This window comes from Trichosurus vulpecula, chromosome 6 (assembly GCF_011100635.1).
Source record: "Trichosurus vulpecula isolate mTriVul1 chromosome 6, mTriVul1.pri, whole genome shotgun sequence".
Lineage (NCBI taxonomy): Eukaryota > Metazoa > Chordata > Mammalia > Diprotodontia > Phalangeridae > Trichosurus > Trichosurus vulpecula.
The window spans coordinates 65131342-65375760 of NC_050578.1; the positions used below are offsets into that span (position 1 = coordinate 65131342).

The 244419-nt window shown below is 38.1% G+C and overlaps 1 protein-coding gene across 1 annotated transcript; it reads right to left on the bottom strand.

Annotated features, from left to right (window-relative positions):
• Nucleotides 1–105285: 105285 nt before the first annotated feature.
• EMCN (endomucin) lies at nt 105286–242762 on the bottom strand. The gene is made up of 13 exons (XM_036764785.1): nt 242742–242762; nt 208833–208898; nt 199029–199157; nt 182644–182718; nt 177627–177743; nt 162910–162942; nt 147567–147623; nt 146898–146942; nt 141216–141311; nt 133737–133761; nt 131380–131441; nt 113342–113416; nt 105286–105550 (listed from the first exon to the last, which is right to left on the bottom strand). The coding sequence occupies exons 2-12, from the start codon at nt 208876–208878 to the stop codon at nt 113382–113384; spliced, it is 720 nt and encodes a 239-aa protein (XP_036620680.1). The 5' UTR covers nt 208879–208898; nt 242742–242762; the 3' UTR covers nt 105286–105550; nt 113342–113381.
• Between the last annotated feature and the right edge of the window lie 1657 nt (nt 242763–244419).

Genomic DNA, 244419 nt, shown 5'->3' on the forward strand with positions numbered 1-244419 from the left:
TTTTTCTTTCTTTCTTTTTCTTTCTTTTTCTTTCTTTCTTTTTCTTTCTTTTACCAACACTTGGAAGAGTGCCTGGCACATAGTAGGTGATTAATCAATGCTAGTTGACTGGTATAGATCAAGCCTAAATAGATCTCTCTTGAATTTCAAATAATTTGCATTCCCAGCACTTGGCACAGTGTCTGGTTGTCCACATCTGGATGGTCTATAGCTTATCAATATCTTTTCTAAAATACAGTGCCCGGAACTGAACACACACTATACTGAGCAACAAACCTAATTCCTTTCCTAAGATGTCTTCCAGCTTTAACTCCTATAAAACTAGACAAGATTTAAGGTCCCTTACAATGCTAAAATTCTACAATTCTATGAATTCATAAAGTAGAGAACACATTTGGTATTTATTACCTGAAGGAATTGAGTTTTCTGATTTCTTGGCCATGTAATTCAGGAAATGGGTTTCTTTATTAGATAATGTTCTGTTGTGTTTTGTTCCCTTCTAGAATTTCTCCCCCTCTCTCCCCTCTCTCCCCCTCTCTCCCCCTCTCTCCCCCTCTCTCCCCCTCCCCCCCCCTCTCTCTATCTCTGTATCTCTCTCTCTTTCTGTCTCTGTCTCTCTGTTTCTCTCTGTATCTCTCTCTCTTTCTGTCTCTGTCTCTCTGTTTCTCTCTGTCTCTCTGTATCTATTCTTTTGCCTTGGACCCCAGTTGTTGTTTCTCTTGTGAGAACGAATTTGAATTTTACAATTAATCATTGGATCATAGATCTATGAACTTCAGAGTCTAACCCTCACCTTTTATAGTTGAGGAAACTGAGGTCTAGAGAGCCTCAGTGACTTGCCCAAGGGCTCCCAGTGGTGGGATTTGAGCCCAGGTCTTCTTTTTCTAAGGCCAGTGCTCTTTCCATTATAGCATACTATTCTCCTTCAATTGCTATTTCCAAAAAGTGCACACATTCACAAACACACAAATTCCATTTCATTATGCACCTTAACAGCCAGCAAACCAAAAACAGCTCACAGGACCCTCAGATCAATAGTGTCCAAGGATGTTGACTAAAAAATAAAGAGTTTGTTGCACTGGAAATTAGGATGCAACTTCAGAAATTTCATTTTAGGAATTTTTTTTGCCAGAACTTATAGTGGTGTGTGAATTTCTTGGCACAAGCATGAATTTTTATATGGTTTCATTTTTTTGATAGCACTGGCCATGTATGTGTACTTCTACTAAGCCAAGTAAGACTGTGTCACCTTGACAAGATGAAACTGGATTGAACTGATTTCCCCACCTTTAGTTTTCTTTCAGTTGTAAATGATTTCTTTTTTCCATTTATGCCATTTCATTGCTCTTTTTGTTGTGTTTTTAATTTTGTTCTTTTTCAGAATCATTACTCCAAGGAAATGAGCAAAAGTTGCCTCTTTCTGTAAGAGCACACTTCAATGACTGTTAGAGATATTGCAGCAGTTATTTATATGGGTAAGTCAATCATCTGAAGGATTATTTAAACCTAAAATGAGAAGTCAGTTGTTGTGGTAAAGTGTGTGGTAAAAAATGTCATAAAGTAGCCTAATTAATTCTCAGAAAACAAGAAAAGATTTTTCAGAGGGACCTGCTGGCTAGAGGGGTAACAATCCTTTCACTTGATTTCTCTACAGGAAAGGAATATAGCTAGCAGCCCACAACACTCCTGAGTATAGCCTGAACCAAGTTAAAATGTCACTGGGAAATTCTTAGCAAAATAAATAAAACATACAATAAAACAAAGATAACATTACATTTTAAACTAAGGCAATATGTAGCCCACAGGGATCCTGATGTTTAGATTATTGGCCCCCATTTCTATCTGAGTTTGATACCCTTATTTTCAGTATGACACAATGATTTCTTGAAGTTGGAAGAATACCAGGAGGAAAGGGGGAAAAACCAGCTGTTAAATATTGCTATGAAGAAAAAAAAAATTATGAGCAAGACAATACAAAGACCAGAGTACTGAATGTTGGAGACCCCTTGGTTACCCTCAACCTGGTTTAGTCCATTTGCTGAAATGGTTTACCAGGGTGTGACCATTGTGCATGCTACAGCTTCTTGGAGCCACAGGTGAGAGTTGGGTGGAACAGGTGGACAGCACCATGCTAGAAAACCGAATTGCTTCCATTTGAATTGTCTTAGGAAGACTCTGAAGATCACCTGGTAGGATAAAGTACCAGACGCTGAGGTTCTTTCTTGAACTAAACTGCCAAGCATTCAAAATCTGTTTCAGAGAGCACAACTCTGATGGGCTGCCCACATTGTTTGAATGCAAAATGTACGCTTGCCAAAAGACTGTTTTATAGAGAACTCACACAGGGCAGGCGTTCACATGGTGGTCAGAAGAAGCAATACAAGGACACTCTCAAGGTCTCTCTTAAGAACTTTGGAATTGATTGTGTGATATGGGAGACACTGGCACAGGACCACTCAGCATGGCTTGTTCACATCAGAGAAGGTACTGTGCTCTATGAGCAAAGCAGAATTGAAACAACTCAAAGGAAACACAGGATGCACAAATTTAGAGCATCTACCCCAAATGTTCACACAGACTATTTGTGCCCGACCTGTGGTAGAGCATTCTGAGATCATATTGGTCTGATCGGCCACAGTCAGACACATTGAAACTTGACTCTAGCATAGTGATGTTTTTTGGTTCTTTTCAACAATGAAGGACAACAACCAACCGAATGTTTGAAAAATGTAATTTTTCCTGATGAAACTCACTGTTACATTCAAGGCTATACCTTGCAGTTCAGGTGAGTCTACAAGATCTGGGCATTTTCTCCAGACTATAAAACATCCACCCCTAAAAATGTTTGGGGAATTTTTTACTTCTAATATGCTTGGAAGTCTTATCCCAATTGAGGGAATGATGGTAGATATGTTAAAATACTGAAAAGCTGAATTGTTTTGGAACAATTTAGAAATCACTAAATGCAAGGTATTTGCAAGGCATCATTACACCATGCCACATCCATAAAGGTTAAGAAATGTATAGTGATCCCTTCCACATCATGACTTCCCTGATCATAGTTTTGATATATCATGCAGGGATTGGCACAAGAAATTAAATGGGAATTTTCTTGGGAGTGTTGCAGAAGCTGTAGATAACATGGGAAGGCCAGCAGATGACACAGAAAAAGTTTAGAAACTCAGAAATGCACTAAATATATGCATATTATTGTGTAATATCAACATATCTTATTTTGTAATACCATAAATATACACAATTTCTTTTTCTCTTATAAAAAGAGAGGGCCAACATATTTTACACAGATTTTCCAGATCACTGGAGGGCTGTGTCCCTGTGATGTGGAAGGGATAACTGTGTATTCAAGTGATGGAGATAAAGTTGCTTCTATCACCTGGAAAATTGCTTGATTTAAATGTCCTTGAAAATTATATGATCAAGGTTAGACTTGGAAAACCTGACTTTGTCAAGGGTCTACTTAATATCCAATGTGATGAGTAATTTCTTGATGAAGAATCAAAGAATACATGTCAAAATCTTGTGAACTCACTGACAAATCATATAAGACAAGTGATTTCAACAAAAGGAAGCTACATTGCATATCAAAAGATTTTTTAAATATAAAAAGCTGTAAGGTCAACATAAATCCATAATCTTAATTATTTTACTTTGACTCAAAAAATTTGTCCATCATTATATAGGGTGTCTCAGAGGTTTTTACATAGTTTTGAGCAATTAGAGCTTATTTAAAAGTTATCAAAGCTTAAAACTGCACAAAGACTTTTGGGACACACTCTGTAATATAGGTTTTTTATAAAGTCCTTAATTTGTAAACTTTGAAATTTAATAATTTTAGTGTGATCAAAATAATTGGTAATCATTTTGTTAATGAGTGATGATTTTATTTTCATAGCTGATAATTGACTTGGTTCTCTTAGAGGGCACAATTTACCTTCTTGTCTATACTTACTATTTTTCATTTGCTGTAGTTTTTTAAAAATCTGAATCATTGAATGTCAGAGTTGTAAGGGACCCCTGATATCATCTAGTCCCATGTCTTTATTTTATAAAGGAGTAAAATGAGGGCCATAGACAGGAGGTGATTTGCCCTGCATTACACAGATACCTGCCATTGCTCAGATTTGAACCCAGAGGCCTTTGGATCCAAATTCAAAGCCAGGACTTTTAAAAAATCTATTCTACACTTTTATATCCCACTGTTATAATGTGGGAACTTTCCAAACTTCTTACAACTATAGATTGAGATACCACTAGGGCAGATTGATTTATTTGATGTTTATGTCTACACTCAAACTATCTGGAAAGAAAAGAGGGAACTTGGAATTGTAGACTCAGAGGATGTAGAGATGGAAGGGAGATTTAAAGACCATCTAGTCTAACCCTCTTATTTTACAGTTGGGAAAACTGAGGCCCAGAGAGTTGAAGTGACTTGCCTAAAGTTACATGAGTAGTAAGTGGTAAAGCCAAGTTTTATTTCTGTCACATCTACAATCAAAGTGTAGAAGTGTACAAGGATTTTATAAAGACTCTATTTCTCAAGTGATACCTACATACAGAAAAAATACTAGAAAAATGAAATACATGGGAATTCAAAACACTTATAGAATATACAGGACACATATGCTCACAATAACATAGATATTCTGCTATGATCCTTCTTCTTCTTTGGATATTGTTAGCAGGCATAGTTTTCCAAGATTTCTGGGCTCCTCTAAGGCAATGGGATAATGCTTCCCATGAAGCACAGTGAAGCACAGTGGATAGAGTCCTGGCCCTGGAGACAGGAAGACCTGAGTTCAAGTCTTGCTTCAGACATTTACTAACTGTATGACCTTGGGAAAATCACTTAACCTCTGTCAGCCTCAGTTTTCTCACTTGTTAAATGCTAATAATAGTACTTACCTCATAATTTGACCTTAACTGATATTTCCAGCTTTAACTACTATTACCCTTCTTATTTTGTAGTTTAGTGAAAAGAATTCTGGCCCTGGGGTTGGAAAAACTGAGTTCAAATCCAACCCCTGACATTTCTTACCTTGGTATAAGGATCAATTGAAACACACTTACAAATATGAAGCACTTATTACAGTATTTGGCATACAGTTGGCACTTCATCAATGCTTATTTCCTTCCTTCAACAAAACATGAAAAGATATCATTGGTATCATTGTAAGTTCTTTTTGGGAAAGGAAGACAGGTACCAGTATGGGAAGAGACTTGCTTGTGCATATGACCCGCTCCATCTTCTGGACATACAGGATTGCAACCTGAGAGTCATCTTAGGTTCATCTTTCTCCTCCTGTTTCTCCACCCCTCCCCATCCAATTAATTTCTATTGCTATTGAGCCTACCTTTGCAATATTTCTAGACTCTGTCTGTTATTTTCATTTCCACCATGAGGCCCTCATTTTCTATTACCTTGCCCATCATTGTCACCTTTTAAATGGTTTCCTGGCTTTGGGATCCTTTTTTGCTAATCCCTTTTATGTAATGCTGCCATATTAATCTCCCTAATCTACAGCTCTTACCAGGTTACTCCACAATCATTCTATGGCTTCCAATTGCCTACCAAACAAAGTTCGAATTTCTTAGACTATGATTTTGAGTGCTCCATAATTCGGCTTTAACCGATATTTCCAGCTTTAACTACCATTACCTTTCTTATTTTGTAGTTTAGTGAAAAGAATTCTGGCCCTGGGGTTGGGAGACCTGAGTTCAAATCCAACCCCTGACATTTCTTACCTATTGACCTTGGGTAAGCCACTTAAAGTCCTTGGACTTCAATTTATTCATCTGTAAAAGAAAGCAGTTGGGCTATATAATATCTGAGGTCCCTTTCACATCTATATCTGTGATACTCTATAAAAGAACAATTGGATAGATGAATGAATGAAAAAGCACTTACTGTGTATAAAACATTCTCCTAACCACTGGGGATACAAGTAGTTGAGTAAGACAGTCTCTGTTCCCATGGAGCTTTCATTCTAGTGGGGGAGACTCTGCATGTAGGAGATTACATCAGCAAGTCCAGTGAAAAGAATCAATGGATGCCAGATAAAGGCAGATTTTAATATTTCTTCTTTAGTGTCATTTTCATTTAAAATAATTTCTATTTCTGGTGTTGAGCCATTTGATTATGCCAAGGACTTTGGTGATGAGTGCTTTGTTTTCTGGGTTTTCAGTAGCTGTGACTATTGAGCAGGTGAGAGCTGAAGCACCTGCAAAGGGAGTTTCCAGGTCTCATCTCAAGGGTTGCTTCCCTGAATAATGGTTGTAGGGGCAATGCTAGAAGCAAGTTGGCTTGCTTGATTACAGAGGGGGATGATGGAGACAGTGATTGCTGTTCTCAGGGTTATAGGGCTTAATTGCCCATTAGAGGCAGTTGGTGAGCAATTGATGAGCAGCTGGCAGTTATGATGGCAGGGAGATTTATTTTACGTTCTAGCCCAATTGACTGATTTGCTGTTCCCCATCTGCAACATTCCATGTCTTCCTTCTGTGTCTTTGTAGAGATTCTCCCTTATGCCTGGAATGCCCTCCCTCCTCACCTTGGTCTTTTCAAGGCACCGTTGGCTTCATGGCTTACTTAGTTCCCTTAAAGTCTCAGCTGAAATGTTGCTTCTTTTTTTGCAGGATTGACTATAAGTTTTTATTAATGTCTTATTTTTTACATTTTAGTTTTCCCCAATATCTTCCCCCACCTCCAAGAGACATCTCAAAAAAACAAATAGCATTTTTAAAAGATAAAAAAGGAAAAAAAATCAACAACCAATCAATACAGAGAAAAAGTCTGAAAATGTAGGACATTGTAACACCTATGGACCTCTCACCATTCTCTCATCCCTTTTTAGCCAGGCTTTTTCTTTATAATTTCATAAAATTCACTTTTGAAGTGTGTGTATGTGCCACAGGTACAATTTTTTGTTTACATAGCTGTAATCATTGTGCATCTTATTTTCTTCAGTCTGCTTACTTCTCTGTGCATCATTTCATTACATTCATGCACATTCCATTCCAATTCATTTATGTAACACACTTTGTTTGGCCATTCCCCAGTCTGAATGTCTACTCTGTTTCCAATTCTTTGCTTTCACAAAGAGTGCTGATATATAAACATTTCAATATATGCAGGGACTTAACAATAGCTTCCTTGGGGTATAAACTCTAGTGTTAGGATATCTGGGTGAAAGGGTATGGACACATTATCTCTTTTTTTTCTTTTTTTTAATTTACTTAATTTATTTAATATTTTTAGTTTTCAGCATTGATTTTCACAAGAGTTTGAATTACAAATTTTCTCCCCATTTCTACCCTCCCCCCCCACTCCAAGATGGCCTATATTCTGGTTGCCCTGTTCCCCAGTCAGCCCTCCCTTCTGTCACCCCACTCCCCACCCCCATTTCCTTTTCCCTTACTTTCTTGTAGGGCAAGATGAATGTCTATGCCCCATTGCCTGTGTGTCCTATTGTCTAGTTGCATGCAAATTTTTTTTTTGTTTTTGAACATCTGCTTTTAAAACTTTGAGTTCCAAATTCTCTCTCCTCTTCCCTCCACACCCACCCTCCCTAAGAAGGCAAGCAATTCAACATAGCCCACATGTGTATCATTATGCAAAACCCTTGCACAATATTCATGTTGTGAAAGACTAACTATATTTTGATCCTTCCTATCCTATCCCCCTTTGTTCAATTTTCTCCCCTGACCCTGTCCCTTTTTGAAAGTGTTTGTTTTTGATTACCTCCTCCCCCCATCTGCCCTCCCTTCTATCATCCCCTCTTTTTATCTCCTTCCTCCTTCTTTCCTGTGGGGTAAGATACCCAATTGAATGTGTATATTATTCCCTCCTCAGGTCAAATCCAATGAGAGCAAGATTCACTCATTCCCCCCACCTGCCCCCTCTTCCCTCCCAACAGAACCGCTTTTTCTTGCCACTTTTATGTAAGACAATTTACCCTATTCTATCTCTCCCTTTCTCCCTCTCTCAATATATTCCTCTCTCATCCCTTAATTTGATTTTATTTTTTTAGGTATCACCCCTTCATATTCAACTCACCCTGTGCCCTCTGTCTATATATATATATATATATATATATATATATATATACACACACACATAATATATGTATATATACATATATATACACATATATAATATATGTGTATATATACATACATACACATATATAATATATGTACACACACACACACACACACACACACACACACATATATATATATATATATATATATATATATATATATATATATACATACACATATATGTATATTCCCTTCAGCTACTCTAATACTGAGGTCTCATGAGTTATACACATCATCTTTCCATGTAGGAATGTAAACAAAACAGTTCAACTTTAGTAAGTCCCTTATGATTTCTCTTTCTTGTTTGCCTTTCCATGCTTCTCTTGATTCTTGTGTTTGAAAGTCAAATTTCTATTCAGCTCTGGTCTTTTCACTGAGAAAGCTTGAAAGTCTTCTATTTTATTGAAAATCCATATTTTGCCTTGGAGCATTATAATAAGTTTTGCTGGGTAGGTGATTCTTGGTTTTAATCCTAGCTCCATTGACCTCTGGAATATCATATTCCAAGCCCTTCAATCCCTTAGTGTAGAAGCTGCTAGATCTTGTGTTATCCTGATTGTATTTCCACAATATTCAAAATATTTCTTTCTGGCTGGTTGTACTATTTTCTCCTTGACCTGGGAACTCTGGAATTTGGTGACAATAATCCTAGAAGTTTTCTTTTTAGGATCTTTTTCAAAAGGCAACTGGTGGATTCTTTCAATTTCTATTTTATCCTCTGGCTCTCGAATATCAGGGCAGTTCTCCTTGGTGATTTCTTGGAAGATGATATCTAGGCTCTTTTTTTGATCATGGCTTTCAGGTAGTCCAATAATATTTAAATCATCTCTCCTGGATCTATTTTCCAGGTCAATGGTTTTTCCAATGAGATATTTCACATTGTCTTTCATTTTTTCATTCCCTTGGTTCTGTTTTATAATATCTTGATTTCTCATCAAGTCACTAGCTTCCACTTGCTCCAATCTAATTTTTAAGGTAGTATTTTCTTCAGTGGTCTTTTGGACCTCCTTTTCCATTTAGCTAATTCTGCCTTTCAAGGCATTCTTCTCCTCATTGGCTTTTTGGAGCTCTTTTGACATTTGAATTAGTCTATTTGTTAAGGTGTTATTTTCTTCAGTATTTTTTTGGGGTCTCCTTTAGCAAGTCATTGACTTGTTTTTCATGGCTTTCTTGCATCACTTTCATTTCTCTTCCCAATTTTTCCTCTACTTCTCTAACTTGCTTTTCCAAATCCTTTTTGAGCTCTTCCATAGTCTGAGACCAGTTCATGTTTTTCTTGGAGGCTTCTCATATAGGCTCTTTGACTTTGTTGATTTCTTCTGGCTGTATGTTTTGGTCTTCTTTGTCACCAAAGAAAGAATCCAAAGTCTGAGTCTGAATCTGAGTCTGTTTTTGCTGCCTGGCCCTGTTCCCAGCCAACTTACTTGACCCTTGAGTTTTTCGTTGGGGTATGACTGCTTGTACAGTATAGAGTACTTTGTTCCAAGCTTGAGGGGAGGTGCTGTTGTTTTCAGAGCTATTTCTACACAGCAAGCTCTGCCACACCAGTGTTACTCCTCTCCCAACCTGGACCAGACTCAGATCTAAGCTGGCTCTGCACTCCTGCTCAGATCTGCTACTTAATTCCTCCCACCAGGTGGGCCTGGGGCTGGAAGCAACTGCAGCTGTAGCTCTGTAAGCAGCCTCAGAGCTGCATCACCTCCACTGCCCCCACAGTGGCCAAACCTCGAACTCCTTTCAGTCTGTCCCAGCAGCTTTTCCCACTAACCTTTTCTGTTATTTTTGGTGTTTGTGGGTTGTGAAGTCTGGTAACTACCACAGCTCACTGATTCAGGGCACTAGGGCCTGTTCCACCTGGCTTCCAGTCTCGTTGGTCTGGGCACAGCTCATGCTGGGCTCTGGTCCACTCCACTCTCAGTTCCCTGTGATAGACCTTACCTGCGACTATCCAGGCTGTCCTAGGCTGGAGCCCTGCTTCCCTCTGCTATTTCTTGGTTCTGCAGTTCTAGAATTTGTTCAGAGCCATTTTTCATAGGTGTTTGGAGGGACCTGGGTGGGAGCTCATGTAAGTCCCTGCTTTCCAGCCACCATCTTCTCAAATGTTGCTTCTTTTACATGAAGTCTTTCTTGATGCCCCCAGTTAATGCTACCTCCTTGTGACACCTAAATGGACCTGCTCACCATTTGTTGAATTAGTATTGCCCTATTCTGCCTCTGCATGTATGTCCTAACTATCCCCTACTAATCATCTTTACCCATCCTTCTCATCCTTCAAGCCATAGCTCAAACACTACCTATTCCTGAAACCTCCCCAGCTAGAATTAATTTTTAATTTCTTAGATTCCCCCATGGCACTTAGTTTATATTTCTCCTATTAATCAGCTGACAAGCACTTATTAAGTACTGCCCCCCCATGTACCAGAAATGATTCTGGGTCCTGGGATACAAAGACAATAATAAAACAGATCCTGCCCTCAAGATGCTTGGGAGTAGATATGTACAATAATAGGTATATAGTACAAAATAGGAAAAATAGGAATTATATTTTGTGGGGTGGGGTGGCACTACCAGTTTTGGGGAGCAGGAAAGGCTTCAGTTAGTCAATCTATAATCATTTATCAAACACCTATTTTGTGTCAGATGTGTTAAGCAATGAGTACACAAAAAAAGGCAAAAGACAACCTTTTGCTTCTCTTCTGAGTTTTTTTAAAAAACTTTTTTCATTAGCTACCTTTTCTTTGTTTCTACTTAGACTCTCATTCTCTGGTTCTTGACCCACATAATTATCTTGTCTCTCTCTAGTCTCTATATTCCTCATATAATCATAACTTATTATAAGTTCTCCATTCTAGACTCCTCTTTTCTTGCAATTTCTACCACTTTCTTGTAGAGCTTGCTTTTAGGATTCCCTCTTTTCATTGTGTCTCACTCCCAAAACAAAGTCAATTCCCATACATTGCAGAGAAAACTGCCCCTTGGTTGGACCTCCCAGGGCTAATCTGAGATTTGCAGAGTAGGTCACCTTGGGCTACATTCTGAGGTCCATTGCTCTTCAGAACACATTTCCTCCCATTTTCCAGAGTTTTCTAATTAGAATAGCCTTGTGTTATTTAGATTTCTGTTATATTTGAAAATCTTTCTGTTGATGGCTCATAGAACTTGTTATTTCTGAATTGATTGTTAAATTTAATCACTATGTGTCTTGGAGTTCCCAGGCCCGGGTTTTTTTTTTCCTAGGGATGATCTGTAAATTCTTTCAACTGGAATTTCATTTTCCATGTTCAGAAGTTCTGGGCAGTTCTCTTTTTCTTATTTCTTTCATTATGGTTTTAAAGCTTTTTATTATTCAAGAGTCAAGATATCACCCCATAATGTCATTGGTCCTTTTTGAAGATGAAGGACAAACAATAACAAAGCTTCTTATTCTGTTGTGTTTTCTGAGAGATCTATGATCCTTAGGTTATCTCTACACATTTTGTCTTTAAGACACTTCTGTATAGTTGCATTGTGGATTTATTATTCTCTTTTTTTGTTTCTTTTTTGAATCTTGTTATCACAGATTCCAGTTTTTCTCTCCTGCCCACTATTGGGCATAGTTAGCATTTCCAATGGTTTTTCATTTTCTACAGAATGGTATAGGGACTAGACTATTGTGACAAATGTTCAACACCATCCTCTGATAGTCTTGAACCATCCTCTGTTATGTCAATAATGCAGGGAACTCCTAGTGAACAGACTTCCTATACCAATGCTTATCACCATGTTCTCTGCAACCTATAGTCTTAAAGAGTTGCTTTGACCATTGAGAGGTTAAGTAATAATAATGATAATAAGTCTCAGTCCCGTCTGGCTCTTTGTGATGCCACTGGGTTGTTTTTCTTGGCAGAGATACTGAAATGATTTGCTGCTTTTTTCCTCCAGGTCATTTTACAGATGAAGAACTGGGCAACCATGGTTAAATGATTTGCCCAGGGTCACACAGCTAGTAAGTTATCTCAGGTTGTATTTGAATTCAGGTCTTCCTGGCTTTGAGGCTATCTCTCCACTATGCCACTCTGCCTACTGGTTGCATTTGAAGATCCTAATCATGTAAGGATCCTGTCTTGCTTCTTTAGTCAATCACTTGTCCTCGATACCTGTCAGCTTTGGAGATTAAATAGTGGTATAGCCTTGAGGCTAGGGGCAAGAGGAAGGGACCCTATAAGGAAGACAGCTCCTTGGATTGTGCACTATGTATACACATTTGGGGGCCATCTTCAGTTGTCCTGAGGAGAAAGTGAAGCTGCTGACCTTGCACAGCTCTCTCTCGCTTAATTCCAATTTACTTGCGAGTCCTCTTAGAGAATGAAGGACAAACGACAACAACAAAGATGTATACACATTTAGCTAGCTTGTGAGAACTTTGAATTTTGTTCCATTGTATTTTGATGTCTTTGCTTTTGGTGATTCTAGTTTTCCATTAATGCTTTCTGATTCCTCTTTATTTAGAACCCTTCCTTTCTGTGAATGACCCAACCTTAATGCAAATTTTCATTGCTGTCTCAGTCTCCTCTCCATAGTGTGTCCTAGTGTAATACAAGGAAAATTAGGAACCCCTGAGAAACCCCTAGCTACTGACAAGCACCCCTAGAAAGAATGGACTCAGATATCTTTGGTATTTAGCAAACCCCCTGGGACTCCATGGCTCCTCCCTGGAATGTCAATAGATAGGACCATCCCACTGAGAGATAACTTGACAGACCCTTCCTGGGAGATATCCCTGGGACTCCATGACTCCACCAAGGAATGTAAATTAGATTATCCCACTAGTATGATAACCTGACTGAATCTTTTGATCAGCCAGGACCTTTGTTCCTCTCCCCCCCATTCTGTACCCCACACATATCCTATATAAGCCAAGCCATCACCCCAACACATTTGCCATTGATTTGTGGTGCCATACCCTGATGGCCGCTGGCTAATAAATTCTCCACTTAAAACTTATACTCTGTGGTGTGTCTCGCTCGCTTCTGGTACAACACTAGTCCAACATAGAATATTAAACAAATCAGTGCAATAAAAACCTTGATAAATACTATGTTAGAATGAAATAGACAATCAGTTACCTAAGACTAACAATTGACCAACAAGGAAGGAAACTATGAATATTGCAGAAACATTGCAAGAAAGGCCTTGCAGATATTGTTCTACCTAGAAAATCTTGGAACAGAATTTAAAAACCTAAAAGATCTTAAAAATCCTGGAAGAGGAAGAGCATACAAGGTTAGTCATAGACCTAATAGTCAGACAGCCATAGACCTAATCCACAAAACACCATTCTCTTCCACAAATAATAGATCTTGAATGTCTGCTTTTATACACCTTCAAGTCTATACTAAGAAGGAAAAATGCATTAACAATATGAGAAACTTCAATGAGAACAATTAGAGAATCCAGAGAGGAAGAAATGCTTAAGGAGCATTGTACATAAAAGAAAAAGGTAGCATGCCATATAATTAAATGAAAAATTAATTAAAAAATCTTGATTAAGGACCTTATGAGTGATGAAGAATGAGAATGGTTTGCATAGTAGAATCAGAATAGGTAAGAGTTGAAACAGAAATGATCATTTGGACAGCCCAGCAATGGGAAAGCAGGAGTGCTGACTTAGGATATGATATATGATTTTATGACAATGGTTGTAACAATTTAAAAAATGGTTTACAAACTACTTTAAACCATTGATATTTCCATATTCAGGTTGATATGTGCACACAAAGCTAATGAATAGAAGGATTAAGTAATAAAATAACTATATTGCTCTGTGAAAAAAAATCTTAAACATGCCATTCCAGAAAGAGCCTATGCAACTGAGACCCAACCAACCTTTCCCACTTTGCCTACCACTCCTACTCTATGCAGAATTTCTTTACCTGTTGACTTGGTCTACTTTGGTCTTGCTAGCTTGCCATGCTCATTCAAAATAAGAGTTCTTACTCCTTTACACAGTCGCACTCTCTGGAATGCCTTCCCTACTTCTTGTTTAATTAAATCCTACCTTTTTTTCAAAGTGCAGCTCAACTCTCCTGTCTTCTTTGAAGTCAGCCTTGAGCAAAACTTCTCAGCAGAGTTTTTTCAAGTTCATAGTCAAGTTGAAGGAAGTAGGGAAGGGAGGGGGGCTGTACTACATTTTCTCTTCAGCTGCTGACTTACTTTGGGGAAGTTAGTTGGTTTCTGTTACTTAACATGAGTCAGCTGTTCTTTCCTCTGGGCTAACCTGGGAGCATCCAGAAGATTAATAGATAACAGTGGTACTGTCAAGTCCCAAATAAATCAGAGCCTTGAGTAGAGTGGTAAAGCATCTTTAATTAAGATAACAGGGTAACAAACCTGCTACCTTGGGGGATGTTCCACGAGTGCAGAGCACAATGGATTTCTCAACTCTAAGACATTACTAGGATCATTAAGGGAGTGGCAGGTAACACTTGGTGTTAACAATTTTCTGTCATTGTATTAACAATTATATTGATAATTTTCTGCCAGTACTCAGCTTATAGTCCTTTGGAGGCAAAGCTTTCTCTGTATAAATTCCAAATATAGCTTCAAAGTTTTGCATCAGAAACCATTCAAAGAGTGAGAATGAGAAGGAATCAAGGCTGCAAACTGCAGCTACATTTGGGCAGAAGCCTGTTGTCTGGCTAATATGCAGGTGTCCAATATAACAGAAATTGGAGAGAATTGTGTTCTACCACCCTTGAGCGCTCTCTTTGAGGGGCTACCCTCCAAGACAGTCAGGAACATGAGTATTTGAATGGATCTCACAAACTGATGATGATACTAATAAATTATCCTTAGGTTTATTAGTTGTGTTTGTTATATTTATTTCCTTCAGCACTATTTCTACTTCTCCAATCAAACAGTGAGAAGTGGCTGTTCAGTGCTTGTTCATAGTCACAGATTTGAATCCAGTCCCAAACCAGGTTGCTCTAAAGTAATAAAGTCATAGGATTTGAGATTTGGAAGTGACCCCAGTAGTCACATGGTCCAACTTATGCATAAAAAGGATCCCACTATAACATACCTGACAAGTGGTCAACCAAACTCTGATTGAAGATCTCCAACACCTAGGACATTTTTGGATATTTCTAATGGCTGGGAAGCTTTTTCTAAAGAAGAGCCTAAACCTATCTCTTTGCAACATCCACTTACTGAATGAATGAATGAAGCATTTCTCAAGAACTTCCAATGTGCATTGCACTGTGTTAAGTGCTAGGTATCCAAATAGAAATATAAGACCTTCCTGGCTCTCAAAGAGCACACATTTCTAATGGAGGAGAAAATACATAGGGGAGGTCAGATGGATAGATCCCATGGTCCTTAAGTGCAGTGGCAAAGAAGATGTTAATATCTCTCCTTTAATAGCATTCCCACTGATAAAACATATTCCCCATTGCTCCATAGCTCTGAAGTCAAATAGAACAAATCCAATCCCTCCCCTACTTGACACCTTTAAAGTCCTAAACAATTATAATGATAATGATAACAGCAACAATAATAATGCTTAACATTTATATAGCACTTTGGGGTTTGCAAAACACTTTATTTGAAGACAACTATCATGCCCCTCAGTCTTCTTCGGGAGAAAAGGGCCCAGCTCCTTTTGAGGTCTCTTTAGATTCTTTTTGAATTCAACATAGTTTTGTGCCATACACACCCACACACACAACCACACTACAATCTGAACTCTGCAGTCACTAATGAAACTTGGAGCATACCTTGGAGATAATGCAGTCTCAGTTCCAAACCACCACAATAAAGTGCATATTGTGATAAAGCAAAGTCACACAAAGTTTTTGGTTTCCCAGTGCATCTAAAAGTTGTTTACATTGTAATGTAATCTAAGAAGCATGCAAAAGTATTATGTCTAAAAATAACTGTACATACTTTAATTAAAAAAGACTTTATTGGGGGGCGGAGCCAAGATGGCGGCTGGTAAGCAGGAACTAGAGTGAGCTCCGTACCCGAGTCCCTCCCAAAACCTATAAAAAATGACTTTGAACCAATTCTAGAATGGCAGAACCCACAGAACAGCAGAGGGAAGCAGGGCTCCAGCCCAGGACAGCCTGGATGGTCTCTGGGTGAGGTCTCTTCCACACGGAGCTGGGAGCTGGGAACGGAGTGGAGCAGAGCCCAGCCTGAGTGGTGTGGAACATCCAGACCAGAAGCCGGATGGAGGGGGCCCTAGCGCCCTGAATATGTGAGCTGCGGCAGTTACCAGACCCCTCGACCCACAAACACCAAAGACTGCGGAGAAGATTAGTGGGAAAAGCTGCGGGAGTGGAAGGACTTCGCGGTTCAGCTTCCAGCCCCGGGGGCAGCGGAGGTGAGGCAGCTACAGCTGTTGTTACTTCTGGCTCCAGGCCCACCTGATGGGAGGAATTAAGTGGCGGATCAGAGCAGGAGTGCAACAGCCTGCTGAAGATCTAAGCCTAGTCTGGACTGGGGGTTCTTGGGAAAGGAGTAGTGCGGGTCTGACAGAGCTGGCACCTCCCCCCCAAACGTGGAACATAGAACTCGTTAGTCTACAAGCAGTCATACCCCACTGAAAAACTCAAGGGTCAAGTTAGTTGGTTGGGAATATGGCCAGGCAGCGAAAACACGCCCAGATTCAGTCTCAGACTTTGGATTCTTTCTTTGGTGACAAAGAAGACCAAAACATACAGCCTAAAGAAGACAACAAAGTCATAGAGCCTACAACAAAAGCCTCCAAGAAAAACATGAACTGGCCCCAGGCCATAGAAGAACTCAAAAAGGATTTGGAAAAGCAAGTTAGAGAAGTAGAGGAAAAATTGGGAAGAGAAATGAGAAGGATGCGAGAAAACCATGAAAAACAACTCAATGACTTGCTAAAGGAGACCCAAAAAAATACTGAAAAAGACACTGAAGAAAACAACACCTTAAAAAACAGACTAACTCAAATGGCAAAAGAGCTCCAAAAAGCCAATGAGGAGAAGAATGCCTTGAAAGGCAGAATTAGCCAAATGGAAAAGGAGGTCCAAAAGACCACTGAAGAAAATACTACCTTAAAAATTAGATTGGAGCAAGTGGAAGCTAGTGACTTTATAAGAAATCAGGATATTATAAAACAGAACCAAAGGAATGAAAAAATGGAAGACAATGTGAAATATCTCCTTGGAAAAACCACTGACCTGGAAAGTAGATCCAGGAGAGACAATTTAAAAATTATTGGACTACCTGAAAGCCATGATCAAAAAAAGAGCCTAGATACCATCTTTCAAGAAATTATCAAGGAGAATTGCCCTGATATTCTAGAGCCACAGGGCAAAATAGAAATTGAAAGAATCCATCGATCACCTCCTCAAATAGATCCCAAAAAGAAATCTCCTAGGAATATTGTCGCCAAGTTCCAGAGCTCCCAGATCAAGGAGAAAATACTGCAAGCAGCCAGAAAGAAACAATTTGAGTATTGTGGAAACCCAATCAGAATAACCCAAGATCTGGCAGCTTCTACATTAAGAGATCGAAGGGCTTGGAATGCGATATTCTGGAGGTCAATGGAGCTAGGATTAAAACCTAGAATCACCTACCCAGCAAAACTGAGTATCATGTTCCAAGGCAAAATATGGATTTTCAATAAAATAGAGGACTTTCAAGCTTTCTCAGTGAAAAGACCAGAACTGAATAGAAAATTTGACTTTCAAACACAAGAATCAAGAGAAGCATGAAAAGGTAATCAAGAAACGGAAATTGCAAGGGACTTACTAAAGTTGAACTGTTTTGTTTACATTCCTACATGGAAAGATGACATGTATGATTCATGAGACCTCAGTATTAGGGTAGTTGAAGGGAATATGCATATATATATATATGTTTATGTATATATAAGTGAATGTGTATGTATGTATATATCTATGTGTATATGTATGTATGTGTATGTATGTGTGTATATATAGATGTGTTTTTATATATATATACATATATGTGTTTTTATATATATATGTAAAAGAGAGAGAACAGACACAGGGTGAGTTGAAGATGAAGGGAAGATATCTAAAAGAAATAAAATGAAATTAAGGGATGAGAGAGCAACATACTGAGAGAGGGAGATAGGAAGAGATAGAATGGGGTGAATTATCTTGCATAAAGGTGGCAAGAGGAAGCAGTTCTGTGGGAGGAGGGGAGAGGGCAGGTGAGGGGGGAATGAGGGAACCTTGCTCTCATCAGATTTGGCCTGAGGGGGAATACCATACATACTCAGTTGGGTATCTTACCCCACAGGAAAGAAGAGGGAGGAAGATAAAAAAAAATAAAAGGGGGGGATGATGGAGGGGAGGGCAGATGGGGGTGGAGGTAATCAAAACGAACACTTTGGAAAGGGGACAGGGTCAAGGGAGAAAATTCAATAAAGCGGGATGGGTTGGGAAGGAGCAAAATGTAGTTAGCCTATCACAACATGAGTATTGTGGAAGGGTTATACATAATGATACATGTGTGGCCTAGGTTGAATTGCTCGACTTCTTAGGGAGGGTGGGTGGGAAGGGAAGAGGGGAGAGAATTTGGAACTCAAAGTTTTAAAATCAGATGTTCAAAAACAAAAAAAGTTTTTGTGTGCAACTAAAAAATAAGATACACAGGCAATGGGGTGTAGAAATTTATCTTGCCCTACAAGATAGGAAGGGAAAAGGGGATGAGAGGGGAGGGGGGTGACAGAGGGGAGGGCTGACTGGGGAACAGGGCAACCAGAATATAAGCCATCTTGGAGTGGCGGGGAGGGTAGAAATGGGGTGAAAATTTGTAATTCAAACTGTTGTGAAAATCAATGCTGAAAACCAAATATGTTAAATAAATAAATAAATTTAAATTAAAAAAAAGACTTTATTGGTAAAAAAATCTAATGATAATCTGAGCTTTCAGTGAATTGTAATATTTTTGCTGGTGGAGGGTCTTGCCTATGTGTTGATGAATGCTGATTGATCAGGACGGTGGTTGTTGAAAGTTGGGATGGCTGTGGCACTTTCTTAAAAATAAAACAACAATGAAGTTTGCCCCATTGATTGACCTTTCCTTTCACTTGAACGCTTAAAGGCCATTATAGGATTATTAACTATCCTAATTTTGGTGTTGTGTCTCAAGGAATAGGGAGGCCCAAGGAAATGGAGAGAGATGGGGTAACTGCTGGTTGTTAGAGCCATCAGAACACATACAACATTTATCAATTAATTTCATTGTCTTATATAGGCAGTGCCTCAGATTTGTGGCACCCCAAACCAATTACAGTAATTATATCTAAGATCACAGATCATTATAACAGATGTAATAATAATGAAAAAGTTTAAAATATGAGAATTACCAAAATGTGACAGAGACATGATGTGAGCACACACTGTTAGAAAAATGGCACCAATATACTTGCTTGCCACAAGCCTTCAATTTGTAAAAAACACAATTATCTGTGAAGTGCAATAAAGCAAAGCACAATAAAATGAGGTATGTTTGTATTTGAAATTATCTCTGTTTTGAACACTTCTTCCTAGAGGTCCTTAACATTTAAAGATTTTAAACACTGTTTTTCTACTTTCTAAAACTAATGGGTAGAGATGATTCAAAGAATAAATAACCAAAAAGAAAAAATGGAAAAACAAATGAAGTTAGGCATCTTTTATCAACTTTTCACTACATGATTAGTTTTTTTAAGCCTATAAACCCATCTACACATGTTCCTCAGAGTTCCTCCTCTATATATCAGGCTCTGTTCTAGGTGCTAGGGATATACATACAATTCTAATGGAAGAGATACCACAGCACAGATATAAAATGAATAAATATAACTATGTACAGAGTAGCTAAATCCAAGATCATTTTGGAGGGAGGGAGGGCCATAGAAGATAGGGGATTGAAAAAATGTTTCATGAATAAAATCCTGCTTCTCAAAGGAAGAGAGAGGCTCGATGACATAGAGGTGAGAAGAGAGAACCACAACAACTCAGGAAGCATATCCCACCAAGGTATGAAGGAAGGACTTTGTGATTGACACCAGAGAGAGGATTCAACAATTAAATCATAGATCCTACCATGACTTTTTGTATAAAGCAACAGGCGGGTGTGTGCTAACTAGTGGAGGTGTTGCCAGGAGACATTTTTGTTGTTGTTTTCTATGACTCCTTGTAGGACACTGTGTCCCAGAAGGACATTTTAATTTACTTCTATATTTGTCACATTGGAAACAATGAGGTATGATAGTTAACACAATCCATGTTGGCTAACTGATGCTATGAACAGAAAAGAGCAACTCTTGACTCAGAGCAGAACAACTGTCCTCCTGTCCTCCGTAGCTCTCTCTCTTGAAGGGTAAGATATGAAAACAACAAAGAATGCTATTAATAGGGGGAGTGGGGGCAAACCAGGAGACAGCCCCTGTTTTGACTAGAAGACTGCTGTCTGTGGAGCATGATGGCACTTGTACCATATACAGTGGTGGAGCCAATCCATCTGGAATGGCCTCCCTGTCTCAAGTCTGATTGCCAAGTTCAATAATGTGATTGAGGAGAAATCTCCTGGGGCTGGCAGGGAAGCAAACATGTTCAAAGGACTTTAAAAAAAGGCAGTGAGTCCTCTGCCAGACTAGCACTGGCAAAGAATCTTCTAAGTGTGCCCTGGACTGAATTTGTTGAATTATTTAGGGTTTAGAGATGTGTAAAGAAACCAACTTGGGCGGGGTGGGGGGGAGGGAGTTTGTGGAGCAGAAATCAAGAGCAGGCAGGCAGGTAGGGTGGGGTTAGCTGTTGAAGGTAAGAGATCCAAATTTGTATGTGATCAGGAGGACAATGGGAAACATCTGGACTGAGAAATAATGGATAATGGAATACAAGTGCAAAGTGGCAGGCCTGAAAAATGGATTTATGTGTAGTGCGCATAATATTTAGGGAACAGAACTGGGAAGGGAGGAATATAGAACACAGAATACAGTATTTAGAATGTGTAGTCCAACTTTTTCCTTTGGTAGCTGAGAAAATTGGAGCCAAGAGAGAGATTATAGGAGCCTAGGAATGATATAGCCAAGACCTGGGACAAAGAAATTGACTATTAATGTAGGAGGAAATGAGAGACAGGGAAAGGACTTGCCTTATATTAAGCAGGGAGTCAGCGGGTTAGGCATAAACAGTGGGTTAGGCATAAAATCCACCCATTTCTTAAGCCCTGTCTACATATTTAAAACAACATGTTATATATATTGTAGGCACACAGTCTGTTACTATGACAGAATCTGTGCTGTCCGTGTGTGTGTGTGTGTGTGTGTGTGTGTGTGTTGGCTTGGAATAGATGTCATGAGACAGACATTTTCATTCATAGTATCTAGCTAGCCATAGATCATCCTTCAGCTACTATTGACTCACCATCAGCAAACTAGGGCCTAATGTCTTGCCCTTTAATCTGCTGACCCCCAAAACCTCTCTAGAGTCTCTCCTTTCCCCTGTACCCAATCTCCCATCCTATTGCTCTGGAAACAGTAATGAAATTGGTGCTACCATTGATGCACTTGGAAGTATGTGGCGATCCACTTGCATATGGCTCCAATTTGCCATCCCTATGACTCCCCAGACTAGAGCTCCCTTTCTTGCCCCAAACTATCCTATATTTGTTGAATCATCCTATTAGAAAGTAGGGTCCTTGAAGACAAGGACTGTCTCGTTTTATATTTATATCCTCAGAGCCTTACACGTATTATATGCTTGGCACATAGTAGAAACTTAATAATTTCTTTTAAAATTAATTCATGCATGAATTCCTTCATATATTCTTCAATATTAGAAATATTTGTTGAGTGCCCATTGTAGGTAAACAGTATGCCAGGGGCTATGAGGGATAAAATAATAAATAAAACAAAATCCCATAATCATTTCCTTTCTTTCTTTTGTTTTTTAATTTCTCTCCTTATCCATTGGTCCCTTCCTCATTGCTTATAAATAAGCTTTTGTCCTCTCTATCCTCATAAAATCTTCACTGCTTCCTGCCAATCCTTCAAGCTATTGCTGCTTCTCCTATTCATGGCTGAACTCTTAGAAAGGGTTCTTTATACTAATTATCTCTATTTACTTACTTTTCTCTCCTCTGCTGCCTTCACTTCTGAATCCCTTATGTTCTGATTTCCAACTTGAAGCTGAAACCCTGAGATTACCAATTCAATGACATCTTTATTGGTAAATCTAACAGCCTTTCGTCATTCCTTATCTTTTCTTCTGGACGCTCTCTCCTCCCTTGGCCCCCAGAATACTGCGCTTTCTTTTCCCAGTCTGACTGCTCTTTCTCTGTCTTTCATACTGGATCATACTCACTCACCCACCTACTAGATGTTGGGTACCCCCCAAAGCACATTTAGGCTTTTTTTTCTTTCACCATTTCCCCTTGGCAATATCGTCTTCTCCAGGTGTGCTCCATTATCATCTCTGTAGAGATGACTTTCAGGCCTACACATCCATCCCTTGTTTCTCATCTGAATCTCAGTCCTGTACTACTAACTGCCTGCAGGACATTTCTGCCTGTATCGACATAATTAGTCAGTCAACCAGGCAAGTCAATAAACACTTATTAAGTGCTTACTTTTGGCCAGCTACTAGTTAAGTGCTGGGGATACGATGAAAAATACAATTTGGGACACTGATTTGTTGTTGGTGGAACTGTGAACTGATCCAACCATTTTGGAGAGCAATCTGGAAATATGCCCAAAGAGTTATCAAACTGCCTCTACCCTTTTGACCTAGCAGCACCACTTCTAAATCTACTTCTAAACATGACTAGGGAAAAATGGAAAAGAACCTCTATGTTGTAAAATATTTACAGCAGCTCTCTTTGTGGTGGCAAAGAACTGGAAGTTGTAGGGATGTCTGTCAGTTGAGGAATGATTGAACAAGTTGTGGTATATGATTGTAATGGAATACTACTGTGTTATAAAGAAAGGATTAGCTCAATGATCTTAGAAAAACACGAATAGACTTGCATGAAATAATGAAGAGCAAAATGAGCAGAACTAAGAGAATGTTGTATACAGTAACAATAATATTGTTTTAAGAACAACTTTGAGCAAATAAGCCATTTTAACTGTTATAAATATCCAAATTCAGTGCAAAGGACGTATGAAGACCCTATCTGCATCAGAAAGAGAACTGATAAATAGAATTATGTGTAGAATGATTTTACATATGTGTGCGTTTATGTATATACATAGGTATTTGTGTCTAACGGTAGCTTTTGTAGGGTAGGTGGGAAGGAAGAAAAGAATAAAAAGAAATTTGCATGATAACTTCATTATTTATTTAAAAGGAATAGCAATTTGTACAAAATCGATTTATGGTTTGATGTGTAATCATCTTTTCTTTTATTATATTATGTTATAGAAATGCTTGCTTTATTCCATAAACTAAAAATAAAATTCAAAAAGATGGGGTGGGGAAGGAAAGTAAAGGTACATTTCTTGCTCTCAAAGAGCTCACATTCTGATGGCAAAGGCTACCTGCAAAGAACAATGAACATACGAAGAAGGCCTCTTGCACTTAGTGGGATTTAAGTTGAGTCTTGGAAGAATCCAGGGAAGGCAAGAGGTAGAGGTGAGAAGGAAGAGCATTCCAGGAATTGGGGGTAGCCAATGAAAAGATAAGGAGTCAGGTGACACAATGTCACATTCAAGGGACAGAAAATCAGTTTTTGGATTGTAAATTAAGTGGAATGGAGTAAAATGTAAAGACAGAAGACTCGAAAGGCAAGATTTAAACCCCCCAAAGAGAATTTTTATGTCTGACCCTAGAGGTAATAGGGAGTCACTAGAGTTTATTGACTCAGGGCAGGGGGAGTATAACACATTCAGGTCCGTGTTTTAGGAAGATTTAGTTGACAGCTTAGTGAAGGGTGGACTGGAATATGAAAGACTTGAGGCTGGGAGACCAACCAGCAGATTACTGTAATAGTACAAGAATGAGCTGATGATAGGCATCTGGAACTCATTATGTCCAAAATTCTCTATCTTCCTCCAAATACATCTACGCTTTTTTCTAAATGTTCCTATTTTTGTTGATGTCTCTACAATCTTGCCAAGGTTGCAGCCTTGGAATCGTTTTCCATTCTTCCCTCTCTTCATTTCCCATTTTCAATCAGTCAACAAGTCTTGTTGATTCTGCCTCCAACATTTCTCATATCCATCCCATTCTCTGCATTCGCACAACCTCTGTCTAAATTCAGATGATTTTCATCTCTTGCCTGGAGAATAGGCTCCTAAATAGTCTTCTTTCCTCCTTTTCCTCTCTAACCCATTTTTAGCACAGACACCAAATCAGTATCCTTAAAATGCAGATCTGACCATTTCATCTCCCACTCAAAAATTATCAATCTGTCCCCCTTACCTCTAGGAAAATATACAGCATCGTCAGTGTGGTGCTTAAAGCTCTTCATGATGTGATTCTCACTTAACTTTCAAGTCTTCTTCCGGAGTACTACTGTTTACACACTGTCAGTATGGTATAAATGGCTTTCCACCTCCCACCACTACTAGACCTTTGCACAAGCTCCCTCTATCTGAAGCTCACTCCCTGTTGACCTCTGCCTCCTAAAATCTCTACCTTCTTTCGAAGCACAGTTCAACTGCCACCTCTTAAATGAGGCCTTTTCTGATTGTCCTCGACTTTCCCTCTTAAAATGACTTTGTATGATTTTACTTCTATTTTGTATTTGTATCACAAATTATTGCTTTATTTTGTTTTATATTATCATATATTATATATTTTATTATACATAATATGTTTATTTTATAGTATTAATTATTAACATTATGATATGATATAATATAATATATAATATATTATATATTTAGGTATATTATATGTTAATACATCGCTTTATACTATTGTATTATATATTATATATAAATAATGTATTGCAAATACTTTGTATTTGCTTCTTTGTTGAACTATTAAATTTCTCAGTGGAATGTAAGTGCTTTGAGGGCAAGAAACATTTACTTCTTGTCTTCAGATCCCATCACCTAACAGTGTTTTGGTTATAACAGCTACGGCAACAATAGTAACAACCAACAACACCAAGGAGCTAGCATTGATATATAGCTTTAAAGTATGCAAAACACTTTACTTACATGTTCTCATTTGGTCCTCATACTGACCCTGGGAGGTAGGTGCTACTGTTATTCTCATTCTACACATAAAAAAAAACAGACTGAAAATGGTTAAGTGACTTGCCCAGGATCAAACAGCTACTAAGTGAATTGACAAGATTTGAACTCAGATCTTCCTGACTCCAACTCCAACACTCTATCCGTGAGGCAGTTACATGGCACAGTGAATAACTCTGGATCTCGTATCAAAGAGACCTGAGTTCAAATCCTAATTCATATACTTTCTAGCTAAGTGACCATGGGCATCCCAACCTCTCAGTTTCCCCATTTGTAAAAATAAGGATTATGATAACATGTGCCATACAGAGTGTTGTGAGGGTCAAATGAGATCATATGTTAAAAATGCATTGCAAACCTTGAAATTATACATATGTGTACATACACATATACGTGCATATATACATACATACACATATACACCCACACTCACATATATATAAATGTCTGCTATTCTAATTATTCCCTCCTCCTACCCAACAAAGTGAGGAAGTAGTTTTGTACTCCCTCAGGCAGCATCATTGCTCTGTGTTGGGAGCCAGATTGCTAAAGTTGCCAGGATACATTTCTTCTGGTTTTGAGCAGGAATGTAAGAAAAGCTTCCAAAGTAGCAATGGGGCCATGTCTGTTGAGACTATGAAGCCTGTGAGCAGGCTGAAATGAGCTGTCTCCCCTGTGGGCTGATTCACACATCTTTTGGTCTCCTTGCTGAAAGGTTAAGGCAGACACTACCTTGGGTCTCTTCTCCCACAATACTGTGGTGAGAACTGTTACTCAGTAGCCAAAGCAGATTTTGGGGACTACCCTTTAAATGACATGTTTGTCCTTCAGTTTTGAAGGGGGCAAGTCAAGAGGAACATGGTATTGCAAGGTTATCAAGTGCTTGTCCTAAGACAAGTTTGCAAAGGGCAAAGCACCAATGAAGAGAAGGTGCTTTTTTTGGATAGAAATATTGATCCAGTGTAATCCCTGCTTGACCATGCTCTTCTTCAACAAAGGAAGTTGCTTATTTTGCAGGAAACATGCTGGAAGTGCCTGAGCCTCAGTTGGATTGATTGCCCAGTCCTATGAACTAGGAACCCAGGGACTAGGTGATTTTAGAGATTCCAGAAGGATCCTTTTGGAGATTATCCTGCTGAATCATCCACAGTAGAAAACTTTCCCCTGGTGCCTTTAGGGATATTAGATTTCCTCAGATACACATCACCATGCTTCTACCTTAAGCAGACTATAATGGGGTAGGGATAACCCCTAGAAGAAGGGGTTCAAGTCAAGTCAATAAGCATTTGTTAAGTTCCTTCCACGTGCCAGACACAGTGCTAAGAGCTGAGGATACAGAAAAAGGTAAATAACTGTTCCTGCCTTCAAAGAGCTTACAGCCTACCAATCAGTAGCTCCATTATTTTAAATTTTTTTCTCATTCAGTTAAAGATACTTTGACCTATAATGTGAATGTGCACTCGAAGTTGGAAGGAGGTTAGAATTTCAAATGGCATGGGACTGAAACAAACCAAAGAAGTTAAGGTTTCCTGTCCACACCCTAGACCAGGAATTCTTATCCTGGGGATTGTGAACTTGTTTTAAAAAATATTTTTATGGCTGCTTTTGAATATAATTGTCTTCTTTCTATGTATTTAATTTATGTGTTTAAAAAAGTCATTTTGATTAGGAGTCCATGGATCTCACCAGACTTCCAAAGGCATCCATGGCAAAGAAATGGTTAAGAGCTTCTACTCTAGACTGTTGGATGAATCAATCGATAATTATTAACTGCCTTGTTTTTCAGTAGGGTCCAACTCTCTGTGACCCTACTTAGGGTTTTCTTGGCAAAGATGGTGGAGTGGTTTGCTATTTCCTTCTCCAGCTCATTTTAAGATGAGGAAATTGAGGCAAACAGGTTAAATGACTTGCCCAGGATCACACAGGTAGTAAATGTATGAGGCAGGATTTGAACTCAGGTCTTCCTGATTTCCTGGTCAGTGCTCTATCTGCTGATCCCCACCTATGTGCCAAACACTGCTAAAGTAGGGAGAACCTATACTAAAGCAGTCAGAGGAGAAGAACTGGTCCTCCCCATATTTGCAGAAGAACCAAAAAGACCTTGGAATTTGCTGCTGCTTAAAGTAGCACCTATAATACTTTCCATCTGAGCAGATATTTTAGCCCTATCCCAGAGAATTGAGACCTGAGGGAGTCAACTTGGAGGCTCCTGAGAGTTAACAGTTAAATTTTCAATGTGAGCATTTGCTTCTTAGAGTCAGCAAGTGCTACAATCAGGGCTTGATCTATTGTTTTGTTGATTGTCTAGACTTAAGAAAGTGATGAAGAAAAATATTAATGATGTGGATTAAACCTAAAAGTATCTTAAGAGTAACTTTTTTTTGAGAGCTGGTTGTTAAACATTTCCCAGCCACCCATGCGTGGGAAGCGTGGGATCTTTGCCTGCTCTCTGTCTGTCTTTCTGACTTTAGTGCCAGAATAAAACAAATACTCCCAAGGATAGAGGACCTCTTACTTTTCACTAGTAAATAAAGGGACCAGAATGAATAAGGACCTCGAGCTGATTCTGTTGTTCACTCTGTTGCTGGAGCACTTTGGTGTTTTTCTACAATTCATAATTACACTTATTGAAATAACATTTTGAAAGGTAGGAAAGCAGGAGCTGCTTAAGGAAATGCTTTGCTTGACAAGTTTGAAACAAGTTAAAACAAACAATGGGTGCTACGGGAAGCTTCATCCGAGCAGCAATCTGATTGCTCCCTGCTGGTGTTTGTTCAGAACACAATGGTCTTTTCCATTTTCTTCTTTTCTTCCATGGGAGCTGTGACCTCCCTTCACCTGCTTTCAGAGGTGAAGAGAAAAAGCTACAGACATCCATCAAAACAAAGAGATGACTGAGCAGGGATCAGGGCAAAGCAGAATGGCATTACTTTTCCTATTTTATTTTTTTAAATTGCAGAGCTGTTTGCATGAAACTCAAGTCTGCCTTCATTTATCTCTTTACCAATTCATTCATTTGTTCATCCATCCATCCATCCATCTATCCATCCATCCATCTATCCATCCATCCGTCTATCTATCTATCTATCTATCTATCTATCTATCTATCTATCTATCTATCTGTCTGTCTATCTATCTGTCTATCTATCTATCTACCTATCCATCTATTTATTTGTGATTGTTTAGCCTAGAGAAAGGAAGAATCAAGGAATACATGATAAGCTGTCTTCAGGTATTTGAAGGGTTGTCATATGCGGGCAGATTGGACTACTCTTTGGCCCCCAGAAGGCAGAACCAGGAGGAATGAATGGAAGCTGCAAAAAGACTGATTTAGATAATAAAGTTCTTAATAACTAGAGCAAACCATAAAGTGGAATAGGTTCTACCTCAGAAAGTGCTGAGCTCCCCCTCACTGGCAGCCTTCAGATAAAGAGATAGGATGACCACTTGTGTGAGCCTTGGAATTTGCTTGGGTGAATAGATTGGCCTTGATTTAGTTATTAAAGTTTAACACTTTAAGGACATAGGATTTCTTTGGTATTGGTACTCCATTTACTTCTACTTTGCCCACCTCTCTACCTTATTGTGAGTTACTGTGGCCAGAAAAAAATGAATCAATTAGTGGCAAATTTGGGGGGATGAGCTTCTTTTAGTTTAGTTAAGATGGTCCTTACACAATAGACAAACATTCCATTGCTGGGTTTATGGTCAAAATGCCTTCAGTTTAGTACGACCTTCCAGAGTTTGCCCTTTACTAGCATAGACTTTTAAAACCCTAGTATTTCCACATTGAGGACAGCTAGATGGCACAGTGGATAGAGTGCTGGGCCTGAGTCAGGAAGATCTGAGTTCAAATCCAGCCTCAGACACTTATTAGCTGTGTGACCCTGGGCAAATCACTTCAGCCTGTTTGTCTTATTTTCCTCTCTGTAAAATGAGTTTGAGAAGGAAATGGCAAAGCACTCCAGTATCTTTGCCAAGAACACCTTAAATGGGTCCCAGAGTTTGATATGACTGAAATGAATGAACAATAACTTCTACGTGAGAATGAAGAACTACAGATAGACATTAGACTTTACCATCTGGAACAAAGAGATCCTGGAATAATTCCAGTGACTTCGTGAGTGTATATAAATCACAAGATACAAGAAATGCTAATATGCATAATGGATTTAACTGGAAGATTCAGGGTTCGGCCTATGTGTTCAAGTCTCCAAAGGACCTGGTAAATGACAATGACTGAATTCTTTAGGGAGAGCTGAAGTATTGAGAGAAGTGATTTTTTTCTATTATATTAATAACTAATTATTAAATTAGGAGGAAGATTTTTCTTCTCTATTTCTTCATCCAGGGACCAGTTTTTGTATGTCATTCAGCCAGTCTCAGAAGGACAAGGCTGACAGATGAGATTGGCCTAATCCTGGGTACATGCTCTGTGATCTTGGGCAGAATCCACCCAACTAGGGGAGCTTACTTCTGTTTATAGTGTAAATAGGATCTTATTTAGGTGTATTCTAGCCCTAAAGCATTGGACCCATGTCAATGTACCCCTTTATTAGAGTCCAGAAGAAACCAGCTTATGAAGGAGAAAACCAACCAGAGTGGTCTGGATACAGATGGATTCCTTTGTTCAGAGTGCTAGAGGTGGCTGAGTCTCATGATCAAACCATGTTCTCAGCAAGAGGAGCTGAAGTTACCTTCTCATTTGAAAGTCTATCCCCTCTTTAAGTATTCACCAATCAGTGTTGATTTTTACCTCTCAGAGGTACCCTCTTTTCTAAAGGTCTTTAAGCATTCAGGGATCTCTATGGTTGTGTCTTTAGTTATCAAGAGAAACCTATGATCATCAATTCATTGATTATTAGCTAGCTTAATTAACAAATTTATTATAAATTACCCAGAAACTGTCTCTTGAGATTTTCATTTGTCACAGCATACCACCAAACTAAAACACTCAGAAACTTTATTTATTGAAAGTCTATTAAACTTATTTATTAAATTTTTGTTTAGCTGAGAGTTAGAAACTAAGGGAGTGTCCATCTCTTGGTAAATGACTAACCAGATTATGATATATGAATATAATGGAATATTGTAATGCTATAAGAAATGACAAATGGATAGTCAGAGGAAACTGGGAAGAGTCTTTGTACTGATATAGAGTGAAGTGAACAGAACTAGGGGGAGAATTTCTATGATGACAACCTAAGTATAAAGGAAAAAAAGACTTTGAAGGACTTCAGAATTCTGATCAATGCAATGATAAGCCTTAAGTCTAGAGAAGTGAAGATAAAATACATCACTTACCTCCTGCCAGGGAGAAGATGGATTGAAAATGCAGAATGAGACAGACATTTTTGGACATGGCCAATGATAAAATTTGCTTTGTTGAATTATACACATTTGTTATGAAGATTTTTTTTAATAATGGGAGGCCAGTGAGAGAACTAATAAAAGCTTGGAAAATAAAGTATTTTTTAAAAAATGAATATATTTATCAGACTCCATGTAATTCTATCTTCTGAAAATGAATAGACCCTCTGTTCCCTGAGAGACTCCTATGGCATCTATGATGGGAAAAGACAAGAGTAAAAAGCACTGGCTAGGGTCACTCTCAAACTTTTTTTGTTTTGTTTTTCTGAATAGAATTTCAGAATATATAGAAACTCTGTTTTTGTAGCAATCAGCTCTTTATTCTGATCAGTTTTCCTTTTGACATTGGTTTGGCTAAAGTGTATTTTAACAGGCAGAAGATTGGCATTCTTAGCATCAACAATTAACTTTTGCTTATTTCATTCTATGAATTATGCTATGCTTGTATTTATTTTGGAATAATCTAGTGCTCTAAAATATGGTGGGGAAATATCCAATTTTATATATTAAGCTGGGCTAGGGAAAAAGGGCCACATTTACATAATGGCTACCATTCAGCTAAACCTAAAGCATTTCCTTCGCATAACAATGAAATTCCAATTATTGAGCTGCTGCAAATGTAGCAGTTAACTAAGTCAGTCAGGTGTCCCAGTTTAATGGACTGTAGAGTGGTATTTCTCCCTGAACACATCTAATGAGGCTTTTGTTTATCCAGTTTTTTTTCTTCATATCACAGACCAAAGAAGATATCTCAAATAGCCTTCGTTTGTGAGTATGAGCCTACAGCTCTCATTTAAGACAAAGAAATCCATTCTCCTGCTCTGGCTTCATGGAGCTGTCCTGGAAGTTATTCTCTTGCTCTCCAATCTTTTTAATGTAACTCAGATTTTCTCAAAGAATGGAAAGCAAGTAAATTTGAAAATTCCCATTTGGGAGGAGGCACAGTCTAGCAAAAAGAGGACAGTGCTGGAAAGAACACTGAATACAGAGTCTGATCCACTTGGGCCCAAATCCCACCCCTGACACTCAAAACTTGGATGACCTTGGCTACAATCATTTAGCCTCCTTGAGCCTCAGTTTCCTTATCTGTAAAATTAGGAGGTTGGACTAGATGGTCTCTCAGGTCCTTCCTGGCTCTAGATCTAATGCATGGCTCTTTGAAGATCTTAGTGTGAATAAGTTTATCAGGCAATTTTGTCAGAGTAAGTGATTTTTGATTATAGAGTGGGGAGAAAAGGAGGGTACTGGGACCCTATATGTAAGTTATAGAGGATATCAACAAAGTGAGAAGATGGCTTAAAAAGGTATGACATGTAAAATTTAAGAGATGGTTTCTGGGTAATTAGTCAACTTATTAATCATTGCTAGTGTATAACTTATAAAAGGGGTCAGTGACACTCTTGCATGCTGTAGACCCCTTATGGAACCCATTTAACACATATACTTTTGGAAGACTGGGTGTTTCTGAGGGTGGCAATAAACTCTGATTGGTTAGCAATCAATGAGAAGAATGAATATTATAATGACAGATGGACCTAACAGATGGCTTGGGTGACATGACTCTGATCATTCTTACTCCTAGACCTCCCCCAAACTCAGGCAATCTAGACAAAGGATCTACTCCTTTTACCAAATCTGCTTGAGAGGAACATAATGAGCCTGAATTGACCTTAAATTTTTTTGTAATGTCCTCTAGTTTGGTGGGGTCTTCTACCCAGGATTGAAAGGCATGTACCCAGGTGATTTGGGCAACCTCATCCATAATCAATGTCCTTCAGATACTGCTTTTGCCTAGTAGAGAAGAGGATCTAGGAAGGGGAAAAAAATCTTAGATCTCCCCAATAATAGGTTATTTAAAATCATTTCTCTCAAGGGAGAGGCAATTTTAAAAATGATGTTTAGAAATCATCATCTAGATACCCCTTTGTATAGCTCAATCCTATTTTTGCTTTTTTTTTGTTAACTCATTTGAAAAAGTATCTTTCTTGTACAATAGAGTGTAACAACTTTTGAAAAATGTGGTTGTCAAAGGTTGTGACCCCTCTCCTTCTGTCATGCTGGGGTAAAGGGAAGAGCTCACTGAGTGGAAACCACTTTCTAATACTGTTTGTATTAGCCAATTATTTAAATTGGAAAGGTTCTGGAGATAAAGTAGGCTTGCTGCTAACTCTTGGCCCAGAGGAGTTTTTTAATATAGAAGAGAGAAGATAGTGGTGGTAATTAGTGAAAAATCATACCCTATGCCATCTTTGTAGGGTTCTAATCCCTTTTCTGTATTTTAATTTTTAATCTGCTTGAAGATTATACCTATAGTACAAATTACTTTTTGTGGGGGAATTGTCAAAATAGCAAGGACACTATAGGAGATTGAAGTGAGAAAGAAGAATATCTAGCAGTCTGAATCAACTGTAATATAGAGTATATGAATTGCAGTGATGTAAGATAAAGCTGGGAAGGTAGGTTGGAGCCAGATCCTTGGGAGCCTTGAGTGAAGCTTGTATCCCTCAGCTAATTGGGAGTTGTTGCATATTTCTGAACATTAGGGCAATGTGAACAGAACAATGCATTAGAAAGACCACCTATCTGGCAGTGGGATATAGGATGAGACAATAAGGATGCAAACAGGGAATTTTGTGTTAGGAGGTTATTATAGGGCTTACAGTTTATATATATGTCCTTGGAGGAGGGGTATTTCTGAGGGCAGCAATCAACTCTGGTTAACAATTAATGGGAGGTGGACTTTACAAAGAGAAGTGGGCTCACTCCAATGAGTGGCTGAGAGAACGACATCATGTTATTCTTGGGCAAAGAAACTACCTCTGTTCCCAAAACACCCTCAGCCTTGGTCTAGACAAAGGATCTACCTCCACGCAAACTTGCTTGAGTGGAACACAATGGGCAGGAATTCACCTTAGATTAGATTCCTAGTAAGATTGAGTGGGGTCTGACCATGCTCCAAGAGAAAGTAAAAACTCAGAGACTGAGTTTAGAAATGAGGACTTTAGAAAAGGGGAGAGAAGTCTAGAGTTCCCCCAGATCACTGGTTATTAATAATAATTTCTTTCAACTGGTAGCTTTGAGAGAAATTGTCAGGGTAGACTCAGGACAACTTGACAATAGATTAAATATTGGAGTAAAGGAGAGAGAGGAGTCATAAAAAGATAGGATCATTGGATCTAGTTTGAAAAAGACTTTAGAGGTCACAAACTGAAAGGGTATGTCCTTTACAAATCCCCGATAAGCAGTCTTCAAACCTTTACTTGGAGACTTCTAGTGAAGGGGAGACCACTATGCCCCAAAGCAGGCCATTTTATTTTTGTGTAGCTTTAAATAGTTAGGAACTTTCCCCTTACATCAAAATGCCTCTCTGTACCTTCCATCCATTACTCTTTATTTTGAGCTCTGAAACCAAATAGAATAAATCCATATTATTTTCCATAATTCTTCAATTGCTTGAAGATATCGATCATGGCCCTCTAAGGCTTATGGTCTTTGGATTAAATAGTTACCTTAACTGTATGAAAAATAGATCTAAGTTTTCAAGACTGAGTGATGGGAAGGTTCATGATGCCAGTAACAAAAACAAAGCTCATTTATAAATCATGATGTTTTAAGAGGCACTCTTTCCTTTGGTGATCTTGTTTACTCTGATGACTTCAATTACCAACTCCATGAATAATTTTCAAACCTTTATCTCTACCTCAGAACTCCACTTTCATATTTTCAGCTGCTCATTAGATATCACCGCTAGAATTCAATAAATTTAGCAGATATTTATTAAGCCTCATTATGTGAAAATCACTGTGTTAGACAGAGTAAATAAAAGCAGAAATGAAATAATCCCAGTATATTATTTGTGTTTTTAAGTCTACAGAGAAAATTTGTAAAGGAAAGATAAACAATTTTATAGATCCATCTAATTCCCTTTCTAAAAATGATTGAATTAATTTTAATTTCTCTACCCTTAGAATGGATGTATGGATCTGTCTGTAGCTACCACTTCTGTATCACTGTACATATTATTTACTTGATAGAGAAGCAAATACCTCTCTAAATGACTAATGTAGCAATTTGGCATTCTCTCTAGGAAAGGAAAAAAGAGAACCCATGCACGAAACTTACACATCCAAGTGAGTGTTACTAAATGATATTCTTTACAGAAGATAGAATTCTTGGGAAGGATGGAGATGAAGGATGTGTCAGTGTTTCAGTGGGACAACAGTAAAGATGGCTTCTCAGTTATCCTTTTAATTTTCTAGCATAGGTCCCATTTCTGTTGTGTGCCAGTTATTTTTTTTAAACCAGGTTTCCTTGATGCTGAGGGGTTGATGGGGAAGCAAAGGGACCATATAGTATCTCTACTCCTAGATCTATGTTTTGGGATCTTTCGGTAGCATAGCAACAGACTGATGCAGGCACAGGTCTGGACCAATGAAGTGAGAGATGGCAAGGTGGCTCTCTTGGACTTCCATGAGGATGGTGTAATCCCTTATATGATTTTAAGTATGGTTTAGAAATAGAGACATGTTGACAAATTGAGTTGGTTACTTTGAATCACCTGTCATCATAACTGGATGCTTCTTTTTGTCATCTATGCAACACCAGGACTTGGACAAAGTTGGACTGATGTCGTCTTGAGCTTCATTCATTTACTTTTGACCTTGATTTATTTGGAATAGAGGCATTACCAGTGAAGAAACATGCTACCTCTGATGGACAGAGAGAGACAGAAACAGAGAGAGAGAGCATCATAGAGATAAATATGAGAGAGAGAGAGAGAGAGAGAGAGAGAGAGAGAGAGAGAGAGAGAGAGAGAAATGTGGCCAAATTGCCACATTAGTGATTTAGAGAGGAAGTTTAAATGATTTGCCTGAATTTACAGTTAGTTGAATCTCTGTCTCTATCTCTGTCTCTCTCTCACTCTCTCCTATTTCTCTCTTTCTCCCCCTCTTATTCTTTCTCTCCTTCCCTCCCTCCTCCTCCTCCTCCTCCTCCTCCTCCTCCTTCTTCTTCTTCTTCTTCTTCTTCTTCTTTTTCTTCTTCTTCTTCTCCTTCTCCTCCTCCTCCTCTTCCTCCTCCTCCTACTTCTTCTTCTTCTTCTTCTTCTTCTTTTTCTCCTCCTCCTCCTTCTCCTCCTCCTCCTCCTCCTCCTCCTCCTCCTCCTCCTCCTCCTCCTTCTTCTTCTTCTTCTTCTTCTTCTTCTTCTTCTTCTTCTTCTTCTTCTTCTTCTTCTTCTTCTTCTTCTTCTTTCTCCTATTCTATCTAATGCTCTTTAATTCTCATTCTCTCTGTATTGCACTCTCTCTCTCTCTCTCTCTCTTTCTCTCCCCACCCCATATTTGTCTCTATGATACTCTGTCTCTTCTGTCTCTTTCTCTCTGTTTCTGCCTCTCTCTGTCCATTAGGGGCAGTGGGCAGCATGTGAACTAAGGGCCTCTCATTCTTGAGGCATGCTGCCTTCCTCCTGCCTGGAAGCCTTTCACAATTATCTTTTTGCAGAGGGTGGTGGGGAAGGGGCCAGGAAGAGAATAGGCATGTATTATGTTAGGCAAGGTGCTAAATGTTTTTACTTCATTTGATCCTTGCAGCAATTTTGCAAGACAGGTACTATTGTTATCCCCTCTTTTTTACAGTTGAAAAACTAAGACAAACAGGTTAAGTGACTTTTCTAGGGTCATACAGGTAGAAAGTATCTGAGGCTGGATTTAAACTCAGGTCTTACTGACTCCAGGACGAGCATTTTACCCAATATGCCATCAGCTTCCTCTGGCTTCAGTTCCCAAGGTAACAATTCTGACCTCAAATTTCTCATAGCACTTTGGTGGAGCCTTTCCTTTGCAATTGCCTGAGTTCCTTATATCACGGTTATTTTTATAATTGTCTTTCTCCCATTAAATTGCAAGTTTGCAAGAGCAGAGACTTTGTTCAAGCCATCTTTGAATTGCCAGTGTCTATCAGAGTTCACTGAATCAAACACATGACTAAAATGTTGGTTGTATTGAACCAGGAAGTGAGCTGGAACAGACCTGGGAGCAAATATTGAAATTTATTTTTTTTACCAAGTTGACTTTGAAATGATAATTAGCCATACTGTGGAGTGGCCAAACAGGTATCTGGAATATGGGGAAAGTGATTGGAAGTGGAGACACAGAGTTGATAAGATCTCTAAGAGAGATTATAGAGAAAAGAGAACAAGAGTGAAGAATGCCTTCATTTAGAGAACTGGAGGAGAGGAAGATTCACCTATGGAGACAGAGGAATAATCAGAGGTTTTGGGAAATGGAGAGATCATAGTCAAGGGAGGAGATTCACCTAGGAGAGGTCAAATACTGCAGAAAGATAAGAGAAAGGGCTTTGAAATTTTAGATTAGGAGATGTTGTCAAGGAGTTAATGAGCAGGGATGAAGTGAAAGCAGTGAAAACTGATTATTCTTTGAAAAGTTTTGTGGCAAAATAAAGGAGAGAGATAAGATAGAGTCTTTTTTACGATTAGGGAAGACCTGAATGTGTTACTAAACAGAGAAGGGATCAGTAAGGCAGGAAAGATCAAAGGTCTAACAGAGAAGGGAAAATTGATGGAGCAGGGTCATGGGGAATATAATTAAGGGCGCATGTGGAGGTGTTAGGAAGGAAGAGGGATATGAGGAGATACTTGAGTGGTATGGGGAGATATTGTATATAAGGTCGGATATTTTCAATGTGTTCATTGGTTTTGTCATATGTATGAGTATGCATACGTATATACACACACATATATTTACATACATACTTCAATAATCTAATAATCATACTTTAATACAACATCATCACCAGGATAAGTTCATTGCCAGGAAACGCATTATGGAGATTACTTCAGTTTTGGTATGTTTGCCTCATCAGTATGCTTCTGCCTCTCTGATTGGAGAGCTGGAGGACAGAACAAAAAATTCCTCCCATACCCCAAATCCCAGCCATCTCTTCATTTGACAACAGTTGCTCTGCTTAATTTTGACTCCATCCTCCTCATCATCATCACGCTTCCTTGCTGGGCACCCTCTGGCATCCTCTCTCCTTTTCAGCTTCCTTTTGTTTATTACCTTCTTCCATTATAGTGTAAACTCCTTGAGGGCAGGAAAGGACTTTCTTTTTCTTATTTCCATCCTTAGGACTTAGTACAGTGCCTGGTGCATAGTAAGCAATTAATAAATGTTTATTCTATCATATCATCACGATGTCATGAATGTGGAGGGGACTGTGGGCTTCGTAGGCCGTACTATGGAGTGAAAGTTCTGGTCATTGCTACCACCAAGCTGGAAAGGCTTCAGGAATAGGCCCTGAAAATATTAGAATCCCATAGGGCTTTGCCTGTCAGGAGAAATAAAGTAGAAAAAGGAAAGAAAGTGATGGAGGAACTACTTGGAAAATGTATTCAAGAGATAAGGACTTTGACTCATGGAAATGAGTGTCTGATACTTTGATGATTTCAGGAGAAAGAGAAAAAGATCTCCAGCACATTGAATGAAACTTCTGTGATGAGTTTATAGGAAGACATAGACAAGAGTCCCATAGGATGCTCATACATGATTAGAAGGAACTTCCAATTAGATTAGATCACAAATCTGTTTGAGAATACTTGAGAATGGTGTGACTATATATATATATATATATATATATATATATATATATATATACACACACACATAAGTATTCTAAATACAATGGACTTAGAAACTCTAATCTTTTCAGAGAATTCAAGAACCCAAAGGTTCAGGAAAAAATTATAAATATAGTTTATATACTGGGTATCCACATCTAAAATGAAGAGAATTTTGGAAAGACTGTGTTTTAAGTCCAACTATAGAGAAGTGAACACAGAGTCAGGAGGTTCTGTGTTCAATTTTAAACTGTGACCTACAGTGACTGAACAAGTCACTTGACTTTGATTTGAGGGAGAGAAGGCTGTGCAAAGTCACAGTCTCATTTTCTCTTCCAGAGCCACCTGGGTCCAGTGGCCAGATATTCATCAGGATGACCGGAGATGGCAGTGGGATGCAATTGGAGACTTTGGCCCTTTTTAGCTAATGTCTTTTCAGGTTCTCACTTTGAGTTGCAGAGTAGATACCAGTCTTCACTGGTAGAGAGAGTTTCCTTATCTGGAGTTCCATAGATCAATGAAATCATAGATCTCTCTCCATGGAAAAGTAAACAAATAAACAAAAAGCAGAAACAACCATAAGTCTTTAGACACCAAAGAATTGACTTCAAATGATGTAGCCAAGCAGATTTTTGCTTATCCTTTCTGCAAGGACATCTGAGATCTTTTTCTAATCCTGCCCTGCCTTGCCTCATGCCAATGCAGGAATAGAGGGGAGAGCTGAATCGATTCCATTCTGGGTGCTCCCCAGAGTTTCAGGTTGCTTTTGTTTCTCACTAGTTCTGCAAACAATAATTGTTCAAACGAAAGTGCGAATTTGTAGCCTGTTTTTAACACTTGCAGAATGTTTCTGGTTTGTTAAAGCATTGTATGTTCCCAGCCTTCTAAACTATAAAATCCTCCATCTGGAGGCTTTATAGCCATTTCATCTTTCCCCAACTAAATCGTTTCTCCCTTTATTCCCCCTCATAATGGATGAGCAGCAGTTGCTTAACAGCTCCGCCAAGGGGGTGGCAAGCCCCAGTTGTAGCTTGAGTGATTTTAAATCCTCCATTTTGGAAGCTGGCAGTGTTTGCTGGGTCTCTTTCTTTGGCACATGGACATTTCTACTGTAGAATATTATTTCTTCCAGCATAACAGAGGTCCTTTGTTGTTCCAAATGAATATTGAAACTGATGCTTCTAATTGTTTCAAGTACATTCTGTGGGGAGGAAGCTTCATAGAAACAGCTGGAATGAGTCAGGCCACAATGGAACTACCCCATTGTAATTGTTTTTTTCTCTACCTTAAAAGCTAAAGCTTTAGACAACTGGGCATTTTGAAATCCACCCCTAAACCCTGTCTTTAATTTTTTTAACATGCTGAGTTGTTGAACTAAAACAGGCTCTTTCATATCATAATTTGTTTGCTCTTGGCTTGGAATTTGACAAAAGGACACGTGAGATAGAGCCACAGAATGTTAGCATTGGAAGAGACCACATAGACATCAACTAGTCTAACCTCCTAATTTCACAGAAGAAGAAAGTGAGGCCCAGAAACATAATGTGACTTGGCTGAAGTCATGTAACTAGTTAGTGGTTAAAAAAGGGGGGGTGGCTAGCATTTAGGTCTCTTGGCTCCCACCCCAGGGCTATTTATCCTACAATATGCTGCCTCTAGATTCTCTTAGATGAAGGATTCTTAACCTTTTTGTGTATCTTGGACCCCTTTGGCTAGCATCTGCTGAAGCCTATGGACCCTTTTTGAGAATAGTATTTTTAAATACATAAAATAAAATCAATTACATTGAAATATAGTTATCTATCTGTCTATCTATCTATCCATCTTTAAAGGTCATAGATCTTGGATCTATAGAACCACCCACCTCACAAGCATTTTAGGGAAGAAGGATCATGGGATCATAGGATCCATGTCTTCACTTTCACTGAAGCCTAACTTTCCCTTAATAACACTATTGCTTTCATAACCCCCTCCAGTGGAGATGACTTCCCGCCATTCTCCCAGTAGGAGAGGTTAAGACACTCTTTACTCTTCCTTGACACTTCTAGGCCGTGGTTCCATTACTCTTCTTCTATAACCTCATCCTAATTGGCATTGTCTATCTACTACCAGCATGCCGTTTAGCCTACCTTGGTGGCTACAGTATTTGGTACAGAATCATCTATGCCATCTTTTGGATCACTTTGACGTCTACAGTATTTCTAACACTCTTTTCTCATGGTTTATTGCTGTTCTCAACTCCAGTACTACATTCCTTGCACACCAGCCATTCACAGGTACAAGCCACATCTTGGGCCTCATCATCACTCAGAGCTACTTTCCCTTTACAATGTTGAATTCTGTAATTTCTGACCAGAACTTCCTGTCCAACCATCTTTTCCATTCCTTTCCTCCCCTTGAATCTGGTCTTTGAGTCATTGCTTCTTATATCTTTCCTCCTATGCTATCTCCTCCACACATCAGACCCCTTATCTTCCTATCCAGTCTTAACCCTGTGGTCAATCATTTCAGTATTGTTGTACCTAGGACTCTAGAATCCCTCACACATATGATTTTTTGCCATAGCAATTTTTTTTGGCCAGTCTCCAGGACTGGGTAAACCCTGCCATATTACTTTCTCCGATTCCACTATTAGACTATTGAGTATTGCTGGAGAAAGCTATCAAAGTGATTGACCACAGATTCTTGCTATCTAATCTCAGATAAATCTTCTAGGCAATCCCCCTAACTCCCAGTTTCTGAATGACTATCTCATTTGCCATAGCAATGGTTACAAATGTTTTCCCTCTATCTCCTCAAAGCCTCAGCTTCATCACCCAAATTTTCTCCTCTGTCTGAGCAGCTGATCTTCCTTGGTACATCATGGACAAAGACATATTCTTCTGTCCTGTCTTTCTATGTTCGCACTTTGCCCTTCTCTCTCCCTTCCACCCCTTGGTAAGTTTATTCTTTCCCCTGGATTCAAATACCTTTTCTATGCAGATGACTCCCAAGCCTGCACATGTAGTCCTTAGCTTCCTCATGAGCTTCAGTCCCATTTAACTAGCTTTGTACTGGATACCTTTGTTTTATGTACCACCAACATTTCAAACTCAATATGTCCAAAATGGAATTGACTATCCTTTCTCTTAAATCAAACCCTCCTCTAAACTTCCTTATTGTATTTTGTTCTTGTTGTTGTTTAGTTGTTTCAGTCACGTCCAACTCTTTGCAACTCCATTTGGGGTTTTCTTGGCCAAGATACCAGAGTGGTTTGCCATTTCCTTCTCCAATTCATTTTACAGATGAGGAAACTGAGGCAAACAGGGTTAAGTGACTTGCCCAGGGTCACACAGCTACTAAGTGTCGGAGGCCAGATTTGAACTCAGGCCTAGTGCTCTATCCACTGCCGTGCCTTCTAGCTGTCTTTATTGTAATTTGGGCACCACAGTTATCTCACCAGCCCGTGTGTATACCCTTACAATCTTCCTTGACTCTTCTTCCTCCTAAGTGACACCTGCCAATGCATATCCCACATGAGTTGCCAGGTTTATACATTTTACCTCCATGACATCTCTCACATACTCTCCCTTTGTTCCACTCACACAACCACCTTAGATCATCACTTCTCATCTGGAGTACTATAACATAATAGCTTCCCAATTATCTTATGTCCAATACTTTTCTTCCCCAATCAATTCATCCTCTATATAAATGCCAAAATAATCTTCCAAATCTGGTCTTGTCACTCCACTACTAAAAGCCTACAAAGGCTCTCTTTCGCTTTTAAGATAAAATTGTGTGGCACAATTTTATCTTAGAAAATAATAAGTTTTTCTGGTCTCCTAAACAATCTGAAAAATCTGGCTCTGGAGTTCCTAACTAATTGTCTCAGATTCAGCATGGGCTGTTTGAGTAATCAGTTTCACAAATTAGAAATATGGACCCACGCTCCACCAAGAGAGCATTCTATTCACATGCAGGTCATAAACTCAATAATAAAAAATGAAGATGTAGAGAGTAATGTAAACAATAAGAAATAGTCAAGTGAGGGAATCAAACATTTCTCTGTTCCAAAACACAAATGGTCAGTTGGTGAACAAGTATCTATTAAGAGCTGTGCCTCTGTTAAGGGCACAAGTAGAAAGATAATCCCTGTCCTCAGGGTGCTTTCATTCTAATAAGGGAAGACAGCACAAAAAAAAAGAAAATGAAAGGGAGTGGGGGTGGGGTGGGACAAAGGTACCAAATAGCCTTAGCTCAGTAGAGAAAAAATAGGGAGAAGAATGAAATAGACGCAATTTCTACAGCTCTGTGGTGGATAGAAACCTTCAAAAGAAAGCTGAAGAAGAGACAGAAAACTATCAGCTTGCAGATAGATGAAAAGAGGAAAGTGTCCATTTGTCCCAGTTTCTCTCAGCATATTCTCATTGTCCAGCAAAGAGATTTACTGTAGCCCCTTTGGGGCTTACTTCACTTCGTTTCTGAGGCTGGGATGTCAGGTCCTTCCATATGGAATTAGAGTCCTTGGTCTGTGTCCTCTGGATGTTACTGTAGTGGGTCTCCTACTCAGTAGAATTCATTCCTCATACCAGACTGCTCTGGTTTGACTCTCAATTCATAACTTTTCAGATATACCCTAGGACTCCCCTTTCTATGTTCAATACCATATGGCCCTTTAACTCCAGCTCATTAAAGCTTCATAGGTACATGCATGAGTATAGGAACTGGACCTCTGATTTCTCTATTATAGGGAACCCATGGAAGAGGAAACTTTCCCTAAGAGCTTAAAAATTGCCCAGAGTCACACGTAGCTAATATGTGTCATTACTAGAACTCGAACAATTGACCAATGGCCCACTCTAACTATTAGGCATGATGCCTTTCATACCAATTTAAAAAATCACTATCAGTATTTATTTTAATAATCAGATTAACTAGTATATCCCCCTATATTCGATTTTAAGGCTTCTATTAGGGGACTTGAAAAGATTAACTTGTTGTTGGGTTTGTCCTTCATTATCAAGGAGGACCATTACAGGGAAATGATGATATGACTTGCACTTGACTTTGATTTGAATGAAGGAGGGCTGTGCACGGTCATCAGCCTCACTTTCTCCTCCAGAGCCATCTGGGTCCAGTGGCCTGATAGTCACCTGGATGACTGGAGATGGCCCAGGATGCATTGGGAGACTGGAAAGATTAACTAAAGAAGCATGAAGGACCCTGTGTGCTGACAGTATGAAAAGATACACAACAGGGGAGATGGAAGAAGGGGAGGTGGGAAAATTACACACTCAGATCAGCTGAAACCATGGGTTCATTTTGTTAACAGAGGCCTTAGGATTTGCTTACAGATCTTCTTCCCTTCCATTTTATCAGTAAAACACACACACACACACACACATATATATATATATTTAATTTTAATTAAGTCATTAGCTGTCATGGTAAATGTTTCATAATGGCAACATCTTAGTCATTGTTTGAATTTGTCTAAATTCTTCTTTCTTCAATAAATGTTCCATGATCCTTTTTTCCCTTTCCCATAATATTAATATACTTCTAGGTTATGCCACATTATCTGGTACTCAACTGCATATAACTGTATATTGTTCTAGAATTGTTTCATGTGTATGAATCTCATTTCTCCCACTAAATTATAAACTTGATTTATGACCTATCCCCAAATTCTTAGTACAGTTTTCATAGTTTAAACAATTTTTATAATGTAATAACTTCAATAGCTTAAAACTGCATTAAGACTTTGGGGTTCATATTACATAAAATGGGGCCATGATTTGTCCTTCTCTTATATGTATGGTGATTAGCATAATTCTAGGCACTTAGTAGGCACTCAAAATTGTGTGATTCTATGGTGTTCCCCAGTAACTGATCATCCGCCATTTTTATTGACAGAAAATGAACTCCTCCATGCTCATGTTCTACAGGGTATTCCTAAAGTCTGGACACATAGGCAAAAATGCATATTTTCAAGAAATGAAATGAATGAAATTTTCAACAACATTTTATTTAGTTGGAATATTAACAAATAACATCTTCAATATGATTTCCATCATTTGTGATACAAAGGTTGATGCTCTTTGCAAGATTAACATGAACTCAGTGCAATAGCTCCACATCTCCTATGTGTCCAGACTTTGGGAACAACCTGTATTCTATACTCTTCTCCCTGGGAAGGTTCCCAAGGTTCGACCTTGTGATTCCAATATATCTATAGGTAATATGTCTACTTAAACATAAGGCATTCGATGATGTTAAAATGACAAACATAACTTCTGAACGTTTACAAAAGATTTTCAGTAAATTTCCTCACTTCTGGAGGGCTTCCTTGGAACGTCCTTAAAGTCAGTATCCTTAGGTGACCTTGAGCCACAGCAGCTCTGACGAACTGATACATGGGTAGCAAGAAAAAAATCATTTTTCACAACAAGTCATTCATGGCATTTTAATTTGCTGATCAAAAAAAAACCCTAATGGATATAGCATACCCCAAATAACTGGCGCTAGAATTTAACCTCACTGCTATTAAAACTTCCTGGTATGGTGTTTGTTCTTGGTTTGAAATACTCCAATAGAATCACACTTAAGTATAATTGAAAATTCTTGGTTTAGAAAACTGTTTCAAGGGAGAAGATGTTTCAGGGAATGAATATTCTACCACATACAGACAGGCAGTCTAAGCTACAGGAATAATCTATATTTCTCTTCCCCCAGATTAATGTATTTAGGGAAGTGATTTTTATTCACACAATATTCATCTTTAAAGAAATAATCTTCCTATGGTTATAGTAGTATACACTCGGATGGGCCCCTAAAACTTTAAAGCAAAGTTAACATTGTATTTGCATGTTATGCATTTTGACAACGAAAGGAACAGAGCAAAGGCTAATGGAATTTTTCAAGAAATGTAAGGCACTATCGCTTTAAGGTGCTGCCGTCTTCATATGGAGTAGTTTAGTGCTAAAAGGGGCAGAAAAAGTAGTTCTGCATAAAATGAGAGTTAAATCAGCTAGTAAAGGATTTAAGGCATCATCATAGATGAACATTTTGATGCCTTAAAGAATCAGAGAAAAAATAGTTTTGGGTTAATACAAACTCCTAAAATGTGCTTATGAATAAAGATATTTCAAATGGGATTTGAGCATTTCCAGATCAAAAATGAACTGTGGCATAAATATAAAAACTTAAATCATCCTATAACATACTATTTGTTAAAAACTGAGAAAAATGACCTCATGAAAAAAGAATTTCAAGGACTCTTGAAATTATGTGGTAGACCATATTGAGAACTAGCTCTCAGGACACCATGGTAGCTCAGTTCATTTGCATAAAACTTTAAAAAAAAAGATTGAAAAGAGTAAAACTAAAAAGAAAAATCTCATATACAGAGACTGAGGAATGATATTAAAAGATTGATGAATTCATAGGAGAAATTTGATGAGTTATTACCTTTTAAGTGAAAGGTGGGTCACTAAATTCCAGGAGACTCTCACTTAAGCCATAGAAAAGTATAGGCAATTTTCTGTATGTACACATACATAATTATATAGAGACTATAGAAAAAGCATAGGATATTATCTGTAATGTAATATGTATGTATATGTATAATATGGGAAAGTATAGGATGCTATCTATAAATATATGTGTGTATGTGTATACATACATATATGCACACATAAACCCATAGTATAGATAATGTCCTACACTTTTCCTATATTATATATATGTACACACTTATGTATGTATATATACATATGCACATATACATGTATACACACACACACAAAGAATCAAAAGTAACTCTAGGAGATCTGTGTGTTAGGAAGTCACAAGTTCTGTTGTATGATTCCTGATGTTTGGACAGATGATCAACCTCATCCAACTAGACCTTCAGTTCCAAATATGACTCTTTAGTGTCCTCTAGAGCTTGAGAGGCAAAACCACTTAGAAGGTGAAGGGGGAGAGAACAAGCATTTATTAAACACTTACTATGTGCCGGGCACTGTGTTAAGCACTTAATAAACATTTGATCCTCACAACAACTCTGAAAGGTAGATGCTATTATTATCCCCATTCTACAAAAGAGGAAACTGAGCAAGGGGAGGAATAATAATAATACTACCTCCTAACATTTATATAGCACCTACTATGTGCCAGGCACTGTGCTAAGTGCTTTACAATTATTATCTCATTTAAACCTCACAACAACCCCTGGAGATGGGTGCCATTATTATCCTTATTTTACAATTGAGGAAGCTGAGGCAAAAGGGGATAAGTGACATACTTAGGGTCACACAGCTAGCAAGTGTCTGAAGGTGGATTTGAACTCAGGTCATCCTGACTACAGCCAATCTTTCTGTCTGTGCAATGCACTACCCAGCTGCCTCTCAGAAGTGCCTGTTGCCTTTGCTGCCCCTCTCTGGTATGAGAGGAGAAAATAGAAAAAGGCAGAGGTTTTTAAGCTACTTTGCTGATTCTGAGATTTAATTTGATGATGCAGAATTCTTGTGCGTGAAGAGCTGACTAGATTTGTTTGCTTTGCTTGGAGTCAACCTGAGATGTTTGCTGTGAGTCTGTCTTTATTGGACAGTGTAGCCCCTTGGGTAAATGAATAACTGGTTGGATTAGTCTGTGTAGCCCAGAGATAACCAGCCTTATGAGCTTTGCAGTTCTCTAGTTTAAAGGGAACTAATTAATTAAATTAATAGGTGGCATTTTCTCAACATTCTTTTAAAGGTGATTATAAATTGAAAGAGGCTGTAAATATTTCATCGATTCAAATATAGTAAAGAACCAGCAAATGCACAGAGAAGTGGGTTTATGTGGTGTAAATGTTCTTGAATGGATTAATCAGTGACTTCAGATCTTTGTAATCCAGAGTTGTGAGTTACCACACATACATAATTTTCATCCCTCATGTACTTCTCTACCAAGTTCCTGTGGGTGCCCAATCTTTTTACCGACACTTAGTACATTTGTGCACGAGTATGAACCAGATTGATGTGTAGATTGCAATATATTTTATTATTCACGCATTTGCTTTACTCTATATGTACTTGTGATATTATTATTCTTTTGCCTTATTACTAAGTGATTATATTTAAGATCTAAAAGTATCATCAAGATGAATAACTGGTTTGTGCAAATGGAAGAACATCAATGAGACAGGAGCTAATGTAATATGTGTGTGGGGTTTATTACAGTTTATCCCCAGGATGCTGAGAAAATTGTAGTGTAACCTAAGAAGAACCTGGTGGTTCTTCTATGGGAATTAAAATCTGCCAGTGTGAAAACCATTTGGAAAGACAGAATAAATTCAGAGAGCGAGTGTCCATTGGTCCTGGTGAAAGACACACAAGACATCGTAGAGATGCATCCTAGGCACACCTGCATTACTACTACATCAGGTAATAGAATCATTATTCACTAGAGCTAGCTGGGCTTCTTGGGCTTTGTTTGTTCTTCCGTGAAACCTTAAATGACAATTCTCAGTGCATCTGTGATCTCATCAATCATAGGATCATAGACCCAGGGCTGAAAGGGACCTCAGATATTATCAAGTCTTTTATTTTATAAATGAAGAAAGGCCCTGGGAAGTTAAGTGACTTGACTAAAGTCACAAAGTTAGTAAGGATCAGGGGCAGAATTTGAACCATAGATCTCTGATTCTAGATCCAGTGCTCTGTATACTATGTGGGCACAACCTTTAATGTTCCAAATCTTCTCAACTTACACAGTTCTCAAACCCTGTTCACTCATAAATCCCCCATTGGGGGTCCCCCTCCCCAATATATTGGACACTTTCTTAATGTCTTTTAACTTGGGTAACAGTGCAGTTCTCAACCTATTTTTAACCTTTGTTCTCAGTGCATAACCAATTCGCCTCCTTTTACAATTTACCACATGAAAGATTTTATTCTACTTCATGTGCATATGACATCATAGGTGCCTTGCCTCAGCCCATCCCTAACCCTTGGCATTTCCCTTTGGGTCACTTGCAATTCTGAGTCTTCAGAGATTAGGATAGTCTATGATTCACTGCCATATTACATCCCTGGAAGTGGGATTTTTATTGGGGTGATAGAAATATCTCAAGGAGCCAAGGAGAAAATTCACCATTATTAGGAAGGGTGGAGTAGAATAATAGAGGAGGGGAAGGAAGACCAAGGGAAAGATAACTGTTAAGATGGAGTTTAAAACAAAATGATGGTCTTTCTGAAGAGGAGGCAGCAGTATGGACTTCTGTGGAATGTTAAAGAGATGACACCATGCATAGAACCCTGGACCTGGAGTCAGGAAAAGCTGAGTTCAAATCTGCCCTCTGACACTAACCAGCTATGTGACCCTGAGCAAGAGTTTCCTCCTCAGTTAAATGGGACTAATAGTAATCCTTACCCCTAGAATCTGATGACCCTGAGGATCAGTGACATAATATATATGAAGAGTTTTTTTGCCAACCTTAAAGCACAGTGTAAATGGTAGATATTGTTATTACTACTGAAGGCATCAGATGAGAGATGATACAATCTGACTCAAATTGAAAAAAAAAAGAATAGTGTTGATTGGTAACTCTCTACTTAGGGATACTGAGGCAACTATTTGTAGATTCTATAACAATGGATAGATCTGTCATCTTTCTAGGGCATGTATTCAAGATATAATACAGTATATAACACAATATAATTCATAGTATATAATACAATATAATATTCAAGATATAATTTAGTACATAATATAATAAGACTTAACCTTAAGAGTCAAGATGGATGATGACTACCCCTTCTGGTGATTCCATAGGCCCAAGTGCTTCTGTTGCCTTAAGAAGCCTAGAACATGTTGCCAAAGATCAAGGAGTTTTTGGCAAGAAACTGAAGACCTTTGGAGCACAGCTTACGTTTCCCTCACTGCTAACCACCGAAGGCAGGAGGAGGGGAAATTGATTTGGGAAATGAGGAACTAGCTAAGAAGTTGCTGTCCAAGAATGGGATTTAGATTCTGGACCACGTCTTAAAACACAGTAACAACAGATTTCTGACCAGAGGGAAGGGAATAGAATAAGCATTTATATAGTGCTACGTGCCAAGCACTATGCTGAGCATGTTTTACAAATATTATTTCATTTGATCCATACAAAATATCTTGGCGGTAGGTAGTATTATCACCCCATTTCAGAGTTGAGAAAATGAGGCAAATAGTAGTTAAGAGACTTGGCCAGGGTCACATAGTAAGTATCTGAGTCTGGATTTGAACGTAGGTCTTCCTGACACAAGGACTAGTACTCTATGTACAGCTGCCTGAAACAAGAGAAGAATGATTAACAAAGGCTTAAAGGAAGACTATATTTACCTAGTGCCTTGGAAATCTAAGCAAAATTTAAACTCAAAAGAGATGAAGGAAGGAGAAAACTGCCTATGTAAATGAAGCTACAATGAAGAAAGAACAGCAGTTGAGATACACCGAAGTTCACAGGAGACAAAATCCAGAGAAAGGGCCAGTTGTAAAAGACATGCCTTCAAATGCCTATACACAATTATTTAAAGTTTAAACAACTAAGAGGTGCTAGAGATTCTAACCAGAAGAAAAAAATGACCTCAAAAGTATCCCTGAAATTTGGTGGCAAGTTAAACTGTTATTGGAACATGGTTCTGGGTAGATATAGTTTATTGAAAACAAACAGGATGGATAAAAGGGATGTGTGTGTGTGTTTGTGTGTGTGTGTGTGTGAGAGAGAGAGAGAGAGAGAGAGAGAGAGAGAGAGAGAGAGAGAGAGAGAGAGAGACAGAGACAGACAGAAACAGACAGACAGAGACAGACAGAGAGAGAGACAGAGACAGGTACAGAGAGACAGACATACAGAGAGACACACCCAGAGAGACATACACCACACACAGAGACAGAGAGAGAGACAGACAGGCACATACACACATACACACACACACGGAGAGGCAGGAACACAGCGACAGAGAGACAGAGAGAGAACATGCATTGTATAGCATATTAAGGAACCCATACTCAGAAGAAATCCTCACCACAATATGTTAGGCAAGTAGTAATCCTGTCTCTGATTAAAGCCTTCCAAAGATGGGGAACCCATCACCAATTGAGGCATTCAATTCCGCTTCGGAATAGCTCTAATTGTCAAGAAGTGTTCCCTGTCATTAAGCCTAAATTTGCCCTATCGCTCCTGGTTCCACGCCCCCCCCCCCACCCCCAGAGTCAAACAAAACACATCCAATCCTTCTCCATATTATAGGTCAGACTATCAAATACTTGTTTGAGGGAGACTTTCCCTTTCCATTTCAGATGCTGTGTGTGGTCACAGAACTCAGAACATAATCATAGGTTATTAAGGAGGTGTTAAGGAGTTTTCCTACAGTCTCACCAAAAAATGTGAATAAGTTCTTAATCACTCTGAGATTATAGGCAATTTGACCACCGGATTAGTAAATTGGCACTAAAAAGGAAACATCTTGCATTTTGACTGAAAGACTCAACTACATTTCATGTGTCTATATATAAAGAAGAAATTCATTCAGCAGTGGAAAATTCTTTAGGACCAAAGGATGGCAAGAGTAGAAGGGGGATTTCTCTCCTCTGCTCTGTTCCTGCAATTGCCCTTATAATTGCAGCAACTGGGGCAATAAGAGTCAGCTGGGGGCAGAAGGACACATCCTGGAAAATGGACATGGATACAGAGAGACAGTCCCTTGTGTAAGAAACAGCTTCAGGAGTTGTGACTGCTAGGGGCAGTTAAGTGTGCAGTGGTTAGAGCACTGACCCTGGAGTCAGCAGGACCTGAGTTCAAATTTGACCTCAGACACTTTCTAGCTACATGACCCTGGGCAAGTCACTCAACCCCAATTGCCTCTGAAAAAGAAAAGAATCATGATTCTTTGCAGTAGAGAAGAATTTTGATTGTGGACTCAGGAAAGGCATAGACTCTGGGAGTCCTGTTGAGAAGCCTACCTCACAGAGGGATACTGCATGAAGACTCTTTGAAGAGATAAAAGACCTTATTCCTCTCCAGGCTGTGCTCCAGACCTCCTCTACCAAGTCCTAGCTCTTCCTCCTGAAGTCTCACTCCAGTCCTAGAATTCATACATTGGAAATATCTTTTGTCCCTCTGATTAGATGGCGCATCTCAGAACTTTCATTTAATGAAGGCACCCAAGGTAGTTATGTCTCTTTCTTTCCCAAGCTGTACTCTGGACTTTATCATGCCCCTGTGTTGGACACTTTTGTCTCTTCTCCATGCTTTCATTTTCATTTAATGTATGGCCTTCCTTTATTAGAAAATAATCTCCTTGAGGGCAAGGCCATCACCAGTCATCCTGATCTCTATCTAGCCACTGGACCTAGATGACTCCGGAGGAGAAAGTGAGGCTGGTGACTTTGCACCACTCTCCCTCACTGAAATCTAATTCACTTTAAAGTCATGGCATCATCTTCCTGATGTTATAGTCCTCTTTGAGAATGAAGGACAAGCAACAACAACAATCTCTTTGAGGGTGGGGACTTTCTTCTTGTTCTTTTTGCATTCCCAGTTCTGAGCACAGTGCTTGGCACATAGTAGGTGCTTAATAAATGCTTGTTGAGTGACCCTAAAATACCAAGGGTTTTAAGTTAACTTTTGATACATTTATATACTACACATGGGATTCATACCGTTCTCTAAATTTAAACCCATTCTGTTCACATGCACTATGTGTATACAGTAGACCCCACGTATTTGGGGGACAACATTTTATACCTACTTACTATACTTGAAGGAAGTCTACTGGCTGATTGTTAATTGGATACACACTGGTGGGGACTCATGAGCTTCAAGAGTAGGAATAGCCATCCACATGGTGACACTAGAATCCAAGGAAGCAGCCATCATCTGGGGACACAATTGTTATGTATAAGTGTAACATGGCAGAACGAGCCCAGAGAGTGTTACACTTGAACACAACTAGAATGTCCTCTCTGAATCTTCTCTTTTCTGAGCTAAATGTTCCCTGGTCTTTTAGCTTATTTTCATATAATGTGGACTCAAGACCTTTCACCATGCTTGTTGCCCTGTTCTGGATATTTTCTACATTATCTGTGTCCTTTTCAAACTATGGTACCTCAAAATGAAGACAACACTCTGGATGAGATCTAACAAAGACAGTCAATCAAGAAACATTTAAAAAGTATTTAATATGTGCCAGATCGTGTGCTAAAAACGGGAATACAAAGGCAGGAAAAATACAATCCCTGCCCTCAAGAAGCTCACATCCTAGAGGACAGAACATTTTCCTTATAACTGGAAGTTATGGCCTTCTTATTGCAGCCCAAGATCACACTAGCTTTTCGGTTGCTACATCACACTGCTGACTTGTATTCAGCTCGTAGTTTGTCGGCGGCCGGACGGGTGTGCCCCACAATAGCACCCCGTTCTCCCCGACTACCGCCTCACACTCACCCTGCCCACGGGTCTTCGGACGTCTCCGGTTCCTCCCCCCGGGGGACGCGAGAGGAGAATCACCAGGCAGCTACCGGAAGCGACAAGCAGCTTTATTGCAATGGCGTACCAGAAATCTTACAAAAGTCCCACTGACCCTCTCTGGGGTGCGCCTTATATTGGGTGTTTCGGGTTAGCTCCTCCCCAGTTCCTCCCCGAAGGTGGAGCCCTTCCAGTTGGAGCCGCCCCGGTACTGACGTGACAGAAGCCACACAGGCACTGCTGCGTCAGCAGGTCCAGACTCCCTGGCGTCTCACTACCCTTTCAGGAGGCCCAGGTCCAGAGCGCCCCTAACAACTCCCCCTTTTTGTTTAATGACATCGGCTTTCACAGCCTCTAAGGAGCGGCGCAAAACCCCAATCATACAGGAAATCAAGCAGGGCAGGCACAAACAGATGAGAAAGGCAAGTACGAGAACAAGTCCTCCAATGGAGACCCATTGGAGCAACTGGTGGACACTGAGAGTGTCCCACCAGGCCTTAGCGTTGTTATAGTTCTCTTCCCAGTCGCCATTGAATTGTATAGTGGCATTTTGCATGGCCGCAATGACCTCATCTAGCATATGCAGTTCAGTAGTGAAAGTAGTGGCAGTGCTAGAAGTCTTTCTAATTGTGCATACTGAGAAACATGGTAGGGAATAGGGGTTACACAGACAGGATGGGCTGCAGGTCACCAACTGGAACATCGGGAGATTGGGGTAAGGGCCCAATGCGTGGGAGTCACTGCCAGGGGTGGCAAGACGGCAGGAGCAGCTGTAGACGGGGTCACCAACGGGATCATGGCGAGCAGGCAGCTAAGGGCGTTGTTCAAGGCAGCCCTCTTTCTCCGGACGGTCCTGTTCTTCCCTGGGCGTCGACGGGGGCGCAACCTCACGGACCCGGCGGATGGGCACCCAGATTTGTTCTCCCGTGGCATCTGTGGAGACACAAAGATACCCTCTCCCTCTGCTTACGACCCTTTCCGGCCCGTGCCACATCCCTTTCTCATCTTTCCACCAGACTGTGCTGCCCTGAAGGCACGCAGTCGGTGGTGTCTCCTTTTGGCCTGGTTCCTGTTTTTCACACCGGTCCCCAGCATAGTATTTTAGCGCGGGTGTGAGGCCATCATCACGAAATTGTAAAAATTGTAAAATATGGGCAGTAAAGGTAGCTTGAAAAATTGGCAGTAAAGGTAGCTGTAGCGAGCTGCGCTGCATGGGTCAGTCTACCCACTACTCCCCCTTTTTGTTTTATGACAATAGGACTCACATACATAAGGGATTTAATTAAACATCTTTCATTCTCTACGTGAAACTTGTCCCGGTGTAAAGGCTAAATATTAGAATCCTTTCTATCTATTGTACATTCAGTTCCTCAGCAAGTCAAGTTCATTGTTTAGGACCTACATAACTCAAACAAGTTCTTTTTCTGGGCTGATGACCTTGCCCGTGCAGAGAGTGCAGAGAGTTTCCAAGGGCCTTGGGAATGTTACAAAATAAGGAGAAGCAACATGGTCTCTAGGAAGGGGTTACATAGAGAACTCTGTGTGCTATCTGTTGCTGTGCCCCTGAGCAAACTTATTCAAGGTCGTCAAAAATCATGCAGAGGAGTTCACAAACCTTTCCTACATAAAAAAAATCTCTCTTACTCAGAAACAGCGTATAATTTATCCTGATATTATTAATTCCTAGTGCTAGCAATTCTTAAATTTTGATTACCAAACCTTTTCCACATAAGTAAACAAAGAAAACTAAACTTACTAGTGCAAATACTATCTCTAAGCAACAACATCAATAGCTTAATTAATGATCTCACAAATTTCCCAAATGATAGCAAAACAATTAAAGATAAAATTTGGTTATTTAAGATTTTTCAAATTACAATTCGGAACCTAATAACAGTTAGATTATAAAAGAAATTGCATTTCTAACAACACAGATGATATAGCTGCTTACCAATTTACGCAATAAGAAAAATTTGAGACGTATAACAAAATATCAAAAAACCATAATTATCATCCATTTAAACTTGAAAACCAAGACCAATTAATTTCCATTTTGGTGGCTTTACCGCAGTCAGATATGACCCCAAATTGCTTAATACAGAGAATCATTCATTTCATTACCAAAACTTCACATTGAAGAAAATCCACATAAAGTTAATATAAAGCAATTATTTTTAACTTAAAACAGGTTACATGTAAATAGCATGTATCTTATATCAAGTAGTGTGCCAAGCACGTTTACAATCATGCGATCTTTGTAATATCCCTGGGAATGGATTCCACCACCATTCCCTTATTGAACAGCAAACTACAGTAAATAGAATTTTCTTGGGGCTATATAGTTAATAAATTTCTCAATTATTCGAATATGAATTTCTAAGTTCCATTCACATTTTTCTTGGGAAAGTTTTACAAATAGTTTGCAATCACATATTATAATTAGATCGGTTTAAAATGTGCTGGGCCAGTATTCTGGGTAAAAAGGAGACCTAAGAAATTTGAATCATTGCGAAGAAGGTATAGACGGTTTCCCTTCCAGGCAGAGGGGGTTGATAATTAATGGAACAGCAATCATAATAACTCATAATAAGCAACATCTTTACTCTAATCAATATTCGTATAAAATTTAATAGAACCCACCCACAAATGGTTTTTAACACTAAAACAGTAATCCCAAATAACCTAGTTAACAATCTTACAAGTTTCCTAAGTGCTGGCAGAAGTGTTTTAGCTGTGATCTTAACAAGGTAGGATTAGCAAGGCTGAGAAAGTAACTTAACCAGTTTTACACAATTGTTTTCATTTTGTAGTTTCACCAAAATTCAAATTAAAGATCACTTTGTCTAATCTCATATCTGGTCACTTAAATTTTACAATGTAGGAGAATTTTACTACAATTCAGAAGTACAATAAAAGTACAAACAGAAAAATTTCAGATGACATTAACTGCATTCCCAAATCATTACATACATTAGGCTTACCAAGCATAGAGGCTTTTCTTCTCCTCATAGTTGCAGAGCCTGGCTGTGGACTGAAAGGGGGAAAGGTGCTGGGAAGCTGCAGAGTCCAGCACCTGAATTAAAGGTCTAAGGAATCATTGAGGGGTCCCTGAGAGATCTTTACCTTCTTATAGGGGTTGTCAGGTTTGGAAGACTAGGAGCAAAAATCGTAAGTTCTGGTGGTGTGGGAGCAAGGACTTGGGGGACAGGGAGGAGAGGTTCCTCTGTTTACCTATTGCCTAGAAGTGTGGGCTTCAGGGGTCCAGGGGTCCAGGGCTGTTGTCAGCGGGGTATGAGAGGGCAACAAAGTAGCAAAGTCAAGAACAGGGAATAGAGCCTTTGTTGCGACATGTATTTTAATTTCTACAGTTTCTATGTATTATGATTAATTTATTTGAGGACTTTTAGGGGAAAGGCACATCAGAATAAAAGGGCCTAAATAAGAAAAAGCAGCTTGTACACAGGGCAATTATTTTGAAAAGAAGCCAACTCTCTATTGTATATTTGCAAATCACTTTCTAAACTTTCCAAGTAGCAAACGTAGGAAAATCACAGCGAGCTAGAAATGTTTTCACCCAGGCGGACTGGGTTATATCTATGGAGATAATTCCTATCCGAAGAAGTATTTTTGTTTTTCAGGACTACAGTAACAGTCTTTTGGGTACACTATGTTCAGATCGGCTTTCACGTTTAGCTTTCATTTCTCTGTTTTGGAAGCTTTAAACCACTTGTTTCAAATTCAAACAGGAATGAGGGTCACTAAATTGCACATAAGGATCTCTGTAGTTATATATTGAAACTACTTATTAACTCTATAGATTTAATACCGTTATGTCATTAAATATTTTCCAACTTTTTATCTATACTAGTCTCATGGTGATTCTCATTCACCACACAGGAATTAAAACATCTTTGTATATACTTCTGACATAGAGCTGGAATTCTTAACCCCCCAAGGAGTCTACGGATCGGAGGGGGATACAGAATATCTTTTGTCATATAAACTGATTTTTCTTCACATTCATACGTGTATTATTATGTTGAAAAGGGTTTCATATACTTCACCAGATTATCTGTGGTTAACAGAATCTGCTAAATCAAAATCTTAATGGTTCTAATTTTTTCTCGAGTAAATTTTACTTCTGTGTTCACTCCTTAGAAACTTTTTGGAAGTGAGAACTTTGAATTTGCCAGTCTAAGGTGAGTGGGACTCTGGAAAAAATCCAGTGGTACCATGTCCCTTTCTCCTCATACTGGGGAGCTCAAAGTGTCTCTTTTTTAGAGATTCATGTATTTTCCGAATTTGCCTTAGTGCCAAATGGTATGAGAAATTCTGATTTTATCTTAAGCATCAAATCAGGAGTAACACATTTGAATTTCAGGGAAAAGGTCCCCGCCTCCTTTCTTATCTCTCCTCACATCCCAAATTGGCCAGATTTGGGATGAAGGGAGAAAGAAAGAGCATTATTTCCAACAACTATAAACCGTTAAACAAGAAGACATTTTCCTCTCTCCTTCCCCCCCCCCCCCCCCCCCCCCCCCCCCCCGCCTCCCGCTCCTCTGAAGAGACTGGAGTCAGGGAGGGAGAGAAAGAGATAGTGGACATTACAGGGTGTCAGATTACACACACAGAAACACCACACACAGAAACACAGATACAGCACACAGACACAGAGACAAAAAACACAGAGAGGATTTTTTGAATCCTATGCACAAATTGCTTGGCCCTCTGATGTAAGGGAGGCCAGGTGCCGTGCTTTATTGGGGTCTTGGAGACCCTGCTTTTAAGATGATCAGAGGCAGATCGCTGGCTGGTCTCTTCCAGTTGTTTAGGAGACAGCTTTCTCTTACTAACTTCTTCAAAACTTTCATATAATGTGAGGAGTTGGGGGAGGGGCTAAAGGAGACTTCATTCTTTCCTCCGGATCATATTCTAAGTTGCCTTTTTCTGTATCTTGTCCTTGGAGTCTACCGAGTGTGCAAATTCCTCCTCTTGCTCTGTTCCGGGAGCCACATCTGTAATTCGGGGAGTGATTGTACACCCCTGATCTTGGCCATCTCGTATATTTCTTATGAATGTGGCCTGATCTGTGGCAGTTCCTAAGCACTCCGCCTGCCGCGGAGATGGGCAGATCCACCCCGGTGTGCTCCAGCCACGGGCTGACCACCCGGATCTTCTCCACCCACTCTCTACATGTCCTTATATAAATTCTAACACCTTGCTCCTTACAGACCTTGTAGATCTGGCAGGCGAGTACGCCTTTGTCCTCCGGCTCAACACGGGCTTTACAGACCTTCGGTCCCATCCCAAGGGCTCAACCTGTCTCCTTGGGTTCTGCCTGGTCTTCCGCTCCCCTTATCTAATGGGAGCAGGAGCGGCCTCACTGGTCAAGCCCCACGTTTGGGCGCCAGCTGTCGGCGGCCGGACGGGTGTGCCCCACAATAGCACCCCGTTCTCCCCGACTACCGCCTCACACTCACCCTGCCCACGGGTCTTCGGACGTCTCCGGTTCCTCCCCCCGGGGGACGCGAGAGGAGAATCACCAGGCAGCTACCGGAAGCGACAAGCAGCTTTATTGCAATGGCGTACCAGAAATCTTACAAAAGTCCCACTGACCCTCTCTGGGGTGCGCCTTATATTGGGTGTTTCGGGTTAGCTCCTCCCCAGTTCCTCCCCGAAGGTGGAGCCCTTCCAGTTGGAGCCGCCCCGGTACTGACGTGACAGAAGCCACACAGGCACTGCTGCGTCAGCAGGTCCAGACTCCCTGGCGTCTCACTACCCTTTCAGGAGGCCCAGGTCCAGAGCGCCCCTAACAGTAGTTCCTGAAAAGCCAGAAATCTTTTTCAGACAACCTACTATCTAACCCCATCTTATAATTGTGAAGTTGATTTTTTGCACCCATTTATAACACTTCACATTTATCCCTAATGAATTTCAGCCTATTAGATTTCAGCCCAGTGCTCTAACCTATCAAGATTGCTTTTGGTTTTGACTTCATCATCCCATGTGTTAGCTATCTCTTCTAGCTTAGTGCCATTTGAAAATTTGATAAGAATGCTCTATATACCTTTACTAAAATCACTGATAAAGGGTCAAGCACAGATTCCTGGCATGTTCCACCAGAGGCTTCTGCCACTTTGGCGTTGAACTATTAATTCTTTAAGTCCAATAAGTTTGAGTTGTGTTATTGTCTATCTATTTTCTCCACAAGAGTGAGATTCTTTTTTCTTTTCTTTTCTTTTCTTTTTTTTTTTTTTTTGGAAAGGGGAAGGCAGGGCAATTGGGGTTAAGTGACTTGCTCACAGTCACACAGCTAGTAAGTGTGTCAAGTGTCTGAGGCTGGATTTGAGCTCAGGTCCTCCTGACTCTGGGGCTGGTTCTCTACTCACTGCACCACCTAGCTGCCCCTAGGATTAAGATTCTTTATAAAAAATGTTAACTAGATAAACTGTACTTCATTCTCCTTATTCATGGAATAATTATATTCCCCTTGGTTTGCTAAGCCTTTCCAAAAAATATTTCAGTCTAGCATGACCTGTTCTTGATGAAGTTGTGCTTTTAAAAAATATGTCTTCCCTCTCCACATGTTCATTAATCATCCCTTTAATGATTTGTTCTATTGTTTTCCAGATAATCAGAGTCAAGCCTATTGTCTTTTTGTTGCAGAATGTTCTTTTCCCTTTTTTGAAGACCGGAATGACATTTACCCTTCCTCCTGAGATCTCTTTCCCATTTTCCACTATCTTTAAAATATCACTGACAGTGACTCAGAAATCACATCTGTCACTTCTTTTAGTATCTGAGGACACAGTTCATCTGGGCCAGGTGACTTGAATTTATCAATGACAGCTATTATGGAGGCCTTCTTTCTACTGCTTTATTTATCTTAGGTATCATCTCATGGTTAGCTATTTTTTATTGTATCACTTCCAGCACAAAGGTTATTCCCCTTGGTAGAGAAAATAAACAAATTGTGAATTGAGCAACTCTGTCTTCTCTCTGTTATCAGTTTTTCTTCCAATATAGTTCCACTCTGTCCTTTGTTGTTTTCCTTAGCTTCCCTCACCAGATTCAGCTCATACTCCTGTAACGAAAACTGAGGCACACAGTGGGGAAACATGATGGAGAACATCTTGTGAAGATCCATGGAAGAAGACAAAAATGAGATTTTTCATGCTGCCTACAGTAATCTATCTGGACAGGAAGAGGAAATAGGTGAGGTGTTCATAAAAAAAATGATCTCGATCTGGCAGAGAAGGATGATACACATACATTACATGTACATCTGCTGAAGTTCTCTCCACACCAAAAATAGAACAGCTAAAAACTGCTTGACTTGCCTTAATGATAATTTTATCTTTCAAAAGGGAGAGAAGTTAACAAAAGGAAATTCTGGTTTGAATGTGATACTCACTAACAGGGAAGTGCTGTATGTGGGGTAGAAATTACAGGAACATTAAGGGAAGTGAAAATTTCCTTCTAGAATTTGTGACAAAGGAGAGAAAAATTTGAATAGTCTGACATGTACTCTTTGTAAGAACAGATAGCAATGGATTCAGAGGAATGATAGAAAGGACACCATGGACTAAAATTTGACAGAGCAAATCAGACCAGGAGAAATGGGAAGTAATAAGAACAAAATTCTGAAGACAGAAAGGGGAAAAAAAATTCCAGTGAAGAGGAAGAAAAGGAATTGTTTGAAGACTTTGATATGAATGCACAAGGAACCCATCAACCAACTTAAATATTTGAAAAACAGTAGGCACAGCAGATAGAAACAAAGGCAAGTAATAAGGGATGACTATGAGGATGGCATGGTCCTGAAAAATAGTGTCAAGAGAACTAAAGTTCAAAAGATGGATATGGCAACTACCAAATAACTTCATAAAAATTAAATTTACTGTGCTTTAAGAGATAGAAATAGCTTGTAATGATCAGACCATACATTTACTTGAGTGAAGATAATATTAAGACAAAATTAAAATGAAAAAGTAAAAATTGAAGGAAATAGTACTTTAACAATTCCAACTTTACCTACCTAAAAGTTGTTGAAATTCAAAAATAGTATATGGGCAAAAGAAATAATAGTCATCACTACAGTTTCATCTAGAAGTCTAAAAGAACCTAAAATACCTTAATACTTATACTTAATACCAAATACTCGATATTTGCTAAGCTAAGCAGAATAGCAGCCAACAGTAGTGCATGCTTAACAGGATAAACTCATTTGTAAAATTTTTTTTGTGGAAGCCAAGATGGTGGAGTGAGATGAACCACAGGAGTCAAGGTCTCCTCTTACACCTCTTTGACAAAGATCTAGAGAATACACTGAACTTAATTCTTATTGGAAAAGCCAAGAAGAAGTCACAGTGAATATTTTTTCCAGGGAAGCTTAGAGAGATGGATAGAGGGACTGGGGAAGGTGTCTGGAGTACCTGCAGATTCAGAGAGATTGAACTACTGGGGTCTAGGGTGCTGTGTTCTGCTTCCAGTTACAGCAAGGCCCAAGCTCATGATCATTCCTCTTTTCCCTGAAACTATGACCAGGTACTGGGGGATGGACAGCAGAACTACCAGATGGCACCTGTTCTGCCAAAGAATAGTGGCCTAAAATCATTTGGGAGACTCCGTGACTTCTTTATGGGAAGACATACATAGAAAGTTGCTTTTCGGGGGGCGGAGCCAAGATGGCGGCTGGTAAGCACGGACTAGAGTGAGCTCCGTACCCGAGTCCCTCCAAAAACCTATAAAAATGGCTCTGAACCAATTCTAGAACGACAGAACCCACAGAACAGCAGAGGGAAGCAGGGCTCCAGCCCAGGACAGCCTGGATGGTCTCTGGGTGAGGTCTATTCCACACGGAGCTGGGAGCTGGGAACGGAGTGGAGCAGAGCCCAGCCTGAGCGGCGTGAACCATCCAGAACAGAAGCTGGGCGGAGGGGGCCCTAGCGCCCTAAATATGTGAGCTGCAGCAGTTACCAGACCCCTCGACCCACAAACACCAAAGACTGCGGAGAAGGTTAGTGGGAAAAGCTGCGGGAGTGGAAGGAGTTCGTGGTTCGGCTTCCAGCCCCGGGGGCAGCGGAGGTGGGGCAGCTACAGCAGTTGTTACTTCCGGCTCCAGGCCCACCTGGTGGGAGGAATTAAGTGGCGGATCAGAGCAGGAGTGCAACAGCCTGCTGAAGATCTAAGCCCAGTCTGGACTGGGGGTCCTTGGGGAAGGAGGAGTGTGGCTCTGACAGAGCTGGCACCTCCCCCCCAAACATAGAACATAGAACTCGTTAGTCTACAAGCAGTCATACCCCACGGAAAAACTCAAGGGTCAAGTTAGTTGGTTGGGAATATGGCCAGGCAGCGAAAACGTGCCCACATTCAGTCTCAGACTTTGGATTCTTTCTTTGGTGACAAAGAAGACCAAAACATACAGCCTAAAGAAGACAACAAAGTCATAGAGCCTACAACAAAAGCCTCCAAGAAAAACATGAACTGGCCCCAGGCCATAGAAGAACTCAAAAAGGATTTGGAAAAGCAAGTTAGAGAAGTAGAGGAAAAATTGGGAAGAGAAATGAGAAGGATGCGAGAAAACCATGAAAAACAACTCAATGACTTGCTAAAGGAGACCCAAAAAAAAACTGAAAAATACACTGAAGAAAACAACACCTTAAAAAACAGACTAACTCAAATGGCAAAAGAGCTCCAAAAAGCCAATGAGGAGAAGAATGCCTTGAAAGGCAGAATTAGCCAAATGGAAAAGGAGATCCAAAAGACCACTGAAGAAAATACTACTTTAAAAATTAGACTGGAGCAAGTGGAAGCTAGTGACTTTATGAGAAATCAGGATATTATAAAACAGAACCAAAGGAATGAAAAAATGGAAGACATTGTGAAATATCTCATTGGAAAAACCACTGACCTGGAAAATAGATCCAGGAGAGAGAATTTAAAAATTATTGGACTACCTGAAAGCCATGATCAAAAAAAGAGCCTAAAAACCATCTTTCAAGAAATTATCAAGGAGAACTGCCCTGATATTCTAGAGCCACAGGGCAAAATAGAAATTGAAAGAATCCATCGATCACCTCCTCAAATAGATCCCAAAAAGAAATCTAGGAATATTGTTGCCAAATTCCAGAGCTCCCAGATCAAGGAGAAAATACTGCAAGCAGCCAGAAAGAAACAATTTGAGTATTGTGGAAACCCAATCAGAATAACCCAAGATCTGGCAGCTTCTACATTAAGAGATCGAAGGGCTTGGAATGCGATATTCTGGAGGTCAATGGAGCTAGGATTAAAACCTAGAATCACCTACCCAGCAAAACTGAGTATCATGTTCCAAGGCAAAATATGGATTTTCAATAAAATAGAGGACTGTCAAGCTTTCTCAGTGAAAAGACCAGAACTGAATAGAAAATTTGACTTTCAAACACAAGAATCAAGAGAAGCATGAAAAGGTAATCAAGAAACGGAAATTGCAAGGGACTTACTAAAGTTGAACTGTTTTGTTTACATTCCTACATGGAAAGATGATGTGTATGATTCATGAGACCTCAGTATGTATATATCTATGTGTATATGTATGTATGTGTATGTATGTGTGTATATATATATATATGTGTTTATATATATATATATGTAAAAGAGAGAGAGCAGACACAGGGTGAGTTGAAGATGAAGGAAAGATATCTAAAAAAAAATAAAATGAAATTAAGGGATGAGAGAGCAACATACTGAGAGAGGGAGATAGGGAGAGATAGAATGGGGTAGATTATCTCGCATAAAGGTGGCAAGAGGAAGCAGTTCTATGGGAGGAGGGGAGAGGGCAGGTGAGGGGGGAATGAGTGAACCTTGCTCTCATCAGATTTGGCCTGAGGGGGAATATCATACATACTCAGTTGGGTATCTTACCCCACAGGAAAGAAGAGGGAGGAAGATAAATAAAAAAAATAAAAGGCAGGGGGCGGGGATGATGGAGGGGAGGGCAGATGGGGGTGGAGGTAATCAAAACAAATACTTTGGAAAGGGGATAGGGTCAAGGGAGAAAATTCAATAAATTGAAGGATGGGTTGGGAAGGAGCAAAATGTAGTTAGCCTTTCACAACATGAGTATTGTGGAAGGGTTATACATAATGATACATGTGTGGCCTAGGTTGAATTGCTCGGCTTCTTAGGGAGGGTGGGTGGGAAGGGAAGAGGGGAGAGAATTTGGAACTCAAAGTTTTAAAATCAGATGTTCAAAAACAAAAAAACTTTTTGTATGCAACTAAAAAATAAGATACACAGGCAATGGGGCGTAGAAATTTATCTTGCCCTACAAGAAAGGAAGGGAAAAAGGGATGAGACGGGAGGGGGGTGATAGAGGGGAGGGCTGACTGGGGAACAGGGCAATCAGAATATAAGCCATCTTGGAGTCGGGGGGAGGGTAGAAATGGAGAGAAAATTTGTAATTCAAACTGTTGTGAAAATCAATGCTGAAAACCAAGTATGTTAAATAAATAAATTTAAATTAAAAAAAAAAGAAAGTTGCTTTTCTTGTCATTATAGGTATGATGGGAAGTCTTTTATTTGTTCCTTTTTCTTTTCTTTTTCCTTTCTGATAGGAGTCAAACAGTCCATGTATTCTTGTATTCAGGAAGGCTCCTTTGGACTGAAGAAAGTTACTGATCTACATACATTATTTACGATTATTATTACAAATTATATATTTATATATTAGTTATCTTTTTGCAATCTTGGATTGCCTTGGGAAAGAGCAAATATTCCTTAATGACCCCAAAATTCTCTAAGAAAAAAAGGATAATAATTTTAAATATCATTATCTCTTTGGGGAAAGGGAAAGAGGGAGGGAGATAAATTTGAACTCAAAATTTAAAAAAAATGCTTAAAATTGCTTTTACTTGTAATTGGAAAAAATAAAATATTTAAAATAAAAGATTTAAAAAAGAAAAAAAAATCAATCTTTCTGGAAAGACATGGAATATCACATTCTCTGAAAAAAAATGCAAATTAATGCCATGAAGAGGGCAATAGAAGGGCACAGAAGAACAAACAGGTTGCAATATTTGTCTAGTGAGAAATTTAGAAGAACAAAAATTTTTAAAATATCGTTAAGGAAGTGTATGCTAGAAGAGAGGGCAGCTAGGTGGTGCGATGAATAGAATACTGGGTCCGGAGTCAGAGATTCATCTTCCTGAGTTTGAATCTAGCCTCAAGATACTTACAAGGTATCCAATCCTGGGCAAGTCACTTCACTCTGCCTCAGTTTCCTTATCTGTAAAATAAACTAGAGAAGGAAATATCAAACCACTCCAGTATCTTTTCAAGAAAATCCTGAATGGAGTCATAGAGAGTCAGACCTGACTGAAAATGACTCAAAAACAAGTGTTAGAAGAGAAGATGAGCTGATCACATGGCAAGACATTTTAGGTGACAAAGTATTCCACTGGGATCCTCTGGATGCCAAGGTGAAACAAAGCAGGTCTCTACTAAATTAGAGAGAACAACTGCCAGAAATTATTAGAGGACACGATCGAACAAGAACTGTGAACAGGATGGGTAGGCATGAATGGAATGCAATCTGCATGGTTGGAGGGAATATACGAATTGAGGCGCTAAAGAATTCAAAGAAACCATTTGAGTATTTGAAAAAAGTCATATTTCATTGGTTTCTGGGTTCATAATTGAACTAAGTATTCCCCTATAATCTGTATGCCAATGGTCACCATTAATTTCCTTTTTCCCTTCTGGAGCAATATTATATATTTATTTTATGGAGTACATAATAGAGGTGGCTAGATGGCCCAATGGATGGAGCACTAGGCCTGGAGTCAGGAAGCACAACAAAAAGCAAAGATATCACCTTGTTGACAAATATATGATTGACAAAATTATTTATTAGAAGGGAAAAGATTATGTTTGTAATCCCCCTGTGATTATTATTCTTCAACGAAATCTTTTGATTTAAGATACAAAATATCATCATAGAGTCTATTCCTGTGAAAAGTCTTCCATGCATACATCACCATTATGTAAAATTTCTTTGGACATTAGCAGCAGACAAAACCTCTTTCAATGATCCTTTGGTCACTAATATCAGGCAAGGCATAAAGCAAGGCTCTTGAGGTTCGCCAAAGGTGTTCATCATCGTGATGGAATAATCTCAGTGCCTTATCCAAGTAGATAGTGATGTTCCAGGTGCCTCTCTTTGTGGGTGACCAGTATGCTGTTTTTTTTTTTCAAAATTAGGAACATTATAGAGCTTCCTTGATGAAATTCATAATCCAGACAAGGAAAATTTCTTGGAAAACACTAGGCTTGGTAGTTTCTTCAGAATTTCCAGAGTTCAGAAATTAAGGGAAGAAAATAAACATTTATATAGTGTTTACCATGTAGGCATTGGGCTAAGTGCATTTTATGAGTTTTATCTTATTTTATCCTCATAACAACCTGAGTGGTAGATGCTATCATAATCTCAGTTTTACAGTTGAAGAAACTGAGGCAGACAGAAGTTATGTAACTTATCCAGGATCTCATAATTATTTGTTTCCAATTAGACCTACTGAGGGAAGAGACTTTCCTAGGAAGCATACCTTTTAGAGAAAGAAGAGAATTATGTTTGCTGGTATTGGAAGGGGCGCCAGCCAAGGACTAAAATCACAACATCGTAGAGCAAGGGATTGGGAAATTGTTGCCACCACCCCTTTTCCTCTATTACTGTTATTATAATAATTCAGGTCTGATAGGAAGGAGGACTGATTGGCTAGGGGCTCAAAGTGCATTTCTTGTCTGGTGAGGTGGTCAAACCATATAAGGCACTATGAATATATGGCAAGGGGAACTGGGAGAATGGTATTAATCAGAATGTGAAGATGATATTTTCAGGAGAAGCCCCAATTTCATTTTCCTTCTTAGGGGTGAATAAGCCTTGGAATTGTCCTTTGAGACCCTGGAGGAAAAGTGGAAATCAACAGAGAGGGATAAAAATGGTATTACTTGTTTATTGGCTAATATGTGTGCTAATATGTATTTTGTACATTTGTTTATGGGCTCTGTGAGTCTTTTGCCTCTTTTTCATCTTCTGTGAGGATGAAATAAAGGGTATGTTGTTCCTCAGAAATACACTTTGTGTTTGTATAGGAACTAGGAAATCTGTTACCCATATTTTCGGAAATGTAGATATGAGCTATAGACAAAGGATATTTAGAGATGTCCCAGAATAAACTATAAGCGGTGGTATAAGAAGCCGAAGAGAAACTAGCCTTTTAGGTTGTTCTCAAGATTGAGCTAGACTAGAGCTTGGAAGCTCAGGCACATTGGTTACAAGGCAAATGATGAATATAGAAATACACCCTAGACTTCAGAGATTTAAAGATTCCGAGAAAATAGAGGTATGATTCCATGAATGGAAAGTCTAAAAGGAATTTTAGTTCAAAAAGGATTGGAGGCTCTAAAAATGAAATGCCTACAATGAAGAATGATCTTAGTTTTTGAAGATGAGAGGAAAATGTCTTTAAAAACCAATCTAATTTTACAGAAAACTCAAATTGTAACAAGAACTTATACAACAGATGGAAGGTAGGGAAGCTGGATAATTGAGAAATCTGTAAAAATAGTGGAGACAAGTTTAGTCCCAAATGAACTGAACCTTGTGGAAAATGCTAACAATTAATAAAAAAAAGATTTTAAAAAGCTGTGTTTGGAGTAATAAGATGAACACAAAAGGGAAAGTCCAACTGCTTATGGGAAATAGGATGATTTTCTATAAGACAGAAAGAAGAGGGAACTACCCAAATTCTATTTTGCTTCCATATTCTCCAACAAAGAAAAGTGGAAAGAGTAGGGAAAAAAAACAAACAAACTTGGAAATCAATAATAGGAAATATTTGGAAATCAATGGTTGGAAATCAATGGTAGGAAATCAATGTTTGGAGAACAGAGTGGACAGCAAGAGAATATCTCCCTTCTCCAAAGGAGTTCAAGCCATGATACTTGGAAGCATGATATCCCCTTGTACAAAAAGGGCTGGTCAATGTGATTGCAGAACCACCATTGATTTCTAAGAAACCATGGGAAATGGAGGGGATGTTAGAAGACTGAGGATGAACAAACATTGTCTTAACTGGCAAAATGGGGTGAAAAGATGGATTAAAAAAACTGTTGATAAGATAAATTTCAATTATCAGTGACATTTTGGAATAGATTATTAGACAAATTAAAAAAACAAAGGAACAAGTAATTACTTATTGTCAACATGGGAATGTTGGAGAGATGTGGAGTGAAGGGGAGCATCATTGAGTGGATTCAGAGTTTCTTGAATGATTGGATACAGAGTACAAATTAATACAAATGGCTAATTCTTGTGGAGAGAAGGGAAGGGAAAAGAACAGAAGGAAATAAACATTTATGTAGTGCTTACTATGTGCCAGGCACAGTGTTATGTGCTTTACAAATATTATCTCATTTTATTCTTACAACAACTCTGTGAGGTATTATTTACATATTATATATGTTATGTTACACATTCATATACATTATATTATATATTATTATCCCATTTTGCAGTTGAGCAAAGAGAGACAAATAGAAGCTTAGTGACTTGCCCAGAATCACACAGCTAGCAAGCATCTTCTTGACTCTCTACCCAACTCTCTATTCACTCCACTACCAGTTGCCATAGACACATTCTGTGCTTGGTCCTGCTTTGTTTCAGGGTTTTATTTCTGCCATGGATGAGGACATAAATGATGTGAATGTGAAATTTGCTGATGCTATGAAGCTTCAAGCAACAATTAATAATTGGGTGACAATCACAATTCACAAAGATCTCAGGAGGCTGTAATGGGTGGGCTGCATTTGAAATTTAATAAGGATAAAAATGTAAAATCCTATATTGTAAATATTTTGTATAGTATATGTATATGTTATTTTTCCACATTCTTTTTTTTAAGTTTTTAGTTCCAAATCTCCCTCCCTTCTGCCACTTCTCTACCCATTGAAAAGGAAAGCAATACGATATTCATTATACATGTGAAATCATGCAAAATATATTTCCATATTAGCCATCATGCAAAAAAGCAAGAAAAATAAAGTGAAAAAAATGCTTCAATCTGTACTCAAGAATTCATCAATTCTCTCTCTGGAGGTGGATAGCATTTCTCATCATAAGACCTATGGGATTGTCTTGGCTCAATGACCAGAATAACTAAGTTTGTCACAGTTGATCATTGTTATAATATTGCTGTTATTGTGTACAACGTTCTAGTTTTGCTCACTTCACTTTTCATTAATTCATATAAATCTTCCCAGATTTTTCTAAAACCATTCCCCTCATCATTTCTCATAACACAATAATATTCTATTACAGTCATATGCCACAACTTGTTCAGCCATTCCCCATTTGATGGACATTCTCTGAATATCCAATTCTTTTCCACCCCAAAAAGAACTGCTGTAATTTACCATATTTTATTTTTCCCCCAGTTAAATGTAAAAGCAATTTTTCGCATTCATTCTTAAAACTTTGAGTTCCAAATTCAAAATTATTTAAGTCATAAAAGGAATTTGATAGAATTCCTTCATATCACCTTTCAAAGAATTTATATCATATTGGAATTAATTATCCTTTAAATATTTGATAGAATTCATTTATAAATACATCTAGTATTAGGGATTTTTTACTTAGGGAGCTCATTTATATCTTATGCAATTTCATTTTCTAAGATGAAGTGTCCTATTAATAATTCAAGTGTCCTATTTCCTCATCTGTTAAGATTTATATATTAAAAATATTTATATTTTGTAAATATTTATTTTTTTGTAAATATTCATTCTTTTGACTTAGACTGTTAAGTTTTATTGGCATATAACGTGGCAAAATCACTCCAAATAATTACCTTATTTTCATTTTTGTTGGCGGTGAATTCATACTTTTCATTTTTGAACTTTTTAAAAAATTAAATGGACCAATGGACTATTAATTGTATTATTTTAAAAATAAAATCAGGGGGCGGAGCCAAGATGGCAGCTGGAAAGCAGGGACTTGTGTGAACTCCCAACCGAGTCCCTCCAAACACCTATAAAAATAGCTCTGAACAAATTCTAGAACTGCAGAACCCACAAAATAGCAGAGGGAAGCAGGGCTCCAGCCCAGGACAGCCTGGATGGTCATGGGCTAAGGTCTATTGCACAGGGCTGGGGAGTGGAGCAGAGCAGAGCCAAGTGTGGGTGGTGCCTGTATCATCCAGACAGGGAACCAGGTGGAACAGGTTCTAGTGCCCAGAATCAGTGAGCTGTGGCAGTTACCAGACATCTCAACTCACAAACACCAAAGACAACAGAGAAGGTTAGTAGGAAAAGCTGCTGGGACAGAGTGAAAGGATTTTGTGGTTCAGCCACCATCTCAGGGGCAGCGGAGGTGGTTCGGCTACAGAACTACAGCTGCAGTTGCTTCCAGCCCCAGGACCATCTGGTGGGAGGAATTAAGTGGCAGATCAGAGTGGGTGTGCAGAGTCAGCTTAGATCTGAGTCTGGTCTGGTTGGCGGTTCTTGGGGGAGGCATAGTAATGGTGCGGCAGAGCTTGCTGTGTAGCTCTGAAAAAAACAGTGCGGACCCTCGAGCTCGGGACAAAGTACTCTATACTGTACAAGCAGTCATACCCCTGCGAAAAACTCAAGGGTCAAGTAAGTTGGCTGGGAACATGGCCAGGCAGTGAAAATGGACTCAGATTCAAACTCAGACTTTGGAGTCTTTCTTTGGTGACAAAGAAGACCGAAACATACAGCCAGAACAAGTCAACAATGTCAAAGAAGCTACATCAAAAGCCTCCAAGAAAAAAAACATGAACTGGTCTCAGGCCAGGGAAAAGCTCAAAAAGGATTTGGAAAAGCAAGTAAGAGAAGTAGAGGAAAAATTGGGAAGAGAAATGAGAATGATGCAAGAAAACCATGAAAAACAAGTCAATGACTTGCTAAAGGAGACCCCAAAAATACTGAAGAAAATAACACCTTCAAAATAGACTAACTCAAACGGCAAAAGACCTCCAAAAAGCCAATGAGGAGAAGAATGCCTTGAAAGGCAGAATTAGCCAAATGGAAAAGGAGGTCCAAAAGACCACTGAAGAAAATACTACCTTAAAAATTAGATTGGAGCAAGTGGAAGCTAGTGACTTTATGAGAAATCAAGATATTATAAAACAGAACCAAAGGAATGAAAAAATGGAAGACAATGTGAAATATCTCTTTGGAATAACCACTGACTTGGAAAATAGATCCAGGAGAGAGAATTTAAAAATTATTGGACTACCTGAAAGCCATGATCAAACAAGAGCCTAGAAATTATCTTTCAAGAAATTATCTTTCAAGAAATTATCAAGGAGAACTGCCCTGATATTCTAGAGCCAGAGGGTAAAATAGAAATTGAAAGAATGCACCGATTGCCTCCCAAAAAAGATCCCAAAAAGAAAACTCCTTGAAATATTGTCATCAAATTCCAGAGCTCCCAGATCAAGGAGAAAATACTGCAAGCAGCCAGAAAGAAACAATTTGAGTATTGTGGAAACACAATCAGGATAACACAAGATCTAGCAGCTTCTACATTAAGGGACTGAAGGGCTTGGAATATGATATTCTGGAGGTCAATGGAGCTAGAATTAAAACCAAGAATCACCTAGCCAGCAAAACTGAGTATCATACTCCAAGGCAAAATATGGATTTTCAATAAAACAGAGGACTTTCAAGCTTTCTCAGTGAAAAGACCAGAGCTGAATAGAAAATATCACTTTCAAACACAAGAATCAAGAGCAGCATGAAAAGGTAAACAAGAAAGAGGAATCATAGGGGACTTACTAAAATTGAACTGTTTTTTTTACATTCCTACATGAAAAGATAATGTGTATAATTCATGAGACCTTTCTCAGTATTAGGGTAGCTGAAGGGAATATATATACATACATACATATACATACATACATACATATACATATATATATACATATACATATGTATATATATATATAGAGAGAGAGAGAGAGAGAGAGAGAGAGTGCACAGGGTGAGTTGAATATGAAGGGATAATATCTAAAAAATAAAATCAAATTAAGGGATGAGAGAGGAATATATTGAGACAGGGAGAAAGGGAGAGATAGAGTGGGGTAAATTATCTTGCATAAAAGTGGCAAGCAAAAGCAGTTCATTGGAAGAGAAGAGGGGGCAAGTGAAGGGGAATGAGTGAATCTTGCTCTCATTGGATTTGACCTGAGGAGGGAATAACATACACACTCAATTGGGTATCTTACCCCACTGGAAAGAAAGAGGGAGGAGATAAAAAAGGGGGGATGATAGAAGGGAGTGCAGATAGTGGGAGGAGATAATCAAAAACAAACACATTTGAAAAGGGACAGGGTCAAGGGAGAAAATTGAATAAAGGGGGATATGATAGGAAGCAGCAAAATATAGTTAGTCTTTCACAACACGAGTGTTGTGGAAGGGTTTTACACAATGATATTCATGTGGCCTATGTGGAATTGCTTGCCTTCTTAAGGAGGGTGAGTGGGGAGGGGAAAGGGGAGAGAATTTGGGACTCAAAGTTTTAAAAACAGATGTTCAAAAAAATTTTTGAATGCAACTAGGAAATAAGATATACAGACAATGGGGCATGGAAAGCTATCTTGCCCTACAAGAAAATAAGGGAAAAGGGGATGGGGGGGAGTGGGGTGACAGAAGGGAGGGCTGACTGGGGAACAGGGTAACCAGGATCTATGCCATCTTGGAGTGGGGGGGGAGGGTAGAAATGGGGAGAAAATTTGTAATTCAAACTCTGGTGAAAATTAATGCTGAAAACTAAAAATAATAAAAAAAATGCTTAAAAAAATAAAAAAGAGGCCCAAAAGAGATTTTACAGTGAAGGAGAAGCTGGGGGAAAGGGGAAAGGAAGCAGATGAACCTTACTCTCATTAGAATTGTTTGAAAGACTGAATAACATATATGCTTAGTTGGGTGCTGAAATCTATCTTACTATACAGGAAAGTAGGTGGAGAAGGAGATAAGAAAAGGGCTAAGGGATGGCTGATAAAAGAGAAGGCAGATTGGAGGAGGAAAAAGTCAGAAGCAAAATACTTATGAGAATGAACAGGGTGAAAGGAGAGAGAGAGAGAGTAGAATAAACAGGGAGAAAATAGGATGGAGGGAAATACTTAGTTGGTAATCATTATTGTGAAAAATATTTTTACAGCAAGTTTCTGTGATGAAGACCTCATTTTTCAAATATATAGAAAACAGAGCCAAATTTATAGAAATAAAAGTCTTTCCTCAATTGATAAATGCTCAAAGGATATGAATGGGAAGTTTTCAGAAGAAGAAATCAAAGCTATCTATAGTCATCTGAAAAAATGCTCTAAATCACTATTGATTAGAGAAATGCAAACTAAAACAACTCTGAGCCTCCACCACACACTCATCAGATTGGCTAATATGACAGAAAAGGAGAATGACTAATATTGGAGGGAATGTGGGAAAATTAAAGCATAAAAAATTAAAACTTCACTGTTGGTGAAGTTGTATACTGATTCAACCATTATGGAGAGCAATTTGGAACTATGCCCAAAGAGCTGTAAAACCATGCATACCCTGTGACCAAGCAATACCACTATCAGATCTGTATCCAAAAAAGAGGAAAAGGACCTATAGCTCTTTTAGTGGTGGCAAAGAATTGGAAATTGGGGGGATAATCATCAATTAGGGAATGGGTGAACAAGTTGTGGTATATGATTGTGATGGAATACTATTGTGCTATGAGAAATGATGAGCATGATGCTCTCAGAAAAACTTACATGAACTGATGCCAAGTGAAATGAGCAGAACCAGGACAACGTTGTACACAAATAACAGCAATATTGTATGATGATCTACTGTGAATCACTTAGCTACTCTCTATAATACAAAGATCCAAGACAATTCTGAGGAACTTATGGTGAAAGGTGCTATCCATCTCTAGAGAAAAACTAGTAGAGCCTGAATGCAGATCAAAGATAGTTTTTCTTTATTTTTATTGGGTTTTTTAAATCTGTGTTTTTTCTCAGCATAACTTACATGGAAATGTGTTTTCCATAATTTCACATGTATAACTTATGTTAAATTGCTTACCTTCTCAATGGGGGAAGAAGGGAGAGTAGCAGAGAATTTGGAACTAAAAATTTGAAAAAAGAATATTAAAATTGTTTTTACCTGTAATTTAACAGAGGATAAAATATTAAATAAAAAAATAAAATCAACTTTGAAAAAATAAGAAATAAAAAAATAAAAATAAAAGCAGCTTCTTGTTTTATCTATTAGTTAAATTTTGTGTTTTTAACTTTAAATTTTAATTATCTCTTCTTTGATTTTCTGGAATTTATTTTTATTTTTAATTTGGGAATTTTTGATTATCCTTCTAGTTTTTTTAGTTGCATGCCCAATTCATTGATCTGCCTTTTCTCTCTTTTATTGTTGAAAGTGTTTAGAGATATAGACCTTCCCTTAATGCTGCTTTGGCTGCATCCCACAAATATTAGTATGTTGTCTCCTTGTCATTTTCTTTAATGATATTATTGATTGTTTCTATGATTTTTTTTCTTTGGCCTACTCATTCTTCAGGATTAGATTATGTGGTTTCCCACTAATTTTTTAATCTGTGTTTCCAAGGACCTTTAATTGAATGTAATTTTTATTGCATTGTGACCTGAAAGAGACATATTTAATATTTCTATTTTTCTGTATTTGTGAAATTTTTATTCCCTAATATATGGTCAATTTTCGTGAAGGTGTCATGCACAAGCTAAGAAAAAGTATATTTATTTCTATTCCCCTTCAATTTTCTCCAGAGGTCTAACATTGCTAACTTTTCTACTATTCTATTCATCTCCTTAACCTCTTTCTTTCTTATATTTGGTTAGATTTATCTAGTTTTGAGAGGGATAAATTGAAGTCTATTGTATGTTTCCTACGGTGGCTTATTTAACTTTTCCTTTATGGAATGGGATGGATGGATGTGATGCCATTTGATGCCTATATATTTAGTATGTGTTGGTTTTTTTTTAAAGAGTAGTATAAATACCAGATGAGAGAGATGCAGCTAGAAAGCAGTTCATGTGCCAGAGAACTACAAGTTTTAGTATACTGAAATCTCTAGTTGAATAAATAGTGCGATATGAAAGTTTAAAAAAGGGCAAGTACAATTTTAGGATGAGTTAACAAAAGTATAGTATATATTGCAAAGGTAATCAACTCACATAGAAATGGGGCCACTAAAATGACTATAAGGATCCTGCATATTGACTTACTGAACTACAAATTAACATGTTTTATGCTCTGGTGTATTTTTATTCATTTTGCCAAATATTTCCCATTGACATTCTCAACTGGATAGGAATGCCCTAGGAAGTGTTATGGGCCTCTGCTGTGCAGTATTAGGCAGTTGATAATCTCGGTGTCATGTGACCAGACCAAGTCACATCGGGATTGTTGTGGTAAATTCTGGATGCCACATTTTAGGAAGAACATTGACAATCAGAGAACAGGTCCTAATGGGATTGACCAATATGGTGAGGAAACTAGGCGAGGGAACTGTAGTTTGGCCCAGAGAAGAGGATACTTAGGATGAACATCAGAGCTATTTTATAATCTATTCTCTAAACTTCATCTTTAGCATTCCATGATTTTATGTGCAAGAATGTTTACACTTGTGCTGATTCCCTTGGATGACTGGGACCGATGGATGGAAAATACAAGAAGAGAGAATATTGACTCCATGTAAGGGCAGAACAAAGCTTCCTAACAACTACAGTTGTTTCCAAGTAAATTAAGTTTCCTTGGGGTAGTGAATTCCCAGCTGCTGGAGGATTTTAGCTGAAGGCTGGATGAAGACTTGTTGAAGATACTGTCAGAGATTGGACTAGATAAACTCATAGGTCTCTTTTGGCTTTTACTATCCTGTGATTACTTAGAACTACTGACTTACTTCCCAATCTTGATTCCAGCAGAACAAAAAAACAGCAAGAGACTCTCCTAAAATGAATCCAGTGAAAAGCAACAAATCCTGTTGGGTAACACAATGATTCAACAACATCAGTGCCACTCGTGGTTACTAGGCTGACTTGGCCATTTTAATGTATCCAGGAAAAGACAATGTTTGTGAACAAAGTTCATGTAAAGTAATACCATGGGAGGAGACCCTTTGTATGTAAAAACAAACAAAATTCAGGAACACAACAAATAACCCTTTGATTTGTCATCCTGTAGCTTTCCACCAAGCCTTCCCTATGTTTGTTCTGTCACCTGCATATAAGCATGGCAAATATTACTGTGTGTCATCTCAGATACGGAAGAGAACATTTGGCTCTGATTAAGGCCAGTCCTGGGCAGCTAGATGACCCAATGGATAGAGCACTGCTCTTTCCCATGATTGTCTCATTCATTCTTATTGGCTCAAACTACCATCTCTTTGTGGATGGGCAGCTAGGTATCACAATGGGTAGAACACCAGACCTGGAAGTCAGAAAAACCTGAGTTCAAATCTGGCCTCATACGCTAGCTGTGTGACCCTAGGTAAGTCAAGTAACCTCAGTTTGCCTGGGAGGCAACTAAGTAGCTCTGTGGATAGAGTGCTGGGTCTGGAGTTGGGAAGATTTGAGTTCAAATCTGTCCTCAGATACTGACTAACTGTGTGACCCTGGGCAAGTCACTCTGTTTACCTTAATCCACTGAAGAAGGAAATGGTGAAACATTCTAGTATCTTTGCCAAGAAAACCCCGTATGAGGTCATGAAGAGTCAGACATGACTGAACAACCAACCAACAATAAGGTCAGTCCTAGATTAAATGGTGACTCCAGTTAAGAAGTAATATTCCACAATGATTTGGCCAATATTAATTTATCTTTTGAATGCTTTTGTTGGATGGATTATTTACCCAGGTAATTTTCTTTGCCTTGGAATTGTACACATTTAGGCTTTAGAATCTGTGAACGCACATTCGTGTCACATCTCAGAAGACTAAAATACTTTTCTTTCCTCTGAGATTTTAATTTAGCAATACCCAAAGTGTGCTTACATAAAGACATTGAAAATTTCTAGGCAAGTATCGTGATAATTAACACAGTCTTAGAATGTTTAGGAACAGAGATGGAACTTGAAGGTACCTTAGAGAGCATCTAATCCAGGGGTGGGGAGCCTGTAGTCTTGAGGCCACATGTGGCCCTCTAGGTTCTCAAGTGATTTCAGTCAAAGGGTTGCACTTGAGGACCTAGAGGGCCACATGTGGCCTTGAGCCTACAGGTTCCCACCCCTGATCTAGCCCAGGTTCCCCATTTTATTGGGGACGAAGTTGAGGCCCAGAGAAACTATGTGATTTTTCTAAGGTCACACAGATAGTATGTGGCAGAATCAGAATTTGATTAAGAGCTCCCTTTAACTCCCAATCCAGCGTTCTTTCTGCTGCATCATTCTGTGTCATTTTGACTCCAGTCTTTGATTTGAAAAGACACTCTTTCTTGACTTGACTTTTCCCACACCAAAGAACAATTCAGACTGTAACCAGTATCGTTTTGGGTCAATTAAATGGTAAATGATATCTGCTCATTATTGATGAAAGGTAAATTTTAATACACTTTTGCTTTAGGAAACTTATTACTTGTGATTGACAAAAAGATAGGACAGTAAGACAATGTATGTATAGCCTGTGGATTGTTCATTCTTTGTTTTTGAAAAAGACCAATGAGGTCAGGAGGGTGATGTCTTGACTTGCAAGTGAATAGGATTTAAGTGAGACAGCAGTGCAAAGTTATCAGCCTCAATCTATCCTTCAGAGTTATTGGAATCCAGTGGCAAGGCATGGATCAAGATGACTGGCAATGGCTCCAGATGCTAGTGGGAGACCTTGGCCTTTCCATTGCCTCTGAACCATCATAAATTCAGGTTCAAATACTAGGAGCTTTTGATAGTAATTTATTAATCTTGGACTGCTTGCCCCAACTCAGTTGAAAAATGGGAAATTTTTGGAGAACTTCTGAAGATAATTCAGGGCTATGTCTTCTGTTGTTCCCACACAATCAGGTGCATGTATGGATCATCACTGAAGCAGTAGACATGGAATCAGAATGTAAATAAATAATAAGGCAGTGTAAAGAACATTCAACATTTATATGAAACTTTAAATATTTCCAGGGATGTACACATTGGAAATGAGGTTGATGTAGGCATTGCCAGACCTAGTTCAGTTTTTGGGAGGCTCTGAAGGAAAGTATGGGAGAGAAGAGGTATTAGACTGACTACTAAATAAGGTCTACAGAGCTGTTGTGATGACTGCATTGTTGTATGCCTGTGACAACTGGACAGTCTACCAGTGCCATGCCAGGAAACTGAATTGCTCCCATTTGAATTGTCTTAGGAAGATTCTGAAGATCACCTGGCAAGGTAAGGTACAAGATACTGAGGTCCTTTCTCAAACTAAACTACCAAGCATTCAAAAAAATGTACACGTGCCAAAAAGACTATTTTATGGAGATCTCACACAAGGCAAGCATTCAATATGGTGGTCAGAAGAAGCAATACAAGGACACTCTCAAGGTCTCTCTTAAGAACTTTGGAATTGATTGTGTGACATGGGAGACACTGGTGCATATATATATGTATATATGTACATATGTGGCCCTTATGAATTCTTGGGGTCCTTATCCCATCTCCCATTCTCACTGGTGTGTAGGGTTCTCAGAGCATTTTCCTCTCAGGGTTCCAGGGGTGCCTCTGAGAAATCAGGGATATATTCCTAATGCTACTGAGTCTAGTTTTTCCTAGCACAGCTTTGGCATCCCACGGGTCTATAGTACTCTGATGCTGGGAAAAATTAAAGACGAAAGGAAAAAGGGGTGGCAGAGGGTGAGATGGATAGATAGTGTCATGAAAACAATGAACATGAACTTGGACAGACTGAGAGACTGTGAAGGATAGAAGGGTCTGGTGTGCTCTACTTCATGGGGTCATGAAGGGTCAGAGACAACTGAATGACTAAACAACAACAAATGTCAATAGTTCAGATGAAGAGCAACTGGGACAGAAAGATGATTTTTAAATAGACTTTACTGCTACTCATAAGGAGAAGAGGAGGACAACTGATTGTAGGGATAATCTTGTTTTCGAATCTCCGTACCCATAATGATCAGCACACAGTCAGGAGAGGAATAGACACATTCTCCTTAAAGACCTCCAGTCCCTTGGGGCTCTGATGTATATAGTTTTAGACAAAGGCCAGCACAATGCCAATGGGAGACTGCCCTATTGTCTATAGGACCAGTGATGTGAGAGTATTTTCTAAATTATCTAATAAGGAATGAGGGGCAAGAAAGTAGGGAACCTAGTCCTAATCGAGCCAACCCAGCAAGAGATTACCTGCACAATGAATGCCTCAGAAGAGTATTTAGTGAATAGTACCCATTTCTTATGTTGGAATAAGCTTGGGGCTTTATTAATTAATATCTCAGTTCTTTAAGAATTAGATTAGGAAAATCTAAAATTGAGCAATCCCATTTCTCATTGTTTTTTTTTTCCTGCTAGAAGTCTTTTTTCCTTACCTCTACCAATCAATCAATCAACAAGCATTTATTAAGTGCCTATTATGTGCCAGACACTTTTAGGCAAAGCATAATATTCCGCATCCTCAAGGAGCTAACATTTTAATCTCACTAGCTAGATTACAAAAGCCTACCTCAATGATTTCCATGGAAGTAAAATGTTATTGGAAGCAAGATGATATTGTCTTATTTGACAGAATCTCCCAGGGGAGATAATGCATTAAAAATAAGTAGGCTTGGTTTGGGGCCTGCTTCCAATTTTGTATCCTTGGCAGGATTGTACTTCCCCTCTGAAAACAGCATTAACCGAAGTTTGAGCTCAATCTTTTGAAAGACAAAGCTGCAGGGATTACACTAATGTATTCAAGGTGTCTCTGTACTTTGAGTAGAGCTAATAATAAGCTCCCTGGAAAATGTGATGAAGACCCAGGCAGATGATTGGACTCCAACATACTCAGTGACTTGTTCAGCCAGGACCAGGGTTTCCAAAGCAGGTTGGTGGATTTCTGCCTTATTGTTTCATTCTCCAGATTGACTTCACTTATGTGGGAGTGATTTTTCACATCCACAGCAAAGGGGACCATCAGCTTTGCCTCCTACATTCAGTATGTGTACACAGGCTGTTTTTTTTCTCAGCAATTGGCTTCCTCTTAAGCAAGAGGCCACCCATGAGAGAATTGAAACAATAGTAGGATGTCAAAGAAAATTGGTGGGGAGGTTCAGATGCAGTTTCCTAAATTCCCTTTCTCTATGTTTTTTTTTTTTTTTTTGCATTTTTAGATTGTGCTCATAACAAGCTAGATGTGATAGACACCAAATCTTGCCTTCTTGGAACTTCAATTCTAAGGCAGATTGCGTTGATAAAGATAAATAGAGTTATTAAAAAAAAGGTAACATGATCAAACTGATGCTTCAGAATACATTTTAGGGGCACGAAAAAATATATATCAAATGAAAACAATCAATCAATAAGCAATTATGAAACACCTCCTGTATACCAGGTACTGTTTTAGTTGCCTGGGATGTGAAGAAAAAAAATCAAAGTCCATGCCCTTAGAGCTTAAATTGTATGTGAGGAAACAACCCACCTGCACATGAGTATATACAAACTAAACAAAATGTAATTGTGGAATGGGACTGGAGAAGAGATGAGTTTTGAGCTGTACTGTGAAGGAAGCAAGAGTTTCTAAAAAGTAGAGTTCAGCTGGAAGATGCATTGGATAGAGCTCTGGGCCTGGAGTCAGGAAGACGAGTTAAAATCTGGCCTCAGACACTTATTGGTGTCTGGGAAGGTCACTTAACTTCTACCTGTCTCAATTTCCTCATCTATAAGATGAGTATGATAATAACACCTACATTACAGGGTTGTTGTGAGGGTTAAATGAGATAATAATTGTAAAGCATTTAGCACTGGGCCTGACACATAGAAGGTGGTATATAAATATTAGCTATTATAAGAAAGTTACCTGAATGGTTAAATAAGTGCTATGAGAAATGATGAGCAGGTTTATCTTAGGAAAACATGGAAAGACTTGCATGAAATAAGGAAGAGTGAAATGAGCAGAACCAAGAGCACATTGGCTATGGTAACAACAATATTGTTCAAAGAATAACTGTGAACAACTAAGTGATTCTGAGTATTATAAATATTCATAACAACTACAATGGGCCAATGAGGGAAGATATCATCCACCTCCAGAGAAAGAATGGATAAATAGAAGTATGTGTAGTATGGTTATACACACACATATATACATGCATGCATGCATGCATACATACATACATACATATATATGTGTGTGTTTGTGTGTGTGTATGAAATGGTAGCTTTCTTTAGTGCAGAGTGAGGAGGGAGGAAAGGAGATGGTTTGGTATTTAAAATGTAACAAAAAATTTTATTAAATTTAAAAAAGCTACCTGAAACCAGGGTTTATAAATAAGGACCAATTTAAAATAATTGAATAAATTAATTCCCATTCTGAGTCCTCAGAACTGACCCAGGGAGGAATCTATGGTTGTTTTTATTCAGTTCCTTCTGACTAATGGTGACAGATTTCAAGATTGCATTAGGTGTGTGTTTTAAACTGTACACAGGATTTTAAGTATCTATAAGGTTAATGGGATATAAGATCTTCCTTGCCCGTTAATAGGCCTCACATGGAGCCCATTAAGGGAAGCTTGCTTAGGGGAGGCTTGCTCATAAGACGGCTTTCACATCTTTGGTATTATTTTACATCTTTTTAATTAAGCACTGAGTCATGAGGGTTGTGGTACCTTCTGGCTTTGAGAAGTATATATATATATATATACACACTCTGAGTTGATATTTTGCTTTGGAGGCTCACTTATGAGAAGAATCTTGTGATTCCCTGGTCGAGACTCTGAGTAGCACTATTTTCAGAGCTCCCTGACTGCTCAGAGGTAAAGGCTTTCTTGATCCAGTGGTGTATATAAGGTGTATAGCAATATTGCTTTGGTTCAAGCAGTTAAGAGCCCTATCTGTTGGTCTTTATGCTAATTTCTCTTCTCTGTATTTCTCTGATATTCATGGTGCTGACCCTTCCCCTGAACTAGTGAATGTAGTTAAAAGAAGATTATTGACACCTTTTTGAGCAGTCTTTCCTAGTAGAGCAGATAAAAAGAACCTGTGCTAGCAGCCATCCTGGATACGTGAGGGTGCTTGCTGTTACAGTATCCTTCTACTAAAGTCCTCCTGAGATGCCCTCTACTTTTGCAAGTTTCCAAAGGTAATGCCAACTGAACATGGGCTCTGGAGGGTTCTGCCAAGCTGCAAAGGCTTCAATGATAGGCCTGGCTTTTCATCCAAGGACCAGTTGGTAGAGACTCATCATCAGAGGAGGTTAGGGTTTCTTTGGCTATAGCAATGCTCAAAGATAGTCTACTAAGGTTGCAGCAATGGAAAGAGTGTCTGCATTAATGAAATCACAGATCCTTGAATACTCAGGTAGGTGTGATAGCTAAAGGCGTTTTGGCTAATATCTATGAATGACTTACAAATTCATTAATAAGAATTGTACTTAAATTTTTATGGACAGGTATAGTTACTTGCCTATTTTAACTGAATTGTCTTTAGTTTGATGTACATGTTATTTGCCTGTCAGTAAGAATGAAGTGCTTAAGCTTTAAAATATATGTGAATTGTCTCTTTTCGTGTTTATTAGTACAGATTCAACTTCAGACATTTTCACATAATGTCCACTCAGACACAAAGTTTAAATTAAGCCAACAAATATTTATCTTTCAGATTGATGCTACTTGATGAATTTTCAGAGTTCCCCATTTGAACTTTTGCCATCACATATATCTCCATCCACCACAGGTATTTTTATTGTTGTTAAATCATTTAGTTTTGTCTGACTCATCCTGACCCCATGGACCATAGCATGCCAGACCCTTCTATCCTCCACCATCTGCCAAAGTCTGTCCAAGCTCATGTTTATTGTGTCCATGATACTATCTATCTATCTCATCCTCTGCTGTCCTCTTTTCCTTTTGCCTTCAATCTTTCCCAGCATCAGGGTCTTTTCCAACAAGTCCCATTTTCTCATTATGTGGCCAAAGTGTTTAAGCTCATCATAGGTATAATATGTACCAACTTTTTTGGGGAAGCCAATTCTGTAATGCCAGGGGAGGAAAAATGAGGGCAAAGGTAAGAGAGTTCTAGTGGCTGAGAGAACCCAGAAGTGACCTAAGTGTCAATGTTCAATCTTGAGGGATACCATGAAAGATTTTTGCCTCATTATGTCCCAACTCAGATTTTACTTAGGTAGAATTTCTAAAACTGTGTCCAGGTTTCTATAAATGCAGATATAAGGATCCCCAGAGCCTGCACAAACACTCAAGATAACACACGCATGTCAAGTAGAGGACAGTCTTTCTTTCACCTCACAGAAAATGCAGAAAGACAAAAGAAGCCTATAAACCCATAAGCAGAGAGTGAAAAAAATATCAATGAATTATTTCCTAAAAACATTCAACACATTTCTTCCTTTCTGATGGGTCTCACATTTCCACCAGTATCCTGGAGTCTATCTGACTAAGCATAACTTCCTGATTTTGGTATTTTTCTTAGAAAGAAATTGAACTTTGGGTTTACTAGCATATCAGCATTCTAACATTCCAGATGAATTCCTCTGTCTTATGCAGTACCCACCAGACTTATGGTGCAACCCCCTGGTTTGGATTTCCCTTGGGAAATAAGGGGATACTGCTGGATAGTCAATCCCCTTCTTAGTAGATCTGCTCTATCTGAATAACTTTTGGGAGCAGCAAGGAGCTAAGTACAGGAATAGCCCCGTAGCATGACTTTACCTGCTTGCTTCACTTGTGATTTAGGAGGCTACTTGAATGAATGATATTTTTTTCTCTCTCTAAGAGGCATGTTTTTAAAGATCTTTGCCTCTCTCTCTAGGATGGGGATTGCCCCCTCTCTAGAACTGAACTCTCAAATTCTGGGCTAAATATGAGGCAACCCCAAGGCTGGTACTTCCCAAGAAATCTTCCTTCTCTGTCTAGTTGGTTAGATTCTGGAATCATGCTTCTCAAGAAACCTGAATCTTTCATTATCTATACAAGAAGTTGGGGTTCAGGAACATTGTCTATTCTCTCCCCTCTGGGGTTGTGTGGCTGAGCACATGACTTCTATATACTTCTTGAGACTTCCACAATAGTGCTAGATACAGCCTTTTCCGAAATTGTATGGATAGGCTCAAGAAGCTCTGAGGTGTTTCTGTCACCCAAGGCAGCCATTAAGGGCTGGGTGATGGGAAGACTGTAATATCCATAGGCTTTCTCTCCACAGCCCCAGGAAACTGGTCTTCCCTGCTACACACTGGTTTGTCCACACCGGTCTGTTTTCTTGACTGGGAAAATAAGAAAAAGGATGAGCAGTTATGTCTGATGGTTCTTTTTTATAGGATGGCACTCAGGGTACCTCTAGAATCCCAGGCATGGAGACTTAATTGGGAACTATTATTTAACAAAGTCTCAGTCACAATGTAGGATGGGAGGTATAAATTATCAGGATTTCCAGGCAAAGGCTTACCTCTCAGAAAGTCCATCAGATTGATAGTATAGGGGAATGGCTGCCATTGATTGGCCTCCCTTACACTAAGACCAGAAATGCAGAGATACTTTTCTGCTGTCAACCATCATGGCAGCACTTCAGAACAAAATTCAGATTGCTACTTCATTTTGCCTATGGTGTAAAACACAGCAACTGGTGATTTTCTTCAGTCATTAATTTTTAGCTCCTGGCAGCCTAAAACATCCAGGCTCAGAAGATCAGTGGGCCCTGTAGTCATTATTGGCATTGACTATGGCACAGGGATTTCTGGGCCCAAAGACAATCCTTGGAATCCTCTCCCCTTGGGAAGCTTATGTGTGTCCCAGCAGCTCCTGCTTCATGGTGATCTTTCATTCGCTTCCAAATGATTAAAAGCATACTTCCTATTTTATTAAAAACATATTCATTTCTTGTTGCTGGGTTTTTTTTAATGAAATACAAGAAGAGGATAGCTGAATCTTGCAAATCTGTCTAGCAAGTACAATGAATCACCATGGAAACGCACATTTTGGGGGGTTAAAGTGTTTTAGAGTGGGCGTTAACTAGAGAGGGGGAAAAAAGCCAGTTGCACAAAGACAGCAGAGATTTTTATTTTCTTTATAAAGGACTGAAGCTCTCCTTGAAACTAATGGAGGTACTGGGAACAAGAAAGCAGAGACTAGGGAAGGCCCTTATTCCCCACTGTATCTAGGCAGGGGTCAGGAAAACCAAATTATAAGGTATGGCTATATCTGATAATATCCCAATATAACCTGTGCCTCTGAATCCAGTCCATGCTCAAGATTTGTAGGGTCTGAGCTCAATCATGGGACCTCTGTAGGAATCATTCCATTTGCCTTGTTTTGCTAAGAATTTGGGTCTCTGTGGAAGAAGTGCCTATAGAGGGAGTCCCTCATCCTCCTATCATCCCCAACTCTTCCTCAGGGGTCTTCCAATCTTCCAGAAGGAAATCACAAAGCAGCTAGGGAGATGATTGCCTGCCCCCATCCTCTGGTGAGTTCCACTTTCCCCTAGAGACCTACATAGTCCTCCAAATTGAGAGTGTGACCCTATGGTTTGAGATTTCCTGAGAGAGAAATACACATGGGATTACTAGAAAAGGAATCTCCGTCCCATTGATCCGGGATTGCTGAATAATTTAGGGTAGTAGCAGAGGCCAAATTCCAAGTTTTTCTTCTTCACACCAAAGTATAATCCACAGCTCTAGAGCAGCATACTCAGTCATTGGTCTATGACATCTTGACACTTCTCCAGAAGTATGGGGGTCAGGAACTTTCACCACTTGGCCAGCATCATTCTTTTCTATTCAGCTATCCTCTCTGGGGCTGAATTGTGTGTGTGTATGTGTGTGTGTGTGTGTGTGTGTGTGTGTGTGTGTGTGTGTAGGGTTCCCTTAGAAGGTAATGCCATAGGCTAGGCTTTGCCCTCACAGGGACCCAGATGTGATCTGTGTTCTATGGACTATGGTCAAGTCTGTCTGGATCTCTTCCAACTCTGTTATGTCTGGTCTCTAATAGGCTTAGAACTAAGGTCTGGACTGCTTCACAATAGCCTGAGCCACTCAAAGTATCCCCATTGCTGTGCCTTCACCACTCATTAAATATTGAGATATGAAGGAGTTGGTGAGTACAAAGGCCCAGGGCACACACCAACAAGGAAATTTTCTCTGGTCAGTTATCAATCAAAAGACATTTATTAAACATTTACTGAAGGCAATGGCATTGATGAGGGCACAGTCTCTGGGAACCCCTTGAACCCTTGAACTCTCCTTGAATCTTCCCACTCGACCTGGCCTTGGCCTGAGGCTATAACCATTAGTCCCGAATGCCTACCTTGCCCAGTCCTCTATTGTCCAGCTGTTTCCCACCCTTAATCCTGTTTCCCATCCTTAATCTTAATCCTATCTATACCCTAGCTCTGTTACCCTAGGGCTTTATTGTCTGTCATTTCCATGTAGCCTTCAGCTGTTTCCCACCCTGGAGTCTGACCTCATCCCAGTCCCTTCAAGCTCCTCCTTAGACTCCTCCTCAAGTCCCTCCCTAGACCCCTCCTCTGGTCACCCCAGACCACCCCTCAATCCCTCCCACAATCTTTGTGTATATAATCTCCATCTTGCCTCCATGAAGGTGGTCAGATCCAATCTAGCTCAGATTGATCTGGCCCACTTTCCTTACAGGCGTTGCAAGGGGTGGGATCTCTTGGGGCAGGCCTATTTGGCTAACTCTTAATAAACTTTGTCTTTTCCCTTGGCTGAGAAAGCTTGAGTCGAATTCTTTCGGCAGGACCCGGTGTGTCGGTACTTTGGGGTGTCGAGCATCTTCAGCATCACTCAATTAATAGAATGTTGGATTTGGAATCAGGAACGCAAATCTTCAGTAAGACGCTTCTGGCCACCCTACTTCACTTCTCTTAGTTTCAGTTTCCTCATCTGTAAACAAATGCATGTCATCATCATCATTACTACATTCCTGATGCTAACATAAATAAACCCTGAGGATAAAAATTATAGAGCAAAAGCAGAGCATGCCCGAAGAAGCTTACCTTCTAATGGTCATCTCAAGGACCAGTCAATGAATACATACATGTATGACTTTCTGAATTTCAAAAGGTGGGAACAAGCCATCCAAAAGTCCAGAAGACTCATTGTCCAGGAGTTGTGGAGTCAGGTCCATGCAATGATGAGCTGCTTTAAAAACCAGCTTTCTCAAAACAAAAACAAAAACAAAACAAAAATGTAAGTACTACACTTTTAAGTTTAGTCTGTATTATTTTCTCTATTTCTTTAAGTCCAGACTACCAGCAAGCCAATAAGTCAATTCTTCATTTGTAGCATTTATGTATTTCCAAGGCATGAACACTCACATTACTATGACTGATTCCTAGCTTTTGTATAGTGCCCACTCTGCTAAGCAATGCAGGAGATGACCTAAGCACTTTATAGATTTTATCGCATTTGATCTTCACAACAACTCTATGAGATAGGTGTTGTTATTAAATTCTATTTACAATTGAGGAGTCTTGGGCAAAAAGAGATCAAGTGACTTGTCCAGGGTCACGTAGTAAGTGTATGAGGCAAGATTTGATCTCAGGTTTTCCTGACTCCAGGTCCAGGGCTCTATCCCCTGCATTCCTTCACTACTTCTTACTGAAAATTAGATAATTGGCTGAGTACAAGCAGGCACCAGTACACCCCTGGATCAATGCCAGGTTTCACAGTCAACTCGGCATCAATGAAGTGTGACCTTTGGGACTCAAGCTGTGGTTGCTTAGATGAGAACTCATCCAGCAGCAATGCCAACTTTGACAGGAACTTGGTGGGGCCAATGCTTGTAGGAACTTTGTAGTCTGAGCCCCCTCTTTCCAGGAATCAAGGTGGTATAGAGGGGACTGTGCCCCTGAGATATTAGGGGGATGTTAGGAGGAAATGTTTGTACTCTTATCATTGGTAGATCTTCAATGTAAACATTCCTTTGTAAAAGTTAATTGATGTTAAGTAGCTAAATGGTTCTGGAATGCTAGTCACCAGCAGTAAAAGTAGAGGAAACATACCCAGAAGGGAGCTTGAACTGATAGCATCAGAGAAGAGACATCTGGACCCCTCAGGGCTTACCCCTAGAATCCTGAGGGAGAAATGTAGTAGATTTCACTCTGTAAGGACAGAGCATCCTTGTTACACTAATTTCTGAAATTGCGTCCCAGTTTTACCAATAGTATTTGTTCAAAGCAGTCTTTTCCTAAGTAACATATGATCTTAAGTTTAATAATCCTTAGGTTGCTCTTTTGTACTTTCTTTTGTTTCTTGCTTAATCTTTTCCACCAATCTGCTATTTATTGAACTAATACCATATATCTATTTGCTACTTTATAACATAGTTTGAAGTATTTTGTGACCATCAGTCATATCTTTACTCATTTTTTCAAGAATCTAAAAATTTTTATTTTTCCTCTAAAGAAATTTTATTTTTTTCTCATTTTATAAAAGCATCCCCTTGGTAATTTGATTGGCCTTATGTAAGGTTAATGGGGTTTAAGATCTTCCCCACCCATTAATGGGCCTCACATGGAGACCTGGCGCAGAGCCAATTAAGTTCTGGGCCACAGGGATTTCCACACCTTTCCAATTAAATTCTGATCTCCAAGCTTCTCAGCACCAAGCCAATCAAGAGTCTTTGATTGGAAACAGTATATATTGTATTGCTTGGAGGGAGAGGTGCAGGCAGAGAAATGAGTGGAGAGAGGAACTCACCTAGCGGAACTTAAAGAATGCTTAAGATGTGGGTGCTCCCTGGATTGGTGATGTGTATAAACATTGTTGTTACCATGCTAAGTTTTGCTTTCCAGTATCTGAATAAATATTTTGGTTTGGTCTTGGAAGAAGAGAGTTTATTATATTTTGTGAATCAACCATTGAAATACGCATGCATATTCATAGCAGCTGCTATGCATATCGCATTGGTGTTACACCTTACTATAAATCTATTAATCTAGGTTATATCATCATTATTATATGAATATAGTCTGACTATGAGTAGTGATTCTTCTATTTAAGTGTTTGTTCAGTTCTGAAAAGTGTTTTATGCTTACATTTATAGAGATTTTGCGTGTGTTTTAGTTTTTAACTCCCAGACATTTTATGTATTTTATAGCAATTTTGAACAGAATCTTTCTCATTATCCTTTCTTCTTGGCTTTTGTTACTAATGTAGGGAAATGCCCAGGATTTTAATGGATTTGTGACAATTTCCCTGAAATTATTAGTCATCTCAAATAGTTTCTTTGCTTCTCCTCTGGAGTTATCTAAGTATGCCATTACAGCATCTGCAAGTATGGATGATATTTTTCTTTTCTTTGTCAGTGTTTATTGCTTTAAAATGTTTTCTTGTCTAATGGCTCCAGCTAGCATTTCTGGGAGAAATTAAATTATGCAAGGAAAAGTAACACCCTTGTTTGTGGAGGAAAATTTTCTAGACTTTTCCCATTGCAAGCAATGGTAGCCTTGGCTTTATATATAAGCTTATGATGTTGTAAAAGAAGGTTCTTTCAATGTTTGTATGTGAGTTTTTTTTTTAACATTTTAAAAATAAATTAGTACTGTATTCTGTCAAAGTGTTTTTCTACTTTTCTTGAAATAATAGTGGTTTTTGTTATTGGGTTGTTTATCTCCCTAATGTTGAACTAGCTGTGCATATGTGGCATGAGTCCAACTTGGTCACAGTGAATGATATTCTGGATATTTTGATGTAATCTCCTAGTGAGAATTTTATTTAAAATTTTTGCATTGATATTCATTAGTGGGATCAATCTGTAGATATTTCTCTATTTGATTTTTCCCTGTTTTTGATATCCAGACCATATTTGTTTCATAAAAGGAGTTTGGCAGAGTGCCTCATGTCTATTTTTGAGAATAATTTTCATAACATAGATATTAATTGCTCTTTAAATGTTTAATAGAACTCACTTATAAATCCATCTGGCCTAGAAAATTTTCCTTGGCAATTAATTTTCTTACTCATTTTTTTTTCTGAGATAAAGTTGTATAAGATCTCTGCCTTGTTTTGTTAGTTTGAGTACATTTATTTATTTTTTTTTACAGAAACTTGTAAATTCCTTTGAATTCTCACATTGAATTTACTGGCATATAACTGCACATGGTAATTTCTGCTAATTCTTATTACTTGTTTTGTGAGTTTAGTTTGGCATTTTAAAAATTTCAGTTATTTGATTTTTCTTCTTTTGGTTAAGGCTAGCTAATTTCTTAATTTCATTTGTCTTTTCAAAAACTTGCCTGTAATTTTAAAAATTGCTTATCCTCTAATTTTTTAAAATTTCCTCTTTTGTTCCTTTTTTAGGGTTGCTAATTTGTTTACTTTTCTAGACTTTAATTGCATGCTCAGTTCATTAATTCTCGTTTTCTGTGTTTTCAGAGATAGATCTTTCCCTTTGAGGACTGCTTTGACTGTGCCTCATAGGTTTTATTATGTTGTCTCCCTAATTATTTAATATTACCATGATGATTTTCATACAGATTTTTCAGCAAGCATTGCTTAGTCTCTCTTTTGTGTCATGTCTTTTGCATATTTCATTTATTTTTTTACTATTTTCGTTGTACTATCACCTGTAAAATTCTTGTTTAAGTTCTGCCTCTTTACATTTGTTTCTCAAGTTACCATAGGTCAGTAAAATCTAACTTTTCTAATAATTTGTTCCCATCAATATTTTCTTTCTTCATTATTCTGTTGGATACATCCAGCTCTGAGAAGAATATTAAAATTTCTTACTATAATTGTATTACTATCAATGTGTTGTTCCAGATATAATTTCTTTTAAGAACCTAGCTACTACTTTAAAAAAAATATCTATCTAAAGCAAACTATATGTCATATGTGATGAGAATACACTGGAACCTTTCCCACTAAATATGAGGGTAAAGCATGGGTGCCTACTATCCTCATTATTATTTGATGTAGTTATGAAAATGTGTGTGTGTGTGTGTGTGTGTGTGTGTGTGTGTGTGTGTGAGTGAGAGAGAGAGAGAGAGAGAGAGAGAGAGAGAGAGAGAGAGAGAAGAAGAAGGAGAAGGAGAAGAAGGAGAAGGAGAAGAAGGAGAAGGAGAAGAAGAAGGAGAAGGAGAAGAAGGAGAAGAAGGAGAAGAAGGAGAAGAAGGAGAAGAAGGAGAAGAAGGAGAAGAAGGAGAAGAAGGAGAGGAAGGAGAAGAAGGAGAAGAAGGAGAAGGAGAAGGAGAAGGAGAAGGAGAAGGAGAAGGAGAAGGAGAAGGAGAAGGAGAAGGAGAAAATTATTCCTATTTGCTGATGATATGATGGCTCACTTGGAAAATCCCAGGAAATCAGCAGACATTAATTGAGACAATAGAGACAGTACTTTTGCAAACTACAAAATAAACTCCCCCAAATCAGCAGCATTTCTACATAAAAATAACGAAATCCAAGTGACAATAACTAAAAAAGGAAATCGTATTCCAAATGACTACAAAATGCACAAGGCTTCTGTGAGTCAGTCTCCCAAAGCACGCAAAATCTTGTCTATATTCCATGCTTCTTAAGGAAATTTAAAAAAGAAATTAGACAGAGTTAAGTACTTCTTAAAGAAATTAAAAAAAATGACAATGAAAACTTAAATAGCTAGACAGTGTTCATGCTTGGGCCATGCCAATATAATAAAAATGATAATGCTACTGAAGGTAATTTATACTTTTAGTGTTATACTATACTGGGAATTAGACTATTACAACTGGACCTATTTTTCCTTGTGACTTAATGGACATTGAATTTTTCTGTGTCACTGTCCAAAACTCCCTGTTGTCAAGACTTCTTCAGAATGGATATCGAGTTTATTTTCTGTTAAAAACTTCTTTTGTCACTTCTGTCTTCCTGTATTTCAAGATGGTGTGACACCTTATAGAGATTCTTAAATTAATGTTCCTATACAGGAAATGCAAGTTTGTCTGTTTTTGACAGTAAAGATTCATATATTTTAAATTTTATTGCTGCTTCTCTTTCCTGGGATTGTCAATTACTCTTTAAGTAGGGAATGACAATAATAGTAAAATGTCTCCTGAATATTAGATGGTGACATCGCTTTGCCATATTGCCACATTGCCAAATTATTTTCCCCCTCATTTTATTGGCATTGTAAATAGTATCAGTTTGAAATCTGAACCTAAGTTTTCCAATAATTTGTGAGTTGATGGATTAACAAAGTTTGTCTTAAATCTATAATCTCTTTTGGATATATAATAACAGCTTTTATAGGGAGATAACATTAAAATGAGCTCCACTCAAAGATGAGTCCCCAAACTCAGTCCAATTAGTTCCTGATTTTCCTGATGTCTCAACATAAATGTAACAGTGAACCTGTCATCTTCATTGTTATTATTATTGTCATTCATTCCTTTCAGTCATGTCTGACTGGTCATGACCCCATTTGGAGTTTTCTTGGCAAAGATACTGGAGTGGTTTGCCATTTCCTTCTGCAGCTAACTTGAGGAATGAGGAAATGGAGGCAGATAGAGTTTAGTGACTTACCCAGGGTCACACAGCTAGTGTGTGTATGACACTCAGACAGCTAGTCTGAGGCTAGATTTGAACTCATTTTCCTGACTCTAGGCCTGGCACTATCCACTGTGCCACCTCACTGCCAACAACATGCCAAAAATATGACAGTAAGGTCACACATATATTTATTTGCATTTTTATTATGCTTCATGTCCATTCTATTTATATGCCATTTTGGTGACAATCAAGTAATTTGGGCCATTATCAAATTTACTTCACAACTATATTATTTTGGCTTGTAGAGACTCAATGAGTATTTTACAAATTTCTATCCCTTGCCATTTTTCTCCCTTTACTTACTATCATTATCTCTGATCCTCTACAAAAGAAATGAAAGGCTGAGTGTGGTAATAGTGTCTACAAAACAAATAAAGATGCTTTGGATAAGAAAGAATTTGACTAGAAACCTTTTTATCTCAAAACAAACTCACATTATCTTATCATGACTACTTGTGGTGGGGGGGAAATTATTATTAAGTATTCACTTAGGAAAGCCAATAATCCTTAGAAATTGCCTATAACTCACATTTGCCTAGCTTTAATATTTACATAGCACTTCCCTCATCACAACCCCCAGGTAGGAAGGGGCTAAGACAAGTTAAATGACTTATTTTAGGTCACACAGCTAGTAAGTGTTGGTGCTATAATTTAAAATCAGCTCTCCTACTTCCAAATTGAATGATTTTTTTTTATACTTTGTCTCTCCAGTTCCTGTAAAAGAGCATTGTTTGAAGAAATGAAGGGCCTCCACTTTATCCCTAATCTTTTCACTAATATTTTATATAGCCTTGACTTAGGTATCCAAATTTATGCCTTCAGAGTCTTCTTTTTAAAACCAAATTGAACTTCCTTTCATAAGTATTGATAATGTGATTAGCATTTCTGGAGTATAATGAAAGAATGGTATTGTTTAGGATGGCGTTATTTTTACTAAAAAAACCAAAACAACCCTGGAATCATTCCAGCAGGGAATTCCAGCAGTTGTATATAGTCCAACAATCAATGAGAACCAGAGTGATTTGGGTTTCAAGCATGGTGCTTAAGAAAGAAATTTTAAACATGTTATCAGAAGATGGACCTAGAGAAGACATAGGGATGCTCAAATTTATTGCTACTACAGTCTGAAACAGGTCAGTAAAATCATCTTTTTTTCAAAAAATTAATCTTACTCAGTATCTAGATGGCACAGTGGATAGAGTGCCAGGTCTAGAGTCAGGAAGACTTGAACTCTTGGTTCTGGACCCAGATGGCACCAGAGGAGAAAGTGGGGCTGATGATTTTGCACAGCCTTCCCTCACTTAAATCCAATTCACTTGAATGTCATGCCATCACCTTCCTGATGTCATGTTCCTCTTCAAGAAAGAAGGACAAACAATGATGACAATGACATCAGGCCTAGACTCCTAAAAGGAAAAAGACCATGTCTTGAAAGCAATCCAGTCCCTGAATTTTCCCATATACCTTTTCAACCCAGATAGCTGGAGTCTTACCCAAGGCATCTGGTCTATCCCAGGCCACCTAGATACTTCACAGTCCTTTCACCATTGCTCTTGGCCCACCCCTGGCTATTTACCACTCCTTAATCCCATCCAGATCTTTTCACTCTCCCTTTTTATATATAAATATCAGTTTTACCCCCATTAAATTGCAGATTCACTAAGAAACTCCCTCCTTCTATTTCTGTTATGACAAACCTTGCCACTTTGACTGGAAGAAGGTTTGAGTACAAGAACTTATTCTAGGTGGACACTACCCTGTACTGTATCATTGGGGTTCCCAGGAACCCTAAATCACACTAATAATATTCCAATAACATGATCTGCCTCCATAGGGAGTCAGCCTCAAGTTGCACAGATGCCATTGTTAGCCTTTTCCATTCCCAAGTTTTACTATATCTTATAAGCCTCTTCCTGATGAAAATAGATGGCCCCTCTCTAAGAATTCTAAAATGCACTAGTCAAAGACAAGTAGCCTGTCTTCAACCTTTTTTTTTTCCTTACAAGAGTTGGACTAGGGTTTCAAATGTTTGGATATAAGAGTTGCGTGAAAAGTAAAAGTAAACATAAAGAGACACTATGCCTACAAAAGCAAATAGGCGAGTTGACTTATAGGTACTAACAGTAAACTTGGAATGTTCTGACTGTTCAATATTAAACTCAATTCACAATTAATGAACATTTGTTAATCACCTTTCATTAAGGACCTACTATGTTCCAGGCACTGTGCAAAGTATATAGGAATGCAAAAAATAGCTCCTGCCTTCAATGAACACACAATCTAATGGAAACAATTATGCAAACCAATTTGTAGCTATATCCAAGATAAATAGGAGATAATTAAACTATATACAGGCTAAATAGGAAATGAGAATTAAGAGGGCTTAGGAAAGGCTTCCTCTAGAAGGTAGGATTTTATCTGGGACTTGAAGGAAGCCAGGGAATCCAGGAGTCAGAGATTAGAAGGAAGATCATTCCAGGCAAAGGGACAGAGTGAAAATGCCAAGAGTCTACAAATGCTGTGTCTTGGTGGAAGGTGGGAGGAGGCACTAGGCTGGGGAGGGCTTTGAACAGCAGAGGAGTTTGTATTTGATCCTGGAAATGATAGGTAGCCACTGGAGTTTGCTGAGTGTCAGGGTGACATAGAATATCGCTTTGGTAGCTGAATAGAGGAGTAGGGAGATATTTGCAGTAGGAAGACCAACCAGTAGGGTATTAAAATAATACAGGCATGAGTGTATTAGGATTAGTACCAGGGTAGTGGCGATACAAGAGGAGAGAAGGGAGTATATTAGAGAGATGTTTCAAAAGAGAAATCAACAGACTTTGTCAAGAGATTGGATATGAGGGGTGAGAGACAGGGAAGAGTTTCGTATGTTGCCTAGATTATGAGCCTAGAGGTCTGGAAGGGTGATGGTACCCTCAACAGTAACAGGGAAGTTTGGAAGTGGGATGGGCTTTTAGGAAAACCAATTGGGGAATGCCTGAACAAATTGTGGTATACTGAGGACTGAAAAAATTGGCCCTCCCCAAAAAAGATTGGGAACAACTGCTGTGTAGGATTTACTAGAGCAGAGGTTCTTAACCGTTTTTGTCTTTGGTGAAGCCTTGTATTTGGTGGACCCCTTCCCAGAATAATGTTTTTAAATGCAACTAATACAAAGTTATAGGCTTACAAAGAAAACCAATTATATTGAAATGCAATATCAAAATATATAAAAAAGTTCATGAACCCCATGTCAAGGACTCTCAGCCTAGAAGCATCAACAATTGATGGAGAAAAGGATTACCTAGTAGCAATGAGGATATAATTGAAATTCACTTGGATCTTAAATATGTCTGATCACCACAATTTCATGAGTTTTGTCTCTCAGCACATTAGCTATTAAATCCTAGGAGTGTCTTTCCTAGGTTTTTATGTTCCTTATCTTAAATTTCCTTTAATTAATGATAGGTCCATAGCTGTATCTGTAATTATTCTTTAATGCTATCCATTTTGCAATATGCCATCATTCTGGCATCTGATCAGGGTCACTAAAATTCCTTTGATGATTCTGCTCTAGACACTTTAGCAAATGCCAATTTTATTCCACTCTCTGGAGCACAATATATAGGTTAATTTCCTCTCTTTTTTGGACTAAGTTTTCACCAACTGTGGCCTTCATTGGTATCAGGGGTCCCAAACAATTGATCAGAAGGACCTGCAGAAGTAGAATACTTTTGTACAGTATCCTATATATGCACAAACACAAATAAATCATATTATCATCTCTCTTCTTTCTCCCATATGATGCTGGCAGCAGGGGCTTGGAGAATTCATTTGAAGAATGTATTAGTTTTAATATCACTGAGGGTCTAATTTGTTAAATTGGTCCTTTATCTTCTGCTCTTTCTTACAGATACATGCTGAGAATGAAAACAAAATTGTATGTTGTAGAGTTTTGGTTTCATTTAGCTAATTCTGCAAAGTGGGAAGATAGTTTTGATGGTTTCTTTTATGTGACTAGGACGTCCACTAAGCCATTTTCCTTCTGTGCTTTAAAATTCAACTTAGGGGCAGCTGGGTGGCACAGTGGATAGAGTACCAGCCCTGTAGTCAGGAGGACCTGAGTTCAAATTTGGCCTTGGACACTTGCTACTTACTAGCTGTGTGATCTTGGGGAAGTCACTTACTTCTGATTGCCTCACCAAAAAAAAAATAAACTTAAAACCCATTTCTCCCAAGAAGAATTCCACAGTCAGGTTAAATTTCCATTTATCTCTTACCACTTTGAAACAACCACATTCTCTTTAAACACCACAAATATATATATATATATATATATATATATATATATATATATATATATATATATGTATGTATATATATGTATAGGTGTGTGTGTATTATATACATATACACTATATATATATGTGTGTATATATGTATGCATATGTGTGTGTGTGTGTGTGTGTGTATATATATATATATATATATATATATCTTATGTTGGTAGCACACCCTCCTACAATATATATAAATTTGAACCATTATTATTATTTAGTCTGGTCAAGATGTTATTGGTTTAGGGAACTTCTAGTCAGAAAACTCCCTCTACCAGTATAGTCTGATCATCTAAGAGTTTTCTAGAGTACTAAGAACTCAGTGCTAATACTAAATACTAAGTACTAATTTGTGTGCCTAAATTTGCAAAGCCCAGTTAGGCCAGAGGTGAGACTTGAAACCAGGTCTTCCCAACTTTCAGGCCTTTCTGTAACCAATGTACTATACCACCTCTTAATTTTATTATATATGTTACCAACAAGTTGGGAAGAGAATGCCTATGGGCTAGAGAACGGATGAAAACAATTAGGGAATGTGAATGCAATGCAGTGTTATTGTGACAAAGGAATTGATAACTATGAAAAATGCAGAGAAACATAGGAAGATTTATATAGACTGACTCAAGGCCAAGAAAGAAAAAAGAGGAAGAACACTATGGAATTATTACAACAATGTAAATGAAAACAACTCTAAAAGGCTGTTCAGATCAAAGGTGTGAGGTATAATGTCTTCATAAGGAGCAATTCATGATGAAAAAAGAAAAGTATTTTTTGTGTAAAGGAAGAGATTTATATTGACTATTAAAAGATGTGGGATATCTCCCCTCTTGTAGATAGACATCTTGATCCTAACATGAGTAGAAAAAGAATTTTGTTTTAAACTTTAACCACACTGCTAAAATATGTGTATGAAGAAACAGCTTTCAGTTGGGATTTTGGAAAGTTTTAGAAAGAAAATGATATGTAGTACAGAAGGGAGGGCATGGAACTCATCAGCAATGTGGAGTGGTGCCTGGCTTGTGTGGAGACAACTTGATGTTATAGACAGAGAAAGATGTTTTATTCATTTAAAAATGACAAAAATGTGATTGTAAAGAAACATAGTTTCAAGGGCACCAAAGAGACATACTATCTTGTTGGAGACTTTGGAACTAAGGCATGATGGGTACATAAGCTAATTTGCATATGTATGATTTATGCCTAAAGAGGGTAAAAGTAAGAAAACGAAAAATCACATTAACATTTGGAGACCGAGGCATAATTTAAAATTTAAAAAAGACTATCAATTTGATAGGGGAAATCTGGGACTTTGTGACTTTTTGAGTTAAGGGTGAATTTCTGAGAGTTAGGAGGCTGTTATTTAAACCTCTGAACAAGCATTCACACAAAGTAGGAGCATTAGGGAAAGGTGAAGACACAGCAGGGAAGCTGAAAAGCTGCTCAGCTCAGGCTGTGACAGAAGCTTAGTCAGTCAGATAGACAATCACTCAGTTGACAAGCATTGGTTAAATACCTACTATGTGTCAAGCACTGTGCTAAATGCTCTGGATCCAAAGAAAGGAAGAGGATTGTCCCTTCTCTTGAAGAGCCCACAGTTTGATGGGGGAGACAACACGCAAACAATTATTACAAATGGTCAATAGATAGGCAGGTAGATAGATAGATGATAGTAGATAGATGGATAGTATCTTTTTTCTTTTTCCCCATACCCTATTGTATCTATATGCTATCTAACATCTATCTATAACATATATAGTATCTACATACTACCTATCTATCATCTATATACTATATAGCTATATCTATAATATGTATTATATAGTTTTGTCTATACAGCATATACATACATAGTGTATATATATCCTATATATCTATTTTCTATCTATCTATTCTATCATCTGTCTATCATCTACCTATCATCCATCTATCTATCTATCTATCTATCTATCTATCTATCTATCTATCATCTGTCATCTATCATCTATCTCTATCTGTTGTCTATCTCTCTATCATATCTCTCTGTCTCTGTCTCTGTCATCTATCTGTCTTTCTATAATCTATTGTCTAGTATAAACTGATGATAATCGACAGAGGAAAGGCACTAGCAATAAGGGGCATTGGGAGCAATAGTTCAGGTGTGAGGTGATGGGGACCTGCACCAGGGTGGTGGCAGTGTCAGAGGAGAGAAGAGAACATGTATATAGAATAAATCTTATGAAGTTAGAATCCACAGAACTTGGTATCATATAGAAATAAGAAGGGGAAAATGTGACAGATAACGATGTGTCAATTTTCTTGACACCTAGGTATGAACCTAGGTGACTGGGAGGATGGTGGTCCCTTTGACAGTAATAGGAATGTTAGGAAGAGTGGAGGGCTTGAGGGAAAAAGATAACGAGTTCAGTTTTGGACATGGTGAATTTAAGATATCTAATATCTTAAGATGTCTAATAGTTGGAGATGCAAGTCTGGAGGTTAGGAGAGAGTTTAGGGTTGAATAAATAGATTTGAGAATCATTACCACAGAGATTATGATTGAGTCCATGGGAGCTGATGAGAAGGCTTCAGCTGAATGATTCCTAATTGGTTAGAGGGAGAACTGACTTCCCAAGCCAAGAATTCCAATGACAGCCATTGTCATTCAGCATCACCTAGAGTTGGAGACAGGCACTTGTTGCTCTCTGCTCCCACCTCTGGCTTGGAGAAGGGAAAACAGAGGGGGCTTTGCAATGATGGTTTGCTGGTGAGGGGCCTTAACCTAGCATTACTACTGTGAACTCTGTTCTGATTAGACAGCATAGCATTTATGTATGTATGTATGCATGTATGTATGTATAGCAATCAGGGTTAAGCGACTTGCCTAGGGTCTCACAGCTAGTAAGTGTCAACTGTCTGAGGTCAAGTTTGAACTCAGATCCTCCTGACTCCCAGGTGGGACGGCATTTGAGATTGTGGTTAGCTGGAAGAAGCTGTTAAGGTTATGTTCCAACAGAGAAGAGGATTCCACCATCTGGAGAGTGGGGAGGATTAACAGCCAAGCAGTGAGCAGAGTAGATTCATATGACACAGGTGTTCCTGAATGGACTGCTGACCTTAAGCTCTTGAGTTTTCCAGCTGTAACTTGGGGAGAATGTACTTTGTGAGTGGTTTCTCTGTGAATTTGGTTATATTGGCTAATCAAAATAAAATTTATCAATTAAAAAGACAACAACAAAAGAGCTTTGCATTTGCTCTAGCTTGGGTAAGAAGATGGTCAAGACCCCAGAGTTTTGAGCCATGTTGAATGGGAGTGATGATTTTGGTTTAAAGATGTTCAGGGCAGGGGTTTCCAATTGTCTGCCTTAATGACATAAAGCATTAGAGTAGCCACCTTTGGAATGCTTGGTTTTGAATGGGACTGTATCCTGATGTGCCTCCCATTCCCCTACGGACAAACTACTCCAGGTAGTTAAAATAGTTCAGGTAGACAGATGAATTGGCATGTGTGAACAAGCTTGTTTGGGATTGTCCATATCCATGCTGTAGCATGTCTGCCAAGCATAATAATTTTAGTTGCACTATAGTTTATCTAAGCTGTTCTTTTGGACCATAGTGATCCAACAGACTCAGCTGCACATTCAATCTGGCCACATAAGAATCCCATTATTTTTCTTTCCCCACACCCAGTTAGTCACCACATCCTGTGGACTCTTCCTTATCCCATATATTTCATGGTTCCATTGCTTTCTTTCCCATCTCCCTGCTACTCCTATCAGTCTAGATTTACCACACTACTCCAATAGTTCCATAGCTATTTATTTTTCTCATCAAGTTCTCCTCACTTCAAACTATCCCTATACATCACTGTCAGAGAATGTGCCTAAAATATTGCTTCATAAGCATCAACTTCACTTTTAAGAAACATTCAATGACTCCTCATTGCTTACAGGAAATGTCTAAACCTCTTTACATGTTCTTCAACATCCTTCACAGTATGAATTCATATGCTTTTTTACTGCTAATACTTTAAGCAAATTACTGCACTGTTCAATTTAATTTCTATGTACCCTGTGTATTCCCATTCCACTTCAAACTATTATCCCTGCCAGGAATCAAGGATAGTATCTTAAATCTTTTGACATCTTTATGTCATAGCAAAGGACTTTCTGTATAGGTGGTGCTCAATAAATGATGAATATTTGTTGATGTTGGTAATACATATTTAGAACAAGCCATTTCTGGAATAGGACATTTTTAGTCTCATCCCTTGCTTAATCTCCTTCCTCCAATCTTTAACATTTGAAAATTTCCGAATTTTATCTGAGAGGATAGCCTGACTCCATCTCTAATTTTCACACTCTGAACTTCCAACTCCATGACAAATATGGCTACACATAGAAACTTCAGATCCAATGTCATTTTAGAAATTCAAAAGCTACAAGAATCTTAGAAAACAAGCAGACCAAGATGGAGGCAGGCATGAGCTCCCTCCATTTAATTGTGCCATTCTTTAAAAACTGCCTTTTGCAGAATATGCATTATAAACAGTGCCCCTGTATACTGCAGATGAGTAGATTTGCCACCAAGTCAGATAAGACTGTGCCAGCTTACACTGATCAAAACATCTAATCTATCTGAGATAGTTAAATAGTATTTGAGTGGGAATAACGACACTTCACACAGCTTTACTATTAAGTATTCTCCCCGATGATTTGGTTTTATTGCTAAGCAAAATATTGCAAATCCTACACAATGCATACATTTATAATTTAAACACAAAGTACATTATTAGGCTGCACCAAGGCATCAGCAGGAGAAATCATACTCCTAACATATTGCCAAAACAAACAAAGCGGTCCTGTTGTCTATTCAAAAAAGTTTTAGGTAAATGAACATTTGGTTTTAAAGTATTTGTGAACAACTGAAGTATGTCTATACTGGGGAGAGGAAGTCTTATAAATGCACAGACTGAAAAAGGAATGGGACCAGATGGTTCCTGAAACTTGGACATGTAGTAAGGGTTGAGCCCTTGGAGAATAGTAATCATGAGTTAGCAGCCACTAGAGGTTTGTCCTAGAGCCCTGTTGTGCTATGTAAAGTCTGGCTGATGTTACAGAGCAAGAAAGGCTAAGGGTATGTATGGGTCATGTGATGGAGAGTTGTCTGCACAACTAAGTTTGGAAAGTCTGATCATCAGGTGTTGACATTGTCCATTGGAGGATTTTCCAGCTAGGTAGCATCTAGCCAGAACATGTCTTTTGCAGTCATTGCCTTAATATTACTAATAAATGACATTCATGTTGAACTTTAAATCATTCAAAGTGCTTTAATGTGAACCCAGGCCCTCCTGACTCCAAGTCCAGTACTCAGTCACTATGCCATGATGAAGCATTAGTCTATGGATTTTGTGGAGAGTGCTGCTTGGGAGTCAAGGAAACAAATGAGTATGAACTCTTCATGTCAACATTCCTTGGCGTCCGTAGATAATGTTCCTGAGATGAATGGTAGTGAGGGGAATGTTAGTGAGGGATGTTCAGATTTACGTTGAGATTTTCCTTTGGAATGATCTCCAACAAAAAGGAGGGGTATTTATGGTATGATCTGCTCCCTTTCAAGGAAAGAACCACTTATGGTCTCCTTTTATCTGGGAAGAGGAGCCTGAGAGGAGATTCCAAAAGCCTGACATATTCCTGGTACTGGATGCTTATTGTTAATTATTAATTGTTAATTGTTAATCATGATGATTACTAAATGTAATTACAAGTAATGATGAACAAGTTTATGGTAGAGAGAATATGATCAACCAAAACACAAGTGGCCAGAATATGCCCAAGTTTTAAACCCTAGATGACGGGAGTCTAGGCCTGGTTTATCTCAATAGAAGGACAAATACAAGAATCATGCAGAAAGGGATAGGTTGCCATCTGCAGTTTTGGAGAGAGCATTGGAATTGGTGAGATCACAAATCCATTTGAGTATTTGAGTCTAATGGGAAGAAACAGACCAAAGTTAGAGTGTTCAATGTCACTATTTCTCACTATGGCCTTTGTTGACCCCATGGAACTTGAGAACAGCATCGGGACTAGAAAGAGCCCAGACAGTTGTTGGCCATATGTGGCATAGCATTTCAGCCGAGCGACAGGGCTTTGGAAATCTCTCTCCGCTAGCTAATTATATCCTGTTTGTCAGCCAACAACATCCACTTATTCTCAGATGACAACAGTGCCAGCTAATTAGCTTTTGTTTATGTTTTGACTATTGAGAAATTTAAATTCTATTCGTTTGGCCATGTAGAATAAACGCAGTAGAACCCTTGCCTTTGATCCAGTTCTTCGAAGAATACAGCTTTCTTCTGCTGGATGACACTTGAACTTGTTTAAAAATGGAAACCGTGCTGTAGGTCAGATAGAAAAAAAGAGATACTGCAAACTAGTTAATTGGGAAACCTGATTATCATTTATCTAACTACAGATTTGGCAGACTTCTTATGGAGCAGATTAAACAGTATGATTGAAATTGGACTCACAGGACCCATGTTAGAATCTATTGTGACCTCAGATAAATCACTTAACTTCCCTAAGCCTCAGTTTCCTGATCTGTAAAAGGAGGGAGGTGGCATACAAAGCTTCTTCTGTAAGGTCTCCTCCAGCCTAGTCAACAAGCATTGATTAAGGGCCTACCATATGCCATGCACTGTGTTGAGCACTGGGGATACAAAGAAAAGCAAAGACAGTCCTGCTCTCAAGGATCTTACAGACTAATGAATTCTAGGGCTTCCAGCTCTAGACCTATGATCCCATGATCTTAGATAAAGTCATCCAGAACAAGATGATTTTTGAGTATTTGTGCACAATTCTACCCACGCTGATCATCAGCTGTCATTGTAACCATTTGCCTTTTCAAAGATTCTAATCACACAGCTGGTACTTTTGAAAAGCTTTTGCCTAATGATGAAATCCCTCATTCCACATTGAACTTGATTTGGAGAGCTCAGGAGGACCTCTAAAAGGAACACGTCTGTCATAAACTCTCCTTTAGCTACCATTGTGCCTTCTTGAGTAGGGGAGGTAATTGACTGGAGGATATGCTAGACCCTTGAAGTACCACTCAGGCAACAGAGAAGCTTCCTTCCTTTTTTCAAATTTCTAGCCAAGAAGAATAGAGGTGTTCAGTATGACATTCCCTGCCATGCATGGTGGTGCTGGCTTTTTTTGCTAGACTGCATCAGCCTTTCAAGGCTATTAGCATTAGGTTCAAGCGCATCAGCTTGAAGATTGTGTTTTCAGGGCAGAATTCCTCCTTCCCGCCTTCATTTACCTATATCCCACACCCCCTTTGCCAGCCTCAGAGAGGCAGTGTGATATAATGGGCTTGAAGTCAGGAGGACTTAGGTTTAAATCCTGCCATAAACAGTATCTGTGTGACCTTCACCAGTTTCCTCATCTATATAATGAAAGAGTTGGACTAGGTGAACTCTAAGGTCCCTTAGAATTATGAATATATGCTCCTATGATCATCCCTTGTCTTCCTCTTCTCTCTCAGTAAACAAGTAGAGAACCATCAATGGTGGGATTGTGGTAACTGCTTGAACTTATATTGGAAATTTTTCAGTTATTGGGAAGTTGAAAAAAATATGATCCTTTATTGAAACCCTCAGAGGTAAATCTCTTCAAACTTGTTTCATCAAGACAAAAGAAAACTAAACATTAAAAAAATTCATTTACATCATGGGTTCCTCAGATAAATAAGCATAAAAATCAGTTTAGGCAATCACAAAATTTAAAGTACTAACTGTGGTATGCTCGTTAGTGCCTGAATGTCTCATAAAGTCTCTTCTGATTTTCTTTTTGGGATGTCTGTGCACCAAAGGAAAACAGCACATAGGAATCAGAGTTGAGAAGGCAGCTCTCAAGAGATGATCTTATTCCCAATGGGCTGCTACCTAGCAGAGTATTGCATTTCTAAGGTGGCTGGTGACAACTCAGTTTTGCACTTATAAAATGCCCATTTTCTATAATCAGGAAAATTCAGCAATGGTTACTGGAAATATTTCCTAAATTTCTAAAAGGGTTAAATATATGTGTCGAATGAGTAGATTAATGGTGAATCTATGCTCTTATCCCTTTGATGAATGTGGTCCAGGAGGTGTCAAATCCTTGTCACACAGTGGGAATTAAAAGTGAATGCCTATCATGCTGATATGTCTTTTGTTCTTTCTGTTTTTTCATATAGTTTTCACTACTAAACTCCACTATGGAAGGTCCTAAGGCTAATACAGTATTAAGGTATCAATAGGGAAATACATTTATTTGTGGAGAAAACACATATTTGCCATCTCTACATTCACATTGCCATTAAGTATTTTGAGAAAGTCATTATTTATTAAAAAGCACAATAATGGGACATATTCATACTTCTGGTATGTGAAAAATATGTTTCTGGTATATGAAAAAACTGAAAAAATGTACAAAGGGGCAATGGCATATTTTAAACAGATTTGCAAAGGTTCTGCTTTAACATATAAAGAAAATAATAAATAGGAACACCAGGTAATAAAAAGCCACTGAGACAGCAAATGTCTCCAAGGCTGAAAATTGTAAATATTTTAAAGATGGAAGGAGATAGAAAGGGAATTTTGCCAGTTGGTTCATCAGCCTGTGATATGGCAATCCTTAGCTGAAATTTTTCTTCAAGACAAACTCCTGTCACATACGGCAGTGTGCTTTTTCACACCTGAAAAAAGAGAAAAAGTTTCAAGATTCTGTGTGAACCAATTTAAAAGATTCAGTGTCATCTGATAGTACTTTGTTCATAGTTCAAGGGTGATTCCTTGATTGGTTTACTAGCCCTGTTTACAGGGAGGCAGTGATGGCGTTTGAGGATACCACCTTGGCTATCCCCAAGTATCAAGAAGCTAAATGTCTAACTTTGTGGACCAAAAAGCCATTAAAATTTTTTAAAAAGATAATTAGATTCTATTTGCTCTCTAAGAAAAGATTGAGTTAAAGTATGGGCAAGAGAATTAGGAATTAGCTGAATTGTTTATACTTAATTGTTTAGATGAGTTTGAAGTCATGTTCCAGAATTTGTATGGTTTTCAGGGGTGGGGAACCTGCAGCTTTGAAGCCACATGTGGCCCTCTAGGTCCTCAAGTCTGGGCCTTTAACTGAATCCAAACTTCATAGAACAAATCTCCTTAATAAAAGGATTTATTCTGTAAAACTTGGACTCAGTCGAAAGGCCACACCCGAGGACCTAGAAGGCCACATGTGGCCTTGAAGATGCAGGTTCCCCAGTCCTGGTTAGGTCATCTAACTAAACTCTTGATCTGTTTGAATAAGAACTGACACATTATTCCACAATTGTTAATTTTCCAAAGTGTTTAAAAAAGGAGAGAGTGCTGGGATACATATAAGGAAAGTAGACATTTTTCGTGACTTGACAGCATGTAGGATAAATTAATTACATCTCTCAAACTAATTATTTTCTGTGCTATCAATGAAATCTTCATTTGCTTTTGTTGATGACTATTAAATTCACTGAAAAAGAAAACTAAAAAAAAAACTTCATCTGTTGTCAACCTGAACATCTGTTTTGTTTTAGAACTTTAATTTTTACTTATCTATTTTATGCATGGCAACAATTTTACTAATCTATTAGGTGACATCTTGTCATTCCTTTCTTAAAAATTTTTCAATATACCAGATTAAAATGAAGTTTATAAATATTTTACAAAGTATACATTATAGTGTATATAATACTTATATAGGATATTATAAATAAAAACATTATAGTATGACATTATATTTTAAAACTAAGTCAATTTGTGCCAATCCTGAGGGATCCTTAGGTATGGTTCAGCGACCCCCCTTCTAGTTTGGCACCAATGCATCAGATTACGTGAGCACCTAGAAGTTCCTATTTCATAGAGGAGGTACAGGAAAAGCTGAGAACAGGACATTGCTGGGGGAAGGAGGTGGGGGGGGGGATGGATCCTGTATAGTATGGGGTGGATGCTTCAGTAAAAGGAGGAAGAGGAACATTTTACATTTTTTTCCCTAGGGCTAGCCTTTTCTGAAGCTCTATGAATCAGAAATCAATTTCTTCAACAGTCATCTCTGTCACTTATTAAGAGAAGAAGATTCATCACCCAAGGGGATAAAAAAAGAGCTAATCTGATTTGATGTATTCTAAATGAGCACATATGTAAGCAGACATGTACACAAGCATCTCAGGCTTTTATTCTCATAGACTTCATTTTGTCCAGGTGATCTACACACGGTGGTTCTGGAAGGCGGGGAATCTTTATGATATTTAAAGAAATGGAGTTTTATACTATGTAGATTTCACAAATCTGCAGTCTCAGTAGCTAAGCCAGTTGCTGAAATGGATTCACTGTATGGATTAAATAACAAGATAGTTGATCTGACTGGGCAGTTACAGGATAGCTTGACTTGGGTGTCTCAGATCATAAGTTTATGGTCATCATCAGCAGATCCAAGCCATGATTTCTGCAGGCAATACCATGCCACCTCTTCTAGAACAGCAGAATGACCAGTCAAGAGTGCTTTTAGGGTCCATAAATCTACAATGCAATCATTAGATGTGTACCTTTTAACCTAAGATCAGGGTGACATTCCCCTTCACCCCATTTGGGTCTGGGCGTTTTGTATAATGAAACACCGATGCGTTCAACAATGGTGGTTTTGTGGCATTAATGCTCAGGGTCAGTATGCTGCACCGAAAGTAGCTGGGGAAAAATAGTGTAAAAATCCCCAGCTCTCTCGAAAGGATTTTGTTGTTGTTGTTTATCATTTCAGTCTTCTCTGACCCTTCATGACTCCAGTTGGGGTTTTCTTGGCAAAGATACTGGAGTGGTTTGCCAGTCCTTCTCCAGCTCATTTTATAGATGTGGAAACTGAGGCAAATGGGGTTAAGTGACTGGCCCAGGGATGGCTCCAACTATAATAGTAAATCTACAGGGAAATGAACTCTGCTGATTTTCCTTTATCTATGTATCTATGTATCTATTTATCTATGTATCTATCTATTTATCCATCCATCCATCCATCCATCCATCCATCCATCCATTCTCACTCATTTATATATATGAGCTTTATTTATTTATTATTATCAGATATATTTATCTGTCTGTCCATCCATCCATCCATCCATCTATTCATCTTTCTATCTTTCTATATATTTCTATCTTTCTTACTTTCTATCTATCTATCTATCTATCTGTCTGTCTGTCTGTCTGTCTGTCTGTCTGTCTGTCTATCTATCTATCTATCTATCTATCTGTCTGTCTGTCTGTCTGTCTGTCTGTCTGTCTGTCTATCTATCTTCCTATATACTCATGCAGACTTGTTTGGACTTATCGGATGGGATGCAGAAATCTCAATTCCAGTGGCTGGGATGACTGTCAGCTGCAGCTTCAATAGACCATTGAGTAACCTCATACAATTTCAGTGAATTCATTGTTGTATTCCATTTCTCCTTTGTTTTCAATCTATTGATATGTTGCTTTGAAACTTAAAAAAATTGTTGACCTTGTTCCACCCCCAACCAGTAGAGAGGCAGCTAGGTGGTATGGTGGATAGAATGCTGGACCTGGGGTCTGGAAGAACTGAGTCAAAATCCAGCCTCAGAGACTCAGTCACTATGTAAACCTGGGCAAGTCATTTCACCTCTGTTTGCCTGATTGCCTTAGTTTCTTCATTTATAAATTAGGGGTAACAATAGCACCCATCTCCCAGGGTTGTGGTGAGGATAAAGTGAAATATTATTTGTAAAGCACTACATAAATGCTGGGCAGCCAGGTGGCACAATGTATAGAGGAATCAGGAACTCATCTTTGTGAGTTCAAATCTGGCCTTAAATATTTACTAGTTGTGTGACCCTAGGCAAGTCACTTAACCTGTTTGCCTCAGTTTCCTTATATGTAAAATGAGGTGGAGAAAGAAATGGCAAACCACCACCGTATCTTTGCCAATGGGGTCACCAAGAGTCAGACATGACTGAAAAACAACCGTGCAACAATAATATAAATGTTAGCTGGTATTATTAATGAGGGATCCAGAGACTAGATCATATCTTGTATGGCTTTTGAATCACTAATGGCATGATCAAAAGAGTTTATCTCACTGAATTCACATTAACTGCCAATCTATACATTTTTTGGCAATTCCCTTTTTAAAATAAAATTTAGTTGATATCTTTTGTTTTTCCCAGTGTCTAACTTTCCTCCTGTATCCTTTCCACAATCTCTTTTTGAAATGTGAATCATTAATATAAAGGCCTATACCAGAAACTGATATCCTCTATAGCACAGATCCTTAACCTAGGATCCATTGACTTGCATGTGTCTAAAATTTAAGAGATCTATGAATTTTTTTTTAAAAAAATTAATAACTGTATTTCAATATTATTGGTTTCCTTTTCAATCTTATGTGTTTTATTTTATGCATTTAAAATTATTCTGAGATGAGGTTCATAGGTTTCATCAGATTGCCAAGAAAACCCACAGAAAAGGTTAAGGCCCCTTCTCTATAGGGTGGAGGTTAGAGGCACACTCCATTTCATTTCTACAATTCTGCTAGTTCATGTCTATAAATTTCCAATCTGTCCCAGTCTCTAGATGACATTTCATTTCCAGTTGACACATTTGACAGAAATTACTCACTATTTACCTATTCCTGGTGAAAAGCAATTTCAGTGAAAATATGTTAAAGAAAACACAAAATAACTCATAAAATGAGTTAGAAAGCACAAATATGGCCATGTCATGTCCATCCTATAACAGCTTCAGTGTCTTCCTATTGCCCCAATGATAGCAGTATTTTCCTGTTACCCTTCTTTTGGTCATTTAAAGCTGCTCATCATCTGGCTTCCATTTACTTTCCCTTGCTGATTACATTTGACCCCCTTTCACTCTGTCCTAGCTAAATGAGCTTACGTGCTGATTGCTCTATAGAACGGATCCATCTCCCATCTCCGTTCCTTTTCACAGTCTGACTCCATGATTCCTCCCTTCCAACTTTTAGAGCTCCCTCTCTGAAAGGCTCAACTCAACTGTTGTCTCCTTTGAAGCCCTCTAGTCAAGGGAGTGCTAGCAAATGTTTAACAACTAACTTGGCAAAAAATAGCACCCCACAACATAATTTTAAGTTTAACATGCATCACTAAAATTTTCTTCACCAATTTCTCAAGTCTAGACACCCCTTAAAACAATAACTTGAGTCCTGATTTGTAGCATTTGTCAATTTCTGACATTTGAATGCTCACTATGAAAATTTAACTATCAGCTCTTGGGAGTTTGTTGGAGTTGGCTCTCGCAATCCCTACCTAGTTGTTTCTGCCCCATTGACCCCAAATTTTGGTCAGTGAGATAAAATTCTGAGATTTCAGTCAGGAAGACTTATCTTCCTAAGTTCAAATCTGTCCTTAGACACCTACCAGCTATGTGACCCTGGGTGAGTCACTTAACCCTGTTTGCCTCAGTTTCCTCATTGGTAAAACAAGCTGGAGAAGGAAATGGCAAACCACTCCAGTATCTTTGCCAAGAAAACCCCAAATGGGGTCACAAAGAGTAGGACACAACTAAAACAATTCAACAACAAAGATACTCATAAATGTTTTTTGATTAAATCTCTTGAATCACTTTCTATATTCTCTATCACTAGGGCCAGCACCTTAATAGAGGTCTTTTAGACCTGTGCACTACAGTAATATCCGCCTATCTCCCTCACCTCCAATCCTCCGATTTGTTCCTCTCATGGCTACCAGAATGATCTTCCTTTGGCATAATTCTAATCATGGCACTTTCTGCTCAAAAGTCTTCAGGTGACAATGCTGAATAAAATTCAAGTTCTTTTTCTTGGAATTTAAAGTCTTCCATAAACTGGTACCAACTTACCTTGCCTCCTATTTCTCTTATCCACATATTCTATTCTCTAGCCAAGATGGGGTACTCTATGTGCCTTGGACACAACCTCTATTTTCCTATGTACTTTTGCTCACACTGTTCTCTATGCCTGGAATGTTGTACCTTTTTGTCTTCACCCACCGGATTCCCACCCATCTTTTAAAGGCCACCTCAAATGCTACTTCCAACACAAATCCTTTCTTGATCTCTCTTGCCATTAATCATTCTCACACTCAGTATTAGGTGTGGATCCTCAAAGCATGTCCTTAGGTTGACAGGACAGTGATCCAATCAGGATCAAGTTGGAAATGCAGCCAAAACTATTTTTTGTAAGTCCTTCTTGTCACGAATTCAGCCCTTATGGGAACACACTGATCCTTAGAAATGAGGGCAAGGATAGGGGGACAAGGAAGAGCAGAGAGAAGGAATGATAGTACCAGATACCAGATAACCTGGTTCAGAGTCACACAAATGCACATTTTGTTCTACTTGTTTCCTCCTGGTTAAAATGCCAGGGAGACCTGCCCAAATCATGGGAAATAGAAACAGATTTAACTACAGCAGAAAGATACTCCTCAATGGTAGGCATTAAAGACATCCCTATTTGATTCACCTGGGTTAACTTGCCCTGCCTCAGTTACCTAGAATGATCCCCCAGCCAAGCATCACAGCTTGACTAGAGCTCCTCATGGCCACTTTGTACTCAGGCAATAAGGAAGTGAAATCAACAATATAAGCCTTTAGTGCCTTAAGTGAATCAAGTCATGACGAAGATCTCTTTTTTAAGACAAAACTAGCCTAATTTGCATGGGGGAGGGGTTAGGATATTGCTTTTACTATGACTGGGATACAGGGTGTCCCACAAATCTGAGTGCATTTTAAATCCTAAAACCAGATAGTGTTTGCTGTGGCCAAGGACTGCATAATTTTTCATCTTCTTAGTACTTAGCCTGGTGCTTTGAATATTGTAAGTTCTTAACAATGTACAATCTCTGACATAGATATTTATTAGTATCTAGGAAATTAGCTAGGAAAGTCAGTGAAGCATAGGGGGAAGATTGCTGGTATTGAAATCAGAAGACCTGAGTTTCAAGTCCCAGGTCTGACAATTGATAGCTATATCTTCACTTTCCTAATCTGTAAAATGGGGATAGATACTCTAACTTCATCCCTATTAGGGTTGTTGTTATAGTTAGGAAAAGTACTTTATTCATACTAAAGTACCATGTAAATGTGTGGATTTCTATGATTATTAATTATATTCTTTATACTACTTCTTTCTAAATGTGGGGAAAAACAATAAAGCAATAGGTAATTGTTACAGGTATCATCGCATTTATTACAATCATCCTGGAAACTTGGGTGTTAGTGTCTAACTGTATAGATGAGTGCCTAACTATTTAAACCTGTTGGTTGGATTCAGATGATCAACAGTCCTGTAAGGTAGGTACCTCTATAAGGAAAACGAAGCCGAGAAAAGATAAGTGACCTTCTCAGGGTCATACAGCTGGTTATTAGTATCTGAATCAGGGTTTGAACTGAGTTCATTCTGACTCCAAGTCTAGTGCCTTTTCTACTATATCTCCTGGTCATCCTGTTTTTTTGCCTTGTTTCTGAGTAGTATGATGGGCCATGGAATAGGACAGTTAGTGAAGAAGAGTAAGAACATGTGGTTTCTCCTCTTGTATGCCACATTGGATAGACTCTTCTCGTTCTAGCCCTGTTTGTATATGAAACGTTGTTGTTGTTGTTGAGTCATTCAGTTGCATTTGACTCTTCTTGACCCCATCTGGGGTTTTCTTGGCAAAGATACTAGAGTAGTTCACCAATTCCTTCTTCAGTTCATTTTACAGATGAGGAAACTGAGGCAAATAGGGTTAAATGGCTTGTCCAGGGTCATACAGCTAGCAAGTTTCTAAGGCTGGATTTGAACTTCAGTCCTCCTGATTCTAGGGCTGGCACTCTATCCACTGCCCACTACATATAAAACCTCTTTGAGCCCTATTTGCTCATCTGTAAAATGAAAGTCTTGAAGGAGATGACCTAGTTGTAAATCCTTTCCAGATGTAAATCCTTAGATCTTATGATCCCAACGTAGGGTTTTAGGGGGAAAGTACATGATAAACCCCAACATGTCAGCTTTTATTATGCTGCATATATTATCTATGTCACATGGTTATTGTTGTCCTTACATGAGATAATATATATGAATAGCTGATATGAATGTATTATTATTTCTATTAAGACCACCTGAGTCACCTGTAGAAACAGCAACTCTAGAAACATTACTCAAAAGGTACTGTCAGACTCTGCACTGTACTGCCCTTGATGGGTGACCTTCTGGTATTCCACAGGTTATATAGATTGACCAGAAGGATTTCCAAAGAACCTCAAAAAATCCATTCAGTGGCATTCTTTTTTGCCTCTGAAACTTTTCTAAAGAATAATACAACTTGAGCATTTCACTGACACTATCCATTATTTTTTCAGTTTATAATGGTCTTGAAAAAAAACAAAACAAAACCTAAGCTGAGGCAGGCTAATGATAATGGATATTAATGAAAACCACAGCAAAGGAATGAAAACAGGAAACTTACATTTTTATTGGCCCAGGTGTGGAGAGGACTCTTCAGATTGTCAGTTTTTATTTTTCCCTTGAGCAGACTGCTCACCTAAGGAACAGAAGATATGTTTTGATCTATGAGCTCAGATAGAGAATAAAAACAAGAATAGAGTTTTACAGGCTACTTTTTCAAAGGGAACCCAGTTCCCTCGCTGGAATGTCAGCACAGACATGGCTGGCCTCCCATTTCAGCTCAGTGGGTATCCACCCAGTTTTTTAGGTTTCTCTGTTTGCCATTTGTATGTTCTATTTCTACTAAAAAAAAGAACATTGGGTCAGTGTGGAGTAGTGGAAATGAGACAGGATTTGGAGTCAGGGGGACTGGGAGGGTATCTTGGCTTTTCTATTTTTCACCTATGTGAGTCCTGGCAAGTAATTCAACTTCTCTGGGCCTCAGTGTAATTCTTTGTAGCATCCCCTGTGGGCTCACTCCTTCCTCTCACATTAGCATTGAAGGTTGGGTTTCTACTACTACTCTTGGGATTCTAGGAGTACTCTTATGGTTGGCTATCTTCCTCATACTTGTACCTTATGAACCCCCACCAATTTGCTTCCTCCTAACCATCAGCCAGTAGACAGTTCTTAGCAAATGTATTTATTCAAATAGCACAAGAGCAATAGTCACCAAACACTTTCCACATAGCCTGGAGCCCACTTTCCCACATATATATATATATATGTGTGTATACACACACACACACACACACACACACACACATATATATATATATACTCTATACATATATATACACACACACATATATATATAGTATATATATATCCCACTACTATATATATGTAGATATATATAGTATACAGGGGAAAGAGTGGTCTTGAACTTCTAATGATAGTGATACACCCATATGGGGAATATAGCTTGCCAAAACAACTCACAACTCTAGCATTGAAAGACCTTGGTGTTGTTCCTTTCTCCAGAGGGTCCTCTAGAAATTCAATGGGGAATATGATGGGTGAGTTGTTCTGCTGTTCAGTTAGGCTTATTACACAACACAGTGTTTAAGCTGATTTGGTCCAACTTGTTGGTAGGCTGGGTTAAGCAAGTCACTTAGAGGCTACTGGAATAGGCCAGGTGGATTGTTTGGCCAGATTAAGCCAGGCAGAAAACTTAGCCACTGGTCTCTATAGAGTGTGATGTTTTCTACTGGTTGGGTAAATTAACGGGACTCCCTGGGTTGGTTCTTTTCTGGGAGGGGTAGATGGGTATAGTCTTCACTACCTCTAGCTTCTGGCTTGGCTGGTTGCTATAAAATGTTTTCCAGTTGGAATGTTACACTGATCTTTTCAGCAAGGGAAAATGACCCTTAATCAAGGATTGGCAGAAGGCTTTCTTCTTTGACTCCTAAAATCAAAACTTCAATTCTGAGATCTAGTTTCTCTAGGTTGGAAGTAATCTTTCCATTTAACAATTCTTCATGGGTCAGCTAGATGGCACAGTGGATAGAGCCCTGGGCTTGGAATCAGGAAGACTCATTTTTGTGAGTTCAAATCTGGCCTCAGATACTTATTAGCTGTGTGACCCTAGGTGAGTCACTTAGCCCTGTTTGCCTTAGTTCCTCATCTGTAAAATGAGCTGGAGAAGGAATGGCAAACTACTCCAATATCTTTGCCAAGAAAACCCCAAACTCCAAATAGGTTCATGAAGAGCCAGACATGATTGAGACATAACTCAACACACACACACACACACACACACACACACACACACACACACACACACCCAATTCAGAGGTGGCTTCTCTTACTGAGGGACTTCATCTTTAATTATGGTGCTCAGTCCAGTTATACTTCCCAGACTCTTGTTGGGTCTCATGGAAATGAATGGTTTGGGAGAAAGTATGGAGTAGTTCTGTACTCTGGGACAAGTTCATTGTTTTGTTGCCCTCTTCACATGCAATTGAACTATTCAAACCTCAGGAATATCTGGTCATTGGATCCATATGGCTCTGCAGGAGAATGTGAGGCTGGTGACCTTGGACAGCCCTCCCTCACTCAGATCAAAGTTTACTGCAAGTCATGCAATCATTTCCCTGCTTTCACCATACCTTTAACCCAGTTCACTCTGAAGCTCATAGCTTCCAGCACAATAGGTCCCTGCCCTAGCTCCACTTCATGGCTGTATTTTGGGCTCTCCTGGCCCTGGTAACTTTTCTCTTTGGAATAGCAATCCTGAGGGTCTTCCCCTCCTAGCTTGATTTCGATGGCTAGAAGCTGTCCAGTCATCTTGATGAATATTTGGTCACTGGATCCAGATAGCTCTGGAGGTGAAAGTGAGGCTGGTGACCTTGCACAGCCCTCCCTCACTCAAATAAAAGTCAACTGCAAGTCATATCATTTCCCTGATGCCATAGTCTTCTTCGAAAACAAAGGAGAAATACAACAATTCAAGCTTCAGACTTCTTTAAGCTGTACAATAATGTTTTGGCATCTAAAAGGTTTTCTGTTTACATTTCAGGGTCTGTTCTGTCCCCCCCCATCTTATTTTGCTAAATCTCAAAGGGTGAGATTATTATGCTTCTTTAAAATGAGGGGATGTATCCGGATTGGCTTTAAGGATATTTTCTTCCCTATAGTTGATGAAAATAGAATCAATTAGACTTCTCTGGCTGTGAAGTGATTTTTTTTTAGACTAGAAATATGATTTCATTAGTAGGGGGAAGAGGTGGTGAAGAAGCAATCATCACTAGTACAAATTAGCACCTCCTTTTCCATTTATTGTAATAGAAAGGTTCCTGGGGTTCCTGAGAGGTTAAAGGATTTTTCAGAGAAAGAATTTGAACTCAGGTCTTCCTCATTCCAAAACCAGCTCTTCATCCATTAGGCCATACTTCCTACCAGCAAGAAGACAATAGCTTCTCCACATGAGAGCTCTTTGTAAAGCAGGTTTGCTCATTAGTAGAGCTTTTGCTCTGTTTAACTAAATCTCCTGGGTTTTGAGCAATTGTGGGAAAACTGTTGAGGGCTTCTCAGTTCATTTGGAGGCATCCTGGAGTAGGAATTAGGTGGTTTGCATTTCAGTAATGTCTTTCATACTATTTGTATGACCTTGGGCAAGTCATACAGTGCCTCAGTTTCCTAATTTGTAAAACAAGAGGGGTGAGCAGAACAAGGCACATCTAAGATCCCTTCTAGCTCTAACAAGTTATGATGCCAAGCCTCAGTAAGCCCTCTGCTATTAAAACTACAATATTAGCATTCATAGAGGTTAGAGATTTGACCTTGAAGCCCGGAAGAACTAGGTTCATAGGAACTCTTCATAGGAACATAGGTTCCATCTATGACACATACTGATTATGTAACCCTGGACAAGTTACTACTCATTGTTCAAGGTAACTTTTTTGGGGAGACAATTGGGGTTAAATGACTTGCCCAGGGTCATATAGCTAGTGAGGCCAGATTTGAACTCTGGTCCTACTGACTGCAGGGCTATTGGCCTATCCACTGTGTCACCTAGCTTCCCCTTCCAGGCAGTTCTTTAAGAAAATGAGTTGTACACAGCAAGCTGGCTGGGATTAGTAGATGGAATTTAATCATCTAGGAATTCCTTTTATCAAACAAACCATCCCCTAATTCCATTCTTAACTCTAGGATTAACATGATCATGAACTCATAGGCCAAACTGAACAACCAGGAGTTGCCTGAATCCAGAGGTACTGCAGCTTTGATGAAGCAGAGAAGGGACATGAAGAGGCACCATTAAAAGTGACAGTGTCCAATAGCCAGGAACAATACAATCCCTAATATAGGTAGTGGCACCTGACATTCCTATTGGTAACTTAATTAATTCCATGGCACCCATATCATTCAGAGACACTGAAAAACCCACATTAATCACCTGGGAGAAAAGCAAAAATGCCTACATGGCAGCCTGGCAAATGTCTGCCACTTAAACTAATTGAGCCTTTAGTGGACCATGTCAGAAACCAATCTTTTGCTCTCTCCCACTGGAATCATCTGTTACCTGACGGTCAGCAACTATGACAAAGAGGAAAAGACAAGAAATGCCCCTCCTTCAGGAAATTGTTGGCAATGGACCCAGCCATTCAGGCAAGGCAATAAGGGCCCCGTTGGGAAAGGACAAATGAATGGGAATGGAGGCTTGTCTACTGGGTGACAGCCCTTTGGAAGAATCAGTTAGGATTTTGCTTTTTTCCTTCTTAAGAGAATCCAAATGCAGAGTTTCTATGAAAACAATTAGATAGTTATGATGACGATGATGATAATGACAATTATTATTTCTCTTCTATCAAACAGCACATTTTAGCTATTTTAAATTGTTTTCTCAGTTATCTTTTTCCCTCATGATAAAACAAGAGATTGCATTAACTTTTTGAAATATCTAGAGAGAACGATATGCCAAAAATACATTATGGCAGGCATGTTTTGGGGAGCATTATAAGTAGGAATACCAGCCCTGGAGTCTACGATTCTGTGGTCAAATCATGCCTTTGATGATCACTACTTGTATGATTCTTGCCAAGTCATTTAGCTTCCAGGCACTCAGTTTCTCCATCTATAAAATAAAGGGCTTGGACTAGATCAGGGGTGGTCAACCTGCAGCCTTGAGGCCACATGTGGCCCTTTAGCTGAATCCAAACTTCACAGAACAAATCACCTTAATAAAAAGATTTGTTCTGTAAAGCTTGGACTCAGTCAAAAGGCTGCACCCAAACACCTAGAAGGCCACATGTGGCCTTCAGGCTGTAGGTTCCCCACCCCTAGACTAGATGGACTTTGATGCCCCATGGTGTGCTGGAACTAGCTAAAATGACTAGAGAACAGATTGTTAAATTTTATGCATGAGAATTTGTGCCCTGGAAATTAGTAAATGTTATAATTCATAAATGCTACAATTAGGCCTTGATTTATTATTTGTGGATTATCTAGAACACAGGTGTAAAACATGTAGCCAGTGGGCCACAGCTCCTGAGTGGGCTTGAACCAGATTGTGACTGGGAGGGAGAAGAGCCAAGATGGTAGAGTACAGGCCAGGATTCTCACATAAAAGAGGCATGCAAAAAAGAGCTTTTATAGTGGAGAGGAAAACGGGTGTGTGGCAGGCAATGCTTGAACCTCACTCTCATTGGAATTCATTCAAAGAGGGAAGAATATACTCACACATACACACACATACACACAATTGGGTATAGACATCTATTTTATCCAACAGGAATATAGGAGGGGAAGGGAATAAAAAATATTTATGGGGGTGAGCGGTAATAAGCAAGAAGGAGGATTAGGGAAGATAGTGGTCAGAAGCAAGACACATTTTTAAGGAGGGATAGTATAAAAACAGAAAGAGAAGGATAAACAAGAAAATAGGACAGAGAGAAATATATATTAATAATTATCACTGTGGCTATGAATAGGATGAGCTAACCTATAGAATGGAAATGGATAGCAGAATAGATTAGAAACCAGAATCCGACAATATGTTGTGTACAAGAGAAACACTTGCAAAAGAAGGACACACAAAAAGTTGAAATGATGGGCTAGAACAGAGTCTATTAAGCTTCAGCTGAAATGAAGAGGGCTGGGGTAGCAATCAAGATCTAAGACAAAGCAAGAAGAAAAAATAGACCTAATTGAAAAAAATAATCAGTGAAACTATATTTGCTACAAGATACCATGGACAATGAAATAATGTCAAAACATTTTGCAGCAAGTTTCTCTGATAAAGGCCTCATTTCTCAAATATGTACTAAATAGAACTGAATCAAATTTATAAAAATAAGAGCCACTACCCAATTGATAACTGGTAAAAGAATATGAACAGGCAGTTTTCAGAAGAAGAAACCAAAGCTGTCTATAATCAAATAAAAAAATGCTTTAAATCCCTATTGGTTAGAGAAAGGCAAATTAAAACAACTATGAACTACCACCTCACATCTATCAGAAATAACAAATGCTGAAGGGGGTGAGGAAAAATAGGTATATTAATGAACTATTGGTGGAGTTCTGAACTAGTCCAACCATTCTGGAGGGCAATCTGGGACTATTCCCAAAGGATTACAAAACTGTGCATACCCTTTGATCCAGCAACACCACTACTAGGTTTTGTACCCCAAAGAGATTAAAGAAAAAGGGAAAAGACTTACATGTACAAAGATATAGTAGCTCTTTTTGTGATGACAAAGAATTGGAAACCAAGAGGATGCTCATCAAATTGGGGAATGGCTGAACAAATTCTGGCATATGATTATGATGGAGTACTATTGTGTTGTAAGAAATGACAAGGAGGGGTTTCAGAAAAAACAAACAAAAACAACACTTGGCAAGACATCTACATGAAAGTGAAGTGAGAAGAACTGGGACATCACTGTGTACATTGTGCAATGTTGTAATGATGATCAACATGAATGACTTGGCAACTCTATCAATGCAATGATTCAAGACAATTCCAAAGTTCTCATGATGGAAAAAAAATGTTATCCACCTCCAGAGAGAATTCTGAGTGCAAATATATATATATATATATATATATATATATATATATACACACACACACACACACACACATATATATATATATATATATACATATTTGCAAAGTATAATTTGCTCACTTTATTTTAGTTTAGTTTTTGCTTTTTTCTCCCAATATGGCTAATATGCCAATATGTTTTGCATAATTTCGCACACATAATTCATATCGTATTGTTTACCTTCTCAGTGGGCAGGGCTGGAAGGAGAGAGAAAATGTGGAACTCAAAATTTAAATAGAAGAATGTTAAAAAATAGGCAACTAAGGGTAGCTAGATAGCATAGTGAATAGAGAACCAGCTCTGGAGTCCAGAGGTCCTGAGTTCAAATCCAGCCTCAGGCACTTGACACCTACTAGCTGTGTGACCTTGGGCAAGTCACTTAACCCCGTTTGCCTTGCCTTCTCCCTCCAAAAAAAAGTAAACAACTAAAAATAATATAAAAATAAGTTTAAAATGTAATTGGTAAATAATAGCACTACTTTTTTTGAGGGGTGAAGGTAAGGCAATTGGGGTTAAGTGACTTGTCCAAGGTCACACAGCTAGTAAATGTGTCAAATGTCTCAGTGCAGATTTGAACTCAGATCCTCCTGACTCCAGGGCCAATGCTTTACTCACCGCGTCACCTAGTTGCCCCCTGATAATACTATTAATAGCTAACATTTACGTAGCAACTACTATGTTCCAGGTACCAGGCATCATACTAAGTACTTTCCAATCATTATTTCATTTGATCCTCAGAGCAATGCTGGGTGGTAGTTATACCCATTTTTACAGATGTGTAAACTGAGGCAAGAGGTTAAACAACTCACCCAGGTCCTATATTGGAGGACGATACATGTATCGTCATAGCTAGCAAGTGTCTGAGGCTGGATTTGAACTGGTTTTCCTGAATCTAAGCTCAGTTCTCTACTTGCTGAGTTGCCTACATGCCTTTATTTAACAAAATAATTAAAAATGCAATAAAGGATAGATGTTAATGTGTGATTTTCTAAATCAATTTGCAGCCCACAGGGATCTCTATGTGATATTTAGTGATCCTGTTTCTTTGAGTTTGACACTACTAGTCTAGACTTAAGAAAGTGATATGAAAAATATTAATAATTCAGGGGTAGCTAGGTGGTGCAATGGATAGAACACTGGACCTGTATTCAGGAAGACTCGCTAGCTGTGTGACCTTGGGCAAGTCACTTAACCTTGATGGACTAAAAAAAAGATGTTAATCATTCAGATTAAGCTTAAAAGTGTATTTTTTCCCTTCTGGAGTCAGCTGTTAAAAATTTATGTTTGTAAACTACACTACTGCTTCTAGTTCAAGATCAGTGATCCTATGATTCTGAAATATGGTGAAACACGTTAATTGGAGAAGAAAAATAAATATTTACATAGTTCCCATGACAAGCACAGTATGTGGGATACCTTGTTATGGAAATGGGCATTCTCGTGACTTGGTTTGAAAAGCATATACTGACTGTATTTGTCTAAAACCAAGTGACACTCCACTCTTTTCTCTTCCCTCTTCCCTCTCTATGCCCCCCCCCCCAAAAAAACTGGCTTCTACAAAAACGGAGTGGTCCTGTTCTTAGAGAATTACAGCCAAAGTCACAAAGATAAAGAGAGTAGTGATGATATAGGATTCTTTTTTTCTATGGTGCCTAAGTGTTTACAAATTGCTGTCTTCCCAATAACCCTGTGAGGTGGTCAGTTCAAATATTATTAGCCTCAGTTTACACAGGAGGGAAATTGAAGCCCAAGGAGGTTAACTGAATTGCCTGGGACTACAAAGCCGGTAAATGTCAGAGCCAAGATTTGAGCCTATATTTTTTACATTGGAGCCAAGAGAACATTTCACTATGCCATGAATAAAATATCTTTATTTGAATAGAAAGAAGTATATGCAAGACTGGGGTTTAAACTACCTCTACTCATCATGACACCTTAACTAGGTAATAACACATCTTAGTGGTCAATCAAAAACCTTTGACTATATATGAAAAGATACTAAAAGCCACTTGATAAAAACAACTGATGCCAGATAAGGAATGTTCCGGTTGGCCATGGGATTTCATTATGCTCTCTGGGTTCCACATAAAAGCATACATTTATCTAGAATAGGAGGTTTTCCAGGCATTTGAGCATGTATGGCTTTCTAGTGTACTACTGAAGAGAAACCACTTGGCAGGAGGGTGCTGGTGAAGGAGAGGACTCAACTTTGACCTTAGTCATGTTCCCTTTGGCCTGAGAAGGACCGTGGGGGGCTCAGAAGTCATCGAACTTCCTATCACTGTCCTAACTGGTGTCCCCAAGTCAACTGGAGACTGGACACTGGGATCCAAGGGCACATGGGAGAAAAGGACTTCTATCAACTAGGAGTGGTGAGCTCCTCTTATGATACGTGTGCTTTCTTTCTACTGGACTCTTCCCATGCTCATGGTCTAGTTGTCAGAGACTTTGGGGGAAGGGAGGAGGTATTTTGTCAAATTGTTTTTAATGTATCACCTCAGTTTATACCTCTTGCTAAAAACTATTTAGATTGGCTAACTGAATGATCTTCAAATGACAAATTTGGAAGAAAAGCATGCAAGTGGGTTTTCAAGCCTTTTTTTAGAGAATAACCTCTGACCCCTTAGTGTAACCCTAGAACCCTGAGAAGAAGCTATAGTCAAAATCTAGGAAACTGACTTATCGGTAGGAATGTGAATTGAGATAAGGATACCTTAGAACTTCTATGGGCTACATATGTTAAAAATATCTTTCCCACTAAATAAATACATTAATATGTGTATGTGTACATATAGTGTCCACTAAATGTATATACAGGCATGTACATACATATATATGTTTATTTATATGTATGTGCATGTAAATAGATAGATAGATAGATCGATAGATAGATAGATAGTGTCCCAAAGGTCTTAGTGCAGTTTTAAGGTACTGAAGCCTAAAAGTGCACTAAGACTTTTGCGACATCATACACGCACATACACACGTAATATGAATATATATATATATTATGGATATATAACATACAATATGAATATATAACATGCATCATTAATAGTGTAATAATACATTATGAATGCCTGTAACATTATATATGCATATATATGTACATGCATTATATATATATATATATATATATGTATATACCTACATTAAAAAAACTTTTCTTTTAGAGGTATGTTCCATATTCAGGGACAGCCTATATTCAGATTAATGTGGTCCTTGTCACATAATTTAACCTTCTTCTCAATTAACTTAACATCTATTCGGATGTCCATTCAGTTGTAGGGCAGTGTTCCTTGCCTCATATCAAAAATGGTCTCAAATTCCCAGAATCAACATTGAAAAGTTCAAGTAATGTTTGATTTGAAGAATGCTAACCCAGTAAGGAACTCATAAAAGGAAGTGGGGATCGATAGATTTTATGTCAGAAGTTTTTGGTGTTTGTCATAATCTTGACTCAAAAGGAAATGGTTACGGGATATGGATTTTGATGAGGTTGGGCTACTATGGAAGGCTATTGGAAACCTTGCTGGCAGCTTCAGAGACTACTTGCCCTTGGTTTTATCTTTTTTTGTTTTTCAGAAAAAGAGGAGCTCTGTGCTTCTGGAGATTCTGTTTAGTTGTTTGAGAATTTTCCTAGCACATAATTGCAAACATCTTCATCTTCCTGGAATTCTATGTAGCATCTGATATTGTTGACCATGACCTTTCTCTCAAATCCACCTTATCCTTGCCACTCTTGGCAAGCAGGGTGGCACAGTGGATAGAGTGTTGGGTGTAGAGTCAAGAAGACCTGAGTTCAACTACTCCCTCCATTTCCTAGCTCTGTGACCCTGGACAAGTCCCTTAATTGCTGTCTGCCTCAGGTTCCTCAGCTGTAAAATGAGAATAATAATAATACCTACCTCATAGGCTTGTTGTAAAGATCAAATGAGATAATATTTGTAAAGTGCTTAGACCAGTTCTTGGCACATAGTAGGTGCATAATAAACATTTGTTTCCCTTTGTAATTCAGTACTTTATTATGAATGAATGTAAAATCATTTATTAAGCCCTTACTATATGCCAAGCACTGTGCTAAGCATGGAGGATCCTCCTTCTTTCTGTATCTTTGTAATCCCTTTATATAAAAATCTTTCCACCCTTCCAAGCTCAGCTCAAATGCTAATTTATTTGAGGGCAGTGGGTGGGGATATGATTAAGGAAGACTGCATAAAGAGTATGATTTTTCTTTCCCCTGAATATCCACACTTCCCTCTATTTCTCTCATGGCATGTTTCACATTCTGCCTTCTATTACAGTTATTTTTGTACGTATCTTATCCTCCCTCCACCTGCTACTGAGATGTCCTCGCTTCTTGAAGGCAGGGAACATGCCTTCTTTATCTTTGTATTGCCCAAGATACTTTGCACATTACTTTGTGGATAGAGCTCAATAAATATTTTTGAATGAATACACTTCTGAATATACACATTAGTATATTCTATGTCATCACTATATATGTACTTTATTAGCTCATTTTAATGCTAGAAATTGTGAAAATACTCTATTGAGAGAAGCCTATGAATATCTGTTCAAAAATATAGTTAATTCTTCTGATTATATTTCCAGACAACATAAATTTGGTTGCTTTGGGGCAGAAGACTATTAAGGAAAAGTGTTTTTTTAATTGGAAAATATACCCAGAGCCCAAAACAGGATAGATTCTTAAAGGAGTTCCCACTAGTGACATTTTAGCGGGTGTGCAGAAAAAAGAGATGGAGAAAAGCCCTTCGACAGACTGACTTGAAATGGAGCGTGTAGGGACTTCTTTCATGCAATTAAAAAACTTGATCAAAATAAAAAGGTCTGATCACAGTAGATTAAGCTCAGTGGGAACATCCCCAGTAGTAATAATAGCCAACATTTATATGGAGCATACAGCCCTCAGAGAGAGGTGTCATTACTGTCCCCGTTTTACAGATGACAACATTAAGGTGAACAGAAGTTAGGTGTCTTGATCAGGTTCACATCACTAGTAAGTATCTGAGGCCAGATTTGAACTCAGCTCCTCCTGCCTTCAAGCCTTGTGTTCTATCCACTGGGCTACTTAGCCAACCCATGAAAGGGAGGAATGGCTTCATTTCTCAACAAGGTACCTATGAAATCCAAACATACCTGTTAAATTGGATGCATTTCAATTTGCTCCCGGATATTAATGGCTTTAATTTAATTTCATATAAAACCTCATGGTAAGTCATGAAGACTTTTATTGCAGGTACGTTTAATTGGTTCATGCCAAGAAAAAGAGCATGGAGGAAAACATTAGTTAGCTGGAAACATACACATTTTTAATGAGGTTAGAGAGCAAAATCTCTGTCCACATATTAGTCAATTTTCTAATTTGCTGTTATTATTTTATTATTATTTATATTTGTTTTATTTATAACTTTTCATCTAAAATAAACTACATAAAATAGCAGGGAAAGAGGCCATGTGGACCCAAAAGCAAGAATATTTCCACTAGGCTAAAAAAATTGATTGTTTCAATGTGTATAGCTTATTAAACTTCCAGCCTCAGATGTATGAGAGAAGTAAGGCAAGGGGGAAGATAGGGCAGTGAACAAAGAGAAGACTGCACTCTGAATTAGTCCTGTAATGGCTATCAGGGATGCACAGGGAAAGGAAAGATATGTGGAGCACAGAAATTATCAGCCCCAATTAAAAAAATCTCTCTCTCTCTCTCTCTCTCTCTCTCTCTCTCTCTATTTCTCTCATTTCTAGAGAAGAAAAGACAATCTGTATGAGTAAACTTGTAGAAAGAAAACTCAAAAGGAAGGGATTTGCATAAGCAATTAGTTTCCTTTCCTGTGTCTCTCTCCATCCATAAATACCTGCTAAAGAATCCCTCCATCCTGGAGAGGAGCCAAGATGGCATCTGGAAAGCAGGGACTTGCTTAACCTCCCCCTCAGGTCCCTCCAAACACCTATAAAAATGGCTCTGAACAAATTATAGAGCTGCAGAACCCATGAAATAGCAAAGGGAAGCAGGGCTCCAGTATGGGACAGCCTAGATAGTCGCTGGAAAGGGTCTATCACTTGGAGCTGGGAGCGGAGCAGAGCAGAACCCAGCGTGGGCCGCGCCTAGACCAACCAGACCGGGAGCCAGGCGGAACAGGCAAAGCACCCTGAATCAGTGAGCTGTGGCAGTTACCAGACTTCTCAACCCACAAACACCAAAGACAACAGAGAAGGTTAGTGAGAAAAGCTGCTGGGACAGAGCAAAAGGAATTTGTGGTCTGCCACTGCCCCAGGGGCTGCAGAGGTGGGGCAGCTCTGAGGCTGCTTCCAGGGCTACAGCTGCAGTTGCCTCTGGCCCCAGGTCTACCTGGTGGGAGGAATTAAGCTGCGGATTAGAGCTGGAGTGCAAAGCCTGCTTTGCTCTGCCTGGATCTGGGCCACAATGCTGGTTGGCAGTTCTTGGGGGAGAAGGAGCATTGGTGTGGCAGAGCTTGCTTTGTAGAAGTAGCTCTGAAAATAGCAGCACAGCCCCTCAAGCTTGGGACAAAGTATTCTCTCCTGTACAAGAAGTTTTACCCTGACAAAAAGCTCAAGGGTTAAGTAGTTGGCTGGGAATGTGAACAGGCAGTGAAAATGGTCTCACATTCAGACTCAGACTTTGGAATCTTTTTTTGGTGACAAAGAAGACCAAAACATACAGCCAGAAGAAGTCAACAAAGTCAAAGAGCCTACATCAAAAGCCTCCAAGAAAAATATGAATTGGTCTCAGGTCATGGAAGAGCTCAAAAAGGATTTGGAAAAGCAAGTAAGAGAAGTAGAGGAAAAATTGGGAAGAGAAATGAGAGTGATGCAAGAAAATCATGAAAAACAAGTCAATGACTAGCTAAAGGAGACCCAAAAAAATACTGAAGAAAGGAACATTTTAAAAAATAGACTAACTCAAATGGCAAAAGAGCTCCAAAAAGCCAATGAGGAGAAGAATGCCTTGAAAGGCAAAATTAGCCAAATGGAAAAGGAGGTCCAAAAGACCACTGAAGAAAACACTACCTTAAAAATTAGATTGGAGCAAGTGGGAGCTAGTGACTTTATGAGAAATCAAGATATTATAAAACAGAACCAAAGGAATGAAAAAATGGAAGACAATGTGAAATATCTCATTGGAAAAACCACTGATGTGGAAAATAGATCCAGGAGAGATACTTCAAAAATTATTGGACTACCTGAAAGTCATGATCAAAAAAGGGCCTAGATATCATCTTTCAAGAAATTATCAAGGAGAACTACCCTGATATTCTAGAGCCAGAGGGTAAAATAGAAATTGAAAGAATCCAATGATAGCCTCCTGAAAAAGATCCCAAAAAGAAAACTAGGAATATTGTCGCCAAATTCCAGAGCTCCCAGATCAAGGAGAAAATATTGCAAGCAGCCAGAAAGAAACAATTTGAGTATTGTGAAAACACAATCAGGATAATACAAGATCTAGCAGCTTCTACATTAAGGGATCAAAGGGCTTGGAATATGATATTCTGGAGGTCAGTGGAGATAGGATTAAAACCAAGAATCACCTGCCCAGCAAAACTGAGTAACATGCTCCAAAGGTAAAATATGGATTTTCAATAAAATAGAGAACTTTCAAGCTTTCTCAGTGAAAAGACCAGAGCTGAATAGAAAATTTGACTTTCAAACACAAGAATCAAGAGAAGCATGAAAAGGTAAACAAGAAAGAGAAATCATAAGGGCCTTACTAAAGTTGAACTGTTTTGTTTACATTCCTACATGGAAAGATGATGTGTGTAATTCATGAGACCTCAGTATTAGGGTAGCTGAAGGGAATATACATACATACCTACATACATATGTACATGTTTATATATATAGACAGAGGCCACAGGGTGAGTTGAATATGAGGGGATAATATCTAAAAAAATAAAATTAAAGGATAAGAGGGGAACAGATTGAGAGAGGGAGAAAGGGAGAGATGGAATGGGGTAAATTATCTCACATAAAAGTGGCAAGAAAAAACAGTTCATTGGAAGGGAAGAGGGGGCAGGTGAGGGGGAATGAGTGAATCTTGCTCTCAATTGGCCATCTTAGTCCACAGGAAAGCAAGGGGAAGGGGATAAAAAAGGGGGGATGATAGAAGGGAGGGCAGATAGGGGGCAGAGGTAATCTAAAGCAAACACTTTTGAAAAGGGACAGGGTCAAGGGAGAAAATTGAATAAAAGGGGACAGGATAGGAGGGAGCAAAATATAGTTAGTCTTTCACAACATGAGTATTGTGGAAATGTTTTACATAATGATACATGTGTGGCCTATGTTGAATTGCTTGCCTTCTTAGGGAGGGTGGGTGGGGATGGAAGAGGGGAGAGAATTTGGAACTCAATGTTTTAAAAGCAGATGTTCAAAAGAAAAGTTGTTTTTGCATGCAAATGGTAAATAAGATGGGCAATGGGGCATAGAAATCTATCTTGCCCTACAAGAAAGTAAGGAAAAAGGGGAAGGGGGGAGTGGGGTGACAGAAGGGAGGGCTGACTGGGGAAGAGGGCAATCAGAATATGTGCTGTCTTGGAGTGGGGAGAGGGTTGAAATGGGGAGAAAATTTGTAATTCAAAATCTTGTGGAAATCAATGCGGAAAACTAAAGATATTAAATAAAAAAAGAAGAAAAAAATTAGAATTGAAAAAAAAGAATCCTTCCATCCCACACTCAATGCACAAAAACTCTAGGCTTCTGAATATGCATTTGAGGACAAATTTTCCTAATTATAATAATAGTTGAAATTTAAGGTTGGAAAAGTGCCTCATATGTGAAGCTTTAATCCTAATAGCAGCCTTGTACCTTGGGAATGAGAGATATTGTCATCTTTACTTATAGAGAAAGTGGGGCTCAGAATGCTTGAATGACTTATACATGGCTATAGTCAGTTAGTAAGTAACATTAAGTTTTGATTTAAAGGCAATTTTTGCATCATTTTTCAGTCATGTCTGGCTCCTCATGACCCCATTTGGGGTTTTCTTGGTAGAGGAATTGGAATGGTTTCCCATTTCCTTCTCTACCTCATTTTAGAGATGAGGAAACTGAGGCAAACTGTGTTAAGTGACTTGCCCAGGGATGCACAGCTAATAAGTGTCTGAAGGAGTATTTAACCTCAGGATGATGAATCTTCCTGACTCCAGGTGTGATACTTTAACTACTGTGCCACTTATCTGCCCCCTGCCTTTTGGCATCTGAAATTCACTATGTCCAAAACAAAGCTCATTGTCTTTTCTTCCACGTGCACTCTTCTTTACTTGCTTCCTTCCCCATTTTTTGATGGCTTTGGCATATTACCAGTCATTCAAGTTTGCCTGACTCCCATTACTCATCCTCAACTCTTCTTTCTCCCTTTCTCCTTCATATTCAATCAGTTGCCAAGTCTTGCTGATATCACCTCTCCAATGTCTCTTGAATCCATTCCGTTTGCTCTATGCATGAAGCCATCACCCTAATTTAGGCCTTCATCACCCTGGCCAAAAATATTCCAATAGCATCCTAATTGGTTTCCCTGCCTCCAGTCTCTCACCTCTCTAATTCATCCTCTTCTGCTGGTAGATTGGTAGTTATTGTCATTCCCCCACCCCCCACTAAAGAAGCTCTATTGGCTCCCTTTTGTCTTTAGGCAAAATCCTCTGTTAGGTATTTAAAGTCCTTCATAGCATGGCATCAGCCAACGCTGTACATTATTCCCCTTTTCACAGTCTATGACCGAGTCCCCATTCACAACATTCTATCTCCCATCCCCGTGAGCTTTGCATCAATGTCCCAAGGCTCCTTTACTTCTGTCCTTAGAATCTCTAGTTAGCTTCAGGGCTCAACTTAAGCACCCCTTCTTACACAAGACATATTTTACTATCCTCAGTAACTAGTTTCCTCTCCCCAAATTACATTTAAATTTTATATTAAATCATGCAATTGATAAAAGGTCAAACAATATGAACAGGTAGTTTTTCAATGAAGAAATCAGAACAATTTATAGTCATACAAAAATACTCTAAATAAATACTGATTAGAGAAACACAGACTAAACAACCTTGAAATATCATTTTACACCTACATGATTGGCTAAAATCATAGAAGGGGAAAGTGACAAATATTGGACTGGATGACACTAATTCATTGTTGGTGGAATTGTGAACTGATTCAACCATTTTGGAGAGCAATCTGGAATTATGCCCAAAGAGTTATTAAACTATACATACTCTTTGACCCAGCAATACTATTACTTGGTCTATTTCCAAAGATGATTAGGGAAAAAAGGAAAAGAACCTATATGTTCTAAAATGTTTACAGCAGCCGTCTTTGTGGTGGCAAAGAATTGGAAATTGTGGGGATGCCCATCAATTGGGTAATGGCTAAACAAGTTGCGGTACATGATTGTGATATAATACTACTGTGGTATAAAAAATGACAAGCTCAATGATTTTAGAAAAACATGGACAAATTCGCATGAAATAATGGAGAGCAAAATGAACAGAACCGAGAGAACATTGTATATAGGAATGGCAGTATTGTTTTAAGAATGACTTTGAGTGACTAAGTCATTTTGACCATTATGAATACTCAACTAACCATAAAGGACACATGAAGAAAGATACTATCTGCCTTCAGAGAAAGAACTGATAAATAGGAATAGATATAGAATAATTTCTATACACACACATATGTATTTGTGTCTAATGATAGCTATCTCTAGGATGGGGGTGAGGAGGGAAGAAAAAAAATAAAAAAATTACATGATAATTTTGTTGTATATTTGAAAGGAATAGCAAGTTATGTAGTTTTGCAGTTTTATGAACAATCATCTTTTTTATTATACTGTGTCATGGAAATGCTTGTTTTATTCCACAAATTAAAAATAAAATTAAACAATTTATACATATACATAGAAATATGTACATGCATACATACATACATAATACATGTATGTGTGTATATTAGTGTGTATACATATATATGTATATGATTTACTTAACAGCATTTGTGCAAGTTCCTTGAGGACAAGAATGGTTTTTTTCTCTTTTTTTGTGAGTATTCTCCAGTGCCTGGCATATGGTAAGCAATTAATAAAGTTTTGTTAATTAATTGAATGGAAGGATGGACAGAGTTAATATCCTGGATTCCCTTCTGGATGTTTCCCCCCACAAAGGGTAAATGCTGAAGCATATGACAAGTATAGTTGTTTCTGGACTTACACACTTCCTAACACAAATGACTTTCAGAATTCTTTAAGTCACCTCTCATTCTCTCTTCTTATCCTTAGCAAGGCTTGAAACACGTTTTTGGGTCATCTAGTTCAGCATCTTCGTTAAGCAAAGATATTCCCATGGTTCATCTTGCCTTAAAACGATTTCTGTTTTATTGGAATTCCTGCTTGGCTGTTTTCTATAAAGTGTTGATTTTATGTCATTTTTACATTAACAAAACCTAAGTGAAAAATCCTGCTTATGTACAATTAAAAAATACTTACTGGTCTCAGGAGATATTGTCTTGACAGTGAGAAGTTTAACACTTTCTTTATCTGATTGGGGCCTATTTATATTAGAAAAATTAAGTTAGCACCAAAGTAATTGGCATGATTTATCTGTGCAAAAAAAGTACATACTATTGAGAAAAATAAAAAAAAAAAACCCAGGTACTTTTCTGTAACTATAGTAGATACTACATCTGTTCATACATGCACACACACAGTCTTCTCAGTCTCTCTTTTAACTAAACCAAAAAAGACTCTATTCCATGCTGATACAAAAGTATTCATCAGATAAAGCAAAGACTGACACGAGCAAATTCAGAATAAATGCCATTAAGTCTCCAGTACTGAAATAGAAAGTAAAGGAGATAGAAATGTTCCCACAGGCCTGAGTATTTTCTGGGCACTTTGCTTAATGGATAGAATGGCAGGCTTGGATTCAGGAGGACCTGAGTTCAAATCCAGTTTCAGATGCTTACTAGATATATGACCCCAGGCAAGTTACTTACCCTCTGTTTGCCTCTGTAAAATGGGGATAATAATAGCACCTACCTCCCAGGGTTGCTTTGAGGAACAAATAGGATGATATTTGTAAAGCACTTAGTACAGTGATAGATATATAGTAGGTGCTAAATAAATGCTTGTTTCCTTCTCCCTCCTTTTCCTCTTCCTATCTTTATTCCAAAGCTTCCATTCTTAGTTTGTGTATTAAGGCATACTGGGAAAGAGATTTTTTAAGGTTTTAGATACTCAAAAAAGTGACAATAATGTTCTATCTTTCTTGGTTGAGAAATTCAACTTTGCATAAATGTAAATGTGCATTGGGTTTGTTATCCTCCTTTATAACTACTTTATAATTTTGTATATATATATTGCATATATATTATATTATACAATATATAATATATTATATGATGATATATTGTATATCTCTGTCTATCTGTCTGTCTATCTATCTATAACTTGTATACTTTATAACTATTCTCCTTTATAACTATAACTCTCTCCTTGGCTTCAACAGCCAGCCTATTTGCTTTCAACTGTTTTGTCATTTTATACAAAGACTGTGCAGCCCCAGAGTCATTTCTGGGGATGAGGACATGCAAGTCAGCTTTCAAATGTCATATACGATTATTCTTTAAACACGTATCCAGAGCTTGGTTTAGTCTCATTTACGTGTTGTGAATTTCTGTGGGTAAATTCTATTATGGAATCATGCATTTAAAGGTGAAAGGGATCTTAACCATCACTGAACCCAACCCTCCAGTTTTACAGATGAGGGAACTGAAGCTCAGAGATGTTGAGTGATATGGCCAGGTTGAGTGATTTTTTTTTCCCAACCCAATTCAATGCTATAAGGTGTGAGTTGGAATTCAAACTGAAGTCTAGCATATTCTCTACTATACCATACCGTTTCTCTTTTTTTGTTGGTGGGTGTGTCTTAATATTGAGACATTTCCCTTTTTCTCAGGATAAATTTTCTGGGTATCCTTAATGTGTTCCAATCCAGCATCCCTCTCTTTATATATTCTTACCCTCCACATATAGTTTCCACACCCCCTTAATTACTAGTTTGCCAAACCCCATGTAGTACACTTTCTATTCACATCTGTACGCTCTGCCCTACCCCCTTTTGTGTCTTACTTTTCCCTAATAGATCATAAGCTGTTTGAGGGCAGATACTATTTTTCTTTTCCTTAATTATATCCCCAGAACTTAGAATAGAGCCTGGAATACATTAGGCACTTAATAAATGTTTATTGTGTTATATTGTACTTCTGAAAAGAGAGGCACAGAGCTCACATTTATACATTTTAAGATTTATAAAACACTCCCTTTACAATACTCCCCTTGAGATTGGAAGTTAAAAAAAATTTCATTCTTATCCTACTAATGAGAAAATTGAGGTTTAGGGAATTTAAATAACTAGTCCATGGTTTTGCACTAATATTTGAGTTAGGAGTTGTTCTTAGGTTTCCAGTATTCAGACTTCTTGCCTTTCTAACATACTTTTCCTTTAAAAAAGATAGACTTACAGGATCATAGATCTAGAAATACTTCAGAGGCCACATAGTCCAGAGCTTAGCTCAGTGCCTGGCACATAGTAGACAATTAATAATTATCAATAAGAAATAGAGTATTGATTGATTGATTGATGATCCAACTTCCTTGTTTTACAGATGATGAAACAGAGAACAAGAAAGGTAAAGTGATGTACCCGAGGTCATACATATAGGTAAACAAGGCAAATAGAATTTGAATCCAGGTCCTCTGCATGTGAAGCCAATGATATTTCTATAGCCCCACGCCAACTCTTAACAGCCCACCCTCAGCGTTATAAACATGACTGTACTTACTGGTCAGTTCCATTGTCTGGAGTACCTGGAATAAGATACAATAGGTGATTTGTGTTAGAATCATAGAATTTTCCAGCTGGAAGGAACCTGAGAGATTTTTTAGTCCAATCCCTGGCTGCAGAAAGACAAAATAAAATGTAACTGCAACAACAACAATAATGACAAAAAAGCCTTTATTCACAGCTGTCACTACCCAAGGTATGACTCTGGTTTCAGAATTCTGTATTGATGTTCCTAGAATCAACTTGCAGTTTCTTATTCCCCATAAACTATTTCCTTGGGTTTCATTACCAGTCATAGAGGAGTTTCTGGGGTCCTCCTGATCAGGCCAGATCCAGAGACCTTAGTTCCCAAACAATTAAGAGAGTTCTGAGTTTTTCTTGGGGCCCCGTGATTCCTTGCAGCTGTGTGAGCATGCTGCCCATTATGGCAGGTCCTACAAATATCTAATGTCACTCTACTGCTTCCAGGCACAATGAATGAAATTACTTTCTAGACAGGAGAATTGGATTTTCCACTTTCTCCTTTGTGCCTTTCTCTTGCTCAGGATGCAAATCACAGTCTCTGCAGAGCAGCAATACCGCAAACTCCTGCTTGCAATTATCTCTCAAGGCAATGGTCGGAACTAGCCGCACAAAAACGTCACCCAAGATGTTGCTGAAGTTAATAAAATGCAGCTAGATCCCCAAATGTACCAGGGTCCATCTGGTAGAAAACACATTGGGGTGTGGAATTTTGCTTTTGAATTGACCGTACTGGCGAACAAACAGCCTTGTCCCTTGCTCGGGTCTCTGCATTTTACAAGGGTCTTGTCTCTCTACTGTTCTGTTGTGAGGTTTTTCTTTGGCCATCTTTCAAAAAGGACTTTTCTTTTTTAGTTCACTCATTTTTTTTTAACCCTGCCTGAAGCTACATGGACTTTTTTTGCAGCCTTATTCCTTCCTTCATTAAGTGCCTTTCCTCTGAGATTACCTTCTATTTACCATATATACATATATATGTATATATAATATATATATAATATGTATACATACAGACTCACGTACATACATGTATGTACATACACACATATATAAATAAGTGTATGTATATATGCAATACACATATACAAATATACATATATATGTGTGTGGGCCTGTGCTCTATGACAACCAAGTTAAGCTTGTAACCTAATCTTCTTCCCCTCCCCAGAGACTGAAGTGGTACAGAGGGGAAGGGGAGTATGTCTTCCATGTGTTGGGGGAAGGGGGAATGAGTTTGTATATTTGTGATTATACCATCTAAACTAAAAGTTCCTTTGTAAAAAAGTTGAGAGTGTTAAATACATATGTATGTGTATAGGTCTCTGTATATATATATATATATATATATATATATATATATATATATATATACATGTATACATACACATATGCACACATACACATATACGGTGTGTGTATATAAGTGTGTGTATATACATACATACACACACACATACACACACATATATATATGTAGTTTGCGTGTTGACTTCCTCCAGTGATTCAGATCGCAGTCTATCCATGCCTGCCCATCCTTTGACAGTCTTGTCTGTGTTCTTTCCAAAGTTTACCACCTAAATTCCACCCAACATGCTCAAAGCTCTCCTCATTTTTCCTAACACCACAAGAGTATCAACAGAACCTATTGGCTGTCCACTGGTCATCCTTCATTTTTGCCATGGGGGCTGCCCATTTTTCCTTCCTGGCATACTATTTCTTAACTACACATTTAGTTCACTTCTTCTTTGGCGCTCCTTATTGGTTATACATTGCAGTCTGATCACACCCACCATGTACCCCTCCATTATCTTCCCTTTTACACTCATTTTAGTTCTTCAGAAGTATTAATGCACAGCTAACTTTGATTAAGCACCCAAAATAAAATGCTAGTGTTGAAAAATGGGCCTGTGCTTGCATGGGAAGCTTGGGTTCACTAAAAGAAGGGACAAAATGGAAAATTCTGAGCACAATCCAGCCTGCTCTCCTTCTCCTTTCCAACTCTGGACCAAGATCATTGTCTATCTGGATGGCCTGTCCCAGATATACATATTATTTATTGGAAGCACAAACATTGTCATGGTGTGAATAATATTCTAATTTCCTAACCCTCTGTGAGACAGGCTAATTTTTTCTTTAAGGCATTGGAACCATTCTTGAAACTTGATTAGCTCAAGGGGTTAAAGACTCAGACTACTGACATGACTTTTCCATTGAATGGATATTGAAGAGTCAGGAGTAGCTCCTGGCATGCTCTGATGATTGGCTGTTGGACTATGACAAGAGACATTTTTCATACATTTGATCTTTAGAGAGGCCAGTCTCCTTTGAGTGATTACATATTTCTTGTTGGAGGCTCTTCAATGTCCTGAAGTTTGATTCAATCACTACAATGTCATCCACAAACAGGAGAATCTGGAACACTTTACAATCTATAGGAAATTCCTCTTTGACCTGGATTCTGGACTGAATCTTTTCTATCACCATGAAAGATGAATACATTTACTTAATGCCTCAACCAATGTTTATTATTGGGACAATCCTATTGCTATATATTTTTTTTTAACAAATCCTGAATGATCTTCATCTATGGATTCAAGACAGTTTGCTCCAAAAGATCTTTTAAGGTAATGTTTCATTCTGCTCAAAACCTTTTGCACAATCAACAAACAATAAACATGATGTGATCTTCTGCTCTATCTTTCAGTATGTTGTAAAATTGTAATGATGGTCCATTGTTGAATATTGCTTGTGAATGCCTATTTGTTCCATCCTAATGCTCTTGTTAAGGGTAGCTTGAATGCATGTATAGATGGCTCTCATCAAGCTTTTTTTTAATAGATGGGAGAGTGAGCCTATAGGCCAATAGTCACTGATGTACTTATAGTTGGCTTACTTTTTCTGATACTAACAAGGTCCAATATATTTTCCATCTTTTTGGCATCTTCTCCTTGTTTAGAAACCTTGTAAATCAGTCCCTTAATGTTCTCACAATTGTGTCACCTCCACTATAATGTCCTCTCACTATATTTGTCCAATATAACTGCTTTTCTCTTCTTCATTCTCTTTAGTGCCATTTCTTCCTCTTCTAAAAACACTTCAGGGACTGTGGTGTTAGTTCCAATTATACTGAATCCATCATCCTTGATGGAAAAAAGTTAATAAACATTTATTAAGAGCTGGGGTTACAAAAAAAGGCAAAAGAAAGTCCCTATTCTCAAAGAGCTCAAGATCTAACAGTGGACAGGGGTTCATGATGAAATTCTGATTCTAGTGGGAAATGTTAAGATAGCTTTCCTGGGGGCCCTTAAAAAAAGGAGGATCTGGAAGGAGCTCTCTGAAGTTTGCCCTCCACCCTTTCCAATCAGAAGCAGGGAGGGGTTCCCAGGGCAGGGGGTTCTGAGGAGGTGTGAATTTCAGAATAGATGAAATTTTGCAGAATGTTGAATTTCTGGAGACTACAATGAAGTCCAGGAGAGCAGCTGGGTGGAAAATTTTCATTTTTGAATGTCCTTGAGACAAATGATTAGCAGGATATTTTGCCACATTTCCTTTGAACTGACTTTCCACTTTGCTGCCTTTCTCTGCTTTGTATTTCTCTGCTCATAACCATACATCATTCTTCTTCATAAAATTTTCAAGATGAGTTTATACTTTCATCTAGTACTGCCTTTAGTAGCCATCTCTCTACATGATATGCAAATAATTCATATGTTTTCAGATTAATGTTAGGCTTTTCTGTTCTCCTTGTTGTGGTAAGTAATTTATATTGGTTATCCTTCTGTATGAAATTATTATAGTTGATATTGATGTCAGTTCTGTTGTCCATTTCTAATATTTTTAAAAATTACTTTTTAATATAATTCAGGGTTTAATAATTTATTTTTACTCCATATTATTTTCTCACTATTATTTCTAGTTCTTCTTCTTTCTCTTCTTGTTCTTGATTTTCTTGTTGTCCTTCTCCTCCTCCTCCTCCTCCTCCTCCTACTCCTCCTCCTCCTCCTCCTCCTCCTCCTTCTCCTCCTCCTCCTCCTCCTTCTTCTCCTTCTTTTTCACATTCTGATTTTAGCTCCAAGTCAAAGGTCTACTGTGCTGTTAGGCATAACCCCTATATTGATAACAGGTCTTTTCCTAACTGTTAAAATAAAGCCAATTTTGTTCCATGTGTTATTATTCAGTGTTCTCCATGTCCAGTGCTTACTAGCCCTGTTATGAAAAATGAAGTATTCATGTTATAAAGGTGTGAGTCTTTTTTGTAATCCATAAGCCTTTAGATGCATTCATTTCTCTCACTGGTCTATAAATTGCAATTATTTTTCATGGTAGTCTTTTTATAAATGCTTATCATTAGTATTGTGACACATGATTGTTACATGAAATGTTTCTTGTAGCTTTTGTGAATACCATAAAGTCCACTGCACCAATTCCTTTTTTCTAAAACTCTTCCAAAGAGCATCGACGAACCCGAGGAGTTCCATGTAGCTGCAACTTCTTTCTCCTGGTTTTGCTTATAGTAAGAACGTCAATATGTATATGATTCAGCTCTCCCAGAGATATATTTACCTATTTCACAAGAGTCTTATATTTCAAATGCCAGCAAACTGAAATTTTCATTGGTCTAAAAGCTCTATGATTCCCACCATTTCCTCACCATCATGTAGGAGCAGAATGAAGCCACATAGAACTGAGAGCAATTTTTAATTTTCTTCATTTAATGGGTTGCTATATGCCGCGCCCCCCCCCCATCCTTGGCAGATGTCCAGACCACTCGGTACTGTGCCTCTCTGAAATTAACTAAATTGATTCTTGGAAAACAGACTCAGTCTGTCACTCAGCCATATTTGAGGCTTTTCCAAAGTAGTACAAACTGCCAGGACTTGTCCTCTGCCGACAAAGCCTGCAGAAACCCAGGGTCACCTCTATGCCAGGATGAGGCATGGAAGAGGATTTTATGGAGGATTATAGCCCAGAGGGGGGGCGGAAAGGAAAAATAAACCAACTATTCAAAATAATTGATTCCCAATTTAGAGAAACAATATAAACAAATTGAAGCATAACAGTTCTATTTGTTCTGTCTTTATAACTCATAGAAGTCAAGTATTCAAAATATGAATGTCTCACAAGTACTTCCTAATGATTTTATTGTTTCATTTATTACATTTATCACAAATGCAGACAAGTCATAACCAGAGTACTAATATCTTCCTTTCAAACTGGACCAACATATTCATTGATTTTAAATAGTTTTCCTCATTTGAATTGACTTTCCCATTACAATCGCAAATTGAAATTTTTTAACCATTTAGATAATAAGGTAGACACAGCCACAATTTGGTGAATGCCAACATCATCTGGGCAATTAATCTACAAACATTCATTAAGTGCCTACTATGAGCCATGCACTGTTCTAGGCTCTGAGAATCTTGTCATTATTCATACATCTCTGGTTATAGTTCAGTCTGCATTTTTCACATGCATTATCTCATTTGATATGCTCAATCAGCTCTCTGAGGAAGTGTAGAATCTTGAAAGTTGGAGGGAGTCTGGCAAATCATCTAGCCACACCCATTCTTGAATAGGAGTTCTTGTACAAGATCCATGGCAAGTGAGCATCTGGGTTTCCCTTGGTTTCTGTGTCCCTATAAATCTTTACTATTTGCTAAGATATTCCACTTATAGACAACTCTAATCACTAGAAGAAATTTACCTCACATTAAGCCTAAAGTGGACTCTGCAATTTGCACAATTGTGTCCTTTTGATCCAGGTAGGACACATCCAATCTGTCTTCCCCATGTGGGGAGTTACTCCTCTCTTATAGATGTGGAAACCAAAGCTCAGAGAGATTCAATGATTTGCCCAAGGCCACAAAGTTAGTGGTGACTCCAGACTTGAGCTAAGATCTTTGGATTTCAAGTAGAATGCTTTTTTTCCTATGTCACATCCTCAGATTTTATAGAGAGCTAACAGAATGGATTTTGCTTACTTATGGAGAAATCTCACTCACATACTTGAAGAGTTTATTAATTCCTGGTGTTCAATGGTATAATGAAAGCCATGCTGAAACTTCTACTTTTTCTCTCCAAATTAAACATTATCCAGACAATGTTGGCTAATTTTGTTATTACTTATTGACTTGTAAGATGTGTGTGTTACCCATGTTTATATGTCCTTATGTTTAAGCTTTTTTGGGGGTGGGGCTTGCTCTGAGACTCCTAGCCCATAGATAAACATACTCATTTGCAGAAAAAATTAACTTCTCAGATAACTTATTTTTAGATCCTTAAATGAAAACCACTTTGTCAGTAAAAAATGTTTTCACTCATTCTTCATTTACAAATTGACAATGCTCACTGGCTTTATCTAGGTTATTTGATTCCCCATGAAAGGCAGAATTGGTGGTTTGGAAGCTAAAGGAAATTAAACCAATTTATGAAAATGCTATCCCCTCCACCTCTTGGAAACTGTTTAAGGAAACACATTTTAGATGGTCTTAAGGACTCTCCACATTCTTCTTGGGAAGGATGGGAAAGATTGATTTGTTTTCTCCTTGTTTCCCACAGAGAGCTGAAATGAATATGGCAGCTTTTCCTTGACAATTTTAACTTGGACTTTCTCTGTCTCAAACCATTTGTGTGCCCTCCAGTCATTGATTAGTCTCAGGAACTGCATTTGTGAGTTAGCTAGTAACACTTCACCAGCTGGCAGAGGCCAGAACACTGTGGGTTTGTATGTCTTATAAAAATAATTGCTATTGATTTTTCTGCATCTGATAATGGTTTGGTAGGCTTTTCTTCAATGAAATATTTAGTATCAAGGGTGCCATTTTATGTGATATTTAAAAAAATAAATGTCAAATGAAAACCCCACTCCTTTGAAATACTGGGCTCCTGGTTAGAATCAGAGATTTAGAGTTAGAAAGAACCTAAGTAAATGAGTCAAATCCCTTTATTTTACAGATGAGGAAACTGAGGCTCAGAGAGGTTAAATTACTTGCCCATGATCACACAACTAAGTGTCTAAGGCAAGATTTAAACTCAGGTATTCCCAATTCCAAGTCTAGCACTCTATACACTATGTATTTATACTGGCCAAAACACTCCTGACTGCAAAAGAGTAACTGTACCGGATATGAATGACCCTTTTTCCATGGAAAGAAGTGTGTTTAAAAATCTCACTTAATAGTATTGTACATGTAGACATTTATTCAATGGTTCTTTAAATGTTAAAGCATTGACATAACATCCCTACTCCCTACCTTTATGAGCTTATGAGGGAAGGATGCTTCTCTTCTGGCCCTTTGGGAAGAGGAGGGCAAAATTCTCCCCAGTCATGAAATAATTCCTCTCCTTCCTTTCTTAGTATTGTAATCTTGTCCCACTCAGTCATAAAGTTGCCAAAGGCTAGGGTAATTTGGGATGGGTCTTTATCCTCCCTACAAAAATATTAAATACATACCTGGGTCTGTCTTCCAGCACATTCGGTACAATCCCACCAGAGTGAATACTGAGAGTGTTATTGCTATCAGAGCAATGACAACTGGCAAAATCACACCTGAATTGAGCAAAGAAATGGTATGATTCAGGGAAAACACTAAGAAATAGATAACAAATGTTAACATTAATAACATCTTACATTTACGTGGCACTTAATAGTCTGCAAAGGAGAGTCACACAAACTCATTTGATTATCTTCATAATAATTCTGTGACGTAGACAGTGTAGGTAGGTCTTGTTATCTGCCTTCTATTGTTTAATAAAAAGCATACCCTCTTCCTTTTCCTTACATGGAGAAAAGTCAATCTTTTTAAATTTAGGCATAACAATTTTAGTTCATTTATTCGTATTTTGCCTCAGTGAAGCAAAGAAGTTAAAAGTTGAGAATAAGAATCTGTAGTCTGATCATTGGGGAAATGAGAAAAGGGTGAGAAGATGCTGTGCATTGTTTTTCCACTCAAAACTTTCAGGTCTTCCTACTCCCAAGTCTGGCATCCTTCCCACTACATACCTAAGTATTAGATAGAGCTTGGGGCTTGAAGAGCAGAAAGACCCAAATTCAAACCTAGCTCCAGACACTTACTAGCCATGTGACCCAAGGCAAATCACTTAATCTCTCTGCCTGCCTCAATTTCCTCATTAGTAAAGGGGATAGGGAATCGTACTAGCACCTAACTCTCAGGATTACTGTATCAAATGAGATGGTGTTTTCCAAGAGTTTTTATAAGCCTTAAAATGCTATATGAATACTGGCTATTATTATTATCTTACCAATTGCTTGGCATGATTATGTGATGTTTGAAGTTGGATTAAATGTATTGCAAGACTACAAAACCATACCAAATTACTAATTTAAAAATGTTGAATGGCATTGTTCTGGGGATTGTTTGTTTTGGTGGTGATATTTATGATTGTGGTGGTTGTTTATTGTTTGCTGTTGTTTGTTTGGGAGAAGAGCATTTGTTGCCTGCCTTTAGCTGAATCAATGTTCTGAGTAAGCTCCATAAAAATGGTTTTTAATAACTAAACTGAAAAGACACATATGGAAGGATGTCCAATCTAAAATGGCAGAGGGATTCTCTAGAGCTGGTGAGGCTCTTCAAATGGGACTATTTCTGGATGGCATTGTATCAATTACATCAAGTTGTGGAACAATGTTGAGCTTTTTAAATTACTTCTAAAAGAGGTTGGTCTAAATATATCAGCAGAAAATAAAAACAGGTGGATAAGGAATACTTAATTCCTCAAACCATGATATGTAGTTAAAGGAATAATCCATAGGGCTGGTCTATGAATATATGTATCAGATGGACACTGGGAATAGACCATCAAATGAGTCCAGCAATGAATGGGAGGTTGACTGGATTGGAACTGAGAAATTGTATAGTATTTTTAATAGTTCCAAGCTTCTCCCTGAAACAAAACTTGTCTTTTTAATATCGCGTTCTTCCAGTGATGTGAATGCCACAGTGTCTAAAGAATTAGTTACAAGTCATCCAAAGCATATTAGAAAGGCACAAGGAGCCTGATTCAGCTATAATATATTACCTGTGAAGAATTGCTCGGGAGATGTGGCTTAAAGGATATATCATCAGAGAAAAGGAACAGGGGTGCTAGAGTGGGCATGTTCCTTTAAGAACAGCATGGAACACAAAATTACTTGGCCTGGCAATGAATATGAAAGATAACAGCAAAAAAGGGCCTTTCCCTGACCACGTCGAAGAATAGAGAAAGACTATCAGACTGCTGCATATGTTCGATGGGATGATGAGAATGGATGACAAAGAGAAGACAGAACTACTCAATCCTTCTATTTTGCTTCTGTCTTTACCAAGGGCGATGATATTGATGTGAAAAGAATAGAACTATAGGAAATAGGGATTTGGCTCCCAAGTTAAGTTGCAAGGTAATAAGGACATACTTTGCTGCTTTCAATAACTTAAAGTTGATAGATCCAAAAGAACTATACAGGGTGTCTCCAAATTCTTAGTGAAACCTGAAGCCGCTCTAAGATTTTAGAGACCCCCTGTATGTCCATGAATGCTGAATAAAATAGTAGATGTGATGCCTGAGCTATTGTCAGTGGTCTTTGAAAAATTGTAAAGAATGGAAGAGGTGCCACAGGTCTTAGAGATAGAAATGTGTCTCTAAGGGGAGTCTTCATCGATTTTGACTTTGATTCCTGGCAAAAATTCTAGAATGTCTTATTAAAAGAACAGATGGTTTGTGGTATTTAAAAAAGTAAAGTTATTTCCCCCTTTTATTTCTTTTTCATTCTTTGTACAAGTGAAATGGCTTTCTGGGTAGAGAGATATATTTGGAATGAGGGTGATATGAAAACAAAAGATATCAAAAATTAAAGAAAAATCCTTCAAACCTATAAAAGGAAAAACAATAATCACCAAGAACAAGTATGATGTCTTTAAGAATAGGTCATGCCAGTCTCTAACATCATTTCTTTTTTCTTTTAACATTATTACTTGACTAGAACATTAGAGGAATGCCAAAGACATAGCATACCTCTATTTCACCAAAGAATTTGACAAATCTCTTGCACCAGTCTTGTGGATAAAATAGAAAGATGCAGCCTAGATGCTAAAACAATTTGGTGGATATAGAAATAGTTGAATGACTCATGGATATATTTCTACTTCTATCCATCCATCCATCCATCCATCCATCCATCCATCCATCCATCCATCCGTCCATTCATCCATCTATCCATCCATCTATCTTAGTAGAGTGCCCCAGGGATCTCTTTGGCTTTGGGGCTAGTCATCATTTTTACTAGTAACTTCAATGAAAGGATGACTGTCATATACAGTTATAGGAGGGATTAAAATTCTCTCTCTCACTCTGTCTCTCTGCCTCTGACTGTGTCTCTGTCTGTCTGTCTCTTTCTCTGGTGCCAAATTTTCAAGATGACACAAAGTAAGGAAGACTGATTAATGCCATGGATGTCAAAATCAGGTTCAATTGATCAAACAATGGGCTAAATCTAAGGAGTTGAAATTTAATTGGAATAAATGAAAGCCCTGAACTTGGGTTCACAATATCAATTCTTCGAGTATAGGATTGGATGCATATAGCCATAGTACAGTTTTACATGGAAAAAGACCTGAAGTTTTTTTATGAAATGTAGGCCCAATTTGAGTAAACAGTCCGACATAGGAATCATTGGAACTTAGGCTACGTTGAGAGTGGCAGAAAGCCCAGAAGTTGGCAGATGATGGTCCTGCTACCACTGGTTGTTCATTCTTCCTTAAGTAGACCAAATATATATTTTGTGTTCATTTCCTGAGAGTCACATTTTAGGAGATACACTGATAAAGTGGGAGCAAGTTCAGAGAAGAGCAACCAGAATGATATGAGCATGAGAAACTGAGCCGTATGACGGTTTGTTGAAAGAAAAAGAACTACTTAGTTGGCTGAAGGTATGAGGGGGTATGTGACAACCATCTTCAGGGACAAGAAGGAGTGCCATGTGAATAAAAAATTAGACTTCTGCTGTTTGGTCCCAAAGACCATAGCCAGGAGGAGAAGTTACAGAGATCCAAAACAGAAGAGAAATTTCCTAATTTTCTCAGCAGGCAGAGGGTTCCCTCTCCTTAGGGATCCTCAAGCAAAGACTAAACAGCCATTTATTGGGCCCATTTTGTGAGGGACTCCTGTTCTGATATGAGTTGGACCAAATGCTCAAGAAACTCACTTCAATTCTGAGCTTCTATTATTTTTTGAATCTATAGCTGTTATTTCAGATTAATCCACTTGATGTCAGCCTTGTAACCTTTCTGGGGGAAAAATTGGTTTCTGAGCAGAAGGGAAATCTATCACTTTCCACCCCTCACCAGTCCTCCAAATAATTCTTAGCTTCCCTTTGGAAAACTGGGGTAGGGCTAGGGCTGGAAGGGAATCCAGGCACAGGATCCTCTAGCAATGTGGGTTTACCCCATAGCTCCACACTAGCCTTCATATGATGTTATAGTTAATTTAGTCACTGTACACATGGCACACTTTCGTATTGTTTCACAACTCAAGCCTTCTAAAGAAACAGGTTTCCCCCTCTCCCCACACAGTGCCTCTTCAAAGTAAGAAAAGGCAGGAAAGGAAACAAGATATTTTCAGTAGAAGGAAAAAAATTAAGACTAAGCTTTTAATGTTCAGGAGAGAATGACTTCTGTTAAAAACAAAGGAGTATTCCTGTAACAATTTGGATCCGTAAGGTAGAATTTTTCCATAATTTCCTTATTAGAATGTGACAGCTTTTTTTTGGTTGTTGTCTCTTTGAACACCCATCATAATTTCTCATGGGTATTTCCAAGGTAAGAGAAATAATTCTGAGGAAAAAGCTTATGTGATGAAGGGGAGAGTATATGTGGGTGTATACACATACATACACACATATGTATATATATATATACATACATATATGTGTATATATGATTGTATACTTATATGCATGTGTTTGTTTATGTGTGTGCATATGGATATCAGAGAAACATAGCCTTTTCTGTTCTATCCTCATATTTTCCAAGCTGTATATAGTCCTGGCAAAAGACTTCTTCCCTCACTAGCAAACAAGAGTATCTAGTCAATTCATTATTTAGGGTTGCTTATACTTCATTGTAAAGGCTAGACACATTGCAAGCCTTTAGGTTGAATTAACTGGAATTAGAGTAAGGCCATCCACATCCATGAATATCCATGAATGAAAACATGCCTAAATTAACATGTATGCTTGGGTTTCACAGGGACCTTTTTGGGAAATGAAGTCATTCTTCTCTTTCACGGGGCACCTAGGTAGTACAGTGGATAGAGCACAAGACCTGGAGCCAGGAAGACTCTGTGTTCTGATCTGGCCTCTGACACTAGCTATGTGATCCTGGGCAAGTCACTTAACCTGTGTTTGCCTCAGTTTCTTTACATGTACCATGGGTATAATAATAGCACCTACCTCCCTTGGTGATTGTGAGGATCAAATGAGATATTTGCAAAACGCTTAGCAAAGTCTCTGACACATAGTAAATACCAAATGAACGTTAGCTATTATTATTTTAGGTGCAAATTCTTCTCTTGGATTACATTACAATTTATTGTCCTTTTCTATATGTAACTAGAACTCCAATTCATGAATTTTCTAATCATTCTCACATGCTCTAGACATCAGCTTTACCTTTAAATGTACACATTCTATGGACCCATATGCGCATTGAAGGGTAATAATGAGAAAGGTTTTGTGTATGTGTGTATGTGCTAAAACGAAAGCCTGTTAATATTCACTTGGACATGGCTTTTGGTGTTTGTACTCTATGGGGCATCTGCGTTCTGTCACATCAATTCAACCTGCCTCCTCAGTAGTAATTGTAGTTCCCTAGGGTGAGAGAGCAATGCAGATTGGTTGCTTGTTAAGCCTTACCTCCCTCTGAGGGGATTCTCGCAGCAGGGGTGCTTAGATTGGTTTTATAATGGGGTCTTTGGTTCACCAAGGTTGGAGATAAGGCTACCTGGGCTCTAATCGCTCCCCTTATGCTGGAAACACACACACCCACACCCACACCCACACTCACACACACACACAGAGTCTACCACCTTTTTTTCAATAGCCTGGCTGAAGATTAAGGAATAAAATTTCATATATACTCACTGGAATAAGAAGGGCTGGTCTGAAGGGAGCTTGTGTTGCCAGAGTCTGTCATTTAAGAGAGAGGGAGGGAAGGGAAGAGAAGGGAGGAGAGAGAGAGAGAGAGAGAGAGAGAGAGAGAGAGAGAGAGAGAGAGAGAGATTGTATCTTGAGTTTAGCACAAATGTTTCAGTGATAATTGTGGTTTCATGGCCTCATCCCATTATGATGCCCCTTTTAAGCCATTTCTGGAATGAAGCTTATTCATCACTAAAGCCCCAGCTTCTTTCCCTGATCCCCACCCCAGGGCTTATGTTAGATAGAAATGCCCCTCTAGGAGAACTACCTAAAGTATTAGAAAAGAGTTGAGTCAGGGGTGCCCCCAAAGGCCAATGGCCAATTTTGTCCTTACAGACTCAGAGCCAGGCCCAGGAATGCTCATGGGCTTCCTGGGGAGACGGGATAAGAAATAATACCCAGTCTGAGCTCCCTTGCTTGCACTTAAATCGCTCCCAACCACTGTAGGCAAACACGGGACTATCTGGACAATGAAACTCAAGTAGAAATTTCTCTTCTCTCTGTGATATTTCCATGGAATAGCAAATCACCCCCATTCTGAAAGACTTATAGTTTCATCCCAAGGAGGGGGGAAAGGAGGGTCATCATCTCCATTCCAGACATAGAGAGACCGACCTTTGGAGCTTTCCTGGTTCTTTATGTAGGGTGTGGTAGTCATTTCCAAAGTTTTTTCTGTGGAAAGAAAACAAACTCAGAGTCACTGTATGCTTCTTAGTTCATCCCTTTGCAAAGTTTAGTTTTGGGGTTATAGACCTATGAAGCTGGTTTCTTGGGCTAGATTTGACTACTACTACCGCCGCTGCTGCTATTACTACTACCACTACTGTTACTGTGACTACTACTGTTATCGTTATCACTACTTCTACTACTATTTCTACCATTACTACTTCTATTACTGTTACTACTAGTACTACTACTGCTACTGGGACTACTACTACTACTGTTACTACTACCGTTGCTGCTAGTGTTACTACTACTACTTCTACTACTACTCGCTAACATTATCTAGCACTTACTATGTGCCAAGCACTGTGTCGTGATAGTAATAATAACAGATTTCCGCAAGTTCTCTATGGCCCACAATGCATTTTATTTCTCTTGCTCTCCACAACAACCCTGTGAGGCAAGAAGTACAAGCATGATTATCCCCATCATATAAGTAAGGGAACTGAGTGTCAGCAAAGCAACGTCAATTAAAAAAAAACAATCCAAAAGTTATCAAGTTCTTATTACATGCCAACCATTGGGGTAAGGCCATAGACATACAAAGATAAACATGTAATAGTGCCTGCCCTCAAGGCCCTTACATTCTCCCATTTCCCCAAAGTCCCCCAGCTGGCAGACTTAGGACTCACACTCAGGTCTTTCTGATTTCAAGATCATTAATGCCTCAAACCCGCATCTTTGCACACTTGTTAATACCATATACCAGGTGGTGAGACTTTTTCACTTATTGTAGAGTATTTAAGATGGAAAAGAACTCTGAGGACAGCAGATTTTGTACTTGTTCTTGGGTTCAATGAGAAAAAGTTGGAAAATGAAGCTTCAGAAGGAGAATGGGAACTTAATTTATTACTTTTTCCTGATGAAACTTAGCTAATGTCAGATGATGAGGCTTTGTTTAGAGCAGTTACCACGCAGGCGATTTTCTTTTATTTTTTTCCACTTTATTTTTATTTTTTTTTCTCTTAACAATTACTTTATTATTTAATATTTTAGTTTTCAACAAGATTTTGATTTACAAATTTTCTCCCCATTTCTACCCTCCCCCCACTCCAAGGTGGCATGTATTCTGATTGCTCTGTTCCCCAGCATGCAGGCAATTTTCAATAATCAGTGAGAGACTACTGAGTCTTAGGACCCTGAGGCAAGTAGAGCAGCTCTCTGCCTTCAGGCAAACTCCTGGTAGGAATGAATTCTATCTTCATGGAGCCTGTAATCTGGGATTTACTTGATTAAATTTAAGATAATTTCTTTTGTGTTCTCCTTACTGGAATTGGACTCTTGTAACTTACCACCAACTACATGGTGCCCTATGAATTAAAAATTAGCTTTTATTTGAGCCCAGAAATCTCTGCCCCCCCCCAAACTAAATACCCACAAATTTACATTACCGATACGGAGATGTGGTTGTGAATTCAACTTTACCAACAGTTGCTATAATTGAAATTCAAAAATAGATTCAAAACACTGCTCACAGAGATGGACCTGGCCTACATAGCTCCCTCCATCTTCTAAGTCATTAGATTTCTTCACAAAATGGGGGCGATGATAATCTAAGTTTCCAAGTACAACGCTAGTTAATTAGTCAGTGCATGTTAACAAAGCACCTATTATCTAGTAGGGGTATTGGAGTATCAAGGCTGTATTCCTAGACCAGATTACACCACCTTCTATAACACACTGGTCCCCTTTCTTTATCTTTCCAAATTTATATTTCCAGTTACATAGGGTTCTATTAGTTTGCACCTGGCATTTACTTTCTCTTTTTCGGGGGTGGGGGTGGTATAAGTGTTCAGATGTCATTTTCCTTTCTGCCCGCCAGGCTACAACCTCTAAACTATAATCTACTAGAGGACAGGCCTTTTGTCCTCAGTTTCATCTGTGCTACTTATAACTCCCACTATTCCAAACAATCAAATACTAAGTGATGTAAATGACAGCTGGTGCAAGGCTGAGGACAAGACCACATTGTCACGTCAATGAGACCCCTCTGGCTTGCTATATATCTTGGCCCTTTCTCTCTGTGCCACCCACAGCCTGGCACACAGTGCACTCCTGTGCATTTTTGACATCTGTGGGGGAAGAATACTGTTTAGAGCCTGTATCCTTCTTGCCATGTAAAAGATCTGTGGGAGGAAGCTAGATATATGCCCATAAGAACAAAGAAAAATGTCAGGCTAGTGCGCCAAGCAGGCAGAGAGAGAGAGAATAATAAATGAAAAAGCAGGAACTAACTGAAACTTTTACACTTTTCATTGCTGTTTCCAGAGTCAAATGTCTTAGGGAGAGATGAATGCTCTCTAAGCTGTGTTTGGAGAGAACAAAATGGCTGGTTACATTAATCAACAGTACAACTCCTCAGGGGATTTCCCAAGGGTTAACTTTCAGGACCCCAATGTACTACCTGTAGGCAATAACATGAATTTGAATCACATATCAAAATCCAAACAAATTTATCACTAGCTCATAGCCAGGTGGGATGACAGTTCTGGCACTGAGTAAAAATGACTTGGTTCAAGGTATATCTCCATGCTCTCTTGCTTTCATTTTTTAACTGTGACCCAGTGACCAGTGGCAGTTGCTCTAAACCTAAAGGAAAGGAAATAGAGTCATCTTCCTATTATGAAGAGGGCAAACCTGTCTCAGTGAAGGATGAATTTGCATTTCAAACACTTTACCTGGGTCTTCCTAGGACAGAATCATGGTATTATTATCTTAAAGGGAAATAGGGTTACACATGGATCATCTTTTTCTGTCTTATTGTCAGTACCATAACTAAGGTGAGACAGATGGGGCTTTGTTCCAGGCACCAGCATCTGAGGGATACTAACTCTATGATACGACACTGGAATTATCATTCTCCTGTTTTGTTATTCTTGACTGGCCCAAAATCTCACAGGAGTTGTTGGATGAGAATGAGGATAGGAGGAAAGATAGGTCTCAGGCCTGGTGGACAGAATTCAGTTAGCTTTTAATGGCAAGTAGAGATGTACCTTGATTATCTTTATATCTTATTGTTGGAGCCATAAATGGAGTGCGGGTGCAATAGGGCTTTTCTCTAGGTGTCACTACCTGGAGGGTTCATGGTACCTCCTTATCATGGTCTAGGGGCTGTCATGTTCCCACCTCATGTTCCTCCTGTCAGTCAATAGTAAATATATTTATTAACCATTTATTACATAGTAGACACTGTTATAAATTTCAGAGTTACCAAAAAAGCAAGGAATTGCTCCTGCTCTCAAGATACATTCATACATGGAAGAGACATGTGAAAAACCTTGCAAATACAATGTACATATACACATATATGTGATAAGTTATTTGTTAGATAAATTAGATTAGAAGGAAATTAATTTGAGAGTGGAAGGCACTAGCAGCTGGAGCTATCAGGATATGCTTCCTGTAGAAGGAGAGATTTGAGCTGAGTCTTGGATGAATAAAGAGACACTGAGAGGTGGAGATGAGGGGGTCAGTCAGTGAAAAAATATAGAAAAGAAAACGGAGCATCATGCATGAGGAATAGCAAGTAATTGGACTGCAGAGTTTATGGAAAAGAGTAAAGTGTAACAAGATTGGAAAGATAGGATGGGAAGGGGTTATGAAAAGTTGCAAATGTCAAAAGGAGGCATTCATATTACATCCTAAGTGAACATGGAATCACTGGAGTTCATTAAGTAAGAGAGGTAACATGGTCAGACCCACGCATTAGGAAAATCATTGTTCTCCTTAGTCCAAGTCTCTCCTCATTTCAACTCACGTTCCACTCAGCTTCCAAGGTGATATAGCTAGCATAGACAGTAAGCTCAAGGCAGCTTTTTATTTCAAGGAGACAAAACGGAGTTTGTAGGTAAAAGGAAAAGAGTCACTGGATAGGGAGAGGTTGATGATGAGATCAAAAAGAGGTCAGAGGGGGTGATCTGCTAGCGATGATGGGAGAGGATGGGGGTCAAGGATGTATGTAGGGGGAATCACTTAGGCAAAGAAAAGATACACTTTTTCATCTGAGATGAGAATGAAAGAGCAAATAGTGACGGAAGATGTCTAAAGGATGTGATATGAGTAAGAGAGAAGAAGGGGGAGCTCTTAGTGAAGGCTTCCACCTCTTAAAATTGAAATATGAGACAAGATGTCAGAGAGAAAGGAAGCAATATAGCCAAACTCTCCTTCACAAATCTCTCCAAGAAATCTAGAAAATGCACTAGACTGAATCCTGATGGAAAAAAATCCAGAAAATATCACAGTGAATCATTTGCCCAGACCAACTCAGCAAAGAGAAATAGACAAGAAGGTCTGTGAAAACTGAGGAAAGGTCACACAAAGAACACACTGTGTGGAGTACTTCAGAACCTAGGGAGAGGCTGGACACCAGAGCAGGAAAAGGATCTAGACCCAAAGTGGGGCACTCCTGTATACATACTGAGCTATTATGATGGGGACCTGTGAAAACTGGCAGCCATGCCGACCACAACCCAGTCCTGAGTCCCAGATCCAGGGTAAAGCAAAAAGGGGACTTGTGCCAGGGAGTATCATTCTCTGAAAGGGAGGCCTTGAGCTGTGTATGGACAAAAGAGAAAATTTAGAAGCCAGCAGTAGCAGCAGTGTTGTGGCTCACACTGTAGGTGCAAAGCCAGGTCTCGTTCAACTTCTAGCCCAGATTGTATAGGAATAACTAGAGTAAGTATCCCAGGCAAAAGAGAAACCTACAATTCTGCAGTTCTGAAACAACAGAGCTTCCCAGTTGGCTGATACAGATGGAGTCCAGCAGCAGTCTATCCTTGCGTAGACAAACTCAGGTCAGAAACTTTCAGAGCTCAGACCAGGGTGGGAAGCAACAATCAGACTTTGCCCTACATTAGACCATTTTGGGAGCCCTGAAACTTGCAGATCACCAGCCTGTTCCTGAGACCCTGAAATAAAACAACATTCAATACTCCCAAGAAAGCAACAATAGGATCAGCCCAGACCTTCCCTTCAGAAACGTGGCAGAGTCTATCTAGCTTCAACATCAAGGCTGAAGTCAAGAACTAGGCTGGGAAAATGGGCAAACCAAAAAGGAGCCCTGTCATAACAAGCTATTATGGTGGCAAGGGCACTCAAGACCTCTATGGGGAAGAAGAGAATGATTCCAAAACATATGTAAGTCAAACTTCAAAGATAAACACAACTTGGGAGAAAACTCAACTAGAATTCTTAGAGAGATTTAAAAAAAGACTTAAAATATTTGTATAAAAAGAATGAGAATGCTTGAGGAAAAAAAATATAAATTAGAGCTATGGAAAAAAGAACTGAAAGGGAATTAACAGCTTGACACAAGAAGTACAAAACCTTGCTCAAACAACAAACTCCCTGAAAATTCAAATGGACCAAGTAGATGCCAATATCTCCACATGGAAACAACAAATATTAAAAAGCCAAATTGAGATATAAAGTATTTCATAGCAAAAAACAGCTGACCTGGAAAACAGATCAAGGATAAAAAAGTTCAGAATCAGAGTATCTGAAAGTCTCTTTAAAAAAGAGCCTTCATATTTTAAGAGACATCATATTTTAAGAAATCTTCAAAGAAAACTTTTCAGATCTCTTAGAACCAGAAGACAAAGTGGAAATAGATACCGGACACATCTCAAAAGAGACCCCAAAATGAAAACTCCCAGGAACATCATAGCTAAACTCTAGAGCTTCCAGGTCAAAGAAAGAAAATACTATGAACAGCCAGAATGGGGAATTCAAGTACCGAGGAGCCACAGTAAGGTGCAAGTAAGCTGCAATTAAGCAGCTACTACAATAAAAGAATGTGGAATTCGAAAAACTATATTACAGAAGGCAAAGAACATATCCTTACAGACAAGGATAACTTACCTAGCAAAACTGAGTATAATGTTACAGGGGAAAATGCATCTTTATTTCAAAGAGAGGCCTTCCAAGCATTCCTGCTTAAAAGGCCAGAGCTGCTGAGAAACTTGGAAGTTGAAACATGAGAGTGAAGAGAAACTAAAAGATAAATATCAATGAACAATGATAAAGATGAACTACTTACATTTAATATGGGGAGATGATACACATGTTCCCACTGATTCCTATCATTGTCAAGGTTCATAGAGGAAGTTCAATTAATTAATCAAGGCTTAGGAATGGTTCTGTTGAATTCGAAAATTAGACTACAGGCAGACTGTGAAGGATTATAAATGCTAGATTAAGGTGTTTGTATTTATGGGAAGCCACTCCAGGATTTTTGACTAGTGCATTTGTAATCACAGGAGGTCCTCTAGTCGAATCCCTTCATTTTATATGAAAGAAAAAGGAGACCCTGGGATGGTAAATGACTCTCTGAAAGTCACATAGATAACTAGAAGGGGCAGGATTTGAACTCCAGAGTCATTGCTCTTTCCCTGTTTAGTCCAAAAAAATAGTAAATAACTTTTCCAAGGTCATAGAAATGGTGAGTAGGAGAGCTGGTGCTCCAACCCAGTTCTTTTACTCCAAATCCCTTTATTTCTGCAGCATCATGCTTCCTCCATTCAAAATGAGACTCTGATTATAAAAAAGACAGTGATATCTTAGTGAGTCACTTTCTGCATCTTCATTTCCTCCCCTGTAAAATGGGGATGATGGAACTTGCCTTCCCTTCTGTGAAGATCAAAGGAAATAATGGATGTAATGTGCCTTGTCAACCTTAAAGTTCTGTAGAATTGGCAGCTCTCATTGCTGTTAAATAACAGTCAGTTAGGTGGATGGTTGAATATTTTAACAGTAAAATTAAATGGAAAATTCACCTCCCCAAAGCCTGATTGCATTGAGAATTAACCTGTAATTCTGCTAAGCTGGTCTAGCAGGCCTGCTTTCCCACTCCTACTCTTCACCACAACTTAATTCTAGCCTTCACTGGGTCGTTGCTAGTCTTTTTCTCCTGCCACTGGACTCCAATGACTCTGGAGAAGAGAGTGAGGTTAATGACTTTGCACATCTCTGCCTCACTTAAATCCAATTCACCTGCAAGTCAAGACAGCCACCTCCTGATACTATTGGTCCTCTTCAAGAACAAAGGAGGAACAATAAACAATTCAGTCCTCATCTAAAGCCTACTCGTATACACACAAGCTTCTCCATTGTCTTTTGGGTGAGCCATAGCTTTTATTCTTAGGAGATAAGCTTACCTCATGTATGTTGATTGTCTCTTGAGTTTTGGATGCTACTCCTTTGATTATGCTTAAGAATGTGCTTTTTAACCCTTTGAGGTTTTTGCTTATGTGGACTAAAAATGAAAATAAAATTAATAGTTTCTCTACTTTCACTGGTTTCTTTGGATGGACTACATTATCTAGTAAACCAAATGCAGAAGGAATTTCTTCTCCCTAGTGCTTATTTAGGTACTTTTACCTGTGTTTTTCTATCAAAGACATCAAGAGGTGCCTTTTCAAGAGCCCCTGGCTTGGTCCTACTTTGTTTGCTAAAGACAGAGAAGAGGCAGTGAAGACCACCTTTCAATGGTTGACATTTTTACTGTCCTCTAGACGAGAACAGGCTCTGGCTAGCTGGGAATCTCTCATGAAATAGATTACCCTTCAGTGCTCATCAATCCTACCTCTGAAGTAAGAAGCATGAAACAGGCCACGGGATGAACTGGGAAGTAGTTCTAGATGGCTGAATGTAGCATTTTATAGATAATAGCTTTAGAAGGGGTTCTAAAACATTTTGTTTGTGAGGGTGTGGGATATGGGTGTGTGTGAGGGACCCTTTTTGAAAGTCTGTTGAAACCTATATACCCTTTTGCAAAATAATGTTTTTAAATAAAATAAGTAAAAACAAAATAAGATACAAGGTATCCCAAAAGTCTTAGAGCAGTTTTCTGTTATTGAAAGCTTATAACAGCAGTAAGACTTTGGTGACACCTTCTATATAGGATCACAAAATAAACCAATTATATTTAAATAAAGATATACCTTCCCCCCATACAAGTTCAAGGCTTTCCATCCTCTCTATCTCCATCTTACCCTCTAGAGTTCAAGTTTAGAACCCCTGCTTCAAAGCTAGACCCGTAGCACATCTGTCACAGTGGGCAGCTAGATTGGAGTCCCCAACTTTCTTTTCTAGTTGGGCATGGTTCCTGTTAGCATGCACCTTCAACCATTACAATTGATCACATGTGAGTTTTGCTCTTTGGAAAGGAATGAATGGAGAGGTTTTCAGAGGACGATCTATCATTGTGATTCAATTGCAGTTCTCCATCTATCATCTTCATGTTTGAAAAGGCCAAATGTGATTATCTATATATAGTTACAGTTAATTCAGAAATGGTGGCGTTCATGCTTGAGTGACACTTCAGCCTGCCAGAATTACCCTTGTGCAATATTTTTTGGTGGAAAATTGAAGGATGGGAACTGGACTTTTGATTTCATTAATATAGAGAACTCCTGGTGAGGAAACTACCAATGTAGGTCAGCATTTTCTGCAATTTATAGTCTTAGAGGGTTGCCTAGGGTCCTAAGAAGTTGTATCTTGCCTGAGGTGACAATGACTTGGAAAATTGTTCAAGGAGATATAATTTAAGAATAATCAGATGATAAAAATTGGACCATTAAAAAAGAAAGAAGACTTGGATGCCCACTTCCACATGAAAATAAATGAAAGCTGTCCAGCTCTAGTTGGACCACAGAGCAAATGAAAATAAAAAAGAAACTCCCTAATGGAAAATTCCAGGAACATGGGGACTAAAATAACCCAGTACCTGGAATGTTTCTCCCTCTTGACTTTAGACTTTTAATTTTCAGGACTCAGATCATGACTTACCTTCTGCAGGAGACTTTTCCCTAGATTCCCTTCCATCTTCTCTCTCTCTCTCTCTCTCTCTCTCTCTCTCTCTCTCTCTCTCTCTCTCTCTCTCTCTCTCTCTCTCTCTCTCTCTCTCTCTCTCTCTGTCTCTCTCTCTCCCCCTCTCTATTATGCACTTACTTATGTTCGCAGCATTAGGATGTCTCTTTGGAGCATAAATTCTGTTTTTTCCCTTTCTTTGTGTCCCCAGTATTTAGCCCAGCTCCTGGAATATAATGCTTAGAGATTGACTGACTGAAGGTAGTAGTAGTGCAAGGATATTGTTTTGCATTATTATACCAATATTAGGTTGTTTTGAAGATAAAATGAGATAATTGTAAAGTGTTTAGCACAATGCCTGGATCATAATGTTATATAAAGATTAGCTATTATTATCATCATTATTCATATTATTATTGTGAAATTAACATGTGAGTCTTATTTACATAAATAACAGGACCAGCCTTTGGTCTTGGTAGAGCCATATGCTTTTTTGAGGACTTGTTGACCTTTAGAACGATTCCTATATGTCATAGAAAATGCCTAGAACTTTATACATAGAGGTCCTTGCCTTTAATGTAAGGTTTTATGAACCTATTAAAGTACAAATTCCTCTGGGAGTAGTAGCACTTTCAGCTGATAGCAGTCACTTACATTACAGAAAGAATGAATTTTGAAGTCCTTTTCTGAGAGCAGGTGTTGATAGGAGAAATAGAGGAGAAGGCAAACAGGCATCTGAGGAAGCAGGTTGAAAGGGGAGAAGGTACAGTGAGACTGGCAGGTATGTGTGAGACAAAATGGTCTTACTGCTTATTGTTTTTTGCTGTCTTTTAGACATATCACTAATAAAGGGCATGGCAGTATCAGAAAACTGACTGATTTGCATGACCTTACAATCATATATTTACTATCTATGTGACCTCTTAACTTCATGGCTTTCCTTAAGATCATTTAGAAACAAAGTTAGCTAAGCTCCTTCACATAGATGTCCTGGAACAATGTTCAGGGTCAACCTGCTGTTCTTTAGGGAGAAAAAAATGTGTTTTTTGTTCCCCTGTTTAGAACAAAATTCAAATTTACTTCCTTCTTAAATGGCCTGATCTACTATCGAGGTAGCCTGATGAAGGGGAAAGAGTCTAAGAACCTAGTTTTGAGTCTAGTTTTATTATTAAACCAGAGATTCTTAACTTTTTTTGGTTAAGGAAATTTTGGGTAGTGTGATGAAGCCTATGGATCACTTCTCCTAATCATGTATAAAATAAAATCTATAGAATTACAAGGGAAATCAATTATACTGAAATAAAGGTATCAAATATTTTTTAGAAAGTCATTTTCATAGACTCCATGTTATAGACTTCTGTCTTAAGCAATTCACATAATTTCACCTTCTATAAAATCTCATGTGACATCAGGTATGGCATTTCACTTTTCCAAGTCTCCAGTGCCTCATTTGTAGAACAGAGACAACAATTTTAATCATCCAAATAGGAACGATTTTATGCTTTAAAGTTCTAGAGGAGAAATTGACTCAAGAAACAGGAAGTTTTTAAGGATGAATGCTGAGGTTTGAAATAGAAAAATTGCAATGAGGAAGAAAAATAGAATAGTCCAAGGAGACCTATGTAGAGAAAGATGGAGATGAATGAATGAAACAAAAGACTTGTTAAACATTTACTGCAAAGCACTGGGAATACAAATAAAAAGTGATTTAGTCCCTGCTCTCAAGTCCCTGTTCACTTTCTAAGGAGAGAGACAATGCATATAGAAGTTTTCAGCTGTAAACCAGATGGAAAGGCCAAGTGGTCCTTAGAAATCCTTTGCAGCATAGGTGTTGATAATAAAGCCTTTTCGTGTAATTTCTATTGATAAAACAACATCTGCTGAGACATTGATCATTCCAAAGGACTTGGGAGATGAGAACTTTCTTTTCTAGATCTTCAGTAGCTATGGCTTCTGAGTAGCCTAGAGGTTTGGCATCCACATTTCCACATTCTCCAGATAATGGCTACAGGGGCGGTCTGGAGGCAGAACTATGGTCTGGGATGGGGGCCCCTGTCTTTTGTAGGGCTCCTGGTCTTACTTGCTGATTAGTGGCAGTTGGTTGGCAGCAGAAGATATTAGTCCCCTTCCCATAGGATGTTTCACCTGGATTATGGCTTCTGGAAACAAGGATAGGCTAGTGGTTGGAGTGGGATACTACTATTCCCAGCTTGGGTGCAGATTCTTGGGTTGTCTTGCCTGGGATCTGAAGGGAGATGATGGTTGAGGTGGTAGCAGCAATTTGACTTTCCTAGCACATGCTGCCTCCTCACTGTCTTTCAAGATGCCTTACTTACCCACTTTGGCTATGTGGTCTCACCTGTCCTGCCAGTTAAAAATTATGTTGGATCATCAACCAATTTAGAATTTAAATAAAAATTTGTAAAAGAAAGAACCAAGCAATGAATGCAAAAATGTGGCATGGTACTATAAGAATAATGTCAGGAAAAGTTCAGCTTAGAATGAACCCAAAGTGAAAGCAAATAATAAGGAAAACAAACAAAAATGTTTTCTTATTTATTTGCTTGTTTATTTTGCTCTGTTGGTCGTAAAACTAAAGTAGATAATGAAGAGAAGAAAGAACTACTTAATTCTTTTTCTCCCCTGTTAAAGAAAGTGTGTGTGTGTGTGTGTGTGTGTGTGTGTGTGTGTGTATGTGTGTGTGTGTAAAAAAGGAGACTACAGTCTATATGATTTGCAAGGTTTATAAGTATTCCTGATTAAATGAAACAAAATATCTAAAATGAAACAAAAGCTCTGAAGGAAAAAAAGAATTAGAGAATAAATAGTTTAGAATAAATCATGGAAATCCTTATCTAATTCTCCCTGATAATTAGAATGGATAAAACATAAATAAATGACTTCATGAGACATTAAGAAATATTAGAATAAAAGCATAAGATTTAAAAGAACAGAAGAAAATGTAAGATATTTACTATAGAAAAAACTGACTTAGAAAACAGGTAGAAGAGAGAAAATTTAAGAATTATCAGATCACCTGAAAATGAAGACCAAACAAAAGAAAATCTGGAAGCCATAGTTCCAGAAATCATAAATGAAAACTGTTCATATCTATTAGAATTGGAGAACAAAGGAAAAATAAAAATCACCTACCAGTCATCATTTGGAAGAAACCCCAAAATGAAAAATTACAAGAATGAAAGAGTTCAAGCACCAAGGAACCACAATAAGTATTGCACAAGACTTCACAGCTAGTACTTTAAAGAAAAGAAATCTTAGACTACAATATTCTAAAAAGGCAAAACATAAGACTTATAATTTAAAATAATTTTCCATGAAAGACAGTACAATACCACCAAAATTGACCCTTAATGGAATATAGAACTTTCAGGTCTTTCTGATTAAAAATCAAAATTGAGTAGAAACTCTGAAATGCAAACAAAGGAATCAAGAAAAACCTGGAAAGGTAAAAGTATTTTTTTAGCAATTAGAAGGGGCTGAATGATGAAGAAGTATTTTGATTTTAACAGAACAGGAGGACAAGAGACAAATGTTTTTCTTACCCCTAATGTTTTCAAGTGTCATGGAGGGAGTTAAACGAGACAAACTTAGGACTTGAGGATTTTTTCTCTTATGATTATGTTGAGAGGAAAGAAATTGTAGGCATAAATTAGAGAAGAAATGAGGAAGAAGGGGGAAGCTTACTATTTGCATAACTGGGTTGCATAACAAGAATACTTAGACATGGAGGAAGAGGTGAGAGGAGTGTGCATCACATGACCTTTACCATTATTTTGACTGGACAAAGAATGTTTCAATACACATATACAAATGAAGAGTTTGGTGTAGCAGACAATGTAGTAGTAAAATTTGTTGAACTTAGTGGAGAAACAGGTAGGGACAAAAACAGGATAGAGCAGGGATTAAGTAGTTAGAGTTGGGGGGGGGGGTGGGGAGGGTGGATACTAAAGGAAGAATTAAAGGGAAGAAAAGGAGGGGAGAGGAGAAGAAGGCCAATAGAATAGAAATGGATTGCTTAAATGATATATTACTAGTGTTCATTAGATTCCTTCTCCTTCGCTCCCTCCTTTTTTCTTTTAACAATTGTATACAGCACCTTTATAAAATTCATCATGTGTTATGCATTACAACCTTATAAACATAAGCAGAAAAGCAGAAATATTAAACACATACTTTACTAACCACAATGAAATAAAAATTATAATTAATAAAGGTCACTGGAAGAAAGGATTTAAAGATAAATGGAGATCAAATTAGAACCCTAAACAATTGATGAGTGGAAGAAAAATGATAAAAATAATAGATAACTTCATTATTTAAAATTGTATTGATTACATAAAACTACAATAACGAGCCATTATAACAATATACCTAAACTTTTGAGACTTAGCTAAAGCAGTCTATAGGAATGCATTTCTGTCTCTAAACATTTGGCTACATATCTCTTTGTGTCTTTGAACAAATCACTAATTTCAAAAAATGAGAATTCATAGCCAATGAAGAAGAAATAAAAGAAATCACTAAAATGATTTCACAGAATTAAATGCAAACAGAATTGATAAAAGAAATGGATGAATATTTGCAAAAACATAAAATGCTTGGACTAACCAGAAGAAGAAATAGATGTTTTAAATAAACTAATCTCAGAAAAAGAACTTGAACAAGGTATAAAAAAATTTCCAAAAGAAAAAAAAATATTCTCAAGACCTGAGAGATTTATGTGTGAACTCTATCAAACATTCAAAAAACAATTATTTCTAATACTATTTGGAGAAATAAGAGAAGAGTTTACATGAAACTCATTTTATGAAGAAAATCTAATCTTGATAACTAAACCAGAAAGAGAAAAATAGAGAAAAGAAACCATGAACTACTATCTCTAAAAAAATTGTTGAAAAAATTGAATAAAATATCATTAAGAAGGCTATGGTAACATATTAAAAAGCATAGTGTTGACTAAATGTTAGGAAAACTAGAAATACTAAAAGTCTATACTAAAAACAAAAACAATAAAATCACATGATCAGATTAACAGATTCATAACAAAAAACTTTTGACAAAATATAACACCTCTTTGTTAAACATATTATAAAATACAGGAATAATTGGAGCATTCTTCAATATGGCAAATAGTATACATAGAAAACCAAGATCCAGCAATATATGTAATGGAGAAACACTATAGATCTTATCCTAATAAGGTCAGGGTTAAAGAATGAGTGTCATTGCATAAAATAAAATAATATCATGTCTGGCACATAGTAGGTGGTATGTAAATGCTATTCCTTTCCCCTCCTATCTTCTACCATTACCACCATTATTTGATATAGTTCTAAAAGTGCTAGCTGCAGCAATAAAACAAGAAAAATTAATTGATATTGTAAGTATAGGCAAAGAGCTGATAAAATTATCACTTTCTGCAGAAAGTATTGTGGTCTACTCAGAGAAAAATAGAGTGAGTTAGAACTAATTGAAAAAATTAGCACATTTAAAAACATAACAGCAAATCCATTTAAATCATTCACCTTTCTTATATTACCAATAAAATCAAGAAGAAAGATATAGAAAGAGAAATTACAGTCAAAATAATTATAAAATGTATAAAGTTTATGCAAATCTACCTATGAAGACACACATAGGAATTGTATGGATATTATTACAAAGCATTTTTACAGAAATAAAGATAGATAAATGGTTATTAATGTATCATAATTAGATTCAATATAATAATAATGCCGATGCTACTTAAATTGAACTTATTCTGCTTGGCATTGGAAGGCAGAACTAAAAGCATTGACAGGGGTGGGGGACCTGCAGCCTCAAGGCCACGTATGGCCCTCTAGGACCTCAAGTGCAGCTCTTTGATTGAATCTAAACTTCACAGAACATATCCTGATTCAGTCAAAGGGCCACACTTGAAGACCTAGAGGGCCACATGCGGCCTCGAGGCTGCAGGTTCCCCATCCCTGGAAGAAATATGTTTAGGCTTGATGTAGCAAAATATTTAGATTATGAGTCATCTTATATCTCTGGAGGTAGTAGATTCTTCTTAACTTGGAAGACTTCAAATAGAAGCTAAATAATGATACACTGGGGTATTTGTTATAGTCAAGTGACTTTCCAAAGCTGAAAGGAATTCTAAAGTGGTTCAGAAGACCACCAGAAGGGATTCCATTTCAACTATAGGCTGGACTAGATGATCTCTGACACCCTTTCTAACTCTGTAATTCTGTAGGATTTATGCTACTACCTTCCAGATTTGATATGATGATCAAGTGATATACACTAAGCACATTGCAACATTTAAAGTTCTACATAAACATCTGATAATATTTTGATTATGTCATTTTTAATTAGTAGGCTTTTAACTATGAATATTGTATAGAGAAATCAGAAGATAACTCACCTGATTTTTTTGTGGGTGATGTCAAAATGTGATCTAGGGAGAGAGAGAGAGAGAGAGAGACAGAGAGAGAGAGGGAAAGGAGAAATGGTGAGACCAATCCTGGGACAATTGAGGACATTGCCCCATATAGGTGACTCAAACTTTAGCTAAAAGTTCCATCCCCCCAAGTAATTAATTGGGCCCCCTTTAGTACAAAATTCAAGCACATTCTTTTGCACCAGAAAAAGGATTAACTTTATTACATTGTCCCCCCAACACACCCATGTAATTCAAGTGCCATCATAGGTAGATCCCATGTGAATGAATCAGAATAACCTAAACACAATAATTTATTTCCCACAATCTCTACCCCAAAGTTCAACTTCTTCAGTAGATGTTATTTAATTTGACTTAGAATGAAAAGTGCTTTGGTGTAGAGAAGGAGAAAGTTGGGAAGATGAGGGGTTTTGAGGGAGAGATTATTAGTTTTGCTTTGTACATGTTGGGTTTGAGGTGTCTATGGGATATTTGGCTTGAGATATCCAAGAGACAGACCTGTTGCTGAGGAAAGAAACTATGACTGTGAATGTGTATATGTATATAACCTGTATATGTATATGTATAGGTATATGTATATGTATATGTATATGTGTGTACACACAAAGATCTAGAAATTATCATCATTAAGACAATAATTGAGCTGATGAAATTGACAAATGACATGCTGTAAAGAGGCAAGAAAAGGAGGCCCAGGTCAGAGCCTTGTGGAACACCCATGATTTCTGGATGTTGAAGATGAATGATCTGGTGAAGATCCAGCAAAGGATCCTTTTGAAAAGAAGCAATCAGACACATAGAATAAAATTCAGGAGAGAATAGTTATTAAAAACTGATAGAGGAGAGGGTACACAGGAGAAGAATTTGATCAACAGGGTCAAATGCTGAAGAGAGGTTAAGAAAGATAAGAATTTAGAAAAAAAATCATTAGATCTGGCAAATAAAAGGCCACTGGTAATTTTAGAGAGATAATTTTCAGTTGAATGATGATTATAGAAGGTTTAGAAGAGTGATGGAAAAGGAAGTGGAGGAACAGATTGTAGTTGACATTCTTAAGGAATTTACCTGGTAAGGAGAGAAGAGATATCAGATAATAGGTAGTGAGTATGGTAGAATCAAGTAAGGGTTTTTCAATGATGGGGGAGATTTTAGAGTTTTTGTCAGTAGCAGAGAAGAAGCTATTGGATTGGGCAATATAGAGGATGATGATGGGGATGATTTGCTGGGGAAGATGGGAGATGATGCTGTAAGGGTGCAAACTGAGCGGTATATGTTTCTTCTTTAATTATGCAGCCACAACCTTATTTCAGGCTCTTATTACTTCTTGCGTGGGCTATTACAATAGCCTTCTAAGTTTTCTTGTCTCACATCTTTCTCCACTCTCAATCATCCTCTACTTGACCACCTAAGCTATTTTTATAAAGCATAGCTCAATCCATGTCAGCACTGACTCAGTAAATGACAGTGGCTCCATGACTCCAGAACCAAATGTAAAGTCCTCTGTTCAGCATCTAAACTATCACTTTGTCATCATGATCAGCATCAGGATCATCATCACAGCTAGCATTTGTAAAGCGCATTGAGGTTTGCAAAGCACTTCACAAATATCTCATTTTACCTTCACAACAACCCTGAAGAACTATTGCTGTTTTTATCCTCGTTTTACAGAAGAAGAAACTAAAGTAAAAAGAAATGATGTTACTTGCCCACAGGCAGACAACTAGTAAGTGTCCGAGACAGGATTTGAACTCACGTTTTCCTGACTCCACATTCAATAGTACCACGTGGCTGCTTCATCACTTGGACCCATCCTACCTTTATAATTTTCTACTTTACCTCCCTCCATATACCCTACTATCCATATAAAATAGCATATTCATTACTCCTCAGATATGACACCCCATTTCTCTTCTCTGGAACTTTGCAATGGCCATTCCCCATGCCTGTTCCCTTTGATTCTTGGTTTCTCTGGCTTCCCTCAAGACTCAGTTCAAATCCCATATTTTTATAGGAGGCCCAGCTGCTATTTCCTTCCTTTCCCTGAGATTACCTTTCATCCTCTGTGTGTATATCATTTATGTACTGAGAGAATTGTGGGAATTAAGTGAACCACCTTGACTCCATCTTGTAATTCAATACTGAATCTAACTCACTTCTTTTTCTATTCAATTATGGGTCTAGTCCAATTTCTGTTCTGTGAGAAAACTTTAATTATGGAAATTATGAGAAAACTTCCTTATATTGTTTGAACCTAGCCCTGTGTGGCTGGAAAGCTAGACCATGTCTACCTGTTGCTTAGAGACCCTTGTTTAAGGACCTAGGTTATACTGACTAGAAATCCAGCCAGATCTGAGATTGATGCAAGGAGTTTTCTCACAATTATGCAACTCAAGCAACTCAAATGTCTTATCTGGAAATTGACCCTGTGTTGGTCAATCAGCTATTGCTTTTTTCTTTTTTTATTGAATACAGACACTTGTGGGAGAGGAGTGAAACACATTTTTTTCTGATTTTAGGGAGTTACACCTGTCTGTTTTCCCCACTCCCAATTCAGAAAACTCCTAATCTTTCCTCCAATTAGAAATCTGATTACCTAATTATCCATTCTGTATTGTATCCTGCTTATTGTTATCTTTTAATGCATAAAAAGTTATCTCTCCTTTTATTTGGGGTCTAGTACCAAGCTGAGGAGGCCTGGTCCTGATTTATTATGCAATTGGCATGCATTGCTTAATAAATTAATAATGCTCAGTGGCTCAGATCTTTGTTTCCTCAGTATTTCCAATTTCACCCACCACAATACCTAGCTCTTACATGATGTTTCCAACATTTGGAGGTGGGCTCCTTGAGTGTAGAGATTGTTATTATCTTTCTTTATATCATCAGTGCTGATCAGAGCACATAACACATAGAAAAAAAACAAATGCTTGTCAGCTTGTTCAAATAAATAATTTTGAAATTAATTTTTATTTGACTTTACTGTGTCCCCTAAGTCAGTGGTTTCAAGTTCAAACAAAATGGTGGTCATTGAATTATATATGAGAATTCCTGTGGGCCTCATATTGACTTAGAAAACTATATAGTAACATTATCTGTGTTCTATTGTGTTTTTATTTACTGTGTTAAATGTTTCCCAATTACATTTTAATCTGATTCAGGCTGTACTTGATGTGTTGAGGGCTGTAATGCGGTCCACAAGGCTATGCGTTTGATAATTCTGTCATCTGCCAAAAGCTATAATTTTGTTTCCTCCTTGTTTATTCCATTAATTTCTTTTTTCTCCTTCATCTTATTGTAATAGCATGCATTTCGAGGATTAAATCAAATAGTGGTGGTGACAACAAAAATCCTTGCTCAGATCCTGATCTTATTAGAAAGTCCTGTAGCATATGTCCATTACAAATCAGTCTAGTGTTTGGTTTTACATAGATAATATTTATTATAGTAAAGATACTCTTTTCTCAATATATATGGACTATTTGCCACAGAATATTTTTAATATATCATGTAACCAAGAAAGGGAGCCAGGATAAGTAATAAACATTAAATAATAAAATAATCTGCTTGAAACCTCTAATGAAAGGGAATGCATTATAGCAACCACTATGAAGCCTGCTGGATGATTGCTGAACAATGAAATAAATTCCTGAGTGGTTCAGAAAACTAATAAAAGATTTTTTCATTGAAAAATGGTACAAATTAAGATAGAAATCAGAATTCTTGAAGAAGAAATAAAAAAGACAAACAAGTGAGGAGAAATTTTTTTAAAAAAAATATGACAATCTCTTCAGAACAGTAAATTATATTAAAAGAATAGCAGTCTTAGTTAAAAAGATTGAGGTAGAAAAAATTAATAGAATAAATTCAAAAGACATCAAGATAAAAAGAAAACATGAGATTTCAACAAGTCAAGGCTATTGAACTTGAAGATCAAATACCGAAAGACAGCCTGAGAATCATAAATCTTACAGAAAACACAACTAAATAAAAATTCTAAATATTATACTTTAGGAAACCATGGAAGAAAATTGTACAGAAGTAGTAGAAACAGAAAGCAATGTATATAATTGATAAATCCACAAGTTCTTAGAAGAGAGAAACCCCAAATTTAGCTCTATCAGTACCATTGTGGTCAAACTTTATATCTCTACCCCACTCTCCACTCCCCAATCCTACCTTACCTCAACCTAGGACTGCGTCTACACAAAAAATTAGATAGGAAATAAATGGCGGTGGTGGTTTTTGTTGTATCGGTAATACAGGGTCAGTAAGCACCGTAGCCGATTTCATTCCACTTGTGTAGTAATTTTCTTTTCCCTACTACAGTTCCCAGATTCCTCAAAGTCACTTTATGGGAGCAATAGTAGCATCCAATATGTTCTAAACTGTATTCACAATGAACTTTGCTTTACAGATTCATGAAACTAATTAGCTGATTCTCCCCTTGACTTCCATTCAGAGCTTCCATTACATCTCTAATTGGATTATAGATGGGAAAATGTGCTTTATAACTTATTTATGCTTTTTGATATTTCAGCCTTCTGAAGTTCAAATCCCTTTACTCCTTGTAAAATAAAACTTCCTGATTCTAATGGGGGGGTAACCCCAGAGAATATTTTTGGAGTTCTAATGATTTATAAAATGTTTTTATGAGTTAATTATAAATAAATCAGTAACACACAAGTTATATTTTCCCTAAAATACATGAATTTAAATAGAGAAATTAAAAGAAGATGAACTTTGCACACTTATAATCTGGCTCAGGATTTCAAGTACACACAACAAATGCGAACTCTGGTAAGTCTCACTCATCCTTCATTTAGAGTCATGTGTCTGGAACAAGGGAAACAGACTGCTTCCATTAGCTCTGTGATCTTTCCACATCAAAATGTCTGCACCTTGTTTGTGGAAAATAAGAACCAACTTCAATTAACCCCAAAGTTTAAACCAAATGTGTTTGGGGTTTAAAGCAACTTATGGAAAGAAGATAATTAGGGATGGCCAAGCACTTGGAAAATGCATGGTTGTCTTGTCTCTACTGAGTCAGAAAGACCTTAATCTTCATTTTTTTTCTTTCTCCCCCCACTGTCCTTCCTTTTCCATTAATGTGCTTTGTAGGATACTGTACAAGGAAGGATGAAAAATGGGCTCAAGAACTGGGCTCGGCAACAAGAAACACACTTTTCTCTTTAGAAAATTTTGCCCCATTCTACTTCCATCCAGCAAGCAATGAAATAGGTATTTCCAAACCACTTTTAACCTTATTTCTAGTTCCAGACAACATGAACATCTGCATACAAATCTGGACTGAGGATCACAGTATTGTTTTAAATGGAAGCAGCTCCAGCTGCCCAGTTGTTTTTCTTTACTCCAGCTCTTTGCTTTCTGGCAATTTCTCTTCTCCTTGACCTCATCTCTTCTACTGGGACTAGGTCAACACAAGTTACAAATGGCTTTTCAGACACCACTCTCTTACCTCCATGAAAAATTAGGAGAACACAACACAAACATAGATCTTCTACTTGGAAAGGGGCCGTTTCTGAATTTCTAGGCAGATGTCTGTCTCCTGGGGGGTGACTTTAAAGGTGGAATGGGAATCAAAACTGACTCAGTAGATCTTTATCCAAAAGACAGTGCCCAAATGGCATTTGACCAATACAAATAACTCTCAACTAGAGTTTCATAGGATCCAGGTAAAACTACTGTAGATTTCCCAGAATTGCCAAATCTCTACAGACCCATTAAAAATGAAGCTTTATGAAGGATTGCTTTAGAGAATCTACAGAGTAACAACAATGACTGACTGCTGGTTTATTTGCCCCTGAATTTTTAATGTGGGCACAATGGATTTTACATTAAAATATGCTTAATGCTTACTGGCCTGTGGTGGTTAAATGCAGTATTCACTTTCATAAGCCTCCATGCAGTCCAATAGTTTCTCTTTGTCATTGGTATGCTGCTCCTTTCTAGATATGTCTAGACTCTAGTACAGTCAGAAACTCTGAAGTACCTTCCTGAATATTTTACATTTGTGAGAGCCCAACAAAAATTGTCCTGCAGTGTCAGACAATAGACTGCATTTAGAGTGATACAGTGGGGCAAGTGAGTAAAGGCCAGGAGTTGGATTTATTATGCTAGAGTAGATATAATAATAATCATAACTACTACTACAGTGATAATGGTAGTAATAATAATATTTATATGGAACTTGAAGGTTTGCCAATTATTGTGTATATGCGATTTTATTTGGGCCTCACTGAATACTGTAAGGTAGGCAGCAAGGATGCTGAATTGGGAATCAGGGGGAATAGGTTCAAATCCTGCCTATGATGCTTGTCACCTTTGTTACCTGGGAGTTATTTCAACTATCTGGGCCTCAATTTTCTCAACCCCAAAATTAATTGGTTGTATTTGATGTCTTTGAAGGTTCTTTCCATCTCTAAAATCTATGAGTAACAATTTGAGAATAACTCTAAAACTTGATCGTTTAAGTTTAATTTTAAATGGAGCTCTAAAGTGAAAGGCCTAGACTGATGATTTCATAAAACTTAAGCTTTTGAGACGGGAAAGGGGAATTAAAGTTCTTTGTATCATATCAGGCTACTGAAATAAAGTCTTTTAGCTCAACAATTCTAGTCTTTCCCCAACTGGACCAAGGAAATATACCATTGAGAGAAGATACTGAGGAAAGGAAGCGAAGTGATTTTCTTTTCAGGTGTAAGAACAGGTCTGAATAGATCTGAAGGAAATGTTTCATCCTATATATCAGTTGAACCAACTCCCAGTTCTAACAAGAAGATATCATTTAGAACCCTGTCCCTGGGTCATGGATCACTTGTATCATTTGAATACTTTTTCTTACTTAACACACACATGCACACACACATGCACACACACAGGCACACACATGCACGCATACACACATATACACATGAACACACAAACATTTGTTTTCTCTCCTTTGTACTACCCTCTCCTCTATGCTTTGGTCAACATAAAAAGAAAAATAAAATGCTCATAACAAATATGCATAGTCAAGCAAACCAATTTCTCATTGGCCATATAAAAAGATCTATGTCTTGTTCTGTATTTTGAGTCCATCTCCTCTCTGTCAGGAAGTAGAAAGTGTTTTTTCTTCAGTCCTCTGGAATTATAGTTTATAATTGCATTGACCAGGGTTCTGAAGCCCTCACTTTTCATTACAGTCAGGCAAGTAGGACTTTAGCTGAAAAAGCATTAGTCTTAGGGTTAGAAGCCCTGGATTTGAGTCTCATCTTTGGTACCTACTAGCATGATAACTATGGGGAAGTCATTTCTTCTCTAAGCCTGAGTTGTCTAATTTGTAAAATGGAGATGATACAAACTTCATAGGTTATCAGGGGGGAAGTATTTCTTCACCCTTAAAGATGTAGAAAAATGTGAGTTATTATTTTGATTATTTCTTCCACACAACCTCCAAGTTATTGCTTTTAAGCCTGGGACATTCATACCATTTTTTCTCGTAGTGAGTCATTCAAGATTGGTGTCTGCTGTAGGACAGAAATTCCTTAATATCTACCTACCTTTGTGGGTTGCTAAGACCATTGAGATGGCCCTCAGGATATTTCAATTCTATTTTCTCCCACATGAATGGGAGAGGGACATTTTACTGGTCTTAGTCTCACAGGCTCATGGGACCCTTGTAGGTAAGAATTGAGAAATTTTTGTCTGCCAGCAGAAACAACTTTCTAATAACCTGTTACCCTCACATTCTGGGATATATCACTTGCTACCAATCTACATCTCTCTTTCCCCAAACTACTTAAGATTTACTGTCACCAAAGAGCCTTGCCCAACTAAAGCCTTTGATGCTCTTCCACCAATGATTTCATCAATATCTTTATGCTTAAGTGTCTCTGTAACTAGTTATACATGTGTTCCCCCCATTTATTTTCTCATGTATAATAATTGAGAAAGAACCTTTTTTCCCTCCTGGATGTAGAATTAAATTAATTGTAAGAAAGAACATTTGGGCCAGAAGTAAGCAGCAAAGCCACTGCACATCTTTGGGATTCCGAATTCCATATGCTAAAAGGGGGTGATAATGTCCATTCTACTCAACTTCTAGGACTGCTATGAGGATAAAGTGAGATTTGTCAATTCCTAAGCAAGGACCATGCCTTTTACTTTCCCCATTACCTTTATTATGGTGGTTGATAATGGTGAGAGCTTAATAAATGTTGTTGAATAATGTATAAAAGTGAATTTTTGTGCTCCAAACCACTATTGATAGCAAAATTGCACATTAAAATAACTCTGAGCTATTATCTCACACATGTCAGATTGGCTAATATGATAGAGAAGGAAAATGACAAATGTTGGTGGGGTTGTGGGAAAACTAAAATACTAACTTACTACTGGTGAAGTTGTATACTGATTCAACAATTTGGGAGAACAATTTGGAAATATGCCCAAAGGGCTATAAAACCATGCATGCCCTTTGACCAAGAAATACCACTACTAGGTCTAAATCCCAAAAAGATAAAAATACAAAAAACAAAAAGGAGACCAATGTGTACAAAAATATTTGTAGCAATTCTTTTAGTGATGGCAAAGAATTGGAAATTGAGAAGATGCCCATCAACTGGGGAATGGCTGAAAGAGTTGTGGTATATGATTGTCATGAAATACTATTGTGCTTTAAGAAATGATGAGTAGGATGCTCTCCAAAAAACATGGAAAGACTTACATGAAATGAAGAAAAGTGAAATGAACAGAACCAGGAGACAACTGAATACAATAGCAGTAATATTATATGATGATATTCTATGAAAAAAACTTAGTTATTATCAGCAATACAGTGATCCAAGAAAATTCTGTAGAACTTATGATGAAAGGTGCTGTCCATCTCCAGAGAAAGAACTGGAAGAGCCTAAATGTATATCAAAGTTACTTTTTCTTTATTTTTTTTTTGTTTTTTTGTCTGTGTTTTCTTTCACAGAATGACTTACATGGAAATGTGTTTTGCATGATTACACATGTATAACCTATGTAAAATTGCTTGCCTTCTCAATGGGGGGGGTGAGGAAAGGGAGGGACGGAATTTAGAACTCAAAATTTTTTTAAAAAAAGAATGTCAGAATTGTTTTTACTTGTAATTGTGAAAAATAAAATATCAAATAAGATTTTCAAAAGTGAATTTTCGAATTCAACTCTCATCTGTGAAATAATGGTGATCTAAGTTTGGGGGTTTGAACATAAGAAGTTTTAGGGCATCCTAATGCCTTCTTCCCCAAATCATCTCCATGTAGGTTCTGAATCCCTCTATTAAAAATGTAATCTACTTGAGGAGAAGAATTATCTTACTTTGAATTTGCATCTCTAATAGCCCAGACACTTTCCTAGAATATAATACAGACTTAATCAATGCTTGTTCATACATTCATCCAAAATGAACACTAGTGTACCTCTTCATAGGAAATATGGTCTAGTGAACATGGGGGAAAGGGGACAGAAATGGAAATTCTTTGGTTTGACATACATATCATTTTAAATTGCTAGATTAGCTGAATTTAAATAAATCGGATTGACTGATGACTTTAAAGGTCAACTAATCCATTCCCCCTCCTGAAACCTCTTTATAGATGTAAGCTATTATTTTAATATGACAATAAGTAGCACCCAATGCATAGGTAAGCATATAATAATGCTTATACAACATAATTCATAGAGTGTATGGAGTGTAATCAAAAGACATTTTGCACACATATATTTATATACGTATATACATACAATATGTGATTGAAATCTAAGTTGTTTTAAATTGATGCTTGTATTTGGTGCAAAGTTTTAATTTTTAGATTATATACAGATACTATTGTGACATTATACACATATACTTATCTATGTATATATATGTATATCATGTATAATTTAAATCTGAGTTGTTTTAAATTAATGCTTATATTTGGTACAAAGTATTATTTTTGATATGGATATTATATATCAATACTATTGAGATATTCAAAAGCTACGTTATTGTTGGAGCATCATTGACTAGAGAATACCTTTTTAATAAGTAATGCATCATCAGGTGGTGCTTTGCAATGAGTAATTAATTCATGCAAAAACTCTATATGGTAGATGTGATTTCCTTTTCAATGACATTTATGGCATTCCTTCTTCACTATGGTTGTCAACTACCTATCCTAGGAATTCAAACTCTTTCCAAATATAGTTTTCTAGGAAGTGTGGAGCAGTTGTTACAAACTAGAACTGAAAGATCAATGGATTGAGAGTCAAGAGACCTACATTCTAGTCCTAATGGAGGGTAATGAATTTGGAGTCATGGGACCCAAATTTAAATCTTGGCCCAGCTAGGTAGGATAGTGGATAGAAAAATGGATTTGGAGGCAGGGAGAGCTGAATCAGAACCCCTCTGTGCCCCATATGTAAGATGAGGAGGTTGGACTCACTGACTTCCAAGGTCCCTTCCAGCTCTTCCATGATTATATGATTTGATGACCAGTGTGACCTTGGAAAAGTTAAATCACTCTATCTCCTCATTTCCTTATCTGCAAAATGAACTACTGGATTATATGATATTTAAGGTCCCTGTCATTTCTAGATTTTTTTATTCTCAGCCTGGAAGGGTCCCACTAAATGTCCTCTGAGTTACCTTATATCATTGTGACTCTCTGATCCTTTGGTCTTCAGAACAATAGAAAAAAAAGGAAGATGAAACAAAGCATACATAGACAAATAATAAAATATAAAGACTTGTTTGTTGTTCAGTCATTCTTCAGTCATGTCTGACCCTTTGTGACCCCATTTGGGGTTTTCTTGGCAAAGATACTGGAGGGGTTTGCTATTTTTCTCCAGGTCATTTTACAGATTAGGAAACTGAGGCAAGCAAGGTTAAATGACTTGCCCATGGCCACAGAGCTAGTAAGTGTTGGAGGCCAGATTTGACCTCGGGAAGATGTGTCTTCCTGACTCCAGGCATGACACTCTATTCACTGTGCCACTTAGCTAGCTGCCCTCACAATCTAATTAACCTACAAAGACTGGAGGCTGGCAAAATTAGAAGTATTTGGACTTCCCTAGGACATATCCTTTTTCTTTGCTTTCCCTTACTCCTCTATGAAGAAAAATATGTACACAAACAATATGAACTTCCAGATGGGCATTTCCTGTATGCAAGAAATGATTTTTTTTAAACATACAATGCCTTTATCTGGTACATGTTGACTAAGAAACCATCATCCAAATGTTTAGAGGAGGGATAAATCTACAGGTGTTTTGTAGTCCAGGCAAATACAAAGAGTAGCCTCCTGCTACAACTAGATTTGATCATTCCATCTGTCATTTTAACTCTTCAACATTGTCCTCTTGGATGTGTGTGGGAGAGGCAACTATACCATAATGATAAAATTAATGGCAAACATTTATTGAAAAATACTTTTTGTGTATTTCATCTGATTCTTACAACAACCCTGAGAGATAGATGCTATTATTATCTTCACTTTACAGAAAAGGAAGTTGAGGCAGACAGAAGTTAAGTAACTTACTCAGGATCATACAGCTGGTGTCTGAGGTGCGATGCAAACTGAGGTCTTCCTGACTCCATGTCTATCGCTCTCTCTACTCAACTTTGAGCTATCCAATAATCTGAGAAGACTCCCTATTAGATCATTTTACAGGTGAGCTTTATGGTACTGGTACCTTCAAATTGAGTCCAGGGTCATCAGTGAAGGCAAAACTAGATAGACTGGGGGCTATCTGCCATGAAATGAGTTACATATGTGCTATTTCCCCCAATGGGACATAAGCTACGTGTGATGAATTGTTTTTTTTTTATCTTTGCCTCTCTAGCACCTAGCACCACACCTGGCATACAGTTGAATGAGGATCTGAATGGCTTAATAAGATGGCAGGCAGAAAAGGACAATAGCAACTACCTCACCTCTTTTGTCTTGTCAGGAAATGTGCAGGTTATCAAGGGATTAATTTTTCTTTTGTTTTTTAAAGGAATAGTTCTATATGAATGGTCACTTAAAGCAGTCAGGGTTTGCTTTGTTTAGGATATTTTCCTCTTCTCTTTTGGCATCTTTTCTGGTTTTCAAGTACATGAGCCCAAGATGTGACTTTACATCTCAAGAGTTTTGCCCCAGTCTCTGAAAAGATGAGGTTCTTTTCATTAAGGTAAGCTTGTGCCTTTGGTCTCAGAAAAGTTTGAGGATTGCGAGCTGGATGTGACCTTAGAGGTCATAGGATGATAGATTCTGATGTGGAATGAACCTTGGAGATCATCTAATCCAACATTTTCATGTACCGATGAGGAAACTAAGGCACAGAGAGGTTATATCACCTACCCCAGGTCCCATAGTTAGGAGGAAAGCTAAGATTCAAATCCAGTCCCACATACTTTCTACTACCCCATGATGCTTCTTTTCTATGTCTTCTCATCTCCTCAAGGAGATTTTCTTCATTGCCCCCACTCTATTTTTCATTTTTTTTCTTGTCCTTTGGATTCTTTTTTTATTGCCAACAAAGGTGATCAGATATCTCCCATCCTTTAAAAACTTAAAACACACACACACACACACACACACACACACACACACACACACACACATAACCTCTTTACTCAGCTTTGGCCATCCCCTCAAACTATCATTATTTATTATTGTTCTCATTGTTGCTTATGGTGTATTCTCTCCTCACCAGTACACTCTCAGAATCTTCAGCCTCCTTTGCTTCCCAGCTCAGGTGTTACTTTGTATATGAAGCCTTTCTCCTTTCCCATCCTCACTAGTGCTCTTTTCCATTCTCAATTATCTTGTATTTAGAGGCACCTAGGTAGTACAGTGGATTTAGTACTGGGTCTGAAGTCAGGAAGATCTGAATTCAAATCCAGCTTCAGACATTTACTAGCTATGACTTTAAGCAAGTCATTTAACCTCTGTCTGACTCTGTTTTCCTAATTTTAAAACAGGTACTTATTTTTTTTTTAAATGAATGGATGATAGTCCCCACCAGGAAGGCTGGTCAGTTCTTGTAATATGAGGCAGAGTTTTGGGGGATGACAGGACCCAGATGCTTTTTGCCCAATTTAGAAAAGCACAAAAAGTGTGTGCTAGTGCATGGACCTTTGACTAAATGCCCAATTGCTTCTGGAAGTTAGTCTGAGTTAAACTGGATTCTTTCAATCCGGTCATCTATTTCCTCATGCTGCCTCGAGTTGCTACATATCTTTTTACCTGCTGGCAACCACAAATCCAATGCAGTTAGAGTACAAATAACCATTCCTTATTTGGGAGCTGGGATAATGAGCTAGAACTTTTTAAAAGTTACCTCTTATTGATGGATAGTCTCAAGTTGAAAATTGTAGACTCATACTGTCTACAAGATGGCTGAGCCCTTGTCCAATAGGGGAATCCTGTCCATAACATCTATCTATATATGTACTCTAAAAAATTTAGTAAAATTGTCTGGAGGCAAGTTGAAGTGTAGGTGGCTAAAGGTTCCTTGAAGATAGAGGTAGAATATCTATAAAAGCCTCCTGATCCAGAGCCCTGATTCACCAATGTTCTGTCCGTGGTGGATTGGACGTCCTCGCTCTTTACATTTTCCTATGAAGGAGTCATATAGCAAAAATCACTAGTTGCATCTGAGATCAAAGTGGGTAAAGAGTCAGTCAACCAAAATATAGTAGGTGTCTTCTTCATGCTAGATTCTAAGGAGGCAAAGACAAAAAGGAAGCAATCCTTTTCCTTAAGGAACTTACATTCTACTAGGGGAAGATAACAAGTTCATAAAAGATTCATAAACATTCATTCATATGTATATTTATATACTACATGTATACATATGTTTATATGTGCATATATGCAGTGTATCAACATGTATACTACGTATTGAGATGTAGAGATAGGAATAAGTAGGTAGGTACATCAATATGATCGATCTATAGATAGATAAATAGATAGATAGATAGATAGATAGATAAATCTCAATACATAGTGATTTGCAGGGCAGGGTGAGGAACACTAACAACTTGGGCAATCAAGAAAAGCTTCATCAAAGAGCTGACTTTTCAATGGAGTCTTGAAGGGAGCTAATAATTCCAAGAGGGAGAACTCAGGGGGGAATTCCAGATGTAGGGCATATTGCTTGGGCAAAATTATGGAGATGGGTGATGGAATGTTATATGCGGGGAATGACAAATAGGCCAGTTTGTACAAAGCTCAGAGTATATTACAGGGAGGAAGATATAGTTAACCTAAAAAAACATACACTGGATGCAGATTGTGAAGGTTTCAAATCCTGGGAGCAGTGTAGTTTACCCTAAAGGCAATTGGAAGCCATTAAAACTTCGTGAGCAAGGCAGTGATATGGTCAGACCTGCTCTTTGTGAATGTTACTTTTGAACTTCATTCCTTTTTGTTCACTCATAGGATGGCATGGGTTCCAGTCTCTATAGACAACAGTTGGTCTGGAGGCCCTTTTGAAAGTTTTCTCTCCTCCTAGTGTTTCCAAAAAGCTTTCAGAATTGTGGCTCATCACTGAGGCATAGTGGCTATTCTATCTGTGATACCTTTGCTGATACTAACATTAAGGCTTTAAGGTTTATGCAGAAAAATCTGTATACCTAGTCATCCTTATGGGTGAAAGCATCAGCACACATTCCCATTACTTACTGCTCTTCTGGCTGCTGAGTGTGGTTGACACAGTACTCTGAAACTGGTGATCAGAACCCTGTGGGTTTGCAGTGCTGGAAACATCGCTTGTGCTCTCATTTTGGGGGGTTCCTTTTTCTGCAAAGACAGTAAGTATCCTTTAATAATATTGCTAGAGGCTTGGTTTTTTATTAATGTTAATACAATAATCATCTCAGGTCTAAAGCTGAAAGTCTGTAAGTTATTCAATCTGATGTTTTGGTGCTAGCTAACCAATGACCCAGGGCATTTGGTTACTGGCAATGCTAGTTCACCTGTTCATTTCTACCAACTTGACAACAAAGGCATTTGAAAAATCAGGCATCTGGGCAGCTGGATTGGTTCCAAAGCTCCTGTTGCTGTGATTTATTTTCATATTTATAGCTCTAGGGTTCTTAGAGGCCACTGAGTTCAACCCCACTGATTTGATAGATGAGGAAATTGAAACCTAGAAAAGTCATGTGACTTGCCCAAGGTCATATAGGTGATAACAAGTAGCAAAACTGGTACTGGAACTCAAGGCCTTTGATTCCAAATCCATTTCCCTTTCCATTGCACCAGATCTGGAGGTATGTGGGATAGAAACATTTCAAGAACTCAGATATCCCTAAATTGTGAACAAGCCACGTTGTAGGAACTGGGAGTGAGTGGAAGTGATCCTAACGTTTCAAGATTTGGTACTTTGGAGAATGATGTTCCTATTGACGAAAGAAAGCCAGGAGGAGAGGTTGCTGCTTTTCAGGAATGGAAGAGAAGATGATTTCAAATTTAGACATGTTGAGTTTGAGGTGGCAATAGCATAACCAACTAGATGTGCCCAGTGGGTGTTGGAAATGTGTAACTGGGGCCCGGGCAAAAGATGTTCATTTGAAAGTAAGCTGTATGGGGGTAGCTAGACAGCCCAAAGGATAGAGCACTGCCCCCAGATTCAGGAGGGCCTAAGTTCAAATCTGGACTCAGACACTTATTAGCTGTGTGACCCTGGGCAAGTCATTGCCTCCAAAATAAATAAATAAATAAAAGAAAAAAAGAAAGTAATCTATGTGGTTGTGACTTTTGAAGTTATAGGAGTGGGTTGAGGTCTCCAAAGGAGAGAGTAAAGCAAAGAGTCAGGACTGAACATCGAGATGAATACTAGACATCTCTATTTGGGGGAAGGAGGAAGAAATGGTCCCCTGAAGGATTAGGAAAATAAACACATTTCCAATAAAAAAGAGAATGGTGGGTTAGAAGGGTTAAATAATGCTGAGAAACCAAAGAGAATAAAGAATAAGGCAAGGCCCTAAGGGTGCACACAAAAAAGTATTTTATGAATTATTTTTTGTTTTTATTTTGCAAGTAAAGTTTAATTTTTAATTTAAAAATGTTTTAGTTTCCTTTTTGTTTGATGAAAAAAATAATAATTGAGTATTCAACAAATATATACCTTAATAATAATAATGATAAAAATTCCCTGGGTATACCGCTTAATGAGATAGACTGTACACATCTATGGCCAAGGTTGATAGTCATTAAGAAATCATAGGAAGTTTTTCATGCCCTTCAATCAATCAGCATATCTTTTTAAAGTTTCATCTATGTTTCAGACACTGTGCTAGACTCTGGTCATACCAATATAAAAGCAAGATGATTCTTACCCTCAAAGAGTTTCTGCACAGATAAGAAAATAGAAAATATAAAAAAATCCACAAAAAATATAAAATATGTAAAAATGTATAGAAAGTGAATCAAGCAAGACCTCTTGGGGAGGTATTCATTTAATCATTGAACATACATTCATGCTGAATATGAAGAAAGTTAGGCAAGAAGCTAGAATGCAAGTGGTTAAGGAGAAAGTGGGTTTCAAGAAAAACAGGGATAAGAAATCTGGCAGTGAAATAAGGGAAAAATAAGAAATCATGTTTCCTAGGTCTTGTTACATATTTATATGTTTAAGGACAATATTATTTTATATGCAGAGACAGTAAAGGACAAAAACCCTTTTTTGATGTAGGAAGAAATTAATAAAAAGACTCAAAATACCATATTTTTACACAATTATCAGAAGCAAATGGCCATTTTCTTAATGCTCTGTGATTCTACTGGCATGCAGAATGAGCTAAATGCCAAAGTAACACCTCTGGGAAGTGTGAGATCCAGTTTGCAGCATTAGCAGGTAACTGAAATGAGGGACATCTCTGTAAATGCCACCCTCTGACATGAAATCTAGGTCCTATAGAGGAGCCTTCAAAAGGACTTAGAGAGAAGAAGGAATAATGGAAACAGGCATCTGGGAAATGCTAGTTGAAGGGTACAGATGGACTAGGCAAAGATCTTGCTGTGTAAGTGGGAGGCAAAGATGATAAATAGATTTCTAAAGGACTAAGTGGGATACCTTTTTCAGTGGTTGATGAAATAAGGAAAAATTAGGAAAGTTTCTGGGCTGAAGCTGGGAGGGTAACTGGGTCTTCATAGGATAACTGACAGTGCTGTGAAAATCTACAGAGAGACTTAAATGAAGAAAGCTAGAATAAGAAGGTGGAGCAGAGTGCCTGGCATGCAGGAAATGCTTAATCCACATAGTAAATGTATCCGTGGCTTATTTTTCTCCTGGCTCCAATCCTGACACTCCAGTTTTTCCAGCCCCCTCTCACTTCTAGCTCCCTTTTGTGTGTCGTTTTCCTCCATTAGAATTCAAGCTCTTAGAGGGAAGGGACTACCATTTTTATTGTAATTGTATAAAACCTCTGCCTACCTACCCATCATCCATCCATCCATCCATCCATCTATCTATCTATCCATCCATCCATCCATCCATCTAATCTATCTACATTTATTAAGCATTTACTGTATGTCAAGAACTATGCTAAGTACTGGGGATACAGAAAGAGGCAAAAGACAGTCTGTGCTGTTAAGGAGTTTGCAGTCTAATAAGGAGGCAATGTGCAAACAACTATATACAAATAGAGTTATATACAGGATCAATAAGAAATAATAATTATCAGAGGGAGAGATGTAGAATGAATAGAATTAAGAATTTAGCTGTCTATCTCAGCTTATTCTTATAATCCTTCAATCTATCTGTCTATCTATCTACCTACCTACTGTGGCAGCAAGCACCCTAGAATACCCAGGATGGCCTGCTAGCACAGGTTCTTTAATCTTCTTTTCTAGGAAAGACTGCTCAAAAAGGGGCTAACAAATCACTTTTAATTACATTCACTAGTTCAGGGGAAGGGTCAGCACTCTGAATGTCAGAGAAAATACAAGCAAAGAAATTAGCATAAAGACCAACAGACAGGGCTCTGCCTGAATTAAAGCAATATTGCTATACACTTTGCATACACCACTGGATCGAGAGAGCCTTTACATCTGAGCAGTTAAGGGGTCTGAATATACAGCTACTCAGTCTCGACCAGAGAATCATAAGGTCCTTCTCATAAGTGAGCCCCCAAAGCAAAATACCAACTCAGATCATATGAACACTTCTCAGAGCCAGAAGGCATCACAACTCTCGTGACTCAGTGCCTAATCAACGTAGTACCAAAAGGTGTGAAAGTCTTCCTACAAGCAAGCCTCCCCAAGCAAGCTTCCTTTAATGGGTGCCCCCTGAGGCCTATTAATGGGTGGGGCAGTGCTTCATATCCCATTAACATTACACCTACTACCTACCTACCTACCTACCTATCTGGAGAATTTTTACTTTTCTATGAGAAGCAAAGCAAGAACAAAGTATATGTTTGTCTTAGCCAAGGTTAAAAAATTCCCTCCAAATGCTGGTCTTATATTTACCCTGCATGTATCTTATATATACCTATAAATGTACATGCTGTCTTCCCCATTAGAATATTTGCTCTTTGGGATCAGGTACTCTTCATATAAGTACCTGTCACACAGCAAGTGGTTAACAAATGTCTTTTGATTGATTGAATGAAAACCAAGAAACTGGTAGGAAGGTCTCTGTGTGGTCTGAAGAAATGGGTCACAAAGTGCAGGCACTGAATATTATGTACATTTATGTGAGAGCTATTCAGTCTTTCAAGGCTTATTTATGCATAGCTTACACATACGATAAACATCAGTTTCTTAGCCCAGGACAGTTAGAAACAAAAAGTAAATTAGGCTGAGTGTAGTAGTGAATATTTGAAATCCTTGCTACCAAGGAGGCTGAGGTTGGTGGACTGCTTGAGCTTGGGAGTTCTGAACTGCTGTGGGCTAAGCCAATAAAGTTCACACTAAGTTCAGCCAAAGGAGGAATGAACCAGACCAGTCCAGAAACAGAGCAAGTCAAAGTTCCTATGCCTGATCTGAGGGGACCAGGGCTATGGAGTTCTGTACTTTCAACTTGGTAAGATAGGAAGACAGTCTAAAAAGTAAGAAAAATAGGAAGGAAGGAAGGAAGGAAAGAAGGGAGGGAGAAAGAAAGGAAGAAAGAAAGAGAGAGAGAGAGAAAGGAAGAAAGAGAGAGAGAAAGGAAGGAAGGAAGGGAGGAGGGGAAGTAAAAAAGGAAGAAAGAAGGAAAGAATGAAGGAAGGAAGGAATGAAAGAAGGAAGAAAAAAGGGTTAGAATGAGAAAGGGAAAGGAAGTGAAATGAAGGAAGATTGGAAGAAAAATCAAAAGGGAAGGATGAAAGGAAAGAAGGAAGGAATAAAATAGATGAAATGTCAGAGAGAAACACAATCTACTAATAAGGGAAGGTACACAAAAAATAATAAGCAACCAGACCCACCTCAAAAAGCATCCATCTAGGGCCGTTTTGTGTTGGGGTAACCAAAGTTGCATACCTAAATAGTCATTAACTTCATTGCAGTTTATTATAAATTGATCTAGATATAAAAAGTTAAATTCTATTTAAGAAGTCAGAGAAATATTCGTACATTTTAGAGATGTTTCTACCCAAGCTTGCTAAAACAAAGCCAACCTGATATTTAAAGAGTTAAGTTGCAGTTATCTGGAAAAGTAACTTTGATAAACAGTTCATTCTCTTTTGATGCTGGATAAATGAGGTGTGCCACCTACCTGTCTTTGCCACTGCTGAGCTAAACGAGGACTTTGTAGAAATCACAGGTGTTGATGATGGTTCTTTGAGTGCTCCTATTTTCAGGAGATAAATGACATTATTATTATTAACCACAGTTCTCATCATACTTGTCAAGAGAATAATCAAATGTAGGTGGAGATTGGGGGTGGGTGAGAGTCATTCTGCAGCGATATTCTGTAAGCAAACTAGAGACTTTTCCTATTTCCCAGCACCTTCCCCTAGTGAGTAGGACCTCTGGCTGGCCACTCATTGTTTTCTCGGCAATTGGCTGCTTTACCTACAGACCCATATTAGTGGTATATTTCCCAACCATATTCTTTCTTCATTTCATAGCAGAGTCTTAGCTAAATAGTTTAAATACCACAAGGTCATCAAAGAGGTAGAAAGTAATACAGAGAACATAAGGAAACATTTTCCTGGGGAGAAGGGATTCAATTAATAGGACCATATATTTAGAGACAGGCAGGACTTCAGCAATTGTTCTAATCTAACCCTTTAATTTTACAGAAGAAGAAACAGGTTTTAAATGACTTTCTGAAGTAAAAAATGAACAGTAGTCAGAATTCAAACCCACCCTGACTGAAACTAGTCCAGTAATCTTACCACTGTACTAATCACCTTTCAGCAACTATGATCATGCTTATTAAGGGCCTAATAAATACAAGCCAACTAATACATACAGGTTAAAAAAAGGTTGGTTTGCTAAAATCTGGAAATGATGTGCATACTTCTCAGGATGAAAGAATTCTTAGAATTCATCTAGCTCTTTGAGTTGCAAAAGTAAAAGTAAGATGAATTTAAAAATTAACAAATAAAACCATCCAGCTCTATAGCTTTGGGAATTGACTAGCAGACATTTTTAACTTTTTATTCTGTGGAAGCTCTAAATGATTAGATAACGGGAGATAATTTGGTGTAGAATGGATAAAATGTTAGACTTGTAGTCATGAAGACTTGGGGTTCAAAGTTCATGTTTGATATTTACTAACTGTGGGACCATGGGCATCTCAGTTGTCTTCTCTAATCTTCCATTTCCTCTGTAAATTGATGATAATAATGCCTGTAGTATTAACAGGACTGTTATAGGTTTCAAGTGATGTATTTTATAAAAAGTACTTCACATACTTTAAAATGTAAATAATTTAATCATTAATTATTAACATTAATGTATTAATATGGCTTTACATTTGCAAAGATCAGACTGATTTTAGATAACATTGTTTCAAAAATAAAGTATGAAGATATGATATCTTGAAAACACAGGAAGTTATCATTGCTGACATCCTGCCTCCTAATAGATCTGTTCAAAGATGTTTTCATTCAATCTATAGAAGACAAACCTTTATTACAACACTTTCATTCAATTAAGAAACTGTTATTTTATCTACTCGGTCAGCTAAGTGGCTCATTGTAGATGGAGTCAGGAAGATCTGAATTCAAATCCAGCCTCAGATACTTACCAACAATGCAACCCTGGGTAAATCACTTAAACTATGTGCCTCAGATAATAATAATGCCCACCTCCCAGAATCAGAGGATCAAATGAGATTATAATCATTTACCACTTAGTATAATGTCTGGCACATAGTAGGTGCTTAACAAATGCCTATTTTCTTACTTTCCTTTTTTATTGTTACAAAAGAACAATGCTGGGAACATGACTTGCCCCTCTACTGTTTCTATTTAAACTCCGTCAAACAACAGGGTGACAAGGAAGAGATGAAGATGGTGGTGGTGGTGATGATAATGATGATGATGATGATGATGATAATGATGATAACATAACTTATACTTGCATGGCACTCATATCTCTTTCTCATTTTATTCTTCTAGAGGTCTTTAAAACATGGCTGAACAAGTATGGTATATGATTGTAATGGAATACTACTGTGGTATAAGAAATGCTGAGTTCGATGATCTTAGAAAAAACATTGAGAGATTTACACAAATTAGTGAAGAGGAAAATGCACAGAATCAAGAGAAATTGTATTTAGTAACAGCAACATTGTTTTACCAACAACTTTGAGGAAAAAGTTATTTTGACCATTATAAACACCTAAATTGACTACAAAGGATATATGAAGGAAGGCACTATCAGTATCCAAAGAGCTGATAGATAATAATATTTATAGAATAATTTTATGCATACACATAGACAGACACACACATGCATGCATTTGTGTCTAATGGTGTCCATCTCTAGGGTAGGGTGAGCCAAAAAAAAAGGGAAAAAGAAATTTACATGTAAACTTTATTGTATATTTATTTTTTCTCTTTAAATCATTATTTATTTAGTTAATATTTTTAGTTTTCAGCATTAATTTTCACAATAGTTTCAATTACAGATTTTCTCCCCATTTCTACCCAACCCCCACTCCAAGATGGCATATATTCTGGTTGCCCTGTTCCCCAGTCAACCCTCCCCTCTGTCACCCCAGACCTACCCCCATCCCCTTTTTCCCTTACTTTCTTGTAGGGCAAGATAGATTTTTATGCCCAATTGCCTGTATATCTTACATCCTAGTTGCATGCAAAAACTTTTTTTTGAACATCTGCTTTTAAAACTTTGAGTCCCAAATTCTCTTCCCTCTTCCCTCCCCACCTACCCTCCCTAAGAAGGCAAGCAATTCAGCATAGGCCACATGTGTATCATTATGCAAAACCCTTCCACAATACTCATGTTGTGAAAGACTAACTATATTTTGCTCCTCCCAGTCCTATCCCCGTTTATCCAATTTTCTCCCTTGACCCTGTCACTTTTCAAAAGTGTTTGCATTTGATTACCTCCTCCCCCATCTGCCCTCCCTTCTATTGTTCCCCCTTTTTATCTCCTTCCTTCTTCTTTCCTGTGGGGTAAGATACCCAATAGAGTGTGTATGTTATTCCCTCCTCAGGTCAAATCCAATGAGAGAAAGATTCACTTATTCCCCCTCCCTGCCCCCTCTTCCCTCCCAGCAGAACTGCTTTTTCTTGCTACTTTTATGTGAGATAATTTACCCCATTCTATCTCTTCTTTTCTCCCTCTCTCAATATATTCCTCTCTCATACCTTAATTTGATTTTATATTTTTAGATATCATCCCTTCATATGGAACTCACCCTATGCCTTCTGTCTATATATATATATATATATATATATATATATATATATATATATATAATATATAGACAGAAGGCATATATATTATATTATATATATTATATATTATTATATATAATAATATATATAATATATTATATATATATTATATTATATTATAATATAATATATATTATATTATAATATATTATATATATATTATATATATATTATATATATATATATTATATATATATATATATATATTATATATATATATATATTATATGTATATTCCCTTCAGCTACCTTAATACTGAGAAAGGTCTCATAAATTATATACATCATCTTTCCATGTAGAAATGTAAACAAAACAGTTCAACTTCAGCAAATCCCTTATGATTTCTCTTTCTTCTTTACCTTTTCATGCTTCTCTTGATTCTTGTGTTTGAAAGTCAAATTTTCTATTCAGCTCTGGTCTTTTCACTGAGAAAGCTTGAAAGTCCTCTACTTTATTGAAAATCCATATTTTGCCTTGGAGCATGATACTCAGTTTTGATGGGTAGGTGATTCTTGGTTTTAATCCTAGCTCCATTGACCTCTGGAATATCATATTCTAAGCCCTTCGACCCCTTAATGTAGAAGCTGCTAGATCTTGTATTATCCTGATTGTGTTTCCACAATACTCAAATTATTTCCTTCTGGCTGCTTGTGGTATTTTCTCCTTGATCTGGGAGCTCTGGAATTTGGCAACAATATTCCTAGGAATTTTCTTTTTGGGATCTTTTTCAGGAAGGCATTGGTGGATTCTTTCAATTTCTATTTTATCCTCTGGCTCTAGAATATCAGGGCAGTTCTCCTTGATCATTTCTTGAAAGATGATATCTAGGCTCTTTTTTGATCATGGCTTTCAGGTAGTCCAATAATTTTTAAATTATCTTTCTTGGATCTATTTTCCAGGTCAGTGGTTTTTCCAATGAGATATTTTACATTGTCTTCCATTTTTTCATTCCTTTGGTTCTGTTTTATAATATCTTGATTTCACATCAAGTTACTAGCTTCCACTTGCTCTAGTCTACTTTTTAAGGTAGTATTTTCTTCAGTGGTCTTTTGGACCTCCTTTTCCATTTGGCTAATTCTGCCTTTTAAGGCATTCTTCTCCTCATTGGCTTTTTGGAGCTCTTTTGCCATTTGAGTTAGTCTGTTCTTTAAGGTGTTATTTTCTTCAATATTTTTGGGTCTCCTTTAGCAAGGCGTTGACTCGTTTTTCATGATTTTCTTGCATCACTCTCATTTCTCTTCCCAATTTTTCCTCTGTTTCTCTTACTTGCTTTTCCAATTCCTTTTTGAGCTCTTCCATCACCTAAGACCAGTTCATGTTTTTCTTGGAGACTTTTGATGTAGGCTCTTTGACTTTGTTGACTTCTTCTGGCTGTATGTTTTGGTCTTGTTTGTCACCAAAGGAAGATTCCAAGGTCTGAGTCTGAATCTGAGTCCATTTGCACTGCCTGTTCATGTTCCCAGCCAACTACTTTACCCTTGAATTTTTTGTTGGAATATGACTGCTTGTAGAGTAGAGAGTACTTTGTCCCAAGCCTGAGGGGTTGCTCTGTTCTTTTCAGAGCTATTTCCACACAGCAAGCTCTGCCACACCAGCACTCCTCCTCCCCCAAGAACCGCCAACCCAGACCATGACTTAGATCTTATGCAGGCTCTGCACTCCTGCTCTGATCTGCCACTTAACTACTCCCACCAGTTGGGCCTGGGACCAGAAGCAACTGCAGCTGTAGTTCTGTCCTCAGAGCTGCATCACCTCTCCTGCCTCCGGGGTGGTGGCCGAACTGTGAACTCCTTTCACTTTGTCCTTGCAGCTTTTCCCACTAACCTTCTCTGTTGTCTTTGGTGTTTGTGGGTTAAGAAGTTTGATAACTGCCACAGCTCACTGATTCAGGGCGCTAGGGCCTGTTTTGCCTGGCTCTGGTCTGGTTGGTCTGGGCGCAGCCCATGCTGGGCTTGCTCCACTCCTCTCCCAGCTCCATGGGATAGACCTTACCCAGTGACCATCCAGGCTGTCCTGGGCTGGAGCCCTGCTTCCCTCTGCTATTTTGTGGGTTCTTCAGCTCTAGAACTTGTTCAGAACCATTTTTTATGGGTTTTTGGAGGGACCTGGGGGGTGCTCATGGAAGTCCCTGCTTTCCAGCCACCATCTTGGCTCCACCCCTCCTTTGTTGTATATTAAAAAGGAATAGCAAGTAGTACATAGTAGATTTGCAATTTCATGTGCAATCATCTTTTTATTGTACTGTTATGAAAATGCTTGCTTTATTCAATAAATGAAAAAATAAAATAAATTTTAAAAAATGAAAATGTTTAGAACAGACATTTTGCAGATAAGGAAACCAATCCACAGATGAGTTAAATTAATTCTTTTTTTTCTTTTTTTTTCTTTTTAGTTCACAACACATGGTTCTACATAATTTTGAGTTCCAGATTTTCTCCCCTCCCTCCCCCCTCCCTCCTCAAGGTGGCATGGAATCGCATATAACTACCACGTATAACTTCGCATTGAATTAATTAATTGAATCAAGTTGTGGAGAAGAATTATGACCAATGGAATGAATCATGAGAAAGAATAAACAGAACCAAAAAAGAAAAACCCCAAAACAAAAACAAAAGAGAAGAAAAAAAGGTGAGCATGAAGTGTGCCTCAATCTGCATTCAAACTTCATAGTTCTTTCTCTGGATGTAGATAGCTCTCTCCATCGTGAGTCCTTTGGCGTTGTCTTTGTACCTTGTGCTGCTGAGAAGAGCAAAGTCTGTCAGGGTTGGTCCTCACGGAATCCATATATCTGTGGTTGTGTACAATGTTCTCCTGGCTCTGCTCCGCTCACTCAGCATTATGTCGTGTAGGTTTTTCCAGGTTGTTATGAAGTCCGTATCATCCCCATTTCTTATGGCACAATAGTATTCTGTTACCTTCATAATCCATGGCTTGTTCAGCCATTCCCCAATTGATGGGCATCCCTTTGATTTCCAATGCTTGGCAACCACAAAAAGAGCCACTATAAATATTTTTGTACATATGGGTCCTTTGCCCGCTTGTGTGATTTCTTTGGGATACAACCCTAGAAGTGGTATTGCTGGGTCAAAGGGTATGAACATTCCTATGGCCCTTTGGGCGTAGTTCCAAATTACTCTCTAATATACCATATATTACACCATATACCAAAATAAAGTCAAAATGGGTTCATGATTTAGGAGTAAAGTCTGATACTATAAGTAATTTGGGAGAGCAAGGAACAGTTTGCCTATCAGATTTATGGAAAAGAAAAGAATTCATGACACAACAAGAGATAGAGAGCATTACAAAATGCAAAATGGATAATTTTGATTATGTTAAATTGAAATGTTTTTGTATAAGAAAAGCCAATGCAACAAAGATTAGGAGGGAAGCAGAAAATTGGGAGAAAATCTTTACAACTAGTGTCTCCGATAAAGACCTCATTTCTAAAAGACACAGGGAAGTGAGCCAAATTTATAGGAATACAAGTCATTACCCAATTGAGAACTGGTCAAAGGATATGAACAGGCAATTTTCAGAGGAAGAAATTAAAGATATCTATAGGCATATGAAAAAATGCTCTAAATTACTACTGATTAGAGAAATGCGAATCAAAACAACTCTTAGGTACCACATCTCTCCTGTCAGATTGGCTAAAATGACAAAACAGGGCAATGATAAATGCTGGAGAGGATGTGGGAAAATTGGAACATTGTTACATTGCTGGTGGAGTTGTGAGATGATCCAGTTAAATTAATTCTTAAAAATTCTACAGCTAATAGGTGGCAGACATGAGCTCAGTCTTCTGACTAATTGTCATGTCCTCTATCCACTCAGGTCGTAAAAAGGCACATAATACTTTTCATATCCAATGTCTCTGTCTCTGAAACACTTCCCTCCTCTCTTTATCCTCAATGATGCCACTTTCTTACTTGTATAGCAGGATGAAGTCTTGATTTTCTCTAAGTATTGGAGTTCCTAAAAGCAAATCAGCTCAAATCCCATGGAGATGCTAATAAGGTGATAAGAATGGAAAAAAACCCTTCGTTTGACCATATGTCCTGATTTTTGACCACATCAGAGTAAATCAATGGGCCACAAAGTTTGAGCATTTCACACTTCTCTCATGAGGGAGCCTCTGCCATTGGCAAGAAAAATGCAAAACTAATGAATAAGTTTTAGCTCTCAAGTAAAGATCAAAAGCTTTATCTGTTACAAAAAAAGCAGCATGACTTTGCATGATTGGATTATAAACAAAGACAATCTGATTAGGAAATCTGAATAAAGGTCAGTGGGAAACCACAAGGTTGCATTTTTATAATCTCTTTCCTTCCTCCAAACACACATTGACCAAAGGAACAACATTGTTGTGTTTTCAAAATCTCATTCCTGAGACCTTCCCATTCCCCCTTGGATCAATATCTCCATGGAATCTTAGTTACGATTTCTCTGAATCCTTTGAATCAGATTTTCTGAAATCTATTTCAGATTGAGATTGGCTTTCCTTTTCTTATTTTTTGGTCACAAATACTAAAAGGGGGAGTTCCTTTGGCCTGAGGACCAAAAGATTTCCATCCTGACAAGTTTTCCCCTGTTTTCAAGACAAGAATCAAGTGTAAAATAAGAGGGAAGGGAAGGGAATTTGCATTCAGAAGAATCTACTACATGCCAGGCCCTGTGCTAAGTGCTTTACAAATTTAATTTAATTAAAAATTTAAAAATTTAATTTAATTCTCACAATAATCCTGCCAAGTGGGTGCTATTATTATCTTCTTTCGACAGTTGAGGAAACTGAGATGAATAGAGGTTGACATGCCAGAGTACATAAGTGTCTGAGGTAAAATTCGAACTCAGATGTTCCTGACCCCAGGTCAGATGAATCTAGTCTGATAGTCAAGGGATCAAGGATCTAGAGTGAGAAGGGACCTTAGATGACACATCCTCCAAGCCCCTCATTTAACAGAGGAAGAAACGGAGGCCTATAGAGGTAAAGTGACTGCCCAAGGTCACACAGAATGTGGCATAGCTGAGATTCAAACCAAGGTCCCTTGCCTCCAAATCTTGAAACATGCTAGTGTAACAACAGAAAAGGATTTTGATGATAAGTTTAAAGATTTTAGAAGATAGATTTTCTCTTCCATGAGTGGGTATATTAAGAAGACCAAGTAATATCATTCAATGGTAGAAAGATCTTAGTCTTCACTATCCCTTGAATAATAATAATTAATAACAATAGTAACAGCAGCATTCTTATAATACCTTAAGATTTGGAAAGAGCTTCATAAATATCATCTCATTTGATCCTTACAACTACCCTGTCAAATAAGTGCTCTTGTCATCCCCCTGTTTATTGATGAGGAAACTGAGGCAGATAGAAGTTAAGTGACTTGTCCAGGGTCACACAACTAGTAAGTCTCTGAGGCCCAATTTGGACTCAGGTCTTCCTTGCTCCAGGTCCATCACTAATTCATCATGTCACCTAGTTGCCAGTGATCTCCTAGTGATAAAAAATAAAAGACAACAGTCCCTGTCCTAAGGACATTCTGACCGGGGAGATAACATGCACATATGTATTTACATACAAGACATTATAAAGCAAATACAAAGTAACCTTGGAGAGGAAAACAATAGTGGTTGGGAGTAGGGGGTGGGATGAGAACAAGACCAAGAAAGGCTCCCTTAGGAATCTGAGCTTGCGCTGAATCTTGAATTAAACTGAGGTTTCCAAGGAGACAAAGATAAAGAGAGAACATTCTTGGCATAAGGACAGTCAGGGGAAAGATACAGAGATGGAAGATACAGCATGGTATATGACAAACTTCGAGTAGGTCACTGTGACTGGATTGTAAGGGGAATGGAGGGGAAGAAAGTAGAATGTAAAGGTAGGAAGGGCACAGGTTCTGGAAACTTTGTTTCAAACAGTAGCAGTAATAGGTAGCCACTGTAGTTTGTTGAGTAGAAGGTTCATATCAACAGCGCCATGCTTTAGAAAAGTCATATAAAATGCTCTAAATCATTATTGATTAGAAAAATGCACATTAGAACTACCTTTGAATGCCATTTTACACCTATTAGATTGGATAAAATGATTGAAGGTGCAAGTGACGAATGTTGGAGGGGTTGTGTAAAAATTTGGACATTAATTCACTGTTGGTAGAATTGTGAACTGATCCAACCATGTGGAGAGCAATCCGGAATTATCGTCAAAGACTTGTCAAACTGCCTACAGTCTTTGACTCAGCAATACCACTACTAGGTCTATTTCCAAATATGATTAGGGAAAAATGAAAAGAACATACATGTTCTAAAATATTTATATCAGCTCTTTTTGTGATGGCAAAGAACTGGAAACTGTGGGGATGTCTGTCAATTGAGAAATGGCTGAACAAGTTGTGGTATATGATTGTGATGGAATACTGCTGTGCCATAAGAAATGATTTTAGAAAATGATTTAGAAAAAAAAATGTGAACAGACTTGCATGGAATAAAGAAGAGAGAAATGAGCAGAATTAAGAATATGTTGTATGCAATAACAATAATATTGTTTTAAGAATGACTTCGAGTGACTAAGGCATCTTGACTACTACAAAAACCCAAATTAATTACAAAGGATATATGAAAGAAGATGCTATCTGCATCCATAGAAAGGACTGATAAATAGATGTTTAGAATGATTATACACATTTTATATATACATACATACATACATATATATATACATACATATATATATATATATACATACATATATATATATATATGCATATTTGTGTCTAATGGTAGCCACTGGGTGGGGGGAGAAGAAAAAAAGTAATTTAGATGATAAATTTATTATATATTTCAAAGGAACAGCAAGTTCTACATAATATATTTACAGTTTCATGTGTAATCACCTTTTTATTCTACTATGTTATGGAAATGTTTGTTTTATTTCTTAAATTAAAAAATAAGATTAAATAAAAAATAAGAAGCGTCTCTTTGATGGTTGTGTGGATTGGAATGGCAATGAGGCTAGAAGGCCATTCCAACAGTTCAGATGAAAGGTAATGTGGGCCTGAAATAGAGTGGCAATTGTGTTGATGGAAAGAAGGATATCAGTCAATAAACATTTATTAACACACGCTATGTGCCAAGCACTGTATTAAGCACTGGAAAGACAAAGAAGGGAAAACCAGAGCTGTTGTGGAGATAGAGCAAGATTTGGTGACTGACTGGATACGTAGAAGAGAAGAGTTGAGGCAACACCCGTGTTAACCTGAATAAATGAAAGCATGATAGGATGATGTAGCCATCATTAGTAACAGAAAGTTCAGAAGATGGGTCATTTTGAGGAAAAGACAATGAATTCTGTTCTGGACATGTTGAGTTTGAGATGTCTAAAGGTGACCAGTCTGAAATATCCAGCAGGCACTTGGTGATGTGGGGCTGGGATTCAAGAGAGAGACTAAGGCTAAGTATCTAAATCTATATAGAATATAGATGATTAACAAACCCATGAGAACTAATGAAATAACTGAGAGTATGTAGAGAGAAGAAGAAAGAGCTGTCCTTGGGGACACTCCCTCTTCAAGTGGTGATGGTGTGGATGATGAATCAACAAAAGAAATTGAGAGAGAGAAGTAAGGGATATACAGGCATGTACTGAAAAATGGCATCACTTATGGAAGATGATTAGCTATACATAAACCAAGGTTTAAGGGATAGAGGGAGCATGTGTTGTCACTCATCCTCGTACGGGACTTCTTTTGGACACTGAGGTTCAAACCAGTAAAAGGGAGTGTTTTTTCCCCAGCTCAGCTCAAGCACCACCTCCTTCAAGAGATCTTTCTTAACACTTTCCCCTTTGCCTTCTATTTATTTGGCACATTCTTATTTTGTGTATGCCTATATGTGCATATGCTGTCTTCTCTGCTGGAACATAAACTTCTTTAAGGCAAGGATGACTTCCTTTATGTATTTGTATTGCCAGTGGCAAATCCAGTGGCTGGCATACAGTAAGTGGCTAATAAGTGTTTATTGATTTATTTCTTCATAAATCTGTGAGTTATGTAGATATATTATCATCTCCATTTTATAGCTTAAGAAACTTAGGGTCTGAGAATTTAAGTACCTTGCCCAAGATCCTACAGCTATAGTGATAAGTTACTAGAGTTAGAATTTGAATCCAGGTCTTCTGATTCCACTTTCCTCACTTTATGTATTGTCTTTCTGTAGGATACAGAGGGGTTTTACTCTTAAATCCATTTTGTCTGACTAGGTTACTCAGTTCCTTAAAGTCATTGGTAGGTCCCTTTTGCTTCCAGGATAAAACAAATTCTTCACAGCTTTGGCATCTTCCTTCCTTCCTTCCTTCCTTCCTTCCTTCCTTCCTTCCTTCCTTCCTTCCTTCCTTCCTTCCTTCCTTCCTTCCTTCCATTAGGAAAATCACTGTGCAACGTATTAGAAAAGATACAAAGTTTAATCAGACATTGCTTTGGCCTTATAGAGCTTGCAGCCAAGTTTAGGTATGACAACACAATGAACTCCCATATAGGATACAGTAACATTTATATAAGTACAGTAAAGTACTATATACAATATATAATATATTACTATACACAATGCAGTAATATAAGGTCAATGACTTCCAAACAAATCTTCTCTATTAAACATTATCTTTTCGGATCAACTGTCATTCTTCCCACACCTTATTACCTAATTAACACCACCAGCAATTCTCTCAATTAATGGACCATCCTTTTAATGACCCACTACTAGGTATTTAAGTCACTATTAAGTACTTCTCCACAGAGGATTAATTGACCCAAGTACCTTTGGGAAGCAGCTACCTCATTAAGATAATCCTTTGAAGTGAGACAATCTCTGAAGATGAGGATTTCACTACAGATTTGCTGAATACCAGTTTGAATAAGTCATATATATATTATATATATGTATATATATATATATATATAAGTTATCCTTACATTTATTATTTTATATCCCTACTCCTCATTCCCAGTCTTCTTAAACACAAGGGCAGTCACTAAGTAACTGGTTTTAAAAATAGTACCAGCAGCCAGAGCCCCATGGAAATCTCCAGTTGGACTTTGTAAATGGCACATGATTCTGAGCTAAAATATTCTTTAGAACGCATCTGTGTGAAACACAATCAAATTGGATTAAAAATCTGATCAAAGTTACATCCTTAGCCACATCCTTTGATCATTAGCTTTTTTTTGCGTGAGAAAAGCTTCACATAGTATGTCTTGGTTAGCTTAAATCTTACCTACCAAAACAACTAATATAAGAGCCGGGAATGTAAATAGTCTAGCTTCAACATGTTAGTTATTTCTATTATGAAAACAAAGCAAAGCAAAGTGAAGCTTAACACTGGATCACTTAACCCTTTCTCTTCTTCTACCCAGTTCAAAATTCTCTCTCTCTCTCTCTCTCTCATCTCAGAACAGAGTGTTAAGGACCTCAGAGCTTGTGGACCTGGGCAGTTATGGTCAGACCAATGAAGCTCCATAATCATTGTCCCTATTCTGGTCACTAGTAGCTCCTTACTAATGCTCTCTGGGCCTTCCTGACTTCCACATGTCTGAAATTCTCTCCCTTCTCCACTCTGACTACTGACCTTCCTGCCTTCCCTTAAAATCCTACCTTCTATAGGAAACCTTCCCCAACCTTTCTTAATACCAGTGACTTCTTTTTGTTAATTATTTCCTATTTTTTTCTGTATATAGCTAGCTTTGTATATATTTGTTTTCATGTTCACTTCCTCACTAGATTATAAGCTCCTTGAGGGCAGAGCCTGCCTTTTGCTTCTTTATGTATTCCCACAACTCAGCACAGTGCCTGGAACATAGTAGACACTTAATAAATGTTTATTCATTTATTGATTGATTCCAAGGCTAAACATTGAAGCAATCCAGGGAAGGGGGGAGGTGACAGAACAATGAATATCAGCTGTAGGAGTACAGACCATGAAAAGGCTCAAAGGTAGAGGGAGAAGGAATTTAGAGTTTTGGAGTCCACACCTGTAACATCAATGCTGCTTGCAGCTGCTGTGGAGGTGTAAGGCCAATAACACCAGCACACAGGAGGGCTGCTAGAACAGGTTCTTTAATCTGCTTTTCTAAGGAAATCAACTTTAAGGGGTTTGCAGTCTCACTTTAATTAAGCATACATATATCATTCACTTTGTTCAGGGGGAAAAGTCAGCACCCTGAACTTCACAGAAAACACAAACAGAAATTACAAGTAAAAATTATGTAAACAGCAAATAACAAATCAGCAGAGAGGGCTTCTAACTGTCTGTCCATAGCAATACATACATAATTACCAGAGAGAGAAGCACCAACATCTGGATTTTCAAAGCAAGGGGCACCTTAATGGCTGACCCAGAGACTCATCTGGCCAAATCACAAAAACACGCTTGCAATGAGTGAACCCCAACGCAAAATGATAACCACAGAATATATATATACACTTTCTCAGGGTCAGAGGGCATCAGAACCATGTGACTCAAACTCATGTGACTTAGGCTTTCTTATGACTTAAGCAGGTCATCAAAGACTCTTGATTCAATCAAAGGCAAGGCTCAATCAAAGGAACCTGTTTGCCTTAGTGCTGGGAAGCACTCCAAAAGAAAAAAAAAACAGCAAAAAGTCCTATGTTGCTTGCCATTACAACACCCTAGGGTTTACTTACCACCCTGGAGTTCTCTTAAGAGAATCTTTTGATTTTTCTTCCCCCATCCACAGAATCTTTCTGGTCCACGTGACCTGTCTCTAATCAAGCTCATTTTGCTGGAGGGGATCCTTTTCTTATTCCTTGTGATATTTTGACTAACTTTTTTGTATGTGAAATTCTAGGGTGGGATATTAGACCTCTTATTGGATTTCTTCCATTAAGTCTGGTATGAATTTCAGGATTTGTTGGAGTAGGTCTGTTGGGGATCTATGGACTACTTCCTGTTTAGTCTTCCATATTGACTGGAAATAAATGATAAATATCTCAAAAGTTCTCTCACCTGAATTCAACCCCAAATCAGATCCAGCAGGACTTATTTTTCCTACTAAACTGGAACCTAAATTCATGGAGCAGGAAGGGGAGATTACATGAAGACAGCATGCACAATCTTGGAAAAAAATGATATTATATATTGCTTTTAATGTGATCTGTGTTCTAAGATGTCTCACAGACCTCAAAGTAATAATGATAATAATAGCTTGAATTTATATATTGTTTTAATATTTATAAAGGACTTTATTACTATCATCTCCTTTTATCCCCCCAACAACCCTGGGAGGTAGGTGCTATTATGCCCATTTTACAGATGAAGAAATGGAGGCTATCCTGATTCCAGGTCCAGGGCTCTATTCATTTTTTGTCACTTGAGTGTTTTTTGATGAGAATGGTCAGGATAGTCATAGATTAAGATGAATGACAGAGAGAAGAGTATGATTCTAATCTTTCAAGTTTATGCCAGTGTGACAGAAAATTAATGTAGTGTTTAATGCTCTATCAAGAGACTGGCAAAAGCGGCAGTGATAAACTGTCCTATTTACCAGATATTTAGAAGACAAGAACCACTTAGAACATTTCCATATGCTCTGCCATCTCTCCAAGTCACTTCCCTTAGACATCATCACTACTCTCCCAGAGACAATCTTCCTCGCATCTTGGACAGAGACACCATCTGAGACCCTCTGTGCATATTCCAGACTCCCATTGCGATATACTACTAGAAAATATACAACTAACATGAGACAAACTTAAAGTAGGAAGCAGGGCTCTGCTGAATCCACCTGGAATCAACTTGGGAGAACTGATTGTTAAATTTTCAGTGGGAACATTTAAACCTCAGAAATTGCCAAATGCTACAAATCGTTGTTGATTGCCTAGACTTAAGAAAATGATGGAGAAAATGTGGATTGTAAACTTCAAAATGTATCATACATACATTTCTCCACCCTAAAGAAATAGTTGCTAAAAATTGACCAAAACAGTCTTGGTTATAAGCATCCTCAGATGTCAACTAATTCAACCTGTATCTGATTAGGTATTCCTCTACAGTATACTCACAACTGGCCATCTAGACTATGCCAGAAAGTTTCTAGTTATGGAAATTTCAGTATCTTCAAATACTTTGCAAAGTTCCTGGCACATAGTAGGCTCCAACCCTGCCCCCCCCAAAAAAAAACAAACTTGTAAACTTGACTTCTGAGGCATCCCATCCCATTCTGGCACAGTTCTAATTTTTAGGAAGTTTTCCTTTAACTACCAATGCTTGTTGTTACTCTACATCAGATAGAGCTACGAACCATCAGCTACTGATGACGTTCCTACTGGAGTTTTGTGTTTATAATCTAATATCCTTTCCCTTGTCATAGGGTCAATATACTATTTAGGATGCTGTAGTGTGGGACTTTAGAACTCTGGAAGGAATTTTCAATGAGCAGCTTTATTAATCAGTCACCAAGTCAACAAAGTTTTATTAAGCACCTGCTATGGGCCGGGCACTGGGTATAAAAAATAATTGTTAATCAGTTCCTGCCTTCAAGGAGTTTATAGTCTAGCCAGGGAAGACAATCTTTGTGTGCATCGGCATATGCAACATACAAGATTATTTTTCAGGGGAGCCTCTAGAATCTGGAAAGATGAAAGAAAGACTTCATAAAGAGGTGAAGAGCTGAGTCTGGGAAGAAGCAAAGGACTCTATAAAGACTTTAAAGTGCAAGTCATATCACTTTTTAAGGGGGAGACAGGACATGGTTCAAATCTATGACTTCATTGTTGTAGGGAACTCCCAGTGAAGCAACTCCCTCTGCCAATGCAAATTGGCAACTTGGGGTTCTGTGCCAGGGGTAGGACTTGAAACTGTTGCTTTCAGTCTCTGAAGTCATTTCTCTATCCACTGTGCCTCCCTCTCATTCATTGTTTGTGAACTGATAGAAGTGCCTTTTAAAGGTAAACTTAGGGCATGTTGCATCCAGAAATGGATTACTCTGCACTCACGAAATTCAAAGAACCTGAGATAATGCAAACCCCCGATCTAAGTTCATGTGTATAACCAAGAATATAGGTCATCTTTCTCTGGTGAAAGTAGCCTGAAAATTCAGAAAATACCAAAACTTACACATCCAGTTATTAATCTGTAGCATAATTCTTGACTATAACCTAATACCTTTCTTTTAGCTCTCTGTGTTTGGTTTCATATCAGGGACTTGTCACTTACCAGTGTTTGTGGAGGCTATTAAGCTTGATAAGGATGATTTTACTGATGATAATGTCACTGATTCTGTTGTCACTGGGGTGGTCAGATTTCCTGGAGGCTTCACTGAAGTTTGAACAGTAGTCTTTTTTGCTAGAACAAAATTGTTACAGGGGTTCAATTATGCCTTGAACTATGCTAGCTTAAGATCAAGTTTATATGACAATGAGGGGTTTACCAAAAATGGTTTCTTTTAAGAAGATTCTGTCCTTATATGATGATAATGTCAGTGACCCACAATCAGTAGAATGGGAACTCAAGACTCTGCCCCCCCCACCAGTTGTCAGGATGAGTTTTAATGACTCACTGATTTTTCTCAGTTAACAACCTTTGTTAAGCACTGGTATTGATTTTCTTTTTTTCTTTCTTTTATTAATTAATTAATTAATTGATTAATTTTTAGTTTTCAACATTCATTTCCACAGGATTTTGAGTTCCAAATTCTCTTCCCTACCCCGCACCCAAAGATGGCATGCATTCAGGTTACCCCTTCCCCCAGTCTGCCCTCCCTTCTATCACTCCTCCCTCCCCCTTATTCACTTCCCCCTTACTTTCTTGTAGGGCGAGATAGATTTTTATACCCCATTGCCTTTCTATCTTATTTCCCAGTTGCATGTAAAAACATTTTTTAACATTTTTTTAAAACTTTGAGTTCCAGATTCTCTCCCTTCTCCCCCCCCCACCCTCATTGAGAAGGCAAGCAATTCAATACAGGCTATACATGTGTAGTTATGCAAAACATTTCCATAATAGTCATATTGTGAAAGACTAACTATATTTCCCTCCATCCTCTCCCACTCCCCATTTATTCTATTTTCTCCTTTGAACCTGTCCCTTTTCAAAAGTGTTTGCTTCTGACTACTCTTTCCTCAAGTATGCCCTTTCTTCTATCATCCCCCACTCTTATCCCCTTCCCCTCTACTTTCGCGTAGGGTAAGATACACAACTGAGTGTGTATGTTATTCCCTCCTTAAACCAAATCAGATGAAAGTAAGTTCCGTTTATTTCCTTTCACCTTCCCCTCTTCCCCTCCATTGTAACAACTTTTTCTTGCCTCTTTTATGTGAGATAATTTACCCTATTCTATCTCTCCCTTTCTCCTTCTCCCAATATATTCCTCTCTCACCCATTAATTTTATTTTTTAGATATCATCCCTTCATATTCAACTCACCCTGTGCCCTCTGTCTATATGTACATATATATTCCCTTCAACTACCCTAATACTGAGAGAGGTCTCATGAGTTACAAATGTCATCTTTCCGTGTAGGAATGCAGACAGTTCAGCTTTAATAAGTCCCATATGTTTCTCTTTCTTGTTTCCCTTTTCATATTTCTCTTGATTCTTGTATTTTAAAGTCAAATTTTCTATTCAGCTCTGGCCTTTTCATCAAGAATTCTTTAAAGTCCTCTATTTCACTGAATATCCATTTTTTCTCCCTGAAGTATTGTAGTCAGTTTTGCTGAGTAGGTGATTCTTGGTTTTAATCCTAGCTCCTTTGACCTCTGGAATATCATATTCCAAGCCCTTTGATCCCTTAAGGCAGAAACTGCTAGATCTTTGTTATCTTATTCAATTTGTTTCTCAATACTCAAATTGTTTCTTTCTGGCTGCTTGTAATATTTTCTCATTGGCCTGGGAACTCTGGAATTTGGTTATTACATTCCTAGGAGTTTTCCTTTATGGACCTCTTTCAAGAGGTGATTGGTGGAGTTTTTCAATTTCTATTTTATCCTCTGGTTCTAGAATATCAGGGCAGTTTTACTTGATAATTTCTTGAAGGATGATGTCTAGGCTTTTTTATCATGGTTTTCAAATGATCTCTCCTGGATCTATTCTCCAGGTCAGTGGTTTTTCCAATGAGATTTTTCACATCATCTTCTATTTTTTCATGCTTCTGGTTCTATTTTATAATTTCTTGATTTCTCATAGTGTCACTAGCTTCCATTTGCTCCATTCTAATTTTTAAGGAATTATTTTCTTTGGTGGTCTTTTGGGCCTCCTTTTCCATTTGGCCAATTCTGCTTTTTAAGGCATTCTTCTCCTTACTGGCTTTTTGGGCTTCTTTTGCCATTTGGGTTAGTCTATTTTTAAGGTGTTATTTTCTTCAGTATTTTTGGTGTCTCCTTTAGCAAGCTGTTGACTCATTTTCAAGATTTTCTTGCATCCCTCTCATTTCTCTTCCCAAATTTTCCTCTACTTCTCTTACTTCATTTTCAAACCTCTTTTTGAGCTCTTCCTTGATCTGTGACCAAATCATATTTTTCTTGGAGTCTTTTGATGTAAGATCTTTGACTTTGTTATCTTCTTTTGGTTGTATGTTTTCATCTTCTTTGTCACTAAAACAAGATTCTATAGTCTAATTTTTTTAATGCTGTTTGCTCATTTTCCCAGCCAATTATTTGATTTTTGAGCTCTTTGTCAAGGTAGGACTTTGCTTCTAGAGTGGTGAGGGCTCTGTCCCAAGTTTCAGGTATTTTGCATAGCTGTTGTCAGAGGTACTTCTAGGCAACTGTAAATTTTCAGTTCTTCTAAAGTGGTATGATCAAAGGAGAGGTGTTTTCTCCTCTCTTGCCCTGTGCTCTTGTCTGTGAGTGACCTCAGGCACTCTTTTCTGCCTTGGAACTGCTAGGAGGACTCCCTCTCCACAGCCACCACCAGTTCTGCTACACCAGCACTCCTCCTCAACCCAGGACTGCCACCCAAAACTGTGACCCAGATCCAAGCAGGACAAAGCAAGATAATCCTGCTTCAGTGGCAGCAAAGAGATCCCTTCAATCCCCCTCTGATCAGCTCCTTGATCCCCCCCACTGTCTGTGAGCCTGTAGCTCTGGAAGCAGCTGTTAGTGCTGCCACCACCTCTGCTGCCCTGGGGCTGGGGCTGGACAGCACTCATCTATCACCCAGTTCCAACAGAGCTTCCCCAATGACCTTTAACTTTGTTTACTTTGCACTCTGTCTACTTTGTCTCTCTTTGGCATTTCTGGATTGAGAAATCTGCAAACCACCACAGCTCTCAGTGATTCGGTCCCTTTAGACCTGCTCCACCCCATCTGTGCCAGTGGCCCACACTGGACTGCACTCCACTGCTATTCCTGTGTGATTGGCACTTCCTGTTAGCCATCCAGGTGGTCTTGGGCTGGAGATTTGCTTCACTCTGCCATTTTGTGTGTTCTGTAGCTCTAGAATTTGTTTGGAGTCATTTTTACAAGAATTTGGAGGGGTTTAGGGGAGAACTCAAGCAAATCCCTGCTTTTACTGTGCCATCTTGGCTCCTCCTCCAGGTATTCATTTTCAAACTCAAAAGGCTCATTATGGTAGTTTGTACCACTGGAATGTTGTTCTTTGTTTTCATTCTTCTCACCCTTCTTCCTTCCTCCCTCCCTCCCTTGCTTCTTTACTTCCTCCCTTCCTTACTTCTGCCTTATCCCTTCCTTCCTCTTTATCCCTTCCTTCCTTTTCCTTTTTCCCTCTCTCCCTTCCTTCCTTCCTTCCTTCCTTCCTTCCTTCCTTCCTTCCCTCCTTCATTCCTTCCTTCCTTCTTTCCTCCCTTTCATCTTCTTCCTTCCTTTTCCTTCTTTCCTCCCTCTCTCCTTCCTTCCCTCTTTCTCTTCCTCTTTCCATTCTTTCCTCCCTCTCCATTCCTCCCCCTCATTCCCTCTTTTCTTTCCTTCCTTCCATCCCCTTTCCTCCTTTTGTTGATCTTTCACATATGGAAAAAATTGGGGATAGAAATGAACTTATCGTGATGAGAATCTTTTATGGGAAGAGACTCTTAATATGAGCATTGAAATGAATATGACTACCATTCGATTACCATTTGGGGCCCAGCATGTTTCTGTCTGCAGCTGAATTAGGGAGGCAGGGCCAATCGGCCAAAAAAAAGGAAGGGACTCACCCAAACTCTCCTCTAAATCCCTCCAAACAATTTTAAATAATTCCTCAAAAACAAATTCTGGATCAGCAGAACTCCCCAAAAAGGATGGAGTGAAACATTTTTCTAGCCCAAGGCAACTTGGAAGATTGGCAGGAAAGGTCTATTAAAGCCAGGATGAGAGTACAGAACAGTCCAGCATAGGCTATGCCCCTGCAAACCAGCAGTAGGCCTTGGGGGGGGGTGTGACAAAATCAGTGGCAGCATTGAGTGTTTCAGACATCTCAGCCCACAGACAGTAAGGAAGTCAGAAAACTGGCCTGAAGGAGATTGCAAGGGTCCTGTCACTGGCATTGGGGGCTGTAACAGGAGGGCAGAGTTTATAATCTCAAAGAGGATCATAAACATGTCTGAAAGGTTCGGAACCGCCGGATATAAGAAACTCTCAAAGTAGAAGGCAGAAGAATCAAAACATTTATTTAGGCTCCACAGTAACCAACCCATGAACCAGAAGCCCCATTTTGATATGTTGATCAAAATCTTCCAGGCCCAATAAGTACGCCTTGCAAGAGTAACCAGGAGGCTACAGAGAAGCATGATTGCGTAAAGCAAAATCATGCTTCCCCCTCGATGGTAATAAGATTACCCACTGGCCTGAAGTCTTTGTTCAGCTTCCTCCCGTAGGTCAGCTCTGCTACTGGCAGCTCCTGCCTCAGCTGTGTCTCTGTCTGTAACTGAAGCTGCAACTGAAACTGACGATGTAACGGTCGCTGTAACTGACGATGTAACTGTCGCTGGCTCCAACCGGAAAAGGAAAAGAGAGGATCTTCAAGCTGTCCTCTCCCCTCTTATAGGGTCTCTGACATCATCAAGCTCCGCCCGAATGACCAGGGCCGATTGGTTCCTGAGTTGGCTCCTCCCCCTAGCATAGCCGCCAACACCTCCCCTCAGCCAGCCCCATGACTCCTCACACAGGAAGCTGTCTGCTTCCTGGCATGCTCCCCGGGCCTCCTGCCCCGGAAGAGCAAGCCACAGTGTCCAGAGGCTCAATGAGGCAAGCTGAGCCATTCAAAGAAAACAAAAGCCATTATGGCTACACTCCACCCCTTGTTATAGGATACATAATCTAATCAGCCATGTATCCTAGAACATACATTGTGATCCAATTACAAAGGAAACTAAAACATATCATTCATTATAAAGCAAAACATATCATTTGGTGACATTCCTAAATATTGGTTTACGATTCAAATGTGATCCACCCCTAGATCCCAGCAAAATAATCTCTTCAATCAATCATCCCCAAAATAATTATTAATAATTCAAATGTCCACCCCTAAATCCTTGTATCCATTACATAGGATCAATAATATCATAACAATAAAACAACACAGCAAGGATAACACAAAATAAGTAAACAGAACACTATCATCATTTCCACCCCCCTTGAACGATTGGGGCTCAAAATCTTGGGGTGAGGGGTGAAGGTCTCATTTTCCATAGCTTCTTCATGCTGAAATTGGATGTAGAGATGGCCCTGCCCCCAAAAAGTCCCATTCCAGAGGTCATTTCTTTAACGAGCTGGCAGGAATTCCAAGAATGCTACATGCTTAGGCAGTCACCGGAAAGTGCAGGGTGCTTAAGCCTGAAGGAAACAAAACTAGCAACAAGGTTAGCCAAAACAAAGAACAAAAGAATAGACAAGTATGGACTATAATTCTTCAAATAAAATCATCTCAAGTTTGGTTGAGATTTCAGTTATGCAAAGATCCAACATCAGAGCCAAACTCAGGTGGGAAATGTTTCTTTTCAAAAGGAACATAATGAGGAAGCCAAGAGGATCCCACCCTAGATAGAGACTAGGATTGTCCTCCCAGCCTTTCCCCAGATGTACAAGTTTTCATCCGTTAATCACACAAGGTCACCTTCAGTCTGAGTGGCTTGTAGGCTTGCAGGAGCAGTTCTTATTTCCCTATTTCTCGTGTTATCAAGTCCTCTATACATTCTGTATAATTCATTGGTTGGAATTCCATCTATCATTTCAAAACCTACTCCTGCTCTCAATAAAGCAGTAAACATTTCTTTCCTTGTTACTCTCCTTTGGCGCCAAGTTTGCTGGTTATTCACCCTTCTCTCTTGAGGAGATCTATCCCTTCCCCAGTCACCTAAGTCATATAACTGTAAAATCTTATTTATCACTGTTGTAAGACGGCTCCCTACTTCTCCAAGTAATAAATTCAAAATTAGTTGTTTATAAGCAGGGGGAGCTGTCCTAATTATTAAATTCCTATGAGGCAGTTCCATTGAATCATTGTAATATTTGTCTGCAGTTCCTACCATAATGGCAGTCTTCATTACCTCCTCCTTTAGTCTCATGATACAATCTCTAAGTGAATACCAGGGTCTGTGCTCAGTGGGCCACATAGAATCAGTAGCATATCTCTTATTGCATCCCACAGCGGCTAATGCCAACAGAGTAGTCCTGCTATCACCATCTCCTTGCTGATGATGTTCCCTAAAAGCTTGTTGAACTAGAGGATCATGGCTGATACCTATGAATCTCATGCAGTCTGTCCCATCTACTGATATTCCACCGGCCCCTTGATCACTGAGTCTTACCATCCAAGATATCAATGGTTCTCCTATTCTTTGGCTGAATCTACTCAAAATATCTGTGACCTCTTGCGGTGAGAAATCTTCCTGAATTTCCCTTGTAACTGAATCTTCACCTCGGGTTTCTGTCTTCCTCCTTTGTATGGGTCGAGCCCTTGTCTGATCATTTAACCATCTCCTATTCTCTGTGTGAGGCACATCCTGAACCCCAGTAGTGTTTTGTGCCTCAGCCCCTAACATTGTCTCATTCTCTCCCCACTCACTTCCTCTGCCACCATGGCTAGGACGAAGCAGGCAGTCAGGCTCTTTCTGGGCTGGGTTGAAATGCACTCTGGGCTTTTTTGGTCTCCTGTTGCTCTTAGCCACATTAATAGAAAAGTTCTCATTTGAGTCAGTTTGGTCTTCTGCTATCTGAGATTCCCCTTCTTCCTGTGGGGTAGGAGTGCCCCCATGTCTTTCACTTAATCTCAATCTTTCGTATACTAGCCGGTAGGCTGATAACACTATCCAGCTTTGCCTAGATAGTGATGCCCCTGACTGAATCCCAACTTCTCGTAAACACTTTTCCAAATCCCTAGGATCTCCTCTCCGTAGCCTTGGTTCCCAGTTTTCACAGGGTCCAGCTTTTTTAGCCAATTCTTTTGCTAGGGAGGAATAAAATGGATCCTCCCATCCTGGGATATTCATCTCTTCCTCTGAAATTGTTCTGCTTCTAAATAGAGATCTTATACCTAGCGATCCTGTTCGTGACGCCAAATGTAACAGGAGGGCAGAGTTTATAATCTCAAAGAGGATCATAAACATGTCTGAAAGGTTCGGAACCGCCGGATATAAGAAACTCTCAAAGTAGAAGGCAGAAGAATCAAAACATTTATTTAGGCTCCACAGTAACCAACCCATGAACCAGAAGCCCCATTTTGATATGTTGATCAAAATCTTCCAGGCCCAATAAGTACGCCTTGCAAGAGTAACCAGGAGGCTACAGAGAAGCATGATTGCGTAAAGCAAAATCATGCTTCCCCCTCGATGGTAATAAGATTACCCACTGGCCTGAAGTCTTTTTTCAGCTTCCTCCCGTAGGTCAGCTCTGCTACTGGCAGCTCCTGCCTCAGCTGTGTCTCTGTCTGTAACTGAAGCTGCAACTGAAACTGACGATGTAACGGTCGCTGTAACTGACGATGTAACTGTCGCTGGCTCCAACCGGAAAAGGAAAAGAGAGGATCTTCAAGCTGTCCTCTCCCCTCTTATAGGGTCTCTGACATCATCAAGCTCCGCCCGAATGACCAGGGCCGATTGGTTCCTGAGTTGGCTCCTCCCCCTAGCATAGCCGCCAACACCTCCCCTCAGCCAGCCCCATGACTCCTCACACAGGAAGCTGTCTGCTTCCTGGCATGCTCCCCGGGCCTCCTGCCCCGGAAGAGCAAGCCACAGTGTCCAGAGGCTCAATGAGGCAAGCTGAGCCATTCAAAGAAAACAAAAGCCATTATGGCTACAGGGGCAAGACTCTGTTGCATCGTCTCTACTTGAATCCTCCTTGCAGTACTGGGTCTCAGTCCCATGGTGAGGAGGAGCACTAGCACAACAGAGCAGCAGGGGAGTAGGGAACCCGCTCAGTTCCAGGGGAGAAAAGAGTCATTGTTGTCACTCATGGACCAAGGCACAAGCCAGGAGAGTAGTAAACACAACTCTCCTTAGATCATACTGCCTTGAAAGAGCTGAAAACTTCCACTTCCACAGAATTATGTCTGAAAACAAGTGCACAAAATTCTGAAGCTTGGGACAGTGCTGCCTCCACTCCAGAAGGAGAGTTCCACTTTAGCGAAGAGTTAAGAGTAAAAAAAAAATAGATTGGAAAATGAGCACACATCAAAAAAATCTTGACTATAGGAAGTTACTATGATAACAGGGAAGATCAAAACACAAACTCAGAAGAAGACAAGAAAGTCAAAACTGCTACTTCCAAAGCCTCAAAAAAAATATGAATTGGTCTCAGGCCATGGAAGAGCTCAAAAAGGATTTTAAAAATCAGGTATGAAAAGTAGAGGAAAAATTGGGAAGAGAAGTTAGTGATGCAAGAAAATTTTGATAAAAGAGTCAACAGCTTGGTAAAGGAGGCACAAAAATGTCCTGAAGAAAATAACACCTTAAAAAACAGAATAGGCTAAATGGTAAAAGAGGCATAGAAATCTAATGAAGAGAAGAATGACTTGAAGAATTAGCCAATAGGAAAAAAAGGTACAGAAATTCACTGAAGAGAAGAATTCCTTAAAGAGAAGAATTGGTCAAATGGAAAAAGAGGTACAGAAGTTCAGTGAAGAAAATAATTCCTTAAAAATTGGAATTGTGCAACTGGAAGCTAATGACTTTATGAGACATCAAGAAACAATAAAACAAAGTCAAAAGAATGAAAAAAATAGAAGATAATGTGAAATATCTCATTGGAAAAACAGGTGTCCTGCAAATAGATGCAGGAGACATAATTTAAAAATTATTGGACTACCTCAAAGCCATGATAAAAAAAGAGCTTAGACATCATCTCTCAGGAAATTATCATGGAACACTGTTCTGATATTCTAGAAACATAGGACAAAACAGAAATTGAAAGAATCTACCATCACCTCCTGAAAGAGATTGTAAATGAAAACTCCTGAGAATGTTATAGCCAAATTTCAGAGCTTGCAGTTCAAGTAGAAAATATTGCAAACAGATAAAAAGAAATAATTCAAATATCATGGAGCCACAGTCAGGATAACACAAGATTTAACTGTTTCTATATTAAAGGATTAAAGGGCATATTCTAGAGGGCAAAAAGATAGGATTACAACAAAGAATCACCTACCTAGCAAAACTGAGTATAATCCTTTAGGTGATTATATGGATATTCAATGAATAGAGGTTCTTCCAAGGAGCTGAATAGCAAGTTTCATTTTGCATCTTCTGAAATTGTGGTTAGTCATTATGTTGATCAGAGTTCCTAAGCCTTTTAAAGTTGTATATCTTCACAATATTACTGTTATTATAAATTGTTCTTGAGTGATGAACTCAAAGTACAGAGTTGTGTGTGTATGTGTGTGTGTGTGTGCATGTGTGTGTGTGTGTATTTGAATCTATTGGTCTGTCTGTCTATTTAGACATAAATTTGGACATGGCTAATGGCAGGAATTTGTTTTACTTGACTATACATGTTTGCAACAGGTTTTCTTTGCCTTATGAATTGAGGGTGGGAGGGAAAGAATGCAGTTATGAAAATAAAACACAATTTAATAATTAAAAAGACATTACCATTTGATGAAGATGTGGGGTCTTTAGGTACGGCTTGCATAGTCATCGGCTTAGTGGTTGCAGAACCTATAAAATAAAAGCTGAATTTAGAAAGTACATATTTTAGAAGGAGGACTACATTTAGGATTCTATCTTAGGACCCTAAACCTGTGATTTCTTTAGTATAAAGAATTCCTTGGGAGGACATCCCACTATTGCAGATTTACTTCTTTAGCAATTTCTTGCCTTAGATAGTTGTCTTGGGCACTAAGAGGTGGGTGACTTGTGTAAAGCCACACAATCACTAAGTCTGAGAGTTTTGCAGAAGAGCCCAGGTCTTCCTGAATATGTGACCAGCTCTCCATTTGCTCTGCCAGACTGCATGAGATGGCAGATCTGTTTGAGATAATAATCTGAATATGACATCTATATTTGCTGTTGTTGGTGTTCAGTGGTTCAGTCATGTCTGACTCTTAGCGATCTCATGAACCATAGCACACCAAGCCCTTCTATTCTTCACCATCTCTTAACTATCTGTCCAAGTCCATGTTCATTGTCTTCCATGACACTATCTATCCATCTCATCCTCTGCCATCTCCTTTTCCTTTTGCCTTCAATCTTTCCCAACATCAGGGTCTTTTCTAATGAGTCTTGTGTAAGTTCATGGTCAAACAGCACATTTAAAATTTACAGAATTCTTTCCTCAAAATGGTCCTATAAGGCAGATAGATTTCATATTATTTTCCTATTTTCCAAGTGAAGAAAGTGAATCTCAGACAGTAAAATCTGAGTGCAAATCTTGCCTCAAACACTGACTGTGTGAGCCTGGGCGAGTCCCTTAATCTCTACTTCCCTGAGTTTCCTCATCTATAAAATGATAATAATAGTATTTACCTCCTAAGATTGACGTGAGGATAAAATGAGATCATATTTTTAAAAATACTTTGTGAACTTAAAGCTCTCCCTAAATGCTAGGTACTGTTATTATTAAATGTTTTGCTCAGAGCTACATAGCTAGTTAGAGCTAGGATTTGAATTCAGATCTTCCTTTGCTCTATTCCTTCTGCAGTATTGACATTTCACATATCATTAAAAATTAAGTGGTTTTTTTGGATGTCTGTTCTAAATTCAACCTCTTGGTCTCTCCTCCCCCCCCCCCCCCACGGGCACCCCCACCCAATCACTCAGTTATTCACACCTAGGAAAAAAAAACAGTAACAGCTAACATTTACATATTGTTTTTACATTTGCAGAGTGTTTCATAAACATTATCTCATTTGATCCTGAAAGGCTGGTAATATAGTCATCATTAGTCCCATTTTACAAATGAGGAAACTGAGACTCATTGTTCAATTGAGTTGCCAGTGGTCAAGTAGCAAGTAAGGATTCAAAGGTCAGATTCAAACATCAGTCTTCCTGACTCTAAATCCAGCATGCTAGCCACTATACAAGATACACAACGGTACCCTAAAAATGAACAAACCAAAACCACTCTCCAAGCATGGGTAGCACCCTGAAAATAGGGGATTTAGAATCAGCAGAATGGAACTTGAGTTCCAGCTATAGTGCTTCCAAGCTGGATTTTCTTAGGAAAGTAGTCTAACAGTTCCAAGACTAGTCCTCTCGTTCAACTAGATTGTCCACTACCACCATATTGTATCTTCCTCCTGCTCGACCCTCCCCTTTGGTTAAAGCCTTTTTAGCCTCTACATAGTCTCAGCTCAGGTATTCTCCCCCATCATCCCCCCCCATTATGATGTCTTCTCTGATCTGTCTAGTGAAGTGTGATCCGCTGTCCCTCGGGATACTCCATTTGACCTATTTTGAATGTTTTATCACATTCTAACATCATTTATGTTAGGCTGTTCTTATCTATTATATTATGTGTCTATTTTTTTAAGTATACATGTCTCATTAGTCCAGACCTTGGGGGTGTCTGCCAGATGTCTGGGCTCAATACACATTCTTAACCCACACACTCCTGGATCTCCCCCAAGCCTGGCTGTGCCCACTCTGGCTGGACACCTTTGGGCCACCTGCAATCAGCTGTTTGTGTCTTTCAGGACATAAGGTGAATAGTGACTTTAGGAGATAGATGGGGAAGCATGCCTCCCATCTCTCAGCAGAGAGGCAGTCTAACACAGATGCAGAATGAGTCATACATTTTCAGACATGGTCAAAGCGTCCATGTGTTTTGTTGCCTGTACTTGTTTGTTATAAAGGAGGGATAAATGTCAGGGGTGGAGGATTATTAGGAAGTGACAATCATGTGAAAACAAACAAATCAATACATAATGGGGGAGACTGGACAATGGGCCCAGTCCTTGGACTTCCCCAATTGGGCATATGGAATATGCACAATATTCTTTGCATGCTGTCAAAACAAACATGAAAAATGATACTAGTTTCAGTCATGATGACTCAGAGTTAGTAGTATATTGATGATTCTTGTGGCTGGCTAAGGACTTGGAAGGAATAATGACTCAGTAGAGGCTAAGCTGGACCTGACAGTGCATATGAAAAGTTTGACTGGATGAACTATTATTCACTTCCCCAGTGGCTACCTGAGGAGGAAGCTAAGAAATATGAGTGGATGGAGGAGAGGGAGTAACTGCCTAATCTTCCCACCCAACTGCCATTTATCTGTAAATTCATGGCACATCTGTTTCCTAGGTCTCTTTTGTATTTGTTCTTTCCTGATCATAGGTAAATGGCTATCTGGAAATGGCATTCACCAAAGACACTGTATCAGGTGCTCTTTGGACTTCTCCAGCTGGCATGGGAAACCTCTTTATCCTGGAAGATCACTACTACCCTGGAATTCACATGACTGAAGTACACTCTACCTCTGCAGCCCCTCCCTCCAGATGGCTCCTCCCAGAACCTTTATTTAAGGAGGATACTTAGGCCAACCACCTCTTTATTTTTCACCAAGCTTTACTCCATACTTCTCCTTCATGACCTGTACCACCCAGCATCTTTTTTCAGCTTCCAATTATACATTGTCTCCATGCCCCACCCCCTTAGAATACAAGCTCCTTGAGAATACAAACTGTCTTTCTTTTTGCTTGTTTTTGTATTTGCTTAGCACAGTGTTTGGCACATAGTAAATACTTAATAAGTGTTTGTTGACTGTTGTTTCTGTTAAATAAAGAAAACATTCCCTCAATGGGAATACTCAAATCTATCCACCTTTCCATTTGGAATTCTTCATCACTTTTCTGAAAAATATGAAATGATAGAGAAGCTAGGTGGAGCAGCAGATAAACGACTGGCCTTGGAAGCAGTTAGAACACAGTTCAAATCCTGTGTGTGACTCTTGCCAGCTGCAAGTAACCATGAAACATGTCACTTATCTCTTAGTGTCCTTTGGTACTAGACTCTAAAATACACATGACTGGTCAGTCTGCATCCATGAAGGCAGTTTCCTTAAGAATGAGTCCCCTACATTTATGAACTATGGTCAGAGGTCCAGGAATGAAAAGGATCCTGGGGCCATTTAGTCCATCTTCCTCCTTTTAGTGATGAGAAAATCAAGGCCTACAGATGGCAAGTGACTTGCCTAGGGTCACACAGGTAGCAGGCCTGGAATTCAAACTAAAGCCTACTACCTTCAGGTCCAATGCTCTCACAAGTCTGAACCAAGACAAATTGCAGATGAGAAGAGATAATAATTGATATTTACATATTGTGGTAAGGTTTGCACAGTTCTTTACATATGTGAGTCTCATAAATACGAGAGGTCTTATCCCCATTTTATAGAGGAGGCAGTTGAAGTTTCTGAGGCATCTCAGAGACTTTGTTGGTGTTCCACAGTTAGCAAGCATCTCAGGTGGGATTCAAACAGGTTTTCCTGACTCACAGCCTACCTCCCTATCTACTGACATCAGGTGCTTATACAGTATGTATGTCCAATTGCCTATACCTACAATGTAATAATATACAACAAAAATTGATGTTCAGAATTTGAGGTCATCAATAGAATCCTCAAAAAGAGATTAGATAATGCCCAGTTTCCTTACTAAGATAAGAGCCAGGACTGCCAGATTTCAGAAAGAAATGTATTATCTGGATAAGAGAAAAAGATAATCGGGTGAATAAGTCTTGGAGCTTTATGTACGTATGAGCAGGGTGAGTCAGCTGTAACAGGATGGAGCCATGGCTGAAAGATGAGCAGTCAGAAATAGCTCTGGCAAAATGGGCATTTCAGAACATGTGACATCATGGCAGTGGTTAAAAGGCAGGGACAAATACAAATGCAAGAAAATCCACTTTATGACAGAGCAAATGACCCAGGAGAAGTGGCAAAGGACCTTTATAAGGAACAGGCCCTGGCACCCACAACAACAGTATGCTAAGATCTCACTTCTTCGTGGTGTGAATTTTTTTTAGAGGGATTGAAACCACTAAGAAGGAAGACAGAGTGTGAGGAGGGCTGTCTATAACTATTTCCTTTTCTACATCTGATATGCTTGAGAGTGAGTTCAAATGACTCTATTTTATGGTAAGGAAACTGAACACTGACAGGGGAGAACTAAGGTAGCTATAGGTGACTCAGTGGATAGATTGTCAGGCCTGGAGTCAGGAAGACTCATCTTCTCAAGTTCAGATCTGGCCTCAGACACTAGCTGTGTGGCCCTGGGCAACCCTTTTTGCCTCAGTTTCCTCATCTATAAAATAAGCTGAAAAAAGAAGCAACAAGCCACTTCAGTTTCTTTGCCAAGAAAACCCCAAATGGGGTCACAAAGAATTGGGCATGACTGAAAATGACTGAAGGACAAAAAGAGAGAGCTAAAGAGATTCACATAGTTATGTTTCCTTTTTTTCTACATGTAGAAGTACCATATCTTTGGTATTTCCCATGTCAGTTAAATACAACATCTTCATTTGGCATCAGTGTTTTTTTAAAATACACTTTTGGCATTTGGAGGTGTTAGTGGCTAGCACTGACTTTGTTTATTGTTGGGATGTACAGAAATGGCATTTACAGTATCAACAGAAGCCACAAGACTGACTTTTCACAAGTTTTCCTGTAATCAAATCAAAAGCTTTTTTCACCTCTAAAACTGAACTTCACATACTAGATCTCACTTTTTCCACTTCAATATAGGACAGATCAGATCATGAAGAACTCAGAAGTGTGTGAGGTCAAATTTCCTGGTTATTTGATTGTTTTATTTGTCTTTTTAATTGTAGAGTGAACGGAGTAAAACCTAGCCTAAGGTGAGACTGAAGAGGTAGGCAAGTACAGGAAACCTAACTATGAAGAGTTTATAAAATGACCAAAAATGAGGCATAAACAAATAAATCATTTTGTGATTTTTTTATAATAGCATTCTTTTAAAACTAAGTCTCTATAAACTATTTTGTTTTTCTATTGGGTAAATTCTCCCTGTATCACTCCTCCTTCCTTTGTCCTCCCAGAAAAATAATCCCATATAACAAAGAATTTACTTAAAAGAAAAAGAGGAAGAGAAAACATAAAAATTGATAAGTACTCTGAAAAAAAACTGATAATATATGCAATGTTGCACATCCATGGACTTAGCTCCCCACCCATTGCAAAGGAATGTGTGTGTGTGTGTGTGTGTGAGAGAGAGAGAGAGAGAGAGAGAGAGGGAGAGAAAGAGAGACAGAGGGAGAGAAAGAGAGAGAGATTTTTTCATATTTGTTCTTTGAGGTAGGCTTATTTCTTAGCAATTCTTCAAATTGACTTTTAATTGTTCTGTAGTTTTTCTTTCCATTTATGTTGTGGTAGTCATTGCGAATATTGTTTGTTGGCTCTGCTTTATTCATTCTGAATCAGAGTGAAGAAGTCCTTGGAAGTCCTTCAGTGCTTCTTTATATTCATTATAGTTGTCATTTCTCACAGCACAGTAATATTTTATTACATTCATACCACCACAGTGTATTTAACTATTCTCCAATCGATGGGCATCTGCTTAGTTTTCAGCAGAGTATTACTTATAATAGCATTGTAAACTGTTGTGATAAAGCACTAAATTGTAGAATATATACATAACAGCTACATAATGCATTGGATAGAGCACTAGAGAATCAGGAAGACCTGAGTTCAAATCCAGCCTCATATACTTAGTAGCTGTGTGACCCTGGGAAAGTCACTTAACTTCTATTTGCCTCATTTTCCTCAACTGTAAAATGAATATAATAATAATGCCTGCTTCCCAGAGTTGTTGCAAGGATCAAATACGATTACATTTGCAAAATGCCTGGAACATGAAGGTGCTATGTAAGGAGTAGCTATTGATTAGAAGGTAGAGTCAAGAGCAGGTAAAAGAGAATGTCAAAAGCATGCATGATCCTGTAAGAATTAGCGATAATGTTGTCTATAATAAGGTACTATTTGCTCAGAGCAGATAATAACTGTAAAAGTAGTTAGAAAAGGGAAAGAGTAATAGAGATGGAATTCTATGAAAAGTTTTATGGAGAAAATGGTACTTGAACTGAGCTTTGAAGGCCATACAAGCTGTTGTGTGTGGACCTTGATCATGTCTAGCTATGATATCCATGAAGACTCAACTGTTCTACATAGATCTAGAATAAGAACATCTTCCTAGAAGGGTGGTGAGCATAATAAAAAATTAGTATCTGGGATGAGGAAAGGAAGACTGAAAAGAGGAAAGTCTAGAAAAACAACATTGTAATTTAGGGGCAGAGGAGAGTTTAAACCTGAAACCCCAAAAATCATATAGACCCTGTTTCCCCTTGGACCATTGTCAAAACACCCCCAGGACTGACTCAGTGTTTAGCTTTTGGGGATCAAACTAGGATGAAACTGACTGGTGAGATTCTCACCTTCTGCTCTTAATGGGATCTGGATATCCTGTCTCTTTATGGGGGGATAGAGAGGTGTGGGAAATCTACAAGAGACTGCAACTGCTCTGGGTATGATTTTACATCATATATCCATGATTTCTGTATCCTCTGATGAGTCTCAGTAAAGTCTGAAAATATGTAGTTAGAAAGAATATTTATTCTAAGCAGAATGGAGAATATGAGGTCCACCAAGGGCTAACTCATGGCTATGTATGGGCAAACAAAAGAATATACATGGAAGCAAAGAACAAAATGGTATAGCCCACTGCTCTGAGATACATGATTCAATCAATCAACAAGCATTTCTTTTGTAACTAATATTTGTCAGGTGTTGTGCAAGGCACTGGGGATGCAAGTGTAATAAATGAAACAAACAGATTCTAATGTAAAGCCCTATAAAAATACAACATAAATATAGTTAATAATGCAAATATATAGAAAGTAGTTCAATTCAAGTAAGTGGTATTTTCCGAATTCATTACCCAAGAGGTTTTTAGGTCATTCTTATCTTCAGGTATGAGAAAATGAGCATAGCTATGGTTTTTCATTCCTAATTCTTTTCCCACCACTAATCTGGAAATTCAATGTATATTGACTAATCTGCTAGATTAATAATGTAATTATTATTACTTAAATTAGTAATTTGATAGATGAGGTAACTAAGTTAGCTGATTGTCTAAGATGATACACTTAGGGACCAGAGGAGCAAGGACTGGGACCTGGCTTGCCTGGTTGCAAGTGCACAGGCTTTTCTTCTAGGCCACAGCAGCTTCTGCCTGAGAATATTATGGCAAAGTATATAGAAAACTTCAAAACTTGGAAACCTGGTGTTATAGTACTACTATTTCCCTGAGGAAGCATATTTCTCCCAATCCACAACATGAAGAGGGCCTAGCTAAAAGAAAGCAAAACTACCCTTACGGCCTGATGATTGGCCCCAGGTCTTTTCTTGACCCTCATCCTCCCCATCTCCATCTAACAAAAGTAGGATAGGACAAAGCTGTTGATGGATTTGATTGGCCCTGGCTTCCCTGTTGTAGCTTCTTGCTCATCCCAAGAACATTAAAATGTCCCAGCTCCAAGGAAACCAGGCCCCTCAGATTTGGATTTCTAAAGCCCACTTAAGTTAGCCTGCCTTGATGAGCTGATATGTTTACATCTGGAGATGGAGAGGCTGAGACTAGAGAAACTAGCACTGTGTCCTTGCTGAGTATTATTGCTGTGTTGGGGGCAAATAAGCTTCCTTTAAGAGTCCAGTGACTTGGGAGTACTTCATTTCATTCCAGTATTAAATTAAAACTGACAGTTGGTATTAGTGTCATGCTTCTGACATATGGGTTCAAGTTCCACCTCTGACTCTGCTCTGCTCTTTGTCACCTCTGGGTGAGTCAGTTAACCTCTCAGTCATGTATGTGCTACTTTAAGGCTCCATTTTATAGACAAGGTGCAAATCCGCATTGGTAGTGAGAATTTCCTCATCTGACAGATTCCTATACCCATGAAATCACAAATTCAGTTCTAACCTCTGTCCCTACATATTGAGCACTAATAGTGTATGTCTATAGTGCTCAACACATAGTCACCATCTTTCTGGGCCTTGTCATCTAATTAGAGATAGTACAACCTGAGCCATATCCCCTTTATGTCATCCCTAACAAATGGTCATCCATTATGTTTGAATCGACTCTCTTCTAAGGCAACAAAGCACATTGTGGGACAGCTTAGTTAGGAAATTTTTTTTTCTTGTATTGACCTACAATTTGCCTCTTTAATGCTCACACTTCTGTTTTGTGGAGCTAATTAAAACAAATTTAATGCATCTCTTCCACATTACAATATCTGTTTGAAGATAACTCTTGTGTCCCCCTAAGTCTCCTTGTACATATTTAACTGCATAACAAAGAATTATATGTTAAATGTCACATGGATGACAACAAAGAGTCAGTGCCATAGGAATTCAGAGGAGGGAAAAATCACTTGGATCATGAAAGGTTTCATGGAAGAGAAAGAATTTGAGGTGGGCCTTGACTGACAAGTTGAATTTCAAAGTGTTAAAATGGTAGTGGGGGATATTTTAAGTAGAGGGAAGAGTCCAAACATTGGCTCAAATTAAAGAAAGTACAAAGCGTATTTCAGTGATTCCAAATAGATTTTATTGGCAAAAATGAACAGTTTGTGCATGGCAGTGGAGGGAAATAGTCAAAAATTAGTAGTCAAAAAACATTTCTTAAATACCTAGTATGTGCTGGGTAATGTGCTAAGCACTGGGGATATGAAGATGAAAAAAGAAAGATAGTCTCAGACCTTAAAAAGCTTACAATCTAATGGGAGAGAGACAGAGAGAGAGAAGATGAGACAGAGACAGACAGACAGACACAGAGACACAGAGAGAATATAGAGAAAAGCTAAAAAGGCATGTAGATAGATATCTACTTCTGGAAAGCCTTGAATGCTGGGCTAAGGATTTCAACTTTACCCAATAAGCAGTAGGAAACCATTCCCGGTTTATGAGAAAGGAAATAACGTGGTTAAAGCGGTGTCTTAGAAATCTTATTGTGGATGATTACAGCCATGCATAAGAAGAACTAGAGTGATCAATTTCCACCCAGCCAGTGTGATTCTACTGGCTTGGGCAGAATGGTATTGGATGGCTAAATACTTCCATACCAGCATAAAGTCCCCTTTAAATTTTCATTATTACTCCTTCATTGACTAGCAGTGAGGGATTTGGATTTCTGGAGCACAGTTTAAAATATAAAAAATGATAGACTATTGGCCATGGATGGAGTTCACCCAACAAAGGCTGATAAGTTGATATTTGCTTAGAGTCTTGAAAAACTTATAAAATATTACAGTAAAAAGGAAGGGAATATACCAAAGAGGTAGAAGCTGATATGGTCCAGTATCTACCAAAATATTATTAGCAACATTTTCTGTAGTAGCAAATAATTGGAAACGGTGATATCCATCAGTTAGGGAATGGGTAAAAAAACCTGTGGTATACAAAATAACAGCATATGTATTTTAAAATTGACAAACATGAAGAATTCAGATAATATGAGAAAATTTATATAAATGTATACAGGAGGAAATCAGCAGAATTACAAGAACCACATACACAAAGACTTAAGCAACATAAATGGAAAGACTTGAGTAGCCAAACTCTGAGTAACTGAAGAAACAACACGGTTCTGGAGAACAATGAAACAGTCTCTCTTCATGACAGAGGGGAACAACTATAGAATTATGTTGTATACATTGTTAGATGCAAGCACTGTATCAGATGTTTTTGTTTAAGCAATTTTCTTTGTTACAAAGGAAGGTTAAACCTGGTGAAGGGAGAGTTATATTTCCAGAAATGAACCAAAAAAGTATCAATAAAACTCATTTTAAACAAAAGAAAAGAAAAAAAAAAATGGTAATAAATAAAACTGCTACATAAACCCCCCAAACTAGATACTATATCAACTAGATCCTGTACCTAAACTATATGAAGAATATTTGCAGTTGGGATGCATAAAAATTTACAGGAACACATAAAAGTCAAAGAAGCACCAGTAGTAAAACTGATGGCCTTAGATGTCTATTCACAAACGCATAGATATAGCTACCAAGTAAGATTGAAGTCCAGAGGTCTTTACTGAAAGAGAAAACTAATTTTGCATCACAGATTTCATTTAAAGTAGATAGAAGGAGACCAATGATTGGACACTGATGGTTATGCCATATTCAAAAGAAACAGTATTGGTAAAAGGAGGGGTGATGTGGAATCATGTATATATTAAAATTGGGTAAACTCATCTAGGAAAATCCAGGAACTCAGGGGAGGAAGCACATCAGACAGTGGATGAGTAGTACCAAAGGAGGAACATCATTCTAAAGATCACCTGTATAGAAGGAAAGAGATGAAGAGTCAAGAAATAAATGACATCTAGAGGTAGAGAAGGGTGATTTCAATTATACAGACAGTAGCTAGAGTTTCTCTGTCTCTATCTCCCCCTCCCAAAGCAGTCTTTCTGATTATTTCTTGACTTGCCTTAATGATAATCTTATCTTTCAACAAACAGAAGAACCAAGAAGGGGAAATTCTATTCTGGACCTGAATCTTGCAAGTGGTTGCTGCAATGGGAGTGATAAGCCCCTTCTGGGAAAGTGACAACTTTCTCTTGGAACTTATATCTGACATGCACCCTAGATTTGGGGAAAGCAGATTTCAAAGGATTCAAAGATATGATCTCGTGGACTAAAACAACTCAACAACAACAAACAACAACATGGAATACACAGGAGGTCAACTCAGAAGGATAAAATTCTTAAGACACAAAGAACATCTACCCCGACAAAGAGGACAAAAGAGATAGAATTGAGATAGGAATACACAGAGAACTCACCAATTAACTTAGCTTTTTAAAAAGACATATACATAAGGTAGAAGGAAATGTAGGTAACAGGATGGATACAAAAGCATGGCATGGTCCTAAAAGAATAGTGTGAAGCATACTAAAGCTCAAATGAGCTAAATTTCATAAGAAAAACTAAAGGAACTATAATGGACTAGTTTTTTTTAAAGCTATATAAGAATAAAGAGAGATTTGAGGCAAAAAGACAAATTAGGGGGCTACTGAGACATTTCAAATGCAAAGGGATGAATGCCTGAATGAGACTCGAGGCTGCATGAATGCAGAGAAGGGATCAAATCCATAGAATGTTGTGGAATTAGAAATTAAAAGACAGTATAACTGATTTGGATAGGTGGTGGAAGTTGAGTATAAAGTTGAAGATGATATCAGTGTCATGGTGGTGTCCTCAATGGTAGTATGAAGTTTGGAAGAAGAGTGTTTTTGGGAAGGAAGATAATGAGCCATATTATGAATCTCTTGAGTCTGATATGAGACATTCATGTCTATGAATTCATGACTATGAGACATTCAGCTTGAAATGTGCCATAGGAAGTTAATGAGAGGGGACTGAAGCTCAGGAGCTAGACTAGGGTGGATATGTCTATCTGTCTATCTATCTATCTATCTATCTATCTATCTCTCTAATCTATCTATATCTATAAATCATCTTTGGTGAGATGATTATTTAACCCATGAATGCTGATGAGATCATCAAGTTAAAGAATTGTAGAGATGGAAATAGATATAGAGATAAAGATAGACATATTTCATTTGCTTACTTGCCATTGCAAATATATTAGCCATTGATAGCCAGTAATACTTTTTCATGGATAAATTTTTCAGAATAGACAGCAAGCATCAGTTTCTGCTAGATTAGAGGACAAGAGTAGAAAAAGAAAATGGGAAAAACTTGACTCACAGCATGTTGTTTAGAAAGAGTAAACCTATGTGAGGTTCTACAGTAAGGTATCCTGTTCTATGAGAACCCAGACCCTAAGGCAGGGGAGGTCTCTGAAAGTGGAGTGTGGAGAGCTAAAACAAATAAAATCCCACAATTTTGATTGGGACTTGCTAGGTAATAAATGCTTAATGTCAGGTCCTCCCAAAATGAAATCATCCTGTACTGAATCTTGTACCTTGAGTTTGTAAATGTCAAGTCTACCATATCATAGTTGCATACTTCCCAGCTCTGAACTCAACTGGCCAGTTGCTGAACTTCATAACTTAGAATCTGTACAAATGGCACGACAAGGACATGTGATAGCTTTGCCCACATGTGGCAGGAGAGAGAAGGTCCAACTTCAGTGACTTCCCATGGGGAAGAAATAGAGGTTAGAGCTATCATTTCACATAAAAATCATGAGCATTTTTTAAAGCTTTGTTCCACCTTTGATCACATCTTAAAGACATTTTCTGAAATGGCTTAAAGTGGAATCAAGTTTTATTGGCAATATCTCACTCTACTTGGAATTAATAATAAGTATGAGAAATAAAATTCTTAGCAGAGAATCATGGAATTTGGAAAAAAAGTTGTTGCTAGGAAAAAAAAATCTTATCTTGTTTGTTGTCTCAGTTTTTTTTTCTTTACCAGTGAAGACAGGGTTAAAATGATTGTAAATACCCTCCAGATAGTCTTTAAACTCCCGGGCATATATTTTTTTGTTCTTGCTATAGTCTTCAAAAAGTGTCTCCAGGTTGGCTGGGAAGAACAGACACTAGCCACTAGGTATTATCCTGAAATCTCAACTATTTTGTTCAAATGGATCCTTTGGTATTTTTCCATCATTCTGTGTACAGAATGAAGAAAAACTCAGAAAAGAAAAGGACCCTCTGGCTTTTTGATTTTGCTTCGCCAATCCCTATCATTCATTACAGATCACATGCAACAAAAAAGTCAATACAGGAAACATGAATGAAACATATAGGCTTTCATTGAGACTGACTAATAGCTTCCTAAATAAATAATGGATCAAATGCCAGATCATGGAAAAGATAAATTATCTTAAAGTGAATGGCAACAGCAAAACTGCATGTCAACATTTGAGGGACACAACTAAAATGAGTCCTGGGAGGAAAATGTATGCCCTGAAAAGGTCTCCTATGATGTGTTTGTTATCTTAATTATTCTTCATACTCACTACAGACAAACTGAAAATGGTTATCAGGCAGTATTTAAATGCAGGATCATCAATGTGTCATTGTGATATTATTGGTATTGAGGAAAATTTATATCTCTGAAAACAGATATCATGGAAGAGAAAAAATGAGTCAAATATACAACAAAACACTTAGAAAACCAACAAATAAACATTCCTAAAATAGGTATAAAGAAGACATATTGAAAATCAAAAGGAAGATAAATAAAATTAAAAACAAAAGTGCTGAACTAATAAAGAGCTATTAAAAACAATTAATAAATAAACACATTAATCATTTATTTTGTGCCAGGCACCATGGATGGGGATACAAAGCCAAAACAATGAAACACTCTCTGCTCTCAAGGAGATTAAATTCATAAAAATGATCAGCAAAGTTGATAAGTCTAAGATGATGATAAAAATAGTAAGAGAAAACAAATATACAAAAAATTCAAAATTATTTAGTGAATTCACGAGCAAGAGAAACACAGAAAAGTTTTTAGAAATTACTATTTCAAGCAAAGCAGAAAAGGTAAATGAATGAATACGTACAAAAATATAAACTTCCCAGATTAAGAAGATACGTAATATCTAAATATTATAAAGATGTAGTATCTGAAAATTCGATCTAGGAAGAAAAATTAAAATAAATTAAATAAGCTATCAAAAAATAATACTGAGCCTAGGGATTTGCATGTGAATTCCATGAATTTTTTTAAAAGCATAATCCCTTTGCTGCATTTTTTTTGAAATTAGCAGAAAAGTCACTGTGCTTAATTCCTTTTATGAGACAAAATCATTCTGTTACACAAAAGCAGATAAAGTTAACAACAGACTGATTTTACTAATGATATAATACTTAAATTTCAAACAAAATCTTAGCAAAGAGACTACAACAATATATTTAAAAGTCATTATAACCCAGCTGGATTTATACCAGGGATGTGAGGATAGTGGAACAATAAGAAACCACTTAACATAATTAGTCATATCAACAATGATACCATTAGCAATAAACCTATTTCAATAGATCCAAGGGGAAAAAAGCCTTTGGCAAAACATAGTCCTTCTTCATTCATGCTAAAATCTAAGCAGCATAAACATAGAAGAGTCCTTCTTGAATCCTATCAAACATTTTTGTAAGGATAAGCATTCCTACCCCAGTTCCAATTAATACAAACAGGGAAAGAAGATCAGGACTTCTTGAATGAATCAATCTAACCAAGGTATAAACTAGAAAAGAATACATACTTAAGGAATTGAGGATTGAAGTACTTTGCTCTTTGGATAAGCACACGAAATATCTTGTGATTGACTAAATCAGATGCCTTTTTGAAAAAATAATAAAGCAAGGAAATTGAGAATTACAACCCCAGTAGCAGTGAGTCAAGTGATGGCCAATCCAGCCACAAAGGATTCCTGAGAGGGTGGAAATTGGGGAAGTATCAAATTTCTTTCTTCATCCCCTTCCCTACCCCAAGTGACCAGCTGATGACTTTGAGACCTTTGAAAGGTAGGATTATTTGGAGTTGCCATTGATATTGGGGGAGTATCCACCAGAGCTAGTAGCAATGTTATCTCATAGCAGGCAGAGTCTTATATCCAGAGCTAAGAGATGCATTGGGAACAAACTAGACATACCAGGGAAAGATATTGTTAGGAATAAAGGTATGGATGCTTGGAATGCAACAGAAATTTATCCCTAAGGGAAACTTCATGAACTTCCATGAAGGTAGAAAAGAATTTTAAGTAATTTGGAGTTATGAATGTACCTTCAGCCTCATGCGCTCTTTAAAGATGAACCCATTCTACATAGGGGCCTTTTGTATGCAAAGAGACAGTGCATCCTTGGTTTGGAAGGATGTTTCTGGAAAATTTTCCTTGCTCTATCTCTTGAGTAAATAATCTTTAAAAATTTATTAAATGTAGCTGATAATGGGGAGTACACTGGAATAGGAGCTTATGAGAACAGTATCAGAAACTTTAGCCTCTTAGACCTTTACCTAGAACCCTGAAGGTAGTAGCAGGCAGGTGCCTTCTGGAGATCTGATCACCCAAACGATTTGGAGTTGAGAGAATGAGCCCAGAGTGAGTTCTACATTTATGTCAATGGTAGAATATTATATTTTCCCATTAAAGGCAAAGGTAAAGCAAGGATGTTTCCTCTACACACTATTATTTAACATAGTTCCATCTATTCTAAATAGCTATAATTAGAAAGAAAAATTTAGGCCTTCAAACATCACAAAAAATTAATATAAGTATCCCCCATTTTAGGTTGACCTGATATTTTATTTAAAAAAATTTCAGAGAACAATTAGAGAAACTAATGAAGATAATTAATAGCTTTAGGAAAGTCAAAGGATAAATAACAAATGTACAAAAAACCCCAAACATTATTGTTTCTGTACAATACTAATACAGACCTAAAGGAAACAAAAAGAGAAAACTCTTCAAAATTACTAAAACATTTAAAATATTTAGAGTTAACCTACCAAAATAAGAACATATAATTACAACTAACAAATGTTCTTTAGAGAAACAAAGGAAAAATTCTATGATTGGCATATTCTTTGGTATTCTTAATAGGTAGGTATTCTTAGAAAAATCTGGTCACCTCATAGCCTTAGCACAACAGGAATATATGAAATCTCTAGTAATTAAAACTAAGAACACAAGATAGAACCACGTCTACACAATGGAGAGACTTCTGACATTAGTGGAGAGGCAGATCTCTCACTTACCTTAACCACCTGGTTAGTATAGATCTTAGGCATAGCCTTGCTTTTTCAGGCTCTTACTGTGAAGCCCTCTACCCTTTTCCCTCATGGCATAGACTCAACATAAGTCCTTTCTCTTTTCCCTCCTTTTTTATTTTTAAGTTAATTATTTTTAGTTTACAACATTCACTTTATAAGATTTTGAGTTCTAAATTTTCCCCCCATCCTCCCCTCCTCCCTCCCCAAGACAGCATGAATCTAATATAGGCTATACATATACAGTTACATTAAACATATTTCTATGTTAATCATGTTGTGAAAGAAGACTCAGAACACCAAGGAAAAAACCAAGAGAAAGAAAAACAAACAAAAAAGAGAAAATAGTATGCTTCGATCTGCTTTCAGGCTCCATAGTTCTTTCTTTGGATGTAGATAGCATTTTCCATCATGAATTTTTGGAGTTGTCTTAATCATTGCATTGCTGAGTTTTCCTCACTTCTCCCCCTCCCCCCACACCATAACTTATCTTGCCAAGCCAGCAGACAGAAGGGTTTCCCAGTTTTCAGGTAGTAGAGGGAAACCCAAAAAACAGAGTGGAAAAGGACTTTTATAATTGAGGAAAAGCCCTATAAACATAGTGGTGTTCCTCTCAGGTAGAAGCTACAAAAGGCAGAAGCCAGAGACAAACCACTGCTATTCCACATCCTGCTGGGTTCAAATTCCACCTCTAATGCTTACTACCTGTCACCCTGAGAAATCATAACCTTCCTATTTGGTCTTGTTTGCTTATGTCTAAAATGAGAGGCTTGGGCTAGATGGCCCCTGAAGGAACTTCCAGTTTTACATTTATGATTCTGTGATCCTGAAATTCTTTTACAAGTATCCAAGAGATAAGCCTTCAGCTATGTAGGTTAGTGAATTTGAATATTCCAGGACTCTTCTGCATGTATGAGAAACTGAAGAGAAAAAACATGATATTCCCAAAGCAAAAGAAACTGGGATGCACCCCAATATAACATACTGTGCAAAGATGAGCCTAATTATCAATAAAAAGATGATCTTCAGCAAGAGTGGTATTTCATTTTCAAAAGGCATCTCAAATACCTTTCATTGTTTTTTCTAAAGAAAACAGAACTGAGCAGTATTTAACTTGTAAACATGAGAAGAAAAGAGAAACATGAGAAATGGTATGGCAATTACAGTGAATTATGTAATGCTTCTAGGATAAAGCAAGGGTAGTCTTTTTTTTTAAATATTGATTACTAAAGAGATGGCAAAAAAGCTCACCAAGCAACAACGTCTTTAAGGGGCTAAAGGTTTGAAGAGGACTTAAGCATTAAGAGAATAAAAGGAAGATCTGAATTTCAATGCTGAAGACTAAACCCCACATTCTCTATAAGAAAATTATCTTTCTGGGTTGGGAGACATAACAGAGGGAAGTAACTGGAGTGTGGAAAGGGTGCACAGAGACAGAGCAACTGGAAATTCTTTCCCACCTAATCAGGTTGTGAAAAGAATGCATAATAATTAATTCGGTCTTTTGACAAACAGGGGGGAGGGAGCTATGGGAGAGAAGGAAAATAGCAATGGGAGGACTCAAAGGGAGGTGGGGTGGCAGTGTCAAGAAGAAAGTCTGAAAAGCTGTGATAGCAATAAGGTAAGATAGAGAACTAAAGGATTGGAACAAATATAATTTTAAAAATATACCTAGTAGCATGTGACCTGATTGTTTACTTAGAAAACACTATCATTTTAGTGAAAAAAACAAATTGATTGATTAATAGATTTGGAAAAGATACATAAATCCAGAAAATCACTACAATTTCTATAAAGTAATAACAAAAGCTAGGAGAAAAAGATAGAAAGAAAAATCTCATTCAAAATATAAAATATCTAGCTCAACCAACTAAAACACACTGGACATAATAAAAAAAAAACATTCTTTCCAGAAATCTAGAAACAGAAGGATATTGACTTTCCATGTTTGGGCCATGCCAGTGTAATCAAAGGATGATACTGTCTAAGTTAATTTATAGATTTGGTTTTTACCAATCAAATTACTAACGGATTGTTTATAGAACAAGAAACACTAGTAACAAAATTCATTTGGAATAATAAATGGTCAATACTGTCAAGGGAAATTAGAGGGGGAAAAAGTAATAACAAAGAGGTTCTGACATTACCTGATTTGAAATTGCACTATTCAGCAATAACAATAAAAATAATTTGGCATTGGTCAAAAAATGGAAAAGTGGCTTAGGGGACCATTTATAGATGTAACAAGCATATTAATAGTGTTAAAAGGAGGAAATACAATCAACAGTGGCATAAAGATTCCAAATTACATATAAAAATGTAAATTAAACAACTCTAAAGTTTTACTTCAAAACGATCAAACTGGAAAAGATGATAAAGTACAAAATAACTGATGTCAAAAGGGTTATGGAGTAGGCGCCTTAATGATCTATGGGTGGTGTTATGAATTGATTCTGTTGCTATCGAAAGCAATTTCGAGTCATGTGAGAAAAGTCACTAAACTCTGCATAGCATTTACCCCAGCAATCCAACTGATGACATATATTATAAGAAAGTTAATGACGGAAATGAAGGCCCTGTTTGTATTTGAAAGTATTTATAGGTGAATTTTTTGTTGTATAAAAACTGGAAACAAAGCACATGCTTCTTTATTATAGAGGGATTGAACAAATTGTGGATCATGAGTTTAAAGAATGAAAAATTTCTAGAATTTAAAGAAATATGAGGAGTATCCCCTCTAAATTTACTACAAATGTAGAATATCATTAACTTTGTAAATTCCATTGAACATTTTTTTTCATGGAGTGTGCTATGGTGAAAGTGCAAGAGAAGAGTTACTAGAAATCCACAGAAATAAAAATATCATTTTAACAAATAAATATTATCATATGTGATATAATAAATGGTTGTTTATTACTAATAAACAATGTTTTGTTAACAAATAATAGTAATTAATAAAATAAAGCTATTTTCTTAGAATAATTGGAAACAACTATAGACCTAAGGGTGATATTCACTGTAGCAACAAATTATGATGATGCCAAAAATTAATCTATATATTTAGAATTATATCAAATTAACAATGACATATTTTATAGAAATGGGGAAAGTAATAAAAATATGTAGAGGAATAAAATACTAAAATTTCAATGAAAATAATGAATCAAGTATGAATGAAGCAGATTTAGAAGTAACAGATGTCAAATGATTAGAAGTAGTTCCCAGCCATCTATTACTAGTCACTAGTATATCAGTGTAATTGACTAAATAAACAAGACATAAAAATAAAAATGTATAATAACCTAACACTTTATAAATATAAGAAAGTAAATTACTGGGAAAGGAAATCTATTTTGGAAGAAATACAAGGTAAATTGGAGGAAAAGTCAGTAAAAATGTTTTTATTTAGGTGAACATATTACACCGTATGCCTTAATAAATTCTAAATAGACAAGTACTCTAAATCTCAAAAGTCTGTTTCCTCATCTACAGGTAAGGAAAGAGATACAGTTGGACACACAATAAAGGAGATTATAAAAGACAAAACAGACAACTTTTATTAAGTGAAATATAAAAGTTCTGTGTGAAAGAATCCAATGTAGAAAAAGTAAAAAAAAAAAGATATAGATTGGGAGAATCTTTGCAATCTTTTCATAAAGGATTCTGAAAAAATCTCATGTCAAAATTTTTGAGATTAATAAACATTCCCTTGTAGGCAAATTGCCAAAGGATATGAAACAAAAACAAAACAAAATCTTACTAGTGGGAACCCTGCCCCCCACGACTTGATGATGTTAGATAGTGAATCCACCTGTGCATTAGTCTACAGAACATTAAATATAAAAGAATCAACTTGTTCCAGACCATTTCTATCTAAACCCCATAGAAAAAGATTAAAAATTTATATGGTAGTATTACTAGTACTAGTATTCCTCCTCCTCCTCCTCCTCCTTCTCCTCCTCCTCCTCATTTCTTCCTTCTCACTCTTTTTTCTTCCTTCCTTTCTTCCTTCTTTTTCTCCTACGTGCTGGAAGATACTTTCCCTGAATAAACAGTATTCAAAATTATGACTGAGAATTAGAAGGAGACCTCAGAGGTCTTTCAATTCACTTTTGTCATTTTGCTCATGGGTAAATGAAAGCCCTAAGAGGGAGAGAGATTTATCCAAAGGCAACCAGCTAGTTAGTGGTACAACCAGGATCACAACTCCAGTTTCTTGTGCAACACTCCAAGGGATATGATATAGAAAGACTTTGGATAATTGTGATGCCACTTACTTAGAAGTTGGGCTAATATAAAACTTGAGATGAAATTTTTTTCCTTCAATTGTGTCCAATTCTTTGCAACACTCTGGACCATATCGTCCATGGGATTTCTTAGCAAAGATACCAGAGTTGTTTGCCATTTCCTTGGCTAGTGGATTAAGACAAACAGAGGTTAAATGACTTTCCCAAGGTCACAAAGCTAGTAAGTATCTGAGGTGGGATTTTTAATTTAAGCTTTCTTGACTTCAGGTCCAGTACTTTATTCACTAAACCACCTTGCTGCCCTGAGATCAAGTTAATTTTATAATATTCAAAAGGAAATTTCTCCTAAGTAAATCAATAGTATCAATATAAAGGGGTTTTCTTCAATCCTACAAGAATATATTAAGTGCCTACTATGTGCAAAGAGGCAGCTAGGAGCTGCAGTGGATAGAGGGCCAGGCTTGGAATCAGAAAGACCCCTTTTTTGAGTTCAAATCCAGCCTCAGACACTTAACAGCTGTGTGACTTTGGGCAAATCACTTCACCATTTGCCTCAGTTTCCTTATCTACAAAATAAGCTGGAGAAGGAAATGACAAACTATTCCAGTATCTTTGCCAGGAAAACCCCAAATGTGGACATGAAGAGTTGAAACAATTCAACAACAGATATATTAAAAGTCATAGAATTCTGGTTTTTTTAAATAAAATCCTAGAATCCATGCTTTCCATTAATTCCAATTGGCTTTTTCCCAGGTAATATTCATTAATGAAGTTTTACTATATGCATTATATAGCAATAGAAGTGGCCATCACCTGGCACATAGTAGGTGCTTAATAAATGTTTCTTTATTGATCCCCAGAGAAGTTACATAAGATTAGATAACAAGTCTCCTGACCACAAAGGCAGGGCTCTTTTCATGATAGCATATTCTCAGGAAAAAAAAATGCTTCATTCCTCATTAATACTTTTATGTTATTTTATCTCTTTTCTTGCTTGATATCATTATGTACTTAGACATTTCATTTATTAACTAGGTTTCTGGGGTTGTTTTGACATGATATTTGACATCAACATGTCATACAGGTTATTATCAATAGTGAAAGGGTGCTTATTAGCAGCAATTTATTGACATTATGAAACTATGTTGAACTGAAAAAATTGCACAAAGCTTATGAGGAACTTCTCTCTTGAGTCAATGAATGTCTATTTGCACTGTTACAAATAGACTAGAATTTTAAATGCTTGCATTTCCTAAATACCAATAATAGCTAATATTTATATCACGCTTACTATGTGCCAAGCACTGTGCTAAGTGCTTTACAGTGATCTCATGTGATCTTTACAACTCTTAAAGATACGTGCTATTATTTCCCCTATTTTTATGATTGAGGAAACTAAGTCAGATAGAAGTTAAGTGATTTGCCCATGGTCACATGACTAGTAAATGTCTGAAGCTGAATTTGAACTGAGGTCTTCATGATTCCAGGCCTGGCACTCTATCCACTGAGCTACCTAGCTTCCTACAACTAATAAATGGGATAGCCTAATAAAGACTACACCATATACTACTACTAATGCTATTACTGCTGCTGCTGCTACTACTACTACTACCATATACTACTACCACTGCTACTACTACTTACTACCACTACTACCACCACCACTACTGCCACTACTACTACTACTACTACTACTACTACATATACTACTACCACTGCTACTACTACTTACTACCACTACTACCACCACCACCACCACCACCACTACTACCACTACTACTACTACTACTACCACCATATACTACTACCACTGTTACTACTACTTACTACCACTGCTACCACCACCACCACCACTACTGCCACTACTACTACTACTACTACTACTACTACCATATACTACTACCACTGCTACTACTACTTACTACCACTACTACCACCACCACCACCACCACCACTACTACCACTACTACTACTACTACTACCACCATATACTACTACCACTGCTACTACTACTTACTACCACTACTACCACCACCACCACCACCACCACCCACCACTACTACCACTACTACTACTACTACTACCACCATATACTACTACCACTGCTACTACTACTTACTACCACTACCACCACCACCACCACCACTAGTGCCACTACTACTACTACTACTACCACTAGTACTACTACTACAACTACTACCACCACCACTACTGCTACTACTACTATTACTACCACCACCACCACTACTACTACTACTACTACCACCACTACTACTACTACCACTAGTACCACTACTACCACCACCACTACCACCACCACCACCACCACCACCACTACTGCTACTACTACTATTACTACTACCACTACTACTACTATTACTACCATTAGTACTACTACTACCACTACCACCACCACCACCACCACCACTACTGCTACTACTGCTACTACTACTTACTACATAACATTTGCATTGTACTTAGGATGTGCCAGGCACCTATTAAGTGCTCTACAATTATTATCTCATGTGGTCATCACAGCAACTCTGAAAGATTGGGTGCTACTATTATCCTAATTATAGATGAGGAAACTAAGGCAAACAGAATTTGCCCAAGACTTGCCAGGATCACACAGCTAGTAAGTGTTGGAGGCCAGATTTGAACTCAGTTCTTCCTGACTCCAGACCTGGTATTCTATCTACTGTGCCACCTAGCTGCCTATAGCTAATATATGATATGGTCTAGCAAAACTCATACAAAATAATAATATAATTAACATTGAGGCTACAATTTTTTTTAAACAAATGTAATGCATGAAATAGTTTCCTTCCCATTCTGGACATAAGCCATAGATTGTTTCTTAACCAAAATATATATACTCATAATCATTTCAAAGGATTCATAAGTGGAAATAAGTAGTACTGATGTAGGTGAGTTGAATAGTACGATGTTCAACATTTTTGACTTCAATTTTCCTTTTTCTAAAGCTTTCTCTTTCATTGCATAAGTTTATTGAAATGCTTTCAATACTAAACAGGTTTAATAGGAAGAAAGAAAAATGATCTGCCTTTACAGGAGCCTTCCTTAATGTTTTTTAAAACTGTCTGCTTAAGGAGAAAATAAAGCCAAAAGCCGTCAAGACAGTGATGAGGACAAATGGGATTCATTAGGACATTCTTTCTTGCCCTGACTGTCTAATAGAGAATGTACCATGAGTATACATGGTCATTTACTTTCCAGCAGATGAGACTTTTATATCATCCCTATGATTGCATCAGCTAGTGACAAAAGCTGTTCTTTCACAGACATCAACAGGGTCAAGAGCCTTTTAAATTGTCAAGTGATGTCAATGTCGACCTCTAATACAAGCAGATTATGGAACTGAAAGATTTATTCAGTCAAATTCTTCTTGGTAGCACTTCTAACCTAATATAAAAGCAGCCTATTAATGTTTCCTTCTGTTTTTATTGAATGCTGTTTCCTATTTCCAACCAAATTGTAACCATGTTGTATTAAGTAAGCAAACTCAATTATTTATTTTCCTAGGGTCAAACCAGTAGGCAGATTAGAGGATTTCCTGTGGAGAAACATAATGGAATAGCTTTCTCATTTTAGATGGTAGTAACCTTTTCATGCAATTCTCTTAAGTGACCTTATCAAGGAACATATTGGAAAACAAATAGTATAAATAGGATACTGATAAACTAGCACTATAATTCATTAGATCATTAGGCTGTTGATGCATGGAACTAGAATAGATACCGATAAAAAGGATCCAAGAATGCACAGTCCCTCCTTGTACAAAGGAGAAAATCGGGACTTGCTGAGGGTGAGTGATTTGTCCAAGATCACGTAGCTAATTAGTATCATCAGAGTTGGGACTAGAATCCATGTCATCTGATTCTCTGCACCCTGTCAGCGATACCATATGAGAATAATTTAAATCCATCATATTATTTGTCTGGCTTTCCTTTTTTCCTTCCCTCTTTTGATTATTTATCAAGGCAAACAGTGAAGCAAAGAGATAAATTTCATTTCCTCCATGACTCTTTAAAAATGTAATTTTATCATGTTTTATTGTATTTTCATTTATTTTCTTAAATATCTCCCAATTACATTTTAATCTGCTTGGGTTGCACATGGAAGTATCATGGGCTGCGTGTGACTGTGTGTTTGATACCACTGATTTAGCAAGCTGATTAACTGCCAGCCAACTGTTAAGTTCTATAGTAGCCTTGTCAATGAAAAGCCATACAAACAAAAACATACCATAAAAGGTACTGAAGTGTGTCCATCAACAATCACTGAGCCATCTAAGCTGATAACTCCTCCTACTTCAGTTGGAAAGACCGGTACACACTTTGTTGCAAATAAACACAGAGGGCATTTGACCATTTGCTTGGATATCACAGGACAGACTAAGCTTTTCTGCATAGGTCTGAGGGACCATCAATGGACAGCTCCAACCTTCAGAGAACCACAGAATCACAGAATTTTAGAGTGAGAAGGGACCTCAGTGGTCATCTAGTCCACCAATACCTAACAAAGAACCCCACCCTATAATGGCATAACTGGCAACAGAAAATGAAAGTGACCAAATGCTGGAGGGCATGTAGAAAAATTGGGTAGACATAAATTAGTCCAAATATTCTGGGAGAACAACCTTGGAAACTATCCCAAAGGGCTATAAAACTGCACATACCATTGACCCAGTAGTACTTTTACTAGGTCTATATCCAAAAGAGATCAAAGAAAAGGGAAGGGGGCCTAATGTACAAAATATTTATAGCAGCTCTTTTTGAGGTAGCAAAAGAAATTGAAAATTGAGGGGATGCTTATCAATTGGGGAATGACTAAACAAGTTGTGGTATATGATTGTGATGGAATACTATTGCACTATAAGAAATGGTTCTAGAAAAACCTAAGAAGATTATATCAACTTATGCAAAATGAAGTGAACAGAACATTGTGCACAGTAACAGCAGAGTGTAATGATGATCAATGGCGAAAGACTTAGCTACTCTAATCAAGACAATGATCTCATATAATTCCAAAGGATCCCTGATGAAAAATGCTATTCATTTCCAGAGAGAGAACTGATGAACTTTGTATGCAGATTGAAACATATTTTAAAAAATCTTTATTTTTATTGTTTTGTTTGTGTTTTCTTTTGCAACATGGTTAATATGGGAAAGGTTTGCATGACCTCACATGTATAATCAAATCTAATTTCTTGCCTTCCCAAGGTGGGGGAGAGAAGCAGGAGGGAGGGATAGAGTTTGGAACTCAGCATTTTAAAATAATAATTACTTTTTATATGTCATTGGGAAATACTTAACAAAATAAAAACAATTAAAAAAAATAAATGAGGTAGCTAAACTCAATAATATCATCATTTTCACCACCAAAATTGAACAAACACAAGTACAAAATATAGAATGGACATATGTAACAGGGATTATCAAGAGAATGGTTTAAAGCTGGGGGATCCCATGAGAACCCACCAAGAGCCTCTAATCATGAGTATCCTTTAGCAAGAAGCCATAGCGCATATCCTTCAGCATGAAGCCAAGCTCATATTAGCTCCATCGGAGACACTCCAATTCAGCATACTGGGGCTCTTCAGACTACCCTTGTTATAGGTAAATCATAAATCTGAGGATAAAGGGACCACAGGGAAATACTTCAATTTGCAGTAATGGGTTAGGAGATTACATGACATTACTAAAAGGTTTTGGGAATTGAAAGACTTGGGTTTCAATTGGACCAAAGTCCATTTAACTTCTTTTAACTGCTGCAGCGGGTAGAGACACCTGGGTTCGATGATTTCTAAAGTGTTTTCCAACTCTGAGATGCTACAATTACATGGAATGGTTTCCCCATGAGACTTGATAGATATCTCAGTTCAGATCTTGAGTTCAGATTTTTTTTTCTAGCTGTGTTGTAGTGGGAAGAAGAAAGGGAAGGGCCTTTTCAGTGTGGAATTTAAACACTGGTTTGCTAACTAAGGATTATGGTTACACTGCTTATTACCTCAACTTACATTTTGGGATTTATTTTATATAGAATGAGAAACTATTGACTTAGGCAAAACTATTCCATACTGTACTTGTTATCTGTTGATTGTACATACCTTTCAAGTGTCAAAAGTAAAAATATTGGGAAGAAAGAACTAGGTTTCAGCCATAGAAAATGAAAAAAAATGTTTTCCCTGACTATTTGGACCCAGAGCCAGGAAGACCTAAGTTCAAATCTGGCCTCAGACACTAGCTGTGTGACCCCAGGCAAGTCACTTCATCCAGTTCGCCTCAGTTTCCTCATCTGTAAAATGAACTGGAGAAGGAAAAGGAAATGGAAAACCACTTCAGCATCTTTGCTAAGAAATCCTCAGATGGGGTCTTGAAGAATAGGATGCTACTGAAATGACTGAATAACAACAACTTTTGGGAATTTATATCATTATCAATGGAATTTTCCAAGCTCAAAAAAATAGCACATTGGTATTTTCATATTTATTTTTGTGACTAAAGAGACTTGAAATACATAATTTAACATAGTTTGATCATTATAACATTGTCACTTTACAATACCATTTCATTACTATATTAGATAGCCGTACAAAGTATTTCCTTCATGTCATATTCTTATCATTTCTGAGAATAGATGCAGACAATTGGGATACGTGAATTATAAAAAACCTCTAAAATGTGAATGATAGGCACATTCCAAGTTTCCTTCCTGCCATCAACTTTGGAAAAGGGAGAGGGGTAATTATTTAAAGAGACAACAAGAAAAAGACTTCTGGCCAAGTCTTCATCTTATCTAGTCTATCCTTAGAATACTTCTGTCAAGCAGTGTTATCAATAGTTCAAAAGGCAGGAAAGGACATTTGTACTGCAGCACTAACTTTACCCACAGTGAGATTATGTGAGAATTGTAAGGAATTTAGGCAAAATGTTCTTACCAAATTGAGGATGGGGGAAGAGGAGAGAAAAGGGAAGGGGACCTTATATGTTCATGGCTATGTTCCAAAGTAGAAGAGAGTTCATGTCCTATTTTGTAGGTAGAACAGTGAAATGATTCTTTGAAAAATTAATAAAGATAAGTGATCATTAAATCTCACATGAGAATTTGGAAACTATGATTTGTTCTAAAATTTCTATCGAGCAATATACTACCCTCACCTCATGGTATAATGAAAGTGATCTAACCTTGATGTTGGAAGATGTAGGTTTTAGTCCCAGATTATGAGCTTTATGCCTTGGACAAGGAACACTGACCACACTAAGCCTCAGTTGCTTCATTTGTAAATAGAGATAATAATCCCTGCCCCATCTACCCCATAGATTAGATCCCTGTTGTAAGGATCAAAGCACACGTTTATGTGGAAGTACTTTTAAAATCATAAAATCCTTGACAAAATGGCAAGTTTATCAGTTATAGAGATTCAAGTACTTCCCATTTATTAGCTAAAGATGGTGAAAACCTTTGATGTTATTGAGCCATCTCTAGAATCATCCCCTTCCCTTCTATGAATGAAATAAATAAGCATTGTTTAGGAACTTCTTATGTGCAAAAATATTGAGCTAAGCACTATTGATTCAAATACAAAAGCAAGGTATTCCTTGCTCTCAAGGAGGCCTCCTCTTCTAGAGGGCAAAAATACATATGAGGAGGGCTCATTTTCAGGGTAGATAGAAAGGTCTCATAGTTCTCAGGTGCAGAAGTCAGTAACATTGGTAATGCATCTGGTTTAATGTAATTTACATTGAAAAAAATGTACTCATTTCTGATGTTGAACCATTTGACAGTGCTAAGGACTTGGGTGGCAAGATCTATCTATCTATCTATCAATCTATCTATCTATCTATCTATCTATCTATCTATCTATCTATCTATCTGTCTGTCTGTCTATCTATCCATCTATCTGTCTGTCTCTCTTTCTGTCCATCCTATCTATCTATCTATCTATCTATTTTTTGCTTTCTATGTCTTCAGTAGCTGTGGCTGCTGAAGAGGCAGTGATCAGCTGACATCTCCACAGGTGTCCTGTTTCATTTTCTTCACTCATGTAGATATATTATAATTGCTGATATCAATTTTTAATTAAAATTTGTTTTATTTTTACTCTGAACATAACAAACACTACCTCAGGTTATTGACTCATTAGCTCTATCTTCACACTTGATGTCCTAGAAGACTGATTACTGGGTGATGGGGATACAGAGTGGAAACTTTTATAGCAATCAAATGATTTGGGGGTAAGGTCTGAAGGAGACACAGAAGTCATCCCCCAGCTCTTCCTCAATCTTCTCTTAAAGTACCAGGGGTGGGGAACCTGTGGCCTTCTAAATCCTTAAGTGTGGCCTTTTGACTGAATCCAAATTTTCCCAACCCCTGTGACTTAAACCTTGACAATATCATGTCTGAACTGGAAGAGATCTTAGGAATTATCTAGTCCAACTCTATGATTGTATAATTGACCAAGGGTATGTACTTTCTCAAGGTCATATTCAATTCTTAATGAAATTGAGACAAAGTTAAGGTGAATTCAGAGTCCAAATTTCTAGAAATGCTCTTGGAGATAACCTTGTCCAATCCTCTCATTTAACAGAGAAGGAAACAGAGTCCCAGAGAGTATGTCAGAATAGGGACTAGAGAAGTTATAACCTTGAGGTCAGCACTCTTTCATCTGGGTTATTGAAATGTGGTACTTTGGGGCCACATTGGGGTGTCAGTCCTTCCAGAACAATTGTCCCTGATCTCCTGCCTTGAGACAAATAGCTAAGCAAGGAGGAGGATGTTCATCTTCGCCACTAGTTTACCCTACCCCCACAACTCCCAAGAAAAATTTTTCAGGATTTTGGGAGGGCAAAGCATAGAGGGAAAAAAATTCTCATGGCCCTCCAGCAGGGGTTAAAGGTTTGGATTTCTCCTCTACTTTGCTCCCACCTTTGTGATCCCTTCTTGATCAGGACAAACCATTCTGAGAGGCTGCAGAGAATACAAAATGAAAGCCAGGCATTTTTTCTTCCTAGCTTTTCTCTCCCATTGCCTGACCTACTACCTCTTACCCACCTTCCTTCATAGGGCTAATTCTCTTGTCTAGCCCTAAGCTCTGGGTCTCAGGAAAGTTTGAAGAAGGCAGGGAATTCCAAGAATTATGGCAATAGTTCTTATCCTGGAAAACATAACTTTTTAAAAATTTTTGATAAGTATTTCAATAATTGGATTTGTTTATAATCTTTTATATTTTATTTATATTTTAAAAAAAATATTATTCTCAGAAGGGGTACATAGGTTTCATCAGACTGTTAGAGGGACCTATGACATAAAAGTAAATTAAGAATAACTGGATTAGGTGGTAGAGGTGTCCCCTGGAATGCCCAAACTTCCAAAGGAATTGGTTTTCCTCTCATTTCCCTGCTGTTCCTTTACTTGACCCAATAATTGTTGGGCTAAAGGGGATACACCAGCTTTCTTCTGATCCTTAGATTGCCCCCTCTTCCTGGGCAATACTGTGACAGGTGGCTCCTCAAGGACTACCTGCTGGCCTACCAGGTCACTGTCAGGTGCGTGGTGCACCTGAGTGAGAGCTTGGGTAATTCCTGTTACCTCTAGTGCCTGGCCAAGTTCCACTCCTCTGCTTGAACAGAGTCCCCTCCTCCCCTTCCTTAGAAGACTATACTCATTTGTTAGCCTCCTTTTAACATTTCCTATTCTAAGGCAACATCCCTCTCCAGTTATAACTCTGCTAAGGAGGTGCCAAAGGTGGTCTCCAAACTAACCAACTCTTCATAGGGGAAACCCTAGTCCCTGAGATTTAACCATGTACTTTAAGTCATTTTAAGAAGCTCTACCCATACCCCCTACAAGGAGATTCAGTCACAAAGTAAGAACAAAGGTTCCTCACCCTCCAAGGTCATCAAGTTAATCAAAGGAACTCCTTTGATTAACCTACTTTTCATAGATCAGAGGATCATTGATCTGCAGCTTAAAAGTATCTCAGGAGGCATTTAATCCAACCCCCTTGTTTTCAAGGTTATTGGGGCCTAGGGGTGTGATGCACCTAACTCAATTTCACCAGGAAAATCAGTGACAGAGAGAGGATTTGAATCCAGAGTCATCTTGCATCTTATATAACTCTTATGTCTTATGCACTTAAATATTTTCATTTGTATCTACTAAAAATAGTATTTTGCCCTATAAAATAATAATGAGAATAATAAAGCATATTGGTAGGATCATTATAACACATTTTCAAAACAGCTGCATGTGCTGTGATCTAGACAATGTCTTGGGAAGAAGAAAAAGTCCCCATACTCAATATTTTAATTTATTTCTGGGTTTAATAGCAGGCAGCTGAAAACCTTTCAGATTATATTCTCAAAGCCTTGGAGAACTGTATCAGTAGTTCTGACAGTGGGAGAAATCCATTCTTTTTTTTTTAAAGGGGACAAGGAAGAAAGTCACTGTAGATATGCTTATTTCTCTATCTGAGAAACTTTTCTTTTCTGACCTCAAACAAGGAATGGTCCTAGAAAATTGTCTTAGCTAAATACATACATACATATTTAAGAAATGGGAGGAGGAGTTTTGTTTCCACAGAACTAAAGGTGTGCTTCCCTGCCCTCCCCCACCCCAGCTTTAGCCCAGACCAGGCCTCAAGGTAGGTCAGGTGAGAGGTCAGAGGCTTGTATGCATGTGCATACTTTTTGAGAAGGCAGTCTGGGGAATTAGAGAGGCCAAACCCACTTGAACCTGTTCAAGCTTATCTAGGGTCTGGTCTAGGTCAAGAATCCAGGCCTACTGATTTGCATCATTTGCATATGTTAAAGAGGGAAAGTAGGGGAAGTAAAAGAATATAGTTTAATCCTAAACTAAGACAAGGAAAATCTAATTAACTTCACTTTTGCTTCTGTATCTTATTATCCTATATATATAAACTGTATAACCTAGGAAAACTATGTCAAAAACAAAGACTGTAAACTAACCATGACTCTAGCAGGAGTGGAGGGAATGGTTACCTCTGCTCCTGCAGCTGTATCAGTGTGAGTGTTCCTGTGAGCACTGCACCCGCTCTCTCGGGGAGCGTAATAAAATGCCTTCCTCTGCCCACTCTGGTCCTGAGTTCTTTGGGTGAGAATGGGCAAATCACATGGATTTTCCTAGGGTCAAGTGAAGGGAAGCAACAGGCAGCCGAAGCTTGCCAGGCTTACTCCTGGATCCTGTCTTGGGGTGTCCTGTGATCCCCACTGCGGTGTTAAGAGGGCTACCACTCTGGATTCCCTTGGGGAACCCTGTGGTCTGCACGGCCTTCTTAAGGGGACATCACTTGGGAATTCCGGCCCTGTCTCGGGAGCCTTGTGATCTTACCGCAGTCCTAAGGGGCCATCGCTTGGGTCTTCCTTAGGGTCTGACCCTTAGGAGACCCTGTGTTCCCCACAGATTAAGGGATGGCTACCACTTGGTCTTCCTCTGGGAGTCCTGTGGTCTGTACAGCCTTCCCTAGGGATTATCACAGGGTTCTTCCTCAGGACTTTGGCCCTGCCTAGGAAGTCCTGTAGTGGTTTTCCATTTCCTTCTCCAGTTCATTTTACAGATGGGGAAATTGAAGAAAACAAAGTTAAGTGACTTGCCTAGGATCACACTAGTAAGTGTCTGAGGCCAGATTTGAACTCAGGAAGATAATTCTTCCTGACTCCAGGCCCAGCACTCTATCCACTGAGCCATCTAGCCCCCATGACTTGCCTGATCACGCAGTAATAAGTGACAGAGATGCAATCTGAACCTATTTCCTGACTTTTGATCCAGCACTGGCAAGCTATTCCAGATAGAGTTTGCTTCAAATGCTGGGCTTCATAAATACTGATGAAATAGGAAACTCTGTGGTATCTCTATTCATCTAACTCTAACTCTAGTTGTATCTTTAGCTCTGTCATCTCTGTTCATATCTATGACATTAGATCATCTCTCTCTGTTTCTTATCTTTTACAAGTACTCAAGTACTATCAGAAAAGATAACAAATACTATCATTTCAGTCAGCCTGGGGTGCAATGGGTAAAGAGCTAGACATGGAGTCAGGAAGAACTGAGTTCAAATCCTATCTTAGAAACTTGCTGTAAATTGGGGAAAATAATAGCATCTTCACCCCAGGGTTGATGTAGGGATAAAATGAGATATTTGTTAAGTAAAGCTCTATATAAAATGCTATTTATTATTAGCATATTATCTAAGCTGAATTATTTCCAATACTAAGTTGCAAAGCTCTCTTTAAATGTGAAAAGCTTCATCATGTATCCCATTTGACATTTGTACATTGTGTCTCTTGTAAGTTATAGTCTTGGGCCAGGTAACGATAATAATTATAATAATGATGATGATAACAATGATAATAATAATGACACTTGTATAGTGAGTTACCGTTTACAAGGAGTCTTCACACCAATTTTCAATAAAGTTAAAGATATATAATATCACCCTGAAAATAGGATATTCATGGACAGAAAGGTTCTGTGGTATATGTGGCATCATGGATGGAGGGCTCTCCTGGGGGCCAGGAAGACCTGCTCTTGTCACATCTGACTCTGTGTCTCTGAGTAAATTAATTAACCTCTCAGTACCTCACACAAAGCTCTGAGACTACAGATTGGAAAGCGCCATTGTGTATTGGCAGAATAAGTTTCCTAACTTGGGAGTTCCCTATGCCAGTGGCATCCAGCTTAAACAGAAACAGAGACCACTAAACCATGCATAAAGACCCCTTTGGGCTATATATTTACTTAGAAAAAACCACATTGTAGTATTATCTATGTATTATTGCATTTTTGTTTTATTTTGTTAAATGTTCACTTTGGGAGTGTTGTATGCAGCTCATGAGCTATGTCTGACATCTCTGCCCTGTGCCAATGAAATGACACACAAGTCCAGTCCCAATCCTCATTTATCTTCATGCCTGGGAATGAAACTTTCTACAGAGTTGAATTTTACTGCTACTACTATTATTTGCCCAGAGTTGCACAGCTCATAAGTGTCTGAGGTCAGATTTGAAGTCAGGTCCTCCTGCCTCCAGGGCCAGTGCTTTATTATCTCCTGCAGTGCCACCTAGCTGCCCCTTAGAAGTGAATTTTCTAGGAACTGAATGATGCCTCTTCCTCTGGTACAACATTTTTTTAAAAAGCAATTTAATTGTTTAGGATAGAAGGTTTAAAAAATAGCTGGCATTTATGTAGCAATTTAAGGTGCTCAGAATGTTTAAGATACATGATTTTATTTGATTTTCTCAACAACCCTGTGACATAGGGATTATAAGTGCTCTCATCCTCATTTTACTAATGAGGAAACTGAAAAATAGAGAAGTTAAATGCTTGATTCTTAATAGCACAATACACAATTGTATATTCAATAATAGCCAGTAGGCCAGAGGAGAAACTCACTTGGCTTCAAGGCATTGGATTCCAGCTAGAGTCCTCAAAGACCTCCCTTAATAAAAGGTTCTTGAGTCTTATCTCAAGGAAGGGGGGGGGAGGGGGATGTCACTGCAATCAGAATTACCTAGTGCTGTGAATTGTTCAAAATCAAGAAGCAAAGAAACATTGGAGGTAGATCATATTTAGCAGGGAATTATACAAGCTGACTCCATAAGCCATCTCTGATCCTGGGGAAAATACAAGAATGATCAATCAACTTGGAACCGTCATGGAAATGGTATTGGAAAACAACCAACATGTGTATTTAAGGAGGAAATCCTACCAAACTCATTTAATTCATTTCTGCCATAGAGTACTAGACTATTCAGACAAGTGGGAAATGATGTGTCATTTAGGACCTTAACTTTAACAACAGACTTCCCGTTATTCAGAATTGTTAGAGATAACATAATTAATATATGATATGATATATGATACATTATAGATTATAAATAATAGTGATATATTATATTTATGTATATCCCCAGACAACTAGATATTTAGATAGAGAAAGACAAACATTGATAGATACAAGGTAGGAGATAGACGTTTAGATAGATGTTCAGATAGAGAGAGATAGGCAAACTATATATATGCATATACATATTATACATATTTATATATGTATATATGTATGTATACACACACCCACACACATATATAATACAATATATATATATATGTATATTATCTGAGATAATACCATCAGGCATTGATACAGTCCTTTAGGGCTTGCAAAGCACTTTATAAATATTAACTCATTCAATCCTCTCCACAACCCTGAGAGATAGGTGCTGTTATTATCCCCATTTTCCCAAAGAGGAAACAGGCAGACAGAGATTAAGTGACTTGCCCAGGGTCACACAGCTATTATGTATGTGAGGAATGATTTGAACTAAGATTTTCCTGATTCCAAGTTCCACATACTATTTACTACATGTTAGGTATTTATTATCATTATGTCTATCATCATTATCATCATTATTAACAGAGTCTTATATATAATGTATGCTGTACCTATATTTATACTGCATGAGTTATCCATTTTGAAGCCATCAGAATATAAATATGGTGGTCAGTCCTTTTTTAGTCATGTCTGACTCTTTACGACCTTAGTTGGAATTTTCTTGGCAACAGTACTGGAGTGGTTTGCCATTTCCTTCTGCAGCTCATTTTGTAGATAAGGAAAATGAGACAAAAAGGGTTAAGTGACTTCCCCAGGGTCATGTAGTGTCTGAGGCCAGATTTGAGCTCACAAAGATGAGGCTTCCTGACTCCAGGCCTAACACTATCCACTATGTCACCAAGCTACCCATAGTTAGATATACTTAATATATTTTTTGAGGGAGGAAGGTAGGGCATTTGGGGTTAAGTGACTCGCCAATAATATTAATATTTAAAGATCCAGAAGGCACTTTAGGATATTATAATACCTCAGATTCATCCTTAAGAACATGTATTGTCATTTGACTGAGTATGTACCTGTAGAAAATTTAGGAGTTTGAGATGAATTTGTGCTAACTCCAGTAGATAGCTTGTGTGTATGTAGGTATTTGCGTATTGTCTCTCCCCCTAAATTGTATCAGAAGCACTGGTTGTAAATGTTTGTAAACGGTCACCAATGGAGAGAAGAATGGAGTCTCAGGATGTCATTCTGGGGTCTTTTCACACCTATTAAGTGGCAATTGAATGATGCTCTTGTAAAGGTGGCTAACTAAGAAGGGTAGCAGGAAAAGTACCAAGAGTGAGCATTTCGAGCCTGG

Coding starts and splice junctions, on each gene's coding strand:
- EMCN (XM_036764785.1), bottom strand. CDS start 208,878: ATGACTATGCAAGCCGTACCTAAAGACCCCACATCTTCATCAAATG. Junction 147,624..162,909: donor ATCACCCACAAAAAAATCAG/GTGAGTTATCTT, acceptor TTCTTTCCACAG/AAAAAACTTTGGAAATGACT. Junction 131,442..133,736: donor CCAGACAATGGAACTGACCA/GTAAGTACAGTC, acceptor TAATATAAATAG/GCCCCAATCAGATAAAGAAA.